Source organism: Chrysemys picta, chromosome 1 (assembly GCF_011386835.1).
Source record: "Chrysemys picta bellii isolate R12L10 chromosome 1, ASM1138683v2, whole genome shotgun sequence".
Lineage (NCBI taxonomy): Eukaryota > Metazoa > Chordata > Testudines > Emydidae > Chrysemys > Chrysemys picta.
In genome coordinates, this window is record NC_088791.1 from 131,965,590 (window position 1) to 132,252,317 (window position 286,728).

The 286,728-nt window shown below is 45.9% G+C and overlaps 7 protein-coding genes, 6 long non-coding RNA genes and 1 pseudogene across 24 annotated transcripts; 8 read left to right on the forward strand and 6 right to left on the reverse strand.

Annotated features, from left to right (window-relative positions):
- The first annotated feature begins 2,724 nt into the window (after positions 1 to 2,724).
- Positions 2,725 to 6,468, forward strand: LOC135983830 (uncharacterized). The gene is made up of 2 exons (XM_065597306.1): positions 2,725 to 3,003; positions 5,061 to 6,468. The coding sequence occupies exon 2, from the start codon at positions 5,399 to 5,401 to the stop codon at positions 6,362 to 6,364; it is 966 nt and encodes a 321-aa protein (XP_065453378.1). The 5' UTR covers positions 2,725 to 3,003; positions 5,061 to 5,398; the 3' UTR covers positions 6,365 to 6,468.
- Positions 6,469 to 23,803: 17,335 nt separating this feature from the next.
- LOC135976096 (TRPM8 channel-associated factor 2-like) lies at positions 23,804 to 54,816 on the forward strand. 2 transcript variants are annotated; one of them, XM_065570649.1, is made up of 8 exons: positions 23,804 to 24,076; positions 30,526 to 31,155; positions 41,322 to 42,295; positions 44,855 to 44,949; positions 47,122 to 47,335; positions 48,703 to 48,942; positions 50,921 to 51,258; positions 53,036 to 54,816. In XM_065570649.1, exons 2-8 carry the CDS (start codon positions 30,539 to 30,541, stop codon positions 53,273 to 53,275), a joined length of 2,718 nt encoding a protein of 905 aa, XP_065426721.1. In that variant the 5' UTR covers positions 23,804 to 24,076; positions 30,526 to 30,538; the 3' UTR covers positions 53,276 to 54,816. The 2 variants fall into 2 exon arrangements, with proteins under 2 accessions (XP_065426721.1, XP_065426728.1); XM_065570656.1 differs by lacking the exons at positions 23,804 to 24,076; positions 30,526 to 31,155 and adding an exon at positions 38,394 to 40,740.
- Positions 29,571 to 36,326, reverse strand: LOC135976140 (uncharacterized). The gene is made up of 2 exons (XR_010593349.1): positions 33,940 to 36,326; positions 29,571 to 32,488 (listed from the first exon to the last, which is right to left on the reverse strand). It is a non-coding gene; the product is annotated as an uncharacterized LOC135976140 (long non-coding RNA).
- A 29,197-nt stretch (positions 54,817 to 84,013) lies between the features above and the next one.
- Positions 84,014 to 106,877, forward strand: LOC101952334 (TRPM8 channel-associated factor 2-like). 2 transcript variants are annotated; one of them, XM_065570645.1, is made up of 8 exons: positions 84,014 to 84,164; positions 87,509 to 88,138; positions 90,756 to 91,735; positions 97,210 to 97,304; positions 100,222 to 100,435; positions 101,990 to 102,229; positions 104,911 to 105,248; positions 106,572 to 106,877. In XM_065570645.1, the coding sequence occupies exons 2-8, from the start codon at positions 87,522 to 87,524 to the stop codon at positions 106,809 to 106,811; spliced, it is 2,724 nt and encodes a 907-aa protein (XP_065426717.1). In that variant the 5' UTR covers positions 84,014 to 84,164; positions 87,509 to 87,521; the 3' UTR covers positions 106,812 to 106,877. The 2 variants fall into 2 exon arrangements, with proteins under 2 accessions (XP_065426717.1, XP_065426715.1); XM_065570643.1 differs by lacking the exon at positions 84,014 to 84,164 and adding an exon at positions 84,260 to 84,403.
- A 15,652-nt stretch (positions 106,878 to 122,529) lies between these two features.
- Positions 122,530 to 129,137, reverse strand: LOC135976085 (uncharacterized). Its single transcript, XR_010593305.1, has 3 exons — positions 129,006 to 129,137; positions 125,787 to 125,842; positions 122,530 to 124,624 (listed from the first exon to the last, which is right to left on the reverse strand). It is a non-coding gene; the product is annotated as an uncharacterized LOC135976085 (long non-coding RNA).
- A 13-nt stretch (positions 129,138 to 129,150) lies between these two features.
- Positions 129,151 to 168,150, forward strand: LOC101952061 (TRPM8 channel-associated factor 2-like; annotated as a pseudogene).
- Positions 142,906 to 147,327, reverse strand: LOC135976086 (uncharacterized). Its single transcript, XR_010593306.1, has 3 exons — positions 146,828 to 147,327; positions 145,239 to 145,390; positions 142,906 to 144,277 (listed from the first exon to the last, which is right to left on the reverse strand). It is a non-coding gene; the product is annotated as an uncharacterized LOC135976086 (long non-coding RNA).
- Positions 168,151 to 186,718: 18,568 nt separating the features above from the next.
- LOC135976087 (uncharacterized) lies at positions 186,719 to 193,993 on the forward strand. The gene is made up of 2 exons (XR_010593309.1): positions 186,719 to 189,095; positions 191,148 to 193,993. It is a non-coding gene; the product is annotated as an uncharacterized LOC135976087 (long non-coding RNA).
- Positions 193,994 to 194,468: 475 nt separating this feature from the next.
- Positions 194,469 to 228,413, forward strand: LOC135976089 (TRPM8 channel-associated factor 2-like). 4 transcript variants are annotated; one of them, XM_065570618.1, is made up of 8 exons: positions 194,469 to 194,778; positions 200,692 to 201,321; positions 203,941 to 204,920; positions 212,773 to 212,867; positions 215,772 to 215,985; positions 217,560 to 217,799; positions 220,468 to 220,805; positions 222,133 to 228,413. In XM_065570618.1, exons 1-8 carry the CDS (start codon positions 194,771 to 194,773, stop codon positions 222,370 to 222,372), a joined length of 2,745 nt encoding a protein of 914 aa, XP_065426690.1. In that variant the 5' UTR covers positions 194,469 to 194,770; the 3' UTR covers positions 222,373 to 228,413. The 4 variants fall into 4 exon arrangements, with proteins under 4 accessions (XP_065426690.1, XP_065426695.1, XP_065426703.1 ...); XM_065570623.1 differs by having other exon boundaries at positions 194,469 to 194,773; XM_065570631.1 differs by lacking the exon at positions 200,692 to 201,321.
- A 2,511-nt stretch (positions 228,414 to 230,924) lies between these two features.
- LOC135976145 (uncharacterized) lies at positions 230,925 to 239,284 on the reverse strand. Its single transcript, XR_010593350.1, has 3 exons — positions 239,141 to 239,284; positions 236,121 to 236,176; positions 230,925 to 234,956 (listed from the first exon to the last, which is right to left on the reverse strand). It is a non-coding gene; the product is annotated as an uncharacterized LOC135976145 (long non-coding RNA).
- A 19-nt stretch (positions 239,285 to 239,303) lies between these two features.
- LOC101952590 (zinc finger protein 568-like) lies at positions 239,304 to 279,505 on the forward strand. 5 transcript variants are annotated; one of them, XM_065570663.1, is made up of 6 exons: positions 239,304 to 239,450; positions 241,017 to 241,250; positions 242,281 to 243,061; positions 243,856 to 243,994; positions 244,580 to 244,693; positions 275,949 to 279,505. In XM_065570663.1, the coding sequence occupies exons 3-6, from the start codon at positions 242,636 to 242,638 to the stop codon at positions 276,953 to 276,955; spliced, it is 1,686 nt and encodes a 561-aa protein (XP_065426735.1). In that variant the 5' UTR covers positions 239,304 to 239,450; positions 241,017 to 241,250; positions 242,281 to 242,635; the 3' UTR covers positions 276,956 to 279,505. The 5 variants fall into 5 exon arrangements, with proteins under 5 accessions (XP_065426735.1, XP_065426740.1, XP_065426741.1 ...); XM_065570668.1 differs by having other exon boundaries at positions 275,952 to 279,505; XM_065570669.1 differs by having other exon boundaries at positions 239,309 to 239,450; positions 243,872 to 243,994.
- Positions 244,497 to 256,783, reverse strand: LOC101949328 (zinc finger and SCAN domain-containing protein 2-like). 3 transcript variants are annotated; one of them, XM_065570672.1, is made up of 5 exons: positions 256,680 to 256,783; positions 253,607 to 253,685; positions 251,684 to 252,346; positions 249,015 to 249,089; positions 244,497 to 248,936 (listed from the first exon to the last, which is right to left on the reverse strand). In XM_065570672.1, exons 2-5 carry the CDS (start codon positions 253,683 to 253,685, stop codon positions 248,605 to 248,607), a joined length of 1,149 nt encoding a protein of 382 aa, XP_065426744.1. In that variant the 5' UTR covers positions 256,680 to 256,783; the 3' UTR covers positions 244,497 to 248,604. The 3 variants fall into 3 exon arrangements, with proteins under 3 accessions (XP_065426744.1, XP_065426742.1, XP_065426743.1); XM_065570670.1 differs by lacking the exon at positions 256,680 to 256,783 and adding an exon at positions 254,568 to 254,703; XM_065570671.1 differs by lacking the exon at positions 256,680 to 256,783 and adding an exon at positions 254,551 to 254,678.
- Positions 258,994 to 271,603, reverse strand: LOC122172699 (protein mono-ADP-ribosyltransferase TIPARP-like). Its single transcript, XM_042845320.2, has 7 exons — positions 271,332 to 271,603; positions 269,650 to 269,721; positions 265,033 to 265,436; positions 264,406 to 264,577; positions 261,737 to 261,924; positions 261,380 to 261,649; positions 258,994 to 260,246 (listed from the first exon to the last, which is right to left on the reverse strand). Exons 3-7 carry the CDS (start codon positions 265,314 to 265,316, stop codon positions 259,802 to 259,804), a joined length of 1,359 nt encoding a protein of 452 aa, XP_042701254.1. The 5' UTR covers positions 265,317 to 265,436; positions 269,650 to 269,721; positions 271,332 to 271,603; the 3' UTR covers positions 258,994 to 259,801.
- Positions 261,422 to 264,152, forward strand: LOC122172700 (uncharacterized). The gene is made up of 2 exons (XR_006173223.2): positions 261,422 to 261,561; positions 263,640 to 264,152. It is a non-coding gene; the product is annotated as an uncharacterized LOC122172700 (long non-coding RNA).
- Positions 279,506 to 286,728: the final 7,223 nt, after the last annotated feature.

Sequence of the window (286,728 nt, forward strand, 5' to 3'; positions counted from 1 at the left end):
GAAGTTTAGACATTGTCCCCTGATTGCTCTGATACAACTCAGAGGGAAGCCCGCATGCAGACTAAATGGCTAATGGAATATCACATCAGGGGCTTGGGTAATTAAACTATCTCCTGCCTCCAGGTGTCCTGCAACTGTCTAACAAAGTCCTCCTCTCCTGGTGTGAGTGTCCAGTAAGGCAATGTATTCCTGCAATAGCCACTTCCCTCCTCCCACCTCTTCACTGCATGCCTCCCTTACTCACTGTTGTTGTTTGAGGTTGGTAGGGTCCAGAGTTTATGTAGCTCCATCTCTAGCCATTAAGACAAAGTGCAGCCTGGTCTGCTCTGGGGGCTTTTACCACAAGACACAGATGTAGCGATGATAGCTTAGATTTCTGGGTAGTAAAGCCCTCATCAGGATTCTTCAGTTATAGTATTGCCCTCTGTGGCTTCAGCAACAGCTGCCTCTGCATCTTCGCCCACCTCAAAGCCGTCTCTTGTTCATGAAAGCTTCTTCTGTGCCACATCTTTGTGAAGTCTTCAGAGAGGAAATTAGTGGCATATGTGAGCCTAAGCAGAATGCTTACCACCAAGAATATACTTGCCCCAGAAAATAAATAAATTGAATTATTTATACACTCACTCCCTACCCCCCTGCTTTGTCCAGACTGCGGTTTAGGACAGGGTGACCGCTTACCCCAGACACTTTTGGTACATTTTATTAGCCCATTCATTATCCAACAGGGATAATAGAGTTTTATTTCTCCCAGACTTAAAACTTTGTGAATTTTGACCCAAATGCCCCAGACTGTCACATAACTGAAATGCAAATGAGGTCTGGCCCATTCAGTTATTTCACTTTGCTCATCAGCAGATGCTAGTAGATAGCTCCCTTCCATATGGAGCAGCTGTCCACCTGGAGTTCTTAAGCATCTCTGGGCCACTCTTCTCCATGTTCACCAATAGGGCTCAATAGTGAGCTGCTTCTGCTCTAGGGTCTCAGGCCACAGAGCTTACACCAGTGGTGGGCAACCTGCGGCCTGCAGGCTGCACACGGCCTGTCAGGGCAACCCACTGGCAGGCCGCTAGATCATTTGTTTACATTTGCAGGGCCGCCCGCATCTCCCATAGTCCCGCAGTTCCCTTAGACTCTCCCGTCTACCTTGCCACCCAGACAAACTGGATTTTGTGATAAATGATCATTTACCTCAAAAATCACAAAATATTCAAGTTGCTTCCAGTCCCAAGAGACCAGTCACTTACTCCAGATCACAGGTACTAAAGACAATGCCTGTAGCCAATCTTATAATACACTAAAGGTTCATTAACTAGGAAAGAGAAATAAGAGAGTTATTTTCAGGTTAAAGAAAGCAAACATATACACACAAATGAGTTGCAATCTACATTCTAAGAGTGACGGAGCTGTAGTGATCTATCTATTCATGGTGTCCTTCAGGGCATCTCTAGTTTAAACAGCAAAGCATTGACAAATTTTCCTGTGTCTTTGTTTTTATTTCCTTCATTCAGTCTTCAAGTCCATTGGATGAGCTTCTTTCCATGTAACATTTTCAAGGTGCAATAGAGCCATTCACCAATACTTTGTATTGCAATGTCCTGAATGGCCCATCTGATTTTGATAAGTTTTTCTGGACAGCAGGGAAACACTCTTCCCATCTGAGTTCAGAAGCTTAGGTCACACATTTTCAAAGCTATAAAGCAAAACGTACATATTTCCTTATAGCATGGAATACAGACATTACAATTAAGATGCAGCAATTCACAAACACGCTATAGAGTCTAAACACAAAATACAGTCTCCTAAGATTAATACTTATTTTGAGCAACACCTACACATAAGTGAACTGGTCTCATCTCCAGCTATGAGTTTGGCAGTTCTTAGCTAATGCCTGCAGCCTTGGCAAGTGCTGGTACCTGGCCTGTCAGCGTCACAATGACCACCTCAGGCCGGTGGGAATAAACATTTCTGAGTCGTATGCATTGATTTTTACCTTTTTCATCAAAAATAATCACTTGCTATTTACCAAGAAGGTCAGACTATATCTGGTGATGAAGCAAGGTGGTTGCTGGCATGTGCCATATTAAAACACTAAGCACAAAAGAACAGCTATACATGCTGTCAGAGTTCAGGGCAACTGCACCTGCCTTCCCCCTCTGCAGTCCAGCAAGGGCACTTACTGTCAGACTTCCAGCTCCCAGCTGTCACCTCTCTTGGCTGGAGACCCACATTTGTCCCTGCCCCAAACTGGAGTATTTCCAGGGTGCACAGTTTCCTGCCTACACTGTTATCCCCAGCAAGACACAGACTGCCTAAGCAGGCTTGCTTTGCCTTTATCCTCAGAGATGATAAACAGTGTAAGTGTCTCTAGTTACCACACTGCTCATTCTAAGCCAGCATATTTATTCTTAAGTAACGGATTACAGAGAAAAAACAGTTACTAATTGTTCATCATTGCCTCCATTTTTACATGTAAGCAGCTCTGGTAGAAGGCTTTCTATTATTGCTCTGAGAAAGACTTCTCCCTAGGATTTAGCCATGGAGCCTCCAGGCTGTTAAGTGAAGGGCCTGCAGTTTTGGGTGGAGCGGCCAACCATGATCTTGGGAGATTGAGTCCAGGTGTTATGGAAACAAAATTGGGGCTGCCACTGACAGATCCAATAGAGTGGAGAACCAGTGCTGGCACGTCCACATTGGGGCTATTAATATAACTCAGGCCTGGTCCTGTTTGATCTTTAGCAGCACTCTGTGTAGAAGTGAGGTTGGGAGAAATGCATAGCAGAGCTCATTTGTCCAGAGTAGCCGGAAAGTGTCTGTGTGGACTGTGGCCTTGTAGGGAGAAATTTTTTTGGCATTTCCTATTTGCCTTGTTTTCAAATAGGTCTGTCTGGGAATTCCCTGACTATTGAGAAATGCATCTGGCTGTGTCCAGGAGAAGAGATCCTCCTGGTGACTCACAAATGATCTGCTTAGGTGGTCTGCCAGCTCATTCTGCACCCCTGGAAGGTAAGAGGCTTCAAGACTGATTCAACTAGCAATACAAAAGTTCCATAGGTGAATTTCTTCCTGACAAAGCAGGGAAGAGTGAGCTCTCTCCTGCCTTTTCAGGTAAAACATTGCTGCAGTGTTGTCTGTGAGAACAAACAGGCTTTTCCCCTTGACATGCGGAAGAAAGGCCTGACAGGCAAGGCAGACAGTCTTAGGTCTCTGACATTGATATGAAGAGACAGAACCCTTGAGGTGACCTTGAATTTAGGGGGGACCAAGATGAGCTTCCTACCCCAGGGGGAAGAGGTCTATAAAGGCTGAGGGCGGACAATGGGAATGCCTGCACAAACATTGAGTGGGTTTGTCCACTAGTCTAGTGCAGAAAGTACCCGTGAGGGCAGAATGAGCACAATGTTCATATGGTGGTGATCTGGTGAATAAAGAGAGGCTAGAGGTGCAGCCTGGCATGTTGGACAACATCAGTGTATGGAGCCATATGCCACAGGAGTCTCAGACAGGTTTTGAGCTGTTGTGATTGGGTAAGCTTTGAGATCTGCCACAAGAGATTGAATTGTTTGGAATCTTGTGTCTGGAAGGAAAGCTCTGGCCTGAGTAGAGACCAATGCTGCTCCTATAAACTCTATCCTCTGCACTGGACAAAGGGTAGGTTTGTCTACATTGATCAATAGATCTAGAGCTTTGAAGGCTGACTAGATGAGTTAAACACTGGAGAGAACCTGAGCCCTGGACCAGTCCTTGACTAGCCAGTCATTCAGATAAGGGTAGAACTGTACTCCTCATCTCCTCAGGGACACCGCTACCACAGACATACATTTTGTGAAAACCTGGGGAGCTGCTAAAAGGCTGAAAAGCAGCACAGTGAACTGATAATGAGTGTCCTTCACTATGAACCCGAGAAACTTTCTGCAACCTTGATAAATTTGCCACATAAAAGTAGGTGTCTCTTAAATCAAGAACAGCATACCAGTCTCCAGGAAGAGAATAATGGAAGCCAGGGTGACTATGTGAAACTTTATCCTTTTGAGATATTTGCTGAGTAGTGCAGGTCAAAAATTGGTCCTTTTCTTATGGAATCAGGAAATAATTGGAATAGAACCCCTTCCCTTTGAGACACTGGGGAACCTCCTCTAGGGTATGTCTACACTACGAAATTACTCCGATTTTACAGAATTCGATTTTTGGCAACAGATTGTATAAAGTCGAGTGAATGCGTCCACCCTAAGCACATTAATTCGGCGGTGTGCATCCATAGTGCCGAGGCTAGCATCGACTTCTGGAGCGTTGCACCGTGGGTAGCTATCCCATAGTTCCCGCAGTCCCCCCCAGCCATTGGAATTCTGGGTTGACATCCCAATGCCTGATGGGGCAAAAAACATTGTTGCAGGTGGTTCTGGGTACATGTTGTCAGGCCCCCCTCTCCCTCACTCCGTCAAAGCAACGGCAGATAATCTTTTCACGCCTTTTTTCCTGGGTTGCCTGTGCAGATGCCATACCATGGCAAGCATGGAGCCCGCTCAGCTGACTGTCACCGTATGTCTCCTGAGTGCTGGCAGACGTGGGACTGCATTGCTACACAGCAGCAACTCATTGCCTTTTGGCAGCAGACGGTACATTACGCCTGGTAGCCATCATCATCATACTCCTGGGTGCTCTTTTAGCTGACCTCAGTGAGGTCGGTCAGGGGTCCCTGGACAGACATGGGAGTGACTCAGCCATCTTCTGCCGAGCACCCAGGAGATGACGATGGCTAGCAGTTGTACTGCACCTTCTGCTGCCAGCCTAAGATGTAAAAGATAGATGGAGTGGATCAAAACAAGAAATAGACCAGATTTGTTTTGTATTCATTTGCTCTCCCCTCCCTCCGTGAAATCAATGGCCTGCTAAACCCAGGGTTTTGAGTTCAATCCTTGAGGGGGCCATTCTGTGTGATAGTTGTTTGTGTTTCTCCTTGATGCAAAGCCACGCCCTTTGTTGATTTTAATTCCCTGTAAGCTATGTCATCAGTTGCCCCTCCCCAGAGCAATGGCAGACAATTGTTTCATGCCTTTTTTCAGTACAGACGCCATACCGTGACAAGCATAGAGCCCACTCATCTCAACGCAGCAGTCATGAACATTGTAAACACCTCGCGCATTATCGTGCAGTTTATGCAGAACCAGAACCTGAAAAACCAGGTGAGGAGGAGGCGACGGTAGCACGGTGATGAGAGTGATGAGGACATTGACACAGAATTCTCTCAAAGCACGGGCTCCGGCACTTTGGAGATCATGGTGTTAATGGGGCAGGTTCATGCCGTGGAACGCCAATTCTGGGCCAGGGAAACAAGCACAGAGTGGTGGGACCGCATAGTGTTGCAGGTGTGGGATGATTCCCAGTGGCTGCGAAACTTTCGATGCGCACTTTCATGGAACTTTGTGACTTGCTTTCCCCTGCCCTGAAGCGCCAGAATACCAAGATGAGAGCAGGTCTCACAGTTGAGAAGCGAGTGGCGATAGCCCTGTGGAAGCTTGCAACGCCAGAGAGCTACCAGTCAGTCAGGAATCAATTTGGAGTGGGCAAATCTACTGTGGGGACTACTGTGATGCAAGTAGCCAAAGCAATCACTGAGCTGCTGCTACCAAAGGTAATGACTCGGGGAAATGTGCAGGTCATAGTAGATGGCTTTGCTGCAATGGGATTCCCTAACTGTGGTGGGGCAATAGATGGAACCCATATCCCCAGCTTGGCACCGGACCACCAGGGCAGCCAGTACATAAACCGCAAGGGGTACTTTTCAATGGCGCTGCAAGCACTGGTGGATCACAAGGGATGTTTCACCAACATCAACGTGGGATGGCCGGGAAGGGTTCATGATGCTCGCATCTTCAGGAACACTAGTCTGTTTAAATGGCTGCAGCAAGGGATTTACTTCCCAGAACAGAAAATAACTGTTGGGGATGTTGACATGCCTATAGTTATCCTTGGGGACCCAGCCTACCCCTTAATGCCATGGCTCATGAAGTCATACACAGGCAGCCTGGACAGTAGTCAGGTGCTGTTCAACTATAGGCTGAGCAAGTGCAGAATGGTGGTAGAATGTGCATTTGGACGTTTAAAGTGTCACTGGTGCACTTTACTGACTCGCTCAGACCTCACCGAAACCAATATTCCCATTGTTATTGCTGCTTGCTGTGTGCTCCACAATCTCTTTGAGAGTAGGGGGGAGACATTTATGGCGGTATGGGAGGTTGAGGCAAATCGCCTGTCCGCTGATTACGTGCAGCCAGACACCAGGGTGATTAGAAGAGCACAGCAGGAAGCGCTGCGCATCAGAGAAACTTTGAAAACCAGTTTCATGACTGGCCAGGGTACAGTGTGACAGTTCTGTTTGTTTCTCTTTGATGAAAACCCGCCCCCTTGGTTGACTCATTCCCTGTAAGCCACCCACCCTCCCCCCTTCGATCACAGCTTGCTTGCACAGGAAATAAAGTCACTATCATTTCAAAACCATATATTCTTTATTAATTGATTATAAAAATCGGGAGATAACTGACAAGGTAGCCCAGGTGGGGTGTGGGAGGAGGGAAGGAGGGAAGGAAAAGGCCACTTCAAAACTTGTTGAATGCCAGCCTTCTGTTGCTTGGGCTGTCCACTGGGGTGGAGTGGTTGGGTCCCTGGAGCCTCCTCCTCCCGCAAGTTCTTGGGCATCTGGGTGAGGAGGCTATGGAATTTGGGGAGGGCGGTTAAACAGGGGCTGCAGCGGCACTCTGTGATCCTGCTGCCATTCCTGAAGCTCCACCAGACACCGAAGCATGTCCGGTTGATCCCGCAGTAGCCCCAGCATTGCATCCTGCCTCCTTTGATCTTCCTGCCGCCACCTCTCATCTCGATCGTCCCTCCTGTCCTCATGTTTGTCCCTCCTGTCCTCACGTTCATTGGCTGCTTTCCTGTACTGTGATACTGTGTCCTTCCACTCATTCAGATGAGCTCTTTCATTGCGGGTCAACTGCATGATCTCAGAGAACATTTCATCGCGTGTGCGTTTTTTCCCCTGCCTTATCTGAGATAGCCTTCGGGACGGAGGAGGGAGGCTTGAAAAATTTGCAGCTGCGGAAGGGAGGGAAAAAAGGGAGAGAAGTATTTAAAAGGATACCCATTGTTCTGTAAAATGTATACTCTTTCATGCTGAACAACACTATTCACATTACATAGCACATGTGATTTCAGTACAAGGTTGAATTTTGCATCTTATATTGAGTGCCTGCGGCTTTGGTGTTAGAGATCACAGACGCATGGCCAGGCAACAGAATTTGGCTTGCAGGAGGCCATGGTAAGCCATAGTCTTTCGGCTTCTGCAACCTTCATAAAAGCAGCGCCCTCCTTTCCCATACCAAGCAAAGCCCGTTGAGTTCTCTGGTTTTCATGTTAATGTGCAGCAGAAGAAACCAAAGTAACCCCTCCCATCCAATTCTCTGGGATGATTGCTTTACTCCTCCCCCCACTGTGTGGCTGGTATCAGGGAAGATCCCTGCTAGCCAAACGCGAACAGCTCAGCGCCAATGATCTCCCCACCACCACTTGGCTAACTGTGGGGAGGATTTCTTTTCAGCTACAGGCAAACAGCCCAGTAGGAACGGCCACCTCTGAATGTCCCCTTAATTAAATTCCTGTATTTCAACCATGTTACCATGAATGATATCACTCTCCTGAGGATAACACAGAGAGATAAAGAATGGATGTTGCTTGAATGCCGGCAAACACCGGGACCATACGCTGCCAGGCTTTGTCATGCAATGATACCAGATTACTTGCTACTAGCATGGCGTGGTAAAGTGTCCTACCATGGAGGACAGAATAAGGCTGCTCTCCTCAGACACCTTCTGCAAAGGCTTTTAGAGTACCTCCAGGAGAGCTTCCATCCCCAGACATGTTAACAGACTTTTCCAGTAGCTGTACTGGCCGAGAATGCATCCTCAGGGCAAATTAATCATTAAAAAACGCTTGCTTTTAAACCATGTATTATATATACAAAGGTACAGTCACCAGAGGTCCCTTCTACAGCTTCATGGGCTGGGATACCGCCTTGGGAGGGTTGGGAGGGTATTTCAGCCAGGGTGAGAAAAAGATCCTGGCTGTTGGGGAGAACGGTGTGCTGTGTGCTCTCCTCAAGCTCGTCCTCCTCCTCACCATCATCTTCCCCATCCGCAAAATCCTCAGGAATGGCTGAGAGTATCCCTCCTCGGAATCCACGGTCAGGGGTGGGGTAGTGGTGGTGCCCCCCCCCTAGAATTGCATGCACCTCAGCATAGAAGTGGCATGTCTGCAGCTGTGCCCCGGAGCATCCATTTGATTCTTTGGTTTTCTGATACGCTTGTCTGAGCTCCTTAACTTTCACGCAGCACTGTACTGAGTCCCTGTTGTGGCCTCTCTCCATCATGCCCTTGGAGATTTTTTCAAATGTTTTGGCATTTCGTCTTTTGGAACGTAGTTCTGATAGCACAGAATCATCTCCCCATACAGCGAGCAGATCCAGTACCTCCCGTACGGTCCATGCTGGAGCTCTTTTTCGATTCTTGGACTGCATGGTTACCTGTGCTGATGAGCTCTGCATGGTCACCTGTGCTGATGAGCTCGACTGGCCAAACAGGAAATGAGATTCAAAAGTTTGTGGGGCTTTTCCTGTACACCTGGCCAGTGCATCTGAATTGAAAGTGCTGTCCAGAGCGGTCACAATGGTGCACTGTGGGATAGCTCCTGGAGGCCAATACCGTCGAATTGCGTCCACACTAACTGTAATTCGAACCGGTGATATCGATTTCAGCACTAATCCCCTCGTTGGGGAGGAGTACAGAAATTGATTTTAAAAGCCCTTTATGTTGAAGTAAATGGCTTCATTGTGTGGATGGGTGCCGGGTTAATTCAATTTAACGCTGCTAAATTCGACCTAAACTCGTAGTGTAGACCAGGCCTAAAATTCCCACCTGATGGAGAGATTAGGCTTCCTGGAGTAGGAGCTCCTTGTGGGAGTGGTCCATGAAGAGGGATTAAAAGGGAGGATGGGTGGGAAGGGTAGAAATAAATTGGAGCGTATAACCCACTTCCACAATGCTTAATACACAGCACTCTTAGGTAATCCGGGACCAAGCAGTGAGTAAGTGGGAAAGGTAGTTTGCAAATATGGGGACAATGGAATCTGGCATCCTGGAAACTAGCATGTTGTCCTTGACATCCCATCAAAATTCCTGTTTAGAACCCCCTGGGTTTCTAGATGGAGCAGGCATTGATGCAGAGGCAGAAGGAGGAGGAGGTCTATGTCTATAGCCCCAATTCTTCTTTCTCTGCAGGTCCTGCAGTGGAGCAGGGGCAGAGTAACAGTGGATTTGCTGTGGATGGAAGTGCTTTCTGGAAGGGCCTGGAGTGTACAAGCCCAAATACCTTAGAGCTGCCCTAACGTCCTTCAAGCCACAGAGCTTAGAGTAAGTGTTCTCCCAAAACAGCAAACACCCTTCAAAGGGCAGGTCCTGTAAAGTCTGTTGGACCTCTTGTGGAAACCCTGAGGATTGCAGCCAAGAGCTCCTGTTCATGGCCACTGCAGAAGCTATGGACCTAGCCACCGAGTTTGCTGCATCCAGCACAGCCTGCAGATTTTATATATATATATATATATGAGATTGGATAGGATCACAAGCCAAATTAGTTTAACTGTGTTGACTATAATTTTCATTATCAAAATAGGGTCTATAACAATCCAAATGTACATAGATTCATACTTGATCGACCTCAGGGGTTGAGTTCTGGGCAGAAGTTTGGATTGATGTTTGTTTATTCCAAAACAGTTCATCCAGTCTCAGTTTCCAACGGACAAGGGATCACTGAAAGATAATTTTAACTCCCCTTTATAGAAAATTGGTCAGAAATTACAGAACCAGAATTAATCATTTGCAATGGAGATTGACTTCTCCTTTCACATTATCCCAAGATCCATTTTTCTTACAAGCCCAATAAAGTTATAAATATTTTCTGTATAGTTTCAGTTTCAATTAGCTATGTTATAAATTAACGTTTCTTTGCCAGTGACTAACTCACATGGCATCTCCTTCAGGTGAGTCTTGGGAACATATAAGACAGCCAACACTGTAAGCAGAGCCTTGGAAATACTGTGTCATAAGCTGCAGCTGTTCTGTCCTGAAAAAATAAAACTAGTGGTATGTGCTAGATCAGCGGTAGGCAACCTATGGCACGCATGCTGAAGGCAGCACACGAGCTGATTTTCAGTGGCACTCACACTGCCCGGGTCCTGGCCACTGGTCCGGGGGGGGGCTCTGCATTTTAATTTAATTTTAAATGAAGCTTCTTAAATATTTTAAAAACCTTATTTACTTCACATACAACAATAGTTTAGTTATATATTATAGATTTCTAGAAAGAGACCTTCTAAAAACGTTAAAATGTATGACTGGCATGCAAAACCTTAAATTAGAGTGAATAAATGAAGACTCGGCACACCACTTCTGAAAGGTTGCCGACCCCTGTGCTAGATCCTCAAGTTTCTTGCTTAATATTATGAAGAATATGGATCCTTTTCTCTTTAGTGCTCCAAGTGATCTATAGTGAAAGAAAGTAAAAAAGACGTGGGCAAATTGGGAGAGTTCAGAGGCAAGCAACAAACTTGATATGAAGTTGAGAAAACCTGACCTATAAGGAAAGGTTAAGAATTAGCTTTTTAATCTAGAGAAGAGAAGGTTGCAGGAGAATACAATAACAGTCTTCAAATATGTAAAAGGTTCTTATAAAGAGGGTGATCAATTGTTCTCCAACAGCATGGGAGATTAAGGTTGGATATTAGAGGCCGCCGAGTTGGATATTAGGATATTAGGAAAATGTTTCTAACTATAAAGGATAGTGAAGCCCAAGAACAGGTTACCAAGGGAGGTTGTAGAATCCTCGTCATTGCAGGTTTTTAAGAAGAGGCTAGACAAACACCTGTCAAGGATGGTCTAGATATACTTGGTCCTGCCTCAGTGCAGGGGGCTGGACTAGATGACCTCTCAAGGTCCCTTCCAGCTGTATTAGTTTACGAAATTTGAGGGCCTGATTCTCACTTAGCTGATGTAAATCGACATAGCTACATCTAGGTCTATGGAGCTATGCCGATTTACATCAGCTGAGGATCTAGCCCTAAATAATTTGCTGATAAAGCAGAGATGATCAAGGATCAAAATCATGAAGAATGAAATTCACCCCTGTGCAAAAGGTCACCACAAGGCATATGTGACACTTAAGTCCATTATAAGCCCCCAAAACAGGGCTTCAGTGGAATTTGGAATTTAAATGGTGCATGGATCTTGTTCTGCCCCCTGCACAGGAGTGTATTTCACCCTAAAAGATACATAGATAGACCTAAACATAACAAATACATATATTTTAAATCAAACTATTTGGAAACCACTTCCTTTCTTAATGCCTTGCCAGTGACCTGTGGGTGGGTCCCCCAAGCACTGCAGGGGCTGCAGAATTGGGACTCATGCCCCTAGAGTTTCATCCAAGATACCAGCTGTGGGAGATCACTAGTGCTTAGTGCCATAAGTTTTTGTAGGATCAGGCTCTTAGGGCCAGATTTTAAAAGATATCTAGGGCCAGATCCTCAAAGTTATTTAGGTTCCTAATGCCTACTAATTTCAATTGGTGTAAGGTGCTTAAATATCTCTGCAGATCTGGGCTGTAGGCACCTGAAGATGCAGACAGGCAGTAGGTGAGACTTTCAAAAACACCAACTCCCACTGAAATCAACTCTTTCAACAGCTACAAGACAGAATCGGTAGAGTGTATAATCAAAGACATTCATGTATTAAAGCCATGTGCATTGAAAGAGTTTATAAGTAAGGCTACGAGTCCATGATTTTGTGTGACCTCTGCAACTTCAGCCCCAGGTGGCAGGGCTCCCGCTGTCAGCCCTGGGCAGCTGGGGTCGGGCTTCTGCGACATGTTGTTTATTGTCTGCGTCCTGTCTGTGTTTTACTAAAAATACCCATGCCAAAATCTTAGCTTTATTGATAAGTACCTTCGGTGGGTCTGAGTTAAGATTGCTACTGGGATGTGTAAGGCAAGTTTTGAGATGTACCTATTGTCATAAGTGAATATCTGAACTGTGAGGGTCACAGAGAAGTTATATAAATTACCTTCAGTCACCGCTGCATTTCTTACAGGGCAGGCTCCTCTCCTGCCTTGGAGTTCCTCACAACCAACCAAAAAAGTACCCAAAACCTCTTACCACAGGGGTTCGGGACCCCTCAGGGGGTTGCGAGGTTATTACATGGGGGGTCGCAAGCTGTCAACCTCCACCCCAACCCCGCTTTGCCTCCAGCATTTATAATGGTGTTAAATATATAAAGTGTTTTTTAATTTATAAGGGGGGAGCACACTCAGAGACTTGCTATGTGAAAGGGGTCACCAGTAAAAAAAGTTTGAGAGCCACTGGCTTATCACCTCTGAGCGTTTTATTTACTGCCTTCACCAAAGCACCATCACAATCCTGTGCAGCAGGTCTATTTACAGCTTTTCCTAACCCTCAGCCCTTTCCAGGGGGCAGGGATGGCAGCACCAGAGAGATCTCACCACCCTGAGACCTTTCTTCCTCTGAGCTCTACTAGCCTTTCCCCTTTGCAAATCTTTCCTGCTCTTTTAACTGTCCTTCCCAGCTGGTGGGATAATTAGTTCTTGAGCTCATCAACCCCCCCAGTCTGCTTAGGCAATTAAGAGTGACACCTGAAGACACCTGTGACACTGAGTACCTTTCCCAGAGCTGAGGAAGAGCTGTGTAAGGCTCAAAAGCTTGTCTCTCTCATCACCAGAAGTTGGTCTAATGAAAAGACATTACATCACCCACCTTGTCTCTCTAATATCCTTGGACTGATACGACTACAATAAAACTGCATATAGGCAATTAAGTACAATCCGTCTCCATGAGGCCTTTCCTAGTAGAGATCATTAATGCTTAACTGATCAGCGTGCTGGGTCAGCTAGTGACTTTCAGCACTTGGTCAACATTTCATTGAAATGATTGTGATGTTGGACTCCATATGTTTTATGGAAATATGCTAATGAGTGTAAATATAATGTAACTGGAATATGTAAGGTATCATTGCAAAGCTTATAATCTACTGAGTGTGTTCATCCTATTTGTATGAATGTATCATTCTTGTATCTGAAACTATAAATATGAAATATAACTCTGAGGTCTATTGTAATTATGCAAAGTGTGGGCCATTAATGGTGGTTTGGAATCTTGATAGCTCCCATTAACTAGGACAATTGGTTGTAAATGGCTGTTTACTTGTAAGCCTTCCTGTATACCTGTGTGCCATCCAGTGGGAAATGAAGTCTCACAGGACATGTGAACCTGTAACATGATACTTGAATCCATCTTAAACCTGGTGCTTTTCCATTTAGAATTTTTCCAGAGTGAGACAAAGGATTCCCACCTTGCGCCAAAAATATAAAGGGGTAGAACAGAACAAAGGGGGCTGACAGTCATGAGAAGTCCCCTAGTTACCACCTGAGCTGGAACTAACAAGGATTGTACCAAGGGAAAGGATTGGGCCCAGACTAGGAAGAAGTCTAGTCTGTGAAAGAAGCTTATTGGAACATGTCTAAGGAAGAGATTTACCTGTATTCAGTTTCTTAATGTATTACACTTAGACTTGTATGTTTTCATAGAATATCGGGGTTGGAAGGGACCTCAGGAGGTCATCTAGTCCAACCCCCTGCTCAAAGCAGGACCAATCCCCAACTAAATCATCCCAGCCAGGGCTTTCTCAAGCCTGACCTTAAAAACCTCTAAGGAAGGAGATTCCACCACCTCCCTAGGTAACGCATTCCAGTGCTTCACCACCCTCCTAGTGAAAAAGTTTTTCCTAATATCCAACCTAAACCTCCTCCACTGCAACTTGAGACCATTACTCCTTGTTCTGTCATCTGGTACCACTGAGAACAGTCTCGATCCATCCTCTTTGGAACCCCTTTTCAGGTAGTTGAAAGCAGTTCTCAAATCCCCCCTCATTCTTCTCTTCTGCAGACTAAACAATCCCAGTTCCCTCAGCCTCTCCTCATAAGTCATGTGCTCCACCCCCCCTAATCATTTTTGTTGCCCTCTGCTGGAATCTCCAATTTTTCCATATCCTTCTTGCAGTGTGGGGCCCAAAACTGGAGACATTACTCCAAATGAGGCCTCACCAATGTTGAATAGAGGGGAATGATCATGTCCTTCGATCTGCTGGCAATGCCCCTACTTATACAACCCAAAATGCTGTTAGCCTTCTTGGCAACAAGGGCACACTGTTGACTCATATCCAGCTTCTCGTCCACTGTAACCCCTAGGTCCTTTTCTGCAGAACTGCTTCCAAGCCATTCAGTCCCTAGTCTGTAACAGTGAATGGGATTCTTCCATCCTAAGTGCAGAACTCTGCATTTGTCCTTGTTGAACCTCAGATTTCTTTGCCCCAATCCTCTAATTTGTCTAGGTCCCTCTGTATCCTATCCCTACCCTCCAGTGTATCTATCACTCCTCCCAGCTTAGTGTCATCTGCAAACTTGCTGAGGGTGCAATCCACACCATCCTCCAGATCATTAATGAAGATATTGAACAAAACCAGCCCCAGGACCGACCCTTGAGGCACTCTGCTTGATACCGGCTGCCAACTAGACATGGAGCCATTGATCACTACCCGTTGAACCCGATGATCTAGCCAGCTTTCTATCCACCTTATAGTCCATTCATGCAGCCCATACTTCTTTAACTTGCTGGCAAGAATACTGTGGGAGACGTAACAAAAGCTTTGCTAAAGTCAAGGAATAACACGTCCACTGCTTTCCCCTCATCCACAGACCCAGTTATCTCCTCATAGAAGGCAATTAGGTTAGTCAGGCATGACTTGCCCTTGGTGAATCCATGCTGACTGTTCCTGATCACTTTCCTCTCCTCTAAGTGCTTCAGAATTGATTCCTTGAGGACCTGCTCCATGTTTTTTCCAGGGACTGAGGTGAGGCTGACTGGCCTGTAGTTCCCTGGATCCTCCTTCTTCCCTTTTTTAAAGATGGGCACTACATTAGCCTTTATCCAGTCATCCGGGACCTCCCTCGATCGCCATGAGTTTTCAAAGATAATGGCCAATGGCTCTGCAATCACAGATTTTTTATTTTGCTTGGTAACTTACTTTGTTCTGTCTGTTATTACTTGGAACCACTTCAATCCTACTTTTTATACTTAATAAGTATAAGATTCATACAGAGTAAAATGGATTTATTTGGGGTTTGGATCCCTTTGGGAACTGGGTGTCTGGGTGCTGGAGATAGGTGACCTGCTGAGCAGTTTTTGGTTAAAGTCTGCAGCTTTGGGAGCGTGGACCAGACCTGGGTCTGTGTTGCAGCTGGCTAGCATGTCTGGCTCAATAAGGCAGGGTTATGGAGTCCCAAGCTGGCAGGGAAAATGGGCTCAGAGGCAAATTCAGCACATCAGGTGACAGTCCCAAGGGGGTCTCTGTGACTGAACCCATCACAATGATGTTAGAAGAGACATTTCCTATGTGCTTTATTATTATTCATAATAATATTACAGTAATCCCTGGAGGCCCCAGCCTAGATTTTGGCCCCATTGTGTTACAAATACATGGTAAGACATGATCCCTGCCCTGAAGAATTTACAGTCTAAATAAACAAAACAGACAAACAATGTTTTTATTATCATCAGCTCCATTTTAGATAAGATGGACTGATGAAGATGAAATCACAGGGTAAGGGGGGACCCAGCTGGCCCACAAGCTCCTCTTCCTCCCTGGGAGAGCTAGGCACTGGCACCTAAATCTTTTTTCTATGCTTGTTTCTGTGTTCAGTCACGGATACGATGCATACTGTTTCTATCTAAATGTCAACATTTATTGAAATGAGACCCTCTGAGAAATCCAGAAAAGGGCCATCATTAAGCTAGTTGGAGGTAAAAAAGGAACATTACAACAGTCAGGAGAGCGTGCTGTCTATGAATAGAGAAAAAAGGCTGTTTCAGTATAACACAGAGTGAGAAGAGGCACTCTGGATCCATTCACTGAGGAAACCAGTTGTGTAGCAGGGGTGTTTTTCATGGAAATTTGGATCCTGGGTCCTGTGAAGCCAACCAGCTCTGCAACAGACTGAACTTTGGCAGGGAAACCTACTTTATTCAATCGGAAAGGTAACTAGTTAGTGTAGGTTCTAGTTCACATTTTATTATTTTGTTTTATATTATAACCATTTGTTTCCACCACTCTCTCTTGTTTTTAGTTGAATCTCTCTTCTTTCTTAAAGAACCTTTCTCTTGTTTTATTATATTTTTTGTGTGGTTTGCAGGAGCTGTGATTTGAAGTAAAACTAGCAAATTGGGGTACACTGATCCTTTGGGGCAGAGGATCTGAGATCTTGGTGAACGTCAAGGATATCACAGGGGAATGCTTCCAAGGGACTCAGAGACTGGATGCACCTATTATTAACCTGCAAGGCAGACGGCCGGCATAGACCCAGAGAGAGTGCATGAGTGGCTGAAAGGCTGGTGGTGTTAGGGAGCTGACATCCAATTAGCACAAACAAGACTCTTTCACGCTGGAGGTAGGTTACAAGGTTATGAACAGTGCTGGGTACCCCAAAAATCATGACAGGTGTGTACACTACAGCGCTACAAGTGGGTTCCACAATCTGGTTCTGGGTTCCACAATCTGGTCCTAACTTCCTTTGCTTCAGAAGAGTTTCACCACTCTTTGAGAAGAGTTTCACCACTCTTTCACCACAGGATTTGGCCTGTGGATTTCAGCACTATCTGAATACAAATAATAAAAACACGTAATGCATGTAATCCACACTTCTCAGGAAATCCAGCCTTCCAGAGAATCTCAGGTCAATCTGAGTTCATAGCCTGTCGCCTAGGCTCAGAATCACACACTTCTTCTTTATTGCATATGTGATGCTGACACCATGCCAATGCTCCAGGTCTCAAGGAAACACTCACAGATACAGAGCTGGAACCAGTCTGGGTAACCTCTGTGTCAGTATTATTAAAATAGGTATAAAAATGTTTTTAGGACTTAGACTTTATGGTATCCTTGTAATTTGCTGCATGCATTAATCTCACTTATAATATCTGTATTCCATGTTATAAGGTAATACTTAAGTGTTTGCTCTGTTCGCAGTGCAGTGTTTCAAGATTATCAGACGGTTCAGGGGATACTGTAACGGGGGGGAAGTGTTAGGACACTGCAAAGCTCTTCTGTTCAGCCATCCTGTTGCTAGGTGCTTGTACCAAGCACTGAGAAACAGAGTTATTTCTACTCACCCATGCTGGCACGTCTACCTGATTGGCTCCAACTCAGAATATATGATGGCTTGGAACCTCTTTCTGCGGTGGAGGGGGCAAGGTGGAAGAGTTCCAGCAGGAAGCAAACCTAGGACTAGCCAAGCTTGGGTCAAGTTTAGACTGGGGTTTATATTTTGCTGGAATTGTTTAAGATAACAGTAAAGGTGAACCTTGGGAAGGGTTATGTTTGGACTAACATACAGAATAGTGCGATTATACACCTGTAAGGGTGCAGACTCACCCCTGCGTCGCCTCCTGCCGGTCGTCCTTGGGAATTAGCCCGTCCAGTGTCCGGAGCGCCCTCTGCAGGCCGGTGATCCGTCTTACCGCAGGCCCCGTGTCCCCCTCAGGACCCCAGTGCCTCTTTTATCTGAGGTGCTGCCCCCTTGCAGTACCCCCTCAGTCTCGGGGTCTCCCCACCCCGGGGAACCCCCACCCATTATCCCCACTTCGCCTCAGTCTTGGCTACTGCCAGTCCTCACTTAGCCCCGCTCCCTGGGCAGACTGCAATGTATACGCCACTCACCACAGGCAAAGGGATTCGGACCTGCTGCCTCTGGCTACCCATGGGCTGCCCCGTTGCAACCCCAGTACCTATTTGGCCTGTCAGCAGGCCTGCAGCCTGTGGCTTTCCAGCCCGGAGCTCCCAGCTCCTCTGGCCCTTCCCCAGCCCTGCTCCAATCTAGGTTCCTTGTTTGGCACCTTGCAGCCAGGCCCTTCTCCCTCTACAGGCAGAGGGAGAGTGACTGGGCCCTATAATGTCACAGCCTCTTATAGGGGCCAGCTGGGCCTGATTAGGGCATGGCCACAGCTGAGCCTACTTTCCCCAATCAGCCCAGGCTTCTTGCCCCAGCCACAGCTCTCTCCTGGGCTGTTTTAAGCCCCGAAGGGCAAGAGCGGGTGACGACCCCGCTACAACACCGCTTGGAGAAGTATGGGAACTCAACCCACTTACACAGTTCTGCAGCCAAACCTTATCATGCAGGACGTTGGACACTAGTCTCTTAAAGCAACCGCTGCTTGCATAATATGACAGATGCACCTGTGCACACAGACCCACGCACCCCACACTTGAATGAAAATTACAAATGTAGTGAATGATAAAACATTACGAAGAGACACTTAGATTCTGCAATAACCGGCGCAGTAGAAACAGACAGATAAAATAGAGAGTCTGTGAGATGCTGAGTGCCTCCTGGCAAGGTAGAGCTCCCTCAGCTCTGATTAAAATTCAGTGGGAGTTGAGGGTGGTTATTATCTTGAAGGAGCTGCTCAGCACTTCACTGAGTTGTTGCTACATGTGTATGTGAAACTGAAGGACCTTGCAATTTATTATGTACCTATGTGTACAAGAGTTTGCCGGGGCTCGACCCTCTCCGGGGCAGCGGGGAGCCACACCGGCTCACTACACTATGACTACCTCAGCTACCTCTGTCCACTAATTAATCTCCCTGGGAGTAATTCTAATGTCAAAACCACACGTAAATTCAATCAACTTTCATTTATCTTTTATATAATCCTTGTTTATCCTTAAAACCTCAAAGAGCAGTACAAAAGTGGGTAAGTATTATCATCCTCATTTTACCCTTGGAGAAACAAAGATACACAAGTGTTAAAATGGCTTTTCCAATATCTCATACCGGTAGCAATCAGCTATGTGGTAGGGCTGGAAACAAAATCCTAAAGTATCGATTCCCATTCTTCTACTGTGACCAAGAGAAAACACTCCCTCTGAGGGTTAAGACTAGAACACAGGGCTCCTGACTCCTCCTTAGTCCCCAAACTCTAACCACTCCAACACACTTCCATCCCAGAGTTAGGAGTAAAGTCAAGAAATTCTGACTCCCAGACCACATCTATCTCACAACCAGCTAGAGAAATTTTTCCTTCTTTCCCTCCAAATTACAGCAACCTGAGGTGCAGGCTGGCAACAGTGACAGTTCTCCAGCATGGTGTCCCCTCTGCACTTGTTGCTAGGGACAATAAACTGAAATGGAATAAAGCAAAATGCCAAATCCTGAAAAAAGACACTTGTGTATACGAGGGAAATTCTATCTGAAAATGGTGTCCTGTCAGATCCTGCGAGAATCTTTGGTCAGGTCTACACTACTGACTTCTGATGGCATAAATATATCAATCAGGGGTGAAGAAGTATGATTCCAGAGTGACACAGCCGTGCTGGCAAAAATCCGTAGTGTAGACTTATATTGGTGAAACTGCACTTTTACTGGTATAGCTTATTTTGCTATACTTTGCCAATATAGCTGCATCCACACTAGAAGCCCTTTGCTGGTGTAGTATACCAGTATTCCTATATTGGTAAAGTGCTTCTAGTGTAGATAAAGTGCTAGGTATGGTGACTTTCTTGGGAAAAATCACAGATAATCTGAATGATGAAATAAAATATACAAGAAGATTGCTGCTTCAGGGTGTGGCGTAGAAATAGATTGAGGAACCTGAAGCAAAGTTCTGATTAGCTAATTAATGAGTTTCTTCTCTAGAAATAGATGTGCCAGTCACCTAACGCTTTATTCGGAGACTGCAATCGTGGGACTTTGTTCATGTTTTGCTTAAATAGTCTATTGATTTTCCAGTAAAATCAGATGAAGGCATCCACAGGCCGAAAAGCAGATGTGGGCCAAATAAATGTAACTTTGCCTATGTGTCCTCATGTGTCATTTCCTCAGAAGACCATAAATGCAATTTTTATGACTCTCTAAGATTGTTAACATTAAGTAATTATGCAATATAGCTTTTGAACTGAAAAGCTCTTCAGCTGAATTAAGCAACCTGTAATTTTCAAATCTTGATTTCTGTCCATTTTTATCTGAACATGCTCTCCTTTCCATAAGAAATTTTACACAAAAATTCTAGCTGTTGTCATCACCAGCATGAGCCCTAGTATAGACATGACTTTAAGCATTTTTAACCACCATGAATATGACAGATAAAAAATGTCAGAAGCCACCAGATTCTTATATATGCTAGGGTTCCCACAGATACCACCAGTGGAGACTTTTAGGTAAAATTCTGTAATTTAGACACAGCCTTAGATAAAGGAGTAAACCAAAACACTCTTTCTTATCAGAGCAATCTAGTAAACTCTACAACCATGAGATATAGTAACTTAACCTTGTATCCTTCCTCAACATTTTCCAGAGGAAATTGTTCCAGAAGTTTAAAACCTGCCATTTATCTTTCACAACAATAAGACTGTTGTAAGGATTGTCTCTCTCACATCCTGGCTTTTTGTTGATTTACCACAGTGAAGAAAGGTAACACTGTATGAATGTTTAGCAGGAATTGTTAATCCTTAATAACAGCCACTGTGTAAATAATACCCAGACTATAACTTGTACAGTTGTGGGATTTGGCACCAACTGTGCTTGGCACATCCAATTTAGGCCAGGAATTGTGTTCTAGTTGTGCAGACTGATGAGGGGAAAAAAACACTCTAGGCTATGTATATCAAAGGAGTATTCAGCAAAAAACTAGCATACATCAATGCACCTTTATATCACATAGAAGGGATATAACTTAGTAGGTTCAGATAAAAATGGACAAAAGTCAAAATCAGGGAATTAAAACATGCTCAGTTCATTTAAAGAGATTTTCAAGTCCAAAAGCCATATGACCCCTCTGCAGGTCAATCCAGTAGCAAGAACTAGAGAAAATCAAGTTTGCATGAGACAGCCCAAGAGAAAGTTCCAGCCAATTGTGGCAGAGGTATGTTATGCATTTGTAAAGGACGCCCACTTTGTGGGCAGGACACTACACTAATGAGTGCAAGGAAGGCACATAAAAGATAGAGGCACACGATGTTAAGTCACTGTTCTTCACCTGAAGAAGGTTGTTCTCATAACCAATGACTAGAGAGGAGCTATCACAGAGCAGAGCAGATTCAGGCTGATAATCATCCACAAGCTGACTTACAGCTACCCCTGAACAGGAAGAGGCTCCATCTCTCAAAAGCTATCTGGGGGCTACTGTGTTGTCCAAACGACATACTCCAGAAGGCAAGAAAAGAATCTTCTGAAGACACCCTGGTCAATTCTACATATCCATTGCTGGTAAGTCTGAACATGTTGAACATTGCAAACAGTCATTGACTAAGTTTAGATAACTTCATAATACCACAGAGTCACAGCTGAGCTTCTAAGGAAAAGCATTTGCCTAATCAGCAATATATATTGCTAGTACTGAACAGTGATTTGGAAACAATTCCTCAGATAACAACTTGAGACCCAGGAGAAAATCGATCTCCTTGAGATCATATATCAGTGCACTAAAGCACTGACCATTGAATAACTTCTATTTATCAGTCTTTAGCCAACATCTTAACATCTTTGGCCAACATTTGGCTGAGATTCTGAAAGGATCCTAAATGAATTAGGCACCCAACACCCATTGAATTTCAGTGGGAGCTGGGCAGTAACTCACATGGTTTCCTTTAAAATCCCAGCTTGTGTGCCTAAAGTTACATCCTTAAATTCTTATTGAAGTACCTAATTGAGCAGCCTGATTTTCAAAAGTGCTGAGTAACTATCAGCTCCCTTTGATGCCCTCTCTCTCTCTCTCTGTCCCACCCAACACATGAGCCACTGTGAAAGGCTGGTTGGGTGCAGTCAGCATAACAACCTGGAGATCCCCCTACATGGCAGGTTAGTTGTCAGTGACTGGGTAAGCCAGTGGTACTGTCACTTTGCCTTGCCAGAGCAGCACAAATTGGCCATAGTTGAGGCCAGGGTCTGGTCTGCTGTACCCTAATCCATGACAGAATGTTACCTCCACCACCATGACAATTGAAAGTTTCATTATGGTCCTTCACAAGAACATTGGACCAAAGGCCTTTTGAAAGTAACAAGAGATGAGTCTCCATTATCCACTATTTTATGGACACCCTCAAAGAATTCTAACAGATTGTGTCTGTCCAATTTCCCTTTACAGACACATGTGCTCATTTAGGTATTTCATAACTCTATCTTTAATTATGGTCTCCACCAAATTGCCTAGTACTGAAGGCAGGCTCTCTTCTCTTTAATTCCCAGGATCATTTTAAATGCCTGTCTTAAATATAGATACAATATTTGCTACCCTCCAACCTTATGGTATAGTAGCTGATTTTAATGAGAGAACATTTATATTAGCAACTCAGCAAATTCTTCAGTCCCCTCAGAACTGTTGGAAATATATCACGCAGTCCTATGCTTGTTATTTAATTTGTCAATTTGCTTCAATCCCACTTCTTATGACATCTCAATGTCTCAGAAAGCCTTGTCTTCATTATCTGAAAAGGGAGGGTACCTGCCACCATCATTACTGGTGAGGACTAATCACATACTTGATTTTAAAGGTCCTTGTAATTCTCGTTTGAGCAGACTAAATCTCTTAGAAAGTCCACCAAACTTTTTATTTCATTTGATAGCAATTCACTGGACAGTGCTATTTGCTAAGAGGACCTCATCTAAATGGGTACCCAAGTATATCTTCTGTTATGCCCTCCTTAGCGTGAAGCTACAAGGCTGTGTCAATGTGCACTCAGTTAGAAGCAAACCTGCCACAACTAGCTATATCATATTTGTCTTCTCTGAGTTCATCAGCAAAGCAGCAATATGGTAATCCCTCCACGTGCTCCTGCAGCCTTATTGTTTGTTTGTGTTGAGAAGCCCATCTTGGACTCTCTGAATTTCAGAACTTATTTCTAAAGTGGGGGAGACGCTACCGCCAGAGAAGGTGTTCTACCGCCAGAGAAGGTGTTCATTTGTTTTGGGTATGTGGAAGACCCTTATTTTATGCAGGGCAAAGATTTTTCCAAGTCAAAGTTGATTTTTTCCCCCGGTTCACAGTTACTATTCAGACTAAAAAGTCTCCCTGGCACTGGTCAGCTATCTTACTCTTCCCTATGCCATTTTTAATATTCCAACCAGCACCAAGTTTCCATGTCACTTTTAGCACTGCAGTCTTTTCTCTTCTTTCGGCTTATCCTCAAGCTTCTTAATCTTCAAGAATGAGAATCCTACGGAGAACATGTCTTTAAAGAAGGGGATATTGTTGGGATGGTGCCAGACTAGTGTGGCCATACTGAATGAATGGTGTGAGCATAACTTGACATGACTTAAACATGGCTGAATGGCTGCCTGGGAGCAGGTTCCCTTGAAGCAGAAGCAGATTTGATAAAGGACTGGCAAAGTCTGTGTGTACGATTGATATTGAACCTATTGGTAGGCAAATATGGGCCCATGCAAAAGTAAATATCACATGTATAAAGTCCCAGCATGAAGCACAAGTCGTCCTGGTTATAATGACCTTACAGCAAGGACATCACGCAGAGAGCCAGAGTGAATGATTGACGAGTGAGTAAACATGGGGTGATTTTCGTTCGGTACCACCCATCCCCCATCCCCTTCTAAAATACTAATTAGGTAAAAATTAGTAACCACATGCCCACTGGGCATGCTTTTAAGACATGTGACTCCTTTGAGGAAAAAGAGTATAGGAATCAAGCAAAATAAATTACTGTTGTTTGGGATTCCTTCACTGACGCTTGAAGAAGCAACGCTGCCAGACAGAGTAGCCAAAACTCTGCTCAGCGGACTCAAGTAGGACTGTGAAGCAGAGGGGTCTCAAGGCAACCAAGGCCTTGCCTTGAGGGAATCCGAGACAGACCAGAGGGCTGAGAAGTATAGACCAGGAGGGAAGAAGCCATCTATAAAATTGGTAACCACCTTCTCTGTTTGCCAAGCAGGAACTGCGTGAGGCAATTGCAGGACCTGTTTGTGTATGTTTGTGAAAGAGAGACTAGTTAAGAGGAATATATAGCTCTTAATGTCTAACGTAGTAGTTATGAGCTTAATATAACCCCTTACCGCTTGTGTAATTCCTTCTCAATAAACTGCTGTGTATTGCAAATAATTAGTCTCTAAGATGCCACAAGTACTCCTCGTTCTTTTTGCTGATACAGACTAACACGGCTACCACGCTGAAACATTTCAGGAGTAGTAGCACTCCCTGTTGTCAACAGATATCACAGTAATTCTGCTTTTTTGACAACATTATTTCACAGGCTTTTCATCCATCTCGCCCCTAAGTTGGGTTTCTTCTTTGTGGAGTATCTACAATTTTGCTTAGATAACTTCCCAATGACACAGAGTTACAGTTGAGCTTCTAAAGAAAAGTATTTGTCTAAGCAGTAATAGATTATGGCTCACTTTAAGCTTTGTGACATTAAGGAATTATGCAATATAATTTATGAACTGAAAATCTCTTCAACTGAATTTAGCAACCTGTAATTTTCAGATCTTGATTTCTGTCCATTTTTTTCTGAACGTAATCTCCTTTCCATAAGGAATTTTACACAAAAATGCCAGCTGTTGTTACCACCAGCATGAGCCCTAGTATAGACATGACTTCAGTGGCTTCCAGCATTTTTAACCACCATGCAATATGATACATTATAAATGTCAGAAGCCACCAGATTCTTATATACACTAGTGATACTACCTCACTTCCTGACTTACAGCTTTCCCTAATATTCCAAGACCATTTATTTTTCCTTCTCCTGCAGCTATATCAAGTGGAGGAGGTCTTGGTGCCTCAGGAAGAAGGAAGTCTGAGGATGAAGCAAGTCTCTGGGTCTTTTGGATGAAGGGGTAGAAAGGAGAGTGTGATACCTGGGGTGGGAGGAAGACCACAAGCAGACTAAATAGCTAATGGAACATCATGCCAGGGGCTTGGGTGATTAAGAATGTCCCCCTTCAACTAGTGGTTCTCCTGAAGTGGCCATGGGCAGGATCAGGGTTTGTATTGGATAGTCATACAGCATTCAGTTGTATTTCTATAACAAAATGGTTAATTTATCTTTTACACAGCAAGAAAACTCCAAGGAGTTTTCAAGAGCTTGTCACAGGGTCCACTCACCACATGGGGCGACTCCTCCTGGCTGCTCTGGGGTTTAGCTCCACTCACGTCTGACCCTCCCCGTCACTCATTCATGCACCTCGCTGCTTCTCTCTCCCCATCTGCAACTCAGGGTGCTCTCTCTTCATGACTTGGTTCTCTGGCCAGGTAACTATAGCCCTCCTCTTCTGGAGTATCGAAGTCCCACTTGATGGCTGTGTTCTGCTCATCTGTCTGGTCTGTGCCACTTCCCCCGTGGTCAGTAGGGGAACATGGGCCTGGGCACTACTCCAGGTTCTAGCCCAGGGACCATACAATCGGCAGCCAACGTCTGCACTGCCCCAAACCTTGCTATTGTTTCCTTGGGCTGCTCCTACATCGCCTCTATCAGGCTATTCCTCCACCCACCTCTGGGTACATCTTTCCCTCCAGGCCAGAACCCCAGTGTTACCCACACAAATTTAGAGCCCTTTTCCCTCTCTCTGGGTGCAATGGCGCTCTATGGCTTTACAGGACCTTTTCACAATGAAAGAATCTTTACATAGTAAATATCCTTAACATACATTTATTAGCATTTAATAGTATACACACCCCAAGCATCTAATACTCACCACTCCTATTAAAGCGGACTGATGTCTCCTGATGGCCAGTCAGGATCAGATTTGCCAGGGGCTCCGGCTGCTCCATGGTATGGTCATGCAGGATATAAAAGTTCCAGCAGCTTTGGTCTTAAGCTGTGTCCCAGAGTTAGGCTCCAACTGGCTTCTCTTCTGACCCTCATTATATAGGTAAAATGAGAGTCTTTCTTATCTATACCTGAACCAATTAGTTTACTTAAAGCATGACTATGCAATAAATTTAACCAGTCAGAACTCCTAATGGGCTCAAACAATTCCTCTAGTAACAGCAAAACCTCACAATGTCTACTTACCAGAAAAAGCAACTTTTCACAAAAACTCACACAAGCACCTAGTTAGAAACATGCAGAAACTAAAGGTTAGCTTGTCCATAACCCTCCTATTCCCATGAAACTGTGATTTTCCTGTATCTATCCTTGTTATCAATGCTGCAGCTGGGATTCTAAGCCAAGGCTAAATTTACTATGGTTTTTGTTTCCAATTTATGGTGGCTGAGCATACAAGCTGACTGCGGGTTATGCTCAGTCCATACACAACATGGCTGCGGGTCATGTCAAGTCCAGGTCTGTCATAACACCAGGGCTTCTACTCTCCCCTGGGTTTCCTCCTTTCTCTCTCTACAGCTAGAGAGTGGCCACAGCCCTCCACACTTCAGACCCTCTTCTGTTGCCTGCTTCCTGGCTCTATTATAGCCCCACCTGTCCTCCTCAGCTTGGCTCTATTCCAGAGGTGAGCAAACTATAGCCTGCGGTCCACATCCAACCCAGGGGACCGTCCTGCCCACCCCCAAGCTCTTTGCCCGGGAGGCTAATCCCGGCCCCTCTCCTGCTGTTCCCTCTCCCCCACAGCCTCAGCTCGCTTGCTCTGCGTCCGGCGCAATGCTCTGGGTGGTGGGGCTGTGAGCTCCTGAGGCAGCGCAGCTGCAGAGCCCGGCCTGACCTGGTCTCTGTGCTGCGTGGTGGTGGCAGTGGTGTGGCCCGACTCCAGCCAGGTGGACTCCAAGCAGCACAGTAAGGGGGCATGGAGCAGGGGGGGTTGGATAGAGGGCAGGGGAGTTTGGGGTTGTGGTCAGGGGGTGTGGGTGTGGATAGGGGTCGGGGCAGTCAGGGGGAACAGGGGGTTGAATGGGGGCAGGGCCCTGGGGGGAGGCAGTCAGGAAGGAGGGTGGGTTGGATGGGGCAGAAGGGGGCAGGCGGGGGCAGTCAGGGGCAGGGGTTCCGGGGGCAGTCAGGAAGGAGGGGGGGGTTGCATGGGGCGGCAGGGGGTAGTCAGGGGCAGGAGTTCTGGGGGCAGTCAGGGGACAGGGAGAAGGGGTGCTTGGATGGTGCAGGGGTTCCAGGGGGGCCATCAGGAATGAGAGGAGGGGTTGGATGGGGCGGCAGGAGTCTGGGGGCAGTCAGGGGACAGGGAGTGGGGAGGAGTGGATGGGGTAGGGGTCCTGGGGGGGGCTGTCAGGGAACAGGGGGTGTTAGATGGGGCAGGAGTCCCGGGGGGGGGGGCAGATAGGAGGTGGGGACTGGGCCACGACCCCCTCACCTAACTGGCCTTCTATACAATTTATGAAAACCCAATGCATCCCTCAGGCCAAAAAGTTTGCCTGCCCCTGCTCTATTCCCAACCAGGGGTTGCTTATCCAGTCTAATTCCCTTCAGTTGTGGCCTATAAAGTTCAGTGGTCCCCTTCTCAACCTCATTAGCTCTTTCCAGGCTGATACGCGGTGAGCACCCTCTCTTGCTGTCTGGAGTGGCTCACAACTGTAAGTGCCTACCACAGGACAGACTCAAAAACAGGGCAATTACCCCAAACTGGTGGTGTGTCCTGTAATTAGATTTCACCAGGCCAGCGACAAACATGAACTCCTGGATCACTATAACACTCTTACCATGAAGTCACAGACAGTCCCCTTTGACTCTCCACTCTATCTTGCCACCCAGACAAACTGGACTCAGTGATACATGGTCACTGACACCAAGAAAATCCCACCACATTCTGGTTCCTTCCAGTCCCAAGAGACCAGTCACTTACTCCAGGTCAATTGGTATCTTAGATCTAATCTCACAGACAATGTGTTTAGCCAATCCTGTAATGATCTATATCAGTGGTTCCCAAACTAGTTCCGCCGCTTGTGCAGGGAAAGCCCTGGCGGGCCGGGCCGGTTTGTTTACCTGCCACGTCCGCAGGTTTGGCCGATTGCGGCTCCCAGTGGCTGCGGTTCGCTGCTCCAGACAAATGGGAGCTGCTGGAAGCGGTGGCCAGTACGTCCCTCGGCCTGAGCCGCTTCCAGTAGCTCCCATTGGCCTGGAGCAGCGAACCGCAGCCACTGGGAGCCGCAATCGGCCGGACATGCGGACGCGGCCAGTAAACTAACCGGCCCGGCCTGCCAGGGGCTTTCCCTAAACAAGCGGCAGAACAAGTTTGGAAACCACTGCTCTATATAATGCTTTATTACCTAGGAAAAGGGAATAAGAGTTACTTACAGGTTAAAGCAAGAAAACGTACATACACAAATGAGTTACCATCTACATCCTAAGAGTGACAGAGTTGTAGTGATCTGTCAATTCAAAGTGTCTTTCATGGCAGACACAGAAATCAGCCCCTAGATATCTCAGGCTTCAGCTTAGAGTCTCCGGCCCTTCAGAATACAGATAGCTAAACAGATAGACAATTTTCCTATGGTTTTGTTTTATTTCCTTCATTCAGCATCCAATCCCACAGGACAATCTTCCTTCCATGTGGAATTTCACAGGAGCAAAAAACTATTAAAACTAGTCCAGTTTTAAATTATTTGAGTGATGGAACTTCTGCAATTTCTCTAAAAAATTCATTCCATGATCTAATACACCTCACCATCAGGAAACGTTTCTAAACATTCAGCCTTCATTTACTTTCATCAGCCTTATCCCACTACTGTTAATTATAGCCTATGGAGCACCCTAACTTTAGCTCTCCGCAGAGTTTACAGCTTTCAAATTGGAGCATTTCAGGATTCATGTCAACAAATTTTCCTGAAGAAAAACCAACGATAACATTTTCTCATCCATTTTCTGATCAGTTTGATACCAATTTACTGGGCAGTGCTATTTGTTAAGAGGACTTTGTCTAAATGGGTATTCAAGCACATCTTCTGTTATGTCCTCCCTAGCATGAAGCTACAAGTATCAATGTGCACTCAGTCAGAAGCAAGCCTGCCACAACTAGCTATATCATACTTTTCTTCTCTGAATTCATCAGCAAAGGAGCAATATGGTCCTCCTTCCATGTGCTCCTGCAGCCTTATTGTTTGTTTGTGTTGAGAAGCCCATCCTGGATTCTCTGCATTCCAGAATTTATTTCCAAAGTGGGGGAGAGGCCCAATTCTACCTCCAGAGAAGGTGTTCATTTGTTTTGGGTATGTGGAAGACCCTTATTTTATGCAAGGCAAAGATTTTTCCTACTCAACGTTGATTTTACCCCGCTGTTCACAGTTACTATTCAGACTAAAAAGTCTCCCTGGCACTGGTCAGCTATCTTACTCTTCCCTATGCCATTTTTAATACTACAACCACTACCAAGTTCCCATGTCACTTTTAGCACTGCAGTCTTTTCTTCTTTTGGCTTATCCTCAAGCTTCTTAATCTTCAAGAATGAGAATCCTATGGAGAACGTCTTTAAAGAAAGACAACGCGTTTAGCCAATCCTCTAATGATCTATATAATGCTTTATTATCTAGGAAAAGGGAATAAGAGAGTTATTTACAGGTTAAAGCAAGAAAACATAACATACATACACAAATGAGTTACTCATCTACATCCTAAGAGTAACAGAGTTGTAGTGATCTATCAATTCAAAGTGTCTTTCAGGGCAGTAACAGGTATCAGTCCCTGGGTATTTCAGGCTTCAGTTTAGAGTCTCTGGCCCTTCAGAATACAAACAGCTAAAAAGATGGAAAATTTTCCTGTGGTTTTGTTTTATTTCCTTCATTCAGCTTCCAATCCCACAGGACAATCTTCCTTCCATGTAGAATTTCCCAGGAGCGATGGGGCCATTCACCAATCCTTTCTATTGCAATGTTTCTTGATAGCCCATCTGATTTTAATAGTTCTTCTGGATGGGCTCAGTGAGGGACAATTCTCAGGCCTGACTTCACAAGTTCGAGGCAAACATTTTCAAACTTATAAAGCAAAACTTACATATTTTCTTACAGACATTACTAGTGAGATTAATGCATGCAGCAACTTACAACCATTTCATAGAATCTAAACATTAAACATAATACCTATTTTGGGCAAAACTAACATACAGGTGAATTGCTCTGGTCTCCAGTTATAAGCATGTTATTTGTTAGCCAATGCCTGTAGCCTGGCCAAGAGCTGGCTCTGGCCTGCCAGCATCACACACCCCATGACAGAGCTATATACAGTAGCAATCTGACCAGCTAAAGAGCTCTCCCCATCACCGCTCAGCACACCTTTGCCCTGGGGGAGGAGGTGGAGGCAGGTGAGTTTCAACCTCTAGGAATGAGACATATTGATTGTGGCCTTTGCTTGTATCTGAGCATCCTTCACACTAATCCAGGAGAGGCAAAGAAGGATAAGTAAATCCTCTTCTGAATGTTTTTACCATAAGAAAAACTATTATTTGTCTTTCCCGTAGACAAGACAAGAACATGGATCCTTCAGCTGCCTATGATTTGCTGGTGGACGGTGTCCAGGACTGGGATCTTATTGGTGACTCTGTTCCTTGTGAGCTGCTGCTCATTGGCGAGACTGCCTTCCCAGTGCTGGTGAACCCCCAGGGGCAGGTCCTGATCGCCGCCTCACAGTATGGGAAGGGCCGGATGGTGGTCGTCTCTCATGAGAGCTACCTGGGGAGCCCCAAGATGGCTCGGTTCCTACGCAATGCTGTGGATTGGCTCAGTCCCTCCCCAGGAGCAGTGGTTGGTGTCCAGAAGAGCTTGAGTTCCCTGCTGAGTATTCTCAGTAGTTCTGGCACCCGAGTGCAGCCCAGTGAGGAGTTCATTGCCTCATTTGGGGTTTACTGTATGGATGCCTATGATGCTGCACAGGGGAGGGAGCTGATCCAGTTTGTGAAGAGAGGAGGGGGTCTGCTCATTGGAGGTCAGGCTTGGCACTGGGCCTCTGGACACAGCACAGAGAGAGTGCTGTTCGATTTCCCTGGGAATCATGTAACCAGCGTGGCAGGAGTTCATTTCACGGATATATATGGTGAGACGGGGACCTTCAGCATCTCAGACAAAGTGCCTGCAATTCCCTTGATCGCTCCGTGAGTATATGAAATCCTTTCCTATGTATTAAAACTTGTAGTTAAAGCGGTAAGAAAATTACTCCTGGGGGAATTCTATGCCACTGCACATGCACAGATTTTATGTTCCCTGCAGATTTCTTTGCTTCCCTACAAAAAAATGACTCTCTGATGGGGAAGCAAAGGGAAGCCACCTGAGTGGTCATGAGACCCTCCCCAGAAGTATGTTTTGGGAGCCCAGGGCAGCTAACAGAGAGGTAAATCACTGTGGCGCTGGGGGCTCCTACCCTGCACCTGACTCAGCTGCTAGTCCCAGCTGGCCTGGGAAGGACGGGACTTCCTCTTTCCTTGCACAGCATCCAGGATTGTGTCAGATCCACCCCCAGTTTTCTCCCCTGGCTGTTGGAAGCTCTGCAAACACTCCCCCCACTCCCGTGTTTCCTGTATCAATTGCTTCTCAGCTGCAGGGGGAGGAAGACCTGTACAGGGAGCTACTCCCCCATCCACCCAACCCCTATTCATCCAAAGCCCCTCATACCCAGATCTTCCTGCCAAGCCTCACCCGCCTGCACCCAGAACCCTCCCAATGAGCCCCACTCCCCCTGCATCTGGACCACCCCGATGAGCCACCTGCACGTGGATCCCCACCCTACCAAGCCCCCACCAGCTGCGTCTGGATCCTCCCCCCCGACTCAGCCCCACTTCCCCCAGCATCTAGACACCCCACCACCACTGAGATGTCCACACCAAGATCTCCCCTGCCAATTTCTATCCCTCACACATCCAGACCCGCACACTGAGCCCCAATAACCTTCACCTGGACCCCCACAGAGTCCCATTACCATTGCACCCAAACCCCCCTCCCCCCAAAACCCCTGTGCATCCAGCTCCCCCAGCACTTGGATCCCCCCTGGGCCTCCCACACCCAGATAGCCCCACACAGAACTCTCTCAACCCACACCTGGATCCCCCCACACTAAGCTCTTCCACACTTGGATCCTACCTTGCTGAGCCTGCCTCCCCACACCTGGTGCACCTGGCATGGAGAGGCAGGACCCTGGGGTGTTTCTGTGGCAGACCCTATCCTTGCGCTGTGTCAGGGTTGGGGGCAGCCTCATCGCTGAGTGTGTGTGCCGGGGAGAGCTGCATAGTGATCTCCCACCTCTGTGCAGCCTCTGGCCTGTGCTCCCCAATACCATGTTGGAACCTCAACATTTATTTGACAAATAAAATTTGCAGAATTTTTAACGTTTTGGCACATAATGTCCTCGGGTATAGAATATATTCTTAAATGCTGCAATGTTGGAAAGGGTATTATTTTCCAGCACCTCAGGGGGTATGTGGATCCTTATCCCTGGAGGAGGAAAAAAGAATTAACAGGAAAGAAATAAAACCAGAATCCTGCTAAAGTTTGAGGAAATGTTTGACTTCTGGGCAGGGCTGGCTCTAGGTTTTTTGCTGCCCCAAGCAAAAAAATTTTTGGCTGGCCCCCACCACAGCCCTGGGCTCTCCCCCTCTCCCTCCCAACTGCACTCTCCTGCCGCCCCAGCCCTGGGTCACTGGTAACTTGCTCCCAGGGCGGGTCATTCAGCAGGAATTTTGAATGTGCACAGAACACAGACAGGATTGGTTCCCACATGGTTACAGAACTGCAGTAAAGTGGAACAATTTTCAGCTTGTGTGATTGGAGGATATCTGGATGCACATTATAAGACTGTCCTACATAAATGAGGAAAAGTTGAGGTGCTTTTATTATTCTTTTGTTCCATTCTTTGTTTCTATGGGAAATGCACTATCACGGTCTTCCTTTTAAACAAATAAAACTAAAACTAAAAAAAAAAAAAAAAAAAAAAAAAGCAATGGCTGTTGAAAATAGCAATTCTAGTCCTAATAACCACTGGGCAGCATTTCTTTTTTTTCTACAGCAAGTTACAGTGGATCAGTATATTTGATTTGGGGGAAATGAAGTAACAGCTGCCCAAATTGAGCTTGAGCACTCCTGAATTTTGAGGGTGTTCAAATCTGGAAGGCAGGTGCTAGATTCCCTTTCTGAATATTAGCAATATCTGGAAAGGAAAAGTCAATTTCTGCTTCCATGGCTCAGAAGTGGAAATCCTCCTAAGTGCCTGGTACTGTATCTAAAGCTGCCCAGGTCCAGAGCCTCCCCTCCCTTACTTTTCATTTTAAATTCTAGTGGGATCCACATACCTCCCTTGCTAGGCTTCAGATAGAGAGGTGCACCGACCATTGAGTCCCCCCAATTCCTTCTTTGCTGCTGAGACGGCAGGGGGTGCGGGGGGTGGGAGAAGAGCCCAGGACTGGAGCAGCAGGAGGTGTGTGTGGGGGGAGAGCCCAGAGCTGGGGCAGCAGGGGAGAGCAGGTGGAGGCCAGAGCTGGGGCAGCAGGGGGTGTGGGCAGGGGAGAGCCCAGGACTGGGGCGGCAGGGGAGTGCAGGTGGGGGCCAGAGCTGGGGCAGCAGGGGGTGTGGGCGGGGGAGAGCCCAGGGCTGGGGCGGCAGGAGGTGCAGGTGGGGGCCACAGCTGGGGCGGCAGGGAGTGCAGGGGGGAGAAGAGCCCAGGACTGGGGCAGCAGGGGGTGCCGGGGGGAGCCCAGGACTGGGGCAGCAGGGGGTGTGTGGGGGGGGAAAGAGCCCAGGACTGGGGCGGCAGGGGAGTGCAGGTGGGGGCCAGAGCTGGGGCGGCAGGGGGTGTGGGCAGGGGAGAGTCCAGGGCTGGGGCAATACAGGGGTGGGGGGGGAGCCTGGGGAGGGGGCGGCAAAAAACCTAGAGCTGGCTCTGTTCCTACCATTCACAGCAAGCTGCAGATTTCAGTTCCATACTCCTTCCCCCATCCTTTCCTGTTGCTAGTGGCCAAGGGAATGCTGGGAAATGTAGTTCTTTCCCTGCTCCAGGGCTGGCTCTATAGGCAGGGAGGTAGGGTTTGTGGGTATGGAGCGTGCCCCTGAGCCCAAGTTGAGACCACAGTGGCCCCTTTTCATTTTTTCCACTGGCTTCTCCTTGCTTAGTTCCAATGACTGGGCTGCTCATGCACCTGTCACTGGTCCAGGGATGGTTGCAAAACGGGAGGGATGGGGTTTGTGGTCAAAAACACTCTCGGTCTGCTTCCTCTGGGGATGGTTGCAAAACGGGAGGGATGGGGTTTGTGGTGGAAAACACTCACGGTCTGCTTCCTCTGGGGGATGGTTGCAAAACGGGAGGGATGGGGTTTGTGGTTGAAAACACTCACAGTCTGCTTCCTCCTGGCTAATGTGCCAAATTGATCTATTGCATGATTGAGGCATGCTGTTTCACTCTTTTGTGTGTGAATCCGTGAAAAGGGAGGTAAGGTTTGGGGGAACGGAGCATGCCCCTGAGCCCAAGGTGAGACCAGAGTGGCCCCTTTCATTGAATTCGTGAAAGGGGAGGTAGGGTTTGTGGGTATGGAGTGTGCCCCTGAGCCCAAGGTGAGACCACAGTGGCCCCTTTTCATTTTTTCCACTGGCTTCTCCTTGCTTAGTTCCAATGACTGGGCTGCTCATGCACCTGTCACTGGTCCAGGGATGGTTGCAAAACGGGAGGGATGGGGTTTGTGGTCGAAAACACTCACGGTCTGCTTCCTCTGGGGGGTGGTTGCAAAACGGGAGGGATGGGGTTGTGGTGGAAAACACTCACGGTCTGCTTCCTCTGGGGGATGGTTGCAAAACGGGAGGGATGGGGTTTGTGGTGGAAAACACTCACGGTCTGCTTCCTCTGGGGGAAGGTTGCAAAACGGGAGGGATGGGGTTTTGTTCAAGCGGGGGGTGTATGTGTGTGTCTTGCAGACTGGATACTGTGCCCTGATTCCCCAAGAAGACCGTTATTATCTGTGACTGCAGAGATCTTAACACAGCATTGAGCATAAAATGAGCTTTAACAATATGTTGTGACTACTTACATTAAAGAAATCCAGTCCACCTTGGTTTAGGAGAGAGACCACTGATTGACCAATAAGAATCGGTTGTTGCAGATCCCCATAGTGCAATTTTTTTTTCTTTTCCATTGTCAGTGCAGCTTTTATTTTGGTGAGTTTTGCACACAGATGCAGAAATGTGGACTTGTGCATCCAAAAGTTCTGCAGCCACTGGTCATGAGCCCAAGCCTTCATTGTTTCAGAAGATTTTTTGCCCTTGGGAAGGATGTAAGATGACACCATATAATACACTACACTGAATATTTGTGAATCAGCTTCTACACACAAGTCCAGCACACAGGCCTTGCTGTCTTTTCACTGCAGTCCTTGATCTTGGTGACAAATCTGTAGAGAATTACTGGAACCATAAACTCCCTGAACATTAAATCTCACCAAATGAGGGTCAATCCATCCTCATCATTATATCTACTCACTATACTCCACACCCGTACATAGCCACTATATGAACTTCATACCCTCATATCTCAATGCCTGTACTTTGACCCATCAACCTTTTACCCCGAATCGGGGATATTGCAGATTATGTATTCCTTATGCCACCTGATTTTAAACCAAACTTTGCACCATCGATAATTCTGTACAGTATTCCCTGATAACCATAAACTTTTATGCTCAAACTCTGTTCACTTTTTTTTTAAAATCATTTTAATAAAAATTTTAAATCTGTTGAAACTGGTCTAGGTCTAGGCGAGAGAATGTCTCAGGGCTGCCCGGGGGGGGGGAAGGGAGTGGTGCAATTTGCCCCAGGCCCCGGGGGCCCCGCAGGGGCCGCCATGAATATGTCGGAGGCTCCCCCTGCATCCGTCTTCCCCCATCCCCCGGCGTCTCAGTGCGCTGTGTCCGGGAGCGGCCCTGGCGCGCTGCAGCTAAGCAGCTGGTATACATACCATTAAAGCATTTAATGTTTTTAAATAATGTATTTAGTGTATTTTCAAATTATTACAAAGCAAAGCAATTTTTGGGGCCCCTTCCATAAAAAAAAGTTGCAATACTATAGTAACATGTATTTGGAAATGTAAAAAATAACCAGTGAAATACATTCAAAAATTAATTTGTAATAATTTGAAAATACACTAAATCCAGCATTTGAAAACATTAAATGCTTTAATGGGATGTAGACATTTGCAGTTACATAATGGGCTGTCGCTGGGTGATGGTGATGGTTGGTGCAAATGGGCTGTCGTTGCCTGGGGGTGGTGCTGCTGTTGCCCAGGGCTCCGGGGGGAGCTGGGCTCACAGGGGGGCGCCCGGCTCACAGGGGCTGGGCTCAGGGATGTGGGGAGATGGGGTCAGGGGATGTCCGGCTCAGAGGGGCTGGGCTTGGAGTTGGGGGTCATGGCTGTGGGGGGATGGGGTCAGGGGGTTGGCCGGCCCAGAGGGGCTGGGCTCCGAGCTGGTGGTTTGGGCTGTGGAGGGGATGGATGGGGTCTGGAGGTGTCCGGCTCAGAGGGGCTGGGCTCGGAGCTGGGGATCATGGCTGTGGGGGGATGGGGTCAGGGGGTTGTCCGGCCCCTCCCTTACCATGCCGCTTACCCCCTCTACCGGAGCCTCAGCGTGCCACATCCAGGACGCCGGGGGGATGGGATGGGGGAAGACGGAAGTGTGGGGAGTCTCCGACATACTTCGGGCCTGGGGCAAATTGCCCCACTTGCCCCCCCCCCCCCCCCCCCCCCGGGCGGACCTGCTGAATAGTGGTGACTAGGAATGGGCCGGGGGGGGGGGAAGTGTAGCAGATGACAATTTGAGGTGAATATTCTCTTGGCCAGATTCTACTGGGTTTATGGTGCTGTGTGCTATGGACTGGAGCAAAGTGGCTGGTGAATAACCAAGAAGCTGGTTAATAATTATTTTCTAAATACAGCTTTCTTCTTTCTCTCTCTGTGAATTATCACTAATTCAAAATAGTAGTGTGCAAGTTGACTGGATAATGATAATAGCATAATCTCTTGTTAGAACATTGTAAACCCTACTACCTGTTTTTTATATAATACACTCACTATACATAATACAAGAAATCCCTGATGTTAGAACCTGGCTATGCCGCTGCTGTAGGGGGCTCATCACCCAGCAGCTGGGGGCCACCATGTGGGCTCGGCAGGGCTGCTGGCCACGGGGCCAATGGGTGTGGGTGGGATCTCAGGAGTCATGTCCCAGGGATATGCCCCACTCCCCAGCACTGCTCCAGCTCTGAGCTGTCTCCACTGCCACTGCCTGGGACCTGTGGGGCCCCACCTGCCTCCCCAGGGAAAGAGCCACCTGGGATTGGTGCAGAGGCTGGGCCAGTCTCAGCCAGTCCCAGAGGATGGCTGGGGGAGGGGGAGAGTGTGGGAGGCTCAGCTGGGTCCTGCCAGGCATGTGGGTCCTGAGGGAGCCTGGCCCGGGTAGGCTCTGCTCCTGCTCCAGCCTGGCTGATTGCACCCCCAAGGGGCCAGAGTTATCCTGCCCCAGGACAAGCTCTGGCTGCGCTGCCGGCTCAGCCTGGCAGACACAGTCACCTCCCATCAGGGCCGGGTATTGTGGCTGGGGGTTAGGGTGTGGGAGAGTAGGTCTCTAGTGGGTCTGGGGGGGTGCTGTGCAGTGAGGGGTGGAGAGATCTGTGTGTGTTGGGGCACTGGGAAGTGTGCCGGGGTCTGGGTGGGACACTGTGCAGTTGTGGCAGTGGGGCGGTGGGGGGCACTGGGCAGTGAGGGAATCGGGGGGGGGGCTCTGGGCGGGGAGGGGCAGGGCACTGTGCAGTTGTGGGAGGGCTGTGGGGGGTCTACAGCTAGGGGGCACTGGGCAGTGAGAGGATCTGGGGGGGGGGTTCGGAGTGGTCTGTGGGAGGGCACTGGGCATGGGGGTTTGTGGGGGTCTTTTCACGTATTCACACACAAAAACGTGAAACAGCGCGCCTCAATTGTCCAATAGATCAATTTGGCACATTAGCCAGGAGGAAGCAGACCGTGAGTGTTTTTGACCACAAACCCCATCCCTCCTGATTCGCAACCCCATGGACCAGTGACAGGTGCATGAGCAGACAAGTCATTGGAAATAAGGAAGGCGGAAGCCAGTGGAAAAAATGAAAGGGGCCACTCTGGTATGACCTTGGGCTCAGGGGCATGCTCCGTACCCCCAAAGCTTACCTCCCTTTTCACGTACTCACACACAAAAACATGAAACAGCGTGCCTCAATCATCCAATAAATCACTGTGTCACATCAGCCAGGAGGAAGCAGATCGATGAAAGGGGCCACTCTGGTCTCACCTTGGGCTCAGGGGCATGCTCCGTACCCCCAAAGCTTACCTCCCTTTTCAAGGACTCACACACAAATACATGAAACAGCGCGCCTCAATCGTACAATAGATCAATTTGTCACATTAGCCAGGAGGAAGCAGATCAACCAAAGGGGCCACTCTGGTATCACCTTGGGGTCATGGGCCCGCCCCGAAGGGGAAGAAGCATGATGGGAGCACAGGGCCGGGCTGGCCAGTGTGCGTCTGGCAGCTCCCGGTTTGTAAACAGTGCCATTGTACTGGGATGGGTGGAGCAGGGTTGTCCCTGCCGTGCCATGACCCATCTCCCATTGCCCCCGGCCAGCCCGTCACTCTGAGGACTCTGTCCCCCATGCCCCATGTCCCCATTTCCCGCCTTGGGGACCACAAATATGTTTAGCACCAGGCCCACAAAAAGTTAATCCAGCCCTTTTTGGGGTGCAGGCTCTGGGATGGAGTTGGGGTGCAGGAGGGTTGCAGGCTATGGGTAGTTTGAGTGAGGGGTGCAGGCTCTGACCTGGGGCATGGGATTGGGGTACAGGAGGGGGTGCAGACATGTGGGCTCTGGGAGGGAGTTAGCAACTCAGCACGTTATATAAGAGAAATGAGCTGCAGTGATTTCATATAGGCATAGAAACTGATAGAAGACACTTTTACATATTCAAAATGTGAGAGGCAGAGTTGGAGGGAGGGAGTGTCTGTACAATATTTCACCGCATTCAGTCTCCTGGCTGGATCAGTAACGTAGCCGTGTACAGGGCTGCCCAGAGGATTCAGGGGGCCTGGGGCAAAGCAATTTTGGGGGCCCCTTCCATAAAAAAAGTTGCAATACTATAGTAACATGTATTTGGAAATGTAAAAAATAACCAGTGACATACATTCAAAAATTAATTTGTAATAAATACACTAAATACATTATTTAAAAACATTAAATGCTTTAATGGTATGTATACATTTGCAATTACATAATGGGCTGTTGCTGGGTGATGGTGATGGTTAGGATGGGGTCGGGGGCGGGTGCCCCACCCCTTACCATGGCGCTTACCCCCTCTCCTGGAGCCTCAGCGTGCTGCGACCAGGATCGGCCCCGGACAGCATTGGAGCCACCGCGCTGCAGTGCGCCAGGGCCGCTCCCGGACGCGGCACGCTGAGACACCGGGGGAAGACGGAGGCGGGGGCAGCCTCCGACATATTCGTGGGGGCCCCTGCGGAAAATTGCCCCACTTGCCCCCCCCCCCGTCTGGGCGGCCCTGGCCCTGCAACACTTGTATAGGATAGAGAGGAGCTGCGGTGATTAAGCTTTGACAGGCTAGGAATTGGAGGCCTGTGCCTTTAAGACCCCAGTCCCAGGAACCCGCTCCCTGCTCCTAGGCTGACATGCAGCATCCCTGTGAGAACAACAAAAACAGCATCTGCCCCCCCCCCACCCCTAGATTAGCGAGCACAGTGGGTGGCTCATCCCACGGGGTCACTGTTCCCCCTCTCCCCCTCCCTAAACGGGGGTTTTGTACCCGCACGGGGTCTGGCAGTGTCTTCCCCCCCCCCCCCCCCCCCGCTTAACCCCGGCTCTCACCCCCCACCACCGATTTTTGCCCTTCAGCCCCTCTTCTGCCGCTAGCTACAGTAGCTTGAACCCCCCAGGCCAGTAAAATTCTGCCCCCTGCTCAGACCCTGACAGCCCCCCGCTGCGATTTGCCCCCCTTAATCCTTTTAAACCCCCCCAAAGAGGAGGCAGCAAATCGTAAGTAGAAGTAAGGGCAGAGAGAGGGCAGTGGCTACAACGAAGGTTACTGGGCATGCTCAGTTCGAGTGAGCATGCTCAGTACACCCAAAGTAGCAAAACGGGAGCGAGAGCAGTTTGTGCTGCTTCTGGTGACTATGATGTTCTGAATGAAGTTCTAAGCCTGAGACAAGGCAAATAAGTGAATCCTTTAACTTGTTTTGTGTGTATTTCAATAAGCGGGGATCCTGCTGCTTATTTGTGATCTGAAATATTGATTTAGTATAGAAACATGAGCAATAATTAACCTTTAAGTAGTTGTGCTCCACAAATGTCTGTTTACGTATAAAGAATGGATGATCACATGACAAAATGCTGGTACATACTTTTCTGAAATACAGTGAGCCCTTTACTGCTGCGCAAAGGAAATTCTCTAAATTCTGATTATATAAATTAGCTCAGAACCAATGAATACCAAATATTCCTCATACCTTATCCTCTGCTCTGCCATCCGCTATTTCATCTCTCTACATGAATCCCCTTACTCTGTTCTGTATCTCTCATTCTCATCTCCTTACCCTCTGTTGCACTGGTTTTGCCAAGCCACATCACGTAGGATAAAGGGATAAGAAAAAGTGACATGAAATTGCCACAGAACCGTGCAAGGTAAGAGGATAAGAGGGTCACTTTGCTTTAGAATAATGGTTCTCACACTGTGGGTCAGGAGACAAAGTGGGTTGCAATCCTGTTTTAATGGGGTCCCCAGGCTGAAGGTCGAGCCCTACCACCTGGGGCTGAAGCCAAAGCCTGAGCCCCGCCATCCGGGGCCAGAGCTCAATGGCTTCAGCCTGGGGTGGCGGGGCTTGGACTTTGGATTTCAGCTTTGCCCCCCAACACACCTGGGGCTGCAGGGCTCGGGCTATGGTCCCACCTTTTCAGGTCGTGTCGTAATTTTTGTTGTCAGAAGGGGACCACGGTGAAATGAAGTTTGAGAACCCCTGCTTTAAAATGATTATTCAGAACAATTGCAACTAAAGGAATAGCACTGTCTCTCAGGTAAAGGCAACTAATAATAATGCCTAGAAGTTTCCATCAGTAGATCTCAAAGTGAAGAGATCTTTGTAGAAGAGATTTCAGAATATTTGGATATGGCAGAGCAGAGATACTACACAATCTCCCTCTTCCATCTCATGATGCTGTGACAGTGCTGGCATGTGGCATGACAGGAACATCTCTTGGTTTTGCAGGCATGGGCTAGATTTCAGCAGAGACTTAAACCTTCTCCTAAGAGGTGTGTCAGAGCTAGACATAGTGACAGATGGTGTCCCCTCTCACCTGCTGGTCCATGGCACATTGGCCTTCCCCCTTGGCTTGGACAACGCCTATCAATGCTTTCTTGCAGCATCTCACTATGGCCAGGGTCGTGTGGTGGTGGCTACACATGAGGTCCTTCTTAGCACCCCGAAGCTCACAGACTTCATCCTCAATGCCATTCAATGGCTGGGTGCTGAAAAGAAAGGGAGAATTGGCATCAATCCCAATCTGAAGGCCCTTCATGACCTGCTGACTCAAAGGCAGGTGGTATGTGAGATTTCAGAGCTTACCGACAATCTCAGCATCTACTGCTGCCAGTCCTACAGTGACAACGAAGCCAAGAAGATCCATGAATTTGTGGCAGAAGGAGGGGGCCTGCTGATTGGAGGTCAGGCTTGGTGGTGGGCTTCTCAGAATAAGGGCCAAAACGTTCTGGCTGAATATCCTGGCAACAAAATCCTCAATGGATTCGGGATCAGCATCCTGGGGGAAACCATGGAGGTAGGCAAGTACCCAGCATTACGACCCGAAGACCAGCAGGGACATTACCACTTCCGCAGGGCACTCGCTCAGTTCCAGCAGCACCTAGACAAGAAGGAGGAACTGCAGCCCCCAGTGACAGGCTGGCTTCAGAAACTCAGCCAGGACTGCGCCAAACTCCTTCAGATCCCAGTCAAAAATGGCCACGTCTACACCTCATTGTACCACATCCTGTACGAGATGGTGCAGAGCAATGGGATCCCACTGGTGAGCAAGGAACACCCAGTCAAGAGGCACTCCAAGGAGGTCGTGCTGCTTCATGTGGCTACAGCATTATGCCAAACCATGTCCGACTGTGCGAGGCTAGCACTCTGTGAACTCCCCACAGTCCCTAGCATCACTGTGGAAATCAACTGCACAAACACAGGTGAGAGAATCTGTCCTTCCTCACTAATCTCCTCTCCCCCGTTTCAACATGGAATGCCCTGTAGAACACGGGTATAACAGTGTACAACTCTCCATAGCCCTGATCACATAGATCACACCTGTAACATTGTGTGCAGAACAGAGCTGCTAGAGATGGAAAGGCTCCTTTTGGGTTACATTTAGCTTCTGCTTCAGGACCCAGCTTAGGCTTTCCCCTAAAGTCAATTCTCCATTTTTATCTAGTCCAGTTTTAAATTATTTGAGTGATGGGACTTCTGTAATTTCTCTGATCCATGATCTAATACACCTCACCATCAGGAAACATTTCTAAACATTCAGCCTTAATTTACTTTCATCAGCCTCATCCCTTTACTGCTAATTACACCCCTTTGGAACACCCCAAACAATTGCTCTCCTCAGTGTTTACAGCTTTCGAATTAGAACTTTTCAGGAATTTTTTGTCAACAATTTTTTTCAACTAAAGTCAAGAACAACAATTGGCTGGTCTTTCTCCTCTATTTTCTGACCAATTTGATGAAAATCTGCAAAAGTTTCCCTATTTTACCCTGGTTTTGATCAGCTCTATTTCAAAGAAAGCCCCTTCTCCCTTCATTTGGGCATCATTTGCTAAACTGGATGGGTAAAATCCTGGCCCAACTCAAATCAATGAGTTTTGCCACCGGGACAGGATTTCACTTTGCCCATTTCCTTCCTAATCTTCATCAGCAAATCCCTCCAGCCCCTTAATCCAGAGTTCAGTTTGCAATGAAAGGTTATGGGGTTCAAGCAATTAGGGGCTAGGGCTCAAGCAATTTTTTTACATTCATAACTGATGCAGCAAGCCCAGAGGTGCCCGGGCTCAGCCTTGGCATGCCCTGGCACAAATTAAGCAATGCCTTAATCATTCCTGTTGTGTTTCTCTATATTCCCTGTATTTTATTGATATCTTAATGGAACAGAGGTGCCCAATACTGAATCCAGTATTTCTGGTGCAGTCACCAGAAAAGCAGAGAGACCCTTACCTCATATTTTACAATATAATTAAACCTCTGCCCATGTAGCCCCAAAATTCACATTTGCCGTTTTGCTGAGGCATAACATTGCAAGCTCACGTCTAATTATGTCTATCATCACTGGAACTACTGCTTTTCAATAAATGCATGTTTTAGTCAAGCTATATTATCTTGAATTTGTCCAGGATGAACTACTTTTTCCCCACAGTCCTATATTTCTCTCCAAGGTGGTATTTGAAGGTCACCTTATTGAGCCTATTAGCCTGCCCACATTCGTCCCATGCCTGCATACCATTGCTGGAGAAATGCTTTTTCATATACTAGATTTAAAAGGTCCTGGGATGCTACTTGCAGCAGACTAAAACCCTTAGAAAGTCCACCCAACTTTTTATTTCATTTGATACCAATTCACTGGATAGTGCTATTCGCTAAGAAGAATTTGTCTAAATGGGTATCAAAGTACATCTTCTGGCTTCCCCTCCCTAGTATGACACTTATTTCCAATATAGGGGAGAGGCCCAGTTCTCCTGCCTCCAGAGAAGTTGTTCATTTGTTTTGGGGATGTGGATGTCCCTTATTTTATGTAGGCCAAAGTTTTTTTCCTAATCAAATTTGGGTTTCTCACACACACCCCTCCCGTTCAGTGTTACTGTTCAGACTAAAACGCCTCCGTGGTAATGGTCTGTTCTCTTAATCTGCCCTGTAACATTTTTAACAACCACCTGTAACAACCACCAACAACTTCCCATATCTCTGTTAAAAATGCTGTCTCTTCTTTTGGCCTATCCCATAGGCCTCTTAATCTCCAGGAGTGAGAATCACTGGAAATCACGGTAATTCTGTTTCTTTGAAAACATTATTTAACAGGCTTTTCATCCATCCCCCTCTAAGTTGGTTTTCTTCTTTGTGGGGTATCTATATTTGTTACATCTCCTTGTTTTTACATTTCTGAGGCAACAGTGTAAGGTTTCATATATTGATTGGTATCCCTCACTGAGCTTCACCTGCTGTTCAATTCAGAGAAAAGCATGGAGTGTTATTGCAGTGGCATGTGCGTATAATATAATCTAATGTGCAGGTAGTGTGTGATGACTAGTAAGGTCTTCGCTCCTGCCGTACCTCCCTACACTGGAGATCTTCGTTTTTTGCCCAAGGGAGTTCATTTGGTTTGTGCTAAGGAACAGGAACCCAGGAATGAGGTTTTAAAAAAAATAGATTGAAGGGTGTAACATGCCCTTTTGCTTACAGCTCTGACATCAGCAGCAGAATATCTTACAAATCAAGTTGTTACAATGTCTGCAAAATGATAATGTTATAAACAAGAAGTTAATTTCCTAGGAGAATGCAGCAGGAAGTATTAGCCCTCCCCTGCTCCCCTACTCCATCTGACATGGAATACTCTTCACCCCCCAGTGACATTCAGTGAGAGGAGACCCGTCCTCATCCAGACTGGCCCTGCCATTCTCCTGATCCTTTCATATTGGAAAACAGAGGAGGTGTTTAAGAGTAGCTCTGTGTTTAGACCTGTCTTCTGTGTTTTATGCCAGGTGATGCAGCATGGAGGAGCACAGGACTTTACCTTCAGCGTGGGAACACAGTGACCTTTGTATTTCCTAGTGCTGCTACTGGAGTTGGCCTGCAGGTGAAGTAATCATCCTTTCTGATACCTGTTACTGCACTTGAACTGTAGTTCTACTAGGAAATGTGACTACATAAAAAACGACACCTTATTGTACAGCTCTTCTCCCGGAGGGTATTCAGTTCTGTGGAAAGATATTGTCGTCTTGCTTTGTAGGAGCATTTACCATGCAGAGCAAACACAGGCAGCAGAGAGGGAGCTAGATTCTATTTCTTCTTGTGCATCATCAAGAGACTTATTTACCAAGTTCTAATGAATTAGCCCATCAATGTTAAGCTCTTTGGTTTAGGACCCAAATCATCTTATATATTTATTTAGGCCCAGATCCCCAAAAGCAGTTTAGGCTCCTAACTCCCAGTGAAATCAGTAGAAGTTGGGTGCCTAAAAACCTTTCAGGATGTGGGTCATAGTTCCTGGCACAGTGTGCCCCAAAGCTTGGAGCTCTCAAGTAGCTATAATATCAATACATGGTTAATAACAATAATGAGGTAGGACAGGTAAGTGATTGTGGTGCTTGACTACAATCCTGGAGCTTGTGGGGCGAACTGTCACTGGATCTCACACTGAAAATCTGCCTTCAGTTCACCCAGCTGCAAAATGGATCCCTGATCCATAGAGTTAGGGAAGTCAAAGAAGGTCAGAGGTGATGCGCAGTGCCACATCACTGCCTTGTGTACCTCAGCTACGGAAACTGATCCACCTTAAATTGCATCAACCTAATGAGCCATCTGTGGCTGGAGGCAGACTTTCAATAACAATAATCATGCAGACCCATTGCACAAAGATTACAGGCCAGGACTAGGAGTCCTGGGACCTCAGGCAAATAACTTGTGAGTTTCCATTGATCTCATTGGAGTTGTGAGTGCTACACACCTCTGAAAAGCCTGGCTTTCATTTGTTTGTGCCTAAGTTTCCTCATCTGTAAAATGCAGATAATGCTCCCTCCCTCGCAGGGCTTTTGTGAAATTTAACTCATTGATGCCTGTGACGTGTGATACAACCTTCAGATGGAAGCTGCTGAAGCACAAACTATTAATAACTGTTTATCAAATGACACACTGGAGATGTAATAAAATGCCACTGCTCGTATGCTTTTACCCCTATGCTTTGTGGGGCCACTTTAACTACAGACTCTAAAGCAGAAAGACAGAACAGTGAGGTCTGTAAAGCTCAAGTATCAGATCATTGCTCCATTGATTCCACTTGATTATAACTAAGGCTGCGAGTCGGTCACGGAGATCACGGAAGTCACGGATTCTGTGACTTTCTGGACCTCTGGGACTTCTGCAGCGGCAGGTGCAGCTGGCTTGGGGGCCACCTGATCAGCTCAGGCAGCCCCCAGGCCAACCACACCAGCCACTGCTAAGGCAGTCTCGGGCCACTGCACCCCTCCCCATAGGTGCTGGAACTAGGGGTGCTGCACCCCCTGGCTTGAAGTGGTTTCCATCACTTACAGGGTTTACAGTTTTGTTCAATGAATCTCAACACCCCCACTATGCAAATTATTTCAGCACTGCTGCCCCTTCCCCCAGCAGCAGCAGGAATTTGGATGTGTGAGGGGGCTCAGGGCTGAGGCATGGGGTTGGGTTGTGGGAGTGGGTAAGGGCTCTGGGCAGCACTTACCTCAGGGGGCTCCCCAGAAGCAGCCAGTATGTCCGGCTCCTAGGCACCACTGCAATCCACAAAACTCCTCCTTGGCTGCCACCTCATGCTGTATGAGACAAAATTCATTTGGTCCCTACATTTTCAGGGTTCAGTTTCCCTGGACACCTGAGTTTCTGCCTTTGGGCATGCAAACTGCCACCTCCTTTCAAGTGTCCAGATGCCTGTCTCCCGCATGAGCCCCATTATGAGCCACAAAGCAGGGGAAGATCGGCATTTGCCCCCCTATCTTGCCTGCCTGGCCCAAAATGTTAGCCCAGTGATTAGAGCACTCAACCAGGATGTGAGAGAGCCAAGTTCAATTCCCATCTCTGCCTGATGGGGCAAAAAGATTTCAACAGGGACTAGCACCTCTCAGGGCAGGGCTCTAACCAGTGGCTATGGGATATTCTGGTGTGGGGCTTCTGCAGTCTCTCCTGTTGAAGTTGTTCCACTTGGATAAGTGTTTAAACAATGGTCTGTAAAGTTCATTGCTCAGTTGTTCCCATAACCAAGCCACCTTTTCATTTCCAGGTGCAGATTGGTTGTCACTCAGATGACCTCAGCAGAACAGAGGAGCTGAAACGCCCCCCTGTGGTGATACGCAGATGTGATGTCAAAGATCAGGAGATGTCAGTCTCCTCTCTCTGGGGGGGCCTCATTTACATCATAGTGCCAAAGGGAAGCCAGCTGGGGGGAGTGTCTATCACTGTAAAAGGGGCTGTGCAGGCTCCTTTCTTCAGGCTTGGTAAGTGTGCTGGTAAATGGTCTGCACATCTCTTCTTAGCCAGTTTTGCTGCTGCTGCTGATGGTTGTGAAGAGACACACAGAGAAGTGCCTCTCTAATTATCCGTGATTTGGGCTTCATCAGTTTTATCAGGGAAGAGGATAAAGGCAGAAGATGAAACCAAAATTGGCAGGGCGAGGAGATCGTAGTCTCATGCTTTTAGTCACCGCAACTCCCTTCCGACAACAGAAATGACTACACGACCTCAGGAGCGGGGACCAAAGCCTGCGTTGGCTCAAACCACACCGCCCCAAGCGGGACGGCCAAAGCAAAAGTCCTGTGTGGGGGGCCTGCAACCTGAGCCCTGCTGCCCAGGGCTGAAGCCCTTGGGTTTCAACCCCTTGGTGGGTCTCAGGCATCGGCCCCGGACCACAGCAAGTCTAACATCAGCCTTGGCGACGCCATTAAAATGGGTTGCCACCCACTTTGGGGTCTCGACTCCCAGCCCACAGTTTGAGAACCACTGAGCTAGATCAATCCAGCAAAATCTCAGGCTGTTTTAAGTTTTCTTATAGATGCACAGGGCTGAATTTAGAGTTGCTGTATGTGCACAGGGGTCCACTGAAGTCAGTGGATGGGGATAGGACACACAGAGTTTGAATTTGGCTCACAAATTAATATCACTAATCATTCTTGAATTAATAATATTTTGAACATATTGTTCCCATGTATTCAAAGTGATTTTCCTTGTGTTTGAATGTGCTTTAACCTCATGGTAAAATTCTCTTTAAAAAAAAATCAGTAGTGTTTCTTATTTCTACAGCCCTAGTGAGAACAAATGACATTTCATTGCAATTAGTGGACTGAATTGATCCTCAGCCCCTAGTTTTCATGTTAAACAGAGGAACACACTTATTTTATCAATTCTGGCTGTTAACTATAACACTAATAAGAAAAGGGAAAAGTCTAATATAATTATTTGTTCAATAGCAGCTCTTGAAGGTCCCAATCAGGATCGAGGCCCCATTATGCTTGGCATTGTACAAATGCAGCATAACAGATCATTTTTGCCTCAAACACCTTATAATCTAATTTGAAAAAAGGTGCAACAGAGTCCCAGTCCACAAACCAATGAATATAGTCGGCGGGTTTCTATTTACTACAATGGACTTTGGATCAGTCTTTGAGAGAATGCAACCAAAAAAAGGAGGGGAGGAGGACGAAGGAAAATAAATCAAATAAAATCAAATCATGAGGTTATTTAAGTAGCTTCTGCTCATCTTTAAGGCTTCCAAGGGCCCCAAGTGAAATCAGTTATACCCAACTGACACGGAACCAAATCATCACAGGATTTGTGCACTTCATCTCTCTCGTCCATATTGATGCAGGAAAGACATCTAAGAGCCAGTGGCTGACCTGCATCCGTCACTATCCAGCTCCATGGGCAGAACTAGCTACCCAGAACATCATCTTAACGGTGCCTGCTGACAGCATCCGTCCCACAGACGATCCAGAGCCTTTGCTGACTCTCTGGGAGCGCATTATGGCAGCTGTAGCTGAGCTGGCAGCTACACCAGCCACGTTCCCTCGGCCAGAAAGGATTGTAGCGGATGTTCAGATCTCAGCCGGTGAGTACGGTGTATTGTCATAAAAGGCAAAAGAGCGACACCCTGGGGTAAAGGATTGAATTGGAGGCTGGGAGCCAGGAACTTTTTAATTGCAATGCTGGTTCTTCCGCTGACTCTGACTATGACACCTTGGAAAGTCACTAACCTCTGTTGAGCTTTTCACCAAGACACCAGACATGACGAATACAGTGGGACCCTCTAACAGTGTATCTCTATTTACAGTGAAGCTTCTCTCCCAAGCACGCCCTTATTCAAGCTGTCAGCTCCTGCCTCAGTTTACTCTAGGAGCGGGGGGAAAGGAATTGGTCATACCCAACTCACAGTACAGCAGCCCTCCTTACCAGTGCAAAATTATTCTGCACAGCTAGAGCTGGTCAAAATACTGAGAGGTAAAAATATATGCTATTAATAGAAGGATTTTAGTTCAGTTAGAAACTGGTCTGGATGAAGACTTATACAATGTTCAGTACATTTACTCAATCCACTAGTGAGCTGCTTGGTCAATTCTGAAGCTTGAATACCCATCCTGAGCCTTGGCAAATCCTCCATACAAATACCATTTGTTTGCTTTTGGAATCTGTCAAATATTTAAAATTCCAAACAGACAGCAAACAATGTGACTGGCTTTATTAGGCGATAGTGAACCAAACTTCAGCAGATTTGTAGTTTAGCAAATGTAATTCAACCCCCTCCTCCTACAATATACTTTCTAGTCCTTTGTTCATTCCTAGATTTAAATGACTCCAACCATGCAGCTTCCTTAGGAGAAGACTATTCCATATTCTACATTAGTAGAGCTCACCACTATAAATGTCTCTTGGTCAATTTCATCACACTACTTATACATTCTTGTCTAGCTGTACAATTATGTCAATGGGGCTACGTTCCTGCTGATTGTTAAATGCTTTACTGGACCGGGGCCAGAGCATGCAGCATTTTACAAGACTCAGTGACATCTGAGGATGACTCAGTGGTCTGTCTGAAATTAATTGGTGGATGTCAGTCCAGTCCCCAGTAGATTAATGTCCACATCAACAAACAACCATAATCATTAGAATTATCTGTGCCCTGTGTTGAGAATCAGATGCCAAGGATATATTGGATCATAAAGACTGAACTAACTTCTCACCACAAGGGATCGTCCCTCCAAGAAATTGCGATCAATTGAGAGGAGGTGGTGTGTAATTTAGAAGCTTGTTCTGCCACTGCCCAGCCTCTCTCTCTTTTGTGGATTTACTGAGTGTTTTGTTATCCAACCACAGTTGTCAATCCAGCACCTTTCTTCATGCTGAAATTGACTGTAACAAAGAAATTAAATATCAATACTAAATCATACTGCCCCTCCCCCTTTTCTCCCTCCTTCCCTCCCCCTGCAATCCAAGGGGATCAGCATCTCTGACACTCAGACCATTTATTTCTAAAGAGCCGTATAATGAACACGATATTAAAACATTCTAAAACACAATAAAAACATTAGATCTGGGGACACCACTACAATAATGTTCATGAATATCAGCTCTGTTGCTTTAATGCATCCTCCGTGGTGGTGTTTGTGCCTCTCTTGGCTTTGATTTCCATCAGCATTTGAGTTTCACTGTCACAAAAGGTCACAGAAAGTGAATTTCAGAGAGGTGTGCATGAAGCTTTGCAGAAACTGAAATTTTAAATGTGGGAGTATTCTCAGTGGAAGGGCCTGCACATACACCCCCAAACAGGTACAGCATTTACAACAAGATGACTTATCTGACCAATCCCAACATGGATCAAATGTTGATTATCAAATACACACACTGACTTGTTTTCAGTATTCATCCATTAATACTGATAAAGAATTAATTTGAGGCCAGACCGCAACAAAGGGTTTAATTGGTCCGATTTATTGTTCTTTGGGAATTACTTGCCAACTTCTAAAAAATACAGAACAACTTTCTTGAGCTGAGATCTCACCTTGACTGTTGGCCCCGTCTCCCCCTTCCAGGCTGGATGCACGCTGGCTACCCAATCATGTGTAATTTGGATTCAGTGAAGGAGTTGGTGAACATGGAACACATGCAAGAGAATGGCCTTTGGGGTCCCATCCATGAGCTGGGACACAACCAGCAGCGGGCAGGCTGGGAATTCCCCCCTCACACTACTGAGGCCACCTGCAACCTGTGGTCTGTCTATGTGCATGAGAAGGTGCTGGGGATCTCCAGGGACAGAGCCCATGAAGAGCTACAGCTGCAGCATCGCAATAAAAGAATCAGCGATTACCTTGGCAAAGGAGCCCAGCTAAAGGACTGGAATCTCTGGACTGCACTGGAGACCTACCTGCAGGTAACACAGAGAGATTCATAAGAAAGTGTCTGAATGCAAATGATTCTATAAAGGATGCTGGCTGGTTTGTATGTGCCACAAACATAGAAGCAGGTGGCAGGGGGAGAGAACTCAGAAACTTCTCCCTCAAAATTCAGGCCCCTCCCATTCGGGCTAAATAAGACTCACTATTCACTGAATGGCTAATTTATTCTACAGGCCTCAGCACAACATACTGACATGGAATTACCGACCTATTCCAGTGTGTCTAGTAGAGGGCAGTGTTGGCACATTCACATCAGATAGCACATTTAATAATGCAGGTTAAATTGTTTCTGAAAAACAATTATATAAAAAAGACACCTTCAAACTCTAAGACACACTTCCTGTGTGCAGGCAGAATATGAGTTCCTCACTTTAGTGACTAAGGGATAGATTTTTAAGGGTATTTAAGTGCCTAAAAATGCAGATAGGAACCTGGTGGGATTTTCAAAAGGCACCTATTAGCATCTTTAGAGGACTAAATACTTTGAAAAATCTGGACCTAAAAATTAAGTTCTTACTCCTGTTAGTGCTACATAATCAGCAACATCTCAGAGAGAGGAAGGTGAATTATGCATCATCAGAGGTGTATATGTTCTAGTAGGTAACACAATGATGTTTCACAGCTGTTAATGGTGGCCTAACTGGATCTGTAGACTCTTATTAGTAATGATACATGAAAAGATCCTAGCTCAGGTGTGTGTGCGGGGGGGGAGGGGTGGGGACTGGTAGAGAGACAAAACATCTTTTTCTTTGTAGACTGAGCATATTGGATAGTGAAACTATTGGGAAAAAATAAGCCTGGAGTCCCATACCAATACCTTTTTTTTAAATATTCTCTTTTCAGAGTAGAAATACACTGTAAAATCGCCCCTCCCTATAGTCACACCTAACTCTGATTGTGACAGATTTTTGTTACCAATCTGCCTGAGGTGTCAGGTGATCAGGCTGAGGCCACAGGATCGTTTGGGGAGGAGATGACGAAACACACCAAGTGTTTAAGTTTTAAAGCTTTATTACTAAAATAATAGCAGAGAGTGCGGGGGGGGGGGGGTGTTTCCCACATCATTCAGAGGAAGGAAGAAAGTGTTAGTGCCCCAAGCCCTAATCCACTTTCATACTCACACACAAAAGGCCCAAGGCTGGCCAAGCCTTGGTGTAACTTAAGAAGAAGAGTGGAGGGGTGGACGGGAGTTTTTGTCCTGGGCCCAGGTCATCTGGGGTCAGCTGTGATCTCTGAGGTGCTCTAGCTTTTAGGAGAGTTTTAAGTCCTGGGTTCCTTGGGGTGTGTTCCGTTTAGGGACTTCTGCTCCTGATGCTTTTTGTACCAGTTAAAACCGGATTTTTGTGGTCTTTTTAACTTTTTCAAAACACAACAGCTTCAGGGACACGCAGCTCTTTCCACCCCACCCCACCCCACCCCTGTTATCTCACCTGTGTTTTCCATCTCTGCAGCCCTGGTTCAGTGTAGTTTTTCTTTTCTCATGGCTGTCTGTGGCTGAGTTAGAGAGAAACACAGCTGCAGATTTCTCATCTAGCGCCATTGGGTTGTGACATGATCACTGAAATACAATTTCAGTACCTTACCCCAAAATGGTATCATGAACAGATAATCATGTAATAGTCATGAGTTGTGATTAGCAATAAATGTAGGTTTCGTCACTAATCCTCATAACATGGGACCAGATGCAGTGTCTTGTGTTACCTTAGCGTAGAATGATGCACTTTTAATTCTGGTTTTTTTCATGCTCTTCAGCTGCAGGAAGCCTTTGGCTGGGAACCTTTCATCCAACTCTTCTCTGAATACCAGACAATGTCTAACATCCCCACAGACAACCCTTCCAAGATGAACCTGTGGGCAGAGAAGTTCTCTCGGCAGGTGAAGAAGAATCTGGCCCCTTTCTTTGTGGCTTGGGGCTGGCCTATCAAGGGGGAAGTCTCTAAGAAGTTGGCATCTCTGCCCAACTGGGATAAGAACCCAATGAAGAAAGTGTGATGCTTTATTCACATGGAATGGTGGCTGTAATTTTTAGAGATAATTCAGAGTCACTTGTCTTTCCTATAAGGCTAGATTCAAATCTGTTTGGTGCGAGTTTATTAATTATCTGTTTCATATTTGTTGGTATTTCTGAAGTAAGTTGCCTTTGCCATGTGAAGCAAACGTCTTCCGTGATCTGAATTTTCTGTTCCTTTCTCTGGGCCAGCTTCTGCTAACTTTGTTCTCATGGAGTAGCATCTTACTCTGAAAAGACCCATTGATTTTAGTAGGGCTACTTGTGGATAAATACCTTACTCTATGAGTAGTCCTATTACTCCATATGAGTCAGGAAAATAAACCAAAGATATGCACAGCACTGATTGCCTGCCAGGCTAGATTAGTAAATTACCTTCTACTATTTTCATAACACATTTCATATTTTGGGGTTTAGCTCAGTCACTCCTAGCTATAATCTGTAGCGAACTCTTGGGAAAATATCACCTGGCCCTGAGTTACTGTGATTTATCAATTTGTTTCAATCTTACTTTTTTTTTTGATACCTCCGTATCTGACAATGCCTCATCTTGATTGCCTGTATAGAGCAGGTATCTGCCCATGTGCCTTCTGATGAAAACTGATGAAAATAAGTTGCTGAGGATTTCCCACACCCTTTCTTGTGATAGATACCACGCTGAGATGTCTAAATGTCCCTACTGATGGAGCTCCCACCTCTTCCCTTTTGAAGACCATTCCACAGTCTAAAAAATCCCTCCCTGTGAAGAGATGTTTCTTGATATCCCGTATAAAGTTCACCTCTGCATCTTTTGCTCAGTTGCACATTCATCAGATAAACCTGGAGCATCCATATTATTCCAGTTCTGGGTCAACCTACATTTCTCCCACTGCAGTTTGTTCCTGTCCATCAGTGGTAGGGGCCTGAGTTCTCTCCCTTTGCTGTCCATTTGTATGTCCATCAGCAGCACTTGCTACTTCAGTCCTGGGTTCCAACAAAATGTTGCTAATACCGCAAATTGTAACTTTCAGAAATTCTTGAAATTCCCTTTGAGGCTCTAATACAGGTTGAACAATACACCAAAATTCTGATATACCACTTCCTTGCGATTTTAATTCCATGAGCTCCCCACAGCTCTGCTGCTGTCCCTCAGTCTTGGTCTGCTCTGCTCCCTTCCATGTCAGTCCTGGGATTCCTCCTACACATCTGCCAAAGCACCTCAACATTACCATGAGCACAGGTCCAGCCCTAGACTAAATGGTGCCCCAGGAGAGGAGCATCTTCAGCGCCACCCCCTGCATTTGTTAAACTTTTGAATACCTTATTTTTATTGCATTTGTAGCCCATTTCATGACTTCGATGCATGATTTGCACACATGGTTTATCCCTGTCATTTAAGATGATAAATTTGCACTCTAGGATCTGTAAATCTATATTTATCCGTGCCATATGTAAATGTCCTTTATTAGTTGCTACTTATACTCTTCGAGTCTTAATACACAAGTATACTTTCACAATTATACAATAAAATAAGGTTCACACTATCGCAGCTGTGCTCTCACTTCATTCTTATATCTCACTGCCTAACTGGTGACGCCCTGCCCCTTATATACCCAGGAGGGCATGGCTGACAACATTCTAGGACAGTGGTGGGCAACCATCAGGCCGCATGTGGCCCATTGGGGTAATCTGATTGCAGGCCGCAAGACATTTTTCTGACGTTGATTTTCCGCAGGCACCACCCCCTGCAGCTCCCACTGGCTGCAGTTCTCTGTTCCCAGCCAATGGGAGCAGTGGGAAGCGGTGACCGGAATGTCCCTGCAGCCCCTTTGCCTGAAGGTGTGGCTTCCCACATCCTATTTTCCCTTTTGTCACTAACAACAAGAACAGCACCCAGAGCCCGATGCCTCCCAAACCCGACAACCCAGGCGGTCGCCTGGGTCACCTGCCCCTAAATCCAACTCTCCATGAGCATAAAAAATAGTTTGTGTTTCTGAAGACGGTTGGATATTTTCCCCCTAGTTATTATTCAATTAAGAATTAGACACCTCTGCCAACTCACTGTTATGTGTGAACTGAAGAGCTGAGAAGTTTTACACACAACTTCCTTCCCTAGGACTATAGGATATAAGGCAGCACGTACTAAAGCAATCAGGAACACTGTTGGAAAGAGACAGTTGTAGTTGGTTTGCATGTGTCTGAAATTTGTCAGCCTTGCAAAGTGAGGGAAGATCGGGGTAAATCCTCAGCTGGTGTAAATTGCCATAGTTTCTACTTATCATTCAATGTGTGGCTCATCACCTTATTTACCAAACACCAGCCAAACCTTGCTCTAAATACTGAATTGGTCATTTCCTCATGGTTGTTTCTGTGGTGCTCATCACTATAATATCTGAGTCACTCCCAGCCATCAACAAATTTATTTTGTGAGGTGAGGGACACAGAGAGATTAAAGCCCAAAATTGTCAGAAGTGTCTATTAATTTTGGGTGCCCAATTTGAGATACTTAGGACCTGATTTTTCAGAGTATTTGGGATTATATAGCACTTTATATGTTCAAAGCGCAGCTCCCATTGACTTCAAGTCCCTTTGCCAATGCCTGGAGGTGCTAGAGCTTCTCAACAAAGCAGCTGTGAGCATTTCTTAACATGGACAAAACAATGTATCTTTCTCTTCTCATTCTTAGAAATGGTGGAACTATTTTAGCTGAGACTTTCCAAAAAAAAATTAGCATGAGGCAGACACCTGCCATGGAAAATTTCAGTCCAAGTGATTAAAGTAAGTCAAGATCATGAGCAAATGAAAGCAGAATTTTATAATGTAATGCTTTGGGCAAACTTAACTATAGGCACTGCTACCAGCTCTGCTTGTACTGAATTATGGAGGTGTAGGGGACAGGTTGCGGAAGCTTGGCGAGGAGCTAAGGGGCGGACCGAGTATGTGACTGAATGCAGGCAGAAGCAGCTGAAGGGTGTGCAATGAACTTTGTTTGGCAGATCCTGCCAAAATGTAGATTAGTATAGTTCAGCATGTTTTTGTCTGTAAACAAGTTAGCTTATATAATGAGTATGATTTATGAATGCAATGAATGTAGCCAGCTCTTGACCCCATGGAACCTTGAGATAAGCGCGGGGGGATATAGCATTGCAGCGGACTCCCTTCAGTGGAGTCCTGCCTGGCCAGCTGTTCCGGACAGTCAGAGTTCCCCCCGCAACCCCTCCGCACATCTCAAGAGGCTCCCCGCACCGCTTGGAGTGTAAGTTCTTCCCTCAGTAAAGCCTTGCTTTTTACTCTCAGGCACTGAGTGTCATTCTTTCGCTGGTATCACGGCCCCCCTTGCGGGCACAGGAGGTCAGTCTCTCTCTCCTCTCTAACCCACACTGGTATTTTTTCCTCCTTTTCTGTGCTTTGGGAAATTCTCCTTTTCCAGTTCACAGTCCAGACATTTATGTGATCAGCACTGGGCTCTCTTAGGATCATATATGGCCTCCTAGCAATCAATACCGGACTACTAAGTACAGTAGAACCCCATTTATCCAATCTAATTGGGACCGGGGCCAGAAGGGATAATCAAAAATTCAGACAGTCAGGAGAATGGGCGAAGAGCTTTCCATCCTTTATTTTAAGATGCGACATTGCTTTTAAACTAGCTGACCCCTCCCAGAAAAGCATTAAAACATAGCTCCCTTCTTATCTCCTTAACCAAATATACAAAGCATTTGATTCTTGAAAACAATGTTTTCTTCATTTATTAACAGGAAAACCAACGTGAGTTTTTAACAAGTTTTATTGATCATTTTTACACGCTTTGCTCTTTAACCCTGAACATTATAAGGACCATGCACAAAGTCTGTTTAATGTTACACAAGGCACCATCTCTATATAGTTGGTTTATACATGACATCACAAACAGTACAATTTTATAAAAATGCAAAAATAATAATCAGTTGTTGAATGTCATGAGGCTTTTTAAACTGACAGAGCCATCGCTGACTATCAGAGAAACATGCGTCCCCTCCTAAAGTTTGATTAAAGCTCTTAGCCTTTTAGTAAAGGACCACTAATAGGAATGCCTTCCTCTCCCGCCTGTATAAACCACCAATAAAGGGCTTCATCCAGACCAGCGTTCTTCAATTGCTTCATGTTCTTCCGGGATGCAGAGTTATTCGTTCTGTATTTAAGAATTTGCTCGATACTGTGTTTGATGTCCAATATTGTGCTTTTTCCAATGTTATAATCTTGGGCTATTTTTGCCAGTGACTGTCCTTTTTATTTTATTAATAATCTCTATTTTAGCATCCAATGACTGTACTACACTTTTTTTACTTACTAGTCATGATCATTTTACAAGGCTGAAAAGATGTGATAGTTACAGTAGTGTTGCCAGGGAGGTGACATCAATTTCCCATATTCCTCTGTGTTGCTGGTTGGTTGATTAATATGGAGAGCCAGATAATGGAGGCTCAGATAAACAGGTTCTGCTATACTGGTAACATGCACCCCATTACCAAATCCCACACTAATCACTAAAGACTAGACTTCCTTCTGAAGAAGACCAAAGTCAGTACTAACATAGTTCAGATGGCCAGCTTTCGTACCCCAATCATTCATGGCTATGCAGCTGCACTCATTCACTAGGCTCTTTCTGAACAGTAAACTATAGGGAACATCCTAGACTGCAAAGAATTTGTTTGAGGACAAACAATGGGCATTATACCCCCTGTTTCTGCATTATTCACATACATGGCTTTCCTCTCCCTCACTATGTTGCTCTCCTTCTCTTGTCTCACTCACTTCTTTACCCTCATTCCTACTGGGAATTAACAGAATTCATTTTCCTTACCTGTTGCCCAAGTCTCTTAGGTTGGTCTGCATGATTAGCCACTATTTTGTTCAAATCATACCCCTGAGGTTCAGAGTCCTCCACTGAAGATACTATGCCACACTCAGGTATGATTACTGGTGAGTCATCCTTTGCCTGTTCTACAGTAAGACACAACAATTGGTTAACCAAATCAAGAACACATCCCAGTTAGTATAGGAAATTAGTTCCCAATAGGCAATTTTGGGGGCCTGCTAATTTTATCAACGCAAAGGTATGAATCTTTCTTAGGTTACCTATCTGTACTTTAATGGGTTTAGAAAGTGTGGTAACAACCTGATTGCTTGCAAAAGTTGAAAGTGTTTTTGTATGCTCTGATGACAGAGAAGAGGATCTAGGATCCTTGACATGGATAATGGTAATTGCTGCCCCAGTATTTATAATAAAATTTCTGTGGAGGCTCCCTACCACTGCAGATACTGTGGGTCTCCCACTTGCATCCCTGCCTAAAGGGGCTATGACTATGCTCGGGGCTGGTTAGCGTCATGACGTGTAATTTGTAGAGTAGGCAGACAAATAATCTATGGGTTCTCCTTCTATCTCTTCGGAGGCAGCCAACTCTGGAGGAGGAAAGGCTGTCCACCGGAGAGAAGGAAATGAGTTAACAGAGGCCACCAGACGGTTCGAGAGTGCTGGGCCTTGGCCTTCCATCATCAGCTCATTCACGCATGCTTGGAGTTCCTGGATATCCCGTTGTTGAGCCTCAAGCATCTGCTTCACTGTTTTAAACATCATTACAACTGAGTCCTCATCTCTGTGGGGAGGCAGTGACTTGGATCCCTGCAGGTTGAATTGTTCTGGGCAGCATCTGAAAAGAAAGGAGCATGGTTCCGGGCCCCTACATGGGGTTCAAACGTATAACCCTGTCGAGGGGCATGCCCACTCGAAGGTCCAGGATTATTATGTGGGATAGGGTCATTTTTCCAATGCTGGTACCTAGGGAATTTAGGAACACCTCGGCCTAACCCTAGGGGTCTCTTAATCCTCACGGTGGTGTTGGAGAATAACAGAGTTCTCACTTTTTGTTTGGGTACAGCAGGTTAGATACTTTATTTTTTTTTAACAATTGCGTAGAGGGAGAGAGCTAACCAGGTTTTTTTACAGGTAAACAATTACAGCAAGCATTTATACTTTTTGTTACAGATAATAATAAGCAACAGCTGCATTTTGTTTATACATAGGCCATTTTGATATTTTATTTTTTTTATTTGTTTTGACTTTAGTTTACATATAATATTTTTTTACATATTATTTATACAAGGTTGTAACAACTTTTTACAGTTTTTTTTATTTGCCTTATACAATTTTTGCTTTTACAAATTTTGCATTATTAGGGTTACAGTTAGCTTGACTTTTGCTAACGAACTGTTATGCATTGCATTTTTTTTGTTAGTTTCTTTTTTTTTGCTTTTACAACTCCCCCCTTTTGTACTACTAGTACAACAAACCTTTTTAAATTTTTATTTGCATTAAGTTTTGGAATTTAGATTTTACATTAGATGCTTTAATTTTAGGGGATTTGATTGGATGTAATGACAATGCATGATGAGCATGGGCATGAAAGGTATTATTATTATTATGTTTTTATAACAATAATAACATACTTTTATACTAGCTAACAATAACACAAGCAATAACATTTTTATAGCGATAATATGATGGGGTTGTTGTACAATTTTAGTTATAGAACATAATATATTATATTTAGTACATAAGGTGGACACTTTATAAGCTGTTTGAAAGGCATACTTTTTAACTTGATATATATTTTGAAGCATGTGAATTTGCTTTTGTATTTTAGAGATTTTTTGAACTTTTGGTAACAGTGAAAACAAAATTTTGAAATTTATTAGGTACTAAACTAGTTTAATTAAAGGGCATTTAGAACCTAAGGGCTACTTGCAAAACTTTATTTGCAGGCCAGTAGATAATATGATTGCTTGCAGTGGTAGTGAGATTAAAATGTATGTTTTGCGATGTGGTGGCATTAACATACACACAGCTATTATTGGCTTGAAAAAGTAAGTGTTTTGTTAGGGTAGTTTTTTGGTTTTTATTTTTTTAGCAAACGTAGTTATGAACAGTGACAACTTTTTTTTGGCTTCAGTTTATGTATATATTGAAGCTGTGGGGGTTTTAACGGCCAAAATGTTTATTGATTTTTTAATTTTATTTAAATGTTAGGTGTAATTTTAGGAGCATTCACTAAAAATTGATTGGGCATACTAGGTGGTTTAATTTTTTAGATGTTTTGGTGAATTATTTAATTTTATATGCATTTTTTTATGGACTTGGCAGGATTTGGTATGGGGGAGCCCACATTTTTTTAACCGGTTTATATGCTTGGAAGGAGCATTGAGAATGTTTGCATTTTTATTTAGAAAGTTTTTAAGTATGTTTTTATGGCCATAGATTAGATGGTACTTTTGATGTGTTTGTAAGGGCAGTGGGCCAAGCTTGATGCTTAACATTATTTTGAATGGCCATTAGCTGGTTATTTAGGAAATTTTGAATTTTTGAACATGCTAGATTTTATTGCAATGCTTTTTTAGCTTTAGTGATATTTAATACCATTTTTGTTAGCAATTTTTGGGTTATTGAATTAAGGGCGGAAATAACATGTAACTTACTAACTTTAGCTTGTATTTGGGTTAGTTGTGCCCCAGAAACAAGGCCAATGGCCTTTTTTAGTTGGTCCAATTTTTTATGTTGTTTTTGGTTTTTAAAAATATTTTAAACTGCTGCTGCACTATTGGCTCTATTTTATAGGGATTTGGTTAAGTTTTTTTTTTTTTAAAGAAATAACCCAAGCTTTCTGTTGTGCTAATTTAACGGCAGCCCCCCTTGAACAATTTGGGTATGTAGAGGTGATTTGGAAACTGGATAAGGGTAATGAAAATGTAACAGTTTTTAATGTTGTGTTAATTACAGTTTATTGATATTTTAATACATTTTTTTGGTGTAGTATTATACCATATTTGTTGGTTAAACATTTTTATGTACTTTTGGGAGGCATTAATATTAATGGCATAAGAGGGGATGTATTGCAATAAGGTACAGGTTACATTATTAGTCACTGGAATAATGTTTATGCAGGTAAAATTTTCAGTGGCAGAACAAACTTTTTGGGTATTTGTTTGATTATTTACTAATTGGGTGACTAAATAACAATAAGGGTTTTTTTTATTGAATACAGTACAAATTTTAGGAACAGCTATTATATTTACTTTATTATAGAACCCATTAATTGCAATTATTAATTTTTGGGGTTTGCTGGTAGTGATATTATGTATTTTTATTTTTATTGATTTATTTGTTTTTTATTTAATTGTTTGTTTATATATATTATTTTGAATTTTAAAGAATAATTTTTTGAACAAAATTTTAGTAAATTATTAAGATGTGAAAGCCTTGGCCAATGGGTTTTATTGGAATATACAGTTTTGTTTGTATTTGGGTAAGTTACAGTGGTGGTGGCAGGGGTTAAGGAATTAGTGGGCGTAATTTTTGTGGTGGCAAGGCGTTTTTGATGTTTATTATTTGAAAGCCAATTAAGGAGGGCAGTGCATTTTGAAGACACTTGTTTATAAGCACAAAGCCCTGCCCCTGGAAGAAATTTAAACCACCACTTGACCTTGCATTTTTAAGCATGATTTTTATAATTTTTTTTGCTAATTAACAATGCTTTGTTTTTTTTATTAGGGCTAGTTTTTAATGTTTTTTGTAGTTAGGAATTTCTGGACTTTGGTGGTTTTAGCAGAGCGAGTGTTTTTTTTTAAAGCAGTTGTGATTTAACATAGTACAGGGGAGAGGTTATTAGCACTTTACTTTGTACTGGTGTGATGTTTTTAGAAAAATTTAAAGGCATTGTAGATTTGTTAGTGGACAAGGGAGAGGTTACTAGCACTTTACCTTGTCCTTTTTTTCTGCTGTCCAGAAGGCACAGCAGAGCTAGCAGGAGAAATAGGCTGATTATTAGCTGGAGAATTATTTTTAGGTGGAGGGTTTTTTTTGCAGTGAGAAGCATGGGTTTCGGCAGGTAGTTTTTGGCACTTTACAGCAGTGTTGGTGGTTAACAGGACTTGGAAAGGGCCCTTTTAGCGTGGAGCCAGGGCAGTATTTTGCTGATGGACCTTTATGTAGACCCAGTTTTTTGGTTTTAGTGAGTGGCAGGGTTGCACAGGATTTTTGGGTAGTGCTTTTTTTACCTGTGTATAAAAAGACTTAACACATTTTATGAGTGCCTGGCAATACTTAAGTATTGTGTTATTTATTAAATGAATGTTTATTTGAGCTAGGGTTAGTGGGGGCACAGTTGGTAATTGCATTGGGCGCACTGTTAAAATTTTAAGAGGGCCGAGTTTAGTTTTTTGATTGGGAGTGGCCCTCATACTTATTAGTGCCAGAGGAAGGGCATCTGGCCACTTTAAGCTTGTTTTAGCACAAATTTTGGCCAGTTTATTTTTTAAAATTTTATTTTGGCGTTTCACTGCCCCGGCAGACTGCGGGTGGTGGGGGCAGTGAAGGTGGTGGTGGGGGCAGTGAAGGTTGTGCTGGATTTGCAAAGCTGTACATAGCTTTTTTACAATTTGTTTAGTAAAATGAGTTTTACGGTTATTGTTGATATTTACAGGGATGCTAAATTGTGGTACAAAATTTTTAAGCAGGAGTTTTATAACAGTTTTGGCATTTGCTTTTTTGCAGGGAAAAGCTTTAACCCAATTTGAAAATACATTAACTAAAATTAATACATATTTATAACTACAACATTTAGACAGTTGAATAAAATTAATTTGAATATTTACAAAAGGTCCCCAAGGGGGAGGGGGAGCTGCCTGCCTAACTTTAACAGCTTTATTAATGTTATGCTGCTGACAAATTACACATTGTTGACAGTAGTGATGTGCAATGACTGGGAAACCGAATGCACACCAATTTTGTTTAACTGCAGCAACCATTCCCCCTTTGCTTTCGTGTGCCATTTCGTGGTATACACGAGCAAGATAGGGCATTAGCATTTTTGGTGCAACCCGGCAACCATTTGGGGCACGCCAAAGATGGTTAGTGTGTAGAATACATTTATTAGCACTTTAAAAATGTTTTTTGGCTGCTGGTGCTGCCTTCTGGATTTTGGCTAGATTTTTAGGGAGGCTAGTGGAGGCTGCTTAATTAAAGCACAAGTATATTTAGCCTGAGGTGCAGAAAGGGCCGCTGCTTTGGCTGCAGAGTCTGTCAAAGCATTTTTACGGGTAACTTTATTATGAGGGGTTTGGTGAGCTATACATTTAACAACAGTTATAGCTTTGGGCAATAAAAGGGCATTCAAAAGAGCAGATACATACAGACTATTTTTAATAGGAGAACCAGTGGATGTAAGAAAACCTTTATATTTTTAGAGCAAACCATAATTATGTACCTTTTTAAAAGCATAACGAGAGTTTGTATAAATTGTAACTGCTTGATTCTGAGCTAGAATGCAAGCTCGAGTTAAAGCCACAAGTTTGGCCACTTGAGAAGAAAATACAGAAGGAAGAAAAGCACTTTTAATAACAGCATAGGCAGAGCACACAGCATAACCAGTAACCAATTTACCCTTAGAATTTTGCAAGCACGAACTATTTACAAAGTAAATAAGATTAGGATTTTGCAAAGGCACATTTAGCAAATTATTTTTTGGACGGGAGAGGACCGACGTTACAGACACACAGTTATGTGGGTCTCCGTTTTTTGGCCCAGGCAACAAGGAGGCAGGATTTAGAACGGGGCAACGAGCCAAAGTAATATGAGACGAAGACAATAAGACAAGCTTATATTTTGTAAGACGAGAAGCGGATAGATGCTGTGTTTTAGATTTTAACAAGAGTGCAGCCACAGCATGGGGGACAGCAACAATCAAAGGAGATTTTAAGACAATAGATTTGGATACTTGAACAGCAAGGGCCGCTGCAGCCACAGCATGCAGGCAAGGGGGAAATCCAGCTGCCACAGCGTCTAGGGCAGTACTGTAATAAGCAATGGGACGGTGTTTATCTTTGTGCTTTTGCGTTAATACAGCCAAAGCATATTTACTACGCTTATGACAGAAAAGAGTAAATGGTTTAGCATAATTAGGAAGTTTCAGGGCCGGTGCACTGGACAGGCTTTGCTTGAGAGCAACAAAAGCTCGTTTAGCTTTTGGAGACCAAGGAAGAGGCTTAGGGGGTATCTGACTTAGTTAGGTTTTGTAAGGGTTTAATTATTGTTGCATAGCTTAAAATTTACTGTTTACAGTACCCAGTTATGCCAAGAAAAGTACGCATTTGAGAAATAGTACCAGGCTTAGGCATATTTAGAATAGCTGAAATATGAGAATTTGATAAATGACGAGTGCCAGGGGAAATATTATGACCAAGGTAATGAACCCTGGGCTGACACAGCTGTAGTTTTTTTTGGGATGCTTTATGACCCTTAGCAGCTAAAGCAGTTAAAAGAATTAAAGTATTAGCTTTTCAAGATTTAAAAGAAAGTGATGCCAGCAAAAGATTATTTACATACTATATAAGCACTGATTTACTTGGAAAAACCATATTATTTAGATTTTTTTTTTAGGATTTGGGAAAACAAGTATGGGGATTTAGTATACCCTTGGGGTAACCGGGTTTAGGTGTACTGGCGTTTTTTATAGGTAAAGGCAAACAGATACTGACTATTAGGGTGAATGGGGATAGAAAAGAAAGCTGAACAAGGTTTATAACAGTAAAGTAGGTGGCTGAAGGGGGAATACAAGAAAGAATTGTAGCTGGATTTGGAACCACAGTGGGTTTAGCTTGTGGTTCCTGAAGTATTGCAACAGGGGCTCCACGATGACCTTTTTTAGGACCTCCCTGAGAATATGCTTTGGCCAGTAAGGCTAATGCCTCCTTCAGAGAAGTGCTATCATTTATATGCATGTTAACCTTTTCCTGCAAATGGGGAAGAGAGTTATCGACCAACAAACTAATGTATGGTGGCTCATCTATTTACTCTTTCATGTGACTGTGCCATGCTGCACTTAACCGCAGGTGAAATTGATGTGGGGTCTTTGCTTTAGGTTAGACAGGATGGCCACTCCAGCTTGTCCCGGATGAAGATTGTGTTTCAACGGGGCTACTGTGTTTTTAAAAGATTTTTCTCCTACCCTAAATTCAGGTGGCAAAATACTCCATAATGCTCAATTCACTGTGAGTTGTAAGATTTTAACCCAATCTTTCCTTGGTAACCCAACACTTTTGCTGGTTTTTGTACACGTTGTGCATGCATTGCAACTGAAGAATTCTCCATTATCCCTGCTTGCTTAGCTACCAGATCTAGGGTCTTAATATCTGTAACAACTGCTACAGGGCAATCAGAATTAGAATTTGAGGATCTTCTCTCTGGATCAGGATCTGGGCTTCAATCTGAGTTTGAATCTATAATTTCTATGTTTTGACTTTTCCTACCCAAATTCACATTTTCCTCATCAGAACTATCAGAACTTTCATCTGGAAATAATCCTGGATGAGCAGGGTAACTTTTCATAAAACCTCTACATCCTACACTCAACCACACTGATGCAGGACATCTCTTAGTCCTTTAAGATCTGGTGTAGTAGGGTGTTCTACCGGTACATCAGGTGATACCAGCATATACCAAGGGGGTGTAGAGGGTCCACAAAATTATAGGGACCTAGGCAATGTTGATGATTGCCCAAATGCCAATAAGTGTCCAGCCAAAGGGGCTGGGTCTCCTGATCTATATGGTGCCAATGTAACATTGGGTGGAGGAGTAGGAATTGCATTTCTTGGTTGTTGTATCTCTCTCTGTTGTAACTTAGAGATTACAATACAGCACTATCTACTTGTGTCACTTGTGACACCGCATCTTCTAGTCCCTGAATAATCACAGTCTCTAAAGGTACTCCCTCTTCACTATCAGAGGCGGACACTAACAGAGGAGAGGATATCTCCTCTCCCTTTGCTCTGCTCATTTTATCCTTTACATCACTAGTCGCCTCCTCTATGATGACACTCAACTCCACCTCCTGTGATGCCACCCTGGGACTTCCTTTTTTTATTTGCAGACTGCTAGTAGCTTCTGCACTGCTAACTTCCTGTGGCTTATGAGACTTAATTTCCAACTCTGCTCCTAAAGGTACTTTATCAGCCTGAACTAACTCTTTCGCCCTACTTCTAGTAATTGGCCCTGCAGGTTTCTTTATGTCCCTCGGTTCCACCATGCCAATAGGGATGGGAACTGAGTCTTTGTCCTCCTCTAACACATCTCCTATCTTTTCCAACTCTTTGATTCTTTCCAAGAGCCGACCACGGTCTAATTTATAGCTGTCCAGCGATCTTAAGCTGGCAGCCACTTGCCCCTGCCAACAACATGTTTCCTCTTCTGCTTCCTGTACCTGGTACCTACACTGTTCTAACATTTTCTCTAACTCCTGCTTCTTTTTGAAAAGTACTGACCACTCCTCTGACACTACATGTAACCAATTTGTTAAATCCTGAATAACCTTTCCTCCCTTATCCAAAGTTTGCTGGGCTTTCCTGAGTAACTCTAATTTTTTATTCAGTTTCTTTCCCAGCAAACTACACGCCATGAGTAGACATTTAACAGCTATTCCCTTCACCAGTTTAGCCTTTCTTTTTTTCTGCTTTGTTTCTACATCAAACACCTCACTCACAAAACCCCAAGGGTTCCAATGCCCAGAGATTATCTTGCTATTTCTCAGTTGTACTAAACCTTCTCCGTGTTCCTGACTGTATTTTCTGGCAAAGTTTTCTAAAGCCATACTGCGGGTAACTCCAACAGACTTTACTTTTGCCCTTGCTCAACTCATCTTAACACGTAAGATAGAACTCATTTCAATTCTAAAATTTTTCTATTGACTAGCCTATGTAATAAACTATATAATGAACACTCTGCTGTTTTTTACTCTGAAACTGAAGGCGTCCCTTCACAGAAACAACAGGAAAAAACACCCCAAACCGTTTTTTATGCTTAGTTCAATAAGTACCACGTAAATGACGGGGGGGCATGTTCCCCTCTCTTCCCTTGATGGCTCGTAGCTGATAGAGAGGTCTCTTTCCTCTGTCAGGACCTGCCAAACAGCTGGTGGAAACAGGCAGACGGATCAGACGTGCAGCCCGGGAGAGCTGAGGGGACTGAAATAAGGTAGCTCGAACTGTAAAAGTTCTGAGTTACTGCAGCCTCTTGGCGGCAATTAATACATAGATTTATCAACTCCCCTGCCACCACTAGTGTGGCTATTCTTAATATCTAATCGGTACCATTCGTTATAACTTCAACCTTTAACAAAGCCCCTTAAACGTGCGTATTACTTTAAATAACAACACTATTACTTTTTATCTTACAAGATTAAATTCAAAATCTCTAAGCTAAAACTCTAAGTCAAACCACAGTACATAACAGGAAATACTGGGATCGCTGCCAAGAAGCAGTCACAGAAAATCAGGTTCCTGTGTTCTTAAGAGTGAGTGAGTAAGACACACAATCTTGCTCTCTAATCTAACTCTTTACTTATGCCTCAGGTGAGATTTTCAGGGGTCTAAAGATGCCTGGAATCCCTGAAAATCCCTGTCACAAACTCCTTGAGTCTCCTGCCTCGCTTGCCCATTTGTTGCCTGATTTAGGAGGTTAATAATATTAATTTGGATGGTATGGGTTTTAGGCTCACCAATTTGTTTGATTAGAAGATAATAACTGGACACAATACTCCAGAACTGGACACAATACTCCAGTTGAGGCCTAATCAGTGCAGAGTAGAGCGGAAGAATTACTTCTCGTGTTGAGCTTATGACACTCCTGCTAATACATCCCAGAATTATGTTCCCTGTTTTTTTTGCAGCAGTGTTACATTGTTGACTCATATTTAGCTTGTGATCCATTATGATCCCCAGATCCCTTTCCGCAGTACTCCTTCCTAGGCAGTCATTTCCTATTTTGTATGTGTGCAACTGATTGTTCCTTCCTGAATGGAGTACTTTGCATTTGTCCTCATTGAATTTCATCCTATTTACTTCAGACCATTTTTCCAGTTTGTCCAGATCATTTTGAATTTTAACCCTATCCTCCAAAGCCCTTGCAACCCCTCCCAGCATGATATCGTCTGCAAACTTTATAAGTGTACTCTCTATGCCATTATCTACTTTGCTGAAAACTGCTATCTGATGTAGCTAATTCCTACAGATAGCAGTTTCACACACCCTATGGTGTAAGAAACTGCTATCTGATGTAGCTAATTCCTACAGATAGCAGTTTCACACACCCTATGGTGTAAGAAACTGCTATCTGATGTAGTTAATTCCTACAGATAGCAGTTTCACACACCCTATGGTGTAAGAAACTGCTATCTGATGTAGCTAATTCCTACAGATAGCAGTTTCACACACCCTATGGTGTAAGAAACTGCTATCTGAGGGAATTTGCTACCTGCAATAGAGAAAGGTAGTGAATTGTTACCATTAGCAATTACTGATACATATGGTTGTTCTTATGTGCTGACTTGTCCTAATTTGCTAAAACTTGACAGTAGTGTGGGATGGAAGCATCAAGTGTTCAGCTTTGTTGGAGAAAAACAGAGTTCTCACTATTTGTTTAGGTATAGCAAGTTAGATGCTTTATTAACTCTCACAATTGCGCAGAGGGAGAGAGCTAAGCAGGTCTCTCTCTGGTAACTAATTACATGCAAGCATTTATACTTTTCAATACAGACAATAATGAGCAACAGTTGCATTTTGTTTATACATAGGCTATCTTGATATTTCATTTCTTTACTTGTTTTGACTTTTGCTAACATACAATATTTTCTATACTTTATTTACACAAGGTCTTCTACACTTTATTTATGCTAGGTCATAATGACTTTTTACACAGTTCTTTTTTACTCGCCTTACACAATCCTCGCTTCTACAAATTTCGCGTTATCAGGGTTACAGTTAGCCTGACTCTTGCTAACGAACTGTCATGTATTGCATCCCCTTCCTGTCAGTTCTTTCTTTGCTTCCACAACCCCCCCTTTTGTACTACTAGTACAACAAACATTTTCAAATCTCTATTTGCATTAAATCTCGGAATTCAGATTCTACATCAGATGCTTCAACCTTAGGGGTTTTGATTGGATGTAATGACAATGCATGATGAGCATGGACATGAAAGGTATTACTATTATTACGTTCTTTACAACAACAATAACATACTCCTGCACAACACAAGCAATAACATTCCCATAGCGATAATATGATGGGGTTGTTGTACAATTTTAGTCATATAACACAATACATTATACTTAGTACATAAGGTGGATACTCTATAAGCTGTTTGAAAGGCATACTTTTTAACTTGATACATATTTTGAAGCATATGAATTTGCCTTTGTACTTCAGAGATTTTTTGAACCTCTGGTAACAGTGAAAGCAAATTTTGAAATCGATCAGGTACTAAACTAGTCTAATTAAAGGGTTTCTGGAACTTAAGGACTACTTGCAAAATTCTATCTGCAGGCCAGTAAATAATATGATTGCCTGCAGTGGTAATGAGATTAAAATGTATGTCTTGCAATGTGGTGGCTTTAACATACACACAGCTATTATTAGCTTAAAAAATAAGTGTCCTGTCAGGGTAGTTCCTTGTCTCTTACTCTTTTAGCAAACGTAGTCATGAAGAGTAACAACTTTTCCTGGCTTCAGTTTACGGATACACTGAAGCTGTGGGGGTTGTAACGGCCAAAATGTCTATTGACTCCCTAACTCCATTTAAATGTCAGATGTAATTCTAGAAGCACTGACTAAAAATCGATTGGGCATACCAGGAGGTCTAATTTTCCAGATGTTTTGGTGAATTACTCAATTCTACATGCATTCTCCCCATGGACCCGGCAGGATTCGGTATGTGGGAGCCCACACCCCCTGAACCGGTCTATATGATTGGAAGGAGCACTGAGAACGTCCACACTTTTTCCCAGAAAGTTTCCAAGTATGTCTTCATGGCCACAGATCAGATGGTACTCTTGATGTGTCTGTAAGGGCAGTGGGCCAAGCCTGGTGCTCTAGATCATTCCGAATGGCCATTAGCTGGTCATTCAAGAAATCCTGAATCTCTGAGCATGCTAGATCCCACTGCAATGCCTTCCCAGCTTTAGTGATATTCAATACCATCTCTGTCAGCAACTTCTGGGTCATTGAACTAAGGGCGGGAATAACATGTAACTCATCAACTCCAGCCTGTACTTGGGTTAGTTGTGCTCCAGAAACAAGGCCAATGGCCTTCTCTAGTTGCTCCAATTTTTTATTATGTTTTTGGTTCTTAAAAATATTTTAAACTGCTGCTGCATTATTGGCCCCATCCCAAAGGGATCCGGTCAAGTCTTTCTTCTTTTTAGAGGAAATAACTTAAGCCCTTTGTTGTGCTAATTTAATGGCAGCTCCCTGTGAGCAATTATAAATTCTTGGGGTTCACTGGTAGTGATATCATATACTTTTATTTTTACTGATTTATTTAATTGTTCGCTTATATGGGATATCCTGAACCTTAAAAATATATTTTTTTCAAACAATATTTAAATAAATCACTAAAGTGTGAAGGCCTTAGTCATTGGTTTTATTAAATATATGGCATTGTCTGTATTTGGATGTGTTACAGGGGTAATAGTGTAATGGAGGAGATGGCAGGGGCAATGGCAACAAGGTGCCTTTGGTACTTATCATTTAAAATCCAATTAGGGAGGGCAATATATGCTGAAGGACTTATCTAAAACACAGGGCGCAGCCTGTAGAATAAACCCTAAAATCTAATCAATACTACGTTCTTAAGCATGGGTCCTACAAGTTTCTTCACCAGGGTCAGTTTTTAATGTCTTTTGTAGTCAGGAATTCTTGGACTTTGTGGTTTCAGTGAAGCAAGTGTTCTTTCTTTTTTTTTTTTTTGAAACAGTGTGGTTTAGCATCATACAGGGGAGAGGTTACTAGCACATTACCTTGTAATGGTTTTGCTTTTGTTAGAAAAATCCAGAGGCACAGTAGGTTTGTCAGTAGACAAGGGAGAGGTTACTAGCACTTTACTTTGTTTTTTGTTTTTAGTTTTTTTTTTTTTTTTTGCTGTCTAGAAGACACAGCAGAGCTAGAAGGAGAAATAGGCTTATTATTAGTCGGAGAGTCCTTCCGAGGTGGAGGGTTTTTTTTACAGTGAGAAGCATGGGTCCAGGCAGGTAGTTCTTGGCACTTCACAGTGGTGGTGGTGGTTAACAGGACTTGGAAAAGGCCTTTTTAGTGTGGAGCCAAAGCAGTCTTTTATTGATGGACTTTACGTAGACTCAGTCTCCTTGTTTCAATGAATGGCAGGGCTGCTAGGGTCTTTGGGTAGCACTTCTTTTATCTGTGAGAAAAGAAACTTAACACATTTCATTAATGCCTGGCAGTGTTTTGCAGATTTTATAGTTGCTTGGGCACATTCAGGCCCCCCTTTTCTTGGCTATTAGCCAAGTCTTAGCTGTGGGCAGTGTCCTTGGATGGTGCCAGCATTTTATTTTTGGACTGAGCTTGCTAGCTATTTTTTTTTAGTTAACTTGTTCTGGTTTTTTTTTTTTTTTTGGCTTCTTTTAACTTACAAAGGAAACTTCCACTTTTTACTCATACACTTTTTTTCAACAATGAACACATACACATTGCCATTATACAGTACATTAGTCTGATTATTTAATGTATGCCATGTACACTTTTCCAGTAAAATAATTTTATTACAGAGCTTTGGAGCAACGAACCAGGACAAGCACACCCAATTTTGAGGAGTCTACTCGGTACAACCTTAGGTGTCCAATAGCTTTCCTCCCTTCCCAGCCCTCTGGCTAGAAATCTGAAGTAGCCAGAAGGATCCCATGGGCAATATGGGGAGTGGGTTAACCTTTCATGTCCTTGCTTCCAAAGACTGTTCGTATGCAAATTTTAACAACAATTTTTTCAATTAAAAAAAAATCTGGCCAATGAAGTTTCTTTTTCTTACTTAAGCAACTGTATTAGACTTTAGTATATCACATTTTTTTGATTTATTCAAACACTTTTTGTATTCCAAGTTGAATAAAAACAAGTATCTGCTTTTTGATTTAACCCTTCTATTTAATTTTGAACTAGACTGTCTTATGAAAATATTAAACCCAACAATTCTGGCCACAAGACAAACACCACAAGACAGGACAAAGAACACAAAAATAATTCCTATTGTACTAGTAAATGCATGGTACATTGAATGCTGTTCAGCTGGCATCCATTTTCTCTGATGATCTGAAAGACAAAAGAACAGAGGTCTACCCCTTCTGGGCAGTCAGTTATTGTTTAAAATATTTCCTTTATATACACACATACTCTTGTTGATTTTAGACAAAACAGAGGAATTACCCCATATTTCCTTGTATTTGTTTCATAGGCAGCCCAGGTTTCAGTGGCTTCTACTTTATTAGTTAGAAAATTGCATTAATACAGATGCTTTCTGGCTTGCTTCCAGATCCAAAGCTATCCACAGCTTAAAAATTCTTATGTAAAAAGGGACACAATTAACTTTCCCAGACTTTTGATTGCCTTTTACTTCTAACTCCTGCTTTCAAACACCCAGTGATCTGAAAGAGACAACACAACCTATATTGGTAGGTTTGCATTTCTTTTACTTCTGCTACAATATACACTGCACATGTTCTGGGGAAAATGCACATCCTCTCCACAATTCAATTTCTATAACACTAGCCACATCAATTTCTACTCAAGGTGTAACTGTTTTTTTTGTGCTTACAAAATCTTCATGCACCCCTAGTAAAGTGACAGCTCGACCACACAGAGCCAGGGGCACTGTCCTTCTTTCTTTTTTTAACAGATCTTTTATCTGCTATTTTGTTACCCAAAAACAAATTCAAATCTTTATTCTTTCCTGAACACTGGGTAAAAGCCATTTACTTAACATATAATTCAAAGGGCTATCCTTAGAGGGTTTTACCAGAGACCCACCTATCTGCCTGCTGATACTCTAACAGAGAATTACACAGAGAACAGAGGGAATTATGGCCTAATAGGATCTTATTACAGGAATTTCTACTAACCGCTAACTGACCGCTACAGGGGACGGGACAGAAGGGTCCCAATTCAACCTCAGAGCTTCATTGCACGCGATGGCTTCCACTCTGAGGAATTACAAATGAGAGGCTCAGTTCCGTCCACACACTTAACACCTAAATGTATAAGACAGAAATTCATTAACCGGAGTCGCCAGTAACTGTCACCAAAATATCGGGTCCACCTAGCTGAGAGCCAATAACAGCCAGACAGGGATAAGGAAGAGTTGCTTTATTCAGCAGAAGAAAGGAGAGCCTTGCACCTTGGTACAAAGACTCTGTCTTACACACATTTTACCATTTCAGTTATTATCCTGGGGATTTGAAATCCCCATGCTTATAATTACTTACTCCTTTCTTTTCACTATGCCCTCAAAGTTTCCAACCTGTTCTCCAATCTCTCTATCTATTGCCTGCCCGCTTGGGCCCGATTCTGCTTTTCTTCCTGAACTGTCCCTTCCATGGGCACCAGCTTTTTCACTACCAATTTAGATAGGAGGGTGGGCTTCTCAACTAGCCTCCACCCTTCCTGGTCTCTTCTCTTAAACATTTTTACTCACAAGGCTACCCGAGTCCTCCCTCGTGAGGCTTGCCACTTGGGCAAAACGCATGACCCATTGGCATTTAACTATTCAATTTTCTTTTGTGGCAAACACACTGCTCTTACAGCATATGCAAACACAAATGGTTAAATTCTGACAAGTCCCTGAAGGACCGGTACTTGCTTAGCCAGTGCTTCCTTTTCTGCCTGGAAGTCCTGTCTCAAGGCTTGCAACTTGCCCTGGGCGTAGGTTTGAGTTGCTGCCTGGTTCATGATCTATGCTCTTAATTGCTCAATTCTAGTTATCAAGTACACAACTTTTCCCTTTTCTTCAACTTCTCTATTGCCCAGTCCTGCTACGACTGGGGTAGATCCACCTGATACCCTTCTCGGTCAGCCGGGGTGGAAAGAGGAATGCTAAATCCCTCTTCGGTTCTCAGACTTACTGCGGCTGAGAGTAGGCACACTTTCATACTCACACACATACGTCTAGACTGGCCATGTCTGTGTATAACGTTCAGAGAAGGTGCTGTGCAATCTCCAACTTGCTTCCTCTCTTGGGAGGGCAGTTCTTTTACACCCTGAGGTCTCCTGGGGCATCTTTTCAGTGATTCCAGTCCAGGCCGGCTGCCTGTGGCTTCTTCAGCTTCCCCAAACCACGCCAGCTCCAGGGTCGCAAAGGCAGACTGTTGGATCTCACTGGACAGTTAAGCTTTGCAAATGTAATCTCAGCACTGTAACTTGTATTGCCTTTGGTTTGACTATGTCTATATTTTTTCACAGTCAGCTGGGGCCGAAAGCAGTTTTTCTTTGTACTTAGCCTGGTCTGCATTGATTCTTGACCTTGAACGCAGATTAACTTTTTCTTTATTTCTGGACCAAGCTGAATTTCAAATTAACCCGTTCCTTTCCTTAATAGACAAATTGCTCCCATTGTGTGTCAGAGGCTTTTTGGTGATTAAAAGCTCCTCTGAGATGTATGATCTTATCTAGATTGAAGGTACCTTCTAGTGGGCATTGTTTAGATGAATTTTCACGCGTGTAATGATTCCAATTCTCTAAATACCTGCAGGTTTTAGTACCATAATGTACGTACATGAAATAAGCTGGGGTACCCTTAGTGGGTGAGAGGGAATCCTTAGACTGTCCCCCACCCATTTTCCAATCACACATACAGGGAGGAGGATGCCCTGTCCACGCTAGCGGCACATAAACTAAGGATCTCTCCCTACAGGGTATTCACTCAGGAGAGACTAACGACGATGGCCACGACCCTCCTACACCTCCCTTCAGCAAAGAGCGTCGGCTAGTCTCAGAGAGATGGTGCCGCTTACTCTGTTGCATCCAGTGAGATGATCAGACTGTCAGTGGCTCACACGGAGAGGAAAAGGGGAGGGAAGATGGGTTCACACACTCCTAGACCCAGGTAGCCTCCTCGCCGGACAATGCCAGGCCGAGTTAGCCCACCGTGGGTCGGATCTCCTAAAAGATCCTCTAGTTACCGGGCTTGCGTTAGAGTAGTTCTGGTCACGAGCCAAAAGACTTCGCAGAGTACTTTGGGCGTCTTCCGGTAACACTCAGTTCACACTGGTGTACACACACACACACACACACCAAGACCAAGGCCTTATTCCAGGTACTATTCCCAAGTACCTCCAGGTACTATTCCCAAGTACTTCGATGCATCACTCGAGGCGGTAAAAACCCCTCCTGAGGCGGTAACAACCCCTCAACACCGGTGCATACCTATGCACCTCGCATATGCATACAGGGGGCGGCAACAATTCCCCTAAGCCGCTCAGCATCTGACCTTGCTGCACAGTCAATAAGTTCGGATGGCGTGAGCCCAACAGGGACAGACGGCCTCACGGACAGTCCTCCTCCGACACCCCAATAGAGATTTCAAAAGGTCTCCTACCTCTATTGTGGCGCCATGGGGTTCAAAGGGGAACGATCTGTAGCAGCTGCCGGTGCCTCTGCGGGCGTTGCCATCCCGGACGAGCACCCAAATTGTCAGAGAAAAACAGAGTTCTCACTATTTGTTTAGGTATAGCAAGTTAGATGCTTTATTAACTCTCACAATTGCGCATAGGGAGAGAGCTAAGCAGGTCTCTCTCTGGTAACTAATTACATGCAAGCATTTATACTTTTCAATACAGACAATAATGAGCAACAGTTGCATTTTGTTTATACATAGGCTATCTTGATATTTCATTTCTTTACTTGTTTTGACTTTTGCTAACATACAATATTTTCTATACTTTATTTACACAAGGTCTTCTACACTTTATTTATACTAGGTCATAATGACTTTTTACACAGTTCTTTTTTACTCGCCTTACACAATCCTTGCTTCTACAAATTTCGCGTTATCAGGGTTACAGTTAGCCTGACTCTTGCTAACGAACTGTCATGTATTGCATCCCCTTCCTGTCAGTTCTTTCTTTGCTTCCACAGCTTCCAAACGACTCTGCCTGGATTCATGTTAGTTGGACGTGGGTCATGTGGAGTATAATTTAAACTCTTAATTTCCTTAGGGTTCCCCTTCAATACACTTCTATGCTGGTGCGATCTCTGACCCTTAGAGTTCATCTGCTCAGCAGGCAGGCACAGGCGGCAATGCACTTGTCCTGTTGCCTTGACTGAGAACGTTTTCTGATCAAGCTCCTGGGGTAATATCTCATTGGAGATGGAAGGGCTTGTTCAGAAAGAGATTTTGAAGTCTGTAGGGTAAAGATGAACCAGATGGGTTTGTCTCCATACAGCTATATTTTATTCTCTCGGGGCTGGGTAGAAAAGAGAGAGAAATATTTTAGATTTCCTATTTCCCTTACTGAGGACCATCTATGCTCACCTGAAATTTTTCCTGGCAGAAGCAGTTCCTATGTATTTGTTACAGGGTCAAAATATGGCTGCCATAACACAGAGAGGCAGTAGTGGTGGTGGAGGTGAGAAGAGGGCCCAAAAGTCCTTTCCCTCCCCCCCACACTCCCACGCATGTGGAAGCCATAATGTTGCTGCTGCCTTAATACCCTGATGGCAAATGGGTAGGGGCAGAAGGCACTGCCAGCTATACTAAGCACCCCAGAGGAGCCATGCACTGTGTGGAGTATATGCTGCTACACCTATTCTGTACTGGTGAGGGCAACCCTCACTCCCCAGTGCTCCTGGTGACCCCAGGGGTTCACCTGGCTTCCACCAGCACAAACACCTAGGGTGACCAGACACAAAGTGTGAAAAATCGGGACGGGGGTGGGGGGTAATGGGAGCCTATATAAGAAAAAGACCCAAAAATCGGGACTGTCCCTATAAAATCGGGACATCTGGTCACCCTACAAACACCGCTCCTACCACCACTGCTTGAAGATGTACCACCTTCTCTTCCTCCACACCATTGCTCAAGCTTTAGAGTCATAACTGAGCCTGCAGTTGGTAACGTGCTCATGATCATTATAAAACATGACATAGGTTGTTTATAACTGTTGCTACTGAAGATCTCAAACTCAGACAAACCTTAGTGGGGAGGCAAAGAGTTCTATTGAAAAACTGACATGGTGTTTTTGGTGACGTGAACAGCTCTTTAGAGGTTCAGGCTTCTCCTACAAACAAATGTGCCAGCGAAGCAGCCTAGCAAAATAAACAAACCTACCCTGCTATTTACATTAGGAGGATAATTGATGCTGACAGAATGTGATATAAACAAGTATCGCACAGAAAAAATATTTCACTGCAGTGTTTTCCACAGAAATTGAGATTGGGGGGTGTTCAAAAATGCAAGAGGAGGGGCAAAGACCGATGAGGGGTGAGACTGTTAGGGCAAAGGTGGGCTGTATGGCACCATAGTAAACACTGAAAAATGTTCCATGACTATTTTATTAGATTTAACTCATGTTTTTAAATCAACACACAAATTAAAGTTTAACTCATGTTTTTAAATCAACACACAAGCCTACTATGAAGCACTATATCTACATCCTTCTTGGCTTCTTGTTATAATTTTGTACAACTTTACTCTGTTAATGAACTTCTCGAATGCAGTGCATTTATTTTTGGTGGCTTCTCATGTGCCAGATACTTCCAGTTCTTCATGATATGCTCATGATCAGGCAGAAGGAGACTTCTTTCAGAACACAAAATTCTATTCAATGAGGAAAAAGAATGCTCAACTGTAGCTGTTGTGACTGGGAGTAGAAAGAGATGAATTCCTACTTCTTTCATCCCAGGAAACATAGCACAAAAATTGGGTCGAACCGTTAGTGATGATAAAGAAAAAGTTGAAATCAAATCTACATTTGTTCACTGTATGATATTCCACTCTGTGTTCAAATTTTCTATTCTGTCCTGATCACATGGCAGCCCCAATCCTAATAGTGCCTCACTCCACTCAATTGTTGGTGTTTTATAAGACAGGCATCTGTAAAGCTAAGTAGAGGTTGATGGAGTCCAAAAGTTGTTGTAGAGATATAAGAATCAAGTCAGTGTACTTTACTTTTTCAGCTGTCTTAACAAACCTTCTTGTCTTCTTCATTTAAGGAGTTAATATAAATGCCCTAATTAGTCAACTTCTGAACTGAAGTCTTTGCTTCTTCCAGTACATTTTCAATGGATATCTCTCTGATTGATCCAAGTGTAGCTTCCATTGCTGGACAGAGATCTACTACTGTTGTGGTAGATGCCTGGATGGCCTTGTATAATGATCCACATGGTTTCAACAGTAGACTTACAAGAGAGAATGGCGATTGTGTTCTCTGAACTTAGTAGCAAAATTAGTCCACCAGCCTCACTACTTAGATCTGTCCCATCTCAGTAGATACTTTCCAATAATAATGGTTACAGTAATTTTAAGACAACAGCCAAGGATCGCTCATGAGAAAGCCAGTGGATTTTCCCAGGTTGGACTAATTTAAACTTCTGTCCCAATGTATCTTCTATGTTTTCCAAGACTTTCAGTCCTTTTGGACTCTTGCTGAAAAAGAGTATAATGAGAACATTAAATGTATAGCTTTTAAAATGCCTTTTGAAGATTCTGCAGCTTGTACTAGTGCTAGTTGGAGTAGATGGCCTCTGCAGTGTATATTGGAGAGATTAAAGTTACACTTTTCTCTAAGCAAAGCTTGTACTCCACTATGTCTTCCAAAAAAGTTTGCAGCTCCATCAGATACACAAGCAGTCATCTGTTTGTGGTTCAACCGACAAGCGTTTAACTCTTCTAAGATGTGGGTTTCACAGATGCAGTCGATGTGCCTTCTGAAATTCATCTACTGACCTACCACTGATATCAAGGTGACATAGGCAGTGACTTAATACTTGACACCCATTTGCATCGGTGCATTCATCAGCCATGTATGCACATTTTCTGAATGTGGTGAGAGAGTTCTTCACTTTTTCAGCTTCTGAGTCTTTCACTGTTGCACTGCATGCTTCTAATTAGTCAGTTGAGTTTCTTGCAGAAAGATAGTGAGCATTTGCTGGTCTTGGTCGGAACCAGTGTTCAACTTTCAGATTAACAAATGACAACACACTTAACATTGGCCTCCAGTTTGTAGTGTGTGGTATCTATTGTTTAAAGAGAAAGTATGATGTGACAGCCATGTTTGTTCGCATAAACTGTGTTAGGTCTCCAGCATTCTTAACAGCCTCATTAATTACTTCTAAAATTGGCTTTGACAATGACTGGCGTATAAAGCTTTCTGCATGTTGATGCAGTCCAGAGGATTGGTGTTTTGCAGCCTTTTCACATAGTTTGTCAGCATTGGCTTTGCTGGTCAGTCTAGCAAACCAAGCTCTTCCACTTTTACTATATAAATCCATGGTATGGTCACATCTTGAATATTGAGTGCAGTCCTGGTCACCCCATCTCAAAAAAGTTATATTGGAGTTGGAAAAGGTACAGAGAAGGGCAACTAAAATTATTAAGCGTATGGAACAGATTCCATATGAGGAGAGATTAAAAAGACTAGGGGACTTTCCGGCTTAGACAAGAGACTACTAAGGGGGGGATATGATAGAGGTCTATAAAATCTTGACTGGTGTGGAGAAAGTGAAAAGCTCCCTCACATAACACAAGAAGTAGGGGTCACCCAATGACATTAATAGGCAGCAGGTTTAAAACAACAAAAGGAAGTACTCCTTCACATAACATACAGTCAACCTGTGGAACTTTTTGCCAGGGGCTGTTGTGAAGGCCAAAACTAGCACAGGATTAAAAAAAAAAAAACCTAGATAAATTCATGGAGGATATGTCCATCAATGGCTATTAGCCAGGATGGGCAGGGATGCAACACCATGCTCTAGGAGCCTCTGTTTGCCCGAAGCTGGGAGTGGACGACAGGGGATGGATCACTCAATAATTTCCCTGTTCTGTTAATTCCCTTTGAAGCACCTGGCATTGGCCACTGTGGAAGACAGTGTACTGGGCTAGATGGACCATTGGCCTGACCCAATATGGCCATTCTTATGTTCTTATGTACAAATTAATTATAATATAATAAAAATATATTGACCCACCTGACCAGTCAATTTTCGTCCCCTGCTCTGACCCTGGCCACCCCTCTCCTCTGATTTGCTCCCTTTGCCCCCTTTTAATGCCTGTAAAAAGCAGTCAGCAGAATCTTATGGCTAGTAAGGTAACGATGAAGGGCAGTGGCTTCAGCAGATGTTACTGAGCATGCTTAGTTCGTGTGAGCATGCTCAGTACGCCATAAGTAGCACATTCCTACAGGGAGCAGTTTCCTGTACTACACCTGCCTTGGAAACTCTCCTTGTTCCGACCCCTTCCCCGTGGAATCCCACCTCATCCTGCCCCCCCATGTCCCTCATCCCACTCCCCCTCATCCCGCCTGTCCCAAACCCCTCTCAGCCCACCTGCCCTGGAACCCTCTTATACTGAACCCCGATCTTGTTCCCTCTGGAACCCTCCTTCATACCATCCCCACATCCTCCTCCACAACCTCCTTCATACCAACCCCGTTTCTTCCCCCCTCCTTTATCCCATCCACCTCTCATCTTGCCTGCCCTGGAACCCTCCCCCCATCCTGCCGTCGAACCCCCCGCCTGCCCCACAACTCCCCCCCATACCTACCCCATCTTGTCCCAGAACCTCCCCCTCATGCCAACCCCCTGATCCCACCCACTCCAGAACCCCCTTTTATATTGTTCCTTTGCATCTCACCCCTGCCCCTCTGCTCACAGTGGAAACCCCCTGTGCTCCCCATCCTATCTGTCCCGGATCACCCCCATACCATTCTTCTCCATCCTGTCTGCTCCGGAATCCCTGTCCCTATCCTGCCAATCCAGCCCACTCTGACTCTTCCTTAACCTCCCACCCCATCCTGTCTACCCCTGAACCTCTTAACACTGCCCTAGATCATCTCGCCTGCCTGGTAACCTACCACCATCCTACCTCCCCTATAATCTCATAATGCCCCTCACTGTTCCACTCTATAACCCCCTTATAGTGCCCTCATTATCCTGCTTGCCCTATACATCTCATCTTCACACTGCTGTCTCTGTATCCTCCCATTTTACTACACTACATCCTCTCATACTATTCCTCCCTCCCCTCATACTTGCCCCATATCACACTCTGCCACCTCATACTGCCCTCCATTTCTAATACTGCCTACTTATCTATCCATACTGCCACTCCAACCTACCCTATGTGCCACCCTGTATTTCCTCTGATACTGCTTCATGACCCTTATCCACTATAACCAGGTGCGGGAGTACATGGTGTGCATGGGGAGGCTTATCTGTGCCTGCATAATACCCTCTCTGCTGTTACAACTCTTAACCTTCCACAGATAAGTGATAATGTACAGAGGACACAATGCATTCCTATGCTTCTGTACTCCACCCACATAGTACCCTCATGCTGCTCATCATACCTCCCACCAGTCAAATTCAGGAGTACACAGTATGTACATGTGTCCTGCCACCCCTCTACCATGCTGTCCTACAACTGCCCTTGTTTCTCTCCTCAGCCAAATGTAGGAGTACATAGTGTGTACAGAGGGCATATATTCCTTTCATACCTCCCTAAACTCCCCCTTCATGCCATCCCCAGTACTGTCTCATGATCCTCTCACTCCGACATAGTCAAACGCAGAAATACACTGAGCATATGGGTGGTGTCTACTATCCATACTGATCCAAGCACCTCTGCAAAACAACCAAATGCCACAATATACATAGCTAGAGGGATCTGGTAGGGATCTCACCCTGTACTGTCTCATTCTCCCCCAGCCATGTGTGGGAGTATATGGTGCATACATAGCTGCTGTGAAGTGGGGGCTGACTATTACAGTCAAAGGTACATGCTATGTACAGGGAACATATCATTTCATACTGACCCATGCCACCCTTATAAAGTTTGCAAAAATATATGCAAAGGTATACATTACTAGATTATATTTGAAAATTGAACCGTTGAATAAGAATATGATTTCATAATCTGGTAACTTGTGGTGACATATTTTTCAATTTTATTAGAAAGCAATATTAAGTTTGGGTGGGCTGTGTAAATCAGGTGGGATGACGGTGTATGTCTACACTGCCCTCTTCTTTAGGTGGCATATAGGGTACCTCTACCCGTGTAGCCCCCCTAGCATGTGTATAAATAGCAGCGTAGCCAAGGAGGCATGGCTTAGGCAAGTAAAGACGTGTGGGTAAGTATGTGAGTCCATACCCTATGGCAACTCTATTCATCTAAGCTGTGCCGCCCTAGATACACTGCTATTTTTAGCAGTGTACTATCTGCTGCCAGTGCCTTTCTCCACTAGAGGGAAAGACTCCAGAAGTGGGGAAAGGCTCTGGTTGGGGGAAGCAGTGGAAAAAAGCTTGGGGAGCTCCCTGCTGCTGGAGCCTTCCCCTGCCCCAGGAAAGGAGGTTTCCCAGTTTCCTCTTTCCTGCCAGAGCCTTTCCTTCCCTCAGTGAAAGGCTGTCAGCAGAAGCCTTTCCTGGTGCCTCCCTGATGCTGGAGTCTTTCACTGAGACGTGTAGCCACACACTGCACAGTGGAAGCAGCTTGCAGCATCAGGGGTGGCATGTTTGTAGAAATTTTGGTGGTGCCCAGAACCCGCCCCTGCCCAAACTCTGCCCCCCAAGCTCCGCCCCCTACCTGCCCAAGGCTCTGGGAGGGAGTTTGGGTGAGGGAGGAGGTCTGGGGTGCAGGCCCTAGGCTGGGGCAGGGGATTTGGGTGCAGGCTCTGGGAGGAAGTTTGAGGATGGGAGTATTGACATCACTAGGCATCACACTAGGTAACTCGGGAGCGTGGAAGGCCACAAAGTGGCAATAAAGCCTTCCTGCACTAGGCCTAAGTGAACCAAACTCTATCCTTCCATGTTTAAACTCTAATCAACGTCAAAAGCCAGGTGCAATTGGAATATGTAAGCAACCAGTTATCTGTGTGCAACCCCCTGCTCAAGCGGTAATAATGAGGCCTGCATGTTTCTGGCTGAAGGGAAAAGGACAAGATAACGGTTTAAAGAAGTTATTAACAAGCTAGGCTTATAGGTGCCAAGAATGACTTAACTGCTTAAATGTAATCGTTATTTGCTTATTTGCTTACCACGGAAGGGAGAGGTAGAAGGGGAGGAAGGGAGGGAAAAGGGGGGGGGGTGAGGCTTAACTGCAAAATGTATAAAAGAAGAAAAACTGTTCCTGTTAGTGTGCTTGATTTGAGACTTGCCAGTCTCCTTGCACCACTTTGGGATCCCAAATAAACTTTGTTTGCTTCTCCCCCTGGTGTGTTTATTGGCGCGAAGCACACCGGGCAACGAACCCACTGTTGCTTTGCCTCGGGCACTCTGCTGACAACAGGAGGGCTGCAGAGGGATGGGGTGCAGGAGTGAGGGCTGTGGGGTGTGGCTGCAGATGAGGGGTTTGGAGTGGGGGGGGCTCAGGGCGAGAGTAGGGTGTGAGGGCTCTGTCTGGGGCTCGCAATGGGGGGTTTGGGGTGTGGGAAGGGCTCAGGGCGAGAGTAGGAGTGTGGGGGTGAGGGCTCTGGCTGGGACTGGGGATAAGGTATTTGGGATGTGGGAGGGGCTCAGGGCTCGGGCAGAGGGTCAGGGTGTGGGGGGATGAGGGCCTAGGGCGCCAAGTGCTTGGGGGGTGTCTGGGATTTTTCCTCCCTCCCCTTCCTTCCCCTCATGCAGAGTGTGGCAGGGCTGATTGGGCACCTAGGCCAGATTTAGCTGCTCCCATTGACCTCCAGCAGGCAGAGTCCCTCCCCCGCTCTCCCCCTCCCCCTGCCTCAGCGTCGCATTGCCAGCAAGCTGCTGGGGAGGGGCTGTGTGCTCTGCAGCCTGTTTGGTTTCGCTTCATGTAGAGCCAGCGTCTGACCGGGGTGTGGTAAGGTGAGTTCTGTGGGGGCTGTCAGGGAGCAGGGGGGTTTGGCTGAGTTGGGAGTTCTGGGGGGCTGTCGGGGCGGGGGAGGGCTGCTGCCCCCCCCCCCCCCCCCGCACTGCGCCAGCTCCTCCATGGCTGGGGCTCGCCGCCGCTGCCGCCACAAGAAGGATGCTCTGGCTCTCCGGTGCCTCCGGAAGGCAGATGCTCCCTGACAAGCTGCTGCAGCGGCCCAAGCCTGGCAAACCCAGTGAGTGTACTTGGGGCAGGGACCGCTGGGGTGGGGTGGGCTCGCAGGGGGGCTGTGCATTTCAAGGGGAGTTCAGGGGGCGGGGAGGGGGGAACCTGGTCTGGGGAGCAGCCCCGGGGCCTATAAAGGCTCATTGGGATTTACCCCTCAATGAACTGATGTGCGGGGGGAGGGAGGCGCGCAAGGTGGAAGTTTCTCCCAGGGCGCAAAATATCCTTGCACCGGCCCTGGCTGCAGGAAGCGGCGCAGGACGAGGGATGTGCTGGCCGTGGCTTCTCGCAGTCCCCATTGGCCAGTGGTAGCCGCGATTGGCTGAACCTGAAGATGCAGCAAGTAAACACACTGGCTCGGTCCGCCAGGGGGCTTACCCTGGTGGGCCGCGTGCCGAAGGTTGCCAATCCCTGGGATAGGAGAAACGGGGGCCCAGCATGCGGATCCCCTTGGCAGCAGCTGGGGCTCCCCTGTTAAGCAGGCTCGTCAAACTCTCACCCTGACAAGCCCCACTTCCCCTGCATCTGTACCACCCCGATAAGCCCCACCCCCAGACATTCTCCCCAGTGAGCCCCAACCACCTGCACCTGGACCCCCACCCTGCTGAGCTTCAACCACTTTCACTTGGTCCCCCATGTAGACTCCCATTGCCCCTGCACCTGGCACCTCCCTGTGCATCCAGATCCTGCACTGAGCTTCCTGCACCCAGACTGCCCCACACAGAACCCTCTTACCCCCTCTACAGAACCCTCTTACCCCCATCTGGATACCCCCACACTAAGTCCCTCAGCACTTGGATCCTGCTCCCGGGTTGAGCCTCCCTGCCCACATCTGGTGTGCCTGGCGCAAAAGGGGCAGGGCCCCAGGGTGTTTCTGTGGCAGGTATGGCCCTTGTTCTGTGTCAGGTTCAGCCTCACTGGCAAGTCCCTGTCCCAGGGGGACGGGGGAGGCTGCAGGGTATTCTCCCACCTCCATGCAGCTAGTGGCCTGTGCTCCCCACTGCCATGGTGGAGCTTCCATATATATATATATATATATATATATATTTTTTTTTACAATAAATAAATCAGAATTTTAAAATATTATGCACAGAATTTGACGCAGAATTCTCTCAGGAATATGGGGCACTGTACAGCTGTGATGGTGGGACTGTGAAGGGGGTGCTGGACAGTTGGGGATCTGTGAGTGGGGGAGATGGGCAGGGGGTATGGTGTGCAGGGTGCTGTGTAGTTGTGGTGGGAGTTCAGCGGGAGGGGTCTCTAGGCAGTGGGTACTGGGCATAGGGATCTGTGGGGGAAGTCTCTGGGTGAGGGGGCACTGGCATAAGGGCAGGGCACTGGGCAGGGGGACAGGGCTGGGGGGGGCCATTGTGCGTCTAACAGTTTTTGGTCTGTAAATAGTGCCCTTGTCTGGGCTGAGTGGAGCCACTCCCGCTGCACTACGCCTCATTGCCCCAAACCGGCCCCTCGCTCTGTGGATTGCCCCCCATCACATGCCCTATTTCTCCAATGGGGGGCCACAAATATGTTTGGCGCCGGGCCCACAAAAAGTTAATCCAGCACTGGCCGCAGGCACTGAACCCTGGCCACGTGGCAGAGGGTGCCGACTTCTGGCTCTGGCCACGCTGCGGCAGGGCTCACCACCCACCCCCATCACTCCTGGCTCCCGCTGCATTTCTGACCCTGCGTTCACCCGCCCCCAAATTGCATCTGGACTCAGCTGTCTTCCTGGCCCCGCATTCATCTCTCACATCACTCCGGGCCCCCCACTGCCTCCCTTGTCCCCATATCCATCCCACCATTACCCTGGGCGCCTGCTGCCTCCCCCTCCAACCTCCCCATCCAGGGCTTAATTTGTCCTGAGGCTTCCTGAGAAAAGTGATATTTACAAACATGCAAGTATCAATTTTTCACAGCAGACTCATTAGCTAGTTGGGAGGCTGTGAAAAGTGATGTGTATGTTTGTTAATATCGCTTAACATTTTTCACATGTAACTACTAAGTGTACTGTGAAAAGTGGTATTAACAAATACCACTTTTCAAAGCATTAATTTTATTACTGAGTCTGCAAAAAAAAAAAAAACCACCCTACATAAATTACGATTTGGATGTGTACATGTGCATATTTATTTGTTTTTCCTAAAGTTAATTACATATTTTAGGGAAAAGTGTCAGTGCGGCCACCAGCAAGAGTTGGTGGCCGCACTTTGAGGCCACCAAAAATTTTGTTGTGAGAACCCCTGATATAGACACACATACACACAGTATCTTCCTTGATTTCTTATCAATACCTATGAATGAGCCTAGCCTGTTAACCCGTTCTAGGTTCTCTTTGATGCCCACACACAAGTGCATTGTCCTGGTTACAACTGCAATGTGTGGAAGAAACGAACTCCACTCTCAGGTTGGAAGCAACAAAATTAGAGACAGCTTTATTCAGCACATGCAATTGCAAGGGAAGAACACAGCTGACAGAGAGCATCTCTGCCTCAGTTTCTCCAAAGTACAAGCAAAATCACACAAGCATTTATACCTCTTTGTGATGTGAATTAATTAAAAACATCTGCATTTTATTTAGGCTATTTGCTATCTATTCCAGTATTTTCTCACTTTCTCTTCTCGAACATCGTTATCTCAAGGCTAGGTCACACTGACGATTCTGCTGTTTTCCATTCGCTTCTGACGTGAACCCTGCTTCTACAGGTCTCGCGATATTAGGCTAAGACTTGACAGAACAATTACTCTGTCTCTGACACTTAAATGGCTGCACGTAAACTCTCTCTTTCTTTCCCTGCTTCCACAAATGCCTCTCAACATGCCTTTAAGGTTCATACACAGGTTACTCATCTGCTGATCCTAACCTGAGATGGTTTGACAGTGTCAGAGTCACCTCCTCCAAAGGGGGTTTAAACAAGCATTTACGATGAGTAACTGGTGGGGGAGGAGGTGGAGGCAGGTGAGTTTCTTTGGCATCTGGGAATGAGACATGTTGATTGTGGCCTGTGCTTGTATCTGAGCATCCTTCACACTAATCCAGGAGAGGCAAAGAAGGATAAATAAATCCTCTTCTGAATGTCTTTACCATAAGAAAAACTATTATTTGTCTTTCCCGTAGACAAGACAAGAACATGGATCCTTCAGCTGCCTATGATTTGCTGGTGGACGGTGTCCAGGACTGGGATCTTACCGGTGACTCTGTTCCTTGTGAGCTGCTGCTCATTGGCGAGACTGCCTTCCCAGTGCTGGTGAACCCCCAGGGGCAGGTCCTGATCGCCGCCTCACAGTATGGGAAGGGCCGGATGGTGGTCGTCTCTCATGAGAGCTACCTGGGGAGCCCCAAGATGGCTCGGTTCCTACGCAATGCTGTGGGTTGGCTCAGTCCCTCCCCAGGAGCAGTGGTTGGTGTCCAGAAGAGCTTGAGCTCCCTGCTGAGTATTCTCAGTAGTTCTGGCACCCGAGTGCAGCCCAGTGAGGAGCTCATTGCCTCATTTGGGGTTTACTGTATGGATGCCTATGATGCTGCACAGGGGAGGGAGCTGATCCAGTTTGTGAAGAGAGGAGGAGGTCTGCTCATTGCGGGTCAGGCTTGGCACTGGGCCTCTGGACACAGAGCAGAGAGAGTGCTGTTTGATTTCCCTGGGAACCACGTAACCAGTGTGGCTGGCGTTTATTTCACTGATATATACGGTGAGACGGGGATCTTTAGTGTCTCAGACAAAGTGCCTGCAATTCCCTTGATCGCTCCGTGAGTATCTGAAATCATTTCCTATGTATTAAAACTTGCTGTTAAAACTGTAAGAAAATTACTCCTGGGGGATTTCTATGCCACTGCACATGTGCAGAATTTATGTTCCCTGCAGATTTCATTGCTTCCATGCAGAAAAATGACTTTCTGACAGGGAAGCAAAGGGAAGCCACAAGAACAGTCATGAGATCCTCCCCAGCAGTATGTTTTGGGTGCCCAGGGCAGCTGACAGAGAGGTAAATCATTGTGGGGCAGGGGGCAGGACTGGAGAAGACCCGACTGGTGGCTCCTACCCTGCGCTGGACTCAGCTGCTAGTCCCGACTGGGCTGGAGAGGATGGGACTTCCTCCTCCCTTACACGGCATCCAGAGTCATGTCAGACCCATTCCTAGATTTCTCCCCTTGGTGTAGGAAGCTCTGCAAACACTTCCCCTACTCCCGTGCCTCATGCACCCATCGCTCCTTAGCTGCAGGGGGAGGGATGCCTGTACAAGGAGCTGCTCCCCCATCACCCAACCCCTGTACATCCAGAGCCCCTCATACCCAGACCCTCCTGACAAGCCCCACTCCCCCTGCATCTGGACCACCCCGATGAGCCACCCACACCTGGATTCCCTACCCCACTGAGCCCCACTTCCCCTGGTATCTGGACACCCCCCCACAACGCTAAGCTGTCCACACCAAGACCCCCCTGCTAATCTCTATCCCCCACACAACCAGACCCCACCTTGGTGAGCCCCAATCACGTTCACCTGGACCCCCCCACAGAGTCCCATTACCGTTGCACCCACAATCCTCCCAACAAGCCCCTGTGCATCCAGATCCCCCCGGAACCCGGATCCCCCACTGAGCCTCCCGCACCCAGATTGCCTCACACAGAACTCTCTCAGCCCACACCTGAATCTCCCCATACTAAGCCCCTCCACATTAGGATCCTGCCTTGCTGAGCCTTCCTCCCACACCTGGTGCACCTGGCACGGAGGGGCAGGCCCCTGAGGTGTTTCTGGGGCGACCCAGTCCTTGTGCTATGTCAGGGTTGGGGGCAGCTTCATCGTTGAGTCAGTGTGCCGGGAGGGAACTGCAGAGTGATCTCTCACCTCTGTGCAACCTGTGGCCTGTGCTCCCCAGTGCCATGCTGGAGCCTCCACATTTATTTGACAAATAACATTTGCAGAATTTTTAATGTTTTGGCACAGAATGTCCTCAGGTATAGAATATATTCTTAAATGCTGCAATGTTGGAAAGGGTATTATTTTCCAGCACCTCAGGGGGTATGTGGGTCCTTATCCCTGGAGGAGGAAAAAGGAATTAACAGGAAAGAAATCAAACCAGAATCTTGCTAAAGAAGTTTGGGAAAATGTTTGACTTCTGGGGACTGTGATGTTCTGAATGAGTTCAGGTGACTCATGAAGTTCTAAGCCTGAGACAAGGCAAAAACAGAATCCTTAAACTTTTTGTGTGTGTATTTCAATAAGCAGGGATCCTGCTACTTATTTGTGATCTGAAATATTGATTTAGTATAGAAACATGAGCAATAATTGACCTTTAAGTAGTTGTGCTCCACAAATGTCTGTTTACGTATAAAGGATGGATGCTCACATGACAAAATGCTGGTACATACTTTTCTGAAATACAATGAGCCCTTTACTGCTGCGCAAAGGAAATTCTCTAAGTTCTGATTATATAAATTAGCTCAGAACCAATGAATACAAAATATTCCTCATACCTTATCCTCTGCTCTGCCATCCGGTATTTCATCTCTCTTCATGAATCCTCTTACTCTGTTTTGTTTCGTATCTCTCATTCTCATCTCCTTACCCTCTGTTGCACTGGTTTTGCCAAGCCACATCACATAGGATAAAGAGATAAGAAAAAGTGACATGAAATTGCCACAGAACAGTGCAGGGTAAGAGGATAAGAGGCTCACTTTGCTTTAGAATAATGGTTCTCAAACTGAACAGGAGTACTTGTGGCACCTTAGAGACTAAGAAATTTATGTCTCTAAGGTGCCACAAGTACTCCTGTTCTTTTTGCAGATACAGCCTAACACGGCTGCTACTCTGAAGGTTCTCAAACTGGGGGTCAGGAGACAAAGTGGGTTGCAATCCTGTTTTAATGGGGTCACCAGGGCTGAAGGTTGAGCCCTACTGCCCTGGGCTCAAGCCAAAGCCTTGGCCCCGCTATCCTGGGCCAGAGCTCAATGGCTTCAGCCTGGGGTGGCGGGGCTTGGACTTTGGACTTCAGCTTTGCCCCCCAACACACCTGGGGCTGCAGGGCTCGGGCTATGGTCCCACCTCTTGGTGTCATGTCGTACTTTTTGTTGTCAGAAGGGGGCCACGGTGCAATAAAGTTTGAGAACCCCTGCTTTAGAATGATTATTCAGAACAATTGCAACTACAGGTGGAGCACAGTCTCTCTGATGAAGGCAGCTAATAATAATGCCTAGAAGTTTCCATCAGTAGATCTCAAAGTGAAGAGATCTTTGTAAGGTGATTTCAGAATATTTGGATATTGCTGTAGGGCAGAGCAGAGATACTACACAAGCTTCCTCTTCCATCTCATGACACTGTGACAGTGCTGGCATGTGGCTTGACAGGAACATCTCTTGGTTTTGCAGGCATGGGCTAGATTTCAGCAGAGACTTAAACCTTCTCCTAAGAGGTGTGTCAGAGCTAGACATAGTGACAGATGGTGTCCCCTCTCACCTGCTGGTCCATGGCACATTGGCCTTCCCCCTTGGCTTGGACAACGCCTATCAATGCTTTCTTGCAGCATCTCACTATGGCCAGGGCCGTGTGGTGGTGGCAACACATGAGGTTCTTCTTAGCACCCCGAAGCTCACAGACTTCATCCTCAATGCCATTCACTGGCTGGGTGCTGAGAAGAAAGGGAGAATTGGCATCAATCCCAATCTGAAGAACCTTCATGACTTGTTGACTCAAAGGCAGGTGGTGTGCGAGATCTCAGAGCTTACCGACAATCTCAACATCTACTGCTGCCAGTCCTACAGTGACAACGAAGCCGAGAAGATCCATGAGTTTGTGGCAGAAGGAGGGGGCCTGCTGATTGGAGGTCAGGCTTGGTGGTGGGCTTCTCAGAATAAGAGCCAAAACGTTCTGGCTGAATATCCTGGCAACAAAATCCTCAATGGATTCGGGATCAGCATCCTGGGGGAAACCATGGAGGTAGGCAAGTACCCAGTGTTACGACCCGAAGAGCAGCAGGGACATTACCACTTCCGCAGGGCACTCGCTCAGTTCCAGCAGCACCTAGACAAGAAGGAGGAACTCCAGCCCCCAGTGACAGGCTGGCTTCAGAAACTCAGCCAGGACTGCGCCAAAGTCCTTCAGATCCCAGTCAAAAATGGCCACGTCTACACCTCATTGTACCACATCCTGTACGAGATGGTGCAGAGCAATGGGATCTCACCGGTGAGCAAGGAACACCCAGTCAAGAGGCACTCCAAGGAGGTCGTGCTGCTTCACGTGGCTACAGCATTATGCCAAACCAGCATTATATCCGACACTGCGAGGCTAGCGCTCTGTGAACTCCCCACAGTCTCTAGCACCACTGTGGAAATCAACTGCACAAACACAGGTGAGAGAATCTGTCCTTCCTCACTAATCTCCCCTCCCCGTTTCAGCATGGAATGGCCTGTAGAACACGGGTATAACAGTGTACAACTCTCCATAGCCCTGATCACATAAATCACACCTGTAACATTGTGTGCAGAATAGAGCTGCTAGAGATGGAAAGGCTCCTCTTGGGTTACGTTTAGCTTCTGCTTCAGGACCAGACTTAGGCTTTCCCCTAAAGTCAATTCTCCATTTTTATCTAGTCCAGTTTTAAATTATTTGAGTGATGGGACTTCTGTAACTTCTCTGATCCAAGATCTAATACACCTCACCATCAGGAAACATTTCTAAACATTCAGCCTTAATTTACTTTCGTCAGCTTCATCCCATTCCTGCTAATTACACCCCTTTGGAGCATCCCAAACAATTGCTCTCCTCAGAGTTTACAGCTTTCGAATTAGAACTTTTCAGGATTTTTTTGTCAACAATTTTTTTCAACAAAAGCCAAGAACAACAATTGGCTGATCTTTCTCTTCCATCTTCTGACCAGTTTGATGAAAATCTGCAAAAGTTTCCCTATTTTACCCTGGTTTTTGATCAGCTCTATTTCAAAGAAAGCCCCTTCTCCCTCCATATTTGGGCATCATTTGGCTAAACTGGATGGGTAAAATCCTGGCCCAACTCCAATCAATGAGTTTTGCCACTGGGACAGGATTTCACGTTACCCATTTCCTTCCTAATCTTCATCAGCAAATCCCTCCAGCCCCTTAATCCAGAGTTCAGTTTGCAATGAAAGGTTATGGGGCTCAAGCAATTAGGGGCTGGGGCTCAAGCAATTTTTTTACGTTCATAACCGATGCAGCAAGCCCAGAGGTACCGAGCTATGAACAGACCTGCCTAGAGGTGACGGGGCTCAGCCTTGGCAAGCCCTGGCACAAATTAAGGACTTCCTTAATCATTCCTGTTGTGTTTCTCTGTATTCCCTCCATTTTATTGATATCTTAATGGAACAGATGTTCCCAATACTGAATCCAATATTTCTGGTGCAGTCACCAGAAAAGCAGAGAGAGAGACCCTTACCTCATATTTTACAATGTAATTAAACCTCTGCCCATGTAGCCCCAAAATTCACATTTGCCATTTTGCTGAGGCATAACATTGCAAGCTCATGTCTAATTATGTCTATCATCACTGGAACTACTGCTTTTCGATAAATGCATGTTTTAGTCAAGCTATATTATCTTGAATTTGTCCGGGATGAACTACTTTGTGCCCATAGTCCTATATTTCTCTCCAAGGTGGTATTCAAAGGTCACCTTATTGAGCCTATTGGCCTGCCAACATTCGTTCCATGCCTGCATGACATTGCGGGAGAAACGCTTTTTCATATACTAGATTTAAAAGGTCCTTGGGATGTTACTTGAAGCAGACTAAAACCCTTAGAAAGTCCATGTAACTTTTTATTTCATTTGATACCAATTCACTGGACAGTGCTATTTGCCAAGAAGAATTTGTCTAAATGGGTATCAAAGTACATCTTCTGGCTTCCCCTCCCTAGCATGACACTAGAAGGTTATATCAATGTGAACTTAGTCACAGAGAAAGCTGCCACAACTAGCAATTTTGTAGTTCTCTTCTCTGAACTCATCAGCAAAGGAGCAATATGGTCCTCCCTCCACATGCTCCTGCAGCCTTATTGTTTGTTTGTGTTGAGAAGCCCATCTTGGACTCTCTGCATTCCAGAATTTATTTCCAAAATAGGGGAGAGGCCCAGTTCTCCGGCCTCCAAAGAAGTTGTTCATTTGTTTTGGGGATGTGGATGTCCCTTATTTTATGTAGGCCAAAGGTTTTTTCCTAATCAAAGTTGAGTTCCCACCTCCCCCGTTGAATAATACTATTCAGACTAAAAAGTCTCCCTGATACTGGTCAGTTCTCTTAGTCTATCCTATAACATTTTTTAAAATGCAACCGCCAACAACTTTCCATATCATTGTTAAAATTGCTATCTTTTCTTCTTTCTGCTTATCCTCAAGCTTCTTAATCTTCAAGATGAGAAGGGGAAGAATGAGAAGGGGAAATCACAGTAATTCTGCTTCTTTGAAAACATTATTTAAGAGGCTTTTCATCCATCCCTCTCTAAATTGGGTTTCTTCTTTGTGGGGCATTTATATTTCTTGCATCTCCTTGTTTTTACATTTCTGAGGCAACAGCTTAATGTTTCATATTTTGATTGGTATCCCTCGTTGAGCTTCACCTGCTGTTCAATTAAGAGAAAAGCATGGAGTGTTATGGCAGTGGCATGAGCGTATAATATAATCTAATGTGCGGATAGTGTATGATGACCAGTAATGTCTTCGCTCCTGCCGTACTTCCCTACACTGGAGATCTTAGATTTTTGCCCAAGGGAGTTCATTTGGTTTGTGCTAAGGAGCAGGAACCCAGGACCAAGGATCCTGAATAATGTTGTTTAAAGAAACCAGATTGAAGGATGTAATTTGCCCTTTTGCTTACAGCTCTGACATCAACAGCAGAATATCGTACAAATCACGTTGTTACAATGTCTGTATAATGGTAATGTTATAAATAAGAAGTTAATTTCCTAGGAGAATGCAGAGGAAGTATTAGCCCTCCCCTCAGTGATTTAACTACACCCCCTGAATTTCCCCAACACCCCCCCCCCCCAGTTTTGTGAACTAATTACATGCCAATTTAGTGACTGTTTGGAAATTTGAATTGAAATTGAAACATTAATATACACTTTAAAAGCATATACAGTGTATGATAAAATATGTGTATCTGAAAAAGTATAATAGATTTGAAAAGTATGAACACAGACTAGCTTCCTTATACAGCTGTTGTTTTTTATGACCATGTGAGTGCATTCATTTCGGTGACATTGGCCAACTTAATAATTTCAAATGATGATTTGTAAGCAAAGTCTAAATGAGCTCTCCCTGACAGCTAGTGATGAGCTGAGGCTGGGGAGAAAGGCTTCAGGGCCAGATTGTATTTACATTCACACCTAATCTACCTAGGTATACAGCAAACAGAGCTGTGTTACCCAAGTGATAGATTTTGGCTGGGGTTGGGTTACAAATCACTTGAATGCGGGGGATGAGGGGAGGAATGAAATGTTGTTGTTCTTATTGTATGAGTAAAGGGCAGTAGAACTGTACTTAGTCTGTGCTGATTGAGAGCATCAAGAGAGAGGGTGGGGACCTGTTCCTCTCCACTGTTTAAAGACAGAGCTGATCAGGCTCCATAGATAGTCTTTTGTTCTGTTAAGTGACCAATGCAGCTGAAAACACTGATAATCAGGTCCAAGTGCTTAGTCGTGCTGTGGGGATAGTGTTTCTGTGGAAGAGACAGCCCAGACTGCACTAGCAGTGAGGTTCCCCCACTGAGAGCTCAACTGAAATCACTGAGAGCTGGGTGGAACCTCAAGAGACCAACTCGCAGAGGTCACAGTGACAGGTGGCAGCAGAAGGTGACTGCGCAGGGCCATTGGCAACAGAGTGGTGGAGTGAACAGTGGCACAACAAACAGCAGTAGCCAGAGCGAACAGTGAGCCGCTGGAGGAACGAGCAAGGTGCTGTCTTGCCCCCCACCTGGGAGGTATACTCACGTGAAAGCACCTCTGAACTCTGAGTCTCCACTGACCAAGGACAACATCGGTGAGTTGGGTGTGGTGGAGGGAAAAGTGAGGGGCACGTTAAATAAACATTTGTTTGTTGGACTATATTTTAGTGACTTTACTCCAGAATGCTAGATTTGTGACTGGGAATGGAAACTTACATAAATATGTTTCCTAGGAGGCCAAGATTTTTAAAATGCATTATTTGCCAAGGTTGTTATCTCACATCGTTGCTATGTACTAATCATTTTTATTATCATAATTAATTTTTATATAAGAATGGTCATACAGGGTCAGACCAATGGTCCATATAACTTAGTATCCTGTCTTCTGACAGTGGTCAAGGCCAGGTGCTTCAGAGGGAATGAACAGAACAGGTAATCATCAAGTGATCCATCCCATGTTGCCCATTCCCAGCTTCTGGCAAACAGGCTAGGGACACTCAGAGCATGGTATTGCATCCCTCCCCATCCTGGCTAATAGCCACTGATGGACCTATTCTCCAGGAATTTATCGAGTTCTTTTTTTAATCCTGTTATAGTTTTGGTCTTCACAGCATCCCTTGGCAAAGAGTTCCATGGGTTGACTTTATGTTGTGTGAAGAAATAATTCCTTTTGTTTTTTTAAAACCTGCTGGATTACTTTTGCTACTACATTCAGAGAAGACTATTGCCATTCTCTCTCTCGTAAGTCTACTGTTGAAACCGCCTGGGTCATTAAACAATGCCATCCAGGCATCTGCTACAACAGTAGTAGAACTTTGTCCAGCAATAGAAGCTACATTTGGATCAATCAGAGAGCTATCCATTGAAAAAGTACTGGAAGAAGCAAAGACTTCAGTCCAGAAATTGACTAATGAAGGCATTTATATTGAATCCTTAAGTGAAGAAGACAAGATGTGTTTGTTAAGACAACTGAAAAAGTACACAGACTTGATTCTTAAAAATCTACAACAGCAACTTCTAGATTCTACTCAACCTCTACGTAGCTTTTACAGATGCCTGTCCTATAAAACACCAACAGTTGAGTGGAGTGAGGCACTACCAGCAATGGGGCTGCCATGTGATCAGGACAGAATAGAGAATTTGAACACAGAGTGGAATATCATATGATGAATGAATGAAGATTTGACTTCAACTTCTTTTTTATCATCACTAGTGGCTCAACCCGACCTTTGTGTTCTGTTTCCTGGGATGAAAGAAGTAGGAATTCATCTCTTGCTACTCCCAGTCACAACAGCTACAGTTGAGTGTTCTTTTTCATCATTGAATAGAATTTTGTGTTCTGAAAGAAGTCGCCTTCTGCCTGATCATGTGAATGAACTAAAGAGCATATCAATTGAAGGAATGGAAGTACCGGACACACGAGAAGCCACCAAAGATGAACGCATTGCATTCAAGAAGTTCATTAACAGAGTAGTGCAAAATTATAACAAGAAACCAAGAAGGATGTAGACGTAGTGCTTCATAGAAGGCTTAAGTAACCAACTTTAATTTGTGTGATGATTTTAAAACATCAGTTAAATCTAATAAAATGGTCATGAAACATTTTTCAGTTTTTACTATGGTGCCATAGAGCCCACCTTCACCCTCACAGTCTCACCCCTCATCGGCCCTGACACACCCCCCCCCGTAAATTCGAACACCCTACCCCAAAAATTCCAGGGGAAACCACTGCCTCCCCTGCTCCCCTACTCCATCTCACATGGAATACTCCTCACTCCCCAATGACATTCAGTGAGCGGAGACCCCTCCTCATGCAGACTGGCCATGCCATTCTCCTGATCCTTTCATATTGGAAAACAGACGGAGATGTTTAAGAGTAGCTCTGTGTTTAGACCTGTCCTCTGTGTTTTATGCCAGGTGATGCAGCATGGAGGAGCACAGGACTTTACCTTCCGCGTGGGAACACAGTGACCTTTGTATTTCCTAGCGCTGCTACTGGAGTTGGCCTGCAGGTGAAGTAATCATCCTTTCTGAAGCCTGTTACTGCACTTGAACTGTAGTTCTACTCGGAAATGTGACTACATAAAAAACGACACCTTATTGTACAGCTCTTCTCCCGGAGGGAATTCAGTTCTGTGGAAAGATAATGTCGTCTTGCTTTGTAGGAGCATTTACCATGCAGAGCAAACACAGGCAGCAGAGAGGGAGCTAGATTCTATGTCTTCTTGTGCATCATCAAGAGACTTGTTTACCAAGTTCTAATGAATTAGCCCATGAATGAATGTTAAGTTCTTTGGTTTAGGACCCAAATTATCTTATATATTTATTTAGGCCCAGATCCCCAAAAGCAGTTTGGCCCCTAACACCCAGTGAAATCAGTAGAAGTCGGGTGCCTAAAAACCTTTCAGGATGTGGGTCATAGTTCCTGGCACAGTGTGCCCCCAAGCTTGGAGCTCTCAAGTAGCTATAATATCAATACATGGTTACTAACAATAATGAGGTAGGACAGCTGAGTGATTGCGGTGCTTGACTAGGAACTTGTGGGGCCAACTGTCACTGGATCTCACACTGAAAATCTGCCTTCAGTTCACCCAGCTGCAAAATGGATCCCTGATCCATAGAGTTAGGGAAGTCAAAGAAGGTCAGAGGTGATGCGCAGTGCCACATCACTGCCTTGTGTACCTCAGCTATGGAAACTGATCCACCTTAAATTGCATCAACCTAATGAGCCATCGGTGGCTGGAGGCAGACTTTCAATAACAATAATCCATGAAGACCCATTGCACAAAGATTACAGGCCAGGACTAAGAGTCCTGGGCCCTTAAGCAAAGAACTTGTGAGTTTCCATTGATTTCACTGGAGTTGTGAGTGGTCACCTCTGAAAAGCCAGGCTTTCATTTTCTCTTCTCTAAAATGGAGATAATGCTCCCTCCTTTGCAGGGCTTTTGTGAAATTTAACTCATTGATGCCTATGAAGTGTGATATGAGCTTCAGATGGAAACTGCTATTGAAGCACAAACTATTAATACACCTCTACCTCGATATAACGCTGTTCTCGGGAGCCAAAAAATCTTACCGCGTTATAGGTGAAACCGCGTTATATCGAACTTGCTTTGATCCACCGGAGTGCACAGCCCCACCCTCCCAGAGCACTGCATTACCGCATTATATCCAAATTCGTATTATATCGGGTCGCATTATATAGGAGTAGCAGTGTAATTGTTTATTAGATGACACACTGAAGATGTAATAAAATGCCACTCCTCGTATGCTTTTACTCCTATGCTTTGTGAGGCCACTTTAAATACAGACTCTAAAGCAGAAAGACAGAACAGTGAGGTCTGTAAAGCTCACGTATCAGATCATTGCTCCATTGATTCCACTCGATTATAACTAAGGCTGCGAGTCTGTCACAGAGGTCACGGAAGTCACGGATTCTGTGACTTTCCGGGACCTCCAGGACTTCTGCAGTGGCAGGTGCAGCTGGCCTGGGGGCCACCTGAGCAGCTCGGGCAGCCCCCCAGGCCAGCCACACTAGCTACTGCTAGGGCAGTCTCGGGCCACTGCACACCTCCCCATAGGTGCTGGAACTAGGGGTGCAGCACCCCCTGGCTTGAAGTGGTTTCCATCACTTACAGGGTTTACTGTTTTGTTCAATGGCTCTCAGCACCCTCACTATGCAAATTATTTCAGTGCCCCTACCCCTTCCCTCAACAGCAGCAGGAATTTGGGTGTGTGAGGGGGCTGAGGCATGGGATTGGATTGTGGGAGTGGGTGAGGGCTCTGGGCGGCACTTACTTCGGAAGCAGCCAGCATGTCCGGCTCCTAGGTGGAGATGCGTCCAGGTGGCTCTGCGCTTTGCCCCTGCCACAGGCACCGAACCCACATATCCCATTGGCTGCGGTCGCCTGCCAATGGGAGTTATAAAGTGTGCACTCGGGGTGGGGGCAGCGCGCGGAGCCCCCCTGGCCACGCATCCGCCTAGGGGCCAAAGGGACATGCCAGCCGCTTCTGGAAGGCGCATGGAGCTAGGTAGGGAGCCTGCCAGCCCCGCCAGACCCCCTCTCTAGCTTTCCCAACACCAGTGGGGGTCCCGGGCCACTCCCTGTCCCAACCCTCCCCAGCATCAGTGGAGGTCCCGGGCTGCCTCCCCCCTCCAAGAGCACCTCTGGTGCCCCTGGGCTGCCCCTCCCACGAGCTTTATTCAGGGTATACAATACAAGTCACAGACAGGTCACAGGCCGTACATTTTTGTTTTCTGCCCATGGCCTGTCCATGACTTTTACTAAAAATACCCATGACTAAAACTTAGCCTAAATTATAACTATCTCCTTGGCCTAGATCCTGAGAGGTATTTAGGCACCTAACTCCCATTGCAATCCAGGGGAGCTAGGGCCCAGCTCCACAATGGGATTTAGGCACCTTAGTCCCAGCTTTAGGCACCACTGCAATGCACAAAACTCCTCCTTGGCCGCCACCTCACACTGTATGAGACAAAACTCATTTGGTCCCTACATATTCAGGGTTCAGTTTCCGCCTTTGGGTATGCAAACTGCCACCTCCCTCCAAGTGTCCAGATGCCTGTCTCCCGCATAAGTCCCAGCATGAGCCACAAAGCAGGGGAAGACGCATTGGCCCCCATATCTTGCCTGCATGGCCCCAAATTTGAGTCCAGTGATTAGAGCACTCAACCAGGATGTGGGAGATCCAGGTTCAATTCCCTTCTCTGCCTGATGGGGCAAAAAGATTTCAACAGGGACTAGCACCTCTCAGGGCAGGGCTCTAACCAGTGGGCTATGGGATATTCTGGTGTGGGGCTCCCGCAGTCTCTCCTGTTGAAGTTGTTCCACTTGGATAAGTGTTTAAACAATGGTCTGTAAAGTTCATTGCTCAGTTGTTCCCGTAACCAAGCCACCTTTTCATTTCCAGGTGCAGATTGGGTGTCACTCAGATGACCTCAGCAGAGCAGAGGAGCTGAAACGCCCCCCTGTGGTGATACGCAGATGTGATGTCAAAGACCAGGAGATGGCAGTCTCCTCTCTCTGGGGGGGCCTCATTTACATCATAGTGCCAAAGGGAAGCCAGCTGGGGGGAGTGTCTATCACTGTAAAAGGGGCTGTGCAGGCTCCTTTCTTCAGGCTTGGTAAGTGTGCTGGTAAATGGTCTGCACATCTCTTCTTAGCCAGTTTTGCTGCTGCTGCTGATGGTTGTGAAGAGACACACAGAGAAGTGCCTCTCTAATTATCCGTGATTTGGGCTTCATCAGTTTTCATGCCTTTATCATGTTGCTTGTTTAAAGTCCACTTCTGAGCAAGATCTTCTTTAGCTGCCTTCTTCCTGGTCATTTGTGTATTCACTAAACCTTGTTCTCCTCTGTCAGAGAGAATAAAGTATCTCTGCCAGCTTGATACCTTCATGTTTCTCACTAGATATTCAAGCAAGAACAAGGGTTATTTTGATAGCACCTTAAAATGCTATCAGGGAAGAGGATAAAGGCAGAAGATGAAACCAACATTGGCAGGGAGAGGAGATCGTAGTCTCATGCTTTTAGGGGTTCTCAAACTTCATTGCACCGCAGCCTGAGTCGACTCAAACAACACCGTCCCAAGTGTGTGTGTGTGGGGGGGAGAAAGCAGAAGTCCAAGGGTTTAAGCCCTGGGGGAGGAGCTGTAACCTGAGCCCTGTCACCCGGGGCTGAAGTGCTTGGGTTTCAATCCCAAGCGGTAGGGCTCTAGCGTCGGCCCTGGACCACAGCAAGTCTAACGCCAGCCCTGGCAACCGCTTTAAAACAGGTTGCAACCCACTTTGGGGTCCCAACCCACAGTTTGAGAACCACTGAGCTAGATGAATCCAGCAAAATCTCAGTTTTCTTATAGATGCACAGGGCCAAAGTTAGAGTTGCTGTATGTGCACAGGGGTCCACTGAAGTTAGTGGATTGGGATAGGACACACAGAGTCTGAATTTGGCTCACAAATTAATATCATGAATCATTCTTGAATCAATAATATTTTGAACATATTGTTCCCATATATTCCCATATCCCAAAATGACTTTCCTTGTGTTTGAATGTGCTTTAACCTCATGGTAAAATTCTCTGGGGAAAAAAAACAACCAGTAGTGTTTCTTATTTATACAGCCCTGGTGAGACCAAATGACATTTCATTGCAATTAGTGGACTGAATTGATCCTCACCCCTAGTCTTCATGTTAACAGAAGAACACACTTATTTCATTATTTCTGGCTGTTACTTATAACACTACTTAGAAAAGGGAAAAGTCTAATATAATTATTTGTTCAATAGCAGCTCTTGAAGGTCCCAATCAGGATCGAGGCCCCATTGTGCTTGGCATTGTACAAATGCAGAATAACAGATCATTTTTGCCTCAAACAGCTTATAATCTAAATTGAATAAAAGGTAAAACAGGGTCCCAGTCCACAAACTAATGAATATAGTGGGTGGGTTTCTATTTACTACAATGGACTTTGGATCAGTCTTTGAGAGAATGCAACCAAAAAAAGGAGGGGAGGAGGACAAAGGAAAATAAATCAAATCAAATCATGAGGTTACTTAAGTAGCTTCTGCTCATCTTTAAGGCTTCCAAGGGCCCCAAGTGAAATCAGCCAGACCCACCTGACACAGAACCAAATCTTCACGGGGATTTGTGCACTTCATCTCTCTCTTCCATATTGATGCAGGAAAGACATCTAAGAGCCAGTGGCTGACCTGCATCCGTCACTATCCAGCTCCGTGGGCAGAACTAGCTACCCAGAACATCATCTTAACGGTGCCTGCTGACAGCATCCGTCCCACAGACGATCCAGAGCCTTTGCTGACTCTCTGGGAGCGGATTATGGCAGCTGTAGCTGAGCTGGCAGCTACACCAGCCACGTTCCCTCGGCCAGAAAGGATTGTAGCAGATGTTCAGATCTCAGCCGGTGAGTACGGTGTATTGTCATAAAAGGCAAAAGAGCGACGCCCTGGGGTAAAGGATTGACTTGGAGGCTGGGAGCCAGGAACTTTTTAATTGCAATGCTGGTTCTTCCGCTGACTCTCACTATGACACCTTGGAGAGTCACTAACCTCTGTTGAGCTTTTCACCAAGACACAAGACGTGGCGAATACAGTGGGACCCTCTAACAGTGTATCTCTATTTATAGTGAAGCTTCTCTCCCAAGCACGCCCTTATTCTAGCTGTCAGCTCCTGCCTCAGTTTACTCTAGGAGCAGGGAAAAAGGAATTGGTTATACCCAACTCACAGTACAGCAGCCTTCCTTACCAGTGCAAAATTATTCTGCACAGCTAGAGCTAATCAAAATACCGAGAAGGAAAAATATATGCTATTAATAGAAGGATTTTTGTTCAGTTAGAAACTGGTCTGAAGACTTATTCAATGTTCATTACATTTATTCAATCAACTAGTGAGTTGCTTGGTCGATTCTGAAGCTTGAATACCCACCCTGATCCTTGTTAGATGCTCCATAAATGCCATTTATTTGCTTTTGATATCTCTCCAATTCTAAATTCCAAATTAGCAAATATTGTGACTGACTTAGTTACGCATTAGTGAACCGAACTTCAGCAGATTTGTGGTTTAGCAAATGTTAGTCAACCCCCTCCACCTACAATATACTTTCTAGTCCTTTGTTCATTCCTAGATTTAAATGACTCCAACCATGGAGCTTCTTTTGGAGAAGACCATTCCATATTCTATGTTAGTAGATCTCATCACTATAAATGTCTCTTGGTCAATTTCATCACGCTATGATTTCATCATATTATGCATCCTTGTCCAGCTGTACAATTATGTCAATGAGGCTACGCTCCTGGACTGGGGCCAGAGCATGCAGCATTTTACAAAGCTGAGTGCCGTCTGAGGATGACTCAGTGCCATCTGAGGATGACTCAGTGGTCTGTCTGAAATTACTTGGTGGATGGCAGTCCAGTCCCCAATAGATTAATGTCCACACCAACAAACAACCATCATAATTAGAATTATTTGGGCCCTGTGTTCAGGGCCGGCTCTAACTTTTTTGCTGCCCCAAGCTAAAAAAAAGAGCGCCGCTCTCCATAGCGCTGCCATAACACACACACTCAGCACCGCGCCAGCACCCCCCCTGGCATAGCGCTGCGCCGCTGAACCCCCCCCGCCGCCGAACCCCGCTGCCAAACCCCCCCGCCGAACCCCCTCCAACCCCCCACGGAGCCGTGCCGCCAAACCCCCCAGCCTCCCCGCGGAGTGCCACCAAACACCCCCCCCCCCGCGGAGCACCGCGTCGCCAAAACCCCGCTGATCCCCCCGCCCCCCGCGGAGCGCTGCGCAATATATGTTCTAGTCCTTTGTTCATTCCTAGATTTAAATGACTCCAACCATGCAGCTTTCTTAGGAGAAGACTATTCCATATTCTACGTTAGTAGAGCTCACCACAATAAATGTCTCTTGGTCAATTTCATCACACTACTTATACATTCTTGTCTAGCTGTACAATTATGTCAATGGGGCTACGTTCCTGCTGATTGTTAAATGCTTTACTGGACTGGGGCCAGAGCATGCAGCATTTTACAAGACTCAGTGACATCTGAGGATGACTCAGTGGCCTGTCTGAAATTAATTGGTGGATGTCAGTCCAGTCCCCAGTAGATTAATGTCCACACCAACAAACAACCATAATCATTAGAGTTATTTGTGCCCTGTGTTGAGAATCAGATGCCAAGGATAGATTGGATCATAAAGACTGAACTAACTTCTCACCACAAGGGGTGGTCCCTCCAAGAAATTGCGATCAATTGAGAGGAGGTGGTGTGTAATTTAGAAGTTTGTTCTGCCACTGCCCAGCCTCTCTCTCTTTTGTGGATTTACTGAGTGTTTTGTTATTCAACCACAGTTGTCAATCCAGCACCTTTCTTCATGCTGAAATTGACTGTAACAAAGAAATTAAATATCAATACTAAATCAAACTACCCCTCCCCTTTTTCTCCCCCCTTCCCTCCCCCTGCAATCCAAGGGGATCAGCATCTCTGACACTCAGACCGTTTATTTCTAAAGAGCTGTATAATGAACACGGTATTAAACATTCTAAAATACAATAAAAACATTAGATCTGGGGACACCACTACAAAAATGTTCATGAATATCAGCTCTGTTGCTTTAATGCATCCTCCGTGGTGGTGTTTGTGCCTCTCTTGGCTTTGATTTCCATCAGCATTTGAGTTTCACTGTCACAAAAGGTCACAGAAAGTGAATTTCAGAGAGGTGTGCATGAATCTTTGCAGAAACTGAAATTTTAAACATGGGAGTATTCTCAGTGGAAGGGCCTGCACATACACCCCCAAACAGGTACAGCATTTACAACAAGATGACTTATCTGACCAGTCACAACATGGATCAAATTTTGATTATCAAATACACACACTGACTTGTTTTCAGTATTCATCCATTAACACTGATAAAGAATTAATTTGAGGAACTATCCAGGGGATAATTCCAGACCACAACAAAGGGTTTAATTGGTCCGATTTATTGTTCTTTGGGAATTACTTGCCAACTTCTAAAAAATACAGAACAACTTTCTTGAGCTGAGATCTCACCTTGACTGTCGGCTCCATCTCCCCCTTCCAGGCTGGATGCACGCTGGCTACCCTGTCATGTGTCATTTGGATTCAGTAAAGGAGTTGGTGAACATGAAATACATGCAAACGAATGGCCTTTGGGGTCCCATCCATGAGCTGGGACACAACCAGCAGCGGGCAGGCTGGGAATTCCCCCCTCACACTACTGAGGCCACCTGCAACCTGTGGTCTGTCTATGTGCATGAGAAGGTGCTGGGGATCTCCAGGGACAGAGCCCATCAAGATCTACAGCTGCAGCATCGCAATAAAAGAATCAGCGATTATCTTGGCAAAGGAGCCCAGCTAAAGGACTGGAATCTCTGGACTGCACTGGAGACCTACCTGCAGGTAACACAGAGAGATTCATAAGAAAGTGTCTGAATGCAAATGATTCTATAAAGGATGCTGGCTGGTTTGTATGTGCCACAAACATAGAAGCAGGTGGCAGGGGGAGAGAACTCAGAAACTTCTCCCTCAAAATTCAGGCCCCTCCCATTCGGGCTAAATAAGACTCACTATTCACTGAATGGCTTATTTATTCTACAGGCCTCAGTACAACATACTGACATGGAATTACCGACCTATTCCAGTGTGTCTAATAGAGGGCAGTGTTGGCACATTCACATCAGATAGCACATTTAATAATGCAGGTTAAATTGTTTCTGAAAAGTAACTATATAAAAAAGGCAACTTCAAACTCTAAGACACACTTCCTGTGTGCAGGCAGAATATGAGTCCCTCACTTTAGTGACTAAGGGATAGATTTTTAAGGGTATTTAAGTGCCTAAAAATGCAGATAGGCACCTGGTGGAATTTTCAAAAGGCACCTATTAGCATCTTTAGGATATTTTGATAAATCTGGCCCTAAAAACTAAGTTCTTACTCCTGTTAGTGCTACATAATCAGCAACATCTCAGAGAGAGGAAGGTGTATTATGCATCATCAGAGGTGTATATGTTCTAGTAGGTAACACAATGATGCAGAGAGTGCTGGGGGGGTGTGGTTCCCACATCACTCAGAGGAAGGAAGAAAGCATTAGTGCCCCAAGCCCTAACCCACTTTCATACTCACATACACACGACCCGAGGCTGGTCAAGCCTGGGTGTAACGTAATAAGAAGAGCGGGAGGGGTGGACGGGAGTTTTTGTCCTGGGCCCAGGTCGTCTGGAGTCAGCTGTGATCGCTGAGATGCTTTAGCTTTTAGGAGAGTTTTAAGTCCTGGGTTCCTTTGGGGGTGTTCCATTTAGGGACCTCTGCTCCTGATGCTTTTTGTACCAGTTAAAACCGCCTTTTTGTGGTCTTTTTAACTTTTTCAAAACACAACAGCTTCAGGGACGTGCAGCTCTGCTTCCGCCCACTTCCCAACCCCCCCGTTGTCTCGCCTGTGTTTTCCATCTCTGCAGCCCTGGTTCAGTGTACTTTTTCTTTTCTTATGGCTGTCTGTGGTTGAGTGGGAGAGAAACACAGCTGCAGATTTTTCATCTAGCACCATTGGGTTGTGACATGATCACTGAAATACAATTTCAGTACCTTACCCCAAAATGATATCATGATCAGATAACCATGTAATAGTCATGAGGTGTGATTAGCAATAAATGTAGGTTTTGTCCGTAATCCTCATAACATGGGACCAGGTGCACTTTTAATGCTGGTTTTTTTCATGCTCTTCAGCTGCAGGAAGCCTTTGGCTGGGAACCTTTCATTCAACTCTTCTCTGAATACCAGACAATGTCTAACATCCCCACAGACAACCCTTCCAAGATGAACCTGTGGGCAGAGAAGTTCTCTCGGCAGGTGAAGAAGAATCTGGCCCCTTTCTTTGTGGCTTGGGGCTGGCCCATCAAGGGGGAAGTCTCTAAGAAGTTGGCATCTCTGCCCAACTGGGATAAGAACCCAATGAAGAAAGTGTGATGCTTTATTCACATGGAATGGTGGCTGTAATTTTTAGAGATAATTCAGAGTCACTTGTCTTTCCTATAAGGCTAGATTCAAATCTGTTTGGTGCGAGTTTATTAATTATCTGTTTCATACTTGTTGGTATTTCTGAAGTAAGTTGCCTTTGCCATGTGAAGCAAACGTCTTCCGTGATCTGAATTTTCTGTTCCTTTCTCTGGGACAGCTTCTGCTAACTTTGTTCTCATGGAGTAGCATCTTACTCTGAGAAAACCCATTGATTTTAGTAGGGCTACTTGTGGATAAATACCTTACTCTATGAGTAGTCCTATTACTCCATGTGAGTCAGGGAAACAAACCAAAAATATCCACAGCACTGATTGCCTGCCAGGCTAGATTAGTAAATTACCTTCTACTATTTTCATAACACATTTCATATTTTGGGGTGTAGCTCAGTCACTCCTAGCTATAATCTGTAGCGAACTCTTGGGAAAATATCATCTGGCCCTGAGTTACTGTGATTTATCAATTTGTTTCGATCTTACTTTTTTTTTTTTTTTTGATACCTTCGTATCTGACAATGCCTCATCTTGATTGCCTGTATAGAGCAGGTATCTGCCCATGTGCCTTCTGATGAAAACTGATGAAAAGAAGTTGCTGAGGTTTTCCCACACCCTTTCTTGTCTAAATGTCCCTACTGATGGAGCTCCCACCTCTTCTCTTTTGGAGACCATTCCACAGTCTAAAAAATCCCTCCCTGTGAAGAGATGTTTCTTGATATCCCATATAAATTCACCTCTGCATCTTTTGCTCAGTTGCACATTCATCAGATTATTCTGGAGCATCCATATTATTCCAGTTCTGGGTCAACCTACATTTCTCCCACTGCAGTTCATTCCTGTCCATCAGTGGTAGGGGCCTGAGTTCTCTCCCTTTGCTGTCCATTTATATGTCCATCAGCAGCACTTGCTACTTCAGTCCTGGGTTCCAACAAAATGTTGCTAATACCGCAAATTGTAACTTTCAGAAATTCTTGAAATTCCCTTTGAGGCTCTAATACAGGTTGAACAATACACCACAATTCTGATATACCACTTTCTTGCAATTTCAATTCCATGAGCTTCCCACAGCTCTGCTGCAGTCCCTCAGTCTTGGTCTGCTCTGCTCCCTCCCATGTCAGTCCTGGGATGCCTCCTACACATCTGCCAAAGCACCTCAACCGCGAGACATTTTTCTGACGTTGACCTTCCGCAGGCACCACCCCCGACATTTCCCCTGGTTATTATTCAATTAAGAATTAGACACCTCTGCCAACTCACTGTTATGTGTGAACTGAAGAGCTGAGAAGTTTTACACACAACTTCCTTCCCTAGGACTATAGGATATAAGGCAGCACGTACTAAAGCAATCAGGAACACTGTTGGAAAGAGACAGTTGTAGTTGGTTTGCATGTGTCTGAAATTTGTCAGCATTGCAAAGTGAGGGAAGATCAGGGCTAAATCCATCGTTTAGAGCTAGAAAATCCTAAACTAACTATTTTGTTAAGGAAATCTAAGGGGTTGCTTTGTGATTCTCCTATAGAGCACACTCCTCCCAAGCAATCCTTAAGGCGCACTGCTTGTTGAAAATGGACACTCGTAGTCATCCAAGATACTTTACTAGCTGCAACTGTTTAGTTTGTGTGTGGTTTAAGAATTTGGTTTAAGAATTGACTGCCATATACCTTTTGCCTGGCAAGTGTTTGTTCACTAGTGGAATGGATACCTTCCTATTTAACCCTTTTGCCATGTGTTGCTGGCAATTAAAAGAGCTAGATTTAATTACTATGAGGTTCCCTATAAAAATTTACATATCGGCTTCATCCCCCACCCAAAAACTTAGGAAAAACTGAATTCCCCACTATGTGCTCTTGACAGGCACTGCTTTCTTCTTGCAAGCCCTGAGTTCATTGCACAAAACAAACAAGATTTATAGGGGTATAGTGCCATGATCACCACCCACCTCTATTTCTGCTTCACCAGGGCCCCTTTAAAAAGTCATTCAGTCTCTGTTCACCTTCTTACCCCCAAAAGTCCTTTAATTCACACTTCACCAGACTGGCAACAGAGTTCTTCAAAAACAGATTTCAGAAGTCCCAAAACAAACACAAAGTCTTTCATCAGCTCCACATACTCTCCTGTTTTCTGTGGGTCCCTAACTTACTGCCAGGCCTCCTGCCTCTGGCAGTCCCCACTACTTCTCTCAGCCATCCACCCCTGCACCATCTGCTGCCTTTTGTATTTGAATGACCTGATTGCGCTCAGGTGGGGCTGATTCCTCTCAGCTTGTAAAATTAGGGGAACCTTAGCCCCAGGATCTCCAGCCCAAGGGCAAGCCACCAATGGGGGAAAGGGGATAGAATAAACTTGGGAAAGCCAGTAATAATTAATTAACAATATTTGTGTGCATATATATAAATAAAATAAGACTCCCCCCTGCCTCCAGAGTGTCTTACAACAGTCTTCAACAGAATCCTCCTCTCCTGGTGTGAGTGTCCAGTAAGGCAATGTATTCCTGCAATAGCCACTTCCCTCCTCCCACCTCTTCACTGCAGCCTCCCCCCCGACACACACACTCACTGTTTGAGATTGGTGGGGTCCAGAGTTTGTGCAGCTCCATCTCTAGCCACAAAGGGAAGGAGCAGCCTGGTCTGCTCTGGGGGCTTTACCACATGACACAGAGGTAGTGGTAATAGCTTAGATTGCTGGGTAGTGGGGCTTTTGTCGGGGTTCTTTATTTATAGTATTGCCCTTTGTGGCTCTAGCAACAGCCACCATCACCCACCTCAAAGCCACCTCTTGTTCATGAAAGCTTCCTCTGCACCACGTCTTTGCAAAGTCTTCAGAGAGGAAATTAGTGGCATATAGGATCCTAAACTGAGTCGTTGCCACCAGGCAGACACTCACATCAGAACACACAGTCACTTAGCTTTGTCCAAGGTCCACTCAAACATGCCAGACTGTGGATTTGGTCAGGGTGATCGCTTACTCCAGGCACATTTTGTACAGTTCACTAGCCCTTTCATTATCCAATAGGGATAATAGCATTTTAATACTATAGCACTTTATTCTTCTCTCGACCTTGCAGCATCTACAGCGAGGACTATGTCGGCTTAACTACATTGATCAGGGGGGTGACTTTTTCACACTGACATAGCTAGTTCAACCTGAATCTTCTTAAGTGTAGACCTGGTCTTGGATAGCTCTATGCCTGTTGCCCTACTTAAAGCCATATAGCCATCCTCATCTTCACTCTCGGCATCCTCTTGAACACCTTGTCTCAGGGATGAGCAAAACCAACTTGGAACTGTTTCATCTGTGTCCTCTGATCTAATGCTGTCCAGGTTCTCTGGCCATTGTCCAACTATTAAGAAATGTTCGGAAAACAAACATCGGTAAACTCCTGCTTTAGATATATAAAGCCCTGGTCAGTTCCTACCCCCAATACTCCCAGCCTCCTCAGTATTTTATACCCTATTGACCTGCGACATGGCTCTGCAGTTCAGATTGTTTGAGGGAGATTCCCCAGCCTCATATGAGGCCTCCCCTCTGTGGGTTCAAGCAATGGACTGGCAGTAAACTCATCAGACAGCCTCACAATCACTCAGGTCTCCTGGTCATGTTCTGGAATCTCCAGCAGTGGCTGGGCCAGAAGGTTTCACGTCCTCCTCAGAAATGTCACTGGCACAGTGCTTTATTTGCAATGCCTGAGCACACTCAGAGCTAAACAAATTCTGTAACTCTCATGGGGTGGTGAAGGAGTCCATGTTTCCACAATTTCTGAAAATGTGCTGTTGAAACAAGATGGCCTCTTTTATACCTTGAGGATTTGAGGTCTCCTGGGGTAATGCTACAAACAACCAAAGGCTAAGCACTAGAGGCCAGATTTCCAGCCTAGAAACCATCTCTGGTTCGTGGAGGTCCTGGAGTCCCACCACCCACAAGGTCCCACTCCCAACTGGGCCTACTGTAGCCTATAGGATTAATGTGCTTGCTTGCTTGCATATATATATTATAGTTTAAGTATTTGGTTTATTGTAATAAGTTTATAGATTTATATTAAAGTAAGTTCGGCTGTAATGCAAGGGACCTACAGGCCATATCCTGTATGTTAAGCTAAGGCAAAGTTAGTATATCTATATCTGGGACCTTTCACCCAGATAGAAAAGTTGACCTACATATTGACACCTTTCACCTAAATAGCAAGTCAACACCCATGCATATGTCTAAGACCTTTTACCTAGATAGATAGATAATGGAAGAATGGCATGGGGGGGAGGGTTCCAAGTTTGTACCCACAGACTTAACAGGAAGACCACAAGGAAAGAACTGAAATGACTAAAGAACAAAAATAACATGTGCGGACATACATGTCATCAATACGCACAAACATACTAGCCTATGGAGTAAGTGTACCCTAACATTTTTGTGGGTGAGGAATGAAGTTTGGGCATAGGAGGAAGAATTGCCGGCACTTGTGCCCTATAAAAGAGGTGACCCACCTCACTAGACTATTCTATTCTATCTATGACAACTACTACTACAGTAACTCCTCACTTAACATTGTAGTTATGTTCCTGAAAAATACGACTTTAAGTGAAACGATGTTAAGCGAATCCAATTTCCCCATAAGAATTAATGTAAATGAGGGGGTTAGGTTCCAGAGAAATTTTTTTCACCAGACAAAAGACTATATTATACATACATATATACATACACACACGCAGTATAAGTTTTAAACAAACAATTTAATACTGGTACACAGTGATGATGATTGTGCAGCTTGGTTGAGGTGGAGGAGTCAGAGGGTGGGATATTTTCCAGGGAATGCCTTACTGCTAAATGAACTAGCAATTGACTAAGCCCTCAAGGGTTAACTCTCACAACACTTTACAAGGCGCAGGAAAGGAGGGAGGGCAGACAGAGACACACACCTGTGTGTGTGAGAGGAAAAAAATGCGCATTTCCCCTTTAAGTAGCTGACCCCAGGCTTAAGTACACTGCCCTGTTAATTAAATCAGTTTGCTGAGACCTGAGACCCGAAGCTACTGGCCTAGAAGCTCCCTCCCTCCCTCGTGTGTCCCCCCTGCTCTATGGAAGATGGGGTAAGAGAGGTGCAGGAGCAGGGGGGAGGGGGAGACACCCTGACATTAGCCCTCCTCTTCCTCCCCTCCCCCTCTCGCACAGCAAGCAGGAGTCTTGGGGAACAGCTACAAGGCAGAGGGCAGGAGCAGCACATGGCAGAGGGGGGAGGGACAGCTGCTGCATAGGGAACTTAGGGGAGCAGGGAGCTGATAGGGGTCCACCCTGGTTCCAACCACCCACCAGCTAGCTGCAACGGGCTGCTCTTCCTGCAAGCAATGGACAATACAGGCGGCTGCCAAACGATGTTAGAAGGGAGCATTTCACAACTTTAAACGAGCATGTTCCCTAATTGATCAGCAACTTAACGTCGAAACAACGTTAACCAGGATGACGTTAAGTGAGGAGTTCCTGTATTAGCAGGCTGTACTTGTTTTCTTAACTTTCTAACTTCCAAGGGAACTAGGCTAAGATTGGTTTCCCTACTGTTTTTCTTAGTTTATTAGGTTTTGATTTTAAGTTTAAGTTAGTTATGTAAACTCTAAGTTAGCTCTGATAGCTCTTAGCATTAGCTTCTTCTAAGCACTGCATCTCTCACTCAAGAATTGAGAAACCTGAACCCCCAGAGGCGAGGCTGGTGCTGTGTCTCTTACCACCAGGTTATCAAGAAAGGGTGTGAGTATATTAACCAAAGCTTTGTAGCATATAATACTATATTACCATATGTATCTTTTGAATAGCAGTAATGCAATTGTAATTTTGTAACTCTGATTATTTTACCCTTTAATTACTACTTCATTTATTTTAATAAAAAGTCTTTATGGCTATATCTGCCTCAGTGTCATACCCCCAAGGGTCCTTTGTAAATTCTGTGGAGCCTGATTCGGGACAAGAACTTTTATCTTCTGATCAAACAGATTGGAGAGCCTAAAACCCATATTATCCAAATTAATATTAACACCCTAAATCAGGCAATATTACGCAGGGCCTAGATTGAGACAGACTGGTAGAGGTGAGCATGGGCAGGCTACAGAAGGGATCATGAGGGCTGGCTCACCCCTGGAAAAACAATCAAACACATGTGATGTGTGCCTCGGGGGCAGGGTCTTGGGAGACATAGAGAGGTGTGATTTTCAGACCCATCTCAGAGCTGATTGGTCCAGGGGAGGAGGACCTACCATTGGAAGGCTCAATTGTGCCCCATAGTACATGTTCAGTGGCAGGACATATGTCACACCCCTTAATGCTGATTGGTCCTAGGGCAGTGCTAAGAGGGGTGTGAACAGAGGTTAACAGGTGGGGTGTGGAAAGTTTGAAAGGTGGGGTGTAAGGGTTTGTCATAGAATCATAGAATCATAGAATATCAGGGTTGGAAGGGACCTCAAGAGGTCATCTAGTCCAACCCCCTGCTCAAAGCAGGACCAATTCCCAACTAAATCATCCCAGCCAGGGCTTTGTCAAGCCGGGCCTTAAAAATCTCCAAGGAAGGAGACTCCACCACCTCCCTAGGTAACGCATTCCAGTGCTTCACCACCCTCCTAGTGAATTAGTGTTTCCTAATATCCAACCTGGACCTCCCCCACTGCAACTTGAAACCATTGCTCCTTGTTCTGTCATCTGCCACCACTGAGAACAGCCGAGCTCCATCCTCTTTGGAACCCCCCTTCAGGGAGTCGAAGGCTGCTATCAAATCCCGCCTCACTCTTATCTCTTCTGCCAACTAAATAAGCCCAGTTCTCTCAGCCTCTCCTCATAAGTCATGTGCTCCAGACCCCTAATCATTTTTGTTGCCATTTTTGTTTTGTTGTCTACACAGAAAACTCCTGATTATCTAAAATCAGTTTTTAAACCGATTTAGTGAAACCAGTGCAAACCTCTTCACAGAGCTGTAATTTTTTTCAATGTTGATTTAGCTTAACTCAGTAAATTAGCAATTTAAAATTTTTAAAGTTTTTAGTTAACTGGTGCAAACTGTCTATGCAGACCAGGCCTAGGACATGAGAGAAGAACCAAGAGCCACAGCAGACCTGGCACCAGGAGACCACACAGTGTCTATGGAATGAGAGAAAATAAATCTTTACTGAGAGATCACAGTCCCATAATTCTCCCTCATGACATCCCTGTAAAGCTGCCTTTCATCCAAATGACCCCATGCCTCCTGTCTGACATACACAGCCATATCACGGAATGTCACCAGCATGTGAACTAATAAGTGACCCTACCTCCAATGACAATCCCACTACCCAGTGCTGAGTAATGAGGATAGGAAGACAGAAGCAGCAAATTGAGGGTGCCATAATGCTCCCAACATTGCTGGCAGGATCCGGATGCAGGGGCTCTACTAGTTCAGGATTTGGGACCTGTTTTATGTAGTGAGGTGGAAGGAGAAAAGAAAGGGGGAGCAGGGTAGGGAAAGCGGTGTTGGGGAAGAAACAAAGAAAAGGGACAGGATTGGTTATGGGGAGAGAGACAGATATTTAAAAAAAGTAGATACAGAGAATTCACTAGTTCGAGGGTCATATTAAATACAATTACATACAACAACAGAAACAAAAGCCTACATTAAAAGGATGTTAAGGTGGCAAAGTCAAGCACCCCAAAGTTACGAATTGTCAGAGTTAAGGCTGCCTGTGCAACCTTAGTGCATTATGATACAGTTTTAATTACTTGATCTTGTACTATTTTTTCAGAGGACCCCATCTCATTCAGTGCACAGGATGGATGGATGGTGCTCATGGCATGGGTAGCTCTTTAATATTTATTTTTATACACATCATTCAATGTGTGGCTCCCCACCTTATTTACCACACACCATACAAACCTTGCACTAAATACTGAATTGGTCATTTCCTCATGGTTGTTTCTGTGATGCTCATCACTCTAATATCTGAGTCGCTCCCAGCCATCAACGAATTTATCTTCACAACACCTCTGTGAGGTGAGGGGTTATTATTCAAAAGTGTCTATTAATTTTGGGTGCCCAATTTGAGAGACTTAGGACCTGATTTTTCAGAGTACTTAGGATTATATAGCACTTTATATGTTCAAAGCACAGCTCCCATTGACTTCAAGTCCCTTTGCCAACGCCTGGAGGTGCTAGAGCTTCTCAACAAAGCAGCTGTGAGCATTTCTTAACATGGACAAGACAACATATTTTTCTCTTCTCATTCTTAGAAATGGTGGAACTATTTTAGCTGAGACTTTCCAAAAAAAATTAGCGTGAGGCAGACACCTGCCATGGAAAATTTCAGTCCAAGTGGTTAAGTATGTGAAGATCATGAAAACAGAATCTTCTAATGGAAGGGGTTGGGCAAACTTAACTATAGGCACTGCTACCAACTCTGCCTGTACTGAATTGTGAAGTTCATTCTCTTTCTCGTCCCTAAACCACACTGGTATTTTTTCCTCCTTTTCTGTGCTTTGGGGAATTCTCCTTTCCCAGTTCACAGTCCAGATGTTTATGTGATCAGCACTGGGCTCTCTTAGGCCTGGTCTACACTACGGGTTTAGGTCGACTTTAGCAGCGTTAAACCGAATTAAGCCTGGACACGTCCACACAACGAAGCCCTTTCTTTCGACTTAAAGGGTCCTTTAAACTGGTTTCTTTACACCACCTCCGACGAGGGGATTAGCGATAAAAACGGCCTTTGCGGGTCGGAATTGGGGTAGTGTGGACGGAATTCGACGTTATTGGCCTCCGGGAGCTATCCCACAGTGCTTCATTGTGACCGCTCTGGACAGCGCTCTCAACTCAGATGCACTGACCAGGTAGACAGGAAAAGACCCGCGAATGTTTGAATTTCATTTCCTGTTTGCTCAGCGTGGAGAGCACAGGTGACCACGCAGAGCTCATCAGCACAGGTAACCCTGTTGGAGTCCCAGGATCGCAAAAGAGCTCCAGCATGGACCGAACGGGAGGTACGAGATCTGCTCGCCATATGGGGAGATGAAGCAGTGATAGCTGAACTCCGTAGCAGTAAAAGAAATGGAAAAGTATTAGAAAAGATCTCCAAGGCCATGAAGGACCGAGGCCATAACAGGGACACACAGCAGTGCCGCGTGAAAATTAAGGAGCTACGGCAAGCTTACCACAAAGCCAGAGAAGCAAACGGAAGGTCCGGGGCAGAGCCGCAAACTTGCCGCTACTACGCGGAGCTGCATGCGATCCTAGGGGGTGAAGCCACCACTACCCCAACCGTGTGCTATGACTCTCTCACTGGAGAAACACACAGGGAAGACGGTTCGGGGAACGAGGAAGATGAGGATGGGGGTACTGTAGGTAGCTCACAGCAGCAAGGAAGCGGAGAAACCGGTTTCCCCAACAGCCAGGATATGTTTGTGGAACCAGTAACCCCCGAACTCACCCAAGACCCTCAGGGCACACAGGAGACCTCTGGTGAGTGTAACTTTGTAAATATTTGTAAACATTACAAAAAAAAAAGCAAGCGTGTTTAATGATTAATTTGCCCTGGCAATCGCGGCCAGTACATCTACTGGAAAAGTCTGTTAACGTGTATGGGGATGGAGCGGAAATCCTCCAGGGACATCTCCAGAAAGCTCTCCTGGTTGAAATGGGGTGATTTTATTAAGGGGACATTCAGAGGCACCCGTTCCTGCTCTTCTGAACAGAAATGTTCCCCGCTGTTAACCACGCGGTGGGGGGAGGGGTGAAGTGATCATCCCAGAGAATCGTGTGTGGGTGTGTGTGGGGGGGGTGGTTTACTTGTGTTTGTGCCGCATGTTAACCGGGAAACCGCAGCCCCTCCTTTTACATTGAAAACCCATTTTAAATGGACAACCCAATTCATCCTTGATATGGGAAATGCGCTGTTGTTTGCAACCTTTCCCGCATGTTAAGAAGGTTAAAAAAGCCAAAACACTGTGGCCTACCATGGCTGCCTGCAAGCCGAAATATGCGACCTTGTAATGAAAGAGTGTACCCATCGTTCTCTAAAATGTGTCTTTTTTATGCATCCGAAGAAGTGGGCTGTAGTCCACGAAAGCTTATGCTCTAATAAATTTGTTAGTCTCTAAGGTGCCACAAGTCCTCCTGTTCTTCTTTTTTTAACCACCTCTCCCTTCTCCTCCACCAGCTGCAAATGTTTCTCCTTCGCAGAGGCTAGTGAACATTAGAAAGAGAAAACGTAGGACGAGGGACGATATGTTCACGGAGCTGCAGATGTCCTCCCACGCTGATAGAGCACAGCAGAATGCATGGAGGCAGTCAATGTCGGAGATGAGAAAAGCCCAATATGAACGAGAGGAGAGGTGGCGGGCTGAATGGCGGGATGAAAAGAGCAAGTGGCGGGCTGAAGACGATAGGTGGCATCAGCTTGCAGACAGACGGCAAGAGTCAATGCTCCATCTGCTGGAGCATCAAACTGATATGCTCGAGCGTATGGTTGAGCTGCAGGAAAGGCAGCAGGAGCAGAGACCGCCGCTACAGCCCCTGTGTAACCAACAGCCCTCCTCCCCAAGTTCCATAGCCTCCTCACCAAGACGCCCAAGAACACGGTGGGGGGGCCTCCGTCCACCCAGTCACTCCACCCCAGATGATCGCCCAAGCATCAGAAGGCTGGCCTTCAATAAGAGTTAAAGTTTTAAAATGCAGTGTGTCCTTTTCAATCCCTCCTCCCCCACCCATCCCAGGCTACCTTGGCAATTATCCCCCTACTTCTGTGAGGAACTAATAAAGAATGCATGAATGTGAAAAAACAATGACTTTATTGCCTCTGCAAGCGGTGCTCGAATTGGGGAGGGGAGGGTGGGGTGCGGTGGTTGGTTTACAGGGAAGTAGAGTGAACCGGGTCGGGGGGTGGGGGTTTGGAGGGTTCATCAAGGAGAAACAAACAGAAGTTTCACACAGTAGCCTGGCCAGTCACAAAACTCGTTTTCAAAGCTTCTCTGATGCGCACCGCGCCCTGCTGTGCTCCTCTAACCGCCCTGGTGTCTGGCTGCGCGTAATCAGCAGCCAGGCGAGTTGCCTCAACCTCCCACCCCGCCATAAAGGTCTCCCCCTTACTCTCACAGATATTGTGGAGCGCACAGCAAGCAGCAATAACAATGGGGATATTCTTTCCGCTGAGGTCTGAGCGAGTCAGTAAGCTGCGCCAGCGCGCTTTTAAATGTCCAAATGCACATTCCACCACCATTCGGCACTTGTTCAGCCTGTAGTTGAACAGGTCCTGACTCCTGTCCAGGCTGCCTGTGTACGGCTTCATGAGCCATGGCATTAAGGGGTAGGCTGGGTCCCCAAGGATCACGATAGGCATTTCAACATCCCCAACGGTCACTTTCTGGTCCGGGAAGAAAGTCCCTTCCTCCAGCTTTCGAAACAGAGCAGAGTTCCTGAAGACGCGAGCATCATGTACCTTTCCCGGCCATCCCACGTTGATGTTGGTGAAACGTCCCTTGTGATCCACCAGGGCTTGCAGCAGCATTGAAAAGTACCCCTTGCGGTTTACGTAGTCGGTGGCTTGGTGCTCCGGTGACAAGATAGGGATATGGGTTCCGTCTATGGCCCCGCCACAGTTTGGGAATCCCATTTCAGCAAAACCATCCACTATTGACTGCACGTTGCCCAGAGTCACTACCCTTGCTATCACCAGGTCTTTCATTGCCCTGGCAAATTGGATCACAGCAGCCCCCACCGTAGATTTGCCCACTCCAAATTGATTCCCGACTGACCGGTAGCTGTCTGGCGTTGCAAGCTTCCACAGGGCTATCGCCACTCGCTTCTCAACTGTGAGGGCTGCTCTCATCTTGGTATCCTGGCGTTTCAGGGCAGGGGAAAGCAAGTCACAAAGTTCCATGAAAGTGCCCTTACGCATGCGAAAGTTTCGCAGCCACTGGGAATCGTCCCATACCTGCAGCACGATGCGGTCCCACCAGTCTGTGCTTGTTTCCCGGGCCCAGAATCGGCGTTCCACGGCATGAACCTGCCCCAGTGACACCATGATTTCCACATTGCTGGGGCCTGTGCCTTGTGAGAGGTCTAGGTCCATGTCAATTTCCTCATCATTCTCGTCGCCGCGCTGCAATCGCCTCCTCGGCTGGTCTGGGTTTCGCCTTGGCATGTCCTGGCTCTGCATATACTCCAGGACAATGCGCGTGGTGTTCATAGTGCTCATAATTGCCGCGGTGATCTGAGCGGGCTCCATGATCCCAGTGCTAGCTATGGCGCCTGGTCAGAAAAAAGGCGCGAAAGTAGTATCTGATGGACCAGGAGAAGGAGGGAGTGCGGGAGGGAGGGAGGGCCGAGTGACGACATGACGTACAGGTACAGGAACAGGGAGAAACACAAACAACTGTCACACAGAATGGTCCCCCCAAAGATTAAACTGAAAACCCTGGGCTTAGCAGGCCATTGATTTCACGGAGGAAGGGGAAGCAAATGAATACAGAACAAATCTATTTTTTACATCTTAAGCTGGCAGCCGACGGTGCAGCATGAGTGATAGCCTCTCCAGTACGATGATGATGGATACCAATCATAATATACCATCGTCTGCCAAAAGGCAAGGGGCTGCTGCTGTGTAGTAATGCAGCCCCACGTCTGCCAGCCCCACGTCCGCCAGCACCCAGCATCGCCCTCGGCCTCTTCTGGGTGCTTAGCAGACAATACTGGGCAATTGGCAGAAAATAGTATATTACGATTGGTAGCCATCATCATCGAAACATGTCTGCCCAGGTGGCCATGATTGACAGCCACTCCAGTATGACGACGATGGGTACCAGTCATAATATACCATCGCCTGGCAAGGGGCTGGTGCAATGCAGCCCTACGGCTGCCAGCCCCACAGCTATCACTCATGCTACACCGTCTACCGCCAAAAGGCAGTTAGCAGCTGCTGCTGTGTAGCAATGCAGTCCCACGTCTGCCGGTACCCAGAGGTCATATGGTGACGGTGAGCTCAGCTGAGCTGAGCGGGCTCCATGCTTGCCGTGGTATGTTGTCTGCACAGGTAACCCAGGTAAAAAGGCGCGAATCTATTGTCTGCCGTTGCTGTGACGAGGGGGGAGGGGCCTGACGACATGTACCCAGAACCGCCCGCGACACTGTTTTGCATCATCCGGGCATTGGGATCTCAACCCAGAATTCAAAGAAAAGGCGCGAAAGTAGTATCTGACGGACTAGGGGAAGGAGGGAGGGCGGGCCAAGTGACGACATGGCGTACAGGCACAGGGAATTAAAATCAAGAACGGTGGCTGTGCATCAGGGAGAAACACAAACAACTGTCACACAGAATGGTCCCCCCCAAAGATTAAACTGAAAACCCTGGGTTTAGCAGGCCGTTGATTTGACGGAGGGAGGGGGAAGCAAATGAATACAGAGCAAATCTATTTTTTACATCTTAAGACGACGGTGCAGCGTGACTGATAGCCCTCGGCATCTTTCTGGGTGCTTGGCAGCAAATACGGGGCGCTTGGCAGTTAGTGTATGATGATGGTCTTCAGGCCTATTGCACGATCGGCTGCTTGGGGAAGACTCTGCTAATGTGCGATGACCCGACTTGTAATAGGACAGTTAACAGTCGTAATACACCATCTACTGCCAAAAGGCAAGCCCCACGGCTGCCAGCACCCAGATCGCCGATGAAGGCTACCAGTCTACTGCACCATCTACCGCCAAAAGGCAGTTAGCAGCTGCTGCTGTGTAGCAATGCAGTCCCACGTCTGCCGGCACCCAGAGGACATATGGTGACGGTGAGCTCAGCTGAGCTGAGCGGGCTCCATGTTGTCTGCACAGGTAACCCAGGTAAAAAGGCGCGAATCTATTGTCTGCCGTTGCTGTGACGGGGGAGGGAGGGGCCTGACGACATGTACCCAGAACCGCCCGCGACACTGTTTTGCATCATCCGGGCATTGGGATCTCAACCCAGAATTCCAAGGGGCGGCGGAGACTGCGGGAACTGTGGGATAGCTGTCGGATAGCTACCCATAGTGCAATGCTCCGTAAGTCGACGCTAGCCTCGTACTGTGGACGCGGTCCGCCGACTAGAGCACCTAGAGCATTTTATGTGTGGACACACACAATCGGCTGTATACAACCGATTTCAATAAAACCGGCTTCTATAAATTCGAACTAATTTCGTAGTGTAGACATACTCTTAGGATCATATATTGCCTCCCAGCAATCAATACCGGACTACCAAGTACAGTAGAATCCCATTTATCTGATCTAATTGGGACTGGGGCCAGATTGGATAATCAAAAATTCAGACAGTCAGGAGAATGGGCAAAGAGCTTTCTATCCGTTATTTTAAGATGCGGCATTGCTTTTAAGCTAGCTGATGCCTCCCAGAAAAGCATTAAAACATAGCTCCCTTCTTATCTCCTTAACAGAATATACAAAGCATTTGATTCTTGAAAACAATGTTTTCTTCATTTATTAACAGGAAAACCAACGTGAGTTTTTAACAAATTGTACTGATCATTTTTACACGCTTTACTCTTTAACCCTGAACATTATAAGGACCATGTACAACGTCTGTTTAATGTTACACAAAGCACCATCTCTATACAGTTGGTTTACACATGTACAAACAGTACAATTTTATAAAAATGAAAAACTGATAATCAGTTGTCAGATGTCATTATGCTTTTTAAACTGACTGAGCCATCGCTGACTATCAGAGAAACACGCGTTCCCTCCTAAAGTTTGATTAAAGCTCTTAGCCTTCTCAAATAGTAAAGGACCACTAATAGGAATGCCTTCCTCTCCCGCCTGTATAAACCACCAATAAAGGGCTTCATAAATAAAGGCATGCACAGAGGCGGCGAGGAGGTCTCTGCTGCTTGCTGCAGGGACGGGGCTTGTAGGCGCCAGCAGAGAGCCCCACCCCCACCCCCCTCGACCCGACCCGTGCGACTATAGGAGCCAGAGGGACAGGACCTGCCTGCTGGATGCTTCCTGGGAGCCGCTCCAGGTAAGGCTAGCACTGCTGGGACTCACCTGGCCCCCTGGCAGGTCCCTCTGGCTGGGGGGGGTCTCTGCGTGCTGCCCCCCTCCCTCCCCGAGGGGGGAGGTGGAGACGGAGCGGAGGCAAGCTGGTGCGGGGTGGGAGGGCGTGGAGCTGCCGGTGAGTTCTCAGCCCCCAGCAATTTTTCCTGTGCTCCGGCGTTTTTTTTTGTTTTGCTCCGCCGCCAGCTTTTTTTTTTTTTTTTTTGCTCTGGGCCCCCCGCATCCTGCTATTTCACCTCTGTCATCTGGTCACCCTATGTGGAGCATGCTTTCAGAAGTCTTAAAAAAGAATCCAAACCACCAAAAAAGAAAATCAACCTTCTGCTGGTGGTATCTGACTCAGATGATGAAAATGAAGACGCGTCGGTCCACACTGCTTTGGATTGTTATTGAGCAGAACCTGTCATCAGCATGGACGCATGTCCTCTGGAATGGTGGTTGAAGCCTGAAGGTACATATGAATCTTTAGCGCATTAGACATGTAAATATCTTGGGACGCCGGCTAAAACAGTGCCATACAAAAGCCTGCTCTCACTTTCAGGTGACATTGTAAACTAGAAGCAGGCAGCATTATCTTCTGCAAATGTAAACAAACTTGTTTGTCTAAGCGGTTGGCTGAACAAGAAGTAGGACTGAGTGGACTTGTAGGCTCTAAAGTTTTACATTGTTTTATTTTTGAATGCAGGTTTTTTTGTACATAATTCTACATTTGTAAGTTCAACTTTCATGATAAAGAGATTGCACTACAGTACTTGTATTAGGTGAATTTAAAAATACTACACCACTACCTCCATATAACGCGACCTGATATAACACGAATTTGGATATAACGCGGTAAAACAGCGCTCCGGAGGGGCAGGGCTGCACACTCCGGTGGATCAAAGCAAGTTCAATATAACACGGTTTCAGCTATAATGCGGTAAGATTTTTTGGCTCCTGAGGACAGCGTTATACAGTGGTAGAGGTGTATTTCTTTTGTTTTTTACAGTGCAAATATTTGTAATAAAAATAAATATAAAGTGAGCCCTGTACACTTTGTATTCTGTGTTGTAATTGATATCAATATATTTGAAAATGTAGAAAACTTCCAAAAGTATTTAAATAAATGGTATTCTATTATTGTTTAATACCACGATTAATCTTTTTTAATCACTTGACAGCCCTAGTATTAACCAAAATGTGTAAATTGATTTACTGATGTAACTACAGTGAGATTGAATAAAGGGTATTGTGCTATTAAGATAAGAAAGTAGCTAATAGCAAATAAGGTATATTATATAGAATGTTTTACATCCAGAATTCTTTATATTTGTGCTAAATTTTGCTGTGGAAACTTACTGGTAGCTAAACTGTTACAAATATCTGTTACAAATGGCTGAACTAATTTAGCTGAAACTTTAAAAAAAAAAAATCAACTTGAGATGGATACCTGGCACCAAAAATTTCAGTCCAAGTGGCTGAAGTACAATCCCTGTCCTGGCTACCTCTATATGTGCAAAATTTGGAAGAATTCATTAAGCGAATAAGATGGATGCCCCGTTGAGTCTTGCGAAAGCAGTACACCAGGTTCTTTCATCTGGAAGAAAACCATCACTGATAAAGTTTGTAGATGACACACAAATGAAGAATATAGGTCTGATATAGAGCTATCAGGATCACTTGATAAGCTGGGCGCAAACCAACAATATGCATTTTAATATGGCTACATGTAAATATATACATAGAATCATAAAAGCGTAGGACTGGAAGGGACCTCGAGAAGTCTTCTAGTCCAGTCCCCTGCACTCAAGGCAGGACTAGGTATTATCTATGCCATTATCTAAATCCTTGATGAAGATATTGGACAGAATTGGACCCAAGACCTGTCCCTGCGGGACTCCACTTGATATGCCCTTCCAGTTTGACTGTGAACCACTGATAACTACTCTCTGGGAATGGTTTTCCAATCAGTTATGCACCCACCATATAGTAGTTCCATCTAGGCTGTATTTCGCTAGTTTGTTTATGAGACGGTCACGTGAGACAGTATCAAAATCCTTACTAAAGTCAAGATATACCACATCTGCCCTTTCATCCCTATCCACAAGGCTTGTTACCCTGTCAAAGAAAGCTATTAGGTTGGTTTGACATGATTTGTTCTTGGCAAATCCATCCTGATTGTTACTCTGGGGGAAGGATAGCTCAGTGGTTTGAGCATTGGCCTGCTAAACCCAGGGTTCGGACTTCAATCCTTACAGATCTGGGGCAAAAATCTGTCTGGGGATTAGCCCTACTTTGAGCAGGGGGTTGGACTAGATGACCTCCTGAGGTCCCTTCCAACCTTGATAGTCTATGATTCATCACTTTATTATCTTGTAGGTGTGTTTGCAAATTGATTGCTTGATTATTTGCTCCATTATCTTTCCAGGAATTGAAGTTAAACTGACTGGTCTGTAATTCCCCAGGTAGTCCTTATTCCCCTTTTTATAGATTGGTATTATATGTGCCCTTTTCCAGTTCTTCAAAACCTCTCCTGTCTTCCATGAGTTTTCAAAGATCATCACTAATGGCTCAGATATCTCCTCTGTCAGCTCCTTGAGTATTCTAAGATGCATTTAATCAGGCCACAGCAACTTGAAGACAACTAACTTGTCTAAATAATTTTTAACTTGTTCTTCTCTATTTTAACCTCAGATCCTATCTCATTTTCACTGGTGTTCGCCCTCTTAGATGTCCAATCACTACCAAGTTTCACTTCTTGGTGAAAACTGAAACAAAAAAAAAACAGTTAGCATGTCTGCCATTTCCACATTTTCTGTTATTGTTTTTCCCCGCTCATTGAGTAACGGGCCTACCCTGTCTTTGGTCTTCCTCTTGCTTCTAATGGGTTGGTAGAATGTTTTCTGGTTACCCTTTATGTCCCTAGCTAATCTAATCTCATTTTTGTGCTTTGGCCTTTCTAATTTTGTCCCTACGTGCTTGCATTGTTTGTTTATATTTATCCTTTATAATGGGACCTAGTTTCCATTTTTTGTAGGACTCTTTTTTGAGTTTCAGATCATTGAAGATCTCCTGGTTAAGCCAGGGTGGTCTCTTGCCATACTACCTAGCTTTCCTATGCAGTAGGATGGTTTACTCTTGTGCCCTTAATAATGTCTCCTTGAAAAACTGCCAGCTCTCTTGAACTGTTTTTCCCCTTAGACTTCCTTCCCATGGGATCATACCTACCAACTCCCCGAGTCTGCTAAATTTGCCTTCTTGAAATCCATTATGTTTACTATGCTGTTTTCCCTCCTACCATTCCTTAGAATCATGAACTCTACCATTTCATGATCACTTTTACCCAAGCTGCCTTCCACTTTCAAATTCTCAATCAGTTCCTCCCTATTTGTCAAAAATCAAATCTAGAACAGCCTCTCCCCTAGTAGCTTTCTCAGCCTTCTGAAATAAAAAATTGTTTCCAATACATTCCAAGAACTTGTTGGATAATCTGTGCCCTGCTGTGTTATTTTCCCACCAGATGTCTGGGTAGTTGAAGTCCCCAATCACCACCAAGTCCTGTGCTTTCGATGATTTTGTGAGTTGTTTAAAAAAAGATTCATCCATCTCTTCTTCCTGGTTAGGTGGTCTGTAGTAGCCCCCTACCATGACATCACCCTCATTTTTTTTTACCCCTTTTATCCTTACCTAGAGACTTTCAACAAGTCTGTCTCCTGTTTCCATCTCATCTTGGCACAAAGGTTATAGGACATATTAACACAATGGGGGACTCTACCCTGGGAAGCAGTGACTCTGAAAATGATTTCGGGTTGATGGTTGATACTCCACTGAACATGAACTCCCAGTGCGATGCCGTGACCAAAAGGGCTAATGAAATCCTCGGATGCACAAACAAGGGAATCTCAAATAGGAGCAGAAAGCTTATTTTACCTCTATATTTGGCACTGGTGCGACCTCTGCTGGAATAGTGTGTCCATGTCTGGTATCTACAATTCAAGAAGGATGTTGATAAATTGGAGATGGTTCAGAAAAGAGCCACAAGACTGGTTAGAGTATTAGAAAATTGTAGTGGGACTCAAAGAACTCAATCTATTTAGCTTAACAAAGAAAAGGTTAAGAGGTGACTTGTTTACAGTCTTTAAGTACCTACAGGAGAAACAAATACTTAATAATGAGTTCTTCAATCTAGCAGACAAAGGTATAATACAATCCAATGCCTGGAAGTTGAATCTAGACAAATTCAGATTGGAAATAAGGTGTACATTTTTAACAGTGAGAGTAATTAACCATTGGAACAATTTACAATTGGTGGATTATCCATTGCTGTCCATTTTTAAATCAAGATTGGATGTTTTCCCAAAAGATATGCTCTAGGAATTATTTTGGGGAAGTTCTGTGGCCTGTGTAATACAGGAGGTCACAATGATCCCTTTTGGCCTTAGAATTTATGAATCTGTGAAGAGTCTGGTTGGTACAAGGCGCCTCTGTGTCTTGCAAAACTTGTATGAAGAAAGTGTGTAAGGTCTGTGTGTGAAAGAACCTTCGGTGGCTGGGCGGCATAGTGGCTAGATCATTAGCCAGTGGGGATGTAGGGGGACCTGGGCCCTCCCTCTCCTCCAGGTCCCAGCCCAGGACCCTACCAGGGGAGATGGGTCTCCCGCCTGGCCGGTGTGGGTTCCCCCACTGGTACTTCTTACTAAAGTCTCTTTCTGTTCTTTTTGCGGATACAGACTAACACGGCTGCTACTCTGAAACCTTAGTTTAGGGCGTAGCCCCAAGTAGTCCAGTTATCCCGCAGTTGGAGCTTATCTGCAGACTCCCCTTGGCAGGGGAAGGCTTACTTGCCTCCATTAGCTGCATTGGCTGGCAGGTCACAGATCCCTACCTTCAGGTAGGCAAACAGAGAACTCTTGCCTCCTTGCCAGTCAGTCCCGCACTGAGCCAGACTCCCTTCTTTTCTCCCCTCTCCAGGCCTGGCATTGGCTGCAGGTATAGCGGGGTGGGGCTAGCTGAATCCATAGGGGTTTTTTTAACCCCTGCTGTGCCAAGAGGCAGTTTCTCTGCTCCTGCACACTGTGGTAATATAGTGTCAGCCAATATAATATACAATATTAATGTTGTGGAAGCAGAGAAAGAACTGACAGGAAGGGGATGCAATGCATGACAGTTCTTTCTCTGCTTCCACAATATATATAATATCTGGTATATTTTTGTATATCTATGAATTGTATTCATGTTAAACTCTTCCCAGGATGCTTTTTACTTATGTTCAGCTCTTTAACCAAGGGAAAATATGAAATGTTGTAATTTCTGTGCCAGGAACAGAGACATGCCAAAATGACAAGATAAGATAAATGACTTTGTTGATGCTTGACCAACATGCAGACTGTACCAAGGTACAGGTGTTTGCTGACTTCTGGAATACCATGTTCAAAACAGGATAAAAACTGGCACAAACTGGTGTGTAAATCTTGGGTAATGCAGGAATACTCTGTTTTGTTGTAAACAACTTGAATATAAATATGAGACAGGCTGACCACTGCAAGAGATTGTCTTCCAGATCTGGTAATGTACGAACGTCTCTGCATTGTGCTGATTTAGAGACTCAGCTACTTTAAGACCAGAACAGACTTTCATGATCATCTAGTCTGACCTTCTGAAAATCACAGGCAACAAATCCTCACCCACCCATTCCTGCCATAGGACCATAGCCTCTGGCTGAGTTAGTGAAGTCCTCAAATCTAGTTAAAGACTTCAAGTTACAGAGAATCCACCATTTACACTAGTTCAGCCCAGCAAGTGACCCAGGCCCCTTGCTACAGAGGAAGGCAAAAAACCCTCTTGGATCTTTGCCAATCTGACCTGGGGGAAATTCCTTCCTCACCCCAAATATGGTGATTAGTTAGATCCTGAGCCAGCATCTGAGCAAATCATACCTTTAATTAATAAAATGACTGGTTGAGTCTAGGTTATCTGATGTCTAATCAATAAGAGAACTGAACCCTAATAACAGACAAACTCTTTAGACAATCCAAGACATTATACAGGTGCAAGTGAAGGTCATGGGCAGTGAGAGGTATTCTTGCAGGCTTCATTGGGGAAGAGAAACAAACTGAAATGAGACACAGATTACATATTTAGGAACAGAGCAAACTCCCTCATCCACCCTACTCCATGGCCCTTGGCAGAATCAACCGATGAACCCTCATAGTCCCATAATGAGTGTCAATTGTTACTCTCAAAGCTACAGGATATGTAATTCCAATGCTGGCTCTCTTCCTCTCCTAGATTGTTCCCAGACAGAGCTAGTGTAAGAAACATCCTGAGAAGGGCCAGGGATCACCTGAGTTGTAGTGTATTAAAGTGCTCTCCGTAGGAATGTGCTACTTACAGTGTAGTGAGCGTGCTCAGTACATCTGCTGAAGCCACTGCCCTTCACTTGTCCTTATTAGCCGTAAGTTTCTGCGGACTGCTTTTGAGAGGGGTTAAAAAGTGGCAAAGGGGGCGAATCGGAGGAGGGGGTGACCCGGGGGTGAAAATTTATTGGTCTGGGGGGTCAAGCAGCTGGAGGCAGCATTGGGAAAGGGGCTAAAGGGCAAAATCAGGAATGGGGGGGGGAGGCGGAGTTATGCCCAGGAGTGAGGTGCTGGCAGAGGGTCAGAGGGCACAAGCAGGGGCAGAGGGGGTAGCAGTTACCCCAGTGGCACTGAGACACCAGTGCTTTGCAAAATAGTTTGTTGGGGGGGGGGGGACAGAGGCATTTTTATTTGAGCAAAGTGGCTTTTTTGTATGGTCACACGAACAGTGGGTTAAAAGCAGATGCAGCAGAAGGAAAAGACGGAAAGTCTTTCTTTATAGAGGCAAACAAGCCCAGCTCTCGAGGGTCCTGTGGCACCTTTGAGACTAACAGAAGTACTGGGAGCATAAGCTTTCGTGGGTAAGAACCTCACTTCTTCAGATGCAGTGAGGTTCTTACCCACGAAAGCTTATGCTCCCAGTACTTCTGTTAGTCTCAAAGGTGCCACAGGACCCTCTGTTGCTTTTTACAGATTCAGACTAACACAGCTACCCCTCTGATACTTGAAGCCCAGCTCTGAGATCGCTGCTCAGCCATCCCTCCTACATTGAAGACGGGGTCCCATTCAGTACCTGCACATGCTGTCTCTCCGCTAGCTGAATTGCAGCTGCAACCCTTCTGCTAGTGTCTGTCTGCGCAGTGACAGGGTTAAACCACAGAGCTCGAACGCCTTTGTAGAGAGGACCAGGAACTACTGCAAGGGGGGAAATTAATATAAAAGGAACTTCCTGTCCCCAACACTCCGTCCTTCTCACTTGTAATTTAGCCCACTGCAGTAGTTGTGCATTAGAGTTGCGTGGTTGAATCCGTTTCCAAAGAAGCATCGGCCCCAAACAAGGAGGACTAGGTTTCCCTGGTCCCACGTGCTGCCAGCCCAGCGAGGTGAGTCTGGGCTAAGAGGAGACAGCAGCGAGAGTCGTAGGAGGGCTGCAGAATTGAACAGCGGGGAGGCAAGAAATCTCTGCCTGCAGACCCAGGGGAACCGGCAGAGGCGAGAGAAGACGAGCCGGGGGGAGCCAACTCAGGGGCAGCTCGTAGTGGGGAGCTGAGGTGGGTCAGGGACTTTTCTAAACCGAACGGGGAGCCTGAAGTTGGTAGCCCAGGTCCGGGGGTCGAGGGGGAAAGAGAGATTTCTGCTTGGGTGCAATAGCCTGAGCCTTGAGCAGAGGAGCAGGGAAGTCCTGCCTGGATCTCTCGACTTGTCTATGGAATTGCAAGCACCTTACACAGGAGCCTTTTTTCAGCTGCTTCGCCTTCATGCTGATGTCTCCTGCAAGGAGGATGCAGAGATTTGGGAGTGGAGGTAGGGAGGGCACCTGCCCCTTTGTCTCCCTTGCCTGATGGTGAGATAATATACCTCTCAGAAAGATCTCTTTTTGAGAAGGAATTGTGTGTTCTGGGGTGGGTAATAGGGGTTTTTGTTTCAAAGCCTCTCATGCACTAAGGATGAAGTCTTGCCCTTTTATAGGGTGGCTACTGTCTCCTGTTCTCAGCAGGACTGATGCCAGGCTCCCCTTAGTACAGATGGCCACCACTTTACAGTGTTTGCAGTGGGACTAAAGGCAAGGCTACCCTCACTGAAGATGCCACACACTGTGCTGTCAGGAGGCAGAGAAGTTCATTGAGGAGCGGGTGAACATCTAGGGGACACACAGAGACAGTGTGCCAATCAGCTTAGAGTGCTGTGGGGTATCAAGGAGATGCTGGAGAACAGGAGAATGTGGGGGACAGTAGAAACTTGGGGAGTGGGGAGAGATACTCTTGAGGGAAGGGAATGTGGGGACAGGGTGGGAAAATCTGAGATAGAAGACTGAGGGGAAAGAGAAGAATGTGGGGGACAGGTGGAGGCAGGAGATAGATGAGAGGGGCTGAGAGGTTGTGGATGGAGGAAGGAGAGGGATTGGGGTGGGGAAGAATGGCAGCTGCTCCATCCAGGAGGTAAGGGGAGATTAGTGGAGTTCCCCTCTAAGCAGCCAGGGAGGTGGCTCATACTCTTGTGTGTGCATTTACCGTAAGGTTGAATCTTCAACCTGAACTGATCACACCAATGGTGGGGCAGCAGATATACACTGAAGGCTAAAGAATCAGGTGACTCCTTTTTTTAAAATCTGTCTCCTGACTTTTGGGGGCTAACTTGTGATTTTTGAACCACTGGGGTTGGTCAGGCCCGCTGACGGGGGGGCAAAGAGGGGCAATTGCTCAGGCAGGCCACAGGGTTCCTCGGCGGACGAGACCGCACTGGCCAATCGCGGCGGCCCGCGGGGCCCCCCAAAGCGTGGGGCTTGGAGTGGTCATGCACACCTAGGAGTGACAGGCGATCCCAGAAGTGATGGATTCGTCACTTCTGCCCCGGGCCCCACCCCCACAGGGAAGGCCCTGGGGCACGGAATTTCTGTCAGCAGACCTGGAGTTGGTAATAATGTAATGTGCATCTTTATGAGCAGGAGGCAGGCAACTCAGCTCCTTCTCCGGTTGTTCCCAGGCCAGGGAAAATAATGATCCAAACAGCGGACCAAATTCAGTGATGAATCCTGGTCACGTGCTCCCTGAGGAACATTGCGCATGTGCTAAGAAGTCTCATTACAGCATCTCGGTTGGAGCCAGGAGAGGGAGAGAGAGCAAGCAGTAACTGCTGGGAGCTTTAGGAATAGGAACTTTGACCCATTACAGGACTTAAGGTAGTTCTCTCTCTTATGCTTTCCTTTATGTGCTTTCCCCATAAAGTACAACAGGTCCTCTCCTATCCCTTTTTTCTTTTCCATCTTCAGACCAGTCTTCTGTTTGCCTCTCGCCCCTGGCCCGTTTTCTCTGTCCCTTTCACTCCTTTCTCTGCTCTCTTTCTATACACACACTTGCCCTCTGAATTGCTTTTCATTTAGATTAAAGAAAACAACCAATCAGAAAAGAGCAAATGTCTTTTTGGGGTAAGGACTGTCATTTATGGCATGTTTGTACCGCTCCTAACACAATGGGCCCAAGCCCGCTCCCAGCCGTGCCGCCAGTGCTGGGGATGGTTCCCCCAAGCCCCAAGGGCTGGGAGCCAGGAGAGCGGAGCAGGCTGGGGCCGGGTCACTCCACTTCCCGCCACCCTATGAGTGCGGGGTCGGGCCTGCCCTGCGCTCACCAGGCGGCAGGAAGTGGAGTGACCCAGCTCCACCCTACTCCGCTCTGCCGGCTTGTGCTGGGGGGCGGTTCCCCCCTTTTCCCCTCAAGCCTGCTCCTGCCCCCCCCATGGAGGCCTGGGGCCCCCCACACACACCCTGTGGGGGGCTGTGTAGGGCACCAAAATGGCTAGGGACAGCCCTGGACAGACCCCTTAGAAATTTAAAGAGTTGTGAGTTACATGGCTTTATACACTATGCGCCTCTTGTATCTGTTTTATGCAGATGCGACTCCATTGAGTGCAGTAGAGTTGCTCTTGATTTTCTCTGGCGTGAGTGAAATGAAGTTCTGAATATTTAAAATGAAGGCTGTGGGCCTTTGGCTTTTTATCATTTCATTATTGTCTTGAGAGATCCAGAAGAGAGACTGATGGAGCTGAACCTCTTGCAGTCTGTGAAAGTAAGAAACAGAAATCCATCATTGGAGGCAGATTAGCTCTTTCTTCTCCATGGTTCCCTGGAGTTGGGTGGGTGAGAGAGCCTGGTCTGCTTCTGAATGTATCATTCCTTTTCTCAGTTTTGTTTCTTTCCTCCCTGAAGCCTGCAGGAAGCACCTCTTGCGAGTGAATTTCACTTGGACCAATAAAGCCATCTAGATTTGTTTAAATAGTTCATCTCCAGAGTGTGATGTGCAAGCCTACAAATCATCAAACCACCACAAAAGGTACGCGCAGCAGGAAATGGTTAGTGGAGCTGATCCTAACTATGGGACGCAAAGGATGAATGTTTTTCACCAAGCATACAAGTGAGATGCAGAACTGAGGCAACTAGCGCATAGGCCCAAGCTGGAGTAACCTCACAAAGACAGACAACAGACATGCAGCAGTGAGTAACTGCATCTGTGTGCCTTCAGTTACAGACACTGCCAAACTGAGTGGTGCAATCTGAAGTAAAGATGGAGGAGCAAGCCGTATTCAGCCATCGACTAGCAGCGGAAACAGTGCAAGCAGAAAACACACCCACTCTATCCCTGTCTGGGACAGTTGACTCCAGTAATGAGAGGGAAGCCACCCTACAACAGTACAGCATCAGCATGGAGAAGCACTGCAGACACTTTAGACAGTTTTGCTGTCAGGAAGCAGAAGGACCCCAAGAGGTGTACAGCCGACTCTGTGAACTTTCCCATCTGTGGCTGCAGCCGGACCTCCATAGAAAGGAGCAGATCATTGAGCTGCTGATTCTTAAGTAATTCCTGACCATCTTGCCTGAGGGAATCCAGACATGGGTTCAGAGACTTCATCCAGAAACATGTGATGAGGTTGTTGCCCTTGTAGAGGCTTTCCAGCTAATTTATCAGGAGATTGGGAAATGTGGGCAAAAGGTAAGGACCACTGAATGTTAATTCAGATGAGGGAAGAGGTGAGGTGATGGAGAGAGTGAAGGCGAGATTGTTAGTGAATGTGTAAAATAAAGTATTTTTGTACTCTAAACAATTCTGTTACCACCTGAGGTGAACCCACTAATTTTATTTTGTATTGGTTGAATACTCATGTCTAAAAAGAGTCCTGACTATGAGAGAATATTGCCAGCTTATTTACTTTCTTGAGCCTTCAGTTCTTGAGTCCCTGGCAGAGTGCTATCAGATGATAGCCCTGGGGAGGGGAAGCCTAATCTTCTCTCAGGGAATGTGATAGTGCATTGAAGAGGAATATGCTGGTGGTACTTTGAAAATGGTCTTGATTCTGGATGTAGCTCTGAGATGGTCCAAGCTTGAGCCCATGAAGAGCTGACCGAGAGTAATACTTCCAAAGCAAAGAGAAGGAAGAAAAGCTATCAAGGGAGAAGGTAAAGAGAGAAATAGACTGTCCCCCACATTTCATTTTATTTCAAGTGACTCTTAATGCGGTGACTTCTTTACATTTGAATTTTTCTAAATCTCCATCTCTCTCCTTATTCTTCAACCTGACCCTCCCCCACTTCTGTCTCCTTCATTCTTTTTTCCCCAACACATTTTTCCCTAACCTGTCCTGCCCCCATTTTATCCCCCATGCACACACTCCCTCTCTTCTCTTCTTCCACTTCATCACAGAACAAACCCTAATTGGATTTACCCTGTGCCTGTACAGCCTGTAACTGAGCAGCAGGATTGTCACTGAATATGCATCTATTGAACAGGGAATACCTGTTTCAGATTCCAGTGACATTCGAAGACGTGGCTGTGTATTTCACCAAGAAGGACTGGGGTCGTCTGGACAAAAGGCAGAGGGAGCTCTACAGGGATGTCATGCAGAAGAATTTGAAGACTACTCTCTGGGTAAAGATTAATTTTACCTCCTTACTTAAAAGCTGTGTGGTCTCCCAAGAATTTGTTAAGCTGTGGTTCAGGGTTCTTCTCTTGGATTTCTAGAGGCTCGGTCCTTGTAGTCCCCAGAAACTTTGTGAGAGATACAGTCACTGCCATGCAACCACTATTTTTCTGAATTGCCCTTTTAATGGAGGAGGCGATCTGTAGTCACACCTCAGCCTCATTCTTGTGGTTTAGTTGTGGAGTACAATCATAGAATTGCCCTGTCCACCCTCCCTGGGACTAACGCCAGCTCTGAAGGTGCTTGACTTTGAGAAATGGGTAAGTGTATTAACATTTGCACTGCTCATGACTTACCTAGTCCCCCATATGTGGATATCCTTGAGTCTCCAAAAGGGAAACAACATAACTCCAGCTACACATTTTACTTCCCCAGTGGGTTTCTGTGGACATAATCTCATCTGTTGGCATTCTGTAATCCCTGCCTCCATGAAAGAACAGGTTGGGTTCATATCTATGATAATTTATTTGTAATAACAGGTTTCAGAGTAGCAGCCGTGTTAGTCTGTATCCGCAAAAAGAAGAACAGGAGTACTTGTGGCACCTTAGAGACTAACAAATTTATTAGAGCATAAGCTTTCGTGGACTACAGTGGACTGCATCCGAAGAAGTGGGCTGTAGTCCACGAAAGCTTATGCTCTAATAAATTTGTTAGTCTCTAAGGTGCCACAAGTACTCCTGTTCTTCTTTATTTGTAATAAATGCTCAACAAATACATAACAAATCATGGTATTGCCTGGACTGTTTTCCCATGGGCAGGATTTGAGACTCCAAAACCTGATGTGAACTCTCGGATGGAACAAGAGGAAGAGCCTTGCATCCCAGATTGGCAGGATGCCAGAGAAAGGGTAATACCAAGAGAAGCCGGCACAGGTGAGAAATAAATGAAGTTATCTCAGAAACTATCAACGAGTGAATTAAAAAGTTGTGGTTTGAACAAAGCCATCGTGAGTTCTATTTGCTGTCATAGCAACTACTACTTTCATCATGAATGAGATATCATTGTAGGATGGAAGAATGAAAGGTAAATGGCTGTGTTATGGGGCCTGTGCTCTAGAGACAACCTACAACAAAGGAGGGTCTTATGGGGGCTAGAGCATGGGAGAGCACATCTCAGGCTGGGGAACAATACAAAAGAAGCATGGTTTGGTTTTTTGGTGTTTATTTTTCTGATCAGCGGGAGCTGGCTGGTGCTGCTGACTGTGTTTTTTTTGCAGTGCTGCTATGAGAATTCGGCCTATTCTCGTGGCAGATGTTAATCATGGCTTCCAAGCAAACCTTACTAATTTCTGGCAATGGCCATCCCCTTTTCCCAGGTTATAAATTGAAAGCTGCCTTGCCTTCAGGTGACTGCCACTTTCCTACAGCCTTTGGATATGGAAGTGAGGCTAGCCTTAGTAAAGATGGACATTGTCTCTCATGGTCTACAGTGGGATTGAAGCCAGGCTGCCCTCAGTGACGATGGTTCCCCCTTTCCACTCCCCTGGCATTCTAGGGTTTGAAAACTGTACAGGACCAAGGAGGGTGATTTGGGGGTGACATGCAGGAAAACATGGAAAATGAAGCTTTGAGGGGTGGGAGACTGAGGTGAAAGGAAGGAAATATATGGGAACATGTGGGAGAATGTGGAGGGAGAATGTGATGAGCACAGTGGACTGGGTAGGGCAGGGAAAGATGTGGGAAAGGAGACTGGATAGTGATATAGAGAGGGATAGAATGGCAGCTTCTCCAGGGGTTAGGTTAGGATAAGCAGAGTTCCCCTCCATAGTCAGAGGTATAAATTATTGTTTAATGTTTGTTTGGCAAATGAAAAACAATGCAGTTCTTCCTCCCCCCCCCCCTTTGTTTTTATTAGAATAGGTGCTAGACAAGACCCTCTGTAGGTTGACACAAGCTGGAAATATTTTTTATGGCAATGTCCTTGGATTCTAGGACATCTGAAAATTCTGTAGTCATTTCAGGTGGAATTATAACAGTGGAGGTGTTTATTGAAGTAGGTACAGAAATTCAGTCAATACTGTACTTTTATTTAAAAAAAAAAATTGATTGTCCCCACACTCTTAGCTTTGGATGCACTGCAGCATTTTCCTAACTGCTGGAAGAGGGGCAGCAGCGGCTCCAAGCACGTGCCTGGGGTGGCAAGCCGCGGGGGGTGCCCTGCCAGTCCCTGCAAGGGTGGCCGTCAGGCTGCCTTCAGCGGCATGCCGGCAGGAGGTCCACCGGTCCCGTGGATTTGGCGGCAATTTGGCGGCGGGTACGCCGAAGCCACAGGACCGGTGGACCTCCCGCAGGCATGCTGCCGAAGGCAGCCTGCCTGCCATGCTTGGGGCAGCAAAAAAGCTAGAGCTGCCCCTGAAGAGGGGAAGCTGGAGATTTTTGGCAACTAAATAGGGGACTTTTGACAATGGGGGAGAGGGAGTGGGGGGTGGTTCAGAATTAAGGGATACGCACAGGAGCTGAGTACTTCTGCTAAAATCAGAAGCAGGGAGATAGTTAAAAATACAGTCCCCACCTCTGAACCATCATTCCAAGCTGCCTGCAGCTTTGAGGAGGCAATGCTGCATCAGTCTGCACTCAAGTTTAGTTTTTTCACAACTCTGAGGGCTAGAACGAGAGGGCCGGATTATCAGTTCCAATACAGCCTCTTTACCTGGCTGGTAAGTAGGGGCCAAAAAGCTGGTGCATTTGGCCACTGGGAATATGTCCTTGCAGAGGAGGCTTCATATAACTTCTGTTGGTTCCCTGCTTCCCTCATCTAACAATCTCTCTGCTAGAACTGAACATCAGAACCATATTTTCTTTTTAAACAATGAAAGAAAGATATTTGAACCCAACTCTGCCTCAACGGGAGGGCAAGGAGTGAATTCAGCAGCCATGAAATAGGATGCCTTTGCTAGTGAAAACAGATTCTCCTTTTCTTGCAGCATGATCCTTAAGTGGCATGCTCAAACCCCAATAAAGCAATTGATTCACAAGTGCACTAGAGTTCTTTGTCTCCCTTGTTGGCCACAAGAGAGACAGAAAAAGCACTGCAGACAGATTTAGAATTATCTACTCTAAGAAAATGCAATATTTTAATTCCCTACTTTTGAAGAAGTTTAAAAACACTGAAGTGAGAATCATTATTAAAAAAAAGTATTTTTAAAAGCAAGAGACAGTGTCAGAATCACTATGCAAACTGCAACCAGAGGCACATGAATAGAGCCATAAAATTCAGCTTTACACACTTACAATGGGACATGCTCAACTCATGAAAGATGGACTGTTAGTAAAAGCTTATGTCGATGGAATGTTGTCTAAGGCCTTGTTTACACACAAGGTTTAGTTAAGCTGATGCAAACCTGTATTCTGCGCTCTCATGTAGAAGTGGCTTACATTTATTTAACTGAAGTCAGTAAGGAATGGACTTACTCTAAAGAAATTGATTTAAGAGAGTCCACCAGCCACCGTTGCTCCAAGCAGCATAGTAAGGGGGCATGGAGCGTGGGGGGGGGGGTTGGATAGAGGGCAGGGGAGTTTGGGGTGGTGGTCAGGGGGTGTGGGTGTGGATAGGGGTCGGGGCAGTCAGGGGGAACAGGGGGTTGAATGGGGGCAGGGGCCTGGGGGGGGCAGACAGGCAGACAAGGAGGGTGGGTTGGATGGGGCAGAAGGGGGCAGGCGGGGGCAGTCAGGGGCAGGGGTTCCGGGGGCAGTCAGGAAGGAGGGGGGGTTGCATGGGGCGGCAGGGGGTAGTCAGGGGCAGGGGTTCTGGGGGCAGTCAGGGGACAGGGAGAAGGGGTGCTTGGATGGTGCAGGGGTCCCAGGGGGGCCATCAGGAATGAGAGGAGGGGTTGGATGGGGCTGCAGGAGTCTGGGGGCAGTCAGGGGACAGGGAGTGGGGGGAGTGGATGGGGTAGGGGTCCTGGAGGGGGGCTGTCAGGGAACAGGGGGTGTTGGATGGGGCAGGAGTCCTGGGGGGCGGGGGGCAGATAGGAGGTGGGGACTGGGCCACGACCCCCTCCCCAACTGGCCTTCTATACAATTTACGAAAACCCAATGTGTCCCTCAGGCCAAAAAGTTTGCCTGCCCCTGCTCTATTCCCAACCAGGGGTTGCTTATCCAGTCTAATTCCCCTCAGTTGTGGCCTATAAAGTTCAGTGGTCCCCTTCTCAACCTCATTAGCCCTTTCCAGGCTGATACGCGGTGAGCACCCTCTCTTGCTGTCTGGAGTGGCTCACAACTGTAAGTGCCTACCACAGGACAGACTCAAAAACAGGGCAATTACCCCAAACTGGTGGTGTGTCCTGTAATTAGATTTCACCAGGCCAGCGACAAACATGAACTCCTGGATCACTATAACACTCTTACCATGAAGTCACAGACAGTCCCCTTTGACTCTCCACTCTATCTTGCCACCCAGACAAACTGGACTGAGTGATACATGGTCACTGACACCAAGAAAATCCCACCACATTCTGGTTCCTTCCAGTCCCAAGAGACCAGTCACTTACTCCAGGTCAATTGGTATCTTAGATCTAATCTCACAGACAATGTGTTTAGCCAATCCTGTAATGATCTATATCAGTGGTTCCCAAACTAGTTCCGCCGCTTGTGCAGGGAAAGCCCTGGTGGGCCAGGCCGGTTTGTTTACCTGCCACGTCCGCAGGTTTGGCCGATTGCGGCTCCCAGTGGCTGCGGTTCGCTGCTCCGGACCAATGGGAGCTGCTGGAAGCGGTGGCCAGTACGTCCCTCGGCCTGAGCCGCTTCCAGCAGCTCCCATTGGCCTGGAGCAGCGAACCACAGCCACTGGGAGCCGCAATCGGCCAGTAAACAAACCGGCCCGGCCTGCCAGGGGCTTTCCCTAAACAAGTGGCGGAACAAGTTTGGGAACCACTGCTCTATATAATGCTTTATTACCTAGGAAAAGGGAATAAGAGTTACTTACAGGTTAAAGCAAGAAAACGTACATACACAAATGAGTTACCATCTACATCCTAAGAGTGACAGAGTTGTAGTGATCTGTCAATTCAAAGTGTCTTTCATGGCAGACACAGAAATCAGCCCCTAGATATCTCAGGCTTCAGCTTAGAGTCTCCAGCCCTTCAGAATACAAATAGCTAAACAGATGGACAATTTTCCTATGGTTTTGTTTTATTTCCTTCATTCAGCATCCAATCCCACAGGACAATCTTCCTTCCATGTGGAATGTCACAGGAGCAAAAAACTATTAAAACTAGTCCAGTTTTAAATTATTTGAGTGATGGAACTTCTGCAATTTCTCTAAAAAATTCATTCCATGATCTAATACACCTCACCATCAGGAAACGTTTCTAAACATTCAGCCTTCATTTACTTTCATCAGCCTTATCCCACTACTGTTCATTATAGCCTATGGAGCACCCTAACTTTAGCTCTCCGCAGAGTTTACAGCTTTCAAATTGGAGCATTTCAGGATTCATGTCAACAAATTTTCCTGAAGAAAAACCAACGATAACATTTTCTCATCCATTTTCTGATCAGTTTGATACCAATTTAGTGGGCAGTGCTATTTGTTAAGAGGACTTTGTCTAAATGGGTATTCAAGCACATCTTCTGTTATGTCCTCCCTAGCATGAAGCTACAAGTATCAATGTGCACTCAGTCAGAAGCAAGCCTGCCACAACTAGCTATATCATACTTTTCTTCTCTGAATTCATCAGCAAAGGAGCAATATGGTCCTCCTTCCATGTGCTCCTGCAGCCTTATTGTTTGTTTGTATTGAGAAGCCCATCCTGGATTCTCTGCATTCCAGAATTTATTTCCAAAGTGGGGGAGAAGCCCAATTCTACCTCCAGAGAAGGTGTTCATTTGTTTTGGGTATGTGGAAGACCCTTATTTTATGCAAGGCAAAGATTTTTCCTACTCAACGTTGATTTTACCCCACTGTTCACAGTTACTATTCAGACTAAAAAGTCTCCCTGGCACTGGTCAGCTATCTTACTCTTCCCTATGCCATTTTTAATATTACAACCACTACCAAGTTCCCATGTCACTTTTAGCACTGCAGTCTTTTCTTCTTTTGGCTTATCCTCAAGCTTCTTAATCTTCAAGAATGAGAATCCTATGGAGAACATGTCTTTAAAGAAAGACAACGCGTTTAGCCAATCCTCTAATGATCTATATAATGCTTTATTATCTAGGAAAAGGGAATAAGAGAGTTATTTACAGGTTAAAGCAAGAAAACATAACATACATACACAAATGAGTTACTCATCTACATCCTAAGAGTAACAGAGTTGTAGTGATCTGTCAATTCAAAGTGTCTTTCAGGGCAGTAACAGGAATCAGTCCCTGGGTATCTCAGGCTTCAGTTTAGAGTCTCTGGCCCTTCAGAATACAAACAGCTAAAAAGATGGAAAATTTTCCTGTGATTTTGTTTTATTTCCTTCATTCAGCTTCCAATCCCACAGGACAATCTTCCTTCCATGTAGAATTTCCCAGGAGCGATGGGGCCATTAACCAATCCTTTCTATTGCAATGTTTCTTGACAGCCCATCTGATTTTAATAGTTCTTCTGGATGGGCTCAGTGAGGGACAATTCTCAGGCCTGACTTCACAAGTTCGAGGCAAACATTTTCAAACTTATAAAGCAAAACATACATATTTTCTTACAGACATTACTAGTGAGATTAATGCATGCAGCAACTTACAACCATTTCATAGAATCTAAACATTAAACATAATACCTATTTTGGGCAAAACTAACATACAGGTGAATTGCTCTGGTCTCCAGTTATAAGCATGTTATTTGTTAGCCAATGCCTGTAGCCTGGCCAAGAGCTGGCTCTGGCCTGCCAGCATCACACACCCCATGACAGAGCTATATACAGTAGCAATCTGACCAGCTAAAGAGCTCTCCCCATCACCGCTCAGCACACCTTTGCCCTGGGGGAGGAGGTGGAGGCAGGTGAGTTTCAACCTCTAGGAATGAGACATATTGATTGTGGCCTTTGCTTGTATCTGAGCATCCTTCACACTAATCCAGGAGAGGCAAAGAAGGATAAAGAAGAACAGGAGGAGTTGTGGCACCTTAGAGACTAACAAATTTATTAGAGCATAAGCTTTCGTGGACTACAGCCCACTTCTTCGGATGCATATAGAATGGAACATATATTGAGGAGATATATATACACACAGACAGAGAGCATAAACAGGTGGGAGTTGTCTTACCACCTCTGAGAGGCCAATTAATTAAGAGAAAACAAACTTTTGAAGTGATAATCAAGCTAGCTCAGTACAGACAGTTAGATAACAAGTGTGAGAATACTTACAAGGGGAGATAGATTCAATGTTTGTAATGGCTCAGCCATTCCCAGTCTTTATTCAAACCGGAGTTGATTGTGTCTAGTTTGCATATCAATTCTAGCTCAGCAGTTTCTCGTTGGAGTCTGTTTTTGAAGTTTTTCTGTTGTAATATAGCCACCCGCAGGTCTGTCACTGAATGACCAGACAGGTTAAAGTGTTCTCCCACTGGTTTTTGAGTATTTTGATTCCTGATGTCAGATTTGTGTCCATTAATTCTTTTGCGTAGAGACTGTCCGGTTTGGCCAATGTACATGGCAGAGGGGCATTGCTGGCACATGATGGCATATATCACATTGGTAGATGTGCAGGTGAACGAGCCCCTGATGGTATGGCTGATGTGATTAGGTCCTATGATGATGTCACTGGAATAGATATGTGGACAGAGTTGGCATCGGGGTTTGTTACAAGGATAGGTTCCTGGGTTAGTGGTTTTGTTCAGTGATGTGTGGTTGCTGGTGAGTATTTGCTTTAGGTTCGGGGGTTGTCTGTAAGCGAGGACAGGTCTGTCTCCCAAGATCTGTGAGAGTAAAGGATCATCTTTCAGGATAGGTTGTAGATCTCTGATGATGCGCTGGAGAGGTTTTAGTTGGGGGCTGAAGGTGACAGCTAGTGGTGTTCTGTTATTTTCTTTGTTGGGCCTGTCTTGTAGGAGGTGACTTCTGGGTACTCGTCTGGCTCTGTCAATCTGTTTTTTCACTTCAGCAGGTGGGTATTGTAGTTTTAAGAATGCTTGATAGAGATCTTGTAGGTGCTTGTCTCTATCCGAGGGATTGGAGCAAATGCGGTTATATCTTAGAGCTTGGCTGTAGACAATGGATCGTGTGGTGTGTCCTGGATGGAAGCTGGAGGCATGTAGGTAAGTGTAGCGGTCAGTAGGTTTCCGATATAGGGTGGTATTTATGTGACCATCGCTTATTAGCACAGTAGTGTCCAGGAAATGGACCGCTTGTGTGGATTGATCTAGGCTGAGGTTGATGGTGGGATGGAAATTATTGGAAATTTCCATCCCACCATCAACCTCAGCCTAGATCAATCCACACAAGCGGTCCATTTCCTGGACACTACTGTGCTAATAAGCGATGGTCACATAAATACCACCCTATATCGGAAACCTACTGACCGCTACACTTACCTACATGCCTCCAGCTTCCATCCAGGACACACCACACGATCCATTGTCTACAGCCAAGCTCTAAGATATAACCGCATTTGCTCCAATCCCTCGGATAGAGACAAGCACCTACAAGATCTCTATCAAGCATTCTTAAAACTACAATACCCACCTGCTGAAGTGAAAAAACAGATTGACAGAGCCAGACGAGTACCCAGAAGTCACCTCCTACAAGACAGGCCCAACAAAGAAAATAACAGAACACCACTAGCTGTCACCTTCAGCCCCCAACTAAAACCTCTCCAGCGCATCATCAGAGATCTACAACCTATCCTGAAAGATGATCCTTTACTCTCACAGATCTTGGGAGACAGACCTGTCCTCGCTTACAGACAACCCCCGAACCTAAAGCAAATACTCACCAGCAACCACACATCACTGAACAAAACCACTAACCCAGGAACCTATCCTTGTAACAAACCCCGATGCCAACTCTGTCCACATATCTATTCCAGTGACATCATCATAGGACCTAATCACATCAGCCATACCATCAGGGGCTCGTTCACCTGCACATCTACCAATGTGATATATGCCATCATGTGCCAGCAATGCCCCTCTGCCATGTACATTGGCCAAACCGGACAGTCTCTACGCAAAAGAATTAATGGACACAAATCTGACATCAGGAATCAAAATACTCAAAAAACCAGTGGGAGAACACTTTAACCTGTCTGGTCATTCAGTGACAGACCTGCGGGTGGCTATATTACAACAGAAAAACTTCAAAAACAGACTCCAACGAGAAACTGCTGAGCTAGAATTGATATGCAAACTAGACACAATCAACTCCGGTTTGAATAAAGACTGGGAATGGCTGAGCCATTACAAACATTGAATCTATCTCCCCTTGTAAGTATTCTCACACTTGTTATCTAACTGTCTGTACTGAGCTAGCTTGATTATCACTTCAAAAGTTTGTTTTCTCTTAATTAATTGGCCTCTCAGAGGTGGTAAGACAACTCCCACCTGTTTATGCTCTCTGTCTGTGTGTATATATATCTCCTCAATATATGTTCCATTCTATATGCATCCGAAGAAGTGGGCTGTAGTCCACGAAAGCTTATGCTCTAATAAATTTGTTAGTCTCTAAGGTGCCACAAGTCCTCCTGTTCTTCTTTTTGCGGATACAGACTAACACGGCTGCTACTCTGAAACTTTTCAAAGAAGGATAAGTAAATCCTCTTCTGAATGTTTTTACCATAAGAAAAACTATTATTTGTCTTTCCCGTAGACAAGACAAGAACATGGATCCTTCAGCTGCCTATGATTTGCTGGTGGATGGTGTCCAGGACTGGGATCTTACTGGTGACTCTGTTCCTTGTGAGCTGCTGCTCATTGGCGAGACTGCCTTCCCAGTGCTGGTGAACCCCCAGGGGCAGGTCCTGATCGCCGCCTCACAGTATGGGAAGGGCCGGATGGTGGTCGTCTCTCATGAGAGCTACCTGGGGAGCCCCAAGATGGCTCGGTTCCTACGCAATGCTGTGGGTTGGCTCAGTCCCTCCCAGGAGCAGTGGTTGGTGTCCAGAAGAGCTTGAGTTCCCTGCTGAGTATTCTCAGTAGTTCTGGCACCCGAGTGCAGCCCAGTGAGGAGTTCATTGCCTCATTTGGGGTTTACTGTATGGATGCCTATGATGCTGCACAGGGGAGGGAGCTGATCCAGTTTGTGAAGAGAGGAGGGGGTCTGCTCATTGGAGGTCAGGCTTGGCACTGGGCCTCTGGACACAGCACAGAGAGAGTGCTGTTCGATTTCCCTGGGAATCATGTAACCAGCGTGGCAGGAGTTCATTTCACAGATATATATGGTGAGATGGGGACCTTCAGCATCTCAAACAAAGTGCCTGCAATTCCCTTGATCGCTCCGTGAGTATATGAAATCCTTTCCTATGTATTAAAACTTGTAGTTAAGGCGGTAAGAAAATTACTCCTGGGGGAATTCTATGCCACTGCACATGCACAGATTTTATGTTCCCTGCAGATTTCTTTGCTTCCCTACAAAAAAATGACTCTCTGATGGGGAAGCAAAGGGAAGCCACCTGAGTGGTCATGAGACCCTCCCCAGAAGTATGTTTTGGGAGCCCAGGGCAGCTAACAGAGAGGTAAATCACTGTGGCTCTGGGGGCTCCTACCCTGCACCTGACTCAGCTGCTAGTCCCAGCTGGCCTGGGAAGGACGGGACTTCCTCTTTCCTTGCACAGCATCCAGGATTGTGTCAGATCCACCCCCAGGTTTCTCCCCTGGCTGTTGGAAGCTCTGCAAACACTCCCCCCACTCCCGTGTTTCCTGTATCAATTGCTTCTCAGCTGCAGGGGGAGGAAGACCTGTACAGGGAGCTACTCCCCCATCCACCCAACCCCTATTCATCCAAAGCCCCTCATACCCAGATCTTCCTGCCAAGCCTCACCCGCCTGCACCCAGAACCCTCCCAATGAGCCCCACTCCCCCTGCATCTGGACCACCCCGATGAGCCACCTGCACGTGGATCCCCACCCTCCTACCAAGCCCTCACCAGCTGCATCTGGATCCCCCCCCGACTCAGCCCCACTTCCCCAGCATCTAGACACCCCACCACCACTGAGATGTCCACACCAAGATCTCCCCTGCCAATTTCTATCCCTCACACATCCAGACCCGCACACTGAGCCCCAATAACCTTCACCTGGACCCCCACAGAGTCCCATTACCATTGCACCCAAACCCCCCTCCCCAACAAACCCCTGTGCATCCAGCTCCCCCAGCACTTGGATCCCCCCTGGGCCTCCCACACCCAGATAGCCCCACACAGAACTCTCTCAACCCACACCTGGATCCCCCCACACTAAGCTCTTCCACACTTGGATCCTACCTTGCTGAGCCTGCCTCCCCACACCTGGTGCACCTGGCACGGAGAGGCAGGACCCTGGGTCACTGGTAACTTGCTCCCAGGGCGGGTCATTCAGCAGGAATTTTGAATGTGCACAGAACACAGACAGGATTGGTTCCCACATGGTTACAGAACTGCAGTAAAGTGGAACAATTTTCAGCTTGTGTGATTGGAGGCTATCTGGATGCACATTATAAGACTGTCCTACATAAATGAGGAAAAGTTGAGGTGCTTTTATTATTCTTTTGTTCCATTCTTTGTTTCTATGGGAAATGCACTATCACGGTCTTCCTTTTAAACAAATAAAACTAAAACTAAAAAAAAAAAAAAAAAAAAAAGCAATGGCTGTTGAAAATAGCAATTCTAGTCCTAATAACCACTGGGCAGCATTTCTTTTTTTTCTACAGCAAGTTACAGTGGATCAGTATATTTGATTTGGGGAAATGAAGTAACAGCTGCCTAAATTGAGCTTGAGCACTCCTGAATTTTGAGGGTGTTCAAATCTGGAAGGCAGGTGCTAGATTCCCTTTCTGAATATTAGCAATATCTGGAGAGGAAAAGTCAATTTCTGCTTCCATGGCTCAGAAGTGGAAATCCTCCTAAGTGCCTGGTACTGTATCTAAAGCTGCCCAGGTCCAGAGCCTCCCCTCCCTTACTTTTCATTTTAAATTCTAGTGGGATCCACATACCTCCCTTGCTAGGCTTCAGATAGAGAGGTGCACCGTCCATTTAGTCCACCCAATTCCTTCTTTGCTGCTGAGACGGCAGGGGGTGCGGGGGGTGGGAGAAGAGCCCAGGACTGGAGCAGCAGGAGGTGTGGGTGGGGGAGAGCCCAGAGCTGGGGCAGCAGGGGAGAGCAGGTGGAGGCCAGAGCTGGGGCAGCAGGGGGTGTGGGCGGGGGAGAGCCCAGGACTGGGGCGGCAGGGGAGTGCAGGTGGGGGCCAGAGCTGGATCAGCAGGGGGTGTGGGCGGGGGAGAGCCCAGGGCTGGGGCGGCAGGAGGTGCAGGTGGGGCCACAGCTGGGGCGGCAGGGGGTGCGGGGGGGGAGAAGAGCCCAGGACTGGGGCAGCAGGGGGTGCCGGGGGGGGGGTAAGAGCCCAGGACTGGGGCAGCAGAGGGTGCCGGGGGGGTAAGAGCCCAGGACTGGGGCAGCAGGGGGTGCCGGGGGGGGGGTAAGAGCCCAGGACTGGGGCAGCAGAGGGTGCCGGGGGGGTAAGAGCCCAGGACTGGGGCAGCAGGGGGTGCCGGGGGGGGGGGGAAAGAGCCCAGGACTGGGGCGGCAGGGGAGTGCAGGTGGGGGCCAGAGCTGGGGCGGCAGGGGGTGTGGGCAGGGGAGACCCCAGGGCTGGGGTGGCAGGAGGTGCAGGTGGGGGCCACAGCTGGGGCGGCAGCGGGTGCGGGGGGGGGGAGGAAGAGCCCAGGGCTGAGGCAGCAGGGGAGTGCAGGTGGGGGCCAGAGCTAGGGCAGCAGGGGGTGTGGGCAGGGGAGAGTCCAGGGCTGGGGCAATACAGGGGTGGGGGGGGAGCCTGGGGAGGGGGCGGCAAAAAACCTAGAGCTGGCTCTGTTCCTACCATTCACAGCAAGCTGCAGATTTCAGTTCCATACTCCTTCCCCCACCCTTTCCTGTTGCTAGTGGCCAAGGGAATGCTGGGAAATGTAGTTCTTTCCCTGCTCCAGGGCTGGCTCTATAGGCAGGGAGGTAGGGTTTGTGGGTATGGAGCGTGCCCCTGAGCCCAAGTTGAGACCACAGTGGCCCCTTTTCATTTTTTCCACTGGCTTCTCCTTGCTTAGTTCCAATGACTGGGCTGCTCATGCACCTGTCACTGGTCCAGGGATGGTTGCAAAATGGGAGGGATGGGGTTTGTGGTCAAAAACACTCACGGTCTGCTTCCTCTGGGGGATGGTTGCAAAACGGGAAGGATGGGGTTTGTGGTGGAAAACACTCACAGTCTGCTTCCTCCTGGCTAATGTGCCAAATTGATCTATTGCATGATTGAGGCATGCTGTTTCACTCTTTTGTGTGTGAATCCGTGAAAAGGGAGGTAAGGTTTGGGGGAACGGAGCATGCCCCTGAGCCCAAGGTGAGACCAGAGTGGCCCCTTTCATTGAATTCGTGAAAGGGGAGGTAGGGTTTGTGGGTATGGAGTGTGCCCCTGAGCCCAAGGTGAGACCACAGTGGCCCCTTTTCATTTTTTCCACTGGCTTCTCCTTGCTTAGTTCCAATGACTGGGCTGCTCATGCACCTGTCACTGGTCCAGGGATGGTTGCAAAACGGGAGGGATGGGGTTTGTGGTCGAAAACACTCGCAGTCTGCTTCCTCTGTGGGGGATGGTTGCAAAACGGGAGGGATGGGGTTTGTGTGGTCGAAAACACTCACAGTCTGCTTCCTCTGGGGGATGGTTGCAAAACGGGAGGGATGGGGTTGTGGTGGAAAACACTCACGGTCTGCTTCCTCTGGGGATGGTTGCAAAACGGGAGGGATGGCGTTGTGGTGGAAAACACTCACGGTCTGCTTCCTCTGGGGGGATGGTTGCAAAACGGGAGGGATGGGGTTTGTGGTCGAAAACACTCACAGTCTGCTTCCTCTGGGGATGGTTGCAAAACGGGAGGGATGGCGTTGTGGTGGAAAACACTCACGGTCTGCTTCCTCTGGGGGGATGGTTGCAAAACGGGAGGGATGGGGTTTGTGGTCGAAAACACTCACAGTCTGCTTCCTCTGGGGGATGGTTGCAAAACGGGAGGGATGGGGTTTGTGGTGGAAAACACTCACGGTCTGCTTCCTCTGGGGGATGGTTGCAAAACGGGAGGGATGGGGTTGTGGTGGAAAACACTCACGGTCTGCTTCCTCTGGGGGATGGTTGCAAAACGGGAGGGATGGGGTTTGTGGTGGAAAACACTCACGGTCTGCTTCCTCTGGGGGAAGGTTGCAAAACGGGAGGGATGGGGTTTTGTTCAAGCGGGGGGTGTATGTGTGTGTCTTGCAGACTGGATACTTTGCCCTGATTCCCCAAGAAGACCGTTATTATCTGTGACTGCAGAGATCTTAACACAGCATTGAGCATAAAATGAGCTTTAACAATATGTTGTGACTACTTACATTAAAGAAATCCAGTCCACCTTGGTTTAGGAGAGAGACCACTGATTGACCAATAAGAATCTGGTGTTGCAGATCCCCATAGTGCAATTATTTTATCTTCTCCATTGTCAGTGCAGCTTTTACTTTGGTGAGTTTTGCACACAGATGCAGAAATGTGGACTTGTGCATCCAAAAGTTCTGCAGCCACTGGTTATGAGCCCAAGCCTTCATTGTTTCAGAAGATTTTTTGCCCTTGGGAAGGATGTAAGATGACACCATATAATACACTACACTGAATATTTGTGAATCAGCTTCTACACACAAGTCCAGCACACAGGCCTTGCTGTCTTTTCACTGCAGTCCTTGATCTTGGTGACAAATCTGTAGAGAATTACTGGAACCATAAACTCCCTGAACATTAAATCTCACCAAATGAGGGTCAATCCATCCTCATCATTATATCTACTCATTATACTCCACACCCGTACATAGCCACTATATGAACTTCATACCCTCATATCTCAATGCCTGTACTTTGACCCATCAACCTTTTACCCCCAATCGGGGATATTGCAGATTATGTATTCCTTATGCCACCTGATTTTAAACCAAACTTTGCACCATCGATAATTCTGTACAGTATTCCCTGATAACCATAAACTTTTATGCTCAAACTGTTCACTTTTTTTTTTAAAATCATTTTAATAAAAAATTTAAATCTGTTGAAACTGGTCTAGGTCTAGGCGAGAGAATGTCTCAGGGCCGCCTGGCGGGGGGGGGGAGGGAGTGGTGCAATTTGCCCCAGGCCCCGGGGGCCCCGCAGGGGCTGCCATGAATATGTCGGAGGCTCCCCCTGCATCCGTCTTCCCCCATCCCCCGGCGTCTCAGTGCGCTGTGTCCGGGAGCGGCCCTGGCGCGCTGCAGCTAAGCAGCTGGTATACATACCATTAAAGCATTTAATGTTTTTAAATAATGTATTTAGTGTATTTTCAAATTATTACAAAGCAAAGCAATTTTTGGGGCCCCTTCCATAAAAAAAAGTTGCAATACTATAGTAACATGTATTTGGAAATGTAAAAAATAACCAGTGAAATACATTCAAAAATTAATTTGTAATAATTTGAAAATACACTAAATCCAGCATTTGAAAACATTAAATGCTTTAATGGGATGTAGACATTTGCAGTTACATAATGGGCTGTCGCTGGGTGATGGTGATGGTTGGTGCAAATGGGCTGTCGTTGCCTGGGGGTGGTGCTGCTGTTGCCCAGGGCTCCGGGGGGAGCTGGGCTCACAGGGGGGCGCCCGGCTCACAGGGGCTGGGCTCAGGGATGTGGGGAGATGGGGTCAGGGGGTGTCCGGCTCAGAGGGGCTGGGCTTGGAGTTGGGGGTCATGGCTGTGGGGGGATGGGGTCAGGGGTTGGCCGGCCCAGAGGGGCTGGGCTCCGAGCTGGTGGTTTGGGCTGTGGAGGGGATGGATGGGGTCTGGAGGTGTCCGGCTCAGAGGGGCTGGGCTCGGAGCTGGGGATCATGGCTGTGGGGGGATGGGGTCAGGGGGTTGTCCGGCCCCTCCCTTACCATGCCGCTTACCCCCTCTACCGGAGCCTCAGCGTGCCACATCCAGGACACCGGGGGGATGGGATGGGGGAAGACGGAAGTGTGGGGAGTCTCCGACATACTTCGGGCCTGGGGAAATTGCCCCACTTGCCCCCCCCCCTCTGGGCGGACCTGCTGAATAGTGGTGACTAGGAATGGGCCGGGGGGGGAGTGTAGCAGATGACAATTTGAGGTGAATATTCTCTTGGCCAGATTCTACTGGGTTTATGGTGCTGTGTGCTATGGACTGGAGCAAAGTGGCTGGTGAATAACCAAGAAGCTGGTTAATAATTATTTTCTAAATTCAGCTTTCTTCTTTCTCTCTCTGTGAATTATCACTAATTCAAAATAGTGGTGTGCAAGTTGACTGGATAATGATAATAACATAATCTCTTGTTAGAACATTGTAAACCCTACTACCTGTTTTTTATATAATACACTCACTATACATAATACAAGAAATCCCTGATGTTAGAACCTGGCTATGCCGCTGCTGTAGGGGGCTCATCACCCAGCAGCTGGGGGCCACCATGTGGGCTCGGCAGGGCTGCTGGCCACGGGGCCAATGGGTGTGGGTGGGATCTCAGGAGTCATGTCCCAGGGATATGCCCCACTCCCCAGCACTGCTCCAGCTCTGAGCTGTCTCCACTGCCACTGCCTGGGACCTGTGGGGCCCCACCTGCCTCCCCAGGGAAAGAGCCACCTGGGATTGGTGCAGAGGCTGGGCCAGTCTCAGCCAGTCCCAGAGGATGGCTGGGGGAGGGGGAGAGTGTGGGAGGCTCAGCTGGGTCCTGCCAGGCATGTGGGTCCTGAGGGAGCCTGGCCTGGGTAGGTTCTGCTCCTGCTCCAGCCTGGCTGATTGCACCCCCAAGGGGCCGGAGTTATCCTGCCCCAGGACAAGCTCTGGCTGCGCTGCCGGCTCAGCCTGGCAGACACAGTCACCTCCCATCAGGGCCGGGTATTGTGGCTGGGGGTTAGGGTGTGGGAGAGTAGGTCTCTAGTGGGTCTGGGGGGGTGCTGTGCAGTGAGGGGTGGGGAGATCTGTGTGTGTTGGGGCACTGGGAAGTGTGCCGGGGTCTGGGTGGGACACTGTGCAGTTGTGGCAGTGGGGCGGTGGGGGGCACTGGGCAGTGAGGGAATCTGGGGGGGGGGGCTCTGGGCGGGGAGGGGCAGGGCACTGTGCAGTTGTGGGAGGGCTGTGGGGGGTCTACAGCTAGGGGGCACTGGGCAGTGAGAGGATCTGGGGGGGTTCGGAGTGGTCTGTGGGAGGGCACTGGGCATGGGGGTTTGTGGGGGTCTTTTCACGTATTCACACACAAAAACGTGAAACAGCGCGCCTCAATTGTCCAATAGATCAATTTGGCACATTAGCCAGGAGGAAGCAGACCGTGAGTGTTTTTGACCACAAACCCCATCCCTCCTGATTCGCAACCCCATGGACCAGTGACAGGTGCATGAGCAGACAAGTCATTGGAAATAAGGAAGGCGGAAGCCAGTGGAAAAAATGAAAGGGGCCACTCTGGTATGACCTTGGGCTCAGGGGCATGCTAGCCAGGAGGAAGCAGATCGATGAAAGGGGCCACTCTGGTCTCACCTTGGGCTCAGGGGCATGCTCCGTACCCCCAAAGCTTACCTCCCTTTTCACGTACTCACACACAAAAACATGAAACAGCGTGCCTCAATCATCCAATAGATCACTGTGTCACATTAGCCAGGAGGAAGCAGATCGATGAAAGGGGCCACTCTGGTCTCACCTTGGGCTCAGGGGCATGCTCCGTACCCCCAAAGCTTACCTCCCTTTTCAAGGACTCACACACAAATACATGAAACAGCGCGCCTCAATCGTACAATAGATCAATTTGTCACATTAGCCAGGAGGAAGCAGATCAACCAAAGGGGCCACTCTGGTATCACCTTGGGGTCATGGGCCCGCCCCGAAGGGGAAGAAGCATGATGGGAGCACAGGGCTGGGCTGGCCAGTGTGCGTCTGGCAGCTCCCGGTTTGTAAACAGTGCCATTGTACTGGGATGGGTGGAGCAGGGTTGTCCCTGCCGTGCCATGACCCATCTCCCATTGCCCCCGGCCAGCCCGTCGCTCTGAGGACTCTGTCCCCCATGCCCCATGTCCCCATTTCCCGCCTTGGGGACCACAAATATGTTTAGCACCAGGCCCACAAAAAGTTAATCCAGCCCTTTTTGGGGTGCAGGCTCTGGGATGGAGTTGGGGTGCAGGAGGGTTGCAGGCTATGGGTAGTTTGAGTGAGGGGTGCAGGCTCTGACCTGGGGCATGGGATTGGGGTACAGGAGGGGGTGCAGACATGTGGGCTCTGGGAGGGAGTTAGCAACTCAGCACGTTATATAAGAGAAATGAGCTGCAGTGATTTCATATAGGCATAGAAACTGATAGAAGACACTTTTACATATTCAAAATGTGAGAGGCAGAGTTGGAGGGAGGGAGTGTCTGTACAATATTTCACCGCATTCAGTCTCCTGGCTGGATCAGTAATGTAGCCGTGTACAGGGCTGCCCAGAGGATTCAGGGAGCCTGGGGCAAAGCAATTTTGGGGGCCCCTTCCATAAAAAAAGTTGCAATACTATAGTAACATGTATTTGGAAATGTAAAAAATAACCAGTGACATACATTCAAAAATTAATTTGTAATAAATACATTATTTAAAAACATTAAATGCTTTAATGGTATGTATACATTTGCAATTACATAATGGGCTGTTGCTGGGTGATGGTGATGGTTAGGATGGGGTCGGGGGCGGGTGCCCCACCCCTTACCATGGCGCTTACCCCCTCTCCTGGAGCCTCAGCGTGCTGCGACCAGGATCGGCCCCGGACAGCGTTGGAGCCACCGCGCTGCAGTGCGCCAGGGCCGCTCCCGGACGCGGCACGCTGAGACACCGGGGGAAGACGGAGGCGGGGGCAGCCTCCAACATATTCGTGGGGGCCCCTGCGGAAAATTGCCCCACTTGGCCCCCCCGTCTGGGCGGCCCTGGCCCTGCAACACTTGTATAGGATAGAGAGGAGCTGCGGTGATTAAGCTTTGACAGGCTAGGAATTGGAGGCCTGTGCCTTTAAGACCCCAGTCCCAGGAACCCGCCCCCTGCTCCTAGGCTGACATGCAGCATCCCTGTGAGAACAACAAAAACAGCCTCTGCCCCCCCCCCCACCCCTAGATTAGCGAGCACAGTGGGTGGCTTATCCCACGGGGTCACTGTTCCCCCCCCTCCCCCTCCCTAAACGGGGGTTTTGTACCCGCACGGGGTCTGGCAGTGTCTCCCCCCCCCCCCCCGGCTTAACCCCGGCTCTCACCCCCCACCACCGATTTTTGCCCTTCAGCCCCTCTTCTGAGCTAGCTACAGTAGCTTGAACCCCCCAGGCCAGTAAAATTCTGCCCCCTGCTCAGACCCTGACAGCCCCCCGCTGCGATTTGCCCCCCTTAATCCTTTTAAACCCCCCCAAAGAGGAGGCAGCAAATCGTAAGTAGAAGTAAGGGCAGAGAGAGGGCAGTGGCTACAACGAAGGTTACTGGGCATGCTCAGTTCGAGTGAGCATGCTCAGTACACCCAAAGTAGCAAAACGGGAGCGAGAGCAGTTTGTGCTGCTTCTGGTGACTATGATGTTCTGAATGAAGTTCTAAGCCTGAGACAAGGCAAATAAGTGAATCCTTTAACTTGTTTTGTGTGTATTTCAATAAGCGGGGATCCTGCTGCTTATTTGTGATCTGAAATATTGATTTAGTATAGAAACATGAGCAATAATTAACCTTTAAGTAGTTGTGCTCCACAAATGTCTGTTTACGTATAAAGAATGGATGATCACATGACAAAATGCTGGTACATACTTTTCTGAAATACAGTGAGCCCTTTACTGCTGCGCAAAGGAAATTCTCTAAATTCTGATTATATAAATTAGCTCAGAACCAATGAATACCAAATATTCCTCATACCTTATCCTCTGCTCTGCCATCCGGTATTTCATCTCTCTACATGAATCCCCTTACTCTGTTCTGTATCTCTCATTCTCATCTCCTTACCCTCTGTTGCACTGGCTTTGCCAAGCCACATCACATAGGATAAAGGGATAAGAAAAAGTGACATGAAATTGCCACAGAACCGTGCAAGGTAAGAGGATAAGAGGCTCACTTTGCTTTAGAATAATGGTTCTCACACTGTGGGTCAGGAGACAAAGTGGGTTGCAATCCTGTTTTAATGGGGTCCCCAGGCTGAAGGTCGAGCCCTACCGCCCGGGGCTGAAGCCAAAGCCTGAGCCCCGCCATCCGGGGCCAGAGCTCAATGGCTTCAGCCTGGGGTGGCGGGGCTTGGACTTTGGATTTCAGCTTTGCCCCCCAACACACCTGGGGCTGCAGGGCTCGGGCTATGGTCCCACCTTTTCAGGTCGTGTCGTAATTTTTGTTGTCAGAAGGGGACCACGGTGAAATGAAGTTTGAGAACCCCTGCTTTAAAATGATTATTCAGAACAATTGCAACTAAAGTAATAGCACTGTCTCTCAGGTAAAGGCAACTAATAATAATGCCTAGAAGTTTCCATCAGTAGATCTCAAAGTGAAGAGATCTTTGTAGAAGAGATTTCAGAATATTTGGATATGGCAGAGCAGAGATACTACACAATCTTCCTCTTCCATCTCATGATGCTGTGACAGTGCTGGTATGTGGCATGACAGGAACATCTCTTGGTTTTGCAGGCATGGGCTAGATTTCAGCAGAGACTTAAACCTTCTCCTAAGAGGTGTGTCAGAGCTAGACATAGTGACAGATGGTGTCCCCTCTCACCTGCTGGTCCATGGCACATTGGCCTTCCCCCTTGGCTTGGACAACGCCTATCAATGCTTTCTTGCAGCATCTCACTATGGCCAGGGCCGTGTGGTGGTGGCTACACATGAGGTCCTTCTTAGCACCCCGAAGCTCACAGACTTCATCCTCAATGCCATTCAATGGCTGGGTGCTGAAAAGAAAGGGAGAATTGGCATCAATCCCAATCTGAAGGCCCTTCATGACCTGCTGACTCAAAGGCAGGTGGTATGTGAGATTTCAGAGCTTACCGACAATCTCAGCATCTACTGCTGCCAGTCCTACAGTGACAACGAAGCCAAGAAGATCCATGAGTTTGTGGCAGAAGGAGGGGGCCTGCTGATTGGAGGTCAGGCTTGGTGGTGGGCTTCTCAGAATAAGGGCCAAAACGTTCTGGCTGAATATCCTGGCAACAAAATCCTCAATGGATTCGGGATCAGCATCCTGGGGGAAACCATGGAGGTAGGCAAGTACCCAGCATTACGACCCGAAGAGCAGCAGGGACATTACCACTTCCGCAGAGCACTCGCTCAGTTCCAGCAACACCTAGACAAGAAGGAGGAACTGCAGCCCCCAGTGACAGGCTGGCTTCAGAAACTCAGCCAGGACTGCGCCAAAGTCCTTCAGATCCCAGTCAAAAATGGCCACGTCTACACCTCATTGTACCACATCCTGTACGAGATGGTGCAGAGCAATGGGATCCCACTGGTGAGCAAGGAACACCCAGTCAAGAGGCACTCCAAAGAGGTCGTGCTGCTTCATGTGGCTACAGCATTATGCCAAACCATGTCCGACTGTGCGAGGCTAGCACTCTGTGAACTCCCCACAGTCCCTAGCATCACTGTGGAAATCAACTGCACAAACACAGGTGAGAGAATCTGTCCTTCCTCACTAATCTCCTCTCCCCCGTTTCAACATGGAATGCCCTGTAGAACACGGGTATAACAGTGTACAACTCTCCATAGCCCTGATCACATAGATCACACTTGTAACATTGTGTGCAGAACAGAGCTGCTAGAGATGGAAAGGCTCCTTTTGGGTTACATTTAGCTTCTGCTTCAGGACCCAGCTTAGGCTTTCCCCTAAAGTCAATTCTCCATTTTTATCTAGTCCAGTTTTAAATTATTTGAGTGATGGGACTTCTGTAATTTCTCTGATCCATGATCTAATACACCTCACCATCAGGAAACATTTCTAAACATTCAGCCTTAATTTACTTTCATCAGCCTCATCCCTTTACTGCTAATTACACCCCTTTGGAACACCCCAAACAATTGCTCTCCTCAGTGTTTACAGCTTTCGAATTAGAACTTTTCAGGAATTTTTTGTCAACAATTTTTTTCAACTAAAGCCAAGAACAACAATTGGCTGGTCTTTCTCCTCTATTTTCTGACCAATTTGATGAAAATCTGCAAAAGTTTCCCTATTTTACCCTGGTTTTGATCAGCTCTATTTCAAAGAAAGCCCCTTCTCCCTTCATTTGGGCATCATTTGCTAAACTGGATGGGTAAAATCCTGGCCCAACTCAAATCAATGAGTTTTGCCACCGGGACAGGATTTCACTTTGCCCATTTCCTTCCTAATCTTCATCAGCAAATCCCTCCAGCCCCTTAATCCAGAGTTCAGTTTGCAATGAAAGGTTATGGGGTTCAAGCAATTAGGGGCTGGGGCTCAAGCAATTTTTTTACATTCATAACTGATGCAGCAAGCCCAGAGGTGCCCGGGCTCAGCCTTGGCATGCCCTGGCACAAATTAAGCAATGCCTTAATCATTTCTGTTGTGTTTCTCTATATTCCCTGTATTTTATTGATATCTTAATGGAACAGAGGTGCCCAATACTGAATCCAGTATTTCTGGTGCAGTCACCAGAAAAGCAGAGAGACCCTTACCTCATATTTTACAATATAATTAAACTTCTGCCCATGTAGCCCCAAAATTCACATTTGCCGTTTTGCTGAGGCATAACATTGCAAGCTCACGTCTAATTATGTCTATCATCACTGGAACTACTGCTTTTCGATAAATGCATGTTTTAGTCAAGCTATATTATCTTGAATTTGTCCAGGATGAACTACTTTTTCCCCACAGTCCTATATTTCTCTCCAAGGTGGTATTTGAAGGTCACCTTATTGAGCCTATTAGCCTGCCCACATTCGTCCCATGCCTGCATACCATTGCTGGAGAAATGCTTTTTCATATACTAGATTTAAAAGGTCCTGGGATGCTACTTGCAGCAGACTAAAACCCTTAGAAAGTCCACCCAACTTTTTATTTCATTTGATACCAATTCACTGGATAGTGCTATTCGCTAAGAAGAATTTGTCTAAATGGGTATCAAAGTACATCTTCTGGCTTCCCCTCCCTAGCATGACACTTATTTCCAATATAGGGGAGAGGCCCAGTTCTCCTGCCTCCAGAGAAGTTGTTCATTTGTTTTGGGGATGTGGATGTCCCTTATTTTATGTAGGCCAAAGTTTTTTTCCTAATCAAATTTGGGTTTCTCACACACACCCCTCCCGTTCAGTGTTACTGTTCAGACTAAAACGCCTCCGTGGTAATGGTCTGTTCTCTTAATCTGCCCTGTAACATTTTTAACAACCACCTGTAACAACCACCAACAACTTCCCATATCTCTGTTAAAAATGCTGTCTCTTCTTTTGGCCTATCCCATAGGCCTCTTAATCTCCAGGAGTGAGAATCACTGGAAATCACGGTAATTCTGTTTCTTTGAAAACATTATTTAACAGGCTTTTCATCCATCCCCCTCTAAGTTGGTTTTCTTCTTTGTGGGGTATCTATATTTGTTACATCTCCTTGTTTTTACATTTCTGAGGCAACAGTGTAAGGTTTCATATATTGATTGGTATCCCTCACTGAGCTTCACCTGCTGTTCAATTCAGAGAAAAGCATGGAGTGTTATTGCAGTGGCATGTGCGTATAATATAATCTAATGTGCAGGTAGTGTGTGATGACTAGTAAGGTCTTCGCTCCTGCCGTACCTCCCTACACTGGAGATCTTCGTTTTTTGCCCAAGGGAGTTCATTTGGTTTGTGCTAAGGAACAGGAACCCAGGAATGAGGTTTTAAAAAAAATAGATTGAAGGGTGTAACATGCCCTTTTGCTTACAGCTCTGACATCAGCAGCAGAATATCTTACAAATCAAGTTGTTACAATGTCTGCAAAATGATAATGTTATAAACAAGAAGTTAATTTCCTAGGAGAATGCAGCAGGAAGTATTAGCCCTCCCCTGCTCCCCTACTCCATCTGACATGGAATACTCTTCACCCCCCAGTGACATTCAGTGAGAGGAGACCCGTCCTCATCCAGACTGGCCCTGCCATTCTCCTGATCCTTTCATATTGGAAAACAGAGGAGGTGTTTAAGAGTAGCTCTGTGTTTAGACCTGTCCTCTGTGTTTTATGCCAGGTGATGCAGCATGGAGGAGCACAGGACTTTACCTTCCGCGTGGGAACACAGTGACCTTTGTATTTCCTAGCGCTGTTACTGGAGTTGGCCTGCAGGTGAAGTAATGATCCTTTCTGATGCCTGTTACTGCACTTGAACTGTAGTTCTACTAGGAAATGTGACTACATAAAAAACGACACCTTATTGTACAGCTCTTCTCCCGGAGGGTATTCAGTTCTGTGGAAAGATAATGTCGTCTTGCTTTGTAGGAGCATTTACCATGCAGAGCAAACACAGGCAGCAGAGAGGGAGCTAGATTCTATTTCTTCTTGTGCATCATCAAGAGACTTGTTTACCAAGTTCTAATGAATTGCCCCATAAATGTTAAGCTCTTTGGTTTAGGACCCAAATCATCTTATATATTTATTTAGGCCCAGATCCCCAAAAGCAGTTTAGGCTCCTAACTCCCAGTGAAATCAGTAGAAGTTGGGTGCCTAAAAACCTTTCAGGATGTGGGTCATAGTTCCTGGCACAGTGTGCCCCCAAGCTTGGAGCTCTCAAGTAGCTATAATATCAATACATGGTTACTAACAATAATGAGGTAGGACAGGTAAGTGATTGTGGTGCTTGACTACAATCCTGGAGCTTGTGGGGCGAACTGTCACTGGATCTCACACTGAAAATCTGCCTTCAGTTCACCCAGCTGCAAAATTGATCCCCGATCCATTGGGTTAGGGAAGTCAAAGAAGGTCAGAGGTGATATGCAGTGCCACATCACTGCCTTATGTACCTCAGCTACGGAAACTGATCCACCTTAAATTGCATCAACCTAATGAGCCATCTGTGGCTGGAGGCAGACTTTCAATAACAATAATCATGCAGACCCATTGCACAAAGATTACAGGCCAGGACTAGGAGTCCTGGGACCTCAGGCAAATAACTTGTGAGTTTCCATTGATCTCATTGGAGTTGTGAGTGCTACACACCTCTGAAAAGCCTGGCTTTCATTTGTTTGTGCCTAAGTTTCCTCCTCTGTAAAATGCAGATAATGCTCCCTCCCTCGCAGGGCTTTTGTGAAATTTAACTCATTGATGCCTGTGACGTGTGATACAACCTTCAGATGGAAGCTGCTGAAGCACAAACTATTAATAACTGTTTATTAGATGACACACTGAAGATGTAATAAAATGCCACTGCTCATATGCTTTTACCCCTATGCTTTGTGGGGCCACTTTAACTACAGACTCTAAAGCAGAAAGACAGAACACTGAGGTCTGTAAAGCTCACGTATCAGATCATTGCTCCATTGATTCCACTTGATTATAACTAAGGCTGCGAGTCGGTCACGGAGATCACGGAAGTCACGGATTCTGTGACTTTCTGGACCTCTGGGACTTCTGCAGCGGCAGGTGCAGCTGGCTTGGGGGCCACCTGAGCAGCTCAGGCAGCCCCCAGGCCAGCCACACCAGACACTGCTAAGGCAGTCTCGGGCCACTGCACCCCTCCCCATAGGTGCTGGAACTAGGGGTGCTGCACCCCCTGGCTTGAAGTGGTTTCCATCACTTACAGGGTTTACAGTTTTGTTCAATGACACCCCAACTATGCAAATTATTTCAGCACTGCTGCCCCTCCCCCCAGCAGCAGCAGGAATTTGGGTGTGTGAGGGGGCTCAGGGCTGAGGCATGGGGGTGGGTTGTGGGAGTGGGTAAGGGCTCTGGGCAGCACTTACCTCGGGGGTTCCCCAGAAGCAGCCGGTATGTCCGGCTCCTAGGCACCACTGCAATCCACAAAACTCCTCCTTGGCTGCCACCTCATGCTGTATGAAACAAAACTCATTTGGTCCCTACATTTTCAGGGTTCAGTTTCCCTGGACACCTGAGTTTCTGCCTTTGGGCATGCAAACTGCCACCTCCCTTCAAGTGTCCAGATGCCTGTCTCCCGCATGAGCCCCAGCATGAGCCACAAAGCACAGGAAGACTGGCATTTGCCCCCATATCTTGCCTGCCTGGCCCAAAATGTTAGCCCAGTGATTAGAGCACTCAGCCAGGATGTGAGAGAGCCAAGTTCAATTCCCTTCTCTGCCTGATGGGGCAAAAAGATTTCAACAGGGACTAGCACCTCTCAGGGCAGGGCTCTAACCAGTGGGCTATGGGATATTCTGGTGTGGGGCTCCCGCAGTCTCTCCTGTTGAAGTTGTTCCACTTGGATAAGTGTTTAAACAATGGTCTGTAAAGTTCATTGCTCAGTTGTTCCCGTAACCAAGCCACCTTTTCATTTCCAGGTGCAGATTGGGTGTCACTCAGATGACCTCAGCAGAGCAGAGGAGCTGAAACGCCCCCCTGTGGTGATACGCAGATGTGATGTCAAAGATCAGGAGATGTCAGTCTCCTCTCTCTGGGGGGGCCTCATTTACATCATAGTGCCAAAGGGAAGCCAGCTGGGGGGAGTGTCTATCACTGTAAAAGGGGCTGTGCAGGCTCCTTTCTTCAGGCTTGGTAAGTGTGCTGGTAAATGGTCTGCACATCTCTTCTTAGCCAGTTTTGCTGCTGATGCTGATTGTGAAGAGACATACAGAGAAGTGCCTCTCTAATTATCCGTGATTTGGGCTTCATCAGTTTTATCAGGGAAGAGGATAAAGGCAGAAGATGAAACCAAAATTGGCAGGGCGAGGAGATCGTAGTCTCATGCTTTTAGTCACCGCAACTCCCTTCCGACAACAGAAATGACTACACGACCTCAGGAGCGGGGACCGAAGCCTGAGTCGGCCCAAACCACATCGCCTCAAGTGGGACGGCCAAAGCAAAAGTCCTGTGTGGGGGGCCTGCAACCTGAGCCCTGCTGCCCAGGCCTGAAGCCCTTGGGTTTCAACCCCTTGGTGGGTCTCAGGCATCGGCATCGGACCACAGCAAGTCTAACATCAGCCTTGGCGACGCCATTAAAATGGGTTGCCACCCACTTTGGGGTCTCGACTCCCAGCCCACAGTTTGAGAACCACTGAGCTAGATCAATCCAGCAAAATCTCAGGCTGTTTTAAGTTTTCTTATAGATGCACAGGGCTGAATTTAGAGTTGCTGTATGTGCACAGGGGTCCACTGAAGTTAGTGGATTGGGATAGGACACACAGAGTCTGAATTTGGCTCACAAATTAATATGACTAATCATTCTTGAATTAATAATATTTTGAACATATTGTTCCCATGTATTCAAAGTGATTTTCCTTGTGTTTGAATGTGCTTTAACCTCATGGTAAAATTCTCTTTAAAAAAAAATCAGTAGTGTTTCTTATTTCTACAGCCCTAGTGAGAACAAATGACATTTCATTGCAATTAGTGGACTGAATTGATCCTCAGCCCCTAGTTTTCATGTTAAACAGAGGAACACACTTATTTTATCATTTCTGGCTGTTAACTATAACACTAATTAGAAAAGGGAAAAGTCTAATATAATTATTTGTTCAATAGCAGCTCTTGAAGGTCCCAATCAGGATCAAGGCCCCATTATGCTTGGCATTGTACAAATGCAGCATAACAGATCATTTTTGCCTCAAACACCTTATAATCTAATTTGAAAAAAGGTGCAACAGAGTCCCAGTCCACAAACTAATGAATACAGTGGGCGGGTTTCTATTTACTACAATGGACTTTGGATCAGTCTTTGAGAGAATGCAACCAAAAAAAGGAGGGGAGGAGGACGAAGGAAAATAGATCAAATCAAATCAAATCAAATCAAATCATGAGGTTACTTAAGTAGCTTCTGCTCATCTTTAAGGCTTCCAAGGGCCCCAAGTGAAATCAGCCATACCCACCTGACACAGAACCAAATCATCACGGGATTTGTGCACTTCATCACTCTCGTCCATATTGATGCAGGAAAGACATCTAAGAGCCAGTGGCTGACCTGCATCCGTCACTATCCAGCTCCGTGGGCAGAACTAGCTACCCAGAACATCATCTTAACGGTGCCTGCTGACAGCATCCGTCCCACAGACGATCCAGAGCCTTTGCTGACCCTCTGGGAGCGGATTATGGCAGCTGTAGCTGAGCTGGCAGCTACACCAGCCACGTTCCCTCGGCCAGAAAGGATTGTAGCGGATGTTCAGATCTCAGCCGGTGAGTACGGTGTATTGTCATAAAAGGCAAAAGAGCGACGCCCTGGGGTAAAGGATTGAATTGGAGGCTGGGAGCCAGGAACTTTTTAATTGCAATGCTGGTTCTTCCGCTGACTCTGACTATGACACCTTGGAAAGTCACTAACCTCTGTTGAGCTTTTCACCAAGACACCAGACGTGGCGAATACAGTGGGACCCTCTAACAGTGTATCTCTATTTACAGTGAAGCTTCTCTCCCAAGCACACCCTTATTCTAGCTGTCAGCTCCTGCCTCAGTTTACTCTAGGAGCGGGGGGAAAGGAATTGGCTATACCCAATTCACAGTACAGCAGCCCTCCTTACCAGTGCAAAATTATTCTGCACAGCTAGAGCTGGTCAAAATACTGAGAGGTAAAAATATATGCTATTAATAGAAGGATTTTAGTTCAGTTAGAAACTGGTCTGGATGAAGACTTATACAATGTTCAGTACATTTACTCAATCCACTAGTGAGCTGCTTGGTCAATTCTGAAGCTTGAATACCCATCCTGAGCCTTGGAAAATCCTCCATACAAATACCATTTGTTTGCTTTTGGAATCTGTCAAATATTTAAAATTCCAAACAGATAGCAAACAATGTGACTAGCTTTATTAGGCGATAGTGAACCAAACTTCAGCAGATTTGTAGTTTAGCAAATGTAATTCAACCCCCTCCTCCTACAATATACTTTCTAGTCCTTTGTTCATTCCTAAATTTAAATGACTCCAACCATGCAGTTTCCTTAGGAGAAGACTATTCCATATTCTACGTTAGTAGAGCTCACCACTATAAATGTTTCTTGGTCAATTTCATCACACTACTTATACATTCTTGTCCAGCTGTACAATTATGTCAATGGGGCTACGTTCCTGCTGATTGTTAAATGCTTTACTGGACCGGGGCCAGAGCATGCAGCATTTTACAAGACTCAGTGACATCTGAGGATGACTCAGTGGTCTGTCTGAAATTAATTGGTGGATGTCAGTCCAGTCCCCAGTAGATTAATGTCCACACCAACAAACAACCATAATCATTAGAATTATCTGTGCCCTGTGTTGAGAATCAGATGCCAAGGATAGATTGGATCATAAAGACTGAACTAACTTCTCACCACAAGGGGTGGTCCCTCCAAGAAATTGCGATCAATTGAGAGGAGGTGGTGTGTAATTTAGAAGCTTGTTCTGCCACTGCCCAGCCTCTCTCTCTTTTGTGGATTTACTGAGTGTTTTGTTATCCAACCACAGTTGTCAATCCAGCACCTTTCTTCATGCTGAAATTGACTGTAACAAAGAAATTAAATATCAATACTAAATCATACTGCCCCTCCCCCTTTTCTCCCTCCTTCCCTCCCCCTGCAATCCAAGGGGATCAGCATCTCTGACACTCAGACCATTTATTTCTAAAGAGCCGTATAATGAACACGATATTAAAACATTCTAAAACACAATAAAAACATTAGATCTGGGGACACCACTACAATAATGTTCATGAATATCAGCTCTGTTGCTTTAATGCATCCTCCGTGGTGGTGTTTGTGCCTCTCTTGGCTTTGATTTCCATCAGCATTTGAGTTTCACTGTCACAAAAGGTCACAGAAAGTGAATTTCAGAGAGGTGTGCATGAAGCTTTGCAGAAACTGAAATTTTAAATGTGGGAGTATTCTCAGTGGAAGGGCCTGCACATACACCCCCAAACAGGTACAGCATTTACAACAAGATGACTTATCTGACCAATCCCAACATGGATCAAATGTTGATTATCAAATACACACACTGACTTGTTTTCAGTATTCATCCATTAACACTGATAAAGAATTAATTTGAGGAACTATCCAGAGGATAATTCCAGACCACAACAAAGGGTTTAATTGGTCCGATTTATTGTTCTTTGGGAATTACTTGCCAACTTCTAAAAAATACAGAACAACTTTCTTGAGCTGAGATCTCACCTTGACTGTTGGCCCCGTCTCCCCCTTCCAGGCTGGATGCACGCTGGCTACCCAATCATGTGTAATTTGGATTCAGTGAAGGAGTTGGTGAACATGGAACACATGCAAGAGAATGGCCTTTGGGGTCCCATCCATGAGCTGGGACACAACCAGCAGCGGGCAGGCTGGGAATTCCCCCCTCACACTACTGAGGCCACCTGCAACCTGTGGTCTGTCTATGTGCATGAGAAGGTGCTGGGGATCTCCAGGGACAGAGCCCATGAAGAGCTACAGCTGCAGCATCGCAATAAAAGAATCAGCGATTACCTTGGCAAAGGAGCCCAGCTAAAGGACTGGAATCTCTGGACTGCACTGGAGACCTACCTGCAGGTAACACAGAGAGATTCATAAGAAAGTGTCTGAATGCAAATGATTCTATAAAGGATGCTGGCTGGTTTGTATGTGCCACAAACATAGAAGCAGGTGGCAGGGGGAGAGAACTCAGAAACTTCTCCCTCAAAATTCAGGCCCCTCCCATTCGGGCTAAATAAGACTCACTATTCACTGAATGGCTAATTTATTCTACAGGCCTCAGCACAACATACTGACATGGAATTACCGACCTATTCCAGTGTGTCTAGTAGAGGGCAGTGTTGGCACATTCACATCAGATAGCACATTTAATAATGCAGGTTAAATTGTTTCTGAAAAACAATTATATAAAAAAGACACCTTCAAACTCTAAGACACACTTCCTGTGTGCAGGCAGAATATGAGTCCCTCACTTTAGTGACTAAGGGATAGATTTTTAAGGGTATTTAAGTGCCTAAAAATGCAGATAGGAACCTGGTGGGATTTTCAAAAGGCACCTATTAGCATCTTTAGAGGACTAAATACTTTGAAAAATCTGGACCTAAAAATTAAGTTCTTACTCCTGTTAGTGCTACATAATCAGCAACATCTCAGAGAGAGGAAGGTGAATTATGCATCATCAGAGGTGTATATGTTCTAGTAGGTAACACAATGATGTTTCACAGCTGTTAATGGTGGCCTAACTGGATCTGTAGACTCTTATTAGTAATGATACATGAAAAGATCCTAGCTCAGGTGTGTGTGCGGGGGGGAGGGGTGGGGACTGGTAGAGAGACAAAACATCTTTTTCTTTGTAGACTGAGCATATTGGATAGTGAAACTATTGGGAAAAAATAAGCCTGGAGTCCCATACCAATACCTTTTTTTTAAACATTCTCTTTTCAGAGTAGAAATACACTGTAAAATCGCCCCTCCCTATAGTCACACCTAACTCTGATTGTGACAGATTTTTGTACCAATCTGCCTGAGGTGTCAGGTGATCAGGCTGAGGCCACAGGATCGTTTGGGGAGGAGATGACGAAACACACCAAGTGTTTAAGTTTTAAAGCTTTATTAATAAAATAATAGCAGAGAGTGCGGGGGGGGGGGGGGTGTTTCCCACATCACTCAGAGGAAGGAAGAAAGTGTTAGTGCCCCAAGCCCTAATCCACTTTCATACTCACACACAAAAGGCCCAAGGCTGGCCAAGCCTTGGTGTAACTTAAGAAGAAGAGTGGAGGGGTGGACGGGAGTTTTTGTCCTGGGCCCAGGTCATCTGGGGTCAGCTGTGATCTCTGAGGTGCTCTAGCTTTTAGGAGAGTTTTAAGTCCTGGGTTCCTTGGGGGGTGTTCCGTTTAGGGACTTCTGCTCCTGATGCTTTTTGCACCAGTTAAAACCGGATTTTTGTGGTCTTTTTAACTTTTTCAAAACACAACAGCTTCAGGGACACGCAGCTCTTTCCACCCCACCCCACCCCACCCCTGTTATCTCACCTGTGTTTTCCATCTCTGCAGCCCTGGTTCAGTGTAGTTTTTCTTTTCTCATGGCTGTCTGTGGCTGAGTTAGAGAGAAACACAGCTGCAGATTTCTCATCTAGCGCCATTGGGTTGTGACATAATCACTGAAATACAATTTCAGTACCTTACCCCAAAATGGTATCATGAACAGATAATCATGTAATAGTCATGAGTTGTGATTAGCAATAAATGTACGTTTCGTCACTAATCCTCATAACATGGGACCAGATGCAGTGTCTTGTGTTACCTTAGCGTAGAATGATGCACTTTTAATTCTGGTTTTTTTCATGCTCTTCAGCTGCAGGAAGCCTTTGGCTGGGAACCTTTCATCCAACTCTTCTCTGAATACCAGACAATGTCTAACATCCCCACAGACAACCCTTCCAAGATGAACCTGTGGGCAGAGAAGTTCTCTCGGCAGGTGAAGAAGAATCTGGCCCCTTTCTTTGTGGCTTGGGGCTGGCCTATCAAGGGGGAAGTCTCTAAGAAGTTGGCATCTCTGCCCAACTGGGATAAGAACCCAATGAAGAAAGTGTGATGCTTTATTCACATGGAATGGTGGCTGTAATTTTTAGAGATAATTCAGAGTCACTTGTCTTTCCTATAAGGCTAGATTCAAATCTGTTTGGTGCGAGTTTATTAATTATCTGTTTCATATTTGTTGGTATTTCTGAAGTAAGTTGCCTTTGTCATGTGAAGCAAACGTCTTCCGTGATCTGAATTTTCTGTTCCTTTCTCTGGGCCAGCTTCTGCTAACTTTGTTCTCATGGAGTAGCATCTTACTCTGAAAAGACCCATTGATTTTAGTAGGGCTACTTGTGGATAAATACCTTACTCTATGAGTAGTCCTATTACTCCATATGAGTCAGGAAAATAAACCAAAGATATGCACAGCACTGATTGCCTGCCAGGCTAGATTAGTAAATTACCTTCTACTATTTTCATAACACATTTCATATTTTGGGGTTTAGCTCAGTCACTCCTAGCTATAATCTGTAGCGAACTCTTGGGAAAATATCACCTGGCCCTGAGTTACTGTGATTTATCAATTTGTTTCAATCTTACTTTTTTTTTTGATACCTCCGTATCTGACAATGCCTCATCTTGATTGCCTGTATAGAGCAGGTATCTGCCCATGTGCCTTCTGATGAAAACTGATGAAAAGAAGTTGCTGAGGATTTCCCACACCCTTTCTTGTGATAGATACCACGCTGAGATGTCTAAATGTCCCTACTGATGGAGCTCCCACCTCTTCCCTTTTGGAGACCATTCCACAGTCTAAAAAATCCCTCCCTGTGAAGAGATGTTTCTTGATATCCCGTATAAAGTTCACCTCTGCATCTTTTGCTCAGTTGCACATTCATCAGATTAACCTGGAGCATCCATATTATTCCAGTTCTGGGTCAACCTACATTTCTCCCACTGCAGTTCGTTCCTGTCCATCAGTGGTAGGGGCCTGAGTTCTCTCCCTTTGCTGTCCATTTGTATGTCCATCAGCAGCACTTGCTACTTCAGTCCTGGGTTCCAACAAAATGTTGCTAATACCGCAAATTGTAACTTTCAGAAATTCTTGAAATTCCCTTTGAGGCTCTAATACAGGTTGAACAATACACCACAATTCTGATATACCACTTTCTTGCGATTTTAATTCCATGAGCTCCCCACAGCTCTGCTGCTGTCCCTCAGTCTTGGTCTGCTCTGCTCCCTTCCATGTCAGTCCTGGGATTCCTCCTACACATCTGCCAAAGCACCTCAACATTACCATGAGCACAGGGCCGGCCCTAGACTAAATGGTGCCCCAGGAGAGGAGCATCTTCAGCGCCACCCCCTGCATTTGTTAAACTTTTGAATACCTTATTTTTATTGCATTTGTAGCCCATTTCATGACTTCGATGCATGATTTGCACACATGGTTTATCCCTGTCATTTAAGATGATAAATTTGCACTCTAGGATCTGTAAATCTATATTTATCCGTGCCATATGTAAATGTCCTTTATTAGTTGCTACTTATACTCTTCGAGTCTTAATACACAAGTATACTTTCACAATTATACAATAAAATAAGGTTCACACTATCGCAGCTGTGCTCTCACTTCATTCTTATATCTCACTGCCTAACTGGTGACGCCCTGCCCCTTATATACCCAGGAGGGCATGGCTGACAACATTCTAGGACAGCGGTGGGCAACCGTCAGGCCGCATGTGGCCCATTGGGGTAATCTGATTGCAGGCCGCAAGACATTTTTCTGACGTTGATTTTCCGCAGGCACCACCCCCTGCAGCTCCCACTGGCTGCAGTTCTCTGTTCCCAGCCAATGGGAGCAGTGGGAAGCGGTGACCGGAATGTCCCTGCAGCCCGTTTGCCTGAAGGTGTGGCTTCCCACATCCTATTTTCCCTTTTGTCACTAACAACAAGAACAGCACCCAGAGCCCGATGCCTCCCAAACCCGACAACCCAGGCGGTCGCCTGGGTCACCTGCCCCTAAATCCAACTCTCCATGAGCATAAAAAATAGTTTGTGTTTCTGAAGACGGTTGGATATTTTCCCCCTAGTTATTATTCAATTAAGAATTAGACACCTCTGCCAACTCACTGTTATGTGTGAACTGAAGAGCTGAGAAGTTTTACACACAACTTCCTTCCCTAGGACTATAGGATATAAGGCAGCACGTACTAAAGCAATCAGGAACACTGTTGGAAAGAGAGAGTTGTAGTTGGTTTGCATGTGTCTGAAATTTGTCAGCATTGCAAAGTGAGGGAAGATCGGGGTAAATCCTCAGCTGGTGTAAATTGCCATAGTTTATACTTATCATTCAATGTGTGGCTCATCACCTTATTTACCAAACACCAGCCAAACCTTGCTCTAAATACTGAATTGGTCATTTCCTCATGGTTGTTTCTGTGGTGCTCATCACTATAATATCTGAGTCACTCCCAGCCATCAACAAATTTATTTTGTGAGGTGAGGGACACAGAGAGATTAAAGCCCAAAATTGTCAGAAGTGTCTATTAATTTTGGGTGCCCAATTTGAGATACTTAGGACCTGATTTTTCAGAGTATTTGGGATTATATAGCACTTTATATGTTCAAAGCGCAGCTCCCATTGACTTCAAGTCCCTTTGCCAATGCCTGGAGGTGCTAGAGCTTCTCAACAAAGCAGCTGTGAGCATTTCTTAACATGGACAAAACAATGTATCTTTCTCTTCTCATTCTTAGAAATGGTGGAACTATTTTAGCTGAGACTTTCCAAAAAAAAATTAGCATGAGGCAGACACCTGCCATGGAAAATTTCAGTCCAAGTGATTAAAGTAAGTCAAGATCATGAGCAAATGAAAGCAGAATTTTATAATGTAATGCTTTGGGCAAACTTAACTATAGGCACTGCTACCAGCTCTGCTTGTACTGAATTATGGAGGTGTAGGGGACAGGTTGCGGAAGCTTGGCGAGGAGCTAAGGGGCGGACCGAGTATGTGACTGAATGCAGGCGGAAGCAGTTGAAGGGTGTGCAATGAACTTTGTTTGGCAGATCCTGCCAAAATGTAGTTTAGTATAGTTCAGCATGTTTTTGTCTGTAAACAAGTTAGCTTATATAATGAGTACGATTTATGAATGCAATGAATGTAGCCAGCTCTTGACCCCATGGAACCTTGAGATAAGCGCGGGGGGATATAGCATTGCAGCGGACTCCCTTCAGTGGAGTCCTGCCTGGCCAGCTCTTCCGGACAGTCAGAGTTCCCCCCGCAACCCCTCCGCACATCTCAAGAGGCTCCCCGCACCGCTTGGAGTGTAAGTTCTTCCCTCAGTAAAGCCTTGCTTTTTACTCTCAGGCACTGAGTGTCATTCTTTCGCTGGTATCACGGCCCCCCTTGCGGGCACAGGAGGTCAGTCTCTCTCTCCTCTCTAACCCACACTGGTATTTTTTCCTCCTTTTCTGTGCTTTGGGAAATTCTCCTTTTCCAGTTCATAGTCCAGACATTTATGTGATCAGCACTGGGCTCTCTTAGGATCATATATGGCCTCCTAGCAATCAATACCGGACTACTAAGTACAGTAGAACCCCATTTATCCAATCTAATTGGGACCGGGGCCAGAAGGGATAATCAAAAATTCAGACAGTCAGGAGAATGGGCAAAGAGCTTTCCATCCTTTATTTTAAGATGCGACATTGCTTTTAAACTAGCTGACCCCTCCCAGAAAAGCATTAAAACATAGCTCCCTTCTTATCTCCTTAACCAAATATACAAAGCATTTGATTCTTGAAAACAATGTTTTCTTCATTTATTAACAGGAAAACCAACGTGAGTTTTTAACAAGTTTTATTGATCATTTTTACACGCTTTGCTCTTTAACCCTGAACATTATAAGGACCATGTACAAAGTCTGTTTAATGTTACACAAGGCACCATCTCTATATAGTTGGTTTATACATGACATCACAAACAGTACAATTTTATAAAAATGCAAAAATAAAAATCAGTTGTTGAATGTCATGAGGCTTTTTAAACTGACAGAGCCATCGCTGACTATCAGAGAAACATGCGTCCCCTCCTGAAGTTTGATTAAAGCTCTTAGTCTTTTAGTAAAGGACCACTAATAGGAATGCCTTCCTCTCCCGCCTGTATAAACCACCAATAAAGGGCTTCATCCAGACCAGCGTTCTTCAATTGCTTCATGTTCTTCTGGGATGCAGAGTTATTCGTTCTGTATTTAAGAATTTGCTCGATATTGTGTTTGATATCCAATATTGTGCTTTTTCCAATGTTATAATCTTGGGCTATTTTTGCCAGTGACTGTCCTTTTTATTTTATTAATAATCTCTATTTTAGCATCCAGTGACCGTACTACACTTTTTTTACTTACTAGTCATGGTCATTTTACAAGGCTGAAAAGATGTGATAGTTACAGTAGTGTTGCCAGGGAGGTGACATCAATTTCCCATATTCCTCTGTGTTGCTGGTTGGTTGATTAATATGGAGAGCCAGATAATGGAGGCTCAGATAAACAGGTTCTGCTATACTGGTAACATGCACCCCATTACCAAATCCCACACTAATCACTAAAGACTAGACTTCCTTCTGAAGAAGACTAAAGTCAGTACTAACATAGTTCAGATGGCCAGCTTTCGTACCCCAATCATTCATGGCTATGCAGCTGCACTCATTCACTAGGCTCTTTCTGAACAGTAAACTATAGGGAACATCCTAGACTGCAAAGAATTTGTTTGAGGACAAACAATGGGCATTATACCCCTGTTTCTGCATTATTCACATACATGGCTTTCCTCTCCCTCACTATGTTGCTCTCCTTCTCTTGTCTCACTCACTTCTTTACCCTCATTCCTACTGGGAATTAACAGAATTCATTTTCCTTACCTGTTGCCCAAGTCTCTTAGGTTGGCCTGCATGATTAGCCACTATTTTGTTCAAATCATACCCCTCAGGTTCAGAGTCCTCCACTGGAGATACCATGCCACACTCAGGTATGATTACTGGTGAGTCATCCTTTGCCTGTTCTACAGTAAGACACAACAATTGGTTAACCAAATCAAGAACACATCCCAGTTAGTATAGGAAATTAGTTCCCAATAGGCAATTTTGGGGGCCTGCTAATTTTATCAACGCAAAGGTATGAATCTTTCTTAGGTTACCTATCTGTACTTTAATGGGTTTAGAAAGTGTGGTAACAACCTGATTGCTTGCAAAAGTTGAAATTGTTTTTGTATGCTCTGATGACAGAGAAGAGGATCTAGGATCCTTGACATGGACAATGGTAATTGCTGCCCCAGTATTTATAATAAAATTTCTGTGGAGGCTCCCTACCACTGCAGATACTGTGGGTCTCCCACTTGCATCCCTGCCTAAAGGGGCTATGACTATGCTCGGGGCTGGTTAGCGTCATGACGTGTAATTTGTAGAGTAGGCAGACAAATAATCTATGGGTTCTCCTTCTATCTCTTCGGAGGCAGCCAACTCTGGAGGAGGAAAGGCTGTCCACCGGAGAGAAGGAAATGAGTTAACAGAGGCCACCAGACGGTTCGAGGGTGCTGGGCCTTGGCCTTCCATCATCAGCTCATTCACGCGTGCTTGGAGTTCCTGGATATCCCGTTGTTGAGCCTCAAGCCTCTGCTTCACTGTTTTAAACATCATTACAACTGAGTCCTCATCTCTGTGGGGAGGCAGTGACTTGGATCCCTGCAGGTTGAATTGTTCTGGGCAGCATCTGAAAAGAAAGGAGCATGGTTCCGGGCCCCTACATGGGGTTCAAACGTATAACCCTGTCGAGGGGCATGCCCACTCGAAGGTCCAGGATTATTATGTGGGATAGGGTCATTTTTCCAATGCTGGTACCTAGGGAATTTAGGAACACCTCGGCCTAACCCTAGGGGTCTCTTAATCCTCACGGTGGTGTTGGAGAATAACAGAGTTCTCACTTTTTGTTTGGGTACAGCAGGTTAGATACTTTATTTTTTTTTAACAATTGCGTAGAGGGAGAGAGCTAACCAGGTTTTTTTACAGGTAAACAATTACAGCAAGCATTTATACTTTTTGTTACAGACAATAATAAGCAACAGCTGCATTTTGTTTATACATAGGCCATTTTGATATTTTATTTTTTTTATTTGTTTTGACTTTAGTTTACATATAATATTTTTTTACATATTATTTATACAAGGTTGTAACAACTTTTTACAGTTTTTTTTATTTGCCTTATACAATTTTTGCTTTTACAAATTTTGCATTATTAGGGTTACAGTTAGCTTGACTTTTGCTAACGAACTGTTATGCATTGCATTTTTTTTGTTAGTTTTTTTTTTTTGCTTTTACAACTCCCCCCTTTTGTACTACTAGTACAACAAACCTTTTTAAATTTTTATTTGCATTAAGTTTTGGAATTTAGATTTTACATTAGATGCTTTAATTTTAGGGGATTTGATTGGATGTAATGACAATGCATGATGAGCATGGACATGAAAGGTATTATTATTATTATTATGTTTTTATAACAATAATAACATACTTTTATACTAGCTAACAATAACACAAGCAATAACATTTTTATAGCGATAATATGATGGGGTTGTTGTACAATTTTAGTTATAGAACATAATATATTATATTTAGTACATAAGGTGGACACTTTATAAGCTGTTTGAAAGGCATACTTTTTAACTTGATATATATTTTGAAGCATGTGAATTTGCTTTTGTATTTTAGAGATTTTTTGAACTTTTGGTAACAGTGAAAACAAAATTTTGTACTAAACTAGTTTAATTAAAGGGCATTTAGAACCTAAGGGCTACTTGCAAAACTTTATTTGCAGGCCAGTAGATAATATGATTGCTTGCAGTGGTAGTGAGATTAAAATGTATGTTTTGCGATGTGGTGGCGTTAACATACACACAGCTATTATTGGCTTGAAAAAGTAAGTGTTTTGTTAGGGTAGTTTTTTGGTTTTTATTTTTTTAGCAAACGTAGTTATGAACAGTGACAACTTTTTTTTGGCTTCAGTTTATGTATATATTGAAGCTGTGGGGGTTTTAACGGCCAAAATGTTTATTGATTTTTTAATTTTATTTAAATGTTAGGTGTAATTTTAGGAGCATTCACTAAAAATTGATTGGGCATACTAGGTGGTTTAATTTTTTAGATGTTTTGGTGAATTATTTAATTTTATATGCATTTTTTTATGGACTTGGCAGGATTTGGTATGGGGGAGCCCACATTTTTTTAAACGGTTTATATGCTTGGAAGGAGCATTGAGAATGTTTGCATTTTTATTTAGAAAGTTTTTAAGTATGTTTTTATGGCCATAGATTAGATGGTACTTTTGATGTGTTTGTAAGGGCAGTGGGCCAAGCTTGATGCTTAACATTATTTTGAATGGCCATTAGCTGGTTATTTAGGAAATTTTGAATTTTTGAACATGCTAGATTTTATTGCAATGCTTTTTTAGCTTTAGTGATATTTAATACCATTTTTGTTAGCAATTTTTGGGTTATTGAATTAAGGGCGGAAATAACATGTAACTTACTAACTTTAGCTTGTATTTGGGTTAGTTGTGCCCCAGAAAGAAGGCCAATGGCCTTTTTTAGTTGGTCCAATTTTTTATGTTGTTTTTGGTTTTTAAAAATATTTTAAACTGCTGCTGCACTATTGGCTCTATTTTATAGGGATTTGGTTAAGTTTTTTTTTTTTTTAAAGAAATAACCCAAGCTTTCTGTTGTGCTAATTTAACGGCAGCCCCCCTTGAACAATTTGGGTATGTAGAGGTGATTTGGAAACTGGATAAGGGTAATGAAAATTTAACAGTTTTTAATGTTGTGTTAATTACAGTTTATTGATATTTTAATACATTTTTTTTGGTGTAGTATTATACCATATTTGTTGGTTAAACATTTTTATGTATTTTTGGGAGGCATTAATATTAATGGCATAAGAGGGGATGTATTGCAATAAGGTACAGGTTACATTATTAGTCACTGGAATAATGTTTATGCAGGTAAAATTTTCAGTGGCAGAACAAACTTTTTGGGTATTTGTTTGATTATTTACTAATTGGGTGACTAAATAACAATAAGGGTTTTTTTATTGAATACAGTACAAATTTTAGGAACAGCTATTATATTTACTTTATTATAGAACCCATTAATTGCAATTATTAATTTTTGGGGTTTGCTGGTAGTGATATTATGTATTTTTATTTTTATTGATTTATTTGTTTTTTATTTAATTGTTTGTTTATATATATTATTTTGAATTTTAAAGAATAATTTTTTTGAACAAAATTTTAGTAAATTATTAAGATGTGAAAGCCTTGGCCAATGGGTTTTATTGGAATATACAGTTTTGTTTGTATTTGGGTAAGTTACAGTGGTGGTGGCAGGGGTTAAGGAATTAGTGGGCGTAATTTTTGTGGTGGCAAGGCGTTTTTGATGTTTATTATTTGAAAGCCAATTAAGGAGGGCAGTGCATTTTGAAGACACTTGTTTATAAGCACAAAGCCCTGCCCCTGGAAGAAATTTAAACCACCACTTGACCTTGCATTTTTAAGCATGATTTTTATAATTTTTTTTTGCTAATTAACAATGCTTTGTTTTTTTTATTAGGGCTAGTTTTTAATGTTTTTTGTAGTTAGGAATTTCTGGACTTTGGTGGTTTTAGCAGAGCGAGTGTTTTTTTTTAAAGCAGTTGTGATTTAACATAGTACAGGGGAGAGGTTATTAGCACTTTACTTTGTACTGGTGTGATGTTTTTAGAAAAATTTAAAGGCATTGTAGATTTGTTAGTGGACAAGGGAGAGGTTACTAGCACTTTACCTTGTCCTTTTTTTCTGCTGTCCAGAAGGCACAGCAGAGCTAGCAGGAGAAATAGGCTGATTATTAGCTGGAGAATTATTTTTAGGTGGAGGGTTTTTTTTGCAGTGAGAAGCATGGGTTTCGGCAGGTAGTTTTTGGCACTTTACAGCAGTGTTGGTGGTTAACAGGACTTGGAAAGGGCCCTTTTAGCGTGGAGCCAGGGCAGTTTTTTGCTGATGGACCTTTATGTAGACCCAGTTTTTTGGTTTTAGTGAGTGGCAGGGTTGCACAGGATTTTTGGGTAGTGCTTTTTTTACCTGTGTATAAAAAGACTTAACACATTTTATGAGTGCCTGGCAATACTTAAGTATTGTGTTATTTATTAAATGAATGTTTATTTGAGCTAGGGTTAGTGGGGGCACAGTTGGTAATTGCATTGGGCGCACTGTTAAAATTTTAAGAGGGCCGAGTTTAGTTTTTTGATTGGGAGTGGCCCTCATACTTATTAGTGCCAGAGGAAGGGCATCTGGCCACTTTAAGCTTGTTTTAGCACAAATTTTGGCCAGTTTATTTTTAAAAATTTTATTTTGGCGTTTCACTGCCCCGGCAGACTGCGGGTGGTGGGGGCAGTGAAGGTTGTGCTGGATTTGCAAAGCTGTACATAGCTTTTTTACAATTTGTTTAGTAAAATGAGTTTTACGGTTATTGTTGATATTTACAGGGATGCTAAATTGTGGTACAAAATTTTTAAGCAGGAGTTTTATAACAGTTTTGGCATTTGCTTTTTTGCAGGGAAAAGCTTTAACCCAATTTGAAAATACATTAACTAAAATTAATACATATTTATAACTACAACATTTAGACAGTTGAATAAAATTAATTTGAATATTTACAAAAGGTCCCCAAGGGGGAGGGGGAGCTGCCTGCCTAACTTTAACAGCTTTATTAATGTTATGCTGCTGACAAATTACACATTGTTGACAGTAGTGATGTGCAATGACTGGGAAACCGAATGCACACCAATTTTGTTTAACTGCAGCAACCATTCCCCCTTTGCTTACGTGTGCCATTTCGTGGTATACACGAGCAAGATAGGGCATTAGCATTTTTGGTGCAACCCGGCAACCATTTGGGGCACGCCAAAGATGGTTAGTGTGTAGAATACATTTATTAGCACTTTAAAAATGTTTTTTGGCTGCTGGTGCTGCCTTCTGGATTTTGGCTAGATTTTTAGGGAGGCTAGTGGAGGCTGCTTAATTAAAGCACAAGTATATTTAGCCTGAGGTGCAGAAAGGGCCGCTGCTTTGGCTGCAGAGTCTGTCAAAGCATTTTTACGGGTAACTTTATTATGAGGGGTTTGGTGAGCTATACATTTAACAACAGTTATAGCTTTGGGCAATAAAAGGGCATTCAAAAGAGCAGATACATACAGACTATTTTTAATAGGAGAACCAGTGGATGTAAGAAAACCTTTATATTTTTAGAGCAAACCATAATTATGTACCTTTTTAAAAGCATAACGAGAGTTTGTATAAATTGTAACTGCTTGATTCTGAGCTAGAATGCAAGCTCGAGTTAAAGCCACAAGTTTGGCCACTTGAGAAGAAAATACAGAAGGAAGAAAAGCACTTTTAATAACAGCATAGGCAGAGCACACAGCATAACCAGTAACCAATTTACCCTTAGAATTTTGCAAGCACGAACTATTTACAAAGTAAATAAGATTAGGATTTTGCAAAGGCACATTTAGCAAATTATTTTTTGGACGGGAGAGGACCGACGTTACAGACACACAGTTATGTGGGTCTCCGTTTTTTGGCCCAGGCAACAAGGAGGCAGGATTTAGAACGGGGCAACGAGCCAAAGTAATATGAGACGAAGACAATAAGAAAAGCTTATATTTTGTAAGACGAGAAGCGGCTAGATGCTGTGTTTTAGATTTTAACAAGAATGTAGCCACAGCATGAGGGACAGCAACAATCAAAGGAGATTTTAAGACAATAGATTTGGATACTTGAACAGCAAGGGCCGTTGCAGCCACAGCACGAAGGCAAGGGGGAAATCCAGCTGCCACAGCGTCTAGGGCAGTACTGTAATAAGCAATGGGACGGTGTTTATCTTTGTGCTTTTGCGTTAATACAGCCAAAGCATATTTACTACGCTTATGACAGAAAAGAGTAAATGGTTTAGCATAATTAGGAAGTTTAGGGCCGGTGCACTGGACAGGCTTTGCTTGATAGCAACAAAAGCTCGTTTAGCTTTTGGAGACCAAGGAAGAGGCTTAGGGGGTATCTGACTTAGTTAGGTTTTGTAAGGGTTTAATTATTGTTGCATAGTTTAAAATTTACTGTTTACAGTACCCAGTTATGCCAAGAAAAGTACGCATTTGAGAAATAGTACCAGGCTTAGGCATATTTAGAATAGCTGAAATATGAGAATTTGATAAATGACGAGTGCCAGGGGAAATATTATGACCAAGGTAATGAACCCTGGGCTGACACAGCTGTAGTTTTTTTTGGGATGCTTTATGACCCTTAGCAGCTAAAGCAGTTAAAAGAATTAAAGTATTAGCTTTACAAGATTTAAAAGAAAGTGATGCCAGCAAAAGATTATTTACATACTATATAAGCACTGATTTACTTGGAAAAACCATATTATTTAGATTTTTTTTTTAGGATTTGGGAAAACAAGTATGGGGATTTAGTATACCCTTGGGGTAACCGGGTTTAGGTGTACTGGCGTTTTTTATAGGTAAAGGCAAACAGATACTGACTATTAGGGTGAATGGGGATAGAAAAGAAAGCTGAACAAGGTTTATAACAGTAAAGTAGGTGGCTGAAGGGGGAATACAAGAAAGAATTGTAGCTGGATTTGGAACCACAGTGGGTTTAGCTTGTGGTTCCTGAAGTATTGCAACAGGGGCTCCACGATGACCTTTTTTAGGACCTCCCTGAGAATATGCTTTGGCCAGTAAGGCTAATGCCTCCTTCAGAGAAGTGCTATCATTTATATGCATGTTAATCTTTTCCTGCAAATGGGGAAGAGAGTTATCGACCAACAAACTAATGTATGGTGGCTCATCTATTTACTCTTTCATGTGACTGTGCCATGCTGCACTTAACCGCAGGTGAAATTGATGTGGGGTCTTTGCTTTAGATTAGACAGGATGGCCACTCCAGCTTGTCCCGGATGAAGATTGTGTTTCAACGGGGCTACAGTGTTTTTAAAAGATTTTTCTCCTACCCTAAATTCAGGTGGCAAAATACTCCATAATGCTCAATTCACTGTGAGTTGTAAGATTTTAACCCAATCTTTCCTTGGTAACCCAACACTTTTGCTGGTTTTTGTACACGTTGTGCATGCATTGCAACTGAAGAATTCTCCATTATCCCTGCTTGCTTAGCTACCAGATCTAGGGTCTTAATATCTGTAACAACTGCTACAGGGCAATCAGAATTAGAATTTGAGGATCTTCTCTCTGGATCAGGATCTGGGCTTCAATCTGAGTTTGAATCTATAATTTCTATGTTTTGACTTTTCCTACCCAAATTCACATTTTCCTCATCAGAACTATCAGAACTTTCATCTGGAAATAATCCTGGATGAGCAGGGTAACTTTTCATAAAACCTCTACATCCTACACTCAAGGCATCTCCACACTGATGCAGGACATCTCTTAGTCCTTTAAGATCTGGTGTAGTAGGATGTTCTACCGGTACATCAGGTGATACCAGCATATACCAAGGGGGTGTAGAGGGTCCACAAAATTCTAGGGACCTAGGCAATGTTGATGATTGCCCAAATGCCAATAAGTGTCCAGCCAAAGGGGCTGGGTCTCCTGATCTATATGGTGCCAATGTAACATTGGGTGGAGGAGTAGGAATTGCATTCCTTGGTTGTTGTATCTCTCTCTGTTGTAACCTAGAGATTACAATACAGCACTATCTACTTGTGTCACTTGTGACACCGCATCTTCTAGTCCCTGAATAATCACAGTCTCTAAAGGTACTCCCTCTTCACTATCAGAGGCGGACTCTCCCTTTGCTCTGCTCATTTTATCCTTTACATCACTAGTCGCCTCCTCTATGATGACACTCAACTCCACCTCCTGTGATGCCACCCTGGGACTTCCTTTTTTTATTTGCAGACTGCTAGTAGCTTCTGCACTGCTAACTTCCTGTGGCTTATGAGACTTAATTTCCAACTCTGCTCCTAAAGGTACTTTGTCAGCCTGAACTAACTCTTTCGCCCTACTTCTAGTAATTGGCCCTGCAGGTTTCTTTATGTCCCTCGGTTCCACCATGCCAATAGGGATGGGAACTGAGTCTTTGTCCTCCTCTAACACATCTCCTATCTTTTCCAACTCTTTGATTCTTTCCAAGAGCCGACCACGGTCTAATTTATAGCTGTCCAGCGATCTTAAGCTGGCAGCCACTTGCCCCTGCCAACAACATGTTTCCTCTTCTGCTTCCTGTACCTGGTACCTACACTGTTCTAACATTTTCTCTAACTCCTGCTTCTTTTTGAAAAGTACTGACCGCTCCTCTGACACTACATGTAACCAATTTGTTAAATCCTGAATAACCTTTCCTCCCTTATCCAAAGTTTGCTGGGCTTTCCTGAGTAACTCTAATTTTTTATTCAGTTTCTTTCCCAGCAAACTACACGCCATGAGTAGACATTTAACAGCTATTCCCTTCACCAGTTTAGCCTTTCTTTTTTTCTGCTTTGTTTCTACATCGAACACCTCACTCACAAAACCCCAAGGGTTCCAATGCCCAGAGATTATCTTGCTATTTCTCAGTTGTACTAAACCTTCTCCGTGTTCCTGACTGTATTTTCTGGCAAAGTTTTCTAAAGCCATACTGCGGGTAACTCCAACAGACTTTACTTTTGCCCTTGCTCAACTCATCTTAACACGTAAGATAGAACTCATTTCAATTCTAAAATTTTTCTATTGACTAGCCTATGTAATAAACTATATAATGAACACTCTGCTGTTTTTTACTCTGAAACTGAAGGCGTCCCTTCACAGAAACAACAGGAAAAAACACCCCAAACTGTTTTTTACGCTTAGTTCAATGAGTACCACATAAATGATGGGGGGGGGCATGTTCCCCTCTCTTCCCTTGATGGCTCGTAGCTGATAGAGAGGTCTCTTTCCTCTGTCAGAACCTGCCAAACAGCTGGTGGAAACAGGCAGACGGATCAGACGTGCAGCCCGGGAGAGTTGAGGGGACTGAAATATGGTAGCTCGAACTGTAAAAGTTCTGAGTTACTGCAGCCTCTTGGCGGCAATTAATACATAGATTTATCAACTCCCCTGCCACCACTAGTGTGGCTATTCTTAATATCTAATCGGTACCATTCGTTATAACTTCAACCTTTAACACAGCCCCTTAAACGTGCGTATTACTTTAAATAACAACACTATTACTTTTTATCTTACAAGATTAAATTCAAAATCTCTAAGCTAAAACTCTAAGTCAAACCACAGTACATAACAGGAAATACTGGGATCGCTGCCAAGAAGCAGTCACAGAAAATCAGGTTCCTGTGTTCTTAAGAGTGAGTGAGTAAGACACACAATCTTGCTCTCTAATCTAACTCTTTACTTATGCCTCAGGTGAGATTTTCAGGGGTCTAAAGATGCCTGGAATCCCTGAAAATCCCTGTCACAAACTCCTTGAGTCTCCTGCCTCGCTTGCCCATTTGTTGCCTGATTTAGGAGGTTAATAATATTAATTTGGATAGTATGGGTTTTAGGCTCACCAATTTGTTTGATTAGAAGATAATAACTGGACACAATACTCCAGAACTGGACACAATACTCCAGTTGAGGCCTAATCAGTGCAGAGTAGAGCGGAAGAATTACTTCTCGTGTTGAGCTTATGACACTCCTGCTAATACATCCCAGAATTATGTTCCCTGGTTTTTTTGCAGCAGTGTTACATTGTTGACTCATATTTAGCTTGTGATCCATTATGATCCCCAGATCCCTTTCCGCAGTACTCCTTCCTAGTCAGTCATTTCCTATTTTGTATATGTGCAACTGATTGTTCCTTCCTGAATGGAGTACTTTGCATTTGTCCTCATTGAATTTCATCCTATTTACTTCAGACCATTTCTCCAGTTTGTCCAGATCATTTTGAATTTTAACCCTATCCTCCAAAGCCCTTGCAACCCCTCCCAGCCTGGTATCGTCTGCAAACTTTATAAGTGTACTCTCTATGCCATTATCTACTTTGCTGAAAACTGCTATCTGATGTAGCTAATTCCTACAGATAGCAGTTTCACACACCCTATGGTGTAAGAAACTGCTATCTGAGAGAATTTGCTACCTGCAATAGGGAAAGGTAAAAAGAAGAACAGGAGTACTTGTGGCACCTTAGAGACTAACAAATTTATTAGAGCATAAGCTTTCGTGGACTACAGCCCACTTCTTCGGATCCGAAGAAGTGGGCTGTAGTCCACAAAAGCTTATGCTCTAATAAATTTGTTAGTCTCTAAGGTGCCACAAGTACTCCTGTTCTTCTTTTTGTGGATACAGACTAACACGGCTGCTACTCTGAAACTAGGGAAAGGTAGTGAATTGTTACCATTAGCAATTACTGATACATATGTTTGTTCTTACGTGCTGACTTGTCCTAATTTGCTAAAACTTGAAAGTGGTGTGGGATGGAAGCATAAAGTGTTCAGCTTCCAAATGACTCTGCCTGGATTCATGTTAGTGGGACGTGGGACATGTGGAGTATAATTTAAACTCTTAATTTCCTTAGGGTTCCCCTTCAATACACTTCTATGCTGGTGCGATCTCTGACCCTTAGAGTTCATCTGCTCAGCAGGCAGGCACAGGCGGCAATGCACTTGTCCTGTTGCCTTGACTGAGAACGTTTTCTGATCAAAGGGAGTGTAGATTCCAGCAAGCTCCTGGGGTAATATCTCATTGGAGATGGAAGGGCTTGTTCAGAAAGAGATTTTGAAGTCTGTAGGGTAAAGATGAACCAGATGGGTTTGTCTCTATACAGCTATATTTTATTCTCTCGGGGCTGGGTAGAAAGGAGAGAGAAATATTTTGGATTTCCTATTTCCCTTACTGAGGACCATCTATGCTCACCTGAAATTTTTCCTGGCAGAAGCAGTTCCTATGTATTTGTTACAGGATCAAAATATGGCTGCCATCACACAGAGAGGCAGTAGTGGTGGTGGAGGTGAGAAGAGGGCCAAAAAGTCCTTTCCCTCCCCCACATACTCCCACGCATGTGGAAGCCATAATGTTGCTGCTGCCTAAATACCCTGATGGCAAATGGGTAGGGGCAGAAGGCACTGCCAGCTATACTGAGCACCCCACAGGAGCCATGCACTGTGTGGAGTATATGCTGCTACACCTATTCTGTACTGGTGAGGGCAACCCTCACTCCCCAGTGCTCCTGGTGACCCCAGGGGTTCACCTGGCTTCCACCAGCACAAACACCGCTCCTACCACCACTGCTTGAAGATGTACCACCTTCTCTTCCTCCACACCATTGCTCAAGCTTTAGAGTCATAACTGAGCCTGCAGTTGGTAACGTGCTCATGATCATTATAAAACATGACATAGGTTGATTATAACTGTTGCTACTGAAGATCTCAAACTCAGACAAACCTTAGTGGGGAGGCAAAGAGTTCTATTGAAAAACTGACATGGTGTTTTTGGTGACGTGAACAGCTCTATAGAGGTTCAGGCTTCTCCTACAAACAAATGTGCCAGCGAAGCAGCCTAGCAAACTAAATAAACCTACCCTGCTATTTACATTAGGAGGATAATTGATGCTTACAGAATGTGATATAAACAAGTATCGCACAGAAAAAATATTTCACTGCAGTGTTTTCCACAGAAATTGAGATTGGGGGGTGTTCAAAAATGCAGGGGGAGGGGCAAAGACCGATGAGGGGTGAGACTGTTAGGGCAAAGGTGGGCTGTATGGCACCATAGTAAACACTGAAAAATGTTCCATGACTATTTTATTAGATTTAACTCATGTTTTTAAATCAACACACAAATTCAAGTTTAACTCATGTTTTTAAATCAACACACAAGCCTACTATGAAGCACTATATCTACATCCTTCTTGGCTTCTTGTTATAATTTTGTACAACTCTGTTAATGAACTTCTCGAATGCAGTGCATTCATTTTTGGTGGCTTCTCATGTGCCAGATACTTCCAGTTCTTCATGATATGCTCATGATCAGGCAGAAGGAGACTTCTTTCAGAACACAAAATTCTATTCAATGAGGAAAAAGAATGCTCAACTGTAGCTGTTGTGACTGGGAGTAGAAAGAGATGAATTCCTACTTCTTTCATCCCAGGAAACATAGCACAAAAATTGGGTCGAACCGTTACTGATGATAAAGAAAAAGTTGAAATCAAATCTTCATTTGTTCACTGTATGATATTCCACTCTGTGTTCAAATTTTCTATTCTGTCCTGATCACATGGCAGCCCCAATCCTAATAGTGCCTCACTCCACTCAATTGTTGGTGTTTTATAAGACAGGCATCTGTAAAGCTAAGTAGAGGTTGATGGAGTCCAAAAGTTGTTGTAGAGCTATAAGAATCAAGTCAGTGTACTTTACTTTTTCAGCTGTCTTAACAAACCTTCTTGTCTTCTTCATTTAAGGAGTTAATATAAGTGCCCTAATTAGTCAACTTCTGAACTGAAGTCTTTGCTTCTTCCAGTACATTTTCAATGGATATCTCTCTGATTGATCCAAGTGTAGCTTCCATTGCTGGACAGAGATCTACTACTGTTGTGGTAGATGCCTGGATGGCCTTATATAATGATCCACATGGTTTCAACAGTAGACTTACAAGAGAGAATGGCGATTGTGTTCTCTGAACTTAGTAGCAAAATTAGTCCACCAGCCTCACTACTTAGATCTGTCCCATCTCAGTAGATACTTTCCAAAGCCAATAATAATGGTTACAGTAATTTTAAGACAACAGCCAAGGATCGCTCATGAGAAAGCCAGTGGATTTTCCCAGGTTGGACTAATTTAAACTTCTGTCCCAATGTATCTTCTATGTTTTCCAAGACTTTCAGTCCTTTTGGACTCTTGCTGAAAAAGAGTATAATGAGAACATTAAATGTATAGCTTTTAAAATGCCTTTTGAAGATTCTGCAGCTTGTACTAGTGCTAGTTGGAGTAGATGGCCTCTGCAGTGTATATTGGAGAGATTAAAGTTACACTTTTCTCTAAGCAAAGCTTGTACTCCACTATGTCTTCCAAAAAAGTTTGCAGCTCCATCAGATACACAAGCAGTCATCTGTTTGGGGTTCAACCGACAAGCGTTTAACTCTTCTAAGATGTGGGTTAAACAGATGCAGTCGATGTGTCTTCTGTAACCTGAACATCTAGAAATTCATCTACTGACCTACCACTGATATCAAGGTGACATAGGCAGTGACTTAATACTTGACACCCATTTGCATCGGTGCATTCATCAGCCATGTATGCACATTTTCTGAATGTGGTGAGAGAGTTCTTCACTTTTTCAGCTTCTGAGTCTTTCACTGTTGCACTGCATGCTTCTAATTAGTCAGTTGAGTTTCTTGCAGAAAGATAGTGAGCATTTGCTGGTCTTGGTCGGAACCAGTGTTCAACTTCCAGATTAACAATTGACAACACACTTAACATTGGCCTCCAGTTTGTAGTGTGTGGTATCTATTGTTTAAAGAGAAAGTATGATGTGACAGCCATGTTTGTTCGCATAAACTGTGTTATGTCTCCAGCATTCTTAACAGCCTCATTAATTACTTCTAAAATTGGCTTTGACAATGACTGGCGTATAAAGCTTTCTGCATGTTGATGCAGTCCAGAGGATTGGTGTTTTGCAGCCTTTTCACATAGTTTGTCAGCATTGGCTTTGCTGGTCAGTCTAGCAAACCAAGCTCTTCCACTTTTACTATATAAATCCATGGTATGGTCACATCTTGAATATTGAGTGCAGTCCTGGTCAACCCATCTCAAAAAAGTTATATTGGAGTTGGAAAAGGTACAGAGAAGGGCAACTAAAATTATTAAGCGTATGGAACAGATTCCATATGAGGAGAGATTAAAAAGACTGGGGGACTTTCCGGCTTAGACAAGAGACTACTAAGGGGGGGATATGATAGAGGTCTATAAAATCTTGACTGGTGTGGAGAAAGTGAAAAGCTCCCTCACATAACACAAGAACTAGGGGTCACCCAATGACATTAATAGGCAGCAGGTTTAAAACAACAAAAGGAAGTACTCCTTCACATAACATACAGTCAACCTGTGGAACTTTTTGCCAGGGGCTGTTGTGAAGGCCAAAACTAGCACAGGATTAAAAAAAAAAAAACCTAGATAAATTCATGGAGGATATGTCCATCAATGGCTATTAGCCAGGATGGGCAGGGATGCAACACCATGCTCTAGGAGCCTCTGTTTGCCCGAAGCTGGGAGTGGACGACAGGGGATGGATCACTCAATAATTTCCCTGTTCTGTTAATTCCCTTTGAAGCACCTGGCATTGGCCACTGTGGAAGACAGTGTACTGGGCTAGATGGACCATTGGCCTGACCCAATATGGCCATTCTTATGTTCTTATGTAAAAATTAATTATAATATAATAAAAATATATTGACCCACCTGACCAGTCAATTTTCGTCCCCTGCTCTGACCCTGGCCACCCCTCTCCTCTGATTTGCTCCCTTTGCCCCCTTTTAACGCCTGTAAAAAGCAGTCAGCAGAATCTTATGGCTAGTAAGGTAACGATGAAGGGCAGTGGCTTCAGCAGATGTTACTGAGCATGCTTAGTTCGTGTGAGCATGCTCAGTACGCCATAAGTAGCACATTCCTACAGGGAGCAGTTTCCTGTACTACACCTGCCTTGGAAACTCTCCTTGTTCCGACCCCTTCCCCGTGGAATCCCACCTCATCCTGCCCCCCCATGTCCCTCATCCCACTCCCCCTCATCCCGCCTGTCCCAAACCCCTCCCATCCCACCTGCCCTGGAACCCTCTTATACTGAACCCCCATCTTGTTCCCTCTGGAACCCTCCTTCATATCATCCCCACATCCTCCTCCACAACCTCCTTCATACCAACCCCGTTTCTTCCCCCTCCTTTATCCCATCCACCTCTCATCTTGCCTGCCCTGGAACCCTCCCCCCATCCTGCCGTCGAACCCCCCGCCTGCCCCACAACTCCCCCCATACCTACCCCATCTTGTCCCAGAACCTCCCCCTCATGCCAACCCCCTGATCCCACCCACTCCAGAACCCCCTTTTATATTGTTCCTTTGCATCTCACCCCTGCCCCTCTGCTCACAGTGGAAACCCCCTGTGCTCCCCATCCTATCTGTCCCGGATCACCCCCATACCATTCTTCTCCATCCTGCCTGCTCCGGAATCCCTGTCCCTATCCTGCCAATCCAGCCCACTCTGACTCTTCCTTAACCTCCCACCCCATCCTGTCTACCCCTGAACCTCTTAACACTGCCCTAGATCATCTCGCCTGCCTGGTAACCTACCACCATCTTACCTCCCCTATAATCTCATAATGCCCCTCACTGTTCCACTCTATAACCCCCTTATAGTGCCCTCATTATCCTGCTTGCCCTATACATCTCATCTTCACACTGCTGTCTCTGTATCCTCCCATTTTACTACACTACATCCTCTCATACTATTCCTCCCTCCCCTCATACTTGCCCCATATCACACTCTGCCACCTCATACTGCCCTCCATTTCTAATACTGCCTACTTATCTACCCATACTGCCACTCCAACCTACCCTATGTGCCACCCTGTATTTCCTCTGATACTGCTTCATGACCCTTATCCACTATAGCCAGGTGCGGGAGTACATGGTGTGCATGGGGAGGCTTATCTGTGCCTGCATAATACCCTCTCTGCTGTTACAACTCTTAACCTTCCACAGATAAGTGATAATGTACAGAGGACACAATGCATTCCTATGCTTCTGTTCTCCACCCACATAGTACCCTCATGCTGCTCATCATACCTCCCACCAGTCAAATTCAGGAGTACACAGTATGTACATGTGTCCTGCCACCCCTCTACCATGCTGTCCTACAACTGCCCTTGTTTCTCTCCTCAGCCAAATGTAGGAGTACATAGTGTGTACAGAGGGCATATATTCCTTTCATACCTCCCTAAACTCCCCCTTCATGCCATCCCCAGTACTGTCTCATGATCCTCTCACTCCGACATAGTCAAACGCAGAAATACACTGAGCATATGGGTGGTGTCTACTATCCATACTGATCCAAGCACCTCTGCAAAACAACCAAATGCCACAATATACATAGCTAGAGGGATCTGGTAGGGATCTCACCCTGTACTGTCTCATTCTCCCCCAGCCATGTGTGGGAGTATATGGTGCATACATAGCTGCTGTGAAGTGGGGGCTGACTATTACAGTCAAAGGTACATGCTACGTACAGGGAACATACCATTTCATACTGACCCATGCCACCCTTATAAAGTTTGCAAAAATATATGCAAAGGTATACATTACTAGATTATATTTGAAAATTGAACCGTTGAATAAGAATATGATTTCATAATCTAGTAACTTGTGGTGACATATTTTTCAATTTTATTAGAAAGCAATATTAAGTTTGGGTGGGCTGTGTAAATCAGGTGGGATGACGGTGTATGTCTACACTGCCCTCTTCTTTAGGTGGCATATAGGGTACCTCTACCCGTGTAGCCCCCCTAGCATGTGTATAAATAGCAGCGTAGCCAAGGAGGCATGGCTTAGGCAAGTAAAGACGTGTGGGTAAGTATGTGAGTCCATACCCTATGGCAACTCTATTCATCTAAGCTGTGCTGCCCTAGATACAGTTGTTGACGTCACTAGGCCTCACCCTAGGTAACTCGGGAGGGTGGAAGGCCACTAAGTGTCAATGAAGCCTTCCTGCACTAGGCCTAAGTGAACCAAACTCTATCCTTCCATGTTTAAACTCTAATCAACCTCAAAAGCCAGGTGCAATTGGAATATGTAAGCAACCAGTTATCTGTGTGCAACCCCCTGCTCAAGCAGTAATAATGAGGCTGCATGTTTCTGGCTGAAGGGAAAAAGGACAAGATAACAGTTTAAAGAAGTTACTAACAAACTAGGCTTATAGCTGCCAAGAATGACTTAACTATTACCAGGGATGGGAGGGGTAGAGGGAGGAAGGGGGGGGGGAGAAAGGGAGGGCTAGAGGGGAAAGGAAAAGGGGGGTGAGGCTTAACTGCAAAATGTATAAAAGAAGAAAAACTGTTCCTGTTAATGTGCTTGATCTGAGACGTGCCTGTCTCCTTGCACCGCTTTGGGATCCCAAATAAATTTTGTTTGCTTCTCCCCCTGGTGTGTTTATTGACGCGAAGCACACCGGGCAACGGACCCGCTGTTGCTTTGCCTCGGGCACTCTGTGCTGGCAACAGTTTTGGCGCCCAACGTGGGGCTCGAGGCTGAAATTTAGCCTTGCCCGGACCCCTCTCGGAGGTCGACAGATTGCGGCGACGACCGACGCCCAGCGCGCACCGGTGACTTTACCGGGGGCCTCGGCGGAGACGTGGTTTGGTCGACCCCGGAGGGCACAACGGTGCAACGCGCTCGAGTAGTGGAGAAGCAGCTGCGGGCGACGGTGGGGAACCGGTCCCGTGGATAGGGCGACGGTGCAGAACCGGACCCTTGGATAAGGTAGGAACAGTCCAGTGGGGACTTTATCTGTCTTGACCTGGGGACGCCCAGTGTCTCCCTATGGGGCAGGGACAGAGTATGGCAGGCAGGGTAAGGTGTACACCCTTGGAATGCATTCTGGTGAACTGGAAAGTGTTTGGATCGGATCCGTTGGTTAAAAGTAAACTGAAAAGATTCTGTACAGTAGACTGGCCTCAATATCAGCTAGAGGACCAGGAAAGGTGGCCACCGGAAGGATCACTTAATTATAACACGATCCTTCAATTACTTCTGTTTTGTCAGCAAAGGGGTAAATGGAATGAACATATGTATGTACAGTTGTTTATGTTGCTAAGAGATAGGTTAGATATTTTGCAAAAGTGTAATTTGACTCCGACAGGTTCGGTAGTAGCTATTGTTAGTCCCCAGAACCCCCCCACAGCTGTAATGGCAGGTCCGGTGTCCCCTTCGGCTATCACACCCCCACCATATAAAGACAAGGTGTCTCAGGTCCCAGAGATTGCCCCCTCGGTGGAATTTTATCCGTTGATCACTGAGACCGTGGTGTCCAGACATGGCTCAGATAGGAATCAGGCCACTACTATGCAGGTTTACACCCATGTGCCTTTTAACCCGGTGGACCTAGCAGCCTTTAAGGCACAGGCAGGGGAATTCTCTACGAACCCAAGCAAGTTTATCTCGGTCTTTGAAGGGTGCCTGGCTAGCTGTAACCCTGACTGGGATGATTGTAATGTCCTTATGCAGACCCTGCTGTCTGAGGTGGAGCGTAATCAGGTTGTGTCTAAAGAAAAGGAAAAGAGGCAAGCGAAAATGATGGTCGCAGCAGTACAGGCTGGTGGCAGGGGAAAATTCCAGGAAGATAGAAGGGGCCGGGGAATGAGAGGACATGGGCGTGGGCGCCCTGGCTCACGGGAAAGGCGTCTGGGTCGCAACCAGTGTGCCATATGCCGGAAGGAGGGACATTGGAAAAATGAGTGCCCCGAAAGAGAAGGTACCCCTATGATGGCAGCGGAGGATCAAGAATAGGAGTGTCAGGGGAGACGGACTATCCTGCCCCCGGAACCCTGAGTAAAAATGCGGGTGGGAGATTCGGACATAGACTTTTTAATAGACTCTGGAGCTGCACGAACCGCCGTAAACCAACCCCTGCAGCTGCCTGTGTCAGAGTCCCTCACTGTGGTGGGTGCCACAGGGAAAGGAACCAAGTGCCCAGTATATGCCCCAGCGGAATGTGCTTTGGGAAACAGAACTCTATCTCACAAACTGGTTTACCTCCCTGATTGTTCAACGCTTCTACTAGGACGGGACCTGCTTTGTTGCTTAGGAGCCACCCTGCATTTCACCCAAGATGAAATAACCCTCACCTTACCCCCAGAGAATGCCTGGATAATGACCCTTGCAATTGAGCCCTCAGACATGCAAGCCCCAGAGTGGAGCAAGTGGGAAGACAAAAGGAGGGTCAAAAAGCAGCTTTGCTAGACAGTGTGGGCCCAGGGATTTAAAAATTCCCCCACTCTGTTTGGCCAGGCCCTGGCCAGAGACTTGGAGGAGTGGGACAATGAGGACAGGGTCCTCCTCCTGCAATATGTGGATGACTTGTTAATTGCCGCTGTGGGTCTCACCCCTTGCCTTAAAGCCACTGTGAGCCTCCTGAACTTTGTTGGACTCCTCAAAAGTGGGTGTGCTCGTTCTGGTTTGTTGCTCCAAAGCTCTGTATAGAAGTTATTTTACTGGAAGGGTGCATAATGGCAATGTGTATGTGTTCATTGTTGGGAAAAGGTGTATGAGTGAAGAGTGGAAGTTTCCTTTCTAAGTTAAAAGAAGCCAAGAAGGAGAGAAGGAAAAAGAACAGAACAAGTTAACTGAGGGAAAAAATATAGCTAGCAAGCTCAGTCCAAAGATAAGATGCTGGCACCATCCAAGGACACTGCCCAGAGCTAAGACTTGGCCGACAGCCAAGAAAAGGGGGGGCCTGAATGTGCCCAAGCAACTATGAGATCTGCAAAATACTGTCAGGCATTAATGAAATGTGTTAGGTTTCTTTTCTCACAGATAAAAGAAGTGCTACCCAAAGACCCTAGCAGCCCTGCCATTCATTGAAACAAGGAGACTGAGTCTACGTAAAGTCCATCAACGAAAAACTGCTTTGGCTCCACACTGGAAAGGCCCTTTCCAAGTCCTGTTCACCACCAACACCGCTGTGAAGTACCAAGGACTGCCCACCTGGACCCAGGCTTCTCACTGTAAAAAGACCCCTCCACCTCGGGAGGACTCTCTGACTGATGATAAGCCTATTTAAAGACAGGGTGATGTGCTAGTAACCTCTCCCCTGTATGATGCTGAACCACACTGTTTCAGGAAAAGAGAAGAAGGAACACTTGCTTCATTGAAACCACAAAGTCCAAGAATTCCTGACTACAAAAGACATTAAGAACTGACCCTGGTGAAGAAACAAAGAATTATATGCTGGCAGGGAGGCTCTTACACCCCTGGCCTCCCAGGTACAGGCTGAATGTCTAGTCTGCCAAAAGAACAACCCTCGACCAGGAGTGTCAGTGCCACCAGCCACTCTGGAACCTACCCCAGGCCTGGGGCTGGTTTGGCAAATAGACTTTACTGAGTTCCCCCGGACCCAAGGATTCAAATACCTTTTCGTCTTGGTGGATCGATTCAGCGGATGGCCTGATGCCTTACCCCTTGTTTTGCTCCACATGCGCTCTCTCCCAAAGGGCAGGTTAGGGCTCAGTCCCTTCGAGATTATGTTTGGAAGAACATGGCCTATGAACGGTACACCGGTTCTGGCAGGGAAGTGGGAAATGGGGTGTGGCTTTTTATCTCAGTACATGTGCTCTCTGTCTGCTGTTCTCTGTTGTCTCCACAGGTATACCAGAGATTTGCAGCCTCTCCTGCTGGATGCCCCTGTCCATGCCTTGCAGCCAGGCGATTCCGTTCTCGTTTGGACCTGGAAGGACAAGCCTCTCCAAGAGAAGTGGAAGGGACCCCACACCGTCCTGCTGGTCTCCCACACAGCAGCAAAGGTCAAGGGACACAAGAACTGGATTCATCACTCCTGTCTGAAGGCAGTGCCCGCTCCTGAATGGTGGACCGTCCAGCCTACGGAAAAAGACTACCAGCGACGACCTGAGACTTAAACTATTATTCAAAAGACAATAAGGCCTGCTGGGAATGCCCTGTGGTCTCTTTGGACAGTCGCAGCGCACTCCCCGTGAGAACTCTGAGCGTTGGTTGTGTTTATTTTCATAGGGCCGGCCTAACCTGCTGGCCTGGTCCTTTCGTTTTTAATCTGCCTACTATTGGTAATTGATATTTTGTGGGTATTTGGGGAATTGTAATTGTTAGGCCCTAGGGTCACCTGCCCAGCATGAGTTCAGGTCCAGGGTCTGCCATAGTGGTACTCTTTGCCATAGAGACACCCCTTTCGTTACCTCCCGTTTCCCCCCAGGCACATGTGGAATAGAAAGGGATCCCTACTAACTTGGAAACAAACACATATGAGTCCTTGAAGGTTTGCTTTGCCCAAGAGTTTAACCTCTCTAACTGCTGAGTATGCTCCCAAGTCCCACACCACGCAGCAGGGTTATCCTGAAGGGTAGTTCCCCAAAATTGGTCAGATATCTGTTGGGGATGGTTCAGTAGGGGAAGAAATACCTCGGGTACCCCCTTGTCACAAAACTGTACCATTGAATACCAGTATGCATTAAGGGACAACCCCTGGCCGCCCCAGGCAGCGTAAATCTTTGTATGCCACCTCAGAGCCCATTAAGGAAGGAGACAGGTTGGGTATGATCCTCCTCCCATCCTATGGGGTGGAACGGCTAACCCAATTTTATCATAGGCTCTCTGTGTTTCTCACCACATTCGCCAATGAAACCTTGGCCATAGAGAAGAGCCTTAACTCAGAGCTATACCAGCTCCGATTGCTGTCCCTGCAAAACAGACAGGCCTTAGATTATGTTTTAGCCTCCAGGGCGGGGTGTGTGCCCTTATTGGGAATGAATGTTGTACTTATGTCCCGGAAAACTCACAGGACATTAACAAGCACATCCTGTCGGCCAAACAGGCTTTCAAGCAGTGGAAGGCCCAGGAAAGGAAACCCACAGTTTTCGATTCCCTTTGAAGTTGGTTGCCCAACCTAGGAGGACTGGGGGGTGGCCTTGTGCGTCTCCCCCTCACCGGTGTGGTATTGTGCCTGGTCACCCTCCTCCTAATTGCTTGTTTTAAAATGCTCCTCCGTAAGCTTTGTGCCCCCCGTTCCTCAAAAATCCCGGCATACCCTCTCATTGAAAACCCCAGCTTCATAGCACTTAATCATATCTTGTCCACAGAATATGAGAAGACTCAGCCAAAAGCTTGTTGAGTATTCTCAAAGGAGGGAGTTGTTGACGTCACTAGGCCTCACCCTAGGTAACTCGGGAGGGTGGAAGGCCACTAAGTGTCAATGAAGCCTTCCTGCACTAGGCCTAAGTGAACCAAACTCTATCCTTCCATGTTTAAACTCTAATCAACCTCAAAAGCCAGGTGCAATTGGAATATGTAAGCAACCAGTTATCTGTGTGCAACCCCCTGCTCAAGCAGTAATAATGAGGCTGCATGTTTCTGGCTGAAGGGAAAAAGGACAAGATAACAGTTTAAAGAAGTTACTAACAAGCTAGGCTTATAGCTGCCAAGAATGACTTAACTATTACCAGGGATGGGAGGGGTAGAGGGAGGAAGGGGGGGGGAGAAAGGGAGGGCTAGAGGGGAAAGGAAAAGGGGGGTGAGGCTTAACTGCAAAATGTATAAAAGAAGAAAAACTGTTCCTGTTAATGTGCTTGATCTGAGACGTGCCTGTCTCCTTGCACCGCTTTGGGATCCCAAATAAATTTTGTTTGCTTCTCCCCCTGGTGTGTTTATTGACGCGAAGCACACCGGGCAACGGACCCGCTGTTGCTTTGCCTCGGGCACTCTGTGCTGGCAACACACTGCTATTTTTAGCAGTGTACTATCTGCTGCCAGTGCCTTTCTCCACTAGAGGGAAAGACTCCAGAAGTGGGGAAAGGCTCTGGTTGGGGGAAGCAGTGGGAAAAAGCTTGGGGAGCTCCCTGCTGCTGGAGCCTTCCCCTGCCCCAGGGAAGGAGGTTTCCCAGTTTCCTCTCTCCTGCCAGAGCCTTTCCTTCCCTCAGTGAAAGGCTGTCAGCAGAAGCCTTTCCTGGTGCCTCCCTGCTGCTGGAGTCTTTCACTGAGACTTGTAGCCACACACTGCACAGTGGAAGCAGCTTGCAGCATCAGGGGTGGCATGTTTGTAGAAATTTTGGTGGTGCCCAGAACCCCCCCCCCGCCCAAACTCCGCCCCCCCAAGCTCCGCCCCCTACCTGCTCAAGGCTCTGGGAGGGAGTTTGGGTGAGGGAGGAGGTCTGGGGTGCAGGCCCTAGGCTGGGGCAGGGGATTTGGGTGCAGGCTCTGGGAGGAAGTTTGAGGATGGGAGTATTGATATCACTAGGCATCACTAGGCCAGATTTAGCTGCTCCCATTGACCTCCAGCAGGCAGAGTCCCTCCCCCGCTCTCCCCCTCCCCCTGCCTCAGCGTCGCATTGCCAGCAAGCTGCGGGGGAGGGGCTGTGTGCTCTGCAGCCTGTTTGGTTTCGCTTCATGTAGAGCCAGCGTCTGACCGGGGCATGGTAAGGTGAGTTCTGGGGGGGCTGTCAGGGAGCAGGGGGGGTTGGATGAGTTGGGAGTTCTGGGGGGGCTGTCGGGGCGGGGGAGGGCTGCTGCCCTCCCCCCCCCCCCCCGCACTGCGCCAGCTCCTCCATGGCTGGGGCTCGCCGCCGCCACAAGAAGGATGCTCTGGCTCTCCGGTGCCTCCGGAAGGCAGATGCTCCCTGACAAGCTGCTGCAGCGGCCCAAGCCTGGCAAACCCAGTGAGTGGACTTGGGGCAGGGACCGCTGGGGTGGGGTGGGCTTGCAGGGGGGCTGTGCATTTCAAGGGGAGTTCAGGGGGCGGGGAGGGGGGAACCTGGTCTGGGGAGCAGCCCCGGGGCCTATAAAGGCTCATTGGGATTTACCCCTCAATGAACTGATGTGCGGGGGGAGGTGCAAGGTGGAAGTTTCTCCCAGGGCACAAAATATCCTTGCACCGGCCCTGGCTGCAGGAAGCGGCGCAGGACGAGGGATGTGCTGGCCATGGCTTCTCGCAGTCCCCATTGGCCAGTGGGAGCCGCGATTGGCTGAACCTGAGGATGCAGCAAGTAAACAAACCAGCCCAGCCTGCCAGGGGGCTTACCCTGGTGGGCCGCGTGCCGAAGGTTGCCGATCCCTGGGATAGGAGAAACGGGGGCCCAGAATGCGGATCCCCTTGGCAGCAGCTGGGGCTCCCCTGTTAAGCAGGCCCGTCAAACTCTCACCCTGACAAGCCCCACTTCCCCTGCATCTGTACCACCCCGATAAGCCCCGCCCCCAGACATTCTCCCCAGTGAGCCCCAACCACCTGCACCTGGACCCCCACCCTGCTGAGCTTCAACCACTTTCACTTGGTCCCCCCTGCAGACTCCCATTGCCCCTGCACCTGGCACCTCCCTGTGCATCCAGATCCTCCACTGAGCTGCCTGCACCCAGACTGCCCCCCACAGAACCCTCTTACCCCCTCTACAGAACCCTCTTACCCCCATCTGGATACCCCCACACTAAGTCCCTCTGCACTTGGATCCTGCTCCCGGGCTGAGCCTCTCTGCCCACATCTGGTGTGCCTGGCGCAAAAGGGCAGGGCCCCAGGGTGTTTCTGTGGCAGGCATGGCCCTTGTTCTGTGTCAGGTTCAGCCTCACTGGCAAGTCCCTGTCCCAAGGGGCCGGGGGAGTGTTGGATGAGTTGGAAGTTCTGGGGGAGCTGTCAGGGGGCAGGAGAGGGTTGGATGAGTTGGGACTTCGAGGGCGCTGTCAGGGGGCAGGGGGAGGGTTGAATGAGTTGGAAGTTCTGGGGGGGCTGTCGGGGCGGGGGAGGGTAGGATGAGTTGGAAGTTCAGGCGGGCTGTCAGGAAGCAGGGTGGGTTGGATGAGTTGGGAGTTCTGGGGGTCCTGTCAGGGGGCGGGGAGTGATTGGATGGGGCGTGGGAGTCCCGGGGGTCTGTCTGGGGGCAGGGGTGTGGATAAGGGTTGGGGCAGCCAGGGGACAGGTGGGGACGGGACTCAGGTGGGGCTCAGGCAGGCTGTCAGGGAGCAGGGGGGGTTGGATGAGTTGGGAGTTCTGGGGGGGCTGTCAGGAAGCAGGGCGGGTTGGATGAGTTGGGAGTTCGGGGGGGCTGTCAGGGGGCGGGGGGAGGGTTGAATGAGTTGGAAGTTCTGGGGGGGCTGTCGGGGCGGGGGAGGGTAGGATGAGTTGGAAGTTCTGGGGACGGCTGTCAGGGGGCAGGGGTGGGTAAAGGGATCAGAGCAGTCAGGGAGCAAGGGGAGGGTTGGATGGGTTGGGAGTTCTGGGGGTCCTGTCAGGGGGCGGGGAGTGATTGGATGGGGCATGGGAGTCCCGGGGGTCTGTCTGGGGACAGGGGTGTGGATAAGGGTTGGAGCAGCCAGGGGACAGGTAGGGGGTAGTGTCCTAGGGGGGCAGTTAGCGTGGGGGGGGGTCCCAGGAGGGAGCAGTTGGGGACAAGGAGTGGGGGGGTTGGGGGTTCTGAGGGAGGTGGGAAGTGGGAGGGAATGGATGGGGGCGAGACTCAGGTGGGGCTCTACCCCCCCCCCCGTCATCTTTTTTGATGGTAACCCTAAAAAAGCAGTGCCCTGGCTTGGCTGTGAGGAGCTGCCTTCCGGAGGCACCAGAGAGCCGGAGCATTGGGTGTGGGGGTGGCGAGCCCCAGCCATGGAGGAGCCAGCACGGTACAGGGGGGCAGCAGCCCTGCAAAAGCAGTGGCACGGCTAGCGGGGAGCAGCCGCGCCCCGTGCCCCTCTTGCCCAGGCTGCGGCCTGACGCGCGCCCCTCGGGGGGGGGGGGGGCTCCTGCAGGCTGCAGCAGATGCATATGCACCCCAGCTCCCATGCGCCCCCTGGCTTCCCCTTCGCCATTCTCGGGCTCTGCGGCTCCTGGGCATGTGAGCCACCGGGTCGCAGGGCCCTGAGCCTGCTCCGGGAGGGGCAGCGGCGGTGGTGGCTCACACTCCTGGAAGCCGCAGAGCCTGAGCACAGTGAGGGGGAGGCTGGGGGGCGCATGGGGGGCCAGCACCCGCATGCATCCGCTGCAGCCTGCAGGAGCCCCCAGGGGGGGAGCGCTGGGCAGGAGGGGTAGGGGACGTGGCTGCTCCCCGCTAGCCACGCCGCCGCCTTTGCAGGACTGCTGCCTCCCCGCACTGCGCCGACTCCTCCATGGCTGGGGCTCGCCGCCACTGCCGCCACAAGAAGGACGCTCTGGCTCTCCGGTGCCTCCGGAAGGCAGCTGCTCCCTGCCAAGCTGATGCAGCAGCCCAAGCCTGGCAAACCCAGTGAGTGGACTCGGGGCGGGGGCCGCTGGGATGGGGTGGGCTCGCGGGGGGCTGTGCACCCTCCAGGGGAGTTCAGGGGGAGGGGAGGAGGGAACCTGGTCTGGGGAGCATTCCCAGGGCCTATAAAGGCTCATTGGGATTTGCCCCTCAATGAACCGATGTGGGGGGGCGGGGTGCAGCGCGCAAGGTGGAAGTTTCGCCTAGGGTGTAAAATATCCTTGCACAGGCCCTGGCTGCAGGAAGCGGCGCAGGACGAGGGATGTGCTGGCCGTGGCTTCTCGCAGTCCCCATTGGCCAGTGGGAGCCGCGATTGGCTGAACCTGAAGATGCAGCAAGTAAACAAACTGGCTCGGTCCGCCAGGGGGCTTACCCTGGTGGGCCGCGTGCCGAAGGTTGCCAATCCCTGGGATAGGAGAAACGGGGGCCCAGCATGCGGATCCCCTTGGCAGCAGCTGGGGCTCCCCTGTTAAGCAGGCCCGTCAAACTCTCACCCTAACAAGCCCCACTTCCCCTGCATCTGTACCACCGCGATAAGCCCCGCCCCCAGACATTCTCCCCAGTGAGCCCCAACCACCTGCACCTGGACCCCCACCCTGCTGAGCTTCAACCACTTTCACTTGGTCCCCCATGTAGACTCCCATTGCCCCTGCACCTGGCACCTCCCTGTGCATCCAGATCCTGCACTGAGCTTCCTGCACCCAGACTGCCCCCCACAGAACCCTCTTACCCCCTCTACAGAACCCTCTTACCCCCATCTGGATACCCCCACACCAAGTCCCTCTGCACTTGGATCCTGCTTCCGGGCTGAGCCTCCCTGCCCACATCTGGTGTGCCTGGCGCAAAAGGGCAGGGCCTCAGGGTGTTTCTGTGGCAGGCATGGCCCTTGTTCTGTGTCAGGTTCAGCTTCACTGGCAAGTCCCTGTCCCAGGGGGACGGGGGAGGCTGCAGGGTATTCTCCCACCTCCATGCAGCTAGTGGCCTGTGCTCCCCACTGCCATGGTGGAGCTTCCATATATATATATATATATATATATATATATATATATATATATATATATATATATATATATATTTTACAATAAATAAATCAGAATTTTAAAATATTATGCACAGAATTTGATGCAGAATTCTCTCAGGAATATGGGGCACTGTACAGCTGTGATGGTGGGACTGTGAAGGGGGTGCTGGACAGTTGGGGATCTGTGAGTGGGGGAGATGGGCAGGGGGTATGGTGTGCAGGGTGCTGTGTAGTTGTGGTGGGAGTTCAGCGGGAGGGGTCTCTAGGCAGTGGGTGCTGGGCATTGGGATCTGTGGGGGAAGTCTCTGGGTGAGGGGGCACTGGCATAAGGGCAGGGCACTGGGCAGGGGGACAGGGCTGGGGGGGGGCATTGTGCGTCTAACAGTTTTTGGTCTGTAAATAGTGCCCTTGTCTGGGCTGAGTGGAGCCACTCCCGCTGCACTACGCCTCATTGCCCCAAACCGGCCCCTCGCTCTGTGGATTGCCCCCCATCACATGCCCTATTTCTCCAATGGGGGGCCACAAATATGTTTGGCGCCAGGCCCACAAAAAGTTAATCCAGCCCTGGCCGCAGGCACTGAACCCTGGCCACGTGGCAGAGGGTGCCGACTTCTGGCTCTGGCCACGCTGCGGCAGGGCTCACCACCCACCCCCATCACTCCTGGCTCCTGCTGCATTTCTGACCCTGCGTTCACCCTCCCCCAAATTGCATCTGGACTCAGCTGTCTTCCTGGCCCCGCATTCATCTCTCACATCACTCCGGGCCCCCCACTGCCTCCCTTGTCCCCATATCCATCCCACCATTACCCTGGGCGCCTGCTGCCTCCCCCTCCAACCTCCCCATCCAGGGCTTAATTTGTCCTGAGGCTTCCTGAGAAAAGTGATATTTACAAACATGCAAGTATCACTTTTTCACAGCAGACTCACTAGCTAGTTGGGAGGCTGTGAAAAGTGATGTGTATGTTTGTTAATATCGCTTAACATTTTTCACATGTAACTACTAAGTGTACTGTGAAAAGTGGTATTAACAAATACCACTTTTCAAAGCATTAATTTTATTACTGAGTCTGCAAAAAAAAAAAAAACACCCTACATAAATTACGATTTGGATGTGTACATGTGCATATTTATTTGTTTTTCCTAAAGTTAATTACATATTTTAGGAAAAAGTGTCAGTGCGGCCACCAGCAAGAGTTGGTGGCCGCACTTTGAGGCCACCAAAAATTTTGTTGTGAGAACCCCTGATATAGACACACATACACACAGTATCTTCCTTGATTTCTTATCAATACCTATGAATGAGCCTAGCCTGTTAACCCGTTCTAGGTTCTCTTTGATGCCCACACACAAGTGCATTGTCCTGGTTACAACTGCAATGTGTGGAAGAAACGAACTCCACTCTCAGGTTGGAAGCAACAAAATTAGAGACAGCTTTATTCAGCACATGCAATTGCAAGGGAAGAACACAGCTGACAGAGAGCATCTTTGCCTCAGTTTCTCCAAAGTACAAGCAAAATCACACAAGCATTTATACCTCTTTGTGATGTGAATTAATTAAAAACATCTGCATTTTATTTAGGCTATTTGCTATCTATTCCAGTATTTTCTCACTTTCTCTTCTCGAACATCGTTATCTCAAGGCTAGGTCACACTGACGATTCTGCTGTTTTCCACTCGCTTCTGACGTGAACCCTTCTTCTACAGGTCTCGCGATATTAGGCTAAGACTTGACAGAACAGTTACTCTGTCTCTGACACTTAAATGGCTCCACGTAAACTCTCTCTTTCTTTCCCTGCTTCCACAAATGCCTCTCAACATGCCTTTAAGGTTCATACACAGGTTACTCATCTGCTGATCCTAACCTGAGATGGTTTGACAGTGTCAGAGTCACCTCCTCCAAAGGGGGTTTAAACAAGCATTTACGGTGAGTAACTGGTGGGGGAGGAGGTGGAGGCAGGTGAGTTTCTTTGGCATCTGGGAATGAGACATGTTGATTGTGGCCTGTGCTTGTATCTAAGCATCCTTCACACTAATCCAGGAGAGGCAAAGAAGGATAAATAAATCCTCTTCTGAATGTCTTTACCATAAGAAAAACTATTATTTGTCTTTCCCGTAGACAAGACAAGAACATGGATCCTTCTGCTGCCTATGATTTGCTGGTGGACGGTGTCCAGGACTGGAATCTTACCGATGACTCTGTTCCTTGTGAGCTGCTGCTCATTGGCGAGACTGCCTTCCCAGTGCTAGTGAACCCCCAGGGGCAGGTCCTGATCGCCGCCTCACAGTATGGGAAGGGCCGGATGGTGGTCGTCTCTCATGAGAGCTACCTGGGGAGCCCCAAGATGGCTCGGTTCCTACGCAATGCTGTGGATTGGCTCAGTCCCTCCCCAGGAGCAGTGGTTGGTGTCCAGAAGAGCTTGAGTTCCCTGCTGAGTATTCTCAGTAGTTCTGGCACCCGAGTACAGCCCCACGCGGAGCTCATTTCCTCATTTGGGGTTTACTGTATGGATGCCTATGATGCTACACAGGGGAGGGAGCTGATCCAGTTTGTGAAGAGAGGAGGGGGTCTGCTCATTGCGGGTCAGGCTTGGCAGTGGGCCTCTGGACATAGAGCAGAGAGAGTGCTGTTTGATTTCCCTGGGAACCACGTAACCAGTGTGGCTGGCGTTTATTTCACTGATATATATGGTGAGACGGGGATCTTTAGTGTCTCAGACAAAGTGCCTGCAATTCCCTTGATCGCTCCGTGAGTATCTGAAATCATTTCCTATGTATTAAAACTTGTTGTTAAAACTGTAAGAAAATTACTCCTGGGGGATTTCTATGCCACTGCATATGTGCAGAATTTATGTTCCCTGCAGATTTCATTGCTTCCATGCAGAAAAATGACTTTCTGACAGGGAAGCAAAGGGAAGCCACAAGAGCAGTCATGAGATCCTCCCCAGCAGTATGTTTTGGGTGCCCAGGGCAGCTGGCAGAGAGGTAAATCATTGTGGGGCAGGAGGCAGGACTGGAGAAGACCCGGCTGGTGGCTCCTACCCTGCGCTGGACTCAGCTGCTAGTCCCGGCTGGGCTGGAGAGGATGGGACTTCCTCTTCCCTTACACGGCATCCAGAGTCATGTCAGACCCATTCCCAGATTTCTCCCCTTGGTGTAGGAAGCTCTGCAAACACTCCCCCTACTCCCGTGTCTCATGCACCCATCGCTCCTTAGCTGCAGGGGGAGGGATGCCTGTACAAGGAGCTGCTCCCCCATCACCCAACCCCTGTGCATCCAGAGCCCCTCATACCAGACCCTCCTGACAAGCCCCACTCCCCCTGCATCTGGACTACCCCGATGAGCCACCCACACCTGGATTCCCTACCCCACTGAGCCCCACTTCCCCCAGTATCTGGACACCCCCCCACACCGCTAAGCTGTCCACACCAAGACCCCCCTGCTAATCTCTATCCCCCACACACGCAGACCCCACCTTGCTGAGCCCCAATCACCTTCACCTGGACCCCCCCACAGAGTCCCATTACCGTTGCACCCACAATCCTCCCAACAAGCCCCTGTGCATCCAGATCCCCCCGGAACCCGGATCCCCCACTGAGCCTCCCGCACCCAGATTGCCTCAGACAGAACTCTTTCAACCCACACCTGAATCTCCCCACACTAAGCCCCTCCACATTAGGATCCTGCCTTGCTGAGCCTTCCTCCCACACCTGGTGCACCTGCCACGGAAGGGCAGGCCCCTGGGGTGTTTCTGGGGCAACCCAGTCCTTGTGCTATGTCAGGGTTGGGGGCAGCCTCATCGTTGAGTCAGTGTGCCGGGAGGGAACTGCAGAGTGATCTCTCACCTCTGTGCAACCTGTGGCCTGTGCTCCCCAGTGCCATGCTGGAGCCTCCACATTTATTTGACAAATAACATTTGCAGAATTTTTAATGTTTTGGCACAGAATGTCCTCAGGTATAGAATATATTCTTAAATGCTGCAATGTTGGAAAGGGTATTATTTTCCAGCACCTCGGGGGGTATGTGGGTCCTTATCCCTGGGGGAGGAAAAAGGAATTAACAGGAAAGAAATAAAACCAGAATCTTGCTAAAGAAGTTTGGGGAAATGTTTGACTTCTAGGGACTGTGATGTTCTGAATGAGTTCAGGTGACTCACGAAGTTCTAAGCCTGAGACAAGGCAAAAACAGAATCCTTAAACTTTTTTTGTGTGTATTTCAATAAGCAGGGATCCTGCTATTTATTTGTGATCTGAAATATTGATTTAGTATAGAAACATGAGCAATAATTGACCTTTAAGTAGTTGTGCTCCACAAATGTCTGTTTACGTATAAAGGATGGATGATCACATGACAAAATGCTAGTACATACTTTTCTGAAATACAATGAGCCCTTTACTGCTGCGCAAAGGAAATTCTCTAAGTTCTGATTATATAAATTAGCTCAGAACCAATGAATACCAAATATTCCTCATACCTTATCCTCTGCTCTGCCATCCGGTATTTCATCTCTCTTCATGAATCCCCTTACTCTGTTTCGTTTCGTATCTCTCATTCTCATCTCCTTACCCTCTGTTGCACTGGTTTTGCCAAGCCACATCACATAGGATAAAGAGATAAGAAAAAGTGACATGAAATTGCCACAGAACAGTGCAGGGTAAGAGGATAAGAGGCTCACTTTGCTTTAGAATAATGGCTCTCAAACTGAACAGGAGTACTTGTGGCACCTTAGAGACTAACAAATTTATGTCTCTAAGGTGCCACAAGTACTCCTGTTCTTTTTGCAGATACAGACTAACACGGCAGCTACTCTGAAGGTTCTCAAACTGGGGGTCAGGAGACAAAGTGGGTTTCAATCCTGTTTTAATGGGGTCACCAGGGCTGAAGGTTGAGCCCTACTGCCCTGGGCTCAAGCCAAAGCCTTGGCCCTGCTATCCGGGGCCAGAGCTCAATGGCTTCAGCCTGGGGCGGCGGGGCTTGGACTTTGGACTTCAGCTTTGCCCCCCCCACACACACCTGGGGCTGCAGGGCTCGGGCTATGGTCCCACCTCTTGGTGTCATGTCATACTTTTTGTTGTCAGAAGGGGGCCACGGTGCAATAAAGTTTGAGAACCCCTGCTTTAGAATGATTATTCAGAACAATTGCAACTACAGGTGGAGCACAGTCTCTCTGATGAAGGCAGCTAATAATAATGCCTAGAAGTTTCCATCAGTAGATCTCAAAGTGAAGAGATCTTTGTAAGGTGATTTCAGAATATTTGGATATTGCTGTAGGGCAGAGCAGAGATACTACACAAGCTTCCTCTTCCATCTCATGACGCTGTGACAGTGCTGGCATGTGGCTTGACAGGAACATCTCTTGGTTTTGCAGGCATGGGCTAGATTTCAGCAGAGACTTAAACCTTCTCCTAAGAGGTGTGTCAGAGCTAGACATAGTGACAGATGGTGTCCCCTCTCACCTGCTGGTCCATGGCACATTGGCCTTCCCCCTTGGCTTGGACAACGCCTATCAATGCTTTCTTGCAGCATCTCACTATGGCCAGGGCCGTGTGGTGGTGGCAACACATGAGGTCCTTCTTAGCACCCCGAAGCTCACAGACTTCATCCTCAATGCCATTCACTGGCTGGGTGCTGAGAAGAAAGGGAGAATTGGCATCAATCCCAATCTGAAGAACCTTCATGACTTGTTGACTCAAAGGCAGGTGGTGTGCGAGATCTCAGAGCTTACCGACAATCTCAACATCTACTGCTGCCAGTCCTACAGTGACAACAAAGCCGAGAAGATCCATGAGTTTGTGGCAGAAGGAGGGGGCCTGCTGATTGGAGGTCAGGCTTGGTGGTGGGCTTCTCAGAACGAGGGCCAAAACGTTCTGGATGAATATCCTGGCAACAAAATCCTCAATGGATTCGGGATCAGCATCCTGGGGGAAACCATGGAGGTAGGCAAGTACCCAGCATTACGACCCGAAGAGCAGCAGGGACATTACCACTTCCGCAGGGCACTCGCTCAGTTCCAGCAGCACCTAGACAAGAAGGAGGAACTCCAGCCCTCAGTGACAGGCTGGCTTCAGAAACTCAGCCAGGACTGCGCCAAAGTCCTTCAGATCCCAGTCAAAAATGGCCACGTCTACACCTCATTGTACCACATCCTGTACGAGATGGTGCAGAGCAATGGGATCCCACTGGTGAGCAAGGAACACCCAGTCAAGAGGCACTCCAAGGAGGTCGTGCTGCTTCACGTGGCTACAGCATTATGCCAAACCAGCATTATATCCGACACTGCGAGGCTAGCGCTCTCTGAACTCCCCACAGTCTCTAGCACCACTGTGGAAATCAACTGCACAAACACAGGTGAGAGAATCTGTCCTTCCTCACTAATCTCCCCTCCTCGTTTCAGCATGGAATGGCCTGTAGAACACGGGTATAACAGTGTACAACTCTCCATAGCCCTGATCACATAGATCACACCTGTAACATTGTGTGCAGAATAGAGCTGCTAGAGATGGAACGGCTCCTCTTGGGTTAAGTTTAGCTTCTGCTTCAGGACCAGACTTAGGCTTTCCCCTAAAGTCAATTCTCCATTTTTATCTAGTCCAGTTTTAAATTATTTGAGTGATGGGACTTCTGTAATTTCTCTGATCCAAGATCTAATACACCTCACCATCAGGAAACATTTCTAAACATTCAGCCTTAATTTACTTTCATCAGCTTCATCCCATTCCTGCTAATTACACCCCTTTGGAGCATCCCAAACAATTGCTCTCCTCAGAGTTTACAGCTTTCGAATTAGAACTTTTCAGGATTTTTTTGTCAATAATTTTTTTCAACAAAAGCCAAGAACAACAATTGGCTGGTCTTTCTCTTCCATCTTCTGACCAGTTTGATGAATATCTGCAAAAGTTTCCCTATTTTACCCTGGTTTTTGATCAGCTCTATTTCAAAGAAAGCCCCTTCTCCCTCCATATTTGGGCATCATTTGGCAAAACTGGATGGGTAAAATCCTGGCCCAACTCCAATCAATGAGTTTTGCCACTGGGACAGGATTTCACGTTACCCATTTCCTTCCTAATCTTCATCAGCAAATCCCTCCAGCCCCTTAATCCAGAGTTCAGTTTGCAATGAAAGGTTATGGGGCTCAAGCAATTAGGGGCTGGGGCTCAAGCAATTTTTTTACATTCATAACCGATGCAGCAAGCCCAGAGGTACCGAGCTATGAACAGACCTGCCTAGAGGTGACGGGGCTCAGCCTTGGCAAGCCCTGGCACAAATTAAGGACTTCCTTAATCATTCCTGTTGTGTTTCTCTGTATTCCCTCCATTTTATTGATATCTTAATGGAACAGATGTTCCCAATACTGAATCCAATATTTCTGGTGCAGTCACCAGAAAAGCAGAGAGAGAGACCCTTACCTCATATTTTACAATGTAATTAAACCTCTGCCCATGTAGCCCCAAAATTCACATTTGCCATTTTGCTGAGGCATAACATTGCAAGCTCACGTCTAATTATGTCTATCATCACTGGAACTACTGCTTTTCGATAAATGCATGTTTTAGTCAAGCTATATTATCTTGAATTTGTCCGGGATGAACTACTTTGTGCCCATAGTCCTATATTTCTCTCCAAGGTGGTATTCAAAGGTCACCTTATTGAGCCTCTTGGCCTGCCAACATTCGTTCCATGCCTGCATGACATTGCGGGAGAAACGCTTTTTCATATACTAGATTTAAAAGGTCCTTGGGATGTTACTTGAAGCAGACTAAAACCCTTAGAAAGTCCATGTAACTTTTTATTTCATTTGATACCAATTCACTGGACAATGCTATTTGCTAAGAAGAATTTGTCTAAATGGATATCAAAGTACATCTTCTGGCTTCCCCTCCCTAGCATGACACTAGAAGGTTATATCAATGTGAACTTAGTCACAGAGAAAGCTGCCACAACTAGCAATTTTGTAGTTCTCTTCTCTGAATTCATCAGCAAAGGAGCAATATGGTCCTCCCTCCACATGCTCCTGCAGCCTTATTGTTTGTTTGTGTTGAGAAGCCCATCTTGGACTCTCTGCATTCCAGAACTTATTTCCAAAATAGGGGAGAGGCCTAGTTCTACTGCCTCCAAAGAAGTTGTTCATTTGTTTTGGGGATGTGGATGTCCCTTATTTTATGTAGGCCAAAGGTTTTTTCCTAATCAAAGTTGAGTTCCCACCTCCCCCGTTGAATAATACTTTTCAGACTAAAAAGTCTCCCTGATACTGGTCAGTTCTCTTAGTCTATCCTATAACATTTTTTAAAATGCAACCGCCAACAACTTTCCATATCATTGTTAAAATTGCTATCTTTTCTTCTTTCTGCTTATCCTCAAGCTTCTTAATCTTCAAGATGAGAAGGGGAAGACTGAGAAGGGGAAATCACAGTAATTCACCCTCTAAGTTGGGTTTCTTCTTTGTGGGGCATTTATATTTCTTGCATCTCCTTGTTTTTACATTTCTGAGGCAACAGCTTAATGTTTCATATTTTGATTGGTATCCCTCGTTGAGCTTCACCTGCTGTTCAATTAAGAGAAAAGCATGGAGTGTTATGGCAGTGCATGAGCGTATAATATAATCTAATGTGCGGATAGTGTATGATGACCAGTAATGTCTTCGCTCCTGCCGTACCTCCCTACACTGGAGATCTTAGATTTTTGCCCAAGGGAGTTCATTTGGTTTGTGCTAAGGAGCAGGAACCCAGGACCAAGGATCCTGAATAATGTTGTTTAAAGAAACCAGATTGAAGGATGTAATTTGCCCTTTTGCTTACAGCTCTGACATCAACAGCAGAATATCATACAAATCACGTTGTTACAATGTCTGTTATAAATGTTATAAATACGAAGTTAATTTCCTAGGAGAATGCAGAGGAAGTATTAGCCCTCCCCTCAGTGATTTAACTACACCCCCTGAATTTCCCCAACACCCCCCCCCCAGTTTTGTGAACTAATTACATGCCAATTTAGTGACTGCTTGGAAATTTGAATTGAAATTGAAACATTAATATACACTTTAAAAGCATATACAGTGTATGATAAAATATGTGTATCTGAAAAAGTATAATAGATTTGAAAAGTGTGAACACAGACTAGCTTCCTTATACAGCTGTTGTTTTTTATGACCATGTGAGTGCATTCATTTCAGTGACGTTGGCCAACTTAATAATTTCAAATGATGATTTGTAAGCAAAGTCTAAATGAGCTCTCCCTGACAGCTAGTGATGAGCTGAGGCTGGGGAGAAAGGCTTCAGGACCAGATTGTATTTATATTCACACCTAATCTACCTAGGTATCCAGCAAACAGAGCTGTGTTACCCAAGTGATAGATTTTGGCTAGGGTTGGGTTACAAATCACTTGAATGCGGGGGATGGGTGGAGGAATGAAATGTTGTTGTTCTTATTGTATGAGTAAAGGGCAGTAGAACTGTACTTAGTCTGTGCTGATTGAGAGCATCAAGAGAGAGGGTGGGGACCTGTCCCTCTCCACTGTTTAAAGACAGAGCTGATCAGGCTCCATATATAGTCTTTTGTTCTGTTAAGTGACCAATGCAGCTGAAAACACTGACAATCAGGTCCAAGTGCTTAGTCGTGCTGTGGGGATAGTGTTTCTGTGGAAGAGACAGCCCAGACTGCACTAGCAGGGAGGTTCCCCCACTGAGAGCTCAACTGAAATCACTGAGAGCTGGGTGGAACCTCAAGAGACCAACTCGCAGAGGTCACAGTCGCAGGTGGCAGCAGAAGGTGACTGCGCAGGGCCATTGGCAACAGGGTGGTGGAGTGAACAGTGGCACAACAAACAGCAGTGGCCAGAGCGAACAGTGAGCAGCTGGAGGAACGAGCAAGGTGCCGTCTTGCCCCCCACCTGGGAGGTGTACTCACGTGAAAGCACCTCTGAACTCTGAGTCTCCACTGACCAAGGACAACATCGGTGAGTTGGGTGCGGTGGAGGGAAAAGTGAGGGGCACGTTAAATAAACATTTGTTTGTTGGACTATATTTTAGTGACTTTACTCCAGAATGCTAGATTTGTGACTGGGAATGGAAACTTACATAAATATGTTTCCTAGGAGGCCAAGATTTTTAAAATGCATTATTTGCCAAGGTTGTTATCTCACATCGTTGCTATGTACTAATCATTTTTATTATAATTAATTTTTATATAAGAATGGTCATACAGGGTCAGACCAATGGTCCATATAGCTTAGTATCCTGTCTTCTGACAGTGGTCAAGGCCAGGTGCTTCAGAGGAAATGAACAGAACAGGCAATCATCAAGTAATCCATCCCATGTTGCCCATTCCCAGCTTCTGGCAAACAGGCTAGGGACACTCAGAGCATGGTATTGCATCCATCCCCATCCTGGCTAATAGCCACTGATGGACCTATTCTCCAGGAATTTATCTAGTTCTTTTTTTAATCATGTTATAGTTTTGGTCTTCACAGCATCCCCTGGCAAAGAGTTCCATGGGTTGACTTTATGTTGTGTGAAGAAATACTTCCTTTTGTTTTTTTAAAACCTGCTGCCTATTAATTTCATTGGGTGACTGCTAGTTCTTGTGTTATGTGAAGGATTAAATAACATTTCCTTATTCACTTTCTTCACACCAGTCAAGATTTTATAGACCTCTATTATATCCCCCCTTAGTCGTCTCTTTTCTAAGCTGAAAATTCCCAGTCATTTTAATCTCTCCTCCTGTTTCATACCCATAATCATTTTAGTTGCCCATCTCTGTACCTTTTCCAATTCCAGTATATCTTTTTTGGGATGGGGTGACCAGATCTGCACACAGTATTCAAGGTGTGCACATACCATGGATTTATATAGCGGCAATATATTTTCTGTCTTATTATCTATCCCTTTCTTAATGATTCCGAACATTCTGTTTGCTTTTTTGACTGCCGCTGCACATTGAGTGGCTGTTTTCAGAGAACTATCCACAATGTCTCCAAGATCTCGTCTTGAATGTTAACAGCTAATTCAGACTCAATCATTTTGTCATTACAGTTGAGATTGTTTTCCAATGTGCATTACTTTGCATTTATCAACATTGAATTTCATCTGCCATTTTGTTGCCCAGTCACCCAGTTTTGTGAGATCCCTTTGTAACTCTTTGCAGTCTGCCTGGGATTTAAATATCTTGAATAGTTTTGTATCATCTGCAAATTTTGCCACCTCACTGTTTACCCATTTTTCCAGATCACTTATGAATATGTTGAACAGTAATGGTCCCAGTACTGACCCCTCAGGGATATCACTATTTATCTCTCTCCACTCTGAAAACTGATAATTTATTCCTACCCTTTGTTTCCCATCTTTTAGCCAGTTACTGATCCATGAGAGGACTTCCCTCTTATCCCATAATGGCTTACTTTTCAAACGTCAATTTAAATTAAATACATTTTTTTTAAATTATATATTTTTTAGAAATCTAGACCTGTTATGTGTTTTGATGAAACCTGAATTATCTTAACAAAACATTTACTTTATTCATCTCTCTTTTATATGTTGCAGATGGTGAAAATGACAAGACAAAAAACAATACAAAAAATTTTCCACTCAAAGGCCTCAAAAACTAACCAAGGTGAAGAACACATCAAGAACCAACATGTCATCTGAAGGTTCAAGTGGTATATCTACATCCGACCAGCCCGAAGCACAAATACAGCTACCTACTGAAGAAACAGTGTCTCCAAAACCTAAAGGCAGTTCCCGATGTTTGTTGGTCAAAGTTTTCCCATTTATTGACTTTACAAAAAATGGCTATTGGTGCACCTCTTTAGAAGTACTTAATGAGGCTGTTAAGAATGCTGGAGACACAACACAGTTCATGCAAACAAACATGGCTGTGGCATCCTACTTTCTAGTTAAGCAAGAGATACCACACACTACAAACTGGAGGCCAATGGTAAGTGCATTGTCACTTGTTCGTCCTGAAGTTGAACACTAGTTCTGAACAAGACCAGCTCACTATCTTTCTGCAAGAAACTCAACTGACTGGCTAGAAGCATGCAGTGCAACAGTGAAAGACTCAGAGGGGTAGCCGTGTTAGTCTGAATCTGTAAAAAGTAACAGAGGGTCCTGTGGCACCTTTAAGACTAACAGAAGTATTGGGAGCATAAGCTTTCGTGGGTAAGAACCTCACTTCTTCAGATGCAAGTAATGGAAATCAGATGCAAGTAATGATTTCCATTACTTGCATCTGAAGAAGTGAGGTTCTTACCCACGAAAGCTTATGCTCCCAATACTTCTGTTAGTCTTAAAGGTGCCACAGGACCCTCTGTTACTTTTTAGTGAAAGACTCAGCAGTTTAAAAAGTGAAGAACTGTCTCACCACATTCAAAAAATTTGCATATATGGCTGATGAATGCACCGATGCAAATGGGCATCAAGTATTAAGTCATTGTGTACATTATCTTGATGTCAGGGGTAGGCCAGTAGATGCATTTCTAGATGTTCAAGTTATAGAAGACACATCGGCTGCATCTGTGACAATCCACATCTTAGAAGAGTTAAATGCTTGTCAATTGGACCCCAAACAGATGGCTGCTTGTGCATTTGATGGAGCTGCAAACTTCTCTGGAAGACATGGTGAAGTACAAGCTTTGCTCAGAGAAAAGTGTAACCCTAATCCCTCCTATACACACTGCAGAGGCCATCTACTCCAACTAGCACTAGTATGAGCTGCAGAATCTTCAAAAGACATTAAAAAAGCTATAAATTTAATGTCTTCATTATATTCTTTTTTCAGCATGAGTCCAAAAAGACTGAATATCTTGGAAAATATAGAAGATACACTGGGACTGAAGTTCTAATTAGTCCAACCTGGGAAAACCTGCTGGCTTTCTCATGAGCGATCCTTGGCTGTTGTCTTAAAATTACACCAGCCGTTATTACTGGCTTTGGAAAGTATCTACCAAGATGGGATGGATCTAAGTAGTGAGGCTGGTAGATTACTTTTGCTACTACATTCAGAGAAGACTATTGCCATTCTCTCTCTCTCGTAAGTCTACTGTTGAAACCACCTGGGTCATTAAACAATGCCATCCAGGCATTTGCTACAACAGTAGTAGAACTTTGTCCAGCAATAGAAGCTACATTTGGATCAATCAGAGAACTATCCATTGAAAAAGTACTGGAAGAAGCAAAGACTTCAGTCCAGAAGTTGACTAATGAAGGTATTTATATTGAATCCTTAAGTGAAGAAGACAAGAGGTGTTTGTTAAGACAACTGAAAAAGTACACAAACTTGATTCTTAAAAATCTACAACAGCGACTTCTAGATTCTACTCAACCTCTACGTAGATTTTACAGATGCCTGTCCTATAAAACACCAACAGTTGAGTGGAGTGAGGCACTACCAGCAATGGGGCTGCCATGTGATCAGGACAGAACAGAGAATTTGAACACAGAGTGGAATATCATATGATGAATGAATGAAGATTTGACTTCAACTTCTTTTTTATCATCACTAGTGGCTCGACCCGATCTTTGTGTTCTGTTTCCTGGGATGAAAGAAGTAGGAATTCATCTCTTGCTACTCCCAGTCACAACAGCTACAGTTGAGCGTTCTTTTTCATCATTGAATAGAATTTTGTGTTCTGAAAGAAGTCGCCTTCTGCCTGATCATGTGAATGAACTAATGAGCATATCAATTGAAGGAATGGAAGTACCGGACACACGAGAAGCCACCAAAGATGAACGCATTGCATTCAAGAAGTTCATTAACAGAGTTGTGCAAAATTATAACAAAAAAACAAGGATGTAGATGTAGTGCTTCATAGAAGGCTTAAGTAGCCAACTTTAATTTGTGTGATGATTTTAAAACATGAGTTAAATCTAATAAAATGGTCATGAAACATTTTTCAGTTTTTACTATGGTGCCATACAGCCCACCTTCACCCTCACAGTCTCACCCCTCATTGGTCCTGACACACACACCCCTGTAAATTCGAACACCCCCCCCCCAATTTCAATTCCAGGGGAAACCACTGCCTCCCCTGCTCCCCTACTCCATCTCACATGGAATACTCTTCACCCCCCAATGACATTCAGTGAGTGGAGACCTGTCCTCATGCAGACTGTCCATGCCATTCTCCTGATCCTTTCATATTGGAAAACAGACGGAGATGTTTAAGAGTAGCTCTGTGTTTAGACCTGTCCTCTGTGTTTTATGCCAGGTGATGCAGCATGGAGGAGCACAGGACTTTACCTTCCACCTGGGAACACAGTGACCTTTGTATTTCCTAGTGCTGTTACTGGAGTTGGCCTGCAGGTGAAGTAATCATCCTTTCTGAAGCCTGTTACTGCACTTGAACTGTAGTTCTACTCGGAAATGTGACTACATAAAAAACGACACCTTATTGTACAGCTCTTCTCCCGGAGGGAATTCAGTTCTGTAGAAAGATAATGTCGTCTTGCTTTGTAGGAGCATTTACCATGCAGAGCAAACACAGGCAGCAGAGATTCTATGTCTTCTTGTGCATCATCAAGAGACTTGTTTACCAAGTTCTAATGAATTGTCCCATAAATGTTAAGTTCTTCTTTTAGGACCCAAATTATCTTATATATTTATTTAGGCCCAGATCCCCAAAAGCAGTTTGGCCTCTAACGCCCAGTGAAATCAGTAGAAGTCGAGTGCCTAAAAACCTTTCAGGATGTGGGTCATAGTTCCCGGCACAGTGTGCCCCCAAGCTTGGAGCTCTCAAGTAGCTATAATATCAATACATGGTTACTAACAATAATGAGGTAGGACAGCTGAGTGATTGCGGTGCTTGACTACAATCCTGGAACTTGTGGGGCCAACTGTCACTGGATCTCACACTGAAAATCTGCCTTCAGTTCACCCAGCTGCAAAATGGATCCCTGATCCATTGGGTTAGGGAAGTCAAAGAAGGTCAGAGGTGATATGCAGTGCCACATCACTGCCTTGTGTACCTCAGCTATGGAAACTGATCCACCTTAAATTGCATCAACCTAATGAGCCATCTGTGGCTGGAGGCAGACTTTCAATAACAATAATCCATGAAGACCCATTGCACAAAGATTACAGGCCAGGACTAAGAGTCCTGGGCCCTTAAGCAAAGAACTTGTGAGTTTCCATTGATTTCACTGGAGTTGTGAGTGGTCACCTCTGAAAAGCCAGGCTTTCATTTTCTCTTCTCTAAAATGGAGATAATGCTCCCTCCTTTGCAGGGCTTTTGTGAAATTTAACTCATTGATGCCTATGAAGTGTGATATGAGCTTCAGATGGAAGCTGCTATTGAAGCACAAACTATTAATACACCTCTACCTCGATATAACGCTGTTTTCGGGAGCCAAAAAATCTTACTGCATTATAGGTGAAACCGCGTTATATCGAACTTGCTTTGATCCACCGGAGTGCGCAGCCCCGCCCTCCCAGAGCACTGCGTTACCGCGTTATATCCAAATTCGTGTTATATCGGGTCGCATTATATAGGAGTAGCGGTGTAATTGTTTATTAGATGATACACTGAAGATGTAATAAAATGCCACTGCTCGTATGCTTTTACCCCTATGCTTTGTGAGGCCACTTTAAATACAGACTCTAAAGCAGAAAGACAGAACAGTGAGGTCTGTAAAGCTCACGTATCAGATCATTGCTCCATTGATTTCACTTGATTATAACTAAGGCTGTGAGTCGGTCACGGAGATCACGGAAGTCACGGATTCTGTGACTTTCCGGGACCTCCAGGACTTCTGCAGTGGCAGGTGCAGCTGGCCTGGGGGCCACCTGAGCAGCTCGGGCAGCCCCCAGGCCAGCCACACTAGCCACTGCTAGGGCAGTCTCGGGCCACTGCACCCCTCCCCATAGGTGCTGGAACTAGGGGTGCAGCACCCCCTGGCTTGAAGTGGTTTCCATCACTTACAGGTTTACAGTTTTGTTCAATGGCTCTCAGCACCCTCACTATGCAAATTATTTCAGTGCCCCTACCCCTTCCCTCAACAGCAGCAGGAATTTGGGTGTGTGAGGGGACTGAGGCATGGGATTGGATTGTGGGAGTGGGTGAGGGCTCTGGGCGTCACTTACTTCGGAAGCAGCCAGCATGTTCGGCTCCTAGGCGGAGATGCGTCCAGGTGGCTCTGCGCTTTGCCCCTGCCACAGGCACCGCCCCCACACATCCCATTGGCTGCGGTCCCCTGCCAATGGGAGTTACAAAGTGTGCACTCGGGATGGGGGCAGCGCGCGGAGCCCCCCTGGCCACGCATCCGCCTAGGGGCCAAAGGGACATGCTAGCCGCTTCTGGAAGCCGCATGGAGCTAGGTAGGGAGCCTGCCAGCCCTGCCAGATCCCCTCTCTAGCTTTCCCAACACCAGTGGGGGTCCCGGGCCACTCCCTGTCCCAACCCTCCCCAGCATCAGTGGAGGTCCCGGGCTGCCCCCCCCTCCCCAAGAGCACCTCTGGTGCCCCTGGGCCGCCCCTCCCACGAGCTTTATTCAGGGTATAAAGTCACATACAGGTCACAGGCCGTAGATTTTTGTTTTCTGCCCGTGGCCTGTCCATGACTTTTACTAAAAATACCCATGACTAAAATTTTGCCTAAATTATAACTGTCTCCTTGGCCTAGATCCTGAAAGGTATTTAGGCACCTAACTCCCCTTGCAATCCAAGGGAGCTAGGGCCCAGCTCCACAATGGGATTTAGGCACCTTAGTCCCAGCTTTAGGCACCACTGCAATACACAAAACTCCTCCTTGGCCGCCACCTCACACTATATGAGACAAAACTCATTTGGTCCCTACATATTCAGGGTTCAGTTTCCGCTTTTGGGCATGCAAACTGCCACCTCCCTCCAAGTGTCCAGATGCCTGTCTCCCGCATAAGTCCCAGCATGAGCCACAAAGCAGGGGAAGATCGGCATTGGCCCCCTTATCTTGCCTGCATGGCCCCAAATTTGAGTCCAGTGATTAGAGCACTCAGCCAGGATGTGGGAGAGCCAAGTTCAATTCCCTTCTCTGCCTGATGGGGCAAAAAGATTTCAACAGGGACTAGCACCTCTCAGGGCAGGGCTCTAACCAGTGGGCTATGGGATATTCTGGTGTGGGGCTCCCGCAGTCTCTCCTGTTGAAGTTGTTCCACTTGGATAAGTGTTTAAACAATGGTCTGTAAAGTTCATTGCTCAGTTGTTCCCGTAACCGAGCCATCTTTTCATTTCCAGGTGCAGATTGGGTGTCACTCAGATGACCTCAACGGAGCAGAGGAGCTGAAACGCCCCCCTGTGGTGATACGCAGATGTGATGTCAAAGATCAGGAGATGGCAGTCTCCTCTCTCTGGGGGGGCCTCATTTACATCATAGTGCCAGAGGGAAGCCAGCTGAGGGGAGTGTCTATCACTGTAAAAGGGGCTGTGCAGGCTCCTTTCTTCAGGCTTGGTAAGTGTGCTGGTAAATGGTCTGCACATCTCTTCTTAGCCAGTTTTGCTGCTGATGATGATGGTTGTGAAGAGACACACAGAGAAGTGCCTCTCTAATTATCCGTGATTTGAGCTTCATCAGTTTTCATGCCTTTATCATGTTGCTTGTTTAAAGTCCACTTCTGAGCAAGATCTTCTTTAGCTGCCTTCTTCCTGGTCATTTGTGTATTCACTAAACCTTGTTCTCCTCTGTCAGAGAGAATAAAGTATCTCTGCCAGCTTGATACCTTCATGTTTCTCACTAGATATTCAAGCAAGAACAAGGGTTATTTTGATAGCACCTTAAAATGCTATCAGGGAAGAGGATAAAGGCAGAAGATGAAACCAACATTGGCAGGGAGAGGAGATCGTAGTCTCATGCTTTTAGGGGTTCTCAAACTTCATTGCACTGCAGCCTGAGTCGACTCAAACAACACCGTCCCAAGTGTGTGTGTGTGGGGGGGGGGGCAAAGCAGAAGTCCAAGGGTTTAAGCCCTGGGGGAGGAGCTGTAACCTGAGCCCTGTCACCCGGGGCTGAAGTGCTTGGGTTTCAATCCCAGGCGGTAGGGCTCTAGCGTCAGCCCTGGACCACAGCAAGTCTAACGCCAGCCCTGGCAACCGCTTTAAAACAGGTTGCAACCCACTTTGGGGTCCCAACCCACAGTTTAAGAACCACTGAGCTATATGAATCCAGCAAAATCTCAGGCTGTTTTAAGTTTTCTTATAGATGCACAGGGCCAAAGTTAGAGTTGCTGTATGTGCACAGGGGTCCACTGAAGTTAGTGGATTGGGATAGGACACACAGAGTCTGAATTTGGCTCACAAATTAATATCATGAATCATTCTTAAATCAATAATATTTTGAACATATTGTTCCCATATATTCAAAATGACTTTCCTTGTGTTTGAATGTGCTTTAACCTCATGGTAAAATTCTCTGGGGAAAAAAAACAACCAGTAGTGTTTCTTATTTATACAGCCCTGGTGAGACCAAATGACATTTCATTGCAATTAGTGGACTGAATTGATCCTCACCCCTAGTCTTCATGTTAACAGAAGAACACACTTATTTCATTATTTCTGGCTGTTAATTATAACACTAATTAGAAAAGGGAAAAGTCTAATATAATTATTTGTTCAATAGCAGCTCTTGAAGGTCCCAATCAGGATCGAGGCCGCATTGTGCTTGGCATTGTACAAATGCAGAATAACAGATCATTTTTGCCTCAAACAGCTTACAATCTAAACTGAATAAAAGGTAAAACAGGGTCCAAGTCCACAAACCAATGAATATAGTCGGCGGGTTTCTATTTACTACAATGGACTTTGGATCAGTCTTTGAGAGAATGCAACCAAAAAAAGGAGGGGAGGAAGATGAAGGATAATAAATCAAATCAAATCATGAGGTTACTTAAGTAGCTTCTGCTCATCTTTAAGGCTTCCAAGGGCCCCAAGTATTTTAATTTAAAATGAAATCAGCTATCCCCACCTGACACGGAACCAAATCTTCACGGGGATTTGTGCACTTCATCTCTCTCTTCCATATTGATGCAGGAAAGACATCTAAGAGCCAGTGGCTGACCTGCATCCGTCACTATCCAGCTCCGTGGGCAGAACTAGCTACCCAGAACATCATCTTAACGGTGCCTGCTGACAGCATCCGTCCCACAGACGATCCAGAGCCTTTGCTGACCCTCTGGGAGCGGATTATGGCAGCTGTAGCTGAGCTGGCAGCTACACCAGCCACGTTCCCTCGGCCAGAAAGGATTGTAGCGGATGTTCAGATCTCAGCCGGTGAGTACGGTGTATTGTCATAAAAGGCAAAAGAGCGACGCCCTGGGGTAAAGGATTGACTTGGAGGCTTGGAGCCAGGAATTCTTTAATTGCAATGCTGGTTCTTCCGCTGACTCTCACTATGACACCTTGGAAAGTCACTAACCTCTGTTGAGCTTTTCACCAAGACACAAGACGTGGCAAATACAGTGGGACCCTCTAACAGTGTATCTCTATTTATAGTGAAGCTTCTCTCCCAAGCACGCCCTTATTCAAGCTGTCAGCTCCTGCCTCAGTTTACTCTAGGAGCGGGGAAAAAGGAATTGGCTATACCCAACTCACAGTACAGCAGCCCTCCTTACCAGTGCAAAATTATTCTGCACAGCTAGAGCTAATCAAAATACTGAGAAGGAAAAATATATGCTATTAATAGAAGGATTTTTGTTCAGTTAGAAACTGGTCTGAAGACTTATTCAATGTTCATTACATTTATTCAATCAACTAGTGAGTTGCTTGGTCGATTCTGAAGCTTGAATACCCACCCTGATCCTTGTTAGATGCTCCATAAATGCCATTTATTTGCTTTTGATATCTCTCCAATTCTAAATTCCAAATTAGCAAATATTGTGACTGACTTAGTTATGCATTAGTGAACCGAACTTCAGCAGATTTGTGGTTTAGCAAATGTTAGTCAACCCCCTCCACCTACAATATACTTTCTAGTCCTTTGTTCATTCCTAGATTTAAATGACTCCAACCATGGAGCTTCTTTTGGAGAAGACCATTCCATATTCTATGTTAGTAGATCTCATCACTATAAATGTCTCTTGGTCAATTTCATCACGCTATGATTTCATCATATTATGCATCCTTGTCCAGCTGTACAATTATGTCAATGAGGCTACGCTCCTGGACTGGGGCCAGAGCATGCAGCATTTTACAAAGCTGAGTGCCATCTGAGGATGACTCAGTGGTCTGTCTGAAATTACTTGGTGGATGGCAGTCCAGTCCCCAATAGATTAATGTCCACACCAACAAACAACCATCATAATTAGAATTATTTGGGCCCTGTGTTCAGGGCCGGCTCTAACTTTTTTGCCGCCCCAAGCTAAAAAAAAGAGCGCCGCTCTCCATAGCGCTGCCATAACACACACACTCAGCACCGCGCCAGAACCCCCCCCCCCCCGCATAGCGCTGCGCCGCTGAACCCCCCCTGCCGCCGAACCCCGCTGCCAAACCCCCCCGCCGAACCCCCTCCAACCCCCCATGGAGCCGTGCCGCCAAACCCCCCAGCGTCCCCGCGGAGTGCCGCCAAACACCTCCCCCCCCCCCCGCGGAGCACCGCGTCGCCAAAACCCCGCTGATCCTCCCGCCCCCCGCGGAGCGCTGCGCAATATACGTTCTAGTCCTTTGTTCATTCCTAGATTTAAATGACTCCAACCATGCAGCTTCCTTAGGAGAAGACTATTCCATATTCTACGTTAGTAGAGCTCACCACAATAAATGTCTCTTGGTCAATTTCATCACACTACTTATACATTCTTGTCTAGCTGTACAATTATGTCAATGGGGCTACGTTCCTGCTGATTGTTAAATGCTTTACTGGACTGGGGCCAGAGCATGCAGCATTTTACAAGACTCAGTGACATCTGAGGATGACTCAGTGGCCTGTCTGAAATTAATTGGTGGATGTCAGTCCAGTCCCCAGTAGATTAATGTCCACACCAACAAACAACCATAATCATTAGAGTTATTTGTGCCCTGTGTTGAGAATCAGATGCCAAGGATAGATTGGATCATAAAGACTGAACTAACTTCTCACCACAAGGGATCGTCCCTCCAAGAAATTGCGATCAATTGAGAGGAGGTGGTGTGTAATTTAGAAGCTTGTTCTGCCACTGCCCAGCCTCTCTCTCTTTTGTGGATTTACTGAGTGTTTTGTTATCCAACCACAGTTGTCAGTCCAGCACCTTTCTTCATGCTGAAATTGACTGTAACAAAGAAATTAAATATCAATACTAAATCAAACTACCCCTCCCCTTTTTCTCCCCCCTTCCCTCCCCCTGCAATCCAAGGGGATCAGCATCTCTGACACTCAGACCGTTTATTTCTAAAGAGCTGTATAATGAACACGGTATTAAACATTCTAAAATACAATAAAAACATTAGATCTGGGGACACCACTACAAAAATGTTCATGAATATCAGCTCTGTTGCTTTAATGCATCCTCCGTGGTGGTGTTTGTGCCTCTCTTGGCTTTGATTTCCATCAGCATTTGAGTTTCACTGTCACAAAAGGTCACAGAAAGTGAATTTCAGAGAGGTGTGCATGAATCTTTGCAGAAACTGAAATTTTAAACATGGGAGTATTCTCAGTGGAAGGGCCTGCACATACACCCCCAAACATGTACAGCATTTACAACAAGATGACTTATCTGACCAATCACAACATGGATCAAATTTTGATTATCAAATACACACACTGACTTGTTTTCAGTATTCATCCATTAACACTGATAAAGAATTAATTTGAGGAACTATCCAGAGGATAATTCCAGACCACAACAAAGGGTTTAATTGGTCCGATTTATTGTTCTTTGGGAATTACTTGCCAACTTCTAAAAAATACAGAACAACTTTCTTAAGCTGAGATATCACCTTGACTGTCGGCCCCGTCTCCCCCTTCCAGGCTGGATGCACGCTGGCTACCCAATCATGTGTAATTTGGATTCAGTGAAGGAGTTGGTGAACATGGAATACATGCAAACGAATGGCCTTTGGGGTCCCATCCATGAGCTGGGACACAACCAGCAGCGGGAGGGCTGGGAATTCCCCCCTCACACTACTGAGGCCACCTGCAACCTGTGGTCTGTCTATGTGCATGAGAAGGTGCTGGGGATCTCCAGGGACAGAGCCCATGAAGAGCTACAGCTGCAGCATCGCAATAAAAGAATCAGCGATTACCTTGGCAAAGGAGCCCAGCTAAAGGACTGGAATGTCTGGACCGCACTGGAGACCTACCTGCAGGTAACACAGAGGGATTCATGAGAAAGTGTCTGAATGCAAATGATTCTATAAAGGATGCTGGCTGGTTTGTATGTGCCACAAACATAGAAGCAGGTGGCAGGGGGAGAGAACTCAGAAACTTCTCCCTCAAAATTCAGGCCCCTCCCATTCGGGCTAAATAAGACTCACTATTCACTGAATGGCTTATTTATTCTACAGGCCTCAGTACAACATACTGACATGGAATTACCGACCTATTCCAGTGTGTCTAGTAGAGGGCAGTGTTGGCACATTCACATCAGATAGCACATTTAATAATGCAGGTTAAATTGTTTCTGAAAAGTAACTATATAAAAAAGGCAACTTCAAACTCTAAGACACACTTCCTGTGTGCAGGCAGAATATGAGTCCCTCACTTTAGTGACTAAGGGATAGATTTTTAAGGGTATTTAAGTGCCTTAAAATGCAGATAGGCACCTGGTGGAATTTTCAAAAGGCACCTATGAGCATCTTTAGGATATTTTGATAAATCTGGCCCTAAAAACTAAATTCTTACTCCTGTTAGTGCTACATAATCAGCAACATCTCAGAGAGAGGAAGGTGTATTATGCATCATCAGAGGTGTATATGTTCTAGTAGGTAACACAATGATGCAGAGAGTGCTGAGGGGGAGGGGGCGGTTCCCACATCACTCAGAGGAAGGAAGAAAGCATTAGTGCTCCAAGCCCTAACCCACTTTCATACTCACATACGCACGACCCGAGGCTGGTCAAGCCTGGGTGTAACGTAATAAAAAGAGCGGGAGGGGTGGACGGGAGTTTTTGTCCTGGGCCCAGGTCGTCTGGAGTCAGCTGTGATCGCTGAGATGCTTTAGCTTTTAGGAGAGTTTTAAGTCCTGGGTTCCTTTGGGGGTGTTCCATTTAGGGACCTCTGCTCCTGATGCTTTTTGTACCAGTTAAAACCGCCTTTTTGTGGTCTTTTTAACTTTTTCAAAACACAACAGCTTCAGGGACGTGCAGCTCTGCTTCCGCCCACTTCCCAACCCCCCTGTTGTCTCGCCTGTGTTTTCCATCTCTGCAGCCCTGGTTCAGTGTACTTTTTCTTTTCTTATGGCTGTCTGTGGTTGAGTGGGAGAGAAACACAGCTGCAGATTTTTCATCTAGCACCATTGGGTTGTGACATGATCACTGAAATACAATTTCAGTACCTTACCCGAAAATGATATCATGATCAGATAACCATGTAATAGTCATGAGGTGTGATTAGCCATAAATGTAGGTTTTGTCCATAATCCTCATAACATGGGACCAGATGCACTTTTAATGCTGGTTTTTTTCATGCTCTTCAGCTGCAGGAAGCCTTTGGCTGGGAACCTTTCATCCAACTCTTCTCTGAATACCAGACAATGTCTAACATCCCCACAGACAACCCTTCCAAGATGAACCTGTGGGCAGAGAAGTTCTCTCGGCAGGTGAAGAAGAATCTGGCCCCTTTCTTTGTGGCTTGGGGCTGGCCTATCAAGGGGGAAGTCTCTAAGAAGTTGGCATCTCTGCCCAACTGGGATAAGAACCCAATGAAGAAAGTGTGATGCTTTATTCACATGGAATGGTGGCTGTAATTTTTAGAGATAATTCAGAGTCACTTGTCTTTCCTATAAGGCTAGATTCAAATCTGTTTGGTGCGAGTTTATTAATTATCTGTTTCATACTTGTTGGTATTTCTGAAGTAAGTTGCCTTTGCCATGTGAAGCAAACGTCTTCCGTGATCTGAATTTTCTGTTCCTTTCTCTGGGACAGCTTCTGCTAACTTTGTTCTCATGGAGTAGCATCTTACTCTGAGAAGACCCATTGATTTTAGTAGGGCTACTTGTGGATAAATACCTTACTCTATGAGTAGTCCTATTACTCCATGTGAGTCAGGGAAACAAACCAAAGATATCCACAGCACTGATTGCCTGCCAGGCTAGATTAGTAAATTACCTTCTACTATTTTCATAACACATTTCATATTTTGGGGTGTAGCTCAGTCACTCCTAGCTATAATCTGTAGCGAACTCTTGGGAAAATATCATCTGGCCCTGAGTTACTGTGATTTATCAATTTGTTTCGATCTTACTTTTTTTTTTTTTTTTTTTGATACCTCCGTATCTGACAATGCCTCATCTTGATTGCCTGAATAGAGCAGGTATCTGCCCATGTGCCTTCTGATGAAAACTGATGAAAAGAAGTTGCTGAGGTTTTCCCACACCCTTTCTTGTCTAAATGTCCCTACTGATGGAGCTCCCACCTCTTCTCTTTTGGAGACCATTCCACAGTCTAAAAAATCCCTCCCCGTGAAGAGATGTTTCTTGATATCCCGTATAAATTCACCTCTGCATCTTTTGCTCAGTTGCACATTCATCAGATTAATCTGGAGCATCCATATTATTCCAGTTCTGGGTCAACCTACATTTCTCCCACTGCAGTTCATTCCTGTCCATCAGTGGTAGGGGCCTGAGTTCTCTCCCTTTGCTGTCCATTTATATGTCCATCAGCAGCACTTGCTACTTCAGTCCTGGGTTCCAACAAAATGTTGCTAATACCTCAAATTGTAACTTTCAGAAATTCTTGAAATTCCCTTTGAGGCTCTAATACAGGTTGAACAATACACCACAATTCTGATATACCACTTTCTTGCCATTTCAATTCCATGAGCTCCCCACAGCTCTGCTGCAGTCCCTCAGTCTTGGTCTGCTCTGCTCCCTCCCATGTCAGTCCTGGGATGCCTCCTACACATCTGCCAAAGCACCTCAACCGCGAGACATTTTTCTGACGTTGACCTTCCGCAGGCACCACCCCCGGCATTTCCCCTGGTTATTATTCAATTAAGAATTAGACACCTCTGCCAACTCACTGTTATGTGTGAACTGAAGAGCTGAGAAGTTTTACACACAACTTCCTTCCCTAGGACTATAGGATATAAGGCAGCACGTACTAAAGCAATCAGGAACACTGTTGGAAAGAGAGAGTTGTAGTTGGTTTGCATGTGTCTGAAATTTGTCAGCATTGCAAAGTGAGGGAAGATCAGGGCTAAATCCATCGTTTACAGCTAGAAAATCCTAAACTAACTATTTTGTTAAGGAAATCTAAGGGGTTGCTTTGTGATTCTCCTATAGAGCACACTCCTCCCACGCAATCCTTAAGGCGCACTGCTTGTTGAAAATGGGCACTCGTAGTCATCCAAGATACTTTACCAGCTGCAACTGTTTAGTTTGTGTGTGGTTTAAGAATTTGGTTTAAGAATTGACTGCCATATACCTGTTGCCTGGCAAGTGTTTGTTCACTAGTGGAATGGATACGTTCCTATTTAACCCTTTTGCCATGTGTTGCTGGCAATTAAAAGAGCTAGATTTAATTACTATGAGGTTCCCTATAAAAATTTACATATCGGCTTCATCCCCCACCCAAAAACTTAGGAAAAACTGAATTCCCCACTATGTGCTCTTGACAGGCACTGCTTTCTTCTTGCAAGCCCTGAGTTCATTGCACAAAACAAACAAGATTTATAGGGGTATAGTGCCATGATCACCACCCACCTCTATTTCTGCTTCACCAGGGCCCCTTTAAAAAGTCACTCAGTCTCTGTTCACCTTCTTACCCTCAAAAGTCCTTTAATTCACACTTCACCAGACTGGCAACAGAGTTTTTCAAAAACAGATTTCAGAAGTCCCAAAACAAACACAAAGTCTTTCATCAGCTCCACACACTCGCCTGTTTTCTGTGGGTCCCTAACTTACAGCCAGGCCTCCTGCCTCACTACTTCTCTCAGCCATCCACCCCTGCACCATCTGCTGCCTTTTGTATTTGAATGACCTGATTGCGCTCAGGTAGGGCTGATTCCTCTCAGCTTGTAAAATTAGGGGAACCTTAGCCCCAGGATCTCCAGCCCAAGGGCAAGCCACCAATGGGGGAAAGGGGACAGAATAAACTTGGGAAAGCCAGTAATAATTAATTAACAATATTTGTGTGCATATATATAAATAAAATAAGACTCCCCCCTGCCTCCAGAGTGTCTTACAACAGTCTTCAACAGAATCCTCCTCTCCTGGTGTGAGTGTCCAGTAAGGCAATGTATTCCTGCAATAGCCACTTCCCTCCTCCCACCTCTTCACTGCAGCCTCCCCCCCCCCCGACACACACACTCACTGTTTGAGATTGGTGGGGTCCAGAGTTTGTGCAGCTCCATCTCTAGCCACAAAGGGAAGGAGCAGTCTGGTCTGCTATGGGGGCTTTACCACATGACACAGAGGTGGTGGTGATAGCTTAGATTGCTGGGTAGTGGGGCTTTTGTCAGGGTTCTTTATTTATAGTGTTGCCCTTTGTGGCTCTAGCAACAGCCACCATCACCCACCTCAAAGCCACCTCTTGTTCATGAAAGCTTCCTCTGCACCACGTCTTTGCAAAATCTTCAGAGAGGAAATTAGTAGCATATAGGACCCTAAGCTGAGTCGTTGCTACCAGGCAGACACTCACATCAGAACACACACTCACTTAGCTTTGTCCAAGGTCCACTCAAACATGCCAGACTGTGGATTTGGTCAGGGTGATCGTTTACTCCAGGCACATTTTGTACAGTTCACTAGCCCTTTCATTATCCAACAGGGATAATAGGATTTTAATACTATAGCACTTTATTCTTCTCTCGACCTTGCAGCATCTACAGCAAGGACTATGTCGGCTTAACTACATTGATCAGGGGTGTGACTTTTTCACACTGACAAGATTCAACCTGAATCTTAAGTGTAGACCTGGTCTTGGATAGCTCTATGCCTGTTTATAGATTCATAGATTCATAGATTCTAGGACTGGAAGGGACCTCGAGAGGTCATCGAGTCCAGTCCCCTGCCCGCATGGCAGGACCAAATACTGTCTAGACCATCCCTGATAGACATTTATCTAACCATTTATCAATTTATCTGTTGCCCTACTTAAAGCCATATAGCCATCCTCATCTTCACTCTCGGCATCCTCTTGAACACCTTGTCTCAAGGATGAACAAAACCAACTTGGAACTGTTTCATCTGTGTCCTCTGATCTAATGCTGTCCAGGTTCTCTGGCCATTGTCCAGCTATTAAGAAATGTTCGGAAAACAAACATCGGTAAACTCCTGCTTTAGATATATAAAGTCCTGGTCAGTTCCTACCCCCAATACTCCCAGCCTCCTCAGTATTTTATACCCTATTGACCTGCGACATGCCTCTGCAGTTCAGATTGTTTGAGGGAGATTCCCCAGCCTCATATGAGGCCTCCCCTCTGTGGGTTCAAGCAATGGACTGGCAGCAAACTCATCAGACAGCGTCACAATCACTCAGGTCCCCTGGTCACGTTCTGGAATCTCCAGCAGTGGCTGGGCCAGAAGGTTTCACGTCCTCCTCAGAAATGTCACTGGCACAGAGCTTTATTTGCAATGTCTGAGCACACTCAGAGCTAAACAAATTCTGTAACTCTCATGGGGTGGTGAAGGAGTCCATGTTTCCACAATTTCTGAAAATGTGCTGTTGAAACAAGATGGCCTCTTTCATACCTTGAGGATTTGAGGTCTCCTGGGGTAATGCTACAAACAACCAAAGGCTAAGCACTAGAGGCCAGATTTCCAGCCTAGAAACCATCTCTGGTTCGTGCAGGTCCTGGAGTCCCACCACCCACAAGGTCCCACTCCCAACTGGGCCTACTGTAGCCTATAGGGTTAATGTGCTTGCTTGCTTGCATATATATCTATATTTTTTTTTCTTATAGTTTAAGTATTTGGTTTATTGTAATAAGTTTATAGATTTATATTAAAGTAAGTTTGGCTGAAATGCAAGGGACCTACAGGCCATATCCTGTATGTTAAGCTAAGGCAAAGTTAGTATATCTATATCTGGGACCTTTCACCCAGATAGAAAAGTTGACCTACATATTGACACCTTTCACCTAAATAGCAAGTCAACACCCATGCATATGTCTAAGACCTTTTACCTAGATAGATAGATAATGGAAGAATGGCATGGGGGGGAGGGTTCCAAGTTTGTACCCACAGACTTAACAGGAAGACCACAAGGAAAGAACTAAAATGACTAAAGAACAAAAATAACATGTGCGGATGTACATGTCATCAATACGCACAAACATACTAGCCTATGGAGTAAGTGTACCCTAACATTTTTGTGGGTGAGGAATGAAGTTTGGGCATAGGAGGAAGGATTTCCGGCACTTGTGCCCTATAAAAGAGGTGACCCACCTCACTGGAGTATTCTATTCTATCTATGACAACTACTACTACAGTAACTCCTCACTTAACATTGTAGTTATGTTCCTGAAAAATGCGACTTTAAGCGAAACGATGTTAAGCGAATCCAATTTCCCCATAAGAATTAATGTAAATGAGGGGGTTAGGTTCCAGGGAAATTTTTTTCACCAGACAAAAGACTATATTATACATACATATATACATACACACACGCAGTATAAGTTTTAAACAAACAATTTAATACTGGTACACAGTGATGATGATTGTGAAGCTTGGTTGAGGTGGAGGAGTCAGAGGGTGGGATATTTTCCAGGGAATGCCTTACTGCTAAATGAACTAGCAATTGACTGAGCCCTCAAGGGTTAACTCTCACAACACTCTACAAGGTCCAGGAAAGGAGGGAGGGCAGACAGAGAAATGCGCATTTCCCCTTTAAGTAGCTGACAGGCTTAAGTACACTGCCCTGTTAATTAAATCAGTTTGCTGAGACCTGAGACCCGAAGCTACTGCCTAGAAGCTCCCTCCATCCCTCGTGTGTCCCCCCTGCTCTATGGAAGATGGGGTAAGTGAAGTGCAGGAGCAGGGGGGAGGGGGAGACACCCTGACATTAGCCCCCCTCTTCCTCCCCTCCCGCACAGCAAGCAGGAGTCTTGGGGAGCAGCTACAAGGCAGAGGGCAGGAGCAGCACATGGCAGTGGGGGGAGGGACAGCTGCTGCATAGAGAACTTAGGGGAGCGGGGAACTGATATGGGTCCACCCTGGTTCCAACCACCCACCCGCTAGCTGCAACAGGCTGCTCTTCCTGCAAGCAGTGGACAAAATAGGCAGCTGCCAAACGACTAGAAGGGAGCATTTCACAACTTTAAACGAGCATGTTCCCTAATTGATCAGCAACTTAACATCGAAACAACATTAACCGGGATGACTTTAAGTGAGGAGTTCCTGTATTAGTAGGCTGTACTTGTTTTCTTAACTTTCTAACTTCCAAGAGGACTAGGCTAAGCTTGGTTTCCCTACTGTTTTTCTTAGTTTGTTTATTAGGTTTTGATTTTAAGTTTAAGTTAGTTAAGTAAACTCTAAGTTAGCTCTGATAGCTCTTAGCATTAGCTTCTTCTAAGCACTGCATCTCTCACTCAAGAATTGAGAAACTTGAACCCCTGAGGCGAGGCTGGTCCTGTGTCTCTTACCACCAGGTTATCAAGAAAGGGTGTGAGTATATTAACCAAAGCTTTGTAGCATATAATACTATATTACCATATGTATCTTTTGAATAGCAGTAATGCAATTGTAATTTTGTAACTCTGATTATTTTACCCTTTAATTACTACTTCATTTATTTTAATAAAAAGTCTTTATGGCTATATCTGCCTCAGTGTCATACCCCCAAGGGTCCTTTGTAAATTCTGTGGAGCCTGATTCGGGACAAGAACTTTTATCTTCTGATCAAACAGATTGGAGAGCCTAAAACCCATATTATCCAAATTAATATTAACACCCTAAATCAGGCAACATTACGCAGGGCCTAGATTGAGACAGACTGGTAGAGGTGAGCATGGGCAGGCTACACAAGGGATCATGAGGACTGGCTCACCCCTGGAAAAACAATCAAACACATGTGATGTGTGCCTCGGGGGCAGGGTCTTGGGAGACATAGAGAGGTGTGATTTTCAGACCCATCTCAGAGCTGATTGGTCCAGGGGAGGAGGACCTACCATTGGAAGGCCCAATTGTGCCCCATAGTACATGCTCAGTGGCAGGACATATGTCACACCCCTTAATGCTGATTGGTCCTAGGGCAGCGCTAAGAGGGGTGTGAACAGAGGTTAACAGGTGGGGTGTGGAAAGTTTGAAAGGTGGGGTGTAAGGGTTTGTCTACACAGAAAACTCCTGATTATCTAAAATCAGTTTTTAAACCGATTTAGTGAAACCAGTGCAAACCTCTTCACAGAGCTGTAATTTTTTTCAATGTTGATTTAGCTTAACTCAGTAAATTAGCAATTTAAAATTTTTAAAGTTTTTAGTTAACTGGTGCAAACTGTGTATGCAGACCAGGCCTAGGACATGAGAGAAGAACCAAGAGCCACAGCAGACCTGGCACCAGAAGACCACACAGTGTCTATGGAATGAGAGAAAATAAATCTTTACTGAGAGATCACAGTCCCATAATTCTCCCTCATGACATCCCTGTAAAGCTGCCTTTCATCCAAATGACCCCATGCCTCCTGTCTGACATACACAGCCATATCACGGAATGTCACCAGCATGTGAACTAATAAGTGACCCTACCTCCAATGACAATCCCACTACCCAGTGCTGAGTAATGAGGATAGGAAGACAGAAGCAGCAAATTGAGGGTGCCATAATGCTCCCAACATTGCTGGCAGGATCCAGAGGCAGGGGTTCTACTAGTTCAGGATTTGGGACCTGTTTTATGTAGTGAGGTGGAAGGAGAAAAGAAAGGGGGAGCAGGGTAGGGAAAGCGGTGTTGGGGAAGAAACAAAGAAAAGGGACAGGATTGATTATGGGGAGAGAGACAGATATTTAAAAAAAGTAGATACAGAGAATTCACTAGTTCGAGGGTCATATTAAATACAATTACATACAACAACAGAAACAAAAGCCTACATTAAAAGGATGTTAAGGTGGCAAAGTCAAGCACCCCAAAGTTACGAATTGTCAGAGTTAAGGCTGTCTGTGCAACCTTAGTGCATTACGATACAGTTTTAATTACTTGATCTTGTACTATTTTTTCAGAGGACCCCATCTCATTCAGTGCACAGGATGGATGGATGGTGCTCATGGCATGGGTAGCTCTTTAATATTTCTTTTTCTACTCATCATTCAATGTGTGGCTCCCCACTTTATTTAACACACACCATACAAACCTTGCACTAAATACTGAATTGGTCATTTCCTCATGGTTGTTTCTGTGGTGCTCATCACTCTAATATCTGAGTCGCTCCCAGCCATCAACGAATTTATCTTCACAACACTTCTGTGAAGTGAGGGGTTATTATTCTTCCCATTTTACAGATGACAAGCTGAGGCACAGAGAGATTAAAGCCCAAAATTGTCAAAAGTGTCTATTAATTTTGGGTGCCCAATTTGAGAGACTTAGGACCTGATTTTTCAGAGTACTTAGGATTATATAGCACTTTATATGTTCAAAGCGCAGCTCCCATTGACTTCAAGTCCCTTTGCCAACGCCTGAAGGTGCTAGAGCTTCTCAACAAAGCAGCTGTGAGCATTTCTTAACATGGACAAGACAACATATTTTTCTCTTCTCATTCTTAGAAATAGTGGAACTATTTTAGCTGAGACTTTGCAAAAAAAAATTAGTGTGAGGCACACACCTGCCATGGAAAATTTCAGTCCAAGTGGTTAAGTATGTGAAGATCATGAGCAACTGAAAACAGAATCTTCTAATGGAAGGGGTTGGGCAAACTTAACTATAGGCACTGCTACCAACTCTGCCTGTACTGAATTGTGAAGTTCATTCTCTTTCTCGTCCCTAAACCACACTGGTATTTTTTCCTCCTTTTCTGTGCTTTGGGAAATTCTCCTTTCCCAGTTCACAGTCCAGATGTTTATGTAATCAGCACTGGGCTCTCTTAGGATCATATATTGCCTCCCAGCAATCAATACCGGACTACCAAGTACAGTAGAATCCCATTTATCTGATCTAATTGGGACTGGGGCCAGATTGGATAATCAAAAATTCAGACAGTCAGGAGAATGGGCAAAGAGCTTTCTATCCGTTATTTTAAGATGCGGCATTGCTTTTAAGCTAGCTGACGCCTCCCAGAAAAGCATTAAAACATAGCTCCCTTCTTATCTCCTTAACAGAATATACAAAGCATTTGATTCTTGAAAACAATGTTTTGTTCATTTATTAACAGGAAAACCAACGTGAGTTTTTAACAAATTGTATTGATCATTTTTACATGCTTTACTCTTTAACCCTGAACATTATAAGGACCATGTACAACGCCTGTTTAGTTACACAAGGCACCATCTCTATACAGTTGGTTTACACATGTACAAACAGTACAATTTTATAAAAATGAAAAACTGATAATCAGTTGTCAGATGTCATTATGCTTTTTAAACTGACTGAGCCATCGCTGACTATCAGAGAAACACGCGTTCCCTCCTAAAGTTTGATTAAAGCTCTTAGCCTTCTCAAATAGTAAAGGACCACTAATAGGAATGCCTTCCTCTCCCGCCTGTATAAACCACCAATAAAGGGCTTCAGCCGGACCACCGTCCTTCAATTGCTTCATGTTCTTCCGGGATGCAGAATTTGCTCGGTATTGTGTTTGATGTCCAATATTGTGCTTTTTCCAATGTTATAATCTTGGGCTATTTTTGAAAGTGACTGTCCTTTTTATTTTATTAATTACCTCTATTTTAGCATCCAATGACAGTACTACACTTTTTCACTTACTAGTCATGGTCATTTTACAAGGCTGAAAAGCTGCGATGGTTACAGTAGTGTTGCCAAGGAGGTGACATCAATTTCCCATATTCCTGTGTGTGTGCTGGTTGGTCAGTTAATATGGAGAGCCAGATAATGGAGGCTCGGATAAACAGGGTTCTGCTATACTGGTAACATGTACCCCATTACCAGATCCCACACTAATCACTAAAGACTAGACTTCCTTCTCAGGAAGACCAAAGTCAGTACTAACATAGTTCAGATGACCAGCTTTTGTACCCCAATCATTCATGGCTATGCAGCTGCACTCATTCACTAGGCTCTTTCTGAACAGTAAACTACAGGGAACATCCTAGACTGAAGAGAATTTGTTTGAGGACAAACAATGGGCATTGTACCCCTATAGCTGCATTATTCACATACATGGCTTTCCTCTCCCTCACTATCTCATTCTTCTTCTCTTGTCTCACTTCTTTACCCTCATTCCTCCTTGGAATTAACAGGATTAAATTTCCTTACCCAAGTCTCTTAGATTTTTGATGAATTAGCTGGAAATCTTCTACCAGGGCCAGAGCTTCATCATCAGTCTGTGGATGAGATTTCCAGACCTAAGTCTGGATTCCCTCAGGCAGAATGGTCAGGAAATGCTTGAAAAGCAACAGCACTGTGATCTGCTCCTTTGTGTGGATCTCTGGCTGCAGAAAGTTCACAGAGTTGACTGTAAACTTCTCAGGATCCTTCAGACTCCTGATAACAAAATTGTTATCCAGGCCAATGCTGTACTATAGTGGATGTCTTCTTTTATGTTAATATAGACAATTGCCCCAGCTGGTGCGGGGTGGGAGGGCGTGGAGCTGCCGGTGAGTTCTCAACCCCCAGCAATTTTTCCTGTGCTCCGGCGTTTTTTTTTGTTTTGCTCCGCCACCAGCTTTTTTTTTTTTTTTTTTTTGCTCTGGGCCCCCCGCATCCTGCTATTTCACCTCTGTCATCTGGTCACCCTATGTGGAGCATGCTTTCAGAAGTCTTAAAAAAGAATCCAAACCACCAAAAAAGAAAATCAACCTTCTGCTGGTGGTATCTGACTCAGATGATGAAAATGAAGACGCGTCGGTCCACACTGCTTTGGATTGTTATTGAGCAGAACCTGTCATCAGCATGGACGCATGTCCTCTGGAATGGTGGTTGAAGCATGAAGGTACATATGAATCTTTAGCGCATTAGACATGTAAATATCTTGGGACGCCGGCTAAAACAGTGCCATACAAAAGCCTGCTCTCACTTTCAGGTGACATTGTAAACTAGAAGCAGGCAGCATTATCTTCTGCAAATGTAAACAAACTTGTTTGTCTAAGCGGTTGGCTGAACAAGAAGTAGGACTGAGCGGACTTGTAGGCTCTAAAGTTTTACATTGTTTTATTTTTGAATGCAGGTTTTTTTGTACATAATTCTACATTTGTAAGTTCAACTTTCATGATAAAGAGATTGCACTACAGTACTTGTATTAGGTGAATTTAAAAATACTACACCACTACCTCCATATAACGCGACCTGATATAACACGAATTTGGATATAACACGGTAAAACAGCGCTCCGGAGGGGCAGGGCTGCACACTCCGGCGGATCAAAGCAAGTTCGATATAACACGGTTTCAGCTATAATGCGGTAAGATTTTTTGGCTCCTGAGGACAGCGTTATACAGTGGTAGAGGTGTATTTCTTTTGTTTTTTACAGTGCAAATATTTGTAATAAAAATAAATATAAAGTGAGCCCTGTACACTTTGTATTCTGTGTTGTAATTGATATCAATATATTTGAAAATGTAGAAAACTTCCAAAAGTATTTAAATAAATGGTATTCTATTATTGTTTAATACCACAATTAATCTTTTTTAATCACTTGACAGCCCTAGTATTAACCAAAATGTGTAAATTGATTTACTGATGTAACTGCAGTGAGATTGAATATAGGGTATTGTGCTATTAAGATAAGAAAGTAGCTAATAGCAAATAAGGTATATTATATAGAATGTTTTACATCCAGAATTCTTTATATTTGTGCTAAATTTTGCTGTGGAAACTTACTGGTAGCTAAACTGTTACAAATATCTGTTACAAATGGCTGAACTAATTTAGCTGAAACTTAAAAAAAAAAAAATCAACTTGAGACAGATACCTGGCACCAAAAATTTCAGTCCAAGTGGTTGAAGTACAATCCCTGTCCTAGCTACCTCTATATGTGCAAAGTTTGGAAGAATCCATTAAGCGAATAAGATGGATGCCCTGTTGAGTCTTGCGAAAGCAGTACACCAGGTTCTTTCATCTGGAAGAAAACCATCACTGATAAAGTTTGTAGATGACACACAAATGAAGAATATAGGTCTGATATAGAGCTATCTGGATCACTTGATAAGCTGGGCGCAAACCAACAATATGCATTTTAATATGGCTACATGTAAATATATATACATAGAATCATAAAAGTGTAGGACTGGAAGGGACCTCGAGAAGTCTCTATAGTCCAGTCCCCTGCACTCAAGGCAGGACTAGGTATTATCTATGCCATTATCTAAATCCTTGATGAAGATATTGAACAGAATCCACTTGATATGCCCTTCCAGTTTGACTGTGAACCACTGATAACTACTCTCTGGGAATGGTTTTCCAATCAGTTATGCACCCACCATATAGTAGTTCCATCTAGGCTGTATGTCGCTAGTTTGTTTATGAGACGGTCACGTGAGACAGTATCAAAATCCTTACTAAAGTCAAGATATACCACATCTGCCCTTTCATCCCAATCCACAAGGCTTGTTACCCTGTCAAAGAAAGCTATTAGGTTGGTTTGATATGATTTGTTCTTGGCAAATCCATCCTGATTGTTACTCTGGGGGAAGGATAGCTCAGTGATTTGAGCATTGGCCTGCTAAACCCAGGGTTCGGACTTCAATCCTTACAGATCTGGGGCAAAAATCTGTCTGGGGATTAGCCCTGCTTTGAGCAGGGGGTTGGACTAGATGACCTCCTGAGGTCCCTTCCAACCTTGATAGTCTATGATTCATCACTTTATTATCATGTAGGTGTGTTTGCAAATTGATTGCTTGATTATTTGCTCCATTATCTTTCCAGGAACTGAAGTTAAACTGACTGGTCTGTAATTCCCCAGGTAGTCCTTATTCCCCTTTTTATAGATTGGTATTATATGTGCCCTTTTCCAGTTCTCCAAAACCTCTCCTGTCTTCCATGAGTTTTCAAAGATCATCACTAATGGCTCAGATACCTCCTCTGTCAGCTCCTTGAGTATTCTAAGATGCATTTAATCAGGCAACAGCAACTTGAAGACAACTAACTTGTCTAAATAATTTTTAACTTGTTCTTCTCTATTTTAACCTCAGATCCTATCTCATTTTCACTGGTGTTCGCCCTCTTAGATGTCCAATCACTACCAAGTTTCACTTCTTGGTGAAAACTGAAACAAAAAAAAAATCAGTTAGCATGTCTGCCATTTCCACATTTTCTGTTATTGTTTTTCCCCGCTCATTGAGTAACGGGCCTACCCTGTCTTTGGTCTTCCTCTTGCTTCTAATGGGTTGGTAGAATGTTTTCTGGTTACCCTTTATGTCCCTAGCTAATCTAATCTCATTTTTGTGCCTTGGCCTTTCTAATTTTGTCCCTACGTGCTTGCATGGTTTGTTTATCTTTATCCTTTATAATGAGACCTAGTTTCCATTTTTTGTAGGGCTCTTTTTTGAGTTTCAGATCATTGAAGATCTCCTGGTTAAGCCAGGGTGGTCTCTTGCCATACTACCTAGCTTTCCTATGCAGTAGGATGGTTTACTCTTGTGCCCTTAATGATGTCTCCTTGAAAAACTGCCAGCTCTCTTGAACTGTTTTTCCCCTTAGACTTCCTTCCCATGGGATCATACCTACCAACTCCCCGAGTTTGCTAAATTTGCCTTCTTGAAATCCATTATGTTTACTATGCTGTTTTCCCTCCTACCATTCCTTAGAATCAAGAACTCTACCATTTCATGATCTCTTTTACCCAAGCTGCCTTCCACTTTCAAATTCTCAGTCAGTTCCTCCCTATTCGTCAAAAATCAAATCTAGAACAGCCTCTCCCCTAGTAGCTTTCTCAGCCTTCTGAAATAAAACATTGTTTCCAATACATTCCAAGAACTTGTTGGATAATCTGTGCCCTGCTGTGTTATTTTCCCACCAGATGTCTGGGTAGTTGAAGTCCCCAATCACCACCAAGTCCTGTGCTTTGGATGATTTTGTGAGTTGTTTAAAAAAAGATTCATCCATCTCTTCTTCCTGGTTAGGTGGTCTGTAGTAGCCCCCTACCATGACATCACCCTCATTTTTTTTTTACCCCTTTTATCCTTACCTAGAGACTTTCAACAAGTCTGTCTCCTGTTTCCATCTCATCTTGGCACAAAGGTTATAGGACATATTAACACGATGGGGGACTCTACACTGGGAAGCAGTGACTCTGAAAATGATTTCGGGTTGATGGTTGATACTCCGCTGAACATGAACTCCCAGTGCGATGCTGTGACCAAAAGGGCTAATGAAATCCTTGGATGCACAAACAAGGGAATTTCAAATAGGAGCAGAAAGCTTATTTTACCTCTGTATTTGGCAATGGTGCGACCTCTGCTGGAATAGTGTGTCCATGTCTGGTATCTACAATTCAAGAAGGATGTTGATAAATTGGAGATGGTTCAGAAAAGAGCCACAAGACTGGTTAGAGTATTAGAAAATTGTAGTGGGACTCAAAGAACTCAATCTAGTTAGCTTAACAAAGAAAAGGTTAAGAGGTGACTTGTTTACAGTCTTTAAGTACCTACAGGAGAAACAAATATTTAATAATGAGTTCTTCAATCTAGCAGACAAAGGTATAATACAATCCAATGCCTGGAAGTTGAATCTAGACAAATTCAGATTGGAAATAAGGTGTAAATTTTTAACAGTGAGAGTAATTAACCATTGGAACAATTTACAATTGGTGGATTATCCATTGCTGTCCATTTTTAAATCAAGATTGGATGTTTTCCCAAAAGATATGCTCTAGGAATTATTTTGGGGAAGTTCTGTGGCCTGTGTAATACAGGAGGTCACAATGATCCCTTTTGGCCTTAGAATTTATGAATCTGTGAAGAGTCTGGTTGGTACAAGGCGCCTCTGTGTCTTGCAAAACTTGTATGAAGAAAGTCTGTAAGGTCTGTGTGTGAAAGAACCTTCGGTGGCTGGGCGGCATAGTGGCTAGATCATTAGCCAGTGGGGATGTAGGGGGACCTGGGCCCTCCCTCTCCCCCAGGTCCCAGCCCAGGACCCTACCAGGGGAGATGGGTCTCCCGCCTGGCCGGTGTGGGTTCCCCCACTGGTACTTCCTACTAAAGTCTCTTTCTGTTCTTTTTGCGGATACAGACTAACACGGCTGCTACTCTGAAACCTTAGTTTGGGGTGTAGCCCCAAGTAGTCCATTTATCCCACAGTTGGAGCTTATCTGCAGACTCCCCTTGGCAGGGGAAGGCTTACTTGCCTCCAGTAGCTGCATTGGCTGGCAGGTCGCAGATCCCTACCTTCAGGTAGGCAAACAGAGAACTCTTGCCTCCTTGCCAGTCAGTCCCGCACTGAGCCAGACTCCCTTCTTTTCTCCCCTCTCCAGGCCTGGCATTGGCTGCAGGTATAGCGGGGTGGGGCTAGCTGAATCCATAGGGGTTTTTTTAACCCCTGCTGTGCCAAGAGGCAGTTTCTCTGCTCCTGCACACTGTGGTAATATAGTGTCAGCTAATATAATATACAATATTAATATTGTGGAAGCAGAGAAAGAACTGACAGGAAGGGGATGCAATGCATGACAGTTCTTTCTCTGCTTCCACAATATATATAATATCTGGTATATTTTTGTATATCTATGAATTGTATTCATGTTAAACTCTTCCCAGGATGCTTTTTACTTATGTTCAGCTCTTTAACCAAGGGAAAATATGAAATGTTGTAATTTCTGTGCCAGGAACAGAGACATGCCAAAATGACAAGATAAGATAAATGATTTTGTTGATGCTTGACCAACATGCAGACTGTACCAAGGTACAGGTGTTTGCTGACTTCTGGAATACCATGTTCAAAACAGGATAAAAAACTGGCACAAACTGGTGTGTAAATCTTGGGTAATGCTGGAATACCCTGTTTTGTTGTAAACAACTTGAATATAAATATGAGACAGGCTGACCACTGCAAGAGATTGTCTTCCAGATCTGGTAATGTACGAACGTCTCTGCATTGTGCTGATTTAGAGACTCAGCTACTTTAAGACCAGAACAGACTATCATGATTATCTAGTCTGACCTTCTGAAAATCACAGGCCACAAATCCTCACCCACCCACTCCTGCCATAGGACCATAGCCTCTGGCTGAGTTAGTGAAGTCCTCAAATCTAGTTAAAGACTTCAAGTTACAGAGAATCCACCATTTACACTAGTTCAGCCCAGCAAGTGACCCAGGCCCCTTGCTACAGAGGAAGGCAAAAAACCCTTTTGGATCTTTGCCAATCTGACCTGGGGGAAATTCCTTCCTCACCCCAAATATGGTGATTAGTTAGACCCTGAGCCAGCATCTGAGCAAATCATACTTTTAATTAATAAAATGACTGGTTGAGTCTAGGTTATCTGATGTCTAATCAATAAGAGAACTGAACCCTAATAACAAACTCTTTAGACAATCCAAGACATTATACAGGTGCAAGTGAAGGTCATGGGTAGTGAGAGGTATTCTTGCAGGCCTCATTGGGGAAGAGAAACAAACTGAAATGAGACACAGATTACATATTTAGGAACAGAGCAAACTCCCTCATCCACCCTACTCCATGGCCCTGGGCAGAATCAACCGATCAACCCTCATAGTCCCATAATGAGTGTCAATTCTTACTCTCAAAGCTACAGGATATGTAATTCCCATGCTGGCTCTCTTCCTCTCCTAGATTGTTCCCAGACAGAGCTAGTGTAAGAAACATCCTGAGAAGGGCCAGGGGTCACCTGAGTTGTAGTGTATTAAAGTGCTCTCAGTAGGAATGTGCTACTTACGGTGTAGTGAGCATGCTCAGTACATCTGCTGAAGCCACTGCCCTTCACTTGTCCTTATTAGCCGTAAGTTTCTGCGGACTGCTTTTGAGAGGGGTTAAAAAGTGGCAAAGGGGGCGAATCGGAGGAGGAGGCGACCAGGGTCTGAGCAGGGGGTGAAAATTTACTGGTCTGGGGGGTCAAGCAGCTGGAGGCAGCATTAGGAAAGGGGCTAAAGGGCAAAATCAGGAATGAGGGGGGAGGAGGTGGAGTTAAGCCCAGGAGTGAGGTGCTGGCAGAGGGTGTCAGAGGGCAAAACCCTGGCACAAGCAGGGGCAGAGGGGGTAGCAGTTACCCCAGTGGCACTGACACACCAGTGCTTTGCAAAATAGTTTGTTGGGGGGGGGCAGAGGCATTTTTATTTGAGCAAAGTGGCTTTTTTGTATGGTCACACGAACAGTGGGTTAAAAGCAGATGCAGCAGAAGGAAAGACGGAAAGTCTTTCTTTATAGAGGCAAACAAGCCCAGCTCTGAGATCGCTGCTCAGCCATCCCTCCTACACTGAAGACGGGGTCCCATTCAGTACCTGCACATGCTGTCTCTCCGCTAGCTGAATTGCAGCTGCAACCCTTCTGCTAGTGTCTGTCTGCGCAGTGACAGGGTTAAACCACAGAGCTCGAACGCCTTTGTAGAGAGGACCAGGAACTACTGCAAGGGGGGAAATTAATATAAAAGGAACTTCCTGTCCCCAACACTCCGTCCTTCTCACTTGTAACTTAGCCCACTGCAGCAGTTGTGCATTAGAGTTGCGTGGTTGAATCCGTTTCCAAAGAAGCATCGGCCCCAAACAAGGAGGACTAGGTTTCCCTGGTCCCACGTGCTGCCAGCCCAGCGAGGTGAGTCTGGGCTAAGAGGAGACAGCAGCGAGAGTCGTAGGAGGGCTGCAGAATTGAACAGCGGGGAGGCAAGAAATCTCTGCCTGCAGACCCAGGGGAACCGGCAGAGGCGAGAGAAGACGAGCCGGGGGGAGCCAACTCAGGGGCAGCTCGTAGTGAGGAGCTGAGGTGGGTCAGGGACTTTTCTAAACCGAACGGGGAGCCTGAAGTTGGTAGCCCAGGTCCGGGGGTCGAGGGGGAAAGAGAGATTTCTGCTTGGGTGCAATAGCCTGAGCCTTGAGCAGAGGAGCAGGGAAGTCCTGCCTGGATCTCTCGACTTGTCTATGGAATTGCAAGCACCTTACACAGGAGCCTTTTTTCAGCTGCTTCGCCTTCATGCTGATGTCTCCTGCAAGGAGGATGCAGAGATTTGGGAGTGGAGGTAGGGAGGGCACCTGCCCCTTTGCCTCCCTTGCCTGATGGTGAGATAATATACCTCTCAGAAAGATCTCTTTTTGAGAAGGAATTGTGTGTTCTGGGGTGGGTAATAGGGGTTTTTGTTTCAAAGCCTCTCATGCACTAAGGATGAAGTCTTGCCCTTTTATAGGGTGGCTACTGTCTCCTGTTCTCAGCAGGACTGATGCCAGGCTCCCCTTAGTACAGATGGCCACCACTTTACAGTGTTTGCAGTGGGACTAAAGGCAAGGCTACCCTCACTGAAGATGCCACACACTGTGCTGTCAGGAGGCAGAGAAGTTCATTGAGGAGCGGGTGAACATCTAGGGGACACACAGAGACAGTGTGCCAATCAGCTTAGAGTGCTGTGGGGAATCAAGGAGATGCTGGAGGACAGGAGAATGTGGGGGACAGTAGAAACTTGGGGGGTGGGGAGAGATACTCTTGAGGAAAGGGAATGTGGGGACAGGGTGGGAAAATCTGAGATAGCAGAAGACTGAGGGGAAAGAGAAGAATGTGGGGGACAGGTGGAGGCAGGAGATAGACAAGAGGGGCTGAGAGGTTGTGGATGGAGGAAGGAGAGGGATTGGGGTGGGGAAGAATGGCAGCTTGCTCCATCCAGGAGGTAAGGGGAAGATTAGTGGAGTTCCCCTCTAAGCAGCCAGGGAGGTGGCTCATACTCTTGTGTGTGCATTTACCGTAAGGTTGAATCTTCAAGCTGAACTGATCACACCAATGGTGGGGCAGCAGACATACACTGAAGGCTAAAGAATCAGATGACTCCTTTTTTTAAAATCTGTGTCCTGACTTTTGGGGGCTAACTTGTGATTTTTGAACCACTGGGGCTGGTCAGACCCGCCAACGGGGGGGCAAAGAGGGGCAATTGCTCAGGCAGGCCACAGAGCTCCTAGGCGGACGAGACCGCACTGGCCAATTGCGGCGGCCCGCGGGGCCCCCAAAGCGTGGGGCCTGGAGTGGTCATGCACACCTAGGAGTGACAGGCGATCCCAGAAGTGATGGATTTGTCACTTCTGCCCCGGGTCCCACCCCCACAGGGAAGGCACTGGGGCATGGAATTTCTGTCAGCAGACCTGGAGTTGGTAATAATGTAATGTGCATCTTTATGAGCAGGAGGCAGGCAACCCAGCTCCTTCTCCGGTTGTTCCTGGGCCAGGGAAAATAATGATCCAAACAGCGGACCAAATTCAGTGATGAATCCTGGTCACGTGCTCCCTGAGGAACATTGCGCATGTGCTAAGAAGTCTCATTACAGCATCTTGGTTGGAGCCAGGAGAGGGAGAGAGAGCAAGCAGTAACTGCTGGGAGCTTTAGGAATAGGAACTGTGACCCATTACAGGACTTAAGGTAGTTCTCTCTCTTATGCTTTCCTTTATGTGCTTTCCCCATAAAGTACAGCAGGTCCTCTCCTATCCCTTTTTTCTCTTCCATCTTCAGACCAGTCTTCTGTTTGCCTCTCGCCCCTGGCCCGTTTTCTCTGTCCCTTTCACTCCTTTCTCTGCTCTCTTTCTATACACACACACGCCCTCTGAATTGCTTTTCATTTAGATTAAAGAAAACAACCAATCAGAAAAGAGCAAATGTCTTTTTGGGGTAAGGACTGTCATTTATGGCATGTTTGTACCGCTCCTAACACAATGGGCCCAAGCCCGCTCCCAGCCGCGCCGCCAGTGAGTGCTGGGGGATGGTTCCCCCAAGCTCCAAGGGCTGGGAGCCAGGAGAGCGGAGCAGGCTGGGGCCGGGTCACTCCACTTCCCGCCACCCTATGAGTGCGGGGTCGGGCCTGCCCTGCGCTCACCAGGCGGCAGGAAGTGGAGTGACCCAGCTCCAACCTACTCCGCTCTGCCGGCTTGTGCTGGGGGGCGGTTCCCCCCTTTTCCCCTCAAGCCTGCTCCTGCCCCCCCCATGGAGGCCTGAGGCCCCCCACACACACCCTGTGGGGGGGCTGTGTAGGGCACCAAAATGGCTAGGGACAGCCCTGGACAGACCCCTTAGAAATTTAAAGAGAGTTGTGAGTTACATGGCTTTATACACTATGCGCCTCTTGTATCTGTTTTATGCAGATGCGACTCCATTGAGTGCAGTAGAGTTGCTCTTGATTTTCTCTGGCGTGAGTGAAATGAAGTTCTGGCTATTTAAATGAAGGCTGTGGGCCTTTGGCTTTTTATCATTTCATTGCTGTCTTGAGAGATCCAGAAGAGAGACTGATGGAGCTGAACCTCTTGCAGTCTGTGAAAGTAAGAAACAGAAATCCATCATTGGAGGCAGATTAGCTCTTTCTTCTCCATGGTTCCCTGGAGTTGGGTGGGTGAGAGAGCCTGGTCTGCTTCTGAATGTATCATTCCTTTTCTCAGTTTTGTTTCTTTCCTCCCTGAAGCCTGCAGGAAGCACCTCTTGCGAGTGAATTTCACTTGGACCAATAAAGCCATCTAGATTTGTTTAAATAGTTCATCTCCAGAGTGTGATGTGCAAGCCTACGAATCATCAAACCACCACAAAAGGTACGCGCAGCAGGAAATGGTTAGTGGAGCTGATCCTAACTATGGGACGCAAAGGATGAATGTTTTTCACCAAGCATACAAGTGAGATGCAGAACTGAGACAACTAGCGCATAGGCCCAAGCTGGAGTAACCTCACAAAGACAGACAACAGACATGCAGCAGTGAGTAACTGCATCTGTGTGCCTTCAGTTACAGACACTGCCAAACTGAGTGGTGCAATCTGAAGTAAAGATGGAGGAGCAAGCCGTATTCAGCCATCGACTAGCAGCGGAAACAGCGCAAGCAGAAAACACACCCACTCTATCCCTGTCTGGGACAGTTGACTCCAGTAATGAGAGGGAAGCCACCCTGCAACAGTACAGCATCAGCATGGAGAAGCACTGCAGACACTTTAGACAATTCTGCTATCAGGAAGCAGAAGGACCCCAAGAGGTTTACAGCCGACTCTGTGAACTTTCCCATCTGTGGCTGCAGCCGGACCTCCATAGAAAGGAGCAGATCATTGAGCTGCTGGTTCTTAAGAAATTCCTGACCATCTTGCCTGAGGGAATCCAGACATGGGTTCAGAGACTTCATCCAGAAACATGTGATGAGGTTGTTGCCCTTGTAGAGGCTTTCCAGCTAATTCATCAGGAGATTGGGAAATGTGGGCAAAAGGTAAGGACCACTGAATGTTAATTCAGATGAGGGAAGAGGTGAGGTGATGGAGAGAGTGAAGGCGAGATTGTTAGTGAATGTGTAAAATAAAGTATTTTTGTACTCTAAACAATTCTGTTACCACCTGAGGTGAACCCACTAATTTTATTTTGTATTGGTTGAATACTCATGTCTAAAAAGAGTCCTGACTATGAGAGAATATTGCCAGCTTATTTACTTTCTTGAGCCTTCAGTTCTTGAGTCCCTGGCAGAGTGCTATCAGATGATAGCCCTGGGGAGGGGAAGCCTAATCTTCTCTCAGGGAATGTGATAGTGCATTGAAGAGGAATATGCTGGTGGTACTTTGAAAATGGCCTTGATTCTGGATGTAGCTCTGAGATGGTCCAAGCTTGAGCCCATGAAGAGCTGACCGAGAGTAATACTTCCAAAGCAAAGAGAAGGAAGAAAAGCTATCAAGGGAGAAGGTAGAGAGAGAAATAGACTGTCCCCCACATTTCATTTTATTTCAAGTGACTCTTAATGCGGTGACTTCTTTACATTTGAATTTTTCTAAATCTCCATCTCTCTCCTTATTCTTCAACCTGACCCTCCCCAGCTTCTGTCTCCTTCATTCTTTTTTCCCCAACACATTTTTCCCTAACCTGTCCTGCCCCCATTTTATCCCCCATGCACACACTCCCTCTCCTCTCTTCTTCCACTTCATCACAGAACAAACCCTAATTGGATTTACCTTGTGCCTGTACAGCCTGTAACTGAGCAGCAGGATTGTCACTGAATATCCATCTATTGAACAGGGAATACCTGTTTCAGATTCCAGTGACATTCGAAGACGTGGCTGTGTATTTCACCAAGAAGGACTGGGGTCGTCTGGACAAAAGGCAGAGGGAGCTCTACAGGGATGTCATGCAGAAGAATTTGAAGACTACTCTCTGGGTAAAGATTAATTTTACCTCATTACTTAAAAGCTGTGTGGTCTCCCAAGAACTTGTTAAGCTGTGGTTCAGGGTTCTTCTCTTGGATTTCTAGAGGCTCAGTCCTTGTAGTCCCCAGAAACTTTGTGAGAGATACAGTCACTGCCATGCAACCACTATTTTTCTGAATTGCCCTTTTAATGGAGGAGGCGATCTGTAGTCACACCTCAGCCTCATTCTTGTGGTTTAGTTGTGGAGTACAATCATAGAATTGCCCTGTCCACCCTCCCTGGGACTAACGCCAGCTCTGAAGGTGCTTGACTTTGAGAAATGGGTAAGTGTATTAACATTTGCACTGCTCATGACTTACCTAGTCCCCCATATGTGGATATCCTTGAGTCTCCAAAAGGGAAACAACATAACTCCAGCTACACATTTTACTTCCCCAGTGGGTTTCTGTGGACATAATCTCATCTGTTGGCATTCTGTAATCCCTGCCTCCATGGAAGAACAGGTTGGGTTCATATCTATGATAATTTATTTGTAATAAATGCTCAACAAATACATAACAAATCATGGTATTGCCTGGACTGTTTTCCCTGGGCAGGATTTGAGACTCCAAAACCTGATGTGAACTCTCGGATGGAACAAGAGGAAGAGCCTTGCATCCCAGATTGGCAGGATGCCAGAGAAAGGGTAATACCAAGAGAAGCCGGCACAGGTGAGAAATAAATGAAGTTATCTCAGACACTATCAATGAGTGAATTAAAAAGTTGTGGTTTGAACAAAGCCATCGTGAGTTCTATTTGCTGTCATAGCAACTACTACTTTCATCATGAATGAGATATCATTGTAGGATGGAAGAATGAAAGGTAAATGGCTGTGTTATGGGGCCTGTGCTCTAGAGACAACCTACAACAAAGGAGGGTCTTATGGGGGCTAGAGCATGGGAGAGCACATCTCAGGCTGGGGAACAATACAAAAGAAGCATGGTTTGGTTTTTTGGTGTTTATTTTTCTGATCAGCAGGAGCTGGCTGCTGCTGCTGACTGTGTTTTTTGTGCAGTGCTGCTATGAGAATTCGGCCTATTCTCGTGGCAGATGTTAATCATGGCTTCTAAGCAAACCTTACTGATTTCTGGCAATGACCATCCCCTTTTCCCAGGTTATAAACTGAAAGCTGCCTTGCCTTAAGGTGACTGCCACTTTCCTACAGCCTTTGGATATGGAAGTGAGGCTAGCCTTAGTAAAGATGGACATTCTCTCATGATCTACAGTGGGACTGAAGCCAGGCTGCCCTCAGTGACGATGGTTCCCCCTTTCCACTCCCCTGGCATTCTAGGGTTTGAAAACTGTACAGGACCAAGGAGGGTGACTTGGGGGTGACATGCAGGAAAACATGGAAAATGAAGCTTTGAGGGGTGGGAGACTGAGGTGAAAGGAAGGAAATATATGGGAACACGTGGGAGAACGTGGAGAGAGAATGTGACGAGCACAGTGGACTGGGTAGGGCAGGGAAAGGAGACTGGATAGTGATATAGAGAGGGATAGAATGGCAGCTTCTCCAGGGGTTAGGTTAGGATAAGCAGAGTTCCCCTCCATAGTCAGAGGTATAAATTATTGTTTAATGTTTGTTTGGCAAATGAAAAACAATGCAGTTCTTCCTCCTCCCCCCCCCCTTTTGTTTTTATTAGAATAGGTGCTAGACAAGACCCTCTGTAGGTTGACACAAGCTGGAAATATTTTTTATGGCAATGTCCTTGGATTCTAGGACATCTGGAAATTCTGTAGTCATTTCAGGGGGAATTATAAAAGTGGAGGTGTTTATTGAAGTAGGTACAGAAATTCAGTCAATACTGTACTTTTATTTAAAAAAAATTGATTGTCCCCACACTTTTAGCTTTGCATGCACTGCAGCATTTTCCTAACTATCATGTAAACTGCTGGAAGAGGGGCAGCAGCGGCTCCAAGCACGTGCCTGGGGCGGCAAGCCGCGGGGGGTGCCCTGCCAGTCCCTGCAAGGGTGGCCGTCAGGTTGCCTTCAGCAGCATGCCGGCAGGAGGTCCACCGGTCCCATGGATTTGGTGGCAATTTGGCGGCGGGTACGCCGAAGCCACAGGACCGGTGGATCTCCCGCAGGCATGCCGCCGAAGGCAGCCTGCCTGCCGTGCTTGGGGCAGCAAAAAAGCTAGAGCTGCCCCTGAAGAGGGGAAGCTGGAGATTTTTGGCAACTAAATAGGAGACTTTTGACAATGCGGGAGAGGGAGTGGGGGGTGGTTCAGAATTAAGGGATATGCACAGGAGCTGAGTACTTCTGCTAAAATCAGAAGCAGGGAGATAGTTAAAAATACAGTCCCCACCTCTGAACTATCATTCCAAGCTGCCTGCAGCTTTGAGGAGGCAATGCTGCATCAGTCTGCACTCAAGTTTAGTTTTTTCACAACTCTGAGGGCTAGAAGGAGAGGGCCTGATTATCAGTTCCAATACAGCCTCTTTACCTGGCTGGTAGGTAGGGGCCAAAAAGCTGGTGCGTTTGGCCACTGGGAATATGTCCTTGCAGAGGAGGCTTCATATAACTTCTGTTGGTTCCCTGCTTCCCTCATCTAACAATCTCTCCGCTAGAACTGAACATCAGAACCATATTTTCTTTTTAAACAATGAAAGAAAGATATTTGAACCCAACTCTGCCTCAACGGGAGGGCAAGGAGTGAATTCAGCAGCCATGAAATAGGATGTCCTTGCTAGTGAAAACAGATTCTCCTTTTCTTGCAGCATGATCCTTAAGTGGCATGCTCAAACCCCAATAAAGCAATTGATTCACAAGTGCACTAGAGTTCTTTATCTCCCTTGTTGGCCACAAGAGAGACAGAAAAAGCACTGCAGACAGATTTAGAATTATCTACTCTAAGAAAATGCAATATTTTAATTCCCTACTTTTGAAGAAATTTAAAAACACTGAAGTGAGAATCATTATTAAAAAAAGTCTTTTTAAAAGCAAGAGACAGTGTCAGAATCACTATGCAAACTGCAACCAGAGGCACATGAATAGAGCCATAAAATTCAGCTTTACACACTTACAATGGGACATGCTCAACTCATGAAAGATGGACTGTTAGTAAAAGCTTATGTCAATGGAATGTTGTCTAAGGCCTTGTTTACACACAAGGTTTAGTTAAGCTGATGCAAACCTGTATTCTGCACTCTCATGTAGAAGTGGCTTAAATTTATTTAACTGAAGTCAGTAAGGAATGGACTTACTCTAAAGAAATTGATTTAAGAGAGTCCACAGAAACCTATGTGCAGTCACAACCAACTTGTGTTTATAATTCAAAGATAATACATTTATGTTGCTAAGCACAACTGTAGGAGCGAGGTGCTCCTAAACATGAGTAAGGGAGTCAAATCTAGCCCTATAAAATAAACAGTGATAGGTGAAGAAGTCCCATTTCAACACACCTAATAAATAAATAAAAAGATGAAGGGCTAGATCACACTTGGCATGTTCACAGGCCCATAAAGGTAAAGGGCTTCTTTATCCCCATAGTCATTCATATGGGGGTTTGTCACAAAGGGAACCCTTATACTCAGGAATGCTTCAATCTAGTGTCAATGCTGGTACTAACCTTTGCAACAGGGTGGTGAGGGGTATGACCAGACTCTCTTCTGTAGCCTCTCAGGACTTGAGGCAACTCCTGCTGACTTCAAAGGGCACTGGAAAAGCCTTAAAGGTGGGACTGAGGCTGCTCTCCCTGCAAATCTGTGCCTCTTTGCCTTGTGAGACCAACTCAAGGGCTGGGATTAAATGCCACCATCTAGACCCTAATTAACTAGATCAAAGAGATTTAAATACCTACTTAAACACTAACAAGCACCACATTTTCCATAGAGGAAAATGTGGGATATTTAAAGAATAGATTAACTGTAACCATAGTAACATTTTAAAACACAAACCAGAGTGCTATATTAAAACCAATGCAAGTTTATAAGCCTTTTCTCATGGAGAAGTCTTGGGGAGTAAGAAACAGCACCAAAATTTATAGGTTTATCAGAGAGGCCAGCCAGTAGAGATGCTTAGTTAAGTGGTAATCAGTTCAGGTCACTTTATTTAAAGCCACCTAAATTAAGGAAGCCTTAGTTAAGTGTGTCAAGGACACCTCCACTCCGAGCCCCTTGCTTAGAGACGTTTAAGAACAGTTAGTTAAATTCACCTCATTTAAGAGCACAAGCAAGCTGAAATTAAGAGTGCATCAACAAGGGCCATTTAAATACACCTCATATAGTTGGGGACACATTAGCTAAGAGCACCTCAGATAAGGATGCTCTACTTAGGTGCATCTCCATGAAGAACATCTCTGTTAATAGAGGCTGCCTGGGACAAATCCATCCTTGGTATTAAACCAGTTACTACAGTAAGCAAATGTGTGATTGATTTGATCCCCTATGTTCACTGACTGCATCTCAGTAAAGGATGCCTCAGAGATTAAGAGCAGGGTCAGTGCTATAGCACTTGAAAGGCCTCTCAACTGTAACTCTACAATATAAAAGCCATATTTGCCTCAGACAGGGTAAATCAGAATGACAGGTACATATATAAACATTTTGTTTGCCATGTTTACAGTACAAGGAGGATGGATCAGGCAGTTGTCGGAGTAGCAGGAAGTTGAGAGATTGGAGGTTGTGCGGTAGCGAGAATTTCAGAAGTAGATGACTGGGATGAAACCTGAGAGGAAAAAGGCCGGGCATTTTCTGGGAGAAGGTTACTGGGGTTAAGAAGAAGGGGAAAAGGCAAAGAGGCCATAGCAGCTGCCTGCTGTCCTAACAGAAGTCCCAAGCTGTACACATTTGAATTAATGAGATCATTGCCTGGGAGGAGGACATTCAGCTGTTTCTGAATTTCTTGAAGGACCTGTAGCTGACTTTGCTGATTCAGAAGAAGCATATCCATGTTGTCCCTCATTCTCCTCACTGTGTGAAGATAAGAGTATTAATTTCTACAATTTAAAGTGCTATGCATGGTACTTTAGAAACCTTTTTTATACATACACTCTTCAAGTATAAGTCTTGACTGGTCCATAGCTACTTGCTCTGCGCCACCATTTTGTTGTTCCTCATGACATACTATAGAAGAGGAATGAAAATAATATGTTAACATTTTAAGTGTAAAAAGAATGTAGAATAGTAAATCACACATTTACATTTAGCATGAATTATGTGATAAGCATCATAAGGCAGAACTGTAAATATAGGATCATCTATATTCACAAGGACGAGCTCTTGCCACTAGTTCTCCAGTGCCTGGCTCCAGACCAGAGGGAAGCATATTTCACTCATTTTACAAAAGTGAAGGTGATTACCCATAGTGCAAGCCAGCTGAATGTCAGGCCCTTTTTAAAAAACACACACAAGTCCCCAGTATCATTTGATAACCTATGTTAAGCTCACAGAGCTAACCATCTATAATGACATTCCTACTAAGGGCTTGGCTACACTTGCAAGTTAGAGTGCATTAAAGCAGCCCCAGATGCCTTAGCTCACTACCCATCCACACTGGCAAGGCATGTAGAGCGCTCTGACTCCAAGGCTAGAGCGCTCCTGGTACTCCACCTCGGTGAGAAGATTAACACTTGCTGCGCCTTGGCTGAAATGCCCAGGCGTCAGTGTGAACGAGGTATTGCATTACTGCACTCTGATCAGCCTCTGTAAATGTCCCATAATCCCCTTAAGTCAAGTGGCCACTCTTGTCATTGTTTTGGAATCACTGCAGACATGCCGATATGCCCTTTGAAAGCGCCGTTTCTGACAGCCGGCATGCTTATCTGCTCTGAGACAAAGCAACCATTACTGTGGAATGCTGTGTATGGGGGCGGGGGGTGGCGGGGAGAGAGGGATCTGTTGCTGTCTGAACTTACAAGATGGCATGCAGACATGCTCTCAGTCCCCCAAAAACCCACTCTCTCTCCCCCCACATATGCACAACACACTCCCTCTCACACTCCACCCTACCCCCTCATTTGAAAAGCACATTGCAGCCACTTACATGCTGGGATAGCTACCACAATACACTGCTCTCTGTGGCCGTTGCAAGAGCTGCTAATGTGGCCACGCCAGTGCGCTTGCAGCTGTCAGTGTGGACAGATTGCAGCGCTTTCCCTACTGCGCTCTATGAGGGCTGGTTTAACTCAAAGCTGATGCACTTCAAATCTGACAGGCAAAAATCTAACTCAGTACCAGCCTGAATCTATGAATTCTGAGAGCAATATGACTTCTTTTGGTGTCCTATAACATGGGCCCCCTTGTTGCAACTGAGTGTCTTTTATACAACTATGGAGTAAGTATTACTACTCTATAATAAATGGGATCAATTTCTTTTTAAGTAGGCTCAGTATTAAGCTGATGTTATGTTCCTTTGTTATTTAATGAGGGGGAAACTATTTCTTCTTAATGACAAGATGTAAAGGGGAAGTGAGGTGGTGCCTTTTTGGAGAGGAGGGCTTATTTTGTATAAAAAGCTTTAAGTTTTTTATAATTACAAATGTCAGGAATATGAAGTTTTTAATCTTCACTGTTTATGTTGGGAGAGCTGGGTAGGTAACTCCATTATCTATGGATTAAGAGTTTCACACGCTTAGTTTAAGGAAAGTTAAATGCTTAGACAGAGCTTCTCTCTCTCTCTCTCTCAAGTGTTTTTTTGTTAGATGTGACAACTGGAATAAAAGTCACTTCTCTAAATTAGGCTGTGATTAACTGCTCTGCTGAATCAGGGCCTCAATCAGGTTTCACTTCACTGAGGTCATAAAACTACTTGTTCCCCAGTCATTCATAGAGTCTTCCATGGTAGACAACCCTTGAATTTCTAATTTGAAAGAATTTGTAATTTAAAAGAAAAAAAGTCAACTTAAGTATTCCAGTCATTTATATTATATATGATACACACACAAGAAAGGAACGAACAAATCCAGTTTCCTACCCCATATTTTCTAGGCCAATTTTAAAAGACTATACAAGATTATGAAATTTGTCCATGAGACTCTTAAGTAACCCCTTAACTTTAATATATTACACAAGTACTCCCAGAAGAACTGAGTACTGTTCTGTACCATGTATATTAGAAGATACCTCTGTTAAATAGAGAGTCAGTTTCTTTAGTAATCACGTAGACTGGTTTAAGTCTATCTGCTTTATTGCCTAGTGAGCAATGGATCCTTTTTCAAGGAGAGAGAGGAAAATGGCTCTTTCGTTCTTCCAGCATCTCAGAAGAGATTTTTTTCTTAATAAAGAGTCAATATGTAAGGACTCTTGTTATGCTGGTTTATAGGATTAAAGAGGATGGCAAAAAGAGGGACTTACCTTTAATAATTCATTAGGTGCATGCGAGTTATCAGTGTTTCATAGCTAGCTATCTTAGGGCTTTATACTGCCATGCATCATCATAGTATCTGAGCATCTTTCATGTGAAATCAATAGTGAAGTCTCTAATGCAATTCCTGGAGCATCATACAAAAGTGTCAGTATTGACATTATGGATGCATTTACTTAAGTGGGTCTCTGTTGGACATTGCATAGATATACACAAAACCTAAAGTGTAGTAGGCCAGGCCAAGTGTTTAGAATCCAATGGAGGCCACAGGACTGTGTACTAGACTTCCTGTGCATTGGAATAAAGCCAGTACAGATGGTGTCCTCCATTTATTTAATCTAAGCAATCAAGTTACCTGTTGCACATTCACTGGATGTCTCTCTCACATGGACTTTCTGATGTTTCAGGAAGTTTGAGCTCAGGCGGAAGCTCTTCCTGCATTCAGGACATTTGTAAGGTTTCTCTTCTGTGTGGCTTTTCTGATGCTGGACAAGGGCTGAGCTGCAAGTGAAGCTTTTGCTACATGCAGCACAAGCATAGGATTTCTTTTTCATGTGGGTTTTACGGTGTGCAATTAGATTTGAGCTCCGGCCAAAGCTTTTCTCACATTCTTTACATTTATAGGGTCTCTCTCCTGTATGGATTCTCTCATGTACCACAAGGTTTGCCTTTCTGCTGAAGCTTTTCCCACACTTAGGGCATTCAAAGGGCTTTTCTCCTGTGTGGATTTTCAGATGGTTCAAGAAGGTCGAACTCCCCTTGAAGCTTTTTCCACATTCTGTACATATGTAGGGACTCTCTTCCCTGGGGGGGTTCTGTTGATTAAGGGTGGCTTTTAGTTTCTTAGATCCTCTTGCTTGATGAGCGGATTTAATGCATCTCTTTCTCTGCTGCCTTTCTGGCCTGGCTTTCCCCCAGCCAGGACTGTGGGCTTCAGCTGGTTGCGATAACCCATCCTGCTCAAGATCTTCCTGATTAGGTTTCTCCTCCTCATTTTCACTCATAGTGCTATCGCTTGCTGGAATAAAAATGGGAGTTCTGACATGGTTTATTCCCTGCCCTGGGGAGAAAGAAAGCCTTGGACTGGTACTTGCAAAGGCATCTCTCTCTAATTAGTGACTGTTCGTGAGGCCTTAAATCCGAAAAAAAATCCCACCAAATCCTTTCCCAAAGGGAAGGAGGAAGTGAAAAGAGGGGATGAGAGGACAGAAGGAAATAGGTGATGGAGGAGTGGGAGAAAGAGGAGTGAGGGAAGACAAAGATGAACAGATGAGACTCTCTCCCCTCTTGAGAATTTCCACCCCTCAGAACAGGGCAGATTAAGCCAAACACTTTGCCCATATAAATCCTGTTGCAAAGCAGGAAGAGAAAGGAATGGGCTCAAACGAGTGACCCCTCCCAGCTATCTCATCTTAGCCACTTATTCCTCTTCTCTCAGCCCACATGCCCTCCACCTCTGCCCATTTAATAGAGAATGAGAGCACCTCCCTGCAGTCTGCCTGCTTTAAAATTGAGGTTTCCTCTCCCTCACACCAGGAACCTGGGCTTCCTTCTGATTTACAAAAATGTATGTTTAAGAGAAAGTCTCGCCCAGGAAAGCTAACAGGCAAACTGATTCAGTTACTGCCATTCAATGCATTAGTGAAGAGCCTGCTAGCTTATTCCCGAGGTTAGAGTTACACATGTAGGGAGCTAAAAACACCACAATGTCCCTTTGGCATTTTCCCCTCCATTGGGAGGAAGGAGCAATTTCACTCATAGGAGTAAGGAGGCTTCCCCCAAAAACAGCTGCAGTGACTTGCAGATATTGTGTGTCTCTGCAGTGACCAACAGCCTTCACAACCCTGACAGTGCAGCAGGACCCAGGTAACCTTCACAGCCCTGCAAAATGCTTTTAAGGGGTAAGAGATACTTCAGATGTGAGAGTCCGAATTCACCTGCTCAGATCCCCTAACTTCTGGTGTCCTCCCACTTGGGGAGGCAGAGAGGAAGATAAAGCCAAAAGAGAAAGAAGTTCTGGCTTTTGTTTTCACTCATTTCAGGTGGATTTTGTTTTCCTGTTTTTAAAAAGTAGAAGAACCCCAGAGCAAAAAGGAGCACTCAGCATCACAGAGAGCACATGACTCCAGCTCAGTGCCCAACACAGGCTCTGGCATGGCAGACTGCAAACAGATGAGAGAAGACCGACTTTAGAGCTCACAACACCTTTGCTGATATCCCAGCTTTCTAAGTTCACTTATTGTGGGTGACTTAACTGCTATAAATTACTCCTCCTCACCTGTGCAGGAGTCTCCTTGGATCTCACTTTTTCTGGAGCCCTGGAGCCCAGAAGCCATAGGCTCTTCCTCCAGCTCCATCTAGAAGAAGAGAGGGGATCTGGAGTTTGAAACCTTATTTAGTGGGAAAGAAAACAGATGCAATGCACCCCAGCAGTGATAACAGGTTATGTTAAGACAATGAGGGAGAACAATCCCACACTGGTGAGCAATTAGCCAGGGAGCCCAGAGTTTGGTGGAAAGAGCCTCAGTTTGGCAATCTTACAGGTAAGAGCAGGAGAAGAGAGTTTATCCTAAGGCAGGGGTTCTCAAACTTCATTGTACTGCAACCACCTTCTGACAACAAAACTTACTACACAATCCCCAGGAGGAGGAGGGACTGAAGCCTGATCCCACCTGAGCCACGCCCTCCTCCAGGGGGGCACAAAAGCCCAAGCCCCATCACCCCGGGAAGGGTGGACCAAAGCTGAAGCCTAATGGCTTCAGTCCCAGGCAGGGGGCCTGTAACCTGACCCTGATTCCCAGGGTTGAAGCCCTTGGGGTTCAGTTTCAGCCCCAGATGGTAGGGCTCAGGGTTCAGCTTTGGCCCCAGCAAGGCTAAGCCAGCCTTGATGACCCCACAAAAATGGGGCTGTGACCCACTTTGGGGTCCTAACCCACAGTTTGAGAACCACTATCCTAGAGAAAAGGTCAGGGTTAGTTAGCACTCCATGGCTCAATCTCAACCACTTTCCTAGTGCCAACAAGCTCTTAGTGTTGGCAACAGGGAAACCCACCCAACACTATATTAACCTACTCTCTGGCCTTAGTGCCCCCTCCCACTCCTTTAAATTCTCCCCATGGCACTGCTAGTTCCTCTCCCTTCCTTCAGTTTCCTCCAGAACATAATTACCCCTCCCCACACACCCCAGTTCCTAAGTTTCCCCATCCAAGCAGAGTACCCTACATTCAGGCCAGGCTCACTTGATGAGGCCCAGAGGGGCTGGTGCTTAGGCTGTAGCTCATGCTCCAACTTTCCCTCCTTCTTCTTCCCCTGGGCTCCTCTGTATGCCCTCCTGTGAGCCTTTCATTGGAGAAGGTGCTGAGAGCAGTGATTGGCTGACAGAGTCAGGGTGGGAATGGCTCCTCCCACTGCCGCAGGCCAAAAGAGTGACTGCAGCAAAGGCTGAGGGCCCTGGGGAGATGGCAGAAGTGTTTGCTAGGGCAGAGTGTGTGGACCCTTCCTACAGGCATACATGTAAAGAGCTGGTGGCCTTCATGTGGGAGCAGCAGAAAGTAGTGCTACTGCCCCCTTCTGGAGAAGGAGAGGAGTGGGGAAGCTTTACCAAGATATCTGCAGGGGAGAGAGGGTGATCCACCTTAGACCCTTGAAGAGACTTCAGTTTCTCTGCTAATCTTTTCATTCTGTTATCTCATCCTCCTGCTTTCCCCAACACCCTTTGTCTGTTTTGTCCACCTTATGTGGCCTGTCTGACCCTCATTCTGTAAGCTGTCTGCCACAGGGCTCTTTTGTTTGGTATCTCTCTATACAGCATAAAGCCTAGTAGAGCCCTGATCCTTGTTTGGGGTTTATAGGCATTACCCTAATTCAGCTGTTCTACAACTGTGGGTTGAGACCCCAAAGTGGGTTGGGACCCCATTTTAATGGGCTCACCAGGGCTGGCTTAGACTTGCTGGAGCCAAAGCCTGAGCCCCACTGCCTGAAGCAGAAGCCTGAGGGCTTCAGCCCTGGGCAGCAGGGCTTAGGTTACAGGCCCCCTGCCTTGGGCTGAAGCCACTGAGATTTGACTTTGGGCCCCCTGCCCAGGGTGGTGGAGCTTGGGCAGGCTCAGGCTTTGGTTCCCACCTACTGGGGTCATGTAGTAATTTTTGTTGCCGGGGGGGGGGGGGGGTGTTGCAATGAAGTCTGAGAACCCCTGCCCTAATTCAAATAACAATCTCTTTTTATTATAAATATATCTGTGCTGGGGGGATACTGCTGCACACAATGCCAACTACACTGAGGCCTTGTGGTGGGAAAGGGAGACATAGGGAGATCTCAGTTGCTCTGTAGTCAGAGATAGTTAAGGATGTGATAGTGCTGTGAGAAATGGAGGCAGGAGGCCACTTGAAACATGGGCTCAAAAACAAGGGAGGAATATAGCCTGAGATGAGAGTGGTTCCTTTCCATACAGTCTGTACTGGCTAGCAAGTTTCATAGAAGATCAGGGCTGGAAGGGACCTCAGGAGGTCATCTAGTCCACCCCCCTGCTCAAAGCAGGACCAATCCCCAACTGGTCCTCTCAAGGATTGAACTCACAACCCTGGGTTTAGCAGGCCAATGCTCAAACCACTGAGCTATCCCTACCCTAGTTTCCTGTGGTTCCTCAGTCACAAGTCTCCTGTCTGTTGCAAAAATATGTGCCACAGCTAGCAAAATAGAAAGAATGAGAGACTTTTCCCCTGGCGTCACCGAACCAGGGTGTTTCATCCACAGAACTATGGCTACTTAGAAAGTGGTCTGCCTTAGTCCTTGTGACACCAACCAGCAGCTACCGTATTAGCAGGTAGGGAAAATACATGAATAAGAGGGAACTAGCTCCACCTAAAGTTTCTGCTATACTGAATTGAGACGTTAATCCCTTACCATCATGCTTGGGCATCACATTTACCCCTTCCCAGTCTTGGCAACCCTAAGTGTTCAAAATAATTACTCGTGCCCCAAAAGTGATGAGGCTGGCTTAAAAATCATGAGATCTTAAAATAAATACATGTGGGTTCTTTTTATTTGCCATCTGGTTTCTGAGCCTTTACAGTGCATTTGGGTCACATTTACCAACTTTTCTTTGCAACCATGAGGGCTAGAAACTAGAGCTGGTATTCAAATGGAATTTCCGTTCCCCAAGAAATTCTGACATTTGTTTGTGTCACAAATTGGGATGAAAAGTCAAAATTTTTACCTTTGTTTAACCCCCTCTTCCCTCCAAAGTTTACTGTTAATATTAATATTCATCATGATAGTTTTGTTTATGTTGTACTTGGGGCTGCCCTCTTACTAGTGCATGATGCCGGCTTCTTTCCATGTATAGTACACACCTGTATGTGTAGTATTCCTGGCACCCACAACACAACAACTGTGCTTTGCTTCACAGCTCCTCCTGCTTCAAGGCTGGGGGGTGTCCTTGATTAACACACCTTTAAATTCCTAAAGACAATGCAGAAAAACTGTCCTGGAGTCAATGTCTCATTTTAAACAGACTTGTTTTATTTAGAAAACTTTTCTAAAAAAGCAACTGAGAAATATCCATACTAAAACCATCCCAGTACTCCTGCCTTTGGAGCCACCCAACCACGTCATGCATACACTCCATCCACCTGCACTGTGGCTTCTACACTGAAACCAGAGACGGGCTGCATGTGAGAGAAATTCTGTGTGAAGCACGCACAATAGTATTTGGATAAATATTTTTTTAAGTCAGTGGAGCAGGAGGACTGGAGCATGGCTCTGCCACTTCCCAGGTGAGTGTGCTAACTAGTGGGCTACAGCATCAATCTCTTTCCCCAACACCCTTTGTCTGTTTTGTCCACCTTATGTGGCCTGTCTGACCCTCATTCTGTAAGCTTTCTGCCACAGGGCTCACTGATTCTTTCATTATTTACTCCAAAGTGGAACAGCTTCAGCAGGAGACATTGAAGAAGCCTCACATAAGAATATCTCATACCTCTCAGATAGCAAATCCCTTCTCCCCCTCAGGAGGAGGATCTTGAACCAGGGCTCTCCCACATCCAGGTGAGTACTCTAATCACTAGGGTAAAAGTTATGAGAGATACTTCTCCTCCCCCAACTTCTTGCTAAAACAGTGTAGGTGCTTAACACAAAGAGAGGGTTTGCAGCTGAGAATCCCAAGCAGAGGGAGGCATTCCCTACAGCCAGGATTTAGGTACACCTCTCAGAGAGAAGGGTGGGGCTGAGCACACACCCCTCACCTTGGCAGCTCCCACAAGCTATTTTAGGCAAGGAACTACCTAGCATGCTGGCTTTTGTGAATCCCATTCTGAAGTGACTTTCTCTCCCCATTCATTGTATAGGGAGCCAAGGCACTTAAATCAGGCTTTGTGAATTGCAATGATTTTCTAGGTGCCTAACAGTTAGGTGTGGCAATGCTGAGCCTACATTTCTTTGTGAATCTAGCCCAAGGAGTTCAATCTATTTAATTAATCAAAACAAACAAACAAAAAGGTGAGGGTGATTTGATCACAGTCTGTGAGTACCTACATGGGGAACAGACATTTGATAAAAGAAGGCTCTTCAGTTCCTTAGGGCTTGGCTACACTCAGGACTTCCCAGCGCTGCCGTGACAGCGATGTGAAGCACAAGTGTAGTCGTGCCACCAGCACTGCAAGAGAGCTCTTGCAGCACTGTATGTACTCCACTTCTCTCAGGGGAATAGCTTGCAGCGCTGCGAGTGAGCGTGTAGCGCTGCAGGCACTGATTACACTGGCGCTTTACAGCGCTGTACTCGCTGCGCTTAGTGGGGTGTTTTTTCACACCATTGAGCACAGTAAGTTGCAGCTCTGGCAACGCTAGTGTAGCCAAAGCCTCAGTCAACTGTATGGCAAAATCCAAAGGCTGGAAGTTGAAGCTAGATAAATTCAGACTGGAAATAAGGTCCAGTTTTTTAATGCTAAGGGTAATTATCCATTGGAACAAGTAACCAAGAGTTGTGGTAGATTCTCCATCACTGACAATTTTAAAATCAAGATTGGGTGTTTTTTCTAAGATATATGCTTTAGTTCAATCACAGCTATTGCAGCAGAAGAAGGAATTAGTTCAGGGAATTCCTATGGCCTGTATTATGCAGGAGATCAGACAAGGTGATCACAATGGTCATTACTTGCCTTAATCCCCAATTAATCCCACTGAAGTGATAGAATAGAGGTTCATACCATGAGTAAAGGGTATCAGAATCTGGCCCTGATTGAATGAATAAACTGTAGATGGAGGCTATTTCAATGAGGTGGCAAACAGGTGAACCCACAAAAAATGGACAGTTCATACCTCCCCCAGCTTCTTGCTAAAACAGTGTAGGTGCTTAGCACCAAAAATTGCTGGAAGAGGTGCTTGAAATCAGCTGCTTTCTAGAGGTTTTATGGATCAGGTAGGAGGGGCCAGTGCAAGAGAACCATGGAGGTTTTCCAGCAACAAGGGGGAGATGGTGTGAGACACTTTTGCCAGGAGCAAGTCCTGACCCACTAGAAACCCTGACAAGCCCAAATCTGTGGACTCCCCCCATCAGATACAGAAGTTAATTTGACACGCACACATTTTGTAAATTAACTATTAACACTTCTCTAGTTTTAATAATTCAAGAAAACCCCTTACCAACAAATAAAGCCACTATAGTAGTAGTAATTTAAACAAGTGTTTAATACAAGAAAATTTAGCAATTACTAAGAGCTGGCTTCACTGAACAACAGTCATTATTGACAGCTAACTCACATGGGGAGGAGTGTTTTTAGAGAGAGGAAGGTGTTGATATTTCATAGAAATAGAAGGGTGGCATTTTTAATGTATTTGAGGAACACATCATGGTCCACAAGACCCTCCAGAGATCAGGATGAGAAAGAATGGCTTCATTTCATGCAACAATGCCTCCTTCTGGCCAATGTACAAAATGTGGTGGTGTTTTTTTAGTGGAATCCAGAAGGGACATCTTACACAGCCATTCTTATTTAGATGGATGATGAAATGAATTGAAGGCGACCAGGGTAAAGTCAGAGGTGGGTAAATGTGGAGTGTGGGAAAGAATAGAGGGGATCATCAGTGAGAATTCAAGAAGGTGGTAGAGGAATGCTGTGGAAATTAGTTGGGTATGTTTTTCCTATACTGAAAGGATTAAGGCTCCTCTGAAAATCCCACTCTAAGAGCTAGGTATCCAACTCCCATTGAATTTGAATGGGACTCAGGTGCCAAATTCCCATTCTAATTCAATGGGAGTTGGGTGCCTAATTCCCTTAGGCACCTTTGAAAATCCTAGCCTACATGTACTTGCAGCCAGCACTCTCTGTATGCTCAGGAACAGTTTGTAAAGTCCTTTACAAGGAGCATAGGTCAAAGGAATGGGAAGGACTAAAACCAACCCTCTTCATGCTCTGATGGTAGAAGTCATTATGTGGATGATTCAGAGAAAGCAGAAAAGCCCCTCCTCCTGGTGCCATCAGCTGTACAGCACCACAGGGTCAGAGAGGAGCTTGTAGTGGATAAGAAAGTAGGGGTAGCACTGGAAGTTGTCAAAGGCCACGTACACCTGGGGCTTGGTCACACTATTGACACAAGAGTCATAGAGTTGCCCACCAGGCTCCTGTTCTGGGGGCCGGCGATAATGTGCTCTCCCAGCCACAGTCTTGCCCACCAAAACCTTGGCCAGGAACATGTAGCGCATCCCACCTTTCTTTGCACGGGAGTATCTGTTTGAATAGTCTGCTCTTAATGAGAAATAAATGCCCTGGCCAAAAATAGGGCTGTGCTGTTCCGGGAGGAACTGGCTGAAGTTTGTCTTGCAAATGGGCTCCACACTTCTGGCTGAGGTTCCAAAGAAGAGGTGCTTCTCCAGGTGTTGTTTCTCAAGCTTTGTTCTTCCCCAAGTCATGAATTTTTTCCGGCTGAATTGGGAGCAAAGAAGAAACAGAAGAAGGTTAGAGTCTCTGCCCTGAGGGGATGATGCTGAAGTTCCACAGGGAGACCATGAAGAGTAATCTCTCCCATCCATCCCTCAACTCTTACTTATGCAAAAGATAAGTAGCACAATCTTGAATTCCAGGGAACTAGGGTTCAGTCTCTTGCTTTCCAACTGAGAATTCAGAAGCACTCAAATAAACATCTACCCACAAAATCCATGCCTTAACACACTAATTAAGCCATCATGGATGGATACATGCAACAATACACACTCATAGATGAATGCACCATCCAGTAATGCACAACTGTTCACTCACCAAATCAATATGCACAATTTATACCTACAGCAGAGCACTAGGATTCACCCAGTGCAGAGATAAGCACACTCTGGTGTAGATGAAGCAACCAATTAATGCACAAGGAAGTACCTATTAATGAACAAATATGTTTGCTTTAGTGCACTGGGACCCACAGTTCAAAGCAATAGTAGTAAGATTTTTGCTGTCAGTCTCTGAGCGTAGCAGGAACCAAAGACTAGAGGACTGATAATAGTATTCCTATTCACAAGGAAAGAAAGATGGTCCAGTGCTTAGGGTACTAGTCTCAGACTGTGGACTTGCTCTGCCACATACTTCCTGTATGATGTTGGAGAAATCATTTAGGCCAAGATCCACAAAGGTAATTAGGCCCCTACCTTCCACTGAAATCAGTGGCAGCTAAGAAACTAAATATCTTTGTGGATCAGGGCCTCAGTTCCCCATCTACAAAATGTGAATAATAGCACTTGACTGCCTCACAGGGATGTTGTGAGGATAAATACATTAAAAATAGTGATGTGCTCAAATACTGTGGTGATGGGGACCACATAAGTATCTAGGAAACTGGGACACTCTATTAACACAATGGGTTCTGTGGCGCTAGCGCTGGGATTCACACTCCTATCCTTTGATGGCATTGGCATTCACAGTCCCTGCCTCTGTGTGTAGGAGCCACACCCTATAGCTCCACATTCATATTCCCAACCTCTGAGGATGGTGGGATGCTTAACCCTGGGCACCAGCACTGCAATTCACACTCCAAGGCTGTTGTCTCTAACTACATCCACTTCTCTTTTTACTTGGTATATCTTTGCCAGAGATCTTCATTCCGGATCCTGTAAATTGCCAGCACCAGGACCTCATCCTCTGGAAGAGACTGGTGGAAGAGAACACAAGTAGAGCGGTATGCAGCTTCTGATGGCATCACCTCCATTTGCAGGAAAGCCTGATCAACAGTTGGCTGTGGAATCCAAGCAGCAGGGTATGGACCATAGTAACCATCCATGGGATCTTCCCCAGGGATGTCATGAGTAGGACAGGAGGGTATACTGGCTTTACTTGGTATCATCCTAAGGAGATAACGAGAGGGGAACATTTATTTTCCTACATGCTGTTGAAATGCCTGTAGGAGCATTGTTGCCAGTAGAGTCACGTACTGCAGGTATGGCATCATACTGAGGAGTGATCGGTAGGAAGGCCGGCGCTGGATGTGGCGAACGTATCCCCGTTCCATGTTATGTTGCACAAACCTCTTCAAATCCACGCTGTAGTGCTTGCCCCGGAGCTCGAAGTTGTGCAATTCCTTGTCCTCCTCAAAGGCAGAGAGGAGATCACTGAAGATGGGCTGAGCTCAGAGAGAATAAGAGGTGGGGATATGATGTTAGGATAAACAGGATAAAGGGAAAAATCAGGTATGCCTCCACTGTGCTCCCTCAATAGCACTCTAGCATTTCATTGGAGAAATGCCACCCCATGCTTTCTGGGAGTTTGAGGGCAGTCAGTCTGCATACAGATGCTCAGTCTCTCTTCACCCACTTGCTTCTCCTTTAGTCATGGCTCTCTCCTATTATCATCATTCCTTTGCTTTTGCTACATTCCCCAACACTTTCAAATCTGTCTTCATCCATCCCCTTCTTAGGGTATGTCTGCACTACAAGTGCTACAGTGGCACATCTGCGGTGCTGCTGCAACCCCGCTGCAGTGTAGACACTTGTTACAGCAAAGAAGGCGTTTTCTGTCACTGTAGTAAATCCTCCCCCTTGAGAGCAGAATTGTTCTGTCAACTATCGGTGTCTACACCAGGGCTTAGGCTGGCTTCACTAAGTCTCTCAGGGGGGTGTATTTTTAACACCTCCTGGGTGATGTAACTAGGTCAACCTACGTTTTAGGCATAGACCAAGATTAACACAACATTCTCTTGGCCCTCACACTCCAACCTCTGCCCTGTTTCTAACCTTCCCTTTCTCAGCAAACTGCTGAAGAAATCAGCACTCATCTCTCCAACCATCTCTTCGGCCATGTCTACACTACCACTTATCTCGGCAAAACTTATGTTGCTCAGGGGTGTGAAAAAAGCATCCCCCCAAGCGACATAAGTTTCGCCGGCATAGTGTACACAGCGCTATGTCAGCGAAAGAGTTTCCCCCGCCAACATAGCTATCCCCCACTCATTGGGGATGGTTTAATTACATCGACGGGAGAGCTCTCTCCTGTTGGCATAGAGCAGCTACACAAGAGATCTTACAGCAGCACAGTTGCAATGGTACAGCTGTGCCGCTATAAGCTCTCTAGTGTAGACATGGCCTTATTCAAGAACATCTTTGTCTATTTTTTATCTGGGCTTCCCTCTGGCCAGAGCAGAGGAGCAACTCCTCTCTAGGCAGCAAAAAAACCCACCCACCCTCCAAAACACCCTAATTTCTGCTGCCTGTGCTTTCATCAGCCGTATTGTCAGAGCAACATTTAACATTGTAGAACTGTATTCTCTGCTATGCAGACATCTCTGGTTCCCTCCTGTCATGGTTCCACTCCTATCCATGGAGCTGTGCTCTTGCTCTCTCACTGATGACAGCTACCACTTTGTGCCATGGCCCCTTATGCCCGGAATCCCACCAGCCTTAGTTCTCAGCCCACTGCTCTCTCCTATCTGCCGTCGGCTCTTCCAGTCTCCCTCTCTACAGTGAGAGGGTTGTTGTACCCCTGACCCTTGCTTTGAAAACAGTGAGGCCATGGTTAGAAAAAAAACCAATATAAATATGATTTAAAAATTATTGGGGGAGAAAAGATTTAGGGGTTTCTGGAAGCTCTCCTCCGCTAGCTAATGTAAACCCAGTCCCTGGGCTCTGAGAAGGAGCCCCCTTAGGAATCCCTCAGGAAGAGGTCACAGTGAGAAGCTCCTCAGCAGCTCTGGAGAAGGAGGTGCCTGTACCAGCCCCTTGCTCCTTCCTCCATAACAACAGCAGGAGGTAGGGCAGGACAGCATCAAGCACTCCTCACCCTGAATATCCTGCATTAATAAGGTCAGGACCAGCACTAATGTCTCTTCCTCCTGATACTCAGCAAGAAGAGAGGGAGCAGGTGAGCAGGCACTCCCAGAGATTGATGAGCAGGAGGTGTGGGAGTAGCAGGGGCTGGGAACAGCCCTCCTTCACACCATTTATGTGCTAGTCCAGGTGTATGTGGGACACATGGGACAAGCACCCTACAACTGTTACAGCTGCTGAAGGGTAAAGGGAAGGAGAAGGAAGTCAGCAGCTTTGGGAATGACAGCAATATAACAATATAGCAATATCCTGGCCTCCTGGATCATGGCTTTCCTGCCCATCCTCCCACCCCCCACTGAAGAGGCAGGGTCTGCTTGGGCAGCCCTTTGATCTACCAAAAGAGAGGAGGGGAAATGAAGGCAATGTCTGCCGAGCCCCTGGCTATGGGGCTTTGTAGGGGTGCATGTAATCTGGGTCTAGCAGCAGCCAGTCTGTAAAAGGACAGCTTTGTGTCTCTCTGTTTTGGGTTCTTTTTTGTTATCATTCTGAATTCTAAGAAATAAAGTGTTTGATTGCAACCTTCCAGAAAGAGTATTTATGCTTTTATCTAACTTCTCTATGTGTATGCCACGAACTCTTGGCCTCTTCAGTCTCACTAGAGTCAACACAACAGCTTTCTCTTCTGCAGCTCCTGGTGGCTGGACGAGCCTTTCTGCAGTTACTCCCCTCACCAATCCTGTGTAATTGCATTTATCGCAGTGGAGCATTATTTGAGGAGACAGCTCACATGAAAGACAGTAGCCAAAACATCATACCATGAGGTCTCATCCTCTTTCCCTCACCTCCTCGTATTTTATCCATTTATCACCATTTTTCCAAAACACTGCCCACTGTGTGGGGAAATGGGGGTTCTGCTGTGGATCGCAGGTGTTGGAAAGACGCCTCGCTTTGTCATAGGTCTCAGAGGTTATCACTTCCAAGGAAGTCAGGGCAAGTTTCCCAGAAGAATTATTGCTATGAGAAAAAATAAATAAATACATAGTTATAAGCATGTGTACTGCTGGGAGAGTGAGCCTGCGGTAGCGGCAATCTCCCTAAGGCAGTACTCCTCCACCATCCCCTATAATGCCCTCCCCTGGGAGAGACAGGGACTGGAGAAACTATGTATTCCTCACAGCCAGTGCCACCATTCTGTTCAGCACCTCCAGCTGAGAGTGGCTAGCATTGGAGCATAGCTGGGAGCTCTCCACAGCCGGAGGTCCTTCACCATTCCCTAGAGTTCCTCCAGTAAGGGAAGACTCAACCTGTGCTAGAACAACTAGAAATCTGCCCCATTCCCTTCCTTGTCTCCTACTGTACAAGGCTAGGACCTGTGTTGAAGTGATCTCACTGCAGCTAGTTCTCTTGTGCTGTTCTTTACAGTACCTCCTGCTGGGAAATGCTGGGGCTGGAATTTTTCCATCACTTACTTGTCCAAAAAATGAGCATGACTTTTGTTAACATTGCAGTAAAGATTTTCCAGGTGCCGCTGAGCTGAGTCACTCAAACTCTGCCAGGCTTTGTTGTCGCTCCGCCTTAACTGCCAGTGGTAAGGATAGCGAGTGTGGTGGAGTGGGCAGCCAGCTCCTTCAGGACAGTTTCCTAGAAGGAAGTGATCACAGATTCTGATCCCATCTGCCTGATGGATATGGAACTGGGCCCCATCTTCACTGGCTAAGTGCTCTGGAGACCTCCTCTCATTCTGTAAATCCATTGAGAAGACAATGCTATTTGTGTTCTTAGGAACTGGTTTCCCACTGGCTGAAGAAGCTCTCAGATCTCAAGGGCAGTGGAGTTGTAAAGAGCAGTTCAGTTCTTTGGAGGAACCCAACTCCTGGGAGAAAAATGGGGAAATTTAGTGAGGCAGGAAGCTGGCCGGAATGCAGAGCTTCCTACACAGGACAACTTTCTTTAGTGCTTCTCAATCCAGGCACATTGGACCACGTCTTCAAAAGTATTTAGATGCCATTGAAATCAACGGGACTTAGGCACTTAAATACCTTTGAGGATCCGGGACAGATCCCCCAATAACTGGGCACTTGTCTTTGGCATTTTCTGCCCTCCCCAGCTGTAGCCCATGCCCCCAGGACTTTCTCCCCAATGGCAAACCTTTCCTACTATGTGAGTCTCATGGATAGCCACTGCCCTTCCTCACATAGCTATCATCTCCTGCAAAATAAAACCAGCAGCTGGTGCAGTAAAGGGGAGTACGATACTCCTCTGATTCTTTTGTGCTTGCTCTCTCTAGACTTTCCCACCACCTAGAGGTTCCCGCTCAGATTTATGTGCAGTGTCTTTGTCTCTAGTTTCTTCTTTTCACTTTCTCCTTTGCTCCAGTGGGAAGTGGATTCCAGACTTTCGCAGGAACCCAACTCCTGGAGGCATGAAGCTGTTCTGTGTGCGGATCCCTAGGGCTAGATTCTGGGCTGTGCCTCCAGAGAGGTGTTGTACAGAAAGCATAGTTATAGGGAATGGAATGGCCCTCAGCATAAAGTACAGGAATCCTAGCAGCTGCTATAATTTACCCCAACAATCCTGGAGCCCAGAATCCTCAAACCCCTCCCACTTCCAGCACAGCCCCTACATCGAAGCTTGCACTAGGAGAATGCTCCCTGGTCTATCACAGTCACTATACACTGCCTTAAGGGCATACAGTGGTCAGGGTGGGGACCAAAATCTGGACCCTAGTCCTCAACACCCATACACCTGTTACAGAGCCCCTTCCCCGGGCTTCATACCTTACAAACAAACACTGCTCTTCTCAAGGGATCATCCTCTCCTGAGCTTTACCTCTCGCAGTGGGATCCAAGCTCTACCCTGGCCTGACATCCCCTTTCCCCACCCCCACCCCACGTTTCTGAGGGTAAGTGGGAAATTCCCACCCCCAGGGCAGTGGGGGTGGGAGGAGAAGTTAATTTCGTCGGTCTCCAGTCCCTCTCTGAGATCCTTTGATCCTCCCCACTAACTCCTGGGGCCAGCTGGTTTGGGAGAGTTACATGCTGACCAACCCAGGGCTCAGTCCCCTCCTCTCTCTGCCTCTGGAATAAACCAGGCGTTAAACCCTCACGGCAGTTGAACAGTCACCCCTGGCATTCCAGGCTCATCCCCAGGGCAGGGATACTTGTCAATCCAGTTTGCACAGCTGGGTGTAGACCACCCCTATGTTTCATGCCACTCCAATCTGCATACAGTGACCGGCAAAGCCCCTATCCAAGAGTCAACCTGTTTCCCTCCAACTCACTCAGTCCTTCCACAGTGGGACTCCCGTAACTTTGTTGTAAGCTCCTTGCAGTAGGGACTGTCTTCCTATGTGCTTTCACAGCACCTCCCGCAATAGGTCCCTAATCCCGATTGGGTCCTTTGGGAATGACAGCAATATAACAAGAGAGACAAGATGGGTGAGGTAATATCTTTTCTTGGAACAACTTCTATTGCTGAAAGAGACAAGCTTTTGAGCTTACACAGAGCTTCTTCACGTCTAACAAAGCCAGACTTGAAGAAGAGCTCTGTGTAAGATTGAAAGCTTGTCTCTCTCTCCAACAAAAGGTGGTTCTATAAAAGATATTACCTCACCCACCTTGTCTTTCTAATGTCCTGGGACCAACATAGCTACAACCCTGCAGACAGCAATATAACAATGCATATGCACACATAAACTACTCCACTAGGAGCCTGTTCACCTAGGTGTCATTCTAACTCATATTCCCATTGCTCTCCCAACAGGACTCATTTCCCTGTGTTTTAACACATAGCAGATGGGTTCACCTACAGTTTTTCCACAGTAACAGCCGCTATCCCTGGTGCCTAGAACTCTTCCCCCCCCCCCCCCTTATTACTGGAGTGCCCATTCATCCTCCCCCAGCAGTGCTGGAGTCTCCACCCTGCCCACTCCCATTGAAGGTGTCCATCTTCTTTCCTCCAGGCCTGAGAGATACCATAAGCAGGCCAGAGCCAACCAGGTATTGAGTATCAGAGGTGCTGAGAGCATCAGATCATGAAAGAAAAATAATTATATTGGTATAAAAAAATTATTTAGAAAGTAATTACTAAGAAAAGAGTGGATTTTTTTAAACAGGAATTTATTTTAAAGCGATCACAGAACAGCTGTCTTCACAAATTCACCCAGACCACGAAATGAAGGCGTTTAGGACAGATTTTCAAAGGCACACTTAGGGTATGTCTACACAACACACAGAAGTGAGCCTCCCAGGCCGGGTCGACAGCCCACTCAATCCCTAGGCTTCAGAGTCCCAGCCTGATCTGCAAAGTCAAAGCAATGTCTACACAGCTATTGCCCCCTAGCCCAAGGCTGACAACCCAGGATGGGAGGCTCACTTCTGTAGGCTGTGTAAACGTATTTAGGTGCCTAATTCCCAGTGGAAGTCAATGGGAAGTAGGCCAGGATCAAAATGTCATATAATCTTTTAAAAATCTCCCCCTTCATCTTATATGTAGGCAAACAGTGCAATGAGGAATTTTATCTTGTATCAAGGCAAACAGTAAAATGAAGACATTAACTATTGGCATGTGAAATCTCCTCTGAACATTCTATTAGGTTTTTTGTTGTTGTTTTAAAAGACAGACAACACAAAAGAATTAATCTTTTGACCAAGTGAAGTTATAAACAAAAAAGAAAGAAAAATAAGTCATGTTTAAAGATAGTCAGAATTTTTTGAGCAAATTTATATCAAAGTTATTTTTTCAAATATTCTTTTGAAATATTACATTTAAAAAATTCAAAGCAAACATTAAATAAAAAGTGTAACCTGTTGGTAACCTGTTGGTTGCTCTTCGAAGTATTTTTCCCACAGTTTGTTTTGTTTTTATTGAAATGCCAGGTTTTATTGGTCAGCTCAGACACATGGTGATATTATAACAAAATCAAAACTTTCATTTTTGAAAGTATCCCAATTCAAAGCTGAAAAATGTTGCTTAGAAAAATATTCTGAGAAAAAAAATCAGAACATGAAAAAGTCGAACTGTTGTGAAACACAAGACAGAACGCACTTTCAACTATGCCCAAAGTTTCTAACTATTTTTTTCCTATTTTTGACCCATTTTAATCATATTGCCCTCAGCCACAGTCCAGATGGTTTGCTTTTGGTGTTTAATGAAGTGTTTTGGTGTTTGCTTTTGGCATTAATGAAGCAGAAAGTACCTACATTACAATTTCATTTGCCCTACGCGGAAGTAAGTCATACAAAATAACTTTATTAAACACAACCCTGTGTCCAAGTGACTTCACATGATCAAACCCCAAGGATACATCATCCTTTGTTACTGAATGACAGAAGAGTGATATGAAGGGAGCCTTTTGCACTTATTGGTCAAGACACTTCTCCTAGAAGAACACAGGAAGAGGGCCAATCGATATCCTCCATGTGGTATCATCAACAAGAGCCACTACACATGGACACTCATTATTTCTCTCTTTTCTTAAGTCCTCAATGTTAATACACCAAGATGAAGTGAAGCTCCACTGGTGCTTCAGTGTGACAGCTCCCACCACAAACCATAACTGGAGCTGAGACACGGACACCTGAACAGTCCATTTTCAATGTTAATTAATCAGAGTGTTGCCTGCCATATTTCCCTCCAAATATGAGATAAGAAAGGCAAGGCACACAAGAAAGATGTCAGTCCCTTAGTACGTTAATTCATGCAGTGGGGTAGGGGAGGGCCATAACCCTTAAACTCTATCGTCCTCTTACCCACTTGGTCCTTAGTTTTCTTTTAAAGAAAGTTGAATAGAACTAAACACCATCAAATCTTGATTAACCAAGACTCAGTTACCTGTAAAACTCACTTATCTGAAGAAGAAAAAGGTAATGCATCCCCAACATGTATTAATTTCATTGAACTTTCCCTTGATTATTCAGATTAAACAATTGCCCTATTGTGACTAGATATTCAGAATGGTTTACCATGGAACACCTAGTCCATCCTAATTCTGCCTCATCAGTTATGGGATAGCAGCCCCCATCTAAAGTCTGCCTCTCTGGAGAAAAGTTAATACAACAAAGAAGAATTTTGCACCCAGTTTGTACCTTGTCATTCTCTTGTTTCCTTAAGATCTATTTCATTCTATTGGTTGAATGTTGACTTTATGTTTCACTGGGCTAAACAAAGAGAAGATAAGACATCTACAAGCATTTGAAGTGTTCAGGGCTGTCCAAAGGGGGAGCTGCTGTAGGAGAAGCAAGATGACAGAGTCTGTAAGACAGTGGGGCCCAATTCACCAGCCAGGGCACTCAATATGGCTCCCAACAGCAGCAGCATTTCAGAGGTGGGTTTATTTAATCCAATATAAATTAAAAAGACTAGATTATTTCCAGAAACCCACCTGCTCCAATTTAAGTCTCTCTCCTAAATTAACTCCTTTATCCCCACCCTTCAGCTGGGTTAGAGAGTTGAGGCCCCAGATCCTCTTCTCCCTCCCTGGGGTGGCTGAAAAGGCTTTCCTGTACCTTCCAGGGTCTCAACAGATTAATATGATAAATCTGCTTTTGCTTAATAGATAAATCTGCTTTTTGTCCAAGCGATACATTTCATAATCTACTGGCCCCACCTGACAGAGTAATATAAGGCATTCTTAAACCAATTTAACAGTATTCACACAAGTTACACTGGTGCACTTTCTGTGTGTAGACCAGGCCTGAGAAGAGACAGGAATTACTGTAAGTGAACTTTACTTAAAAGGCTAAACTGGGAGCTGGTTTAGGGGTTCCCATTCAATTTTTTCAGTGCAATGATGACTGAAACCCAGCTGCCTGCAGCAGAAGCATCTGGACAAGGGGAGCTGGAGCTGGGGATAGGATGGATCGGATGTCCCGTAGGCATCTGGTCAGGGGGTGGGCAGAGGGGGAAGGGGAGGAGGAAAGGGTGTTACCAGTTTTGGCTGCCTTTCAGTAAAAGCTAGTAAGATTTTAATAATGATAAATAACAACAAAGATATACATAAATTGGGGAGAAGGGAGTTTTTCCCCTTTTCTCCTCTGTTATATGTTATATTCAGTGCTTAATTTGTAATGAAAGAGGTGCCGGGGCCCGAGCAATTTTTTTACATTCATAACTGATGCAGCAAGCTTAGAGGTGCCGGGGCTCAGCCTTGGCACAAATTAAGCACTGGTTATATTGGAACAAATCCAAAGCCACATAGCTCTTCACAGCTGTCACTTTGCTACTGCACTCCATGGTCACTTGGAATTTCCTGGTGGCTGCAAGGGTAAAACCCATTCTCTTGCTTCGAAAGCAAAAGCTCCTATCACCTGAGTGAAAGGACACTCTCCATTATCTGTTAGCTGTGTAAAACACACGGTCAGGCAGTTTCAGTCCCAACCAGTAGTGGAGCAGTAGGACACATGCACAAGGATCCTCCTTCCCTGAGTCCCAATCACCTGTTTTCTACCAAACTGAAAGTCATAGTGTAGGTGAATATGATGTATTGAAGGGTGAATGGGTTGCTGGTATGTGTGCAGATAGATGAGAGGTGTAGATGTGTCTGTGGGATGTGGACAGTAGGGCTGCCAGTGTTCCAGGTTTTCCCAGGATCGTCCCTTTTCTGAGGTAGCTGTCCTGGGAAATCTGGTCAGTGATCAGGGTAAGGGTGGTCAGTACACACTGCCAGCTGTCCAACTTTATGGGCTCGCAAACATCCTGGACATGCTGGGTTTTCATACCTCAGGGGTGGCAACCCTAGTGGATAGGAATGTGAGTTTGAGATCCTCACCTTGAAAAATGTGGTAAGATCTTGTTCTTGCAATCTGGCTTCTCCTTCAGAAACGGACTCCTGCCCAGAGATCAGTTCCGCTCTGATGCTGCTCAGATTTACTACCTTGTCTCTGAGGAAGGCCTCGTCCTCCTGTCTCAGTTGTCAGAGGGACACCTGTTCTCTCTCCCTCAATAACTGGTGGAGTTTGGCAGACTCACAGATGACCTGCTGGAGGTTCATCGCAACTGAGTCCTGGGAGATGGCAAAACAGACTGAAAACACCTGTTTATTTCACACCGTGAAAACAAATAATGTAAAAGTCACAATTTTCTAATAGATTATTTTACACACACCATACTTTCTGTTGCTTAGCTGAAGAAACAGACTCAAGGTTTCTTCTGATTTTATAAATTCGTATTCATTACCCATGATAATAATAAAAAGGGTAGCTCAGAATTGCCAGCTCTTCTGACTTTATTGAAAGTCTCATTTTTTTGTTTGTTTGTTTTTAATATTTCTTATGCTCTCCCATTTCCTGGCAGCAGAAGTGCAAATTGCAAACATTTCCCTTATCCCACCATTCCCCATGCTTACAATGGGGCTAAAGCTATAGGCTAGGGTAACCAGATGCTCCGATATTATCAGGACTGTCCCAGTATAGGGGGCTTTGTTTATACAGGCTACCTATTACCCTCCCCCAATACACCTGTGTCACGATTTTTCACACTTGCTATGTGGTCACCCTACTACAGGCTGACCTTAGTAAAGATGACCACGATGTTACTCCAGTCTTTGTATTTATATGTGAGTCTGTCCCTGCTAAAGATGGCTATCTTCTGTTGTTTCTAATGGTACATCCCAGGCTGCCCTCAGGAAAAATGGCCACCTCATGGGTCCTTGCTGGTTAATAGATAGAAAACGGTAGAGACAGGGAATGTAGGGGCAGTAGTTTCATAAAGTTTAAGGCCAAAAGGGACCATCCGATCATCTAGTCTGACTTCCTGTAAATTCACAAGCCATTGCATTTCCCCCAGATACCTCTATGTTGAGCTCAATTACTTTAGTTAGATTAAAGAATTTTAGTCCTTGGCAGAGTGAGGAGGGTGTGGTGTCAGAGAAAGAAGGTAAGAGTTGGTGTAAATAGAAAATAAAGATAGTCTTTAGTTGTGTTCATCCCAAGCATGGTGTGCTGGGTGGGGTCTCTGTCATCTCTACAGGTGTGACAGAGGGATTTGTGTGCAGAAGGAGACTGAGGAGGATGGGAATATGGGGTATAAGAGGAAGATTGGGGGATAGAAGAATGTGGGGTGCAGAAGGAGGCTGAACTGGTCCGGGGCATGTAGGGTGCAGAACGACACTAGGTGTTAAAGGGAATGTGGGATGCAGAAATTGATTAAGGCAACAGGGAAATATGGGGTGTGGGAGAGAGACTGAAGAATTGCAAAAGGGAAATGGAGTGGTGCATGGGAGTAGGGATGGCAGAGAATGAGTTGTGAGAGTAGGAGACAGTGAGGGAAAGGGGAGGGAAAATATGGAGGCAGGTGAATGTAGGGAATACATGGGGGACAGGAGACTGGGGCAGCATGAGGGGAAGAATGAGAATGGGGCAGGAAACTGGAAGGGGTGGGGGAGGGAGACAGGATAGCAGGGTTGCCAACTCTAATATTTTCATCAGTCCCGTGATGGTTAAATATTTTTTATTCCCTCCCCCCCCAATCTTATGAGAAGTTTCTGACAGCTTGGGACTTCTGGCTGTGCTGTAACAGATGCTGAAGTTCTAACTTCAGCCATTAGATGCCGGTGCTGGGAGTCCGAGCTGCAGGTGTTGGGCTGCAGCCCCGGCTGCTACTAGCAGAGATTGCTGTGCCACTTGCCACCTGTGCAAAATGGTGAAGCAGCAACTTGTGGGGAAGGACGAGGTTGGCCAGATGTCCTGATTTTATAGGAACAGTCCCAATATTTAGGGCTTTTTCCTATATAGGTGCCTATTACCCACCACCCCCTGTCCCAATTTTTCACACTTGCTATTTGGTTACCCTAGTCAGGGTTAGGGTGACCAGATGTCCCGATTTTATAGGGACAGTCCCGATTTTGGGGTCTTTTTCTTATATAGGCTCCTATTACCCGCCACCCCCGTCTCGATTTTTCACATTTGCCGTCCGGTCACACTAGTCAGGGTTACTAGAAAGACTGCGGGGCAGGGAGCTGGCTCAGGGTCAGCAGCTTGTACCTGCCCCCTCATTCCCCGCTTACTGCTGCAGTGTGGTGAAGAACAAGGTTTAGCAATTGAGGGGAATGAAGGAGAGAGAAGGGACCCAGGAGTGTATGCACCTCTCCAACCTGCAGCGAGTCAGCTCCAGCCCAGTTGTGCTTGTCTCCTTCCACCTCTTCGGCTGCTGGACTAAAAGGGCACAGACAGTGTCCTGAGAGGCACAGCCCAGAGTGTAAGGGGATGGAGCTGGCCCGTGATTGTTTTGAGGAGGGAGAAGGCAGGGGACGGTGGGAGGCTGTGTACATTGGAAGGAAAGGCTTGAGCAGGAGGCCGGGCCAGGGAAAGGAGCTGGCAGTGTCTCTCTTGGCAGAGAGAGCTACTCAGGGGACAACATCTAAGGAAAGATACCTGGCTAGGGGCCAGTGTCCAGGCAAGAAAGAGAGCAGCAGAGAGGCGGGGGAGAGCTAGTGAAAGTTCCCTGGACAGGAGCAGAGGAGAGGCTTGGGAAGAATGCACAGGGACATAGGTGCTGGAACTAGGGGTGCCCCTGCACCCCCTGGCGTGAAGTGGTTTCCATCACATACAGAGTTTACTGTTTGTATAGTGGGGTTGCTGAGAGCCATTGAATCAAACCGTTCCAGCTCCCGGGCACAGGGATGCATTGGTCAGACATGAAAGGGAGACTGCCCCCCTTCTCTCCAGTGTATTTTCGGTAGAATTCTGGTGATTTTCCTGAACTGCCCACAAACAAAAGATTGATTCCCCCTCCGTGATCAAACAAACCCCGTGCAAATGTGACTTTTTTTCCTTTAAAATCTCGACTTCAAAAAATGCAGCCGGTGTCCCCGGGTTGCCAATCGCGCTCGCCTCTCGCCTGGGGATGTAAGGGTTACAACCATAGAGCACAGCCCTCACCCATTGCCTACTGAGAAGCAGGAAGTATTTACAGGCAGGGGGACAGGACGGGGGAGGTTGGCGGACTTCAGAAATAAGGGACTTCCTATTCCCAGCAGTCCATTACCCTGGAGCCTGTTGTTTGCTCTCCTTGGGGCTGGGGGAGCATCTAGTAGCCAAAGTGCCTGAACCCCTGCTTCCAATGATCCCTCCCCCGCCCTTGCCAGAGAGCATAAGGGAATAAAATACACCTCTGTGCTGCCAGTGGGAGAGGTGAGTCAGGGATGGGGGAGCCTACCATAATGGGAGAGGGTGGAAATGCAGCTCCAGGGGAGGGGTGGGGGAGAGAAAACAACAGCTGAGAGGCAAGAAATTGCTGCCCGTGAGGCTGGGCTATGATGACTGAGAAAGGAAAGAAAAACCAGCCAGCTCCGAGACAGCACACGGGGGTTTGTGCGGCTACAACCCGGCAGAGTCCCCTTCCGCTGTCACAAAGGCTGGGGCTAAATAGCGGCATGTGGGTTGCCCGAGAGTCCCCTGGGGGATTTGTTCTTGTTGTAGCCCCAAATGCTGTCAGTTAACTGTCTGCGGGAGAGAGGTAATTGGGGAGGCAGGGGAGAGGGCTAAATGCTGGTTTGGTGTATGTCCCTCTGGTAGGTGCCTTTCCCTGCAGATCACTGCTAAACTCGATTGTTTTTATTGGTCTAGGAACGCTGATGTGAGGATCCCAAGATTCAGCCCCCTCCGCTTTTTCTGTGTCTCTTCCTCCTCTCTCTGTTTCTGCTCTGTGCCCTCAGCACATCTTGCTCCCGTTTTTTATTGTCTCTGTCTCATCTCTCTACCCTCACCTCCCTCATCTTTGTCTTCACTATTCTGCTTCTTCTCTTCCTTTTCCCTTCCTCACTTCCCTCGTCTTAAAATCGTTATGAGGACAGGCTCAGTGCTTTGTGCAAGTGAAAGGGTGTCGAGGGGGACCGAACACATCCCATGATACCAGTGAGTGGTGAATTGGGATTTATGAACGGGGGAACTGTGGGAGCCAGTGTACAGTGTCCATGAAGGGAATTCTTTCCCATTCTTCTCAGAGCAGGAGATAAGAGATGTCAGGGAAGGCTGCTTCCAGTGTAGCTGCCTAAACACATTGTTTGCAGTCAAGGTGTCTGCTTCATGAGCCTGGATTCTGTGGGACTGATACTTCTCTCACTTAGGCCAGTGTAAATCCAGGGCAACTCAGATTAAATCACTGGAATGACACTGGTGTAAATTAGAACAGAATCAGGCTCTTGCCCTCTTTCTCTGAGGGTCTGGGCTACTGGAGGAAATATGTGGGGAATGGAAGAGAGAGAGTGTAGGACAGTCACAGATGCAGATCAGGACTGAGGTGTGGTGCCAGAGCTCTGAGTCTATAGGAATAGCAAGGGGAGGCATAGGTCAGAAATGAAATGCTTTGGCAGAGCAGTGAAGAGAGGGAGAGCCCAGGACTGGAACAGCAGAGGGTGCTGTATGTCTGGATTCTCATTCTGTTCCAGCAGGTGATGGGAACATGAATGAAAATGAGGAGGAGGATCCTCAGCAGGAAGGTCCCAAGCCAGTGGAAGCCCCTGGGACATTATCAGACTTTTTCATAAGGGAAGCTTTTCCGAGTTCTGACCAGGACAAAGCCTGTGAGAGGCAGGAGATACATTCTCCAGAGGAGAGACAGGAAAAACCTATTCGTTGTGAAAGAGGCTTCAGGAAACGCAAAGACACTATCGTTCACCAGAAAACTCTCCTGGGCGAGAAGCCTTACATCTGTATTGAATGTGGGCAGAGCTTCAACCGGAGCTCGGACCTTATCCGCCATCAGCGGATCCACACTGGCGAGAAACCCTATGTGTGCACCGAGTGCGGGAAAAGCTTCAGCCGGCGCTCGCACCTTATCCAGCACCAGAGAATCCACACGGGGGAGAGACCCTACCAATGCAAAGACTGTGGGAAGAGCTTCAGCCAGAGCACGCATCTCGTGCAGCACCAAAGGAACCACACCGGAGAGAGGCCCTATGTGTGTGCAAAATGTGGGAGGAACTTCTACCAGAACTCGGGGCTCATCAGACATGCCAACTTCCACACGGGTGAGAAGCCCTACAAATGCCCCGAGTGTGGGAAATGCTTCAGTGACAGCTCCAACCTCATCGCGCACCAGCGGCTGCACACAGGGGAGAAGCCCTACAAGTGCACGGACTGTGACAAATGTTTCAGTGAGAGCTCTAAGCTGATCATCCACCGCCGGACCCACACAGGAGAGAAGCCCTACATGTGTCCTGAGTGCGGGAAGAGCTTCAGCCAGAGATCTCACCTTGTCCAGCACCGCAGGACGCACACAGGAGAGAAACCCTACAAGTGCTCCGAGTGTGGGACGAGCTTCAGCGACAACTCCACCCTGATCCGGCACCGCAGGACGCACACTGGGGAGAAGCCCTTCAAATGTGCGCAGTGTGGGAAGAGCTTCAGCCGCAACTCATACTTAGTGTCGCATCAGAGAGTGCACGTATGGTAGGGAGCAGCAGTGGCTCGGTCCCTGGGCAAGTATGGTGCCATGAAGGGACATGAAACATCTGCAGCAATTGGGAGTGTGGGTGACTGAATCAAAGAGGAGGGTGGAACACATTCCTGGGATGACAGGCAATGTTTGGGGTCACAGAGTGGTGGGAGCCAAGGAGCAGTGTGCTGGGACATGGATCAGTCTGGAATCTCAGACCTGGCAGGTGATGAAATGACAGGGTCAATTTTCCTGTTTGTTTTGGTTTGTTCCTTTTTAAATTATTTTATTTTGAAGTGAAGGTAAAAATGCCAAGCGGTAATTTGGCTCTGGGTCACACCTGCAGCTTATAAGATTGTGGCACACAACTTGCAGCCTACTGGTGACGCCTCAGTTTTGCACAATTTAAGTTCTCCTCTCTGTACCTATATTAAGTTTGTAGCCCTTACAGTTGTGAAGAATGACTTCAGAATGTGACCCAACCTAGTGCTAATAACTGCCTGCATCTGCAGGCAAATAAGCGGGAAACCACTCCAAGAGATGCTCTGCTCCTCTGTTTAGGGTGCTAACATTGAAGACTCACCATGAAACATTTAAATTGTAATATATTTGACCGTTTTACTGCTAGTTATTTTAGCAAAAGTATCAAGCTGATGTGTTTATCCAGTGTGGCTGGATATCCTAGAAATTAGGAATAGAGAAGACGTATGAGTTCTGTGATGTGCTTATTATTTCTGTAATTGACTCCATGGCTTCACAATATCTCCAGAAGGGTGGAGTACTGGTGAGAGCCAATGGAGGGTCTGGGGGGCAGGAGAATAAAGAACTCCTGTGTGTGCTAAAGCTCCGGAGCAGATCCAGGAGTCTGAGCAGTTGCTGGCCAAGAAAGCTTGTGAAAGGCTCATTCTATAGCTAGCTCGGCAAAACTTGCCACTCTCTAAGGGATCAGAACTCTTTGGGAACTTGAAGCCACTTCTGGACTCTCAACAGATGACAAAATATTATTTAAATGTATTTTGAAATATTAAACTCTGACGGGAGCAGGGAACTTGCTTGCAACTCCTGGAGGAGCAGGGACCTTTGTTTCCCGCTGCTCGAGGAAGTGGAGGAACTTTGTGGAGTGGATGCCTTTCTTTGAAGCTGCAGGGGATCTAAGGCTTTTGCTTGCAACTGCAAGTATTTTCCATGGACAACTTCAGACCAATGGGTTTTTGGTTTTGACTTCCCAACAAATGCTCCAGAAATCTGACAGAGAGTCAGACAGATGCTGGATGGATCCAGAAATTCCAGGACTCATTTGCTCTACGTACTTTCAAAGGGCATACATGCTTTTCAATTTGCAGACTCAAAGATTAAGCCAAAGTTCAGCTAAAGTTGACTGACTTTTAATGGTCTGATCTTTTCACATCCAAATTTTATGAAGGAAACATACTGAACTTTGGTAAATGCCTGCTGCATGGCTGATCTGGCAGCGCTCTAGAATTCAGTGATGGGGGCTGCAATTTGGGGTAGTTCCAGTGAATGGAACTTTTCTGTTAAATCAAATCAAAACACTGCAGCCAATTATTGGACTTAAGCCAGCAACTCCTAATGCTTGAGACCAACTCAAAGGAAAACCCTGGCATCGCGAATTTGGTCTCAGAGAAGCAATGGCACTTTCCTCACTGAAAACTCCTTCCCCTGCAGTCCTCCGAGCATATGTTGTCCTTCTATGTGCTTTGTACGGTGCTGTGTACATTTAACAGTGCTCTATAAATTAAAAATAACTGTGTGCATTTATTTCTGATTAAAATCTTTATGTAAACTTATTTAAAATTGTATGCAGATTCGGTGTAGTCTTAGGGCTCAGGGCCCATTGCCAGAGCTGCTAAGGTTGTTCACCACTCTTACGAAGACACTGTAATCAGTGTCTTTCGAATTTCCTTTGTGCCCCATACTAGATTTATTTCCCCTGTTCATTGCCACACAGCTGAAATCATTAGCTTCCCCACATCCTGTCCTTCCCATAGTGATATAGCTGTCGAAGGGTGATCTGGGCACTGCCATTTCTTTGCTCATGTAGCGGTTACAGTATATGTTCCTCTTCCAGCAGGACTTTAATCTGTACCGGGGGCACAGAGCCTCATAAGCAGAATGCAGGAGAGAGAGGTATGTGTAAATTTAAGAGGTCGCTGAGAGCTGGAAAGCCTGCTCCCAAACTGCTGGATATATGGACTCTTGCAGACAGGAGTGAAGCCTGTCTCCTCCCTAGTAGCTTCTTTACAATTTGTCTCCTCTCTCTGGATCATATTTAGCTACTATTGGAAAAACCTTGGTAAATTTTCTCATTTAAACAGAAATTCCATGGAGATTGTCTAATGTTCTGGCCATACCCCATCCCAGGTATCGGTTCCTATCAGGTGCCTAGGTCCTCCTGTCAGTTTAATGGTGCTTTTTAGAATACTCTAGCTTCCTATTGTGCGACTGGTGCTTAGAAACCACAGTGATACCAAGGCACCTTAGAAGTACCTAAAACAGATTGATTAATGGATTAATAATGTCTCTGAAATAAAATCTCTCTTTCCAATACTTTCTGCTTTCCCATCTTTTTTTCCCCCCCTCTGAGTGAGATCTTGAACTCCCCAGTTTCATGGCCCCAGTAGGGACCAGATTTGGAAATGAATGGGTGTGACCTCTTCACAGCGAGATGGGTTTTGTCTAGCACAGCTGCCACGTAACCCATATAAAAACCTGGAGATGATGGGAATTCTTAGGATTTGTCTTCAGTTTCATCTAATCTATCTGTGTGAATCTAAGATAAAAGCCCAGAGCATGAAACAACCTACTCACTCCCTTACAGGAGTGGCCGAGTGGTGTAATCTCATTCTAGAATAATCCACTGTGAGATGAACGTGGCTACAGCAGAGCTGAGGTCTGGGTAGGAGGGGTTATTCCTACAGTCCTGGCAGCTTGGTGGTTTGTGATCTGTTCTGTAATTCCTCCTTAGAATAGCAAATGTGACAGAGAGTGCTACAGCGAAGGCTGAAATGCAATTTCCATTATAACCCCATCTCTCATTATAGCTCATAACTTTGGCAAATTCCTTTTGGGCTGAAATTTTCTATGCTTGGTCTCAGGAGCCATCAATGAGGTGTGTGCATATAAAAAACAAACCAACCCACCCCAATGGAACACACTGAGCCAGATGAATAGCTTCCCCTTTGCACCAACTAGGCTAGCCCAAAGGGGGCTGTAAGGCAGCAATAAACCACACCCAGTGAATATGCCCAGTGCATGGGGGTTCTGTGCCTCCTCTGCAGGAGTCCTTCTCCCTCCAGAGTAGAAGGCATCCAGGATGTGTCAGGGCATGTAAGAGGCAGAATGGAGGAGAGATGGAGCAGATCGAAGGCAGAGGGAGATGTAGCCAGGGGAAACTGGCCCTTTTCCCTGCTGTCACAAACCCTATAGGGACTTTTTTTTAAAAACAAAACACTGAAACAAGAAACTGCACACGCTTCTCCCTCTGGGGAGAGGATGAAGAACAAACACATGACATGTATTAGTCACACTGCTTAATGCATTGCTGGAAGGTGCTCAGATAACACAATGATGAGTGTGGCATAACAACCTGAATAGAACAGAAGTGCAAATTGGAGCTGCCCTAGCTTACGCTGTGGGGCCTTTTTAAATTGTGTAAATAAAAGTACAGAGGGATTAAGTCACACAATCTGGACTCTTAGGATCAGACCTAGTCAACTAGATCACAGTGCTAGTGCACCCCCATGGGCCAATGCAGGCAGTCATCAGTTACAGCAGCCCAAACTGGCCCCGGGGATCAAAAGTGTGTAAAGGGGGTTCACAGTCACCTTTGCCCCTACCCCCTTGGATCCTGTGCAAAGCACAGCTCAGCGAGACCAGAGGGGCTGGCTCAATGTGTTCCATGGACCCAGGGCATGTCACTAAATCTCGGTTTTAGCCATCCCATGGCAATTCTGTGCTTCGCACACCACATAGGGCCCAGTGTCTGAAGCCACAAACGCAGAGCTGGTCAACCTCTCATCAGTCACTTCCTTCATTTTGTGCAACAGCGTGGAAGCAGAATGTTATTTATAGAAACTGTGCATGCACTGTGTAGCATCTGACTGGGGATGATGCTGCCGCACTGAGCCTTGCTTCCTGTCCAGGTTTCCTCCCACAAACTTGTCCCATTGGTTCCCCTGAAACATACAGTGTAAGTGGTCTAACCACAGGTACCCTTTTGCGTGTCATGCTTAGGAACTACCTTCCCACATGCCTCCTGAAGTCAATGAGTGACAGTTAAACAAATGTCAGTTTTGCATTGAGCTAAATAAGCTCCAGGGTACCTCTGTGAATCATTTGTCAGATGGGAAAACTGAGACACAGGGCCACACCCTGGGGCCCAGTACAGCTTGTTTGCTGCACTTCAACAGGGCAAAGCAGGCCAGCTTTAAGGGCAACTAAAAGGTCAACTGAGGATTCCCCTGCTGTAGAGGGATCTCCAGGTGGCATAGAACCAGTGTTGGGAGCATGAGGGCACTATCAGAACATGTTATGCCCCCATTGGCCAATGCAGGCAGTTATCAATTACAGCAGCTCAAAGTGGCCTCAGGGATCAAGAGCACGTAGAAGGGATTCACAGCCACCTTTGCCCCTACCCTAATTTAATAATGTGCCAGATCCTCTGGTTGGAAGTCTGGCTGAACTGGAGAGACTACCTGCAGGCAAGGGGATTGTAGAGGTGATGTAAGCCTTTCCCCGACAGCTCCTGCATAGAGGGGGGTGGGCTGGAAGGCATAGCCTCAGGGAAGAGGATGTGGCCACAGTGCTGCTGCACTCCGGCTATTGGCTGCTATTTTAGTTCCTGAAAGGCTGGTGCAGCACAGCACTGCATAAATTAGAGAAGCCCTGAGGCTGCTCTACCTTATACTGGGAGCCATGCAGATGCCTGGAAGAAATGAGAATAGAGGGAGATGCAAAGGTGACTGAAAACAGTTTTACACACATACATACACACACTCACACAGACACCCCTCTCCCCCATTAGGGTTGCTAATTTTGGTTGGATGTATTCCTGGAGATTTCATCACATGACATAATCTTTAATTAAAGATTAATCTTTAATTCCTGGAGACTCCAGACCAATCCTGGAGGGTTGGCAATGCTAACCCCCACCCACTTCTGCATCGAGTGTATCTCAACTGAAATGGAGAATTGAGCCCAAAGCATGTACACTATATAAGTGTAGTAGACCATTATTACAGCAAGGCAGTAGCAGAGGTAAGCATAGAATTCAGTTTGGGGCTTCCAGCTCTACATCCACTCCTCTGTCAATATTACACATATTGGCATAATGAAATCTTGGTAATGTTTGCTTGGTTTTTAGGGCTTGATTTGTAATGACTGGTACCTAATACTATATGAAGATGATTTGAGTGCGCAAATATCATAAATCCATTATGAGCTATATGAGCAAGGGTCACGAGTGGGGAAAAAGACTGGGGAAAAGCCCTGAATTCCTTTCCCTTAAGAGAGTAGAGATGCCCCATATCCCTCAATTCTCCAGGGAGTAGAGGAGATGTCCCCAGAAGACATTAGAGAGCCATGTCTTCCCCAAAGACAACTGCAAGTAGAGGGAACCTGTGGAGGAAGGGGGTTGTTTAAGGATGGAAGATTGCAGGTCTTTGTGAAGGGGATCTCTGTACAGTCAAATAATCAGACAAACTTCTGAATGTGCATTTTCTGAGGGCCCAAACTTCTTGTGGGTTTAATAATTAAGATGTTTCTGTTAAAGAATAAGCTGAAATCAGCAGGAATGGCCACACAACCTTCTGGTCCGGGTCACCCAATATCTGGATAATTGTCCCTAGGAATTATTTTTGTAAGTATTATGTTAGCAGTGTTATCATAGTACCTAGGGTTAAAAACCACACAGCTTCTAAATCCTCAATGTCCTAGAGAGGAGTAGGAAGTAGGGGTATGGTAAAATGTGCATTTCCTGATCCCAGCTTTCTATCCCTGATACCTATGTAGAAACCTGGCACTAGATCAAGAATGGACAGTGATGACAAAAGGGATGACACCCCAGCCCCAGTGGAAAGGCCTGTTCTGGGCTCTGAAGTTATGTCTACATTGCAATTAAACACCCACCGCTAACACGTGTCAGCAGTACTGGGTTTACCATGGCACCAATGGTTCTGTGGCACCGGGCCCACGCTCAGAAGGGTCCCCTAATGCCCGCCTCCTCCCCTCCTGCAGTACTGCGAGAGGCCCGAGAGAGAGCAAGCAGCAGCACCCTGGCTACCAACCTCCCCAGCCCCACTTACTCCCCCACAGGCCGGCAGACTGCCAATCACCCCCGTCCCGGGATATACTGTACCAGGGCCCTGCTACATTCTATCGCCCGCACCGAGCCCAGAGACAGGCAACAACGCTCCAACTCTCATCCTCTGCCTGCAGGGATCCAGCCCGGAAGCCAAGAGCCCAAGGGATCCTGGGAGCTGTAGTTCCTTGGCCAGCTCCCAGCCTAGAGAGTCGGCCCTGGAGCAGGGAAGGAACTACATTTCCCAGCATTCCCTTGGCTACCGTGAACAGGAAAGGGAGGGGGAGGGAGTAGGGAAGCTGCCAGGGCTGGTGAGCCTGGATGCACCGGCTTGCTGTCAATGGGGAGCAGGCTGCGAGAAGAGGGTGGTACCGTGACTGGGGAACATGTATGCACAAGAAGTAGAAGGCTTTGGCCCAGATATCACGCTCAGAAGACTTCCCCAGACTGGATTAGGGATGCTGGTGGCCTCAGCCAGCAGCCCCCAAAAAAGGAATTGGGTGGAATGAATGGACAATGTGCCTCTTCTGAAGCCTAGCAAGGGAGGTATGTGGACCCCACCAGGAGAAGTTAAAATAAGTAAGAGAGGGAAGGCTCTACTTGGGCAGCTTTAGGTACAGTACCAGGCACACAGGAGGATGTGACTCAATTTCCACCTCTGAGAGACAGAAGCAGAAATTGGCTTTTCCTTTCCAGATTTATCTAATATTCAGAAAGGGAATCTAGCACCTGCCTTCCAGATTTGAACACCATCAAAGTTCAGGAGCACTCAAGTTCAATTTGGGCCGTTCTCTGTTATTTCATTTCTCCCAAATCAAATACTGATCCACTGTAATTTGCTGTAGAAAAAGTAGGATAAAATTGAGCAACAAATCCTGACATCTTCCCAATGCTAACTAGGACCAGATTTGCTATTTTCAACAACCATTACCATTTTTTGTTTGTTTGTTTAAAAAGAAGGTGACAGTGACTTGCATTGGCAAGTTGTCCACAGAAACTAAGAGTGGAACAAAAGAACAGCAAAGGCACCTCAACTTTTCCTCATTATGTGGGACAGTCTTACAATATGGACCCAGATATCCTCTATTCACACAAACTGAAAATTGTTCCACTTTACTGCAGTTCTGTAACCATGCAGGAACTGGTCCTGCGTTCTGTGCACATTCAAAATTCCTACTGAATTCAGAAGTGCCTTGCTTTTGTAACCATACCACCTGATATTTTCAAACCTTGTAAGGTAAGCAGGTTTGCATTTAATAATTGGGTGGGAGGCCTCTCAGAAAAAGTTAAGTGCTGCAGGAGGTGTTGATTGTTCACCAGGTAATGTGAGTCTCTCCTGTTTACAATAGTAAACCAGTGCAGCATAGTGTTTAGAATGCACTGTACTCCTAGGCCTGGTCTACACTAACCCCCCAATTCGAACTAAGGTACGCAACTTCAGCTACGTGAATAACGTAGCTGAAGTCGACGTACCTTAGTTCGAACTTACCGCGGTCCAGACGCGGCAGGCAGGCTCCCCTGTCGACTCCGCGTACTCCTCGCGCCGAGCAGGATTACTGGAGTCAACGGGGAGCACTTCTGGGTTCGATTTATCGCGTCCAGACAAGACGCGATAAATCGAACCCAGAAGTTCGATTGTCTGCTGCCGAACCAGAGCGTAAGTATAGACAAGCCCCTAGAGTCAAGAATTAGTCCCTTTGCTTCTATACACAGCCTATTAAAGACAATGAAAAGACTCCCATTGACTTCAACAGGCTTTGGGTGGAATTGCTTATACATGGGGTAACTCCACTGTCTTCATAGGGTCCAGTCCCACAGCAGGGGGGATGGTGTGAGCTTGTTGCAGAACTGCTGCTCAGGAATGGGGAATCTCCTGGTGCCCCAGCCTCGGAAATCATCCAAGCTGCACCTTCTTCACTATGTATTAGCTGTTGGGTGCATAGGAATTGGGGGCCCCTGCTGCACGTGTTGGGCATCTCAGATACTTAAAGCCTTGACCTGGAGTAGGGAAGCACCTAACTGCAGAGTCTACAGCTGCCTAAGTCCAGCGCTGAGGATTGAGAGTCCCTAGTGCTGCCGTTGCAAGGTTCGAGCGTGCTCAGTCTTGGAATTGCCACCCCTCCCGCAGCTAGTAGGTGCACCTGTCTAAGGCTGGACTCTGGCAATTGGCTCCATGGCTGTAGCCAGAGAAGCTACGGGTGGCTCTGTGACTACTGGGGGCCATTAAGGCAGGAGCAGATAAAGAAACTGGAGTTAACATCAAGGAACAGAGGTCACCAGTAGGAAAGGAATGTCATGGGGAGCAGGGAAAGTGGAAGCAGGTCCGGTTTGCAGGGGGAGAATAGGACCAGCTGTCTGGGGAGCACATCCAAGGTAGAAGGGAAACAAGCATGTGGAGAGGTGGTGCTGACCAGGTAGTGGAATAGCATGTAAATGGGAGCAGAGGGAAAATGAAGGCTGGTGACTGCAGGTTCCCAGGGGCTAAGTGCTCACTGAGCCAGGGTTGGAGAAATGATGTTTGCAAGTGGCTTGCTCAAATAGCAGGATGGGTGCTGGCGGAGGAATTTGTCAGACTTGATCAGGTATCTGCTGGCTGTGGAACTTTATTGATCTGAGGCCAGGACCATATAAAGTGGCTGGTGAAATAGTGTGGTACTGGAGATATGGCTATAGAATGCCTGAATGAGGAAGGAGATAAATCTGTGGGGAGTTACCCTGATCATTATGAAAGTTCTGCTCACTGTGGACACTGGTAGACCCACATGGGTACAGCTCAATGAGAAAAACTGGGGGCTGCAGAAGCTGTGTATGGCAATACACATAGTTAAGCAGAGGTGTGTGATCAAAATGAAAAAAATTTCTGAGATTCAGTACTGGGTATACTATGGTGCTGCCACACCAAGCCCACACTCAGAAGGGGCCCATAGTAACTACATGGGGGCACACAAGTATGTTTGGCACTGGGCCCACAAAAAGGTTAATCCGGCCCTGTATGTCAGCTGACGGGCTTGGGCTACATGACTGTTTAATTGCAGTGTAGATGTTCAGGCTCGGGCTGGAACCTGGGCTCTGATTCCTGGGGACAGGGGAAGAGAGAAATGGGCTGGTCACAGAGCCAGGCTGCAACCTGAGCATCTACACCATAATTAAACTGCCCCATAGCCCGAGCCCGCTGACATGGGCTGGCCACAGGTGTTTGATTGCAATATAGACATACCCTAAGGTTTCTATACCCAGCTCTGACCAACACCATCTCCCAGATTTTGGTAACACGCTAATAAAGCGGTTCAGTTGTAATCTGTACGTTTCTGCTTGGAGCACACAGCGCACAAGGGATGAATCCCCATCTCCAGTGATACTCTCCTAATTCTCCCGACAGGGTATTTATGGGCAAGGTTTCATTTATTATCAGCCATGCCAGAACAGGGAAAGAAGAATCTGTGAAAAGGGGTGACAGATGACAGACACGCAC

Excerpts from the sequence above, each read along its gene's own strand:
- LOC101952334 (XM_065570645.1), top strand. The coding sequence starts at position 87,522 with ATGGATCCTTCAGCTGCCTATGATTTGCTGGTGGACGGTGTCCAGGAC. Across the intron at positions 88,139-90,755 it reads GCAATTCCCTTGATCGCTCC|GCATGGGCTAGATTTCAGCA; the intron begins GTGAGTATCTGA and ends TTGGTTTTGCAG. Across the intron at positions 100,436-101,989 it reads GGCTCCTTTCTTCAGGCTTG|GAAAGACATCTAAGAGCCAG; the intron begins GTAAGTGTGCTG and ends ATATTGATGCAG.
- LOC101949328 (XM_065570670.1), bottom strand. The coding sequence starts at position 254,609 with ATGAGCTACAGCCTAAGCACCAGCCCCTCTGGGCCTCATCAA. Across the intron at positions 253,686-254,567 it reads GCCCCTCTGGGCCTCATCAA|ATGGAGCTGGAGGAAGAGCC; the intron begins GTGAGCCTGGCC and ends CTCTTCTTCTAG. Across the intron at positions 249,090-251,683 it reads ATCCAGTGAATGTGCAACAG|TATGTCATGAGGAACAACAA; the intron begins GTAACTTGATTG and ends CCTCTTCTATAG.
- LOC135976089 (XM_065570618.1), top strand. Across the intron at positions 201,322-203,940 it reads GCAATTCCCTTGATCGCTCC|GCATGGGCTAGATTTCAGCA; the intron begins GTGAGTATCTGA and ends TTGGTTTTGCAG. Across the intron at positions 215,986-217,559 it reads GGCTCCTTTCTTCAGGCTTG|GAAAGACATCTAAGAGCCAG; the intron begins GTAAGTGTGCTG and ends ATATTGATGCAG.
- LOC122172699 (XM_042845320.2), bottom strand. The coding sequence starts at position 265,316 with ATGGATTTACAGAATGAGAGGAGGTCTCCAGAGCACTTAGCCAGTGAA. Across the intron at positions 264,578-265,032 it reads CATGCTCATTTTTTGGACAA|CAATAATTCTTCTGGGAAAC; the intron begins GTAAGTGATGGA and ends TTTTTCTCATAG. Across the intron at positions 261,925-264,405 it reads AATGGATAAAATACGAGGAG|CCCATCTTCAGTGATCTCCT; the intron begins GTGAGGGAAAGA and ends CTCTGAGCTCAG.
- LOC135976096 (XM_065570649.1), top strand. The coding sequence starts at position 30,539 with ATGGATCCTTCAGCTGCCTATGATTTGCTGGTGGACGGTGTCCAGGAC. Across the intron at positions 48,943-50,920 it reads GGATGTTCAGATCTCAGCCG|GCTGGATGCACGCTGGCTAC; the intron begins GTGAGTACGGTG and ends TCCCCCTTCCAG. Across the intron at positions 51,259-53,035 it reads CACTGGAGACCTACCTGCAG|CTGCAGGAAGCCTTTGGCTG; the intron begins GTAACACAGAGA and ends CATGCTCTTCAG.
- LOC101952590 (XM_065570663.1), top strand. The coding sequence starts at position 242,636 with ATGGAGGAGCAAGCCGTATTCAGCCATCGACTAGCAGCGGAAACAGCG. Across the intron at positions 243,062-243,855 it reads TTGGGAAATGTGGGCAAAAG|GGAATACCTGTTTCAGATTC; the intron begins GTAAGGACCACT and ends TCTATTGAACAG. Across the intron at positions 243,995-244,579 it reads ATTTGAAGACTACTCTCTGG|GATTTGAGACTCCAAAACCT; the intron begins GTAAAGATTAAT and ends TTCCCTGGGCAG.
- LOC135983830 (XM_065597306.1), top strand. The coding sequence starts at position 5,399 with ATGCGCACTTTCATGGAACTTTGTGACTTGCTTTCCCCTGCCCTGAAG.